Source organism: Miniopterus natalensis, chromosome 2 (assembly GCF_054644295.1).
Source record: "Miniopterus natalensis isolate mMinNat1 chromosome 2, mMinNat1.hap1, whole genome shotgun sequence".
Lineage (NCBI taxonomy): Eukaryota > Metazoa > Chordata > Mammalia > Chiroptera > Miniopteridae > Miniopterus > Miniopterus natalensis.
In genome coordinates this window covers 37,000,338-37,288,695 of record NC_142082.1, presented here as the reverse complement: position 1 = coordinate 37,288,695, position 288,358 = coordinate 37,000,338, and the positions used below count along the sequence as shown (strand labels likewise).

General features: G+C 40.3%; 1 protein-coding gene and 1 pseudogene across 5 annotated transcripts; both read left to right on the top strand.

Moving 5' to 3' along the window:
• The first annotated feature begins 93,556 nt into the window (after window positions 1-93,556).
• On the top strand, window positions 93,557-96,285 carry LOC107530141 (small ribosomal subunit protein eS1 pseudogene; annotated as a pseudogene).
• A 16,986-nt stretch (window positions 96,286-113,271) lies between these two features.
• Window positions 113,272-260,724, top strand: MBNL2 (muscleblind like splicing regulator 2). 5 transcript variants are annotated; one of them, XM_087814264.1, is made up of 10 exons: window positions 113,272-113,488; window positions 147,581-147,687; window positions 161,907-162,688; window positions 209,132-209,296; window positions 217,918-218,118; window positions 220,600-220,863; window positions 226,807-226,860; window positions 227,487-227,640; window positions 236,182-236,276; window positions 257,926-258,031. In XM_087814264.1, exons 3-10 carry the CDS (start codon window positions 162,515-162,517, stop codon window positions 257,938-257,940), a joined length of 1,122 nt encoding a protein of 373 aa, XP_087670390.1. In that variant the 5' UTR covers window positions 113,272-113,488; window positions 147,581-147,687; window positions 161,907-162,514; the 3' UTR covers window positions 257,941-258,031. The 5 variants fall into 5 exon arrangements, with proteins under 5 accessions (XP_087670390.1, XP_087670393.1, XP_087670389.1 ...); XM_087814267.1 differs by lacking the exons at window positions 147,581-147,687; window positions 236,182-236,276 and adding an exon at window positions 234,865-234,900 and having other exon boundaries at window positions 257,926-260,724; XM_087814263.1 differs by lacking the exon at window positions 147,581-147,687.
• Window positions 260,725-288,358: the final 27,634 nt, after the last annotated feature.

Sequence of the window (288,358 nt, the reverse complement as noted above, 5' to 3'; positions counted from 1 at the left end):
TGCCCGTTTGTTTATGTGTTGTTGATAGCTGTTTTTGTACAATGGCAGAACTGAGTTGCGGTGAGATCGGCCACCTGACTCACAAATCCTAAAACATTTATCAACTGCCAACCACTGGTCTAGACTCAAGAAACTAATGGAGAAAATATTAGTAATACAACTTCAACATAAAAGGAAATCATGTACATAGCCATTACATTGTGACTAGCATGAAAACTTGTAAAAATATTTTTCCAGGATTCAAAAACTATTATCCAATTCAGCAAAAATATTGCTCATGTAATTGACAAATAAGTGAAGTTCCATATATGTAGGGCTAAAGTTGAAAAGACTTTCATTTTGATGAATATTATTTGTTTGAGGCTGAGAAATAGTTTAACAGTAGACTACATATCAGATTTAATGACAAGAAATGAGTTAGGAAAAGAATTAGCATATTGAGATACAACTTTGTCAAATCGTAATTGAATTGCAATAATAGGTTGCCTATGGATACAAGAGTTCGGCAAAATTCTATGAAGGCATTCTGTTAGAATCAGTTGGCTATTGTGCATTTTATTATTTGTAAATTTTGTGCTATGTATTCTTTCTTTTAAATTTTTTAATCCTCACCTGAGGATATTTCCATTGTTCTTCAGAAAGAGTGGAAGGGAGAGAGAAAGAGAGAGAGAAACATCGATGTGAGAAAGACACATTGATTGGTTGCCTCCACACCCACCCCAACAAGGGCTGGGGATTGAGCCTGCAACCGAGGTACGTGGCCTTGGCTGAAATCGAACCCAGGACCCCTCAGTCCACAGGCTGATGCTCTAACCACTGAACCAAATCAGCTAGGGCTGTGCTACATATTCTTAATATCAGCAAAATTAATTGACTTACATATATATATATGCATATAATAAAATGTTAAACACCAGCCCACTGCCAATCAGGCTCCAACAAGCGTGTAACTGCTATTTGCCCCAGTGATGTTAGGAGACCTGCTTGTTGCTAATGATTTTCCCTCTAGACCCAACCAGGCAAATAAAAATTGGACCTTAGACAGTAGTAAATTGAACAGTAGTAAAACTGAACAGGGTCGTCGACAAGCCCTGATCCCCAAATAGTCATAAGCATCATAACCTTCACAGCTGCACCCAACTGAAGGAGCACCTGGTATCATTAACCTAACTTGAGACCAGAGGTGAGGACAGTTGGGAATCAGGTGTTTGGTACCTGTGTTAATTAGAAATTTAAAAATGCTGTTACAAACAACTCCAGAAGCTCAATGACTCAAGAGTTTTATTTCTCACTCACCTCACATCCAATGTGATGAGGGTTAGAAACTGAGGTTCCGCTCAAGCTGAGACTCAGGCTCCTTCCACTGAGTGGCTTCACAGTCTCAGGGGGTGTCTTGTGTTTGCCCACAAGGAGAGTATGTGTGGTGGTTTCAGTGGGTGGTGTTTGGGGATAGGCCTGGAAGGGGCATGTAACACCTCCAGTCCACATCTCATTAGCCAGAATTCATATGGCAGGGAACCTGGGGAAAGGCTGCCTCCCCACATACCCAGGAGGAAAATGAAATGGGGATTTGTGAACACATGGTGTTGCCTCTGCCACTATCCCTTCTTTTTCTTCTTTGCCTAGCAAGTCTCAGTGGCCACAGGACATTGTCCCTTTTACAGAGCATGTGGATGAGGACACTCGATTTTGTTGAACTATGTGGTAGCCTTGAAATGACTTGGATGAACTGGTTGATAGCCATCCATTGCACATGTGTGTGTAGCCTTTCAGATGGTCCCTGGTTTCCCAGAGTACGCATGTTGCTGAGAGACGGTGGGAGGTATGAGAGGTGAGGTCAAAATATGAGCTTAAAAGGATTTTCTAGTTCTAATAGAATTGGTTTTTGGCTTTAATTTTACAACATAATTACTCAGAGTACTTGGCCAATCAATGCACTTAGGCCAGTGCCTCTCTTTATGTTATTGCAATCTCTTGATTTGTTTTCAAAACAAACTTTATATTTATGTGAGGGAGAGCAGAGCATAAAAATAAGTATTAGGAGAAATATATTAAGGAGATGTCCAAGGAGAGGCACCCTCAAGACAGGAATTGCATTGTTACAGTTGCAAAATGCAAAGACAAATGTTTAACTCTATGAACTGAGGGTAATGTGCTTGCTTGTGTGTATTATGTGTCCGTGGGCGTGTGACTTGCAGAACTCTATTTCTGGAGCATGATTCTAGGGACAGCACAGTAGGCATGTGTTCCTGGAATGACATCAAGCACACAGGCAACCTTCCCTTTCCCAACCTGGGTGCCAATAGTGACATATATGTGAGGGAGGTGCTCCCACATGCCTCTTCCCATCTGCTTCCCGGGCTTTGAACAGAATGGAAATGCTGGGAGGCATGGCAAAGCCAGAGCCACTGCTGTCAGTTGGCCCAAGTACACCTGCTCTCATGGTGTTTGGCACAACCCAGGTCATCTACACTTTGACGAGCGGCAGTCTAGGCCTGTCCACTACACAGGAGCTGCACATGCGCTAAAGGACCGTTTTTTCATAAATTTCTCTCCTTATTAAAGCAAAGAGGCCCTGAAAGGAGAGAGAGTTGAGAATCCAGAAACTGGAGTGTGAGGAATGTCTAGCATGCATTGGGGCCCGCTGTTTAGTCCCCTGTTTCTTAGCCATGGGAAGGGCCCCACCTGTGGAGTGCTTGCTTGCATTCCGCTTCTGGGTCTCTCCTGGCGTAATCCTGCCATCTGTCATGTGGAGTATTCTAGGAGAGGCCTTCCGATTCCTGTAACCTGCAGAGGAATGACAGATGAGTGTGGGGGAAGGACAAACACATGGTCCCCACTCCGAGTGGGCTTGTGTGACTTCAAGTAAAGCGGAGCTCACTGCATACGAGCTTTGGATGGTGATACACTCACAATGTCAAGGGCTGTATCTTCCCTACTGTGCTGCTGTTTCCCATAGATCTTTTTTCCCTTGTATTTATTTTTTGGTAAAAGGACAGAATCCTGCTCCTGAAAGAAAAACAGAAGGAAGAAAGGGAGAAAGGGAGGGAGGGAGGGAGGGAGGGAGGGAGGGAGGGAGGGAGGGAGGGAGGGAGGGAGGGAGGGAGGGAGGGAGGGAGGGAAGAAAGAAATTGGAAGTAGGGATGGGGAGAATTTGACTACAAAATAGCAGCACAAGGGAATGTTAGGGGTGAGAGAACTGTTCGGTGTCCTGACTGTGATGGTTACATAAGTCTATGCATTTATCAGAATCCACAGAACTCTATGCCCAAAAAGTGACACCTGCTGCTTATGAAGTATAAAGTAAATTTATAAGGCTTTTCAGACATGTCACTAGTTCCCTTTATGAAAAAGATAACAATGTAAATTAAAGGGACAAGACAATGTTTATTTTAACTGCCCTAATTGTCCTGTTCCATCCAATATGGCAGCACCAATCACATGTGGTTATAGAGCGCTCGAAATGGAAAATCAAATTGAGACCTGCTTTAAGTGTAAAATACTTACACCTCAAAGACTTCAAAAAATCACACCTCAAAGACTTCATACAAAAAATGTAAAATAGCTCATTAATGATTTTTATGTATTGATTACATGTTGACGTAATATTTTGGCTATTACAATTAAATAATATATACTATTAAAATTAATTTAATTAGTTTATTTTAACTTTTAATAGGACTGTTAGGAAATTTAAAACTACATTTGTGGCTTGCATATTTCTACTGGAGATTGCTGGCTGACACTGTGTACAAGATATAGGTAGAGGTACCATGGAATTAGCAATTCATTTGGAACCTCCCTTGCGAGCTCCTTCCACCCCACCCTAATTTCATACTCGTTACCTAGAACTTTGCTCTTAGCCACCAGCTATTTCTTCTCTAAATTCCATTTCTTAATTTTTAATAAAATGACTCCTAAATTGATATCTCCAGTATCTATCTAAACCATGTATCTCCAACCAGGGCCTATGTTGTCCCCCAGTGGACAATGTGTGGATACATTTTTAGTTGTCACAACTTGGGGAGTGAGGATATTACTGACATCTAGTTTGCAGAGACCAGAGATGATGCTAAACATCCTACAGTCCCCAGGACAACCCCCACAACAAAGAACTATCCAACACGTGTTAATACTTCTGAGGTTGAGAAACCCTGATAAACATTTGTCAATCTGCTTATTGATATAACAAATGTTTATTGATAACCTACCTTGTGCAATGCACAATGTTAAAGTATGTTGTGGAAGATAAATAGTACTTATTTACAAAGGTAAAGTAGATATGGATCCTGCGTTCACCATATTTACAAAGATAAAACATTAGTTTGAACCAAACGGGCAACCAATAATGTCAGAAGAAGAGACAATGGTAAGTGATAAGTACAACTATGGATGATTTCCCAATTATGTTCTTTGTTTCCAAAGCTGATATTATATTCTTACTTGGATATGAACACAACTAAAACTGAACTCATCAACATTCCCTACAGCAAACTATTATTATGTTGACTTTCTTGGTTAGAAAGTTGGGAGATACCTTTGACCATCTCTAGCTTTTCTATCTCTTATCAAGATTTTTAAAAATTCTTCTAATTTAGTCCACATAAATAATTTTATGCTTACTTTTCTTCTTTTCCTACTATGGGTAAACAATTTTAGGGGCATATCAGTGCATTAAAAAGTATAAATATATAATATGGTCCCAATATGTAATCTAGTGGAGGAGGTTATGTGATCTCTTGAAATGCCAAAAAAAGTGACTATCATATAGGTTGTATGTAGGTAGAAAATAAATCACAGAGCTAAATGTTATCGAAATCCTGAGGAAAATATGTCTACTCTGAACTTCTCATTGCTCAATTATTAAAATAATTTCCTCTACTTCCTGCTCCAAACCCCTAATGTCATCTTTAGTTTAAGTTTCCTCAAACATTTCTCTTATCGTGATGTGTCTCCTGATCCACGGTCTTTAATGACTTCTTCCTTAAGGTATTAAATACTCAGCTCCTCTCCCCACCTTTAAAGGCATTCTACAATTTGACCCAATCTATCTTCAATTCTCAGTCTCCCCAGTATGCAAATACCACACCAGCCAGGTGGGTCTATTCACAAGCCCCTGCCGCCATGAGTTTTGGAGCTGTCTTCCTCCAGTCCTTCACTAGCAACTCAAGTCATTGTTCCGGGTCCAGCTCAATCTTCTTGAAGCTTTCCTTGCCCTTCTAGGGCCCACTCTTTTCCTTCTTTCAATTCCTTTGCACTCATAATAGGCACCATCCAACACTGAACACTCTCATTCTCTGGAAGTTGCATTCATAGTCCACAGTACCCAACAGCAAGTATTCTTATTCTTTTGGAAGAAGGAAGCCATGCTGAAGCGTCTTTTCAATACCTGAATTCACCTAAAATGGTCCCTGGAAGATACTCAGTACCTATGTCCTGCTCAGAAACAGAATCATTGAGGTTGTACCTTTGGAGAAATATTACTATGATTCTTCTATGAAGAAAAAGGTATGTAACTGATTCTTTTACGCAAGCAGATCAAATATACCTTCCACATAAATGTTGCACTTCAAAGTAATTAACGACTACACACATATTCTAATTTTCAAGCTTTTCTAGTACTCCTTTTTAAGAATTTCTTTGAGAGCCTGTGGCACATTCCTTTAATATATTCAAAGATTATAAACCTTAATTCTGTGAAGGTGAGCTTGGCTTTTTAAGTGGCATTTAGAGCCATGGCAGAGGATTACGTTGAGTGAACCTGGGTAATATAAATGGTATAAATAAGAGGTGTGAGCAGAAGTCAGAGACTCACTCTTCCTGTTCATTTTAAACTGCGTCTGAAGGTAATTATAAACAAATGCTAGGGTCCTGATTCCCAGGGGGAGAGCCCTGGCCTGCACCACGGGGCCTCACGGATACAATTAACAAGGACAAGATTTGGGTGGGAATCTCTGCCCACCCTGCCTGCTGCTTTGTGCCCCTCTTCCCTTCATGCCAGCTTCCCTGCGCTGGAAAAGCTCACACAGGTGACCTACAGCACCCGTGAAAGCCCTGCGGATTCCGGGGCGGCTGTGATGCCCGGCTGCATGGTGGGAGCTGACGGGTGCAGCGCTGTTCAGGTTTTTATTGACAAGTTTTAGGGTACAGTGACTTCTCGGTGAAGTTGAAAGGTGGTAAAAGATGGTAATCAAGACTTCGGAGTTAGAATGAACGCTGCTATTAAAGGGAAGCTACCTTTGGGGGGAGAAATGAGACTGAATCAATCAATCAATCCGTGTGTGTGTACATGTGTGCGTGTGTGTTGTAGAGCAGGACAGAAAGACTCACAGATATGAGCCAGATAAATGGAATACAGTAAGTACCAACATTTAGACTTTTATCACTCCATAAATTCAATACCCATTTGTCCAACTCTCGTCACAGTTGGCTGCTTTGGTGTATAATAACAAGTTGAACATTAGGTCCTACTCTGCATCCCAGTCTTTTTTGAGCACTGCCCAATCTTATGATCTAGTGCATAGGCCTCAAGCAGAAGTGCTTTATCATGTAGGTGTTTCTTATCACACGTGATTTCTTTTAATCCTCGCAGACCATCTGAAGTAGATACAATTGTCCTCATTTCCACAAAAGGGGAAAGTGATCTTGGAGACTTTGAGGATCTTGATCAAGGTTGGGCATACAGTGAGTTTTTGAGTAGAATGGAAAATTGTAAGTGGCCAGGCCAGGTGCCAAGCCTTCTAGAAGATTCTAAATCCAAATGTGTGAGTCTTTCTGAAAAATCTGCGTGTGCACTCTTAGCTGAGTTATATATTTCTGCTGAGTCATCTTCAAAATGATGACCTGCTTCCATGGGCTGCCAGGGTTCAGAACTCCTTTGAATCGGGGGTTCCTTTCATCCTGTGGAGCATTATCAGTGTGTCTGGTGATCCTTCCTTGTTTTCTAAGCTCTAAATGAGGGGGAAGAACGATGCAGTCACACTCTGACATTCTGTAGCTTTTCTCTGCTTAGTCATGCTGCTGAGGACCTTGTTGTGTGAGAGGCAACATTTGGCAAGTGCATTTAAATGGGCTTATTTTTCTCTACAATTTATAAAGCACTTTTATAGGTAACGTCTAATTTTATTTTGCCTTGGCAAAAGAGACCATGCTGAGGCCAAATATTTCCACAGCAGTGTTTAATCAAGGTTACTTCTTTGAAATCAATCTTTATGTTTACCTTAAAGCAGAGATTTCCAACCAGTGTGCTGCAAGAATTTTTTTGTTTTAATTGTTTATTTTTAATAATACTTTATTAAATTCATTGGGGTGACAATGGTTAACATGAACATAGAGGTTTCAGGTGTGGGTTTCTGTGTTACAAGATCTGTATATTGCTCTGTGTGCCCACCACCCAAAGTCATATCTTTTTCAGTTACCATATATTAAGACCCCCTTCAAAACATGCAATACCTGACTACTTAATCAAGGGCACTGACCTCTTTTCCCTTAGAGTGTAAAATTAAAAAATGACAATAGCCAACACAACAATAGTCATCCGGTGTGAATGCCCTGTCTTGAACCATAAATACAGGGTGTCTCCCACAAATATATACACACTTTAACAGCTGATAGCTCAATTTTGAAAATGAAATGTAATTTAATAAGCACTGCCTTAATAATTATTCATAGTGTGTGTATATATTTTTGGGGGGACACCCTATATATAGGTCATATAATAGAGCTGTAGCTTATTGGTCACGTAGCATAATAAAGTTGCATCTAATTGGTTAATTCTTGGTACCAGAAATCCTTAAATACAAGTATAGGCACCCGATTTTTTTGTAAGTCACTTTGGAGCAAAAAGGGTAGATAATTACTATTTTATTTTTATTTTTTGTAAATCAATCAAAATTATTCCTACTTTTTTTTGTCAGCCCTGCAAAAAATATATTTTTTGGTGTGCTGCAGAATTTTAGTAATTATTTTATGTGTGCTATGAGATGAAAATGGTTGAAAATCACTGCCCTAAAGGACAAGCATGAGAGAGAAATGCCTGTAATAACTTCCTGATAGGGCAAGCAAGGAAATACAAGCATGCTGTCCTGGATCAGATGGAATTAGACAAGATTGCCCAGGGGCACGTGTTAGATATTTGGGGCTCCCATCCCGAATTTACTAATCTGAGTCTCTGAGGGCGAAGCCTGGAAATCTGCATTGTTTTGAAAACTTGTCCTGTGAATCTTTTATATAATATTTTTTTGTAATGATTGTCCAGCCAGAGTCTTAATATGGAGATCACTGAGCAAAACAATGCCTCAGTGTCTTTCTGGTGCTATTTTTCTTGATCTGCAGGATTCAACTCACTGGGACCCAGGTGAATATTCTGCCAAGCCCCTGAAAGAGTTAACTAAAATAAAAGAATTGATTTTCAGGCTACTTAGAGTGCAACTGTCTTTCTGAAGCTGCTGTGATCTCTGATTAGTTCACTTACAGTCTGAGAATTGACATTAACATGGATTTGGAGTTATTTTTAATTAGAATTTTTTTCATTCATTATCCAAAATTAACACAACTAGATTTTTCAGAAAATGGAAGCATTTAGATTTTGAAGGAAAAAGTGAAATCTTAATTACGGTGACATTGATACTCCATGTTTGCATAAGATGTTATCAGTGATATAAAATGTTTATTCATACAAAGTCTCCTATCCCAGCAACTGAAGAGTGTATCTGTAGGACAATCCCAAATTAAACGAAGTGACATTGGAGAGATGGCCTGATCTATCCAGCCAAAAACAATGAGGAAGATGGGCCCTGCCTGGGCCGGCCCTGTTCCTCTGGGCTGCAAGGCCACTAACAATGCAGATTTTAGTTCCAGCCCCTGCCAGAACCCCAGTCTCTGTGCCCTTCCGCCGTCTTCCTAATCTCCCACCCTCTGGCATCACACAGTGGCTGCAGTGCCTGCTGCTTTTGTCTGCCTCTTTCCCTCCACCGCCCTCCATCAGCTCTAAGCTTAGACACTGCACTTTCTGGAAGCCGTTTCTGATTCCCAAAGTCAGACCTGTGCCATGTACCACTCTCTACTTCTTCTGCCATACTGCTTGTTTATGTGTGTCCCTGTCTAGGTGGAAAGTGCCATGGTGAGAGGAACACGTCTGTGGTGGTTTATCATCATATGCCCAGAGCCCAGCAGAGTGCACAGTACACAGCAGGAACTTGGTAAATATTTGTTGAATGAATGAATGAATGAATGAATGAATGAATGAATGAATGAATGAATGAACAAGTGACGTTCTTTTCCAGTTAAGAGCAGGCCGAGCCTCAGACCTTTGGGAAACACCAGCAAGTGGCATCGCAGAACTCAGAGGAGAAAACAACAGCCTTCCTTCCACGTGATCACAGTCTCGCAGTAAAAGCTCGTTCACATCTGTGATTAATCAGCCCAAAGAAAAGCTTTCTGTTTTCATAACTGAAAAACTGCCGAAACTGTTTGCTGCCAGGAGTAGGCTAACTTAGATCTTGCTATGGTGTGTCACAGATGGGTTACAGGTGTGGCGGCAGTCCCTTCCGTTCAGAGTGAACAGGCCTGGGGTAGCCGGACCCCTTGCCCAAGCCTGGGGCACAGCAGCCTCACGCATTCACCCCAGTGTGCTACACAAACGTTAGCCCGGGCATGCAGGGCGGTTTTGAAGAAGCTTGCAAGCACCGATGGCCACTACATGGGCAGATTGGCCTGATTATTGATTTTTAGCCATTACTGGCTCTTACCAAAATGTGTCTTGAGATGGGAAGACAAGGGAAGCACCATATTTTCAGGCTCTGCAGAACTTAGCAGCAGTCCTATCTCCCTGGAGCCCTGGGATTTCTCCAACTTAAAAAAAGAAAAATCAAGGAAGAAGAGGGGAGTGCATGTTATGAAGGTTGTTATTAGCAGTGATAGTAGTGGTGGTGGTAGTAATAGTATTGTAGTAAGGAGGGGTAATAGTGGCAGCAGTAGTAATCATATTTGTAAGGCAAAATTTTAGATGGACCCCTGGCCTGGTGGCTCAGTTGATTGGAGTGTTATCCTATACAACAAAAGGTTGAGGGTTCAATTCCTGGTCAGGGAACATACGGGAGGCAACCGATCGATGCTTCTCTCTCACATAGATGTGTATTTTTTTCTCTCTCTCTCCCACTTTCTCTCCCTTTAGAATCAATAAAAACATATCCTCAGATGAGAATTAAAAAATTTTTTAGATGGAATAAAATGTCTAATCTTATATTTTTCGGGAGTCAATAGCTGGAAGCAATCCTCCACAAACAAGGAATTTCCTTAAAAATCTTGAGCTTTATCTTAAAAATCCATGCAAATTTATTTACTACATCATCATATGTCAGTATCTTCTCTTCCTCCTCACCACTCCCCTCCTCCAAATAAAGACTATTAGTTATCAATATGCTCCCAGAACAGGGACCGAGTTCATTCGGGGCTTCAAGAATCCCCTGGCCCGCCTCCTCATTTCCAAACACCCTGAGGTGCTGAAAATTCCTGTGGAGTTTCTTTACTGCTCAGGGTGCATGAAATGAAAGACAAGCGACCCAAGCTCCATCTTAATAGGGGAAATAGTGGGTGGGATGAAAAAACACCCAACAAACACACAAACAATTGGAATGAAATGATTAATTTTTTGTTTTTTAAGGGAATAGAAGTAAAAGTTTTCTCCAAGCTGGGATGACAGCATTCAGGGCATGCAGCTGGACCTCCTAGGATCTCCCCATAATTCCAGAACGGCCGGGAACCGTGTCCTGACAGCCTCGCAGCCTGTCAGTAGTCCATCACTGTTTATCATACTCACATTCAATTATGCTTGGCTCAGTGCTCTCAGTCTGGAAACTCTGCCAGATACTGTCTCTGACTGCAACTTGGCTGCCTGTGATGAAGGAGGTTTGATCAGTGCTTGATTGGTATTTTATCATCAGTTCAGGGGTAGACATCACTGGGGCCTTCTTAGATGATGCGAGGTATAAGGTTTTCATGAGACACAAGGAGCCCTCCAGGCTCCATGTTCAGAGGGAGGGCTCTGGAAAAGACCCTAATATTTTTGGCACTGAACCTGACTTTCTTAACTGTTGAATATCATAATCAAGCTGAATCTGAACTTTCTGGTGGCCTCCCTGATTCTGTGTTGGCTCAGCTTTCTTAATGCCTTCCTGCAAACATATGAAAGGTACCATCCAGAGTCTGAGAAGATACCAGGTCCCTCGCTTTTTCTTGTTTCCAGAGAACTATACTTATTTGGACAAAGAGCTCAGATCATCATCCAGAAAGTAAAATAATGGGATCATATAATCTCTAAGGTGTCTTCCAGGTTGCGTGTTTTTGGATTTTGCAAATTTCCGTTACACTGTCTGAGAGGCAGAGATGTTTCATAAACCCATGTGGAAAAGAGGTCCTATAAAATATTTCATGAGCTGAAGATTCCAACCAGCTATAAGAACATCACAAGTCAATATCCAAACTAGACGAGACTGAAATGTCCACTCTCTTCATGTCAACAAAGAACCAGACTAAAACTCCTTGAGGAAGCATTCAGACAGAAAGCAAGGATGTCTGAAGTAAGCAGTGAGTGGTAAATGGTAAAACAAAACAAAACAAACAAAAACAAAAAAACAGGGCAGGAGAAAACTTTTGGAAGTGATGGGTAAGTTTATGGCATTAACTGTGGTGATGGTTTCACAGTGCATACTTACCTCCGAAGACATCAAGTTGTACACATTAAATATGTTCAGCTTTTCCTATGTTGATTATACATCAATAAAATACTTAAAAAAAGGTAAATGGTCCCACCAGCGCATTATGCTCTGACACTAGAAAGTCCTAAGGAGCTCCTTGCAGCGTTGCTCTTTCCCAAGGAATCCTGTCCCTGTGTCACTTAGGCTGGGCCTTGGGCACGCTCCCTAGAGAACATAGAAATGTTCTTCTCTCCTGGACTCTTGCAGGTTTGGGAGGGACCTGCTCAGTTTGTAACTCCTTCCTCTGCAACATCAACTTTGTATCTTGGGCGGGCAAGGCTGGCTCTTTGGTACGTTTCATCAACAGGCAGATTTTAAAAGCTTGGTTCGCTTAGAGGACACAGCCCTCGACCTTTGACATAATTTGGAGGCGGACAGGAGCCAGGTGGCCTCTGCAGAATGTGGGGGGTGGGGAGCCCCCCCGCATGCTGGGGGCTGCGGGGTGGATGCACGAGCTTTCTTCCAGTAGCTTTGCCTGATGAGAAATGCATGAGCCCCCTGCGGGAGATGATCCCGTCGTCTATTTCTTTGCAACAAGAGCAAATAGTAACAAAGGCTGTACTCAGGACGTGGGAGCTGCAAGGGAACTCCGAGTTCACCTCAGCCAACCCCTCATTAAGCAAATGAGGAGCCCCGAGACCCGGCGCGGCTGCGTGTTTGGTCCAGCTCCCAGGCTAATTAATGGCAGAGCCAGCTGCGGAAACCTGGTATCCTGAAGTCAGAAAAGCCCGAAATCAAAACCTGGCTGGCTCTCTCCCTGGTTATGCTCCCTGCCGCCATGTGCCCAGTCCCCCCTGGGCCTCAGAGGCCTCCTCTGCAAAACAGGATGATCCCCTCTGCTCCTTAGGGTCCCTGCCCATAGGGAATTCATGTACTTTTCTGGGTGCCTTCTACGTGAGGAAGGCGTTTGTTACCCTTTTCTTGCCCCGATCACAGGTCTAATCGAAGCGCCACGAAGCCAGTGATTTCCTTTTCTGCAGCGCGCTCGGGTTGCAGGCTGGTGTTGCGTAACGCGCGGGGTGAGGACGCGGGTCCCCCGGGAGCCGCCGCGAGGCGGCCAGACAGGCTGGCGCGGGCCGGGCGTTCCGGCCAGCAGGGGGCGGCAAAGCACGGGCTCCGCGGCGGCTGCCGGCGGCCAGCCAGCCATTGCGGCCCCGGGGCGGAAGGCGGCAGGAGCTCCTTGCTGCGTGGACTTTTCAGTGGAAGCATTTTCCTGTCTCATCCCAAGTTGAGTACACGGTGGTTTTGCAACTGATTGTGCCCAGGTACATTTCTTTTTAGTTTTTCCTTTCTTTTGTTCAGTTTGTTGGAGGGGTTAATCATTACATTTATTAGGCACCTACCCGCCGCGCACCGGGCGCCGTTCTAGGCACCTAATATTCAGTATCACAGTAATTCCCAATTTAGGGGTGATTACTGTTATTCATGTAAGTTTAGCAATGTGTAAGAAGCGAAGGCTCTTTCTAACTCAGGATGGGACTGGGATGAAGTCCCTCTGCCCAAATATGTTTATTAAATGCATGATGTTACGTTAGGCACTTTTATAAATGCAGGGGATCAGGAAACAAAAAAGAATATGGCAAGCCTTTATTTTTATTTTGAAAATGATACACTTTTTTTCCCCCCCTCTCCTCTGAGCAACTGATTTGGGAGGAGCTGGGGCTTGTTAGGAACCGGAATCCCAGGCCCTGCTGGATGGGAATCTGCAGCTTCACAAACTCCCCAGGTGAATTCTATGAGAAGCAAAGCCCTGGAGGGCAGCCAGTGGCTGCCTTCAAATATTTGGAGGGCCAATATTTGAAAGAGAGTGTGTATTTGTTTTGCTTTGCTCTAAAAGGCAGATTTGGGTTTAATTACTGTAAGCCACAAGAGAAGGTTTTCAAGTCCTTAAAGAGTGGGGGATTTGGAGCTGGACCTTATCCCAAACCTTACTAGCTCCCTGCTAGTCACTGGGTGAGTGGAAGCTGGAGGAGCTAATGCACTTCTCCCTGATTCTCATTGTCTATAAAATGGGGATGTTGCTATCGAAACAACTAAAACTGTTTTTTTATTCAATGAGGTCATTGAAAATGATTTGTACATTTGAAAACACCATACAAATGTTAGCTACAACAATCACCAAGGGTGGTCCCGGCTGCAAGGAGCTGCCCTGTGAGGTGAGCGCCTCCTCATGGATGAGGGACAGTGGAAGGGACGTGGGAAGGTATGTTTGGGGCTCTTAAGAAATTCATTATGGCTGGAGCATGTGGTGTGAGTGGGGACGGCTGGATGGGGAGCCAATGGCAAATAGAGGACTAGAACCCAGAGTTCACTCATTTCGTATTTATTTTGTCTTATTTTGAGTAAGACCAGGGTCCCAGTTCCCTACCCTTAAAACTCTTGGCTCTTTAGAACTAACACTAGGCGGCATCTGGTTGGTTAGGAGCCTTAGGAAGGACCCAGAGCCTTCCAGTTAACTGTGGGCACAGGAGTCTGTTTACTGTTTCTCGCTGCCTCTGCTTCCAGGCAATTAGGGACAAGTACAAACACTGCAGGAAGACTGAGCACGTAACTTGGTTGTGACCGCTGGAACCTAAAGCTGCACTTGTCCTGTCAGCCCTGTGTTATTTAACAGGATGGAAATGGTGGCCTCTTCTGTGAGGTGAGCCAGCCTAGGAAGCCTGAGACACTGGGCGCTGTGGGTCCTTCCCCTACAGGGAAGCAGAGGGCCCAAGAGCGGGGAGAACCAGCATGGGAGCTGTGCAACGTGCCTTGCACACAGTATGCTCCATAAATGCTGGTGGAAAGACTGAAGAGTAGAAAACAGCCAACAACTTCTTTTCATCCATGCACACATCTCTCTACATGCCCTACGGAGCGGAGCACCCAAAACAAAGACAAAACTTCCGCTAAGTTGGAATGAGTTGGTAGTAATTCAGGCCTTCAATCTGACTTGCATGGCATCTCTCAAACACTGGGATAGCTAAGGAAAGGGCATAATAAACAGAAACCCCTTCTATTAAGTTCTGCCCAGAAGAATGCTCATTAGCCTGACATAACGTTTTCTCACGGTTGTCATTGCCATCCATTATTGGACACTCCATCAGGCTCAATACCACAGTCACTCCATGTCTGGGCTCTGGTTTTTAAGCCATCTGGTATTTTGTTCCCAAGGGCGGAGGGCTGGGTTTGCAGAGGAGCTGGGAAATATGTTAATGAGGAAGGGGGTAGGAGCTTGAACCATCTTTGGTTTACATGTTCTGGTCAAAACAAATGGTCATCTATTTTGAGGCCGGTTTTCCCACTCAGTTTCTCCCTAACTCACAGGAAGCCTTCCCACCTCCCCTCCCCTCTTCTTCTCCCACCTCCCCTCTCTTCTCCTCCCTACCTCCCCTTCACTTCCCTTCCCTTCCACCCCCACCCCCTGATTTTCTGATTACTTGGTTTTTTAAGCATGGTGCCATAAAGAGTGTGGTATTTGGAATCAGGCTGTCTGCATATTAGTTCCAGCCTTGCCCCCAACTAGCTGGCTGACCCTGAGGATACCAGTGGTCCCCTGTGAGCCTCAGTTTCCCCATCAGTGAACAGAGACCCTGCCAACCTCCCATGATTTCTGTGAGGATTCACATGAAAGAGCTTCGAAAAGGTGTCCTGCAGATGTTTCTCTCCCCCTCTCTCTCTTTTTTTGTTTAATTCCTTTACTGTGGCATTTCATTTGCTTCTCTAATGTTCTTCTCTTTTCTCTCCTGAAAACTGACATTTTTAAAACTGATGCTGTTAAAATGAGTACTTGCCTTTTAAACATCTTCAAGTTGCTAAGCAGCATCTACCTCCCCCCCTTTCCTTTTATGCAGCCCGGTTGCCATAGTATCATCTGAGCATGGTAACAAGAAGCAAAGAACAATCATTTTTCGCTAAATGGGGTTGGGCAGGCAGATAAATACACTGAAATGTTTCCTTACAAACCATCTCAAAGAAGGGGGAGAGTGCTCTAGAGTACACAACTTTGTTTCTTTAATCAGCTGCTACCTGAATTTCCTGCTCACTTACAGCAGTTCTCACACCTGTAGCTCCCTGGGTGTCTTACAGCCCCAGCTCCACACTTCCACAGCGGCTTTGGAAGGGCTGCTGCTGCTACTCCCTTATTTGTAGTTATTTAGGGCTAAATGTAGACTCGGATCCTTCCCAGATAGTTGCTAAATATGGAACAGTGATCGTGAATCAGTATTGTGACTAAAGGTACTCCTGTCGTAGCAAGTTTGCAGAAGATAATAAATAAACGTCATCAAAGTGACATCAAGGGTGCCCTTTAAAGATGGAAAAAATTCAGACAGATACAGAAATAAAGAACCTTCTGGAAATCTAACATGTTTAAGAAATAGAAACCCTAGACTCCTGTTCTTCAACTCAAAGCTCACAGGTCAGGCCCTTTCTTACCACCGACACAAACTGAAACACAGCTGGGACTGACTTCCCCCTTGGCCCAGGTACCCGGGATAGTCAGGTCTCCCAGCCGGGATGCACAGGTACAGCCTGGCTGGTTCTTAAAGCATCGCAACATTTCACCAGTGCTGGTGTTTCCCTTCGTTTCCACAGTGTCTTCTTGCTGCCAGTCATCCACTCTTCAGTTCCAGGTCCCTCTAGGCCTCCCCACAATCCAGCATCTAAGGAGTTAAGGCTGGCACGATAGGGATCTCCGGAGCCCAGCAATGAAGTCAGTATCCGTGCTGACTGGTCAGTGTCCATATCATACTTGTTAAGTACTCCAAACATTTTTCTAAATAATTAAGTCAGTGTTTTCTTGCGGAAGCAAATTTTACTCTTTCAGATTAAGCCATCAGGAAAGTGTTCCGCCTTCTAGGAAAAATGTGCCTGCGCTCAGGGAAGACAGTGCCTATGAACTTGGGTCACAGGATTGAGATGAACAAGCACTGTGACCTGCACTCTCATGCTTGGTTGCCCAATGATAATGACGCACAATTGCTGGGCAACTGGTTAAAATAGGAAGCGCATTCCAGGGCCCCGCAATTCTGTGTATGTTGATGCAGGAGCTGATTGCTATGTCTTAAACATACATGGCTCAGAGGGCTTTTCAGGCAAAGACAGGCTTGTCCCAGACTCATTCAAACAAATCAACATCTTCCTCAAAGTGGAATGAAACTTCCTTTCATTGGTCTCCCACGGCCTTTTCTGTGTTTGACAGCTTTTACTTTTCCTCCACCCTATTGGAGGCCACTTCAGGGTTAATAACATGTCTTTCCACAGGAGTCTGAGGACCTAGGAAGGGAGCAGAAGAGATTTCCCAGTCTTTGATTTAGCAGAGCAGAAGCTGAGGCATCTCAGACAGATGGTATCCATCCAGCGCCTCTCAGAAAGAGCTTCTGCCATGTCACTCACCTACTCAACTCAGGACTTACTGATTCTTGCTCAAGAAAGTTCTCTGTGATGCCTAAGGAATGTGTAGTTGAAGCCTATTTTTCTTTGTTTGGACTCCAGCAGAAACAGAGGTTAGCTGTTAGAATGCCCTATAAATTAGTCCTTGTGAGTCCCAGATTTCTGGATCTTTCAACTTTTTCTTTTATTTGGAGTCCTTGGTCAAATGAGAAAGGTTCTCCATGTCTGAGCAGTGCCTACTACATGATCCTTCCCATATTGACTCTCAGATCTCTTGTCTATGGCCATGTCTAAGACAATATAACAAAGATGTGTTTTCCAAGAACACTCTTTCAAGAATACAGACTTCCACAGTGTCCCTAACTTGACCATGCCCAGAAGGCCAATGATCAGAGCTTTGACTGTTTTGTGGGCCAAATTATCTTTGGATTAAGTTCTAGTGGTAAATAATAAATGTTTTATAACTGTCTTTCTGGGGGATAAAAGACACTGATTTGTGACATTTGCCAAATTCTATGGTGCAGATAGTCCTACCATGGCCAATTTCAAGCCACTAACATGAAGTCACTGAATGTAGACTTGGGAAGAGATGTACGCAATTGCTTCTTTTGAGCTGGTCTGTATGAGCTGGCTCTAGCACATTATTGATAATCCCTTCTTCAGTGGAATATGACCATTGATCTTTTTTAATGTTCCTTTCTTTATCTTGTTTCCATCCAACATCTAATCCTGTCAGACGTACCAATCCTTTAAGCCAGTGATTTCCAAACTCTTTCTTGGCTGGTCTTTATGTTTATATAAATAAATGAGCTACATAAAAGCCAGCCTGACTGAGAGGTTGAGGAAAATTTTAGGCACCACACTACTCTATAAGTACAGAGAACACTAAGAATCACTACTTTCAGCTTTTCCCACTTTTTGATGATTTTAAACAGAAAAAATTATATGGAAAATATGACATAGTCCTTGACATATGATTGTTTTCTTGAACTTTTTGGAATAGATTGAAATGAGCAATAATTTGGTCCACTTGGAACCATTTGTAAAACCCATTGCTTTCGGCTAGGAGGGGCTCTCAGGAGCTCTATTAATCAACATCCCAGCAATGACCTCATATGAGCTGTAGGACAGGCCAATGCAGTGGGAGCCCTTGCTCTATCTACCAGGATGCGTAATTTAAGTGTTTGTCTGCAGCTCTGAATGTTCTCTGGCTTCAGCTGTCTACCAAAAACTGAGAGCTATGAGTCACAGCACTTATCTGGCTTGCAGGTTTTCAGTCCTGCTTTTCTTCTCAGTCAATACCTTTCTCTGTCTCTTGTCCTTTCTCTCTCTCTCTTTGAATTTTCTCAAAATATTATTTCATGGGATTTAGATAGCCCTAAAAGACTCTTTTATATATTTCCCTTACAATAGAGTGCTTCCATTTTTATTAATCTGTTTTACAATGTAAATCATAGTTTAATGAAGAAGTACCATTCAATCTTAATGGACTCATAATTCCATCTGATGAGTTCCTTTCGTTTTGATGGGAGAAATAGGTTTGGAATTTTCTGAGACTTCAGCGATCAAGTTGTTAATAAGGAAATAAAAATTCTAAAGCAGGAAAGGAGCCTATAAAGACAGAAGAGAAATTGCAGGAATGTTCTCTTTACAAGTCTCTCTGACTATCTGTATAAAATTGAAAGGTTATTCTATTTCCAATTCTTCCTGGCCATATGCTAAGATCTTAGGGCAGTAATAACAGGTACATATGAATGCTCAGGACTGTCTCAGCTAGTGGTGATGGAACTCGCAATCCCAGTTTCCTATGCTGCTGGAAGCACACAAGTGCTAAAATTTAAAGGGCTTTAACTTTGAGCCAACAGTGTGAAGTTCTAATATTTGCATTTCAGGCATCAAACTGGGTTAGGGAATAGGACTAGAGAACATCCCAAATCATGCATGTAGGTTATTGTTACTTCCACCTGCATGTAAGGCCTACCTTATTGGGCCACCAGGAATGGGGGAGACCAACCTGACCTCCATCCCCATCTTTAGTGAGTTGCTGGACCTCTCCACTGAACAGACCCAAAATAGAACTACTCAAATCTAATTTTTAGTCTGTGCTCTATATCTCAATTAGTAGAACCATTTACAAGGTTACCCAGACACAAACCAGGTAGTCCTGTTTGGCCTCCTTCCTCTCCCTGCTCTCCACTGACTCATCTAGTCTTATCAACTTCTTTTTTAAGGTCTCATATTTCTACCTCTTTCTTTCCAGTTTCAACACCATTGTCCTAATTCAGGTTATTTTAATTTTTGCCTTGTCTGGAATAATGTTTTATTCATAAAACACTTTCAATAACTATAAGTTGAATAAGTGGGTTACTATAGAATCTTCTTTCTAACTTGACTTCCCGTGGCAACTGTACTTTCTCTCATTTGTGGTCCATACTCCAGTGAAAGCTCTAAAACATAATGTGGATTGTGTCTCTCCTGGAGGTCATAACATTGCACCTGCCATGTTCCCCCTCCTTGGCTTGTCTCCCCTCATGTGGTCCCACTTACTCTTCAAGTCAGCCTTTTAAGCCCTTTCATAGCACTCCACTGCCTCTGCAGAGCATACTAGACTTTGCTTCCCCAGCATTAATCCCACCCAACACAGTTGTCCTAAGAGCCTGGGTCAATCTGACCCATTTCAGGGAATCATTTTATGATCACATCTCCATAAGCGAGCAGGATATCACTGCTTAACCCTGTGCCAGATCATCTCTTTCCCCCTTCTGTGTTCTTCATGAATTACATGGGCTGCCAAATCTGGAAACTACATTTCCCAGAAGCCTTGCCAAAGGTTTCCCACTTGCATTGTGCCAAAGAGAAAATCTCAAGCGAGACTGAAAGGTAGAGGAGAAGTTGACCTCAACACTGTTCCTGTAGCAGCAATAGGCAGGTTGGAGGCTTTCCTAGAGGACGTAGGTGAGTCTTCCAGGAGTCCTTCTGCAGAACTCCACTAGTGCTGTTGCAGGCATCTGAGATCATTGGTAAAAGCTTCTTGCAATTCCTGTACTTCCTGATTTCCTAAATTCTAAAAGTACTTTTCACTGACTTTTGTTCCCTAGCCTCCCAGAGGTTTTGTTAAGCCTCTAACTCCCCACATTAAATCTTTTATTCTGGTACTATCTGGAATAGTTTCTGTTTCTCTGATCAAACCTTCACTAACACAGATCAAGTAACCAATGATTTAGAAATGAGTTTAAGCCAAACCTCAGCTTTGAGTGCACCAAAATACCAGCTTTCTGTCCCATCTGTGGTTGCATGAATCTATAGGATTCCACTGCTGCTTCAGTTCCTGGGGTATATTAATCCTCTGCAAGAGTTAAACCTTTGAGTTGGATCCCATCCCACTTGGCTAAGACCCTGGCACTTTCCTAAATTTTGCTGGCCAACCACATAAGAGAACTTAACTCTGTGTCCTTATCTACTCTGCCTCTGGAACTTGTGCTCCAAATTAGACACTCTGTGTGGAACCAAAGGGCTGGCACCGCCCAGCTTTGACATTCACTGTGGCCTGGAAACTTCTGCTCTCATCCCCATTCACTTTCTGGCTCTAAACTGCTTTTTGGCTTCAATCGTTGTTGGTTAATCATTGAATTCTTGCCCCACTTCCCCAGGTGACAAATCATACAGCCAAGTTTGCCCCCATGGCCTGGGACCCACCTCATCCCTGTTTTGTCCTGGATTTTTTCCTTCTACTACTAGTCTGCTCTTGAAGTCCCAGTATGTCCCTTAGGTTGAGCCTGTCATGGTTATAGTATTACGCTAATAACATACTAATTGCTTAAAAGTATAGCATTTTGCTATCCCAGTCATCGTACTTCAAGTCCTTATTGTACCCAACCTTAAGTTCGGGTATAACTCACAAAGGCAAAGGAAGTCACTGGGGTCATAATGAGTAGATGAGATATGATTTGACATAGAAGCATAGACCAGTTAGTCTGGTCAGAACTACTCATAACAGATCTTCTAATTTCTGAAGTCACCTGCCATTTTCCCCCTACACATTACATAGTGCCAACTTGTTTTACCTTTTACTCATGTATGCTGTTTGCTTTCCCTAAGAATCTCTTATTCCAGATTCAGATAACAGAGCATACACATATACTCAGCTTTTGAATCGGCCTTCTGTAGCTAATGTGTGTTGCTGAAAGAGTTCTTTCTCTTCTCTGGCAGGCTCTCCGCTTTTCCTCTCTGGAAAATTTTTGTAACCACATGTGTACATTTAGTACTACAGACTCTTCTTTAAGAGGTAATTTATGGAAAACCAATCCATGTGCATTACAAGTGCCAATGTTATAAGTCCATGTAATCATATAATTTCAGAATTTGTTTCAGCCAGAAAACAGGGAAATCAATCTTTGGTATGCCTGCAAAATCCTTATGTCCATATTCAAAAAAGAATATTTAATGCAAAAAAATCATGGAAGCAGTTGTTTTACCTGTCTCTACCCTTACTATTTGAGTGAAGAATTAATCTCTTTTTAATATTATATATGGACACACTACCTGTTCTTCTTGGAAACCTTTTAAAAGAGATTCCACCCACCTATCACATTGTTCTGCAGGATGAGTCATGAGCACTGCAATGCCACAGAAGGAAGACTCTAACACATTTGCTCGTAACTGTCCTGGCTGGACAGACCGGCCTTTCAGATCTGTCATGCTCTGGTCTTGTAACAATGATGTATACTTTCATAGGCACAGTGGTGCAGTGATGACTCCAATCCATTCTTCTTCAGTGTCTGAGTTCATTCTGAGGCTTCAGCCTCTCCCCTCTGTCTTGCCATCAAGTCTTGCTTCATCCAATTTCCAAAATCCAACTGCCTGCTTTCTAACGGGGGTTTCCATGACAACTTCTGTTTGAGGTAGTGTTGACTCCAGAACTCCATTTCATCTCTCCTTTGTGACACTCAGCTCTTCGTTTCTAAACAACTCTGGCTCCTCTCTGTTTTTATGTTGTGCTTTTTGACCCAGGTTCTCTGAGTTCAGTGTACATATTAATGAGTTTTGTTCTGAGATCCAGAATCAAAGTCATAGTTTTAAACCTACCCCATCACAGAGAACTGGATCAGATCAAGTGTGCCCTGCCTTGTAGATATGGAGGCCGTTAATTTTCTGCCCTGGAAAACAATGATTAGATAAGAAAGAATCCAGGGAACGCCATTCTTTCTCCCTTCCCCTGCAAAAAGAACATATACATTTACAAGGTCACCTTTTGAAAACAATTCTACATGTTTAACCAATTGAATACTCATTTGAGATCATAAGTCTTTTTTTTTTCCCAGGCACATTCCTCTAATAGGGAATGTCTATCAGTCATTCACTCCTTAGTATAAATCACTTTAGCACTCAAAGACAAATTGGCAGCCCTGCAGAGAGGTGAGAGATTGAGGAGAAGGGGAGTCATTTTTAAATGTAGATTACTGAGAATCAAGACGGGAGATGATTTTGTAGGGAGATGTTCCAAAAGAAAGATTCTAGAGCTTGAGGAAATGTGCCAGCACTTTGTATGATCTGGGAATGACGTAGATAATGGGAGGTAAAAGGGCAAAATCACATACAAGGTGTCCCCCAAAAGATGTATATGCACTTAACAACTGATAGCTCAATTTTGAAAATGAAATGCATTTTAATAAACACTGCCTTTATAATTATTCCAAGTGTGTGTATACATCTTTTTGGGACACCCTGTATGTTGCAGATTTCTTTAGCACATCAATGGCAGCACCTGCAGCTGACCACCGTGGAGCATTCCACCCTTTGCTCTTGGCATGGGCGGCGGCCTGTTGATGCCTATGTGGGTGCGAGGTATTTCACCAGATGCAGTTTAAATCCTTTCTCTGTAGTATTCATAGGCACATAAATGCAGCTCTGGGACACTACTTAGAACACTGGCTCCGGCCCTTCATCTTCACCCTCCTTATTCCTCTGCACTTCAATCTCCTCATGAAAAGGGCTCATTAGGAACTAATCCCTTGAAGTTCTGTTGGTGGCCTTACCATATAGATATACGTGGTTAATGACAAACCCAAAAAGGAGAAATAGACACGCAGCCTACATAGCCACGTAGGATGAATACACCTTTTCAAATCTTTGAAATATCAAGCTTTTTTATATATACTGGAGGGGATAACAGCTCTGGACTTAGTGAGGTCTGAGGTGGGCCTTATCCTGCCTGTTATCTAGCCAGATGCCCTTGAGTAAGTTATCTAACCTCTCAGAGCCTGAGTTTACCCAGAGAAGGGGGAATAAAAATCTTTCTCCCTCTTAATGTTGTGAAGATTATGAGATAAAGTTTGTAATGTGTCTGGCAGACAGTTAAACTAAATTAACTTTTAATAAAGGGTATCTTTAATATGTACGAGGTGGGGGTGGAGATGAACACATTTTTAGTTTTCTAGAGCTTTGGTCGAGAAAATTTTCTATCAACATTCATCCAAAGATTTATCCAATAAAATAACTATTGAGTGATATGTGCCAACTAGTGCAAAATTTGATATAATTTCTTTTTATGGGTTTCAGTGAGGATGTGACTTAGACTTATTTTGAAACGAAATCTTTGGAACAGAGTCAGCTTTATTAGACTCATAATATCTGTGCTCTTGGCTGCTTTGGAATTCTGTGCTTGCCTACTGTATTTGAGAAACCAGTCATGATTCATCTTATAGTCCAAATTCTCGTGAGAGCCCTCAACCCATTCGTTTCAATGCAATCAGTGTTTATGTGCTACTTTCCATGTGCAGAGGGCAATGCTAGAAGCTGGAAGTAGTTAAGAAAGAATAAAACACTGTTCTGTTTCAAGGAACAGTGTATGTGGCTGAGAGCCAAGGCATCGGGTAAATGACTAATAGAAAACAATGAAATGAATGCAATGAGTAAGTGATAGGAGAACTGTGGAGAGAGAGGTCCATTCTGGCAGGGGCCACCAATTAGTGGATGAGGTAGCATTTATGCATGACCTTAAAGAATGAGCAGGATCTGACCTAGCAAGATGGGAAGAGAGACCTGTGTAGACAAAGAAGGTTGAGCAGCTATCTAAGTTGCAATCTCTAAGGAGACAGGGAACTTGGCTGAAGTTATAGTTTTGGAAGCATAGGCTCACTAAATTTTATAGCCAGAAAGGACCCTAGAATCCAATCCACTTATTTTAGCTTCATGTGTCAAAGGGAATTATAGGAGATATGTTTAGAAAGGCATGTTGGATTAATTTATGGAGAACCTGTCATTTGAAAAGTCGGGACTTCCTACCACAGGTAATGGATATTTCTGGAGGTTTTCCGTAATAGACTCGAGTGTATTTGCTGCTCTTATTCCAGTTTTGGATCCTTCGATAGGGGTGTTTCTGGATAAATACTTGGAGAGCTTATTAAAACATTGATTGCCGGCCCCCACGCCCCAGGTTTCTGATGTAGGTATGGGAGGGACCCAAGAATCTACATTTCTAACAGGTTCACAGGTGATGCTGGAAGCCACACTTGAAGAACCACTGCTCTATTGTTTACTATTGGTTCTCAACTCTGGCCTCTCATTCAAATCATCTGAGGGGGTTTTAAAAATACCAAGGCTTCTGCTTTAGCCCAGACCAGCTGCACCAGAAGCACGGAGGATGGCAATAGCTATTGGTGATTTTTAAAAGCTCCCAGGTCCTATCCTAGGTCAGCACTTCTCAAATTTTCTTGTGCATATGAATCACTAGGAATCTTATTAAGATGTAAATTCCTTTTTAGTGGGTCTGGATGGAGGCCTGAGATATTGAATTTCTAATAAGCTCCCAGCAGATGGAAATGCTGCAGGTCAATGGACCACACTTTGAGAAGTAAGTTTCTAAAAAGTTCAGTATTCTTTTTTCTTCTCACTTTTCTCTTCAAGCTTCTATTCAGTGGTTGATTTAACCTCTCTCTCTCTGCTTCCAATGCAATATAATAATATTTCACTTACAAAACCCCTATTTGATTGTACCCAAGAAAAAAACATTGAGGGCCTGGCTGAAGAACTTGTTTGGGTTTGGTCAGCAAGTGATGGGACCAACCTGGAGATGGGACCCGGCAAACTCCTGCTTGGTGGCACAAAGCCTGGTGCAGCGCAGGTGAGCGTGTTTCAGCAGCCCAGACCTGGATGTGTCCATCTGAAGCCTTCTGTCCCTACCAACTGCTGCGCTTGGCAGGCCACCCACACACCTTGTGCTCGCCTGCCTTGCAGCTCTTCTTTACATGCTCCTGAGCTTTGCTTGCCCACCCTCACTCGGCAACTTGCTTTTTTGCACAAGTTTTCTTTGTTATAAGCATAATTCCCAGAGAGAGAATAAGAAGCTTTCTGGCATGTCTGTTAATCATGAAGGAGGTTGAAAGCTAGAAATAAGGAAAGGGAGAAAGAGCCATATAAACTAAATGGAAAATGCCCAGGTGAAACGAAGAGCCTCTGACAGCCCCTTGTAGGGCTGCACGCCTGTCCGTTGCCTTAAATGTGACCTCCTTTTTCTTTGTGTGTGTGTTTGGGGGGGCAGCGGCTGGAGGCAGATGTGGGAGGACTTTTCCCCTTTCATTCTTTTTAGTGAATTCTGATGATGATTTGAAGTGCTCTTGGCTAGAAAACTATATTTGGGGGAGTAAAAATGAAAACATTCCAAGGTTATAAGGCAAATCTACCCTTACAAACCTTGGGAGATCAATGCCAGGACACCTAACTTATTTCAATTAAAGGGAGATATCTGAGCACAAGCCGCACTGTGCCATTATTGAACAAAGAAAGAAAACAGTAATTGTTTTTTGCTAAGCTGTGTTTATATTAACAAAAGCCTCTGAAAGAGTTTAGCCCTTGAAATTCTTCTTCCTGGGACCTTGGGAGATTACCACTTAGGAGCGGGAACTGATTATTTATTTACTGATTATATGTGGGTGAGGAAATTTCTGCAAGGGTTCCAGGAGCAACTTCCAAATGGACGTGAACATGGATACACACAGAGGGTGCAGGAATTCAGGCCAATTGTGATACTCTGTGATACTCACAAATTTGGGTCACTCTCCCAATTAGTTTAGCTCCTCATCTGTGTGAGTACAGAAACAAAAGCTACTTGGAGCCCTTTCAGGTTGGCAGAGCATCTTAAAATACCGTCCTAAAGAGGCAGTGCTGTAATTCAAAACAGACTTCCAAAATAAACTCAGCAGGGCAGCACTCGGGACTTACCACGCCAGCCACCACCACCCCTCGCCCCACTCCCAGTTCTAGGTGTTTGAGACCTCAGTCCAGTTGACTGTTACAATCCTCCTCTATGAGCCTGCTCCTCCTGGGAGGAATCCATCATTCTGAAATACAGTCAAGATTTCTGCCATTCCAATGCAAGCTTCCTTTCACGAGCCCTACACACTCCCCCTCTTGTGTTAGTCACGATCAGTCTTGGCCTTGTGGTGGAGGGAATTAGGTGTATGCTGTGTGCTTGAGAGTGTGTGCTCATGAGAAGGCCAGAAGGCCAGGCATTGGGCACAGGAAGTTGGATCAGGACTTGAATCTTGGAAAGTGTCCGGGATGTAGGGTGATGTACAGTAACAAGTATAATGCTGTCAGAATGAAATCCAAATTCTGTCCTGCTTGTCTCAGCCATTTCTGCCACCAGAGCAAACTTTGATGTTTGGAGCAGAAGTGCAGATCATCTGGTGTGCTTTAAAGTGGGTGTGTGTGTTTTTTTAAGGAGCTAATTTGGTTGTGCAATACCATCAAGAGGAGCCACTTGTAAATTATATTTAGGTATGTGTATGTTCTTCCACTGTGGCAATGCTGAATCATATCCATCTTCACTTTATTATGTAACTCCACACTTACAAGAAGGGCTCCAAGACTGCGTGCAGGAGAGGCCCCCACCGATCTATGCCCACCCAGCAGAAGGGGCTCTGCTCGCCTCTCCACCTGCCTGGCTTTACAGCAGGGGAAACGGGAGAGTGATCAGTTTGTCTGTGTTGGTCTGGGAATTTCCCTGTTTTAACTGAAAGTCCTGTGTTCCAGGAACAATCCCCAGCCCCCACCTCCATTTCATCCCAGGCAAAGTTGGGACAGCTGGTCACCCTAACAGGTCTGGCTGTTTGCCCATTTCTGGCCTCAGGTGATGAGCGCGTGGGCATTAGCACTGGGTCCCAGTGGCTCTGGATTCCAAGAAGTCTACAATGGTCATGAAGAGGAGGACAGTTACCCCCTCCATGTGAGGCCATGTACAAGTGTTAAGGAGTTAGTTCCCCTGTGCCAAGGGAGGCAATGGCCCCACAGGCGAAAGCCTTCTAATTCTATTACACTGCAATAAGACGGAAAGCCAGGAATCATTTGAGGGGAGGAGGGATCTGAGGGAAAGCCAGGAATCATTTGGGGGGAGGAGGGATCTGAGGGACAACACAGGCTTTGGAGCCCAACTGGGCTCAAATATTAATCATTCCACTTATTCATTCTGTTTCTGGGGCAAGTTATAGAGCCTCTCTCAGCCTTGGCCTCCTTGAAACAACATGACTCCTAACCCTCAAACTTCTGGGCAATATTTCCTATGAAAAGGCAATCACATTCCAGTTTGCTTCTCCTAGACATCAGAATAAGGCAGTGACCTGGGCTCTTTGACTAGGTTTATGTTATTTCTAAAAGGTTATTACATACATTTAGTGGGCATAAAATTTATGCACTATAATTAGGATGTGGAGGAATGTAAATTTACTTTTCTGTAACTGAGTTACATTTCCTCATGAGCCTTTATTTCCTTACGGAGGGGGAAATCTTGCCTCTAGAAGATTGTTCCGCTTAAGGCTAGACTTTTCCAGATGAAACCCGTAGCTCAAATTCACTCTGATGTAGACCACGCTCTAGTCCTCTGTGTTTCCTTCTCTGGGAAATCAGGGTGTATGTGTCCCGCTGGCCTCTGGAGGGGATGGCCCTTCAGAGCCCCCTGCTCTAGTTCATTCTGGAGGGGCCCGTACAGCTGGGGCTTTGTGTGAAGGTGACTGCACCTATTGGGGGTGGCTGGTCATTGGTGCCTGCACTTGTGTTTGCTGCTGATGTCCCTAGATCTGCTGCAACCCCAATCACAGGGTCCATGTATTCCTTCTTATCCTGATCCCAGAACTCTGCAACCCACTGACCCTCTTGGCTGTCTTTCCTTACACTTCTCCATTGAGAAGCATCAATGAGCATATCTTGGGCCTCTTTACCTAAACCTGCAAGGGCACCATGTTATCTCAGGGCATAATGCAAGGTATTCCAAATTTTCCAGTGTTCCAATCAGAAGGTGGGCATAAGCCCTGAGGGTTATGCCTCTTTGGTGTTTCTACCTTTCTACTGCCCCTCTCCCTAACACAATTTTGACTGTGGAGTTGGGCTGTATCAAAGCTACTCAGGTACATTGACCCAAACCTAATGCTCTTCTGTGCAATACTTCTCTTGGTCCAAACCCCAGCTATTTCTATGCAGAGGAAACTGCTTATATTATGCTTTTATAATGTCCTAGGTACTTCTTTGTTCTAGACTTACTGTAAAAATACTATGATCTGAGTCATACAAGCTTCACCTTTCAATCTTCCAAATGAAAATCTTTTCAAAACAAAACCAGCTCTTTTTTTCCCCCTCTCCCTTCCCTTCCTTTCCTCCCTTCTCTCCCTTTCTCTCTCCCTCCCTCCCTCCTTTCCTCCCTCCCTTCCTCCCTCTTTTCCTTTTCCCCCTCTCCCTCCTACAGCATATCTCTTGCAAATCTAATGTGCTTTGGCATCCAAGCAATTATTACACTCTGTGTATTCATTAAAGTAAATGCAACTATCATAACAGATCAAATCCTAAACTTCAATGGCTTAATGTAATAGAAGTTTGTTTCTCACTTCTGGAAAATTTGATGCAAGCTAGGAATGGTGTGTTCTGTTCCATGTGGACATTCAAGGACCCAGGAACTCTGTCATCTTTAGCACAAAGTTTCTAAGAAAGAGTGAAGAAGCTGTACCCACTTGTCTTGGGAGGGACACATATCAGTAGAGTTCATATTTAGTTGGGGAAAACCAATCATATGGCCCCACCTACATGCAAGAGAGGCTGGAAATGTAGTCCTTGCCTGAGCAGCCACTTCCCAGCCACAATTCTAACTAGGGATTGTCCTTCCACGTGCTGACTTTGGCAGGCTTCTAGAATGTATGACGTACTATACTAGGCATTTGAAATAAAAAGATGATTAAGATGGTCCATACCCTCAAGGGGCTTACCTTAAATATAGGTAAGCTATTAACCTTTCCATGCTGTTGTTTACTGGCTTAGAACAGTAAGATTTAGCCTTTTGGTTTGTCTTTATTGATGTAAAGATAATGAATAGAGAATGCAGGGGGTGAAGAGAATCAGCTAATATCTGAATTGAAAACTGAGGGGCGTTTTGAAGGTCATCTGTACAAAAACTTTTGTCCATGGATAAGAAAACCTGAGACCCAGAGACCTGAAATGACTTGCTCAGAATACCCTCGCTAATTACTACCAGAACCAAGTTAAAATCCTGCTCTTTTCATCTTGAAGCCCTAAATACTTTTCAATATATTGGATTCTAATGACTGTGCAAAATCTAAGAGTTTATGAGCTCAGCCCTTTTAAAATATGTTTTTAGGCAAATGGAGCTAATGTGAGTGGAATTTCCCAATGTGGTGCTGTTTGTAGATAACACAGCATTTGCATTATACCCATGAAACATACGGGCATCATTGCTTCATTGGGTATTCTTTGAAATATTGTCTTTATATCCAGCTTGGATTCTCCCTGCATTCAACATCTCAGTTTATATGCCCCAAAACTGTCAACATCACCTTAGGTAATAATATTTATCAGGTTTAATTTGTCCAACTAGCAGTCTGACGGTTCTCAAAAGTTGGAACAATGTTTTAACATACAGTGCTCTCTACCATGTATCCAAAGCTACTGGCCATATCTGTAAATTAGTTTAGCTTTTATTTAATAGCATGATTACTGTGATATCTCCCAGAACACCCAAATACATCAGCTTAAATGGCCATGTCACTATGATCTGTCAGCTGTGGTTGGATTAGCATTGTCAGCTTTTACACAGAGATATAGGGAGGCTTGGAGATTTCTGAGACCTAATCCTGACCTGTGAATCCCTGGGCAGGGGACATACCCAGTATGTAATGTAATGTTTCCCCTAATGGAGATTTCCTTTCATGGAGATGCTTAAACTCTTAACTAGAAACTCTCATAAACTCTTAACTAGAAACTCTCATACTTCTCACATGGACTCTGACTTGTGAGGCTGGAGCTCTCCCACTCTGCCTTATTTCTCAAGATTCTAACTCTCCATCTTGGAAAGATGGTAGTAGTGGAGCTAGAGCAGAATAAAGTGGGGAAAACAGTTTCCCAATATTTAAGGTAAGCTCCTTGAGAGTAAAGGCTGTGTCTTAATTGGCTTTTTATTATTAATGGCCCAGAGTTGGGCTGTTCAGTGAATTCTGTTTCTGTTCTGGCAGTTGAGACCTTGGGTTCTGAAACTAAGGAGAAGCTGTGTACACTGTGCACTTACAAAGCTCCTTCCAGACAGTAGGTCTACTTTGAACCAGAGCACATAACAGTAGACCTTCTAGTTCCCTGGACACTCTGGAGAGGCTCAGACTCCATTGCAATCTAAAGTCAGGTACTCGGCTCTTCAGCTGGAAGAAACAGAGTAAAATGGGAATCCTAAGTTCTTAATATAGAAATAAAACAAAGTTTTCCTATAGTCTTGGACTTGGATATTTTAGCTACAACTAAGTATTTACCTATGTTTTCCCAGAAAGCAACTAAGACAACGATTTACTTTTCCTAGTGCTTTCTTTGGTATGATTTTAGGTTGTTGAAATAACCAAGTTTCTCCTGAGTTGACCCCCCCCCCCACAAAAAAAAAAATCATTTACTGTGGCTGGAATCAGGCCCACTGAGATTTTTCACCAAGAGCAAAATTACCTTGTATATATATCAAAAACAGTTTAAATGAGCTTGCTGCACTTTTTGCACCAATATCATCAGACTAATGGCATTCCAGTCAATTAGTTGTTCTTTTGGTGTCAGTAGCCAGAAGAGCCCAACTTAAGCTTTCCCAAGAAACCTGCCCCTTCTTCTGAATTCTAAATTTGAATGTATAGTTTAGGTTCTTGCCTTTTCCTTTCTCTTGAGCTGTTATTAGAAGAATTCATCCGATTGTTCACTCAGTCAGTCATTCAGCAAAGATTTTCTGAGAACTTACAATAGGTGGGCACTGTGTTGGGCATTAGGAATTTACAAATGAGTAAGGCATGGCTCTTACATTTAAAGAGCTTACATTGATGTCTGGAGGAGGAGACAAATGGTACCAAACTATATCCACAGTGGGAGAGTGGTCAAGTTCACATAGGACCTCATATGGTTCTACCCTATTGCACACCTCCAGGGATCATATACAGGATTTTCTATGTGAATGACAGCCCTTAGGGTACAATGTGAGTGATAGTCTGGAGATATATGACATGGCTGCTCTGAGAGGAGTCACAAAAATGCTTCATAGAAGATGAGACACTTGAGTTGAGCCTTGAAACAGTGAGTAGGTAGACAAAACATGGAAGGACATTGCAGGGAATTACCCAGGCAGAGGGGCAAAAAAATTGATATGGTAACACTAGATTAAGTGGACAAGAGGTGTGGTTGTAAGAGGAGGTAGAAGCCGAAAAGGAGATATCTTACATGCCATTTAAGGAGTTTGAAATGCATTCAATTAGTGCTGGAGTCTTTAAAAGGCTTTAAATATGTCATTTTTGAAAATTCACCTTCAGTGATGATCAGGGAGATCGTTCAGAAAGCTATTGAAATAGCCAGCAGAGAAGTGATGGAAATTTGATTTGGGATGGTGAGGTGAACAATGATTTAAGACATTTAAGAGGTGAGATCCATAGGTCTAGGTGACTATTAAGTAAGGGATGGGTAAAAGGAGTTGTTGGGGATGAAAGCCATATGGGTGAATCACAGATCATTTAACCAGGGTGGAGGAGCCAGAATGAAGGTGACTTTGGGCACAAAATGACTGTTTTGGGTCATGTTGAGTTGGAAATTGGGACCACCAGGAGGGTTACAGAGATAAGAGTGGAGTTGAGGAGAGATGTGTGGGCCACAAAAAGCAATTTAGAACCATCAGTGCTTAGAGTGTGTTGGAAGATATTCCTCTAAATTCCTAATTTCTCCTTTCTCTCCACCTTAAAATGACCTCTGGTGAACTTTCCTGATGGTTTCAGTTTTTCAAAGCCATCACTTGGAATCTAGTCAATCTTAGCTGTCAGATTGAATTACCACTTACATGGCCCTCCACTTGATTGTTACAACTCCAAGTCCCTTCCTAAGGTTTCTCTGCTCTTCTGTTTTCCTGATTTCTTCTAGTTAAATAGTTGGATAGACTTTCTCCTGGGCTCTGGTCCAGAATTATTCAGTGAAAAGATCATAAGTTTGACTGCCTGTTCTGCCACTTTCAAGCCATGTGGTCTTGTGCAAATTATTGAACTTCTCTGAGTCTTGGTTTACTAATCTTTACAAGTGACTATAATAATAACTTGAGCACATTCTTTTTGAAATTTAAATGAGAGGAAGTGCTTAGCCTGCCACATCAATAGATGCTCAACAAATATTAAATTTGTTCATTCATCAATTTTGTAAATTAGAGTCTATTGAAGTTGGAAATAAACCTCAAGACTTTCTCACCCAATTGTATCAAAGTAAAGATGAGAGATCTGGCAAGTGAAAATGACTTGACCAAGTGATTTTACATAGTGGCAATTAGTGGCAGTCTTTGGACTTCATGTTCTCATGTTAAACTTTTTGCCATGCTCCTTCCTTCCAGCTTGGTTTGGAAGAGTCTCTGGCTCCCCGTATAGCACTACAGCTCTATTGAGCTTCCTGTGGGGAGACAGGAAAATGAGGGCTGTATTGATTATCTGTTATCACATAACAAGTTACCACAAACTTAGTGGCGAAAAACAATGCACATCTATTAGTTCACCATTTCTGTAAGTCAGAGGTCCTGGTGCAGCTTAGCTTTGACCTCTGCTCAAGGTCTCACAAGGCTACAAATAAAGGCTATGTTTCCATCTGGAGACTCAAATAGTGAAGAATTTGCTTGCAAGTTCACTTGGTTTGCTTGCAGAATTCATCTCCTTATTGTTGTAAGACTGAGGCATCCATTTTCACACTGGCTGTCAGCTGGGGGCCGCTCTCAGGAGCCAGTGCCACTCAAGGTTCATGCCATCTGGCCCTCTAGCAGGTGTGCTCACAACAGAACATCTTAACTTCTTCAAAGTCAGTAGGAGAGAGTCTCTACCTGTCTGTAAGAAAGTCACTTACGTATAGTCATGGGACATAATTACTGAAGTGATGTCTCATCACTTTGCCATATTCCATTGGTTAAAACAAGTCCATATCCCACTTACACCTTAGAGGAGGGATTACACAGGGCATGAGACCAGGGGTTGGAGATCATGGGGCCATCCTAGAATTCTGCTCTGCAGATACCACAAAAGGTTTCACTGTGAGAGTGTCATAGAGCACAGTCTGGTTGGCCCTCAGCCTGCGCTCTTCACAACCCAATACATTGTACTGCTTTCAGGGGAGCTGTACTGCAAGGGCTATGGAATGACTGCTGGAGCCAGACCCAGGGTATCCTCAGGAGACCTGTCAGACCCATAGTGGCACCAAAGGACAGAGTGGTGCTGGTGGGAGGAGAAAACATATGCACGTATACATATGTGCGTGTGTATGTGAGTGTGCATGTGTGTGTGTGCGTGTGTGTGTGTGTGTGTGTTGTTTCCTTCCTAAGAGCACATAAAGAGACACTACCTGCCATTCTGGTATTTTCTGAAGTGGGCTTTTCCTGAATTGTTGGTACACTCTGTGACATGAGTCACGCTGCCTCTTTATTAAAAAGCCATCTTCTCCAGCTGAGGCAAAGCAAATATTTACCCATGTCTAACTCTGGTCTCAGCCATGTGCCTTCTCCACAAACCCATCCAAACCCCCTGGGTGTAGCTACAAAAGGAACACATTCTGTTTCTTTTGTATCCTTCTGGGACTGAGAAACTGAAAGGCGCCTCCTCTGTTCCAGGCCCCTTCCTGGAGGGAACCCTGCCCACCACCTCCTGACCACTCTTCTTGCAACTGCTTTCCCCATGCTACTTGTTTGGTCTTCCTGCCTCAGTTCACATCCCTCATCTCACCCTATAAGATCTACCAAGCTTTGCAAGCCCCCACCCCACCCCCACTCGCCACCTTCCCTCCTTACATACTGTCATTTCCTATTGCTACTCAACACCCAGGGCATGTTACATCTGAACAATGCCAGCTGCCATATACCTGCTAGTGTGGTTCCACTGTCACCCTCCCAACCTACCAAAGTCCCCTCCTTATACTACAGTTGTCAGCAGCATGGCGGGGTTCTAAATCCCACCATGGACCTCCCTGCCTTCCTGACCATCCCACCAGCACTCATCTGCATCAACTTTGACCTCTCGTAGCTTTTACTAATTGAACCTAAAGGCCTATTTTTTGGCAATTTATTGTGTTCTGTGTTTCATTATTATTTAATTATTTCATGGAAGTGTGTCTTGTTTTTCTAAGAGATTATAAATCTCTTGAAGGCAAAATGGATGTTTTCCTAGTTTTTCTTTCTCTCTCTCTCTTCCTCCCTCATTTTCTTTTCATGGTGTTTAAAATTTAGGTCATGAGGCTAGATGGACCTGGATTTAAATCGCAGTTTCAACACTTCTGCCTGTGTAAAACCCCTGTGATATTCACTTTTCTCATGTTTAAACAAGGGTAATAACTACCTTATATAGTTGTTAGGAAACTCAGTGAAATAACATGTGGGAAGGAATTAATGTACATATATGTGCCTGGCACACAGTAAGTATTCAACTAACAAAAGATTTTATAAAATTTTTAATTACAAGGGACAATTTCTGTTTAACCCAGCAAGAAATACTTGAGTACCTTCTATGAGCCAGGTACTGTGCTTATGGAGGGATGTCAAAAAGCCAGTGACCATGCTCTTATGCCCTGTAAAGGCTCTTAAGACTTCCAGAAATCTGTAGACTCTGACCCAAAGCCCTTGAAGACACCAAAATAGATGGTAATTGTTCTGTTGACAAAGGCTCCCCTCACAATTATCATTACAAGAAGCCCTTTCAGTGTATACTCAATAGGATTCATGAGGAGAGTGGCATAGGGCTTCCAGATATGAGTGCCTTTCCATTTTCTCTTACACTGGAAATGGAAGCTGTCTCTGAAGAACAGGTGACCAGATGGCACTGGTTTGATGAGTTGTTAGTGAGATGAGAGATGGATGCCTCCCCTTTCTGCTGTAGGTGAGGAGGGAAAGGCAGAGAGGTGCTGATCACCTGCAGTGTCCTCTCTCCTCCCGCCTCATCCCCCTGCCCACATAGGCTCTTTGTGCTTGTTGGAGAGACGGGGAGAATGTGTCATAATGCAGTTGCCTTCTAAAGGTCCTGCGAGACCCTCATGTAAGAATAATCACTAAGGTCGGTAATGTACTGAGTGCCTAATAAATGTCTGCTGAGTTGAGCGTCTCCTTCTGGTAGCTGATGCCTAAACCCTGTAGAACGTGGTCCAATGGAAGGTGACCCATCCTCACAAGATTCCGCTGCACTGCAAGTTAAAAATGGAACTTGAGAAAATTATCTGAAAGCCGAAGTGTAAATGTTTTATCTGGGCTATTTTGCTTGAACCTGAGCTTTTAGAGAAATTCAAGGCTTTCTCTGCTCCCTTTTGTGGGTGGCTCAATAAAATGGGAAACCTTCCACATTAATTCCTGTCACAATAAAATCGCAAGTGGTAGAGTTCATTGGTTTTTCCTTTTACAGACTACAGAGTGCCTTGATTATTGAAGTAAAATACCGCATTCTGAAAGTCCCGAAGGAACATGGACTTCTTGTTTGAGAGGTGCACTGAGCCTGCTGTAGCAGAGCAGAAAGGGAAGGCTTCAGAGGAAAAGGCAAGCTTTCCAGCGTGTGGCTGCTCCACTGAGCACCCCACAGTGGATGCACCAGCCTTGCTCCTTGGCATTGGGTGATGCTGTGTTTTACTGCCCTAGGCCCACTGATGTCAGTTTATGTCATAAGCTACCCATTAAACCATATTGCATTTAGACCTGTCCTTAGGAGGTTGGAGGTGCACAGAGAGCCTTGTGCCCCTTGAATCCCATCAACTCCATGGCCACATGGTGAAGGGTACGAGGAAATTCTGCATCTGAGAAGACCCCAGTCCTGTGGCTTTGAGGGGAAAGGTAGTTTTCATTTTAGCTGCTCTCCCCACCCATCTCTCATCCATCCTTGGGTCAGGTTGGGCTTGGGAACTTTTAGACCGGTGTTCCTGACCACCGTTCAACTACTGCTTCTGATGGCTTTTCCTTACCCCAGCTTTCTCAAGAAGTCTCCTGTGAGAGTTTAATGGAAAATTAAAGGACAAGCCAATGGCTTCTTAACCCACTGCAGGATTTAACCATAATGGCAACTTCTTTACCAGGGTTGAGGAATGTCTAGCCCGCAGGCCACACACAGCCCGAGAAATCATTTGGTCTGGCCCTGCCAAGGCAACCACAGGTGGGACTCAAAATTCAATAAATGTAGGAGCTTTTTTCATAGCCAGTTTTTAAGTTGATAATTTTGTATAGCCCTCGAATGATGTTATAAATATCCAAATGGCCCTTGGCAGAAAAAAGGTTCCCCACCGCTGCTCTATAGATTGGTCTCTTACTGTGTGGCTGGCCCTGTGCAAGGCATTGTTCACACATTGGTTTGCCCAGAAACCCTACTAGGGAATTTCCCTTCTTATCCATAATTACTGATGGGGAAGCAGGACCCATTGATGTTAAATTAGGCACCCGAGAGTACAGAGCCAGGCAGTAAGAGAGCTGGAGAGTAAATCCCAGTCTCCTGATTTTAGAGTCAAAACTCTCAGGTATGCTGTATCACTCTATGAGTTTAAAGAAAGTCTCCCAAAATTTACTCGTGTGTTCTTGTTCCTGCTTACTGCCCTCCATCCTCTCATCAAACCAAAGATTAACTGATAGTAGTTTATTCTTAAATATAACTATGTCTTGGCACATGAGGTGCTGGAAGTGTATGAGTACCTATAGCTATCACTTATTCTTGCCAGTCACGTGGCGAGTACAGGAAATGAAGAATGATAGTCTCATGGCCTACTCGTGGTCTAACCCAATGGATCAGGTCCAAGAAAAGGAAGGGTGGTGAGCTGAGGCAGACTTCAGCCTGGGCTTATGTCTGGCGTGAGCCCAGAAAAGCTCACTGGTGGACAGCTTTTGTGCAGGTTTGGGTGTTGAGGAGTGAGGTTTTGCCATTGCTGTGTAGCTCAGATCACCACACCTTAACCTAGTGATGCATCTTCATGTGGATCCTGCTGCAGTTTGCTCTGAAGCATGCAGCAGCATCAATGAAGTCAGTTTGCCAAAAATGTTTGAGCTGGGTTTTAGTTAACTTCCAGCTTACAGAAAATATAGAAATTAGGATCCAAGGTAAATGACTTAAGGAGCAAATGATCAGACAATTCCAGAAGGCAGGGCAGCCCATAGGCCCCCTGCTAGTCTCTTCTCCTAGCCAATCACATGAAAATGAAGTTGCAGAGGTAGGAGATGTGGAGAGGCTCTGCAAGATTCAAAGAAAATAAAGAAGTGTAACCACCAAACACGATTTGTGGGCCTTGGTTGGATCCTGCCTTGACTCAGTGAGTCATAAAACACGTTTGGGGCGACAAAGGAGGAAATTTGAATACAGAACAAGGACTATATAATATGCAAGTTATGACTGTTATTTTGGTGGGTGCAGTGAAGGGAGGGTGATTATATAGGACAATATCCGTAGTTTTTAGAGATGCTGCTGAAGTCTTCAGAAGGAAAATGCCATGATGCTAAAATTTGTTTCAAGTACTACATCAAAAAATAGTAAAGTACATGTGTCTAATGCTAATAATTGCTTGTTCTTGGCGATGAGTATGTGGTGCTCATAATACTACACTATCATGACTATGGTAAATCTAATGAAATGGAAAATTACCACCTTGGTTTGGCAGTGTAAAAGCAATGTAGTGATTTATAAAGCCAATTTATGAGATAATTGCCACATGTACAATGGCTACGAGGCGTAGTGTGAATATGTCAGATTCATTTAGATGAGCGTTTTTGATCCCCAAACCACTGTGCTCAAGTGCACTCAGATGGCTGTTGTAGGTGGAGAGGAAAGAACCTTCTCGTGTGGCGTGCTCCAGCCTAAGAAGCTCCTGGAGGGAAGCGTATCTGAGGCTCTGAGGACGCCCGCAGCCCGCGAGCTGCAGGGCCCTGCCCTTAGAGACCTGCGGTCAGTCCCTCCAGGGCTCGGAGCCCCTGCAGTTGGGAGGGAAGATGCGAATTCCCGCTCTGCCCCCTGCTGCCTCTCTGGCCCTGTTACCTCTTCTCTGTTCGCTGTGGCTGTTCCATTCATCTCCCTTCCTACCCAGACGCTGGACCCATTCTCTTGCTCTTGTTATGGTTACAAGGAATCTGTTGCTTAGCACTTTCCTGCTTAATTTTTCTAAGTCAGCACCACTTCCCAATGCCTTCCACCATTTCACCAGCCCTTTCTTGAAGCCTTTCTCGTTGAATTTTTATGACTCATCCTGTTTTTACTCTGCTGGAGGATTTTATTATGATTTATACTGCGGTTCTCTGTTTGACAACTTTTTTTTCCCTGGTACCATCTGCCTCTTCGTAGAGAACTGGTGATACATATACAGACTCACGCACAAGCACATACGCGTACACCTTTGGTGAATGTCAAATTTGAAATTGTTCATGTACCAAGTGACGCTTGGGAAAATGCTTGGCAAAAGGTGAATTGTTCGTCAAAACTGGAGCATCTGACCGCGTGTTTAGCATTTGGGGCATGCGGGCGAGTCTCATTTCTGTTGGCTGCCGCAGTAGCTTCCTCTGGGTGGTCAGAGCCCTCGGACTCACCTTCCCCTCCTGCCCGATTCTCCGTTTCCCTCACGGCGCACCCCAGTTTGTTTGGGGAAATGGAGCTATTGAGCATTCCTCTCTTGCTAGAGCCTGCAATGCAGCTTCCAAATTGAAATTCTTCTCCGTTTACATCTGGGCAACAGATTTGCTGCAAAGTCGGAATACTGAGGCACACATTCGTTGTTTCAGAAACCTCACAGAGGGCTGTTCCTCAAGGTCTCATCCAGCGCGTCCCGTCATCAAGGACAGATGGTCTAATTTAAGGATGATCAGGACGTTTCAGAAACATGACATAATGTTTATCTCTCTTAAGACTTTTCTTTCTGGTTTGGCTTCTGAGAAACGTTCCCTGTGCCCATCTCATTCTCTCTCCGTTTTTGGTAAATTCTGATAAAAATAATATTTAGAAAGGTGTTTGCATTACCTTTTATAAAGAGAACTTATTTGCTTCTAATAATATATATTGGTTATAGTTTACCATCTTTAGATCATACAAACTCAGGTTTTTCTCTTATGAGAAATAATATGCTTTACTTAGAGCAAGCAAATATAGCATAAGCTCTCTGGGGGAAAAAAGATTGTTATAGGAAAAGAACCCCAAGGTAATCATTCTGACCCTGCGTTGTGATCAGAATTGTCCTTTGCACCTGTCCTACACCTGACATTTAGGCGAGAGCCCTAGCTGCAGTCTCTTGAGCATGCTCCTAGGATGGCATTTAATAGGATGGAGCTGATGATACGATGTATGTTTAGTGATTTTTAAAAAAAATCTGAAATGCAAATCAATTTTAAACCATCTTCGTAAGAGTAGGGAAATGTCCCCAGACCCAGTTGTGTCAGCTCCTTTGAGGCAGCAGAATTTATTTAAAGGCAATAATACATGTTAGGATTCTTTCCATTGCTGTCTATGCTGAATATTCCTCATTGAAAAGTAGCACACATATTTTTTTCCTCTTGTCTTGAAATGTAAATATATTATACCTACAATTCATTTGAAACATCTGTACCCACTGCAGTTTACACACACCGTGCCACTCCTCCCTTACATTTTATAGATCACTGAATATAGTTCAAAGTCCTCAAAGCTTGGGGGAGTGGGGGAGGCAGGGAAAGCAATGATTATGCTAAGCATTAGTGTAAACTCCCTCGGAGTACTGAATGACTCACAGTCTCTGTGACTTGACTCATTCCCATACAAAGCCGGAGTTGTTAGCTACTACCTGGCTGGGGGCTGTTTGTTCTGGAGGCAGATGGAAAGCAGACTTCCTCAGAGGCCGGAGAGCTGGGACTGAGGAGCCAGGACATTCCCCTGAACAGAGGCAACCCCAGAGCTTGGTCCCATTTTCTCCTTGGGTTTTATGTCTTAGAGTATTCAGTTCCCTAAAATAAGGCACTGCCAATATTTTTCACCCAAGGCACTGAGCCAGAGAGAAGGTTAACTTACCAAATATGAAAGAAAAAAATTAAGTGACAACTCTAGCTAGAACATTGATGTGGGGCTGAGGGGGGGTGGGGTGGTTGAAGAAAACAAAACAAAAAAAGGTAAAAGCCCAAGAGATATTCTCTTTCTTATTTAATGAGAATTGATGCATTCTATTGCACTATCTACTGTCAATTGTAACAAAACATTAGAAAGTTGTTGATTTAATGGGAAAGTTTGTTAAAAACAAGGTATTAATAATTCTTTGGTTTTTGTAAAATCTATTTATCAGCAGTATTTATGACATATCCTACCAATAATGGAGCTCGGTTTGTCTTATTGAAGTAATACACTCGCCTCTAATTTCTCGATTGTAAATAGAATCATCAAATGCCCAATGCAAGTGCCTTGTCTCTAGCCTCGTCATAACAATTCTCACCCCAGTCATGTATTTGAAAGTGTGTGGAACTGCTGCGAAGACTCAACAGTTCTCAGGTGTCAATTCCTCAAAACCTAGAGTTGACAACGCCAGACACAGCTCCCTCCATGTCCCCTGTGGGCTTGAAGTAGTCACTGGCTGGCGCAGCATGGGCCATGCATGAACCCACGCCTGCGTCACTCTCTGCCCCCAGACTTCCTACAAGCATCGCCCAGCCTGGCCTCCGTTTCAGTTTCCCCTTCTGCACCTTGGAACCAATAACTTGAAGGATCACTCTGAGCAAATTATAACAAGCTGCCTTACCCCAAGGGGAAATCTGGGATATGTCTAGTGGCCCAAGGCATAGAACTAACACGCAGTTTAGTTTTATTTCTGCATCATAGACCATTTTCTGTTTGCCTTGAGAAAAATCAGCTCTGTTCCTCAGAAAAATAAGAAGGTGGTCAATTTTGTCTTTGGTCCCTCTGATTTCCCCCAAAGCACCAAATACCTCCTTTTAGGACCAAGGACCCATCACTTCCCATGTAGCTACTTGGTCAAGATTTATGCTGTCAATTAACTCTGCAATGGCGTGTCAGTCAGTGATGGTTTAAAAATTAGCATTCCGCCTCCTCATTAATTGTCTTCTTATTGGTTCTCCTGAAAACTAAAAAAACTTTTGTTCCCAAAGAAATAATTCTCTAGTTGTAAGATTGCATCAACATAGTGAGCACTGAGGGAGACGTCTGAGAAACCTTCCTTGTGTCCTTTCTCATCGCATGAAAGCATCTATTTGCACGTAAACACTGCCCGTGTTAGGCCAGTCTGTGTGTGATCAGACCACAGCCTTTAGCTGATTTGAGTCAGCGCACTCCAGGTAAGAGAATAGAATTTGCTGAAGGATTTTCCTGCTGTCAGCACCTCACAAATTCCTCAGTGGCCCTCCACCGTTCAGTGCTACTCAGGAAGGAAGTCTAAAGTGCAAAACTTCACATGAATCTTCAGCAGGTTGGGGAATAGGAGGCCGGTCTAGTAAGCATATTGGCTTCTGGTTTACTGGTCCCCGGTGCTATCTGACTAAGCAGATGAAATGAATAACGTCTATGCTCATATAAAACATACTTACTTTTCTTCAACTTCTAGGTAATGTTCTATTGATAGCTAAGATTTGGCTTTCCCCTGGATATTTTCTTGTAATTTTACAACGCAGCTATGTCGTGGGATTCTTTCTTACTCTGATACTAAGTAACCACCTACTCTTATATTTTTGCTTTGCTCCTTTACTAATACAGGGTGGGGCAAAAGTAGTTGTTTGTATGGAAAATAATACAATAATTAATAAATAATAATATAAGAGCCCAGCCAGCATGGCTTAGCAGTTGAGCATCGATCAGGAGATAGAAGTTCAGTTCCCAGTCAGGGTACTTGCCTAGGTTGAGGGTTCGATCCCCAGCAGGGGGTGAGCAGGAGGCAGCCCATCAATGACTCTCTCTCATCATTGATGTTTCTATCTCTCTCTCCCTCTCCCTTCCTCTTTCTGAAATCAATTAAATATATTTAAAATAATAATAATAATATAAGAATACATTCTGTGTTTTGCATACTTACAATGTAAACCTGCATTTGTCCCACCCTGTCTATTTATAAAGTATAGTGAGCATGCTCTTTTTTTCACCCTGACTTATTTGGGGGCAGCTAAATGATGGTTATGGAGGAAGAGAGCTTAAGTGAGTGTTACTATGGAGCCGGGTGGAGTGGGGAAAGCGAGAGTGTGCTCCAGCTGAGCCTTAAGCAGCGCAGCTTTGGCACCGACCGCTGGGAAGGCCAGTGTTTCTGGGACTGCGTCCTCAGAGGGAGGGCCTGAACCAGGACCCAGCAGCTACGGGGTCCTGACACAGCCTTCTCTCTGGCTCAGAGGACTGTCATCATGCTGAGCCAGAAACTGTGCGTCAAAAACCATGACACGCCTCTCTCTGCCTCCCAGAGATAACCCCATGGCTATCTCGGTGCTGCCCTGCATGGTGGGTTGAGATGAGGAAGATGTCAGGGAGGGTCTCAAACAAGGACAAATAAGGCAAAAAAGGGAGAGGGCTGGAGGGAAAGAACAGATCTATAAAAGAAAATAAGAAGCAGAGGACTGGGAGGATTCTCCAGCAAAACTGTGGAGTTTACATAGTGACTGTCATGCTCACCAGGGGCATTTCCATGTCCTTAGGCTCTAACCTCACAGGCACATGGCAGAAGTCCACTTTTCCCGCCAACTTGAAGTCTGTCTGTGTAACTGGAAGTATAACAATGCAATATGAGGGAGGCGATCTGTATTTCATGTCCAGGGGGAAGTTTCTGGGCGCATTGTTTGCTGCCCCGCTTTCTCTGTGCTGCAGCAACATCTAAGAAAGCGGCTGTTCCGTCCGCCTGGGTCCCTGGGAGGCTTCAGTGAGCAGAGCCCCGGCCAAACGGATGGGTGTGTGGGGTGAGGTGGGAATAAATGCTTTTGCTTTAAGTGTCTGAGATTTGGGGCATTTCAAATTCTTCACCTGTTGAGTACAACCTGGTCGGCCTAACGGATGCTAAAGAAGCTGATAGAGGCTGAGAAAAATGCCAAGCACAGATGTATTAAGGAAAAAAGTGAAGAATTAAAGATGAAGAAAAAAAACAGATCAAAGAAGATATGGAGGAAAGAAGGGAGCAAACGAGAATGTATGAGAGAAGAGAAAGAGCAGAGATGGGTGAGAAGCGAGAGAAAGAGCAAAATGACAGAAAGACAGGAACCCAGGCAACCAAGGCCGTGGGTGCCCAGAGATCCTGGAGTGATAACTTGCCATATAAACTAAGTACAGGGGCCTTGATATGAGCTGTATTTTCCTTAATTTTATAAATAGTTATTAGCTAATATCTTCTTAGTTATGCCTCAACCTGCTTTTTGAAACCAGCGTTATTTTTACATGGAAACAAACTAAAGCACATGGTTGTTGGGTGGTGTTTGAAACTGGACAGTTCAGCTTTATTATGAAATAATATTTTGTTGCAGAGACAGCCAGACAAACCATCAAGTTCTGAGTCCTTCAGACCATACCCAGAGGTGCTCTAAGGCCTCCACATGGCTCTCCGAGGGGCTACTCCCTGAAACAAGGCACAGTTGCTTTGTCTAGTTTCCACCAGAGCAGCTGCACTTTTATGTGATGTGTATAGCAGGCTTCCACATAAGATTTTTATCTGAAGAAAATATGCTCTTTTTAAAAGAAAAAATAGTCTTCTAACAACAGATACAAGCCATTGTGGACAAGATACCATATATTTCTCTAATACTCCATCCAAGCATCATGTATGAAATTAACTCTTCATTCAGGATGAAATGAGGTTTGCAGCTTAAAAATATGACTTATTTATGGAAGATTGCTGCTGGCCAGGTATCTCACTTGATCAGGGGGACTTCAGAATGGACAATGTGGAATGAAAGACCTACAGAGAGGGTCTTTATGTTTTGAAAATGACCAAAACAGGAAATTTCCAGAAGCTCTGATTTTACAGAAAGCCTAGCCCCTGTTCAGAATCCAAAGCCACATTCTAGCATTTTCACTGGAATGCATGGTCATTCGCCCCTCCAACCCAAAGCCAGGAACAGCTACCAAGGATGTCTAGGACATACTTTGTTCCCAGGGGACCATAGCCAGACACCCAACAATCATAGTGTTTATTGACTTCTGGGGATGAGGTGGGTGAGACCAAAACAAAATGTTACAGGCTGCTTCTGGTTTGGATATCTTTTTCTCAAGGAAAGCTACACTGGCCATCTCGGTTGAAAAGGCAACTCCTGGGTTTGCAGCAGGACTGGGGGGTTCCTGTTGTACTGTGGAACCATAGCAGGCGCCTATTCATTTTGGATAATTTGGTGGAAACGAGGTAGAGGACAGCAACATGGTGATTAGAGTGTCAGACACTAGATTATAGTATTGGAAAGGGAACATAACTGGCCATTATACAAACAGGAGCAGATACAAAAATAACATCTGGAAATCTGAAGGGTTAAATGAACTGCTAGGGTTGGTTTTCCTGCTCCTTTGGTTGCTTGCGAAGTAGGTAAATTGCACGAAGCATTAGCAATGCATAGCAGGACTTCTAGTGCTGAATACACTATCTGTTCACTTTATATTATCCCAGACTTAGATACTTGCAGGAATGTTTTTCATCTGCGGATTGGTGAGATTTCCAAATTCAAAATGTATGAAGGTAATTTGAGCTGTGTTTATATAATACGTGCTCATGTTGGCGGTTGTCCCTAACTCTATTTCCATAATCATGCCTCTCCACCCAGCACTGTAACTTTGGCTGCATGTAAAGCAATAGCCCACCAGTGGCTAGGAATGGTTCCACATGGACAATCTAGAATGACTTTTTTTCCTCACTAACTAAAAAAAGAAATGGTCATATGTACCTGGTTCTTCGGCTTGCAGATGAAATAGTCCATTTCTCACGTAGGTTATAGTTTAGGAGATGTTTGGCACTGTAAAAATATAATGAAGCCAATGAAAACTAGAGCTTTCTCTGCCCTTAATATCTAGAGAGGAAAGAAATAACATTAAAATCAGCATCCATTTGGGTACCCAAGGGAGGACAGCAGAGATTGCTTCATCTGATCTCCAGGGCATGTTTTTCATGAGAGAAAAAAGAAGAAATTCATAGTCTGAAGATAAGAGAAGGGCCTGAGAGTGAGTGAGGAGGTGACTGAGCAGACCCAGAGTTGAGGGGCAGTAATCAAAGACACACAGTGAGGGGAGTCAGAGGAGAAGGGGGCAAGGAATGCCGAGGACCCCTTGGTTCTTGCAGTAACAGGAGGGAACCAGAATAAAAGAAAGAAATGACTGCAAGTAGGTATGAGGCAGAGCTCCATTCAGCCTAAATTGCCCACGTGCGAGCTTGACCTTGGAAAGAGTAGGAGTCGGCATGGCTGAGAAAGTGGGATGCTGAACAACTGGTTGCAGGGAAAAGAATAACAATGCAGGCTCAGTTCCTGAAAACATATTTACTTATTGACAATATTCTTTTGACACTTCTGTGAAGAAATTTTTTTAAAGTTAGAGCCTTGTTATATCATTAGAAATGCTGTTTCTTAGCTGAGACAGTTCTGCCCGTGGAATCTGGTGTCCTACTATTTCAATTCAGTAAGGCCCAAAGAACTATTAAAAGAATTCATAGACATATATTATACATTTGTCAAAACCTATAGAATGCACACCACCAACAGTAAACTATAGATTTTGGGTAGTAATGATGTGTCATTGTAGGTTTGCCAATTATAACAGATGTGCCACTCTGATCGTGGATGTTAATAATGGGGGAGGTCCCTGGCAGTGGTTAGAGCATCTACTCATGTACCAAAGGGTTGGGGATTCAATTTCTGGTCAAAGGCATGTACCTGGGTTGCAGGTTCGATCCCCAGCTCTGGTCAGGGCGCATGTGGGAGGCAACCAATCAATGTGTCTCTCTCACATCGATGTTTCTCTCTCTCACACCCTGCCCCCGTCCCTCCCACTCTCTCTAAAAATCAATGGGAAAAATATCCTTGGGTGAGAATGAATGAAAAAATAATAATAATGAGGGATGCTATGCATGTGTAGGGGTAGGGGTATAATGTAAATCTCTGTACATTTGGCTCAATTTTGCTGTGAACCTAAATAGCTCTAAAGTAAAGTTTTGGGTTTTTTTTAAAAGGCAGAATAAAAAATAACCTATGATCATACAGACAAAGAGGCTGCATACTGTCTCCCAAGGAAAATCTCAAGATTTTTATGAAAAGATATATACCTTATACCTGATATTTCCATAGAACATGATGGAATCCAAAGTGATTTTCTATAGTAGCAATTACTATTATTAAAAGTAAAAGTGGGCTAATTAGGTCCATTCTTAGTGTGAATCCATATGCAGTCATGTGTGCACTAGCACACATATGCTTGTACGCACATACACAAGAAGTTTCACCATTCAGAATGAATTAAAAATGCCTGGAGAGGAGCAGAGGCTCAAACCCAGCTTTGAACTTGGGAACTTTCCACCCAATATGTTTGCTGTGTGTATGGATTTGATGAAACATGCCTGAGCTCAAGCCAAGAAACACTGTCACTGCTGCTGTTTATCTTGGAGATTCAGGACTTGGCCAGTGAACTGTGTGGGTGTAAAACAGAGGTGAGAGAAAGTGATAGGGTAAGATTCTGCCCTGGCAGGCATTAAGAGAATGCAAGATTATGCTTCCTAAGGTACCTTCTCACTGGTGATTAAATTAGGACATGTTCATGCTTCAGATGGATGTTCAATGCCTTACCTTAAGTGAAATGTTCCTGGAGATAAATCCATCTGCTTTTGTGTATGCTCTAGATGCTTAGTAAATATTTACTGTGTATCTTCTTCAGGCTCCCTAAGTCATTTTCTACTTTCTCAGGGAGCAACCCTAGCATGTTCCTAGAGAGCAGACACTGCTCCTTGATCTACACCTTCAAAAGTAGCCACCTTGGTATGACTCTGAGCTGACCAGGGCAGACATGCTACCCACAGTAAGAGCCCATAACAACACAGTTAGGGGTCTTATGAGCCAGCGTGTGCGCTATCTGCTTTTTCATCTACTCCTTCCAGCAGCTTCCCCAGGTAGTTCTTATTATTACTTTATTTTACAGAAGAAGTAGTTTAGAAAAGGTCAGTTGCTCAGAGACAAATGGGTAGAAACTGGTGTGCTTATATAGTGGACAGCTTACTCTTCTATCCCTATATGGCCACTTTTTCTGGATGGAATTGTCAACCAATGACTGTTGGTGCCAATTCAATGCCAACAGGGATCCCCAATTTGGGATGCATAGAAGAAAGAAACTTTATTCAGTGCAAAACAGCTCAATTGTGATATAGCATGGCTATAAAATAGCACATGTGTGGAACAGCTCAATTGTAATACAGCACAGCTGTGAAAACAGCATGGTTAGATAGCTCTGCTCCGCTCCATGCTGGTCTGCTTTGTGTTGTGCGGGTCTGCTCCTGAGACACATCTTCAATGTTTCAGCTGGGCCAGGGAGACACATCTCTGGAAGCAGAAAGCGTGGAAAGCGCTCTCTCTAAGTCAGAGAGGAGCTAGCTTACATGCAGGAGTCCCCACCCCTGGTCCCCGATTGGTCCATCCTCATGCAAGTGACTCCAAATCCTCACAGTTTGGTCCAAAAGGCACTGTTCTGATTGGTCAGAATAGAGCTGCTCTGATTGGTCGGAACTGCACAGCTCCAATTGGATGGGGAAAGCCTCAGCCCTATTGGTTGAAATAGGATTCCAGGAACTCCTTTATAAGGGCAGGTTCAGAGGGCAGAGACACAGTGTAGCAGGTAGTTCAGTGCAGGCTTCTCTGTGAAGTGCAGTTTGCATGAGAGGTGTCTGTGCAGAAATGGCTGCTAGGCTCTGTTTTTAAGACCTGAGCCCTTCTTAGGTTTTCTCCCCCCTCAGGGCTCGCAGAATCACTGACCCACTTGGTTCCCACATATAAAAGAAATCTTAAGGGGATAGGTGCCTTACCCTCCTGATTCAGCAGAGGAAGAGTTCTCCCAAAAGCAAACTCAGGAAGTGCACTGAAACAACTGGCCCAAAGTGCCCCACCACATTACACACCGACTCACTGTGAACAAGGTCTCCGGAGAGTCTGAGCCAACAATCTAGAGCACGTTTTGCAATTGTACTTGGGCACTGCATGGTTGCCTATAGTGACAGGAGTGTTTTTTGTCTTGGAAATTGTTGCCAATCTTGTAAGCAAAAGTGGAAAAGTTTTCCAGTCCACAATAATCAGCCATCCTACACTCACCACTGGTAGGTCCACTGGGCACAGAATGAAAGGAATCAGCAAGGCATTTTCCTTGCCCAGCAGACGTTTTGTTAAGTGATCTGCCCAGAAATCCCATTTATTCTTTAGAGTTATTCATGCTGAGATGCCTCTTTACCTCTTGGAGCTGAAAAACTGAATTTAGCAAGATGAATGGTGTGAATCTTGAGGCTGCATGGAACAGGAACGAGAATAGTTGTTTCTCAATTGCTAACTAAATTTTAACCAATTTATAGACTGAGGTAATGGCTTAAATCCACAGGATCTCTTCAGGTTGCCCTGGTACTTGGAAACTTTTCCAAGAGAAAACATGTATGTGTTTTACAAAGGCCAAGAAGAGGGAGTATTCAGGAAGTCAGAGTTACTAAGTATCAGCTGGCCAAGGCCTGAATAGCATCAAATACTTAACAAATATTGCTAACTCCATTCTCACCTAATGTGGTGCCTCTGACACTGCCCTCAGAGGCAATCCTGACCAGCATATTATTAACTGTAGTCTAAGAAAGGCCAGCTTGGCTGTGGAGCTGCCCAGGCCTGGAGAAGTACTTCTGGGTGGGCCCAGGGTAGGAGGAGTGTTTCTTCTTAACCACTCAGACCCATGACCTGCCCCTAACACACCATAAACTCTTCAGTTCGACTTTCAGATCAAGAAAAAGGCAAATTGAACTTGTATTTACTTTGCTCCTCCCTCAACCCTCTAAAAGGACTATAAAGGGTTAAAACAAACCAAAACAAAGCAACAGATATAAGCCCTCAACAAAGAGGAGACATCAGAAACCTAATTTTGCACATAGGAAAAACAGATGGATGAATGGCCATGAACTTGGCAGATCCCAGAAAGCTGAAACCTAAGCCAGCAGAAGGTAAAGACAAGAAGCAACCTAATTGTGCTTCAGAAAACCAGGAGTGATGTTGCCAGGTGCTTTTCCAAGTGAAGGTGAAGAGAGGCCTGAAAACAGAGGAGTGGTTTGAAACTCTAAGATACTAGATTTCCTCTCTTTCCCCCAGTTAGATACTAGATTTCCTCTCCTTCCCCCATTATGTACAACCCTGTAAGCATGTTCCCTTCCCCCGGTCCTGGCAAGAAATGAAAAGTGTATTTTTGGAGGGGTAAACCAGAGGAGTTCTGGCATGGGGAAAGACCAGACACAGCTGGAGGCAGCTTAGCATGCTCCATGGAGCACTGGTTATGTTCATAATCATCTTGGACAGGGGGGTGGGGGAGACAATTTGTAGTCATTGCCAATTTCAGAGGTATAAATACTCCCACTCAAGCTAATTTCAGGCTAACTACATAATTCTGATCATGTAGTTGGGAAGAGAGGTACATAATCAGCTTTTTGGGAACTAGGGTAAGCTGGCTCCAGGACCACTGAGAATGCTAAAGATGGGGAAATGAAGTGGAATATTACACACAAAACCTCCACTTTCATCCCCTTTTCTGTTTGATGCCCATCTACAAGCAGCCAGGATACTTTATAGGCAGTGGTTGGAAGGTTTTTTCCCTTGGAGAATCTGACTGATTGGTAAGAGTTAAGAGGTACCTGGAAATTCTTATATAATCAGTACCCCCATGAAACTACCAACCAGATTGCTCTATAATGAATTTCATCTGACAACAAGCCCTTCTACAAAGAGCTTCCAATGGCACTTTATAGATCCACTCATATGCACATATCCAAAGAGGACCAGTTATTTTAGGAAATGTGCCAACTTGAAAGGCAAAGGCAAAAAAAAGAGAGAGAAAAATGGAACTTGGAATTTTTTTAAAAAGACAATGTAGAGAGAACACTTCAAAAAAATGAGAAGAACTATTACATTCACGAACTAAGAAAGGGAAGTTTTTATAAAGAAACATTCAGAAAGCAGAAAGGAATCTTAAAAATTAAAAAAGCATGATAGAAAAGCAGAAAAATCTCAGTAGATGAGATGAAAGATAAAGTTCAGGAAACCTAGAAAGGAGTAAAGGCAAATAAATGCACAATGAGAGAAAAAAATTTTTAAATAGATTATTAATCCCAGAGATCCAAAATCAAATAATAGGAGTTTTGTAAAGAAAAATAGGAGAAAATTATCAAAGAAATGCTACAAATAAAATTTCCAGAATAAAGTACTACATGAGTTTCCTTCCACATTAAAGGAATTACCAAGAGTGAGCAAAATGGATAGAAAAGGCCCAAGCCTACACACATCATTATTAAATTTCAGGGCACTGGAGACAAAACATGTCATAAAGCTTTCAGGAAGTAAAAAACCAATGATCAAAATTCGGAATAGCATTGAACTTCTCTATACCATACTAGAACGCTGAGATAAATAAATGATCAATGCATGCCTTCAAAATTCTGAGGGGGATGTGCTTTCCAATTTAATATTCTATACCCAGACATTCAAGGTGCAAAAATCTTTTCTCGCACCTTTTTTCCAGAAGCTATTGGAGGAGGAAATCTTCTAAATCAAGGGAGTGTATCAGTAAAGAAGACATTGGATCCAGGAAACAGGTAATCAAACACAAGGAGTAGTAGGCAAGGGAATCCCAACGGATGATGGTAGGGAGAGATCCCAGGAGGCCATCTCAGCAGTAAATTTAGAGAACATTAACTCCACTTGGAGCAGGAGGGCAGAGGGCTCTGAGGGATGTATCAAAAGAGAAAGATCAATAGTGTACCAGATGTGTATGTCCGTTAGGAGATTTATATTTATAGTAAAGAGTTTGGAAATTAATTAGTATTAGGTACATAAAAAACTAAGCAACTCTGTCCACCAAAGGGGGAAAAAGAAAGCTAACACTGGAGATGTTAGTAGAGGAAAGGGACTTTAAGAACAGTTCACTACGTGGCTCAGCTATGAATACTGCTCTCTAACCTCACAGCAATGTAAAAGATCATACATTGATCCAAACCAGTACTGTAGTATAATTGTATAGGAAAGATATGGGGAAGGGAGCGCGCGTGTATGTTTGTACGTGCTCATACTGTGACGGGGAGGACTGATACACGTTCATTCAGGTCTTCTATAGAGAATTAAGAAAAGTAATAGAAACAGTATGAGCAAATCATTTAGAGAAATGTAAGTATAAGCAAAAGAAATAATCAATAGAAATAGTTAACAGTTAAGGTAGTCAGGCATGAGAGAAGAGGCTACAGGGAATTTTTTCATGAGCCATGTAGAAAAAAAATTGTTTTAATGCTGTGAACACATAATTTTAATTAAAAAGTAAATATAAACAAGAAAGAAATGATTATATTTAGAGAAAACAGAAAAGCTTTAATAAAACTAGAACTGGTTTTGAATACCAGAATATCGTCTGATTGGAACAAAGGATGGAATATATTCCTGGCAGAAGCAAACCATAGAGTATTATGCCCAACTCTAGAGGTGTGGTGCCTGTATGTAATGGGGTGGCAAAAAAATGGCCAACAACTTCACCATAACCACCTTACCATGAGATTTCCTAATATTTAGAAAACTTGTCAGTGGGCTGGCTTCCAGATAAATTTTGCCTGTAAGTTTCTCCTACATGCTACAACTGTGTTTGACATACTTTGTAGAAGGGACTTAACCAAACTCTAATGATCAACTTCTGTGTCTGCCTCATTCACTAGATGTTGACTGTGAATTCAGTTTCACATAGTAAATATTCCTGGAGGACAAATGCTGTGCTGGACTGTGCAGTATGCTCAGGAATCAAAGACATTCCTTCCTTCCTTCACATAATAATTGTGTGTAATATGTCTAGAAACTGGGGAAACTTGGTAGTGAATCAGGCAGCATTTCTTCCTCTGGAGCCCACAGTCATAAAAGGGAGCTAAAAGTGTAACAATATTAGATTGTAGATGGACCTTCTAATTCTCATAAAGAATTTTGGATAAGGCTTTTAGTTTTCACAAGAGGATATTAACCTTATTTTTTACCTGGTTGAGTTTTTAAGCATATGGATTAGCATTAGCAGTGCTAAAAATGTGTCTGGAAGTAGCAAGGAAGGCAACATACAAGAGAAGTGTGTCTTGTTCTGCTTTTATCCCTAATTTCTAACAGAGTTCTTGGCACATGATTGGTACTATGCAAATGTTTCTTGAATGAATAAATGGTTGAAGGGTGGATGATGGATGGGTGGATGGATGGATAAATGGATGGATAGATGGATGGATAGATGGGTGAGCTGATTCATCTGAAATTCACCATTGGGGACTGTGTAATTAGGTTGTGTTGATTCCAAAAAAGAAATCTTTGGACACATCTGTTTCTACGGCTTCTACACAGTCATGGTTATTTCAGCCCCTTCAGGTTCCATAAATACAATTTTGAGATGAGCCTAGACTCCCAGAGGACACACTTTTTAAAAAGGGCTCATTTTTAGAGCTCTTTGTTTCCTTGGTTTAGATTTCATGGAACCATGGGACTAATTACATATATGGATTTCAGGATAGTTTTTAGCTATTTTTATTTGAGTTAGAAACACATTTTCTGTGCTCTCATTCCAGGTTGTTCTCTTTGCCAATAATATATATGTATATTTGTTCCAGGTTTTAAAGAACTTTCTGTCTAAAATCAAGTTCTGTTCCACTCATTCTTGCCCTTGTCTAAATAAAGTCATTATATTTGCTGGGAAGGAAGTTATTTTTTTATGTTTAAAAGACAATATAGCTGTTAGGGGACAGATATCTGCTATAGCATTAACTCTGGAATGAAAAAGCCCTGTGGAATTAAACTGTTGTCTCTAAAGTCAGTTGTGTGATTTAAACTGAGTTGTAAGGAAAATCTGAACTGCATTTAGCTCACCTTGCTGAGCTGGCTGCTTCCACACTCACTGCAACAGGCAAGAAGAACCCCTTCCCCAAAATAAGCCTCAGATTGCTTTCACTGAAAGAAAAGAATAAATGTAGGCCCTCAAGGTAAGACTAAATGCAGACTCTCCAATACAGGATGCCTGCTGCTTACAAAAAATACAGAGCAGATATTTCTGTTTCTTGTCGCATTTAGTTTGCACTTAATAACTCCCTGAAATCAGTGTAGAAAATGAGGTAGCACTAACTTCAGTAGCTTGATTATGAGGCACCTAAATACACGCAGAGACAGGCAAAATTAGGCAGGTGAGCCCATAAATATGCTTCCAAGGGATATGGCCAATATAAAGGCATCTTTTGAAAATGAAAAATATTGGATCCATCAATTCTGTTTTGGATTCCGGCACTTAACTCTCTTGGCTTTGTAGGTGAGTAACTCCCGGCAGCATTTGTACCATCGTATTTATGGAATATAATTTATGAGGCAATAACAACCCATTTAAGCTGGTTCTCAGTCCCCATTTATTCTCTGAGCGTGGATGTGCCTTCCCACTTGCTCTGAGGGCACCCATCAGATGGGCGATGGTAGGCTGTGCAGCCCCGGCTGGCCAGCGTCCATCTGCCTCCGGCACTCATGCTCTCTCCACAGCCTGGGTGCTCCCCCTCTGCTTCATTAGAGCTGAGCTCCCCATATTTATTGGCATTGGCTTTCGATAACCTTAGAATGAGAATCAGGAATCGGCTTTCCAAATATGCTCTTGTTAGCATGGGTGCAGCCAGCAATTGGTCTTCCAGCTGTGAAGAGGGATTTATTCAGTTTTGCTCAACAATTGTTTATTTCTTTAAAACCTTTTTCTCCCTGGCATCATAGTGTAGGCAAAAGTGAAAAGAGGCAATTCACACCTAACTTTTCAGTGGAGATGGAGAATGTCATGCAAAGTTTGGTATGAGATTGAAGATAGGATTTTCTATGGTCTGTTGGAAAACGTTTGTTGGCCCTCGCTACTCAAATTGTGGTCCATGGATAACAGCATCAGCATCACCTGGGAGATTTTAGGAATAGGGAATCTCAAGCCCTCCATCTTCTTTTGAACAGTAAAGTTTGAGAAGCACTGGTTAGGATGTTGTCTTTCACTGAAGCCAATGCAGATTAATTCCAGTGGCATTGGCATTGAAAAAAAATCCAGTTGGACCTCATACTCTGGTTATTAAGAACCAGCGTCTTCCTTTGCCCATCCACCTCTGGAGACTTTTGGGTACTTGGCTCAGTTCTCATTGCTTATTCATTCTAATCATCTCAACTCCTTTTGCAGCTAAACATTACCTTGCCATAGAAGGTGAAGATAGTCTTTGGGTGGGTCTGAAGTTCCTAGAGCATGTTGGAACTTTCAGCTATTGTAGTGACTTTTACTTAAGTAACATCCTGATTCTAATAGTTTAGGGCAAAACTTGTACAAAATTATGAGTTTTCATTATAATTAACATTATAAATGTAATATTTTTATAAATGAATAAGCAAGCTTAAGCATCACCTTGAAAGTGTCTAAATATACATTTATAATAGGATAGCATCTCTAGATGACTATGAATACTATCATTATACTGAGAGAACATAAACATTCTTGATGGAACTGGGAACTTAATAGCCGTTGACAAATGAATGCTTTCCATATCTTCAGTTGCCCCAGGCTGTGAAAATTAGTTGGAATTGGTAGACACATTTGCATGGTATTTGGATCCTTTTTGTTAAAACAATGAGTAATTTTTTATAAAGATACAAGCCCTGTATTGTAACACAAGGACACAGGATCTGAGGTGTACACACAGCTGAGATCTACATCAAACCCAATCTCAGAATAAAAAGTGGAGTGGGAGAACAGGAAACAGACTGTTTACTGGGCTCCAGCCTTGGGTAAGTGAAGATGTTTGGTACATAAGCAGTGGCTCCTGTGTGAATTCTTGCAAAGACAATGATCCTATGTGGAAGATGAGTGTATTTTCTATTTAACACCTGTTACTTTTAATATGTGCATCCATATACATAGGTGTCTTTGTCTTATGACTGCAGTTTCGCTGCTTGTGGTTTCAGGGAATTATGAAACTGTCAAGAACAGGTCCCAAAACCATGCAACAGAGGAATGTCTTGTGCTCCTCACTTGTTTTGTTCTTTCACCATCCTCGGGAGAAAGTGAGGACAGTCACTAAGGAAGGAAAACAACATTGTGCAGCCCAGCTTCTCCTCACTGGCTCAGGCTGGTTGGAGTGAATATACTTGTCTTTGTATACTGTTTGCAAGAGAGTAAACCTGTGCAAAGTTAGTAATTTATTTTTAAGATCTAACATAAAACAGGTTTATTCTTAGTACTCAGCTGCAATCTGGGCGGCCAGAGAAGGCTTTAGACTGGGTGGGTGAGAGAGAAGGGTCAGGGCATCTGGGGAAAGCTGGCTAGAAGAAAAGGCCTTGAGGAGCATGGCGTCCTAGGTGGGGGGTTTTCACATTCAGGGGAAGGGGAAGGTATGCCACAGAAGATCATTCCCGTTGCCAGCCTAGCGTGCACCCACCTTCGTCTGCAGACTGATCAGATTTGTTGACCCCCGCCACCAACCACCACAATGACAACAAAATCACAAGGAATGCTCTCTGTGCTTAAAGGTTTGAAGGTGGAACAGAGCAATAAGCAGGAAGAGCATCGCACAAGGGCAAGTGCCCGTCTGCACCTTTCATGACTGGCACCCACTTTCCCTTTTTCACCTCCGGGCCGTTGTATTTGTAAGCGGAGACAAGAGAACAAATGGAGGGCCAGGCACCAGGCATTTAAATTTGTACATTATAAAAAGCAGCTCTGGGGGCTCGGGGAGCCACATCTTCCCTGACGCAGCCTTGCCGTGTGGGAGCCTGAGAGGGACAGAACACACCTGCTGGGTGGGACAGGGTGGAGCTGGTCCAGGCATAGCATAGGACTCCTCAGTGGAGGAAGGCTCGTCAAACCTGGGAAGGGGCCTTTTAACCTGCAAAAATTGCGGGGTGCCAGGCCAAGCAGGCACCCCTTCTGCACACCTCATGTTTCTAAGTCAGGATTCTGAGTCAGGCAGTTCTAAAAACCTCCCAGAACTTACCACTTGGGCAAAGGTTGGGGGAGAGTATTGCAGTTATGAGGAACCTAGTTTGCCTAAAAACCCACCTGGGTGGTTTGTGTGGCCGACTCTAAATGAAAGTACCCACTTCTGCTCTGGTTCCCACGGGCAGTAGCTATGATTGTCTCTCCCCCTTTGCACACACATACTCTCAACAGCCACCCCCACCCTCTGGCCTGGGGGCCCAGTTTGCTTCCTGTAGCCTCCTCAGGTAATTTATATTTGCTCAGCTGGCCAACAATTTGCAAAAACACATTGTTTAGATTGAGGGGGAAAATGCTTTGTGTTGCAGTGTTTCAGATATGTAAGGACCCTAAAGTGCGGGACCCAGTGCTATGTCGTTCTCGCCCAGGTTTAAGGTGGCACTCTGCACTCATCTGATGTCATTGTCAACAACAGATTATTTCTGCTGATGGTGCGTCCTTTGCCTGGAATGCCTATCATCATCATCACACACGCACACACACACCACACCACTTCTTCCTTCTTGGCAATTCCTACCCGTCCATCAGGACCCAGATCAGTTTTTACCCTCTCCATAAAGGAGTTAACTAATTATTGAAGCCCTAACCCCCAGTATCTCATAATGTGACTTTATTTGGAAACAGGGTCATTGCAGATGTAATTAGTTAAGATGAGGTCATACCTGCGTAGAGTGGGCACCTAATCTAATATAACTGGCGTTCACATAGGAAGAGACACAAGCAGACACAGAAAGAGGAGAATCCATGTGAAGACTCAGATGCACAGAAGGAAGATGCCCTGTGACCCCAGAGGCAGAGATCAGAGATGCATGTACAACCCAATGCCAAGGACTACTGACAACACCAGAAGCTGAGAGAAAGGCATGGAACAGATTCTCCCCTAGAGCCTCCAGAAAGGGCATCGTCCTGCCGGTGCCTTGATCTTGGACTCTAGCCTACAGAATAGTGAGAGAATAAACTGCATTGTTTTAAGCCACCCAGTTTGCCGTAGTTGTTATGACAACCCTAGGAAACGCATACAGTGACCATTCTCAAGACGTCCAAGCAGTTTCTGAGTGCTCCCCCTGTTTGGATATAGCCCTTTATTAAGGCATTAATCACAGGGGAGAGTTAGGGTTTGCATGCCCGTCTGCACAGCTGACTGGCTTGTGATTCCTCCAGGGCTACTCACTACCTGCCATATTAACTGGCACTCTTAGCACAGTGGCTGGAATACAGAGGTACTTCAGAAGTACAGAATGAGCAGGTGAGTGAGCAATTGAGAAGGTTCATGCAAGAGGAAAACATTTAAATACTTATTTACAAGTTTGGTTGAGGCAGCAGCCACAGTGCAGAGGGGGGGTGAAAAGAGCCAGTATTCCTATTGTGCTGTAGCCTCATGGGAACTCTTTTACAGTATTGCATTAATTTTTGGATTCTCCCTCTTTTAGAGAGAGCCAGATTTAGACAACATTTTACAACTGAAAGCAGGTCATTCATCTCCCCTGTTTCTAAATAATGCCAAGGGGAAGAATGCTTCTTAGTTGCAGGGAACCCCGATTCTAATTTCAGCCCTCATAGGATGCCTTCAGCGACCAGGTCTCCTTGGTCTGGCTGGGCCTCCTGGGGGCAGAATCAGGCGGTTCTCATTACTCTCTTACTTAGGAAAAGAAACAAGCTCCATTTCCAAAACACACTCCAAGGGGCTATGCAAAAACATAGCCTGAGGGAAAGGAGAAATGAATGTTTTTATCATAACCCCTTAAAAAGGAGAAATGTCACCTTAATTTAATTGGGGCTTTGCTATTACATTTCTTCTCTATCTGTGACACAGTTAAACTCTATTATCCAAAGCACTGACCCAAGATGAGCTACTTTTTCTCAAAGAAAGGGAAAGAAAGAAAGAAAGAAAGAAAGAAAGAAAGAAAGAAAGAAAGAAAGAAAGAAAGAAAGAAAGAAAGAAAGAAAGAAAGAAAGAAAGAAAGAAGAAAGAAGGAAGGAAGGAAGGAAGGAAGGAAGGAAGGAAGGAAGGAAGGAAGGAAGGAAGGAAGGAAGGAAGGAAGGAAGAAGAAGAAGAAAGAAAGAAAGAAAGAAAGAAAGAAAGAAAGAAAGAAAGAAAGAAAGAAAGAAAGGGAAGAAAGAAGGAAGGAAGGAAGGAAGGAAGGAAGGAAGGAAGGAAGGAAGGAAGGAAGGAAGGAAGGAAGGAAGAAAAAGAAAGAAAGAAAGAAAGAAAGAAAGAAAGAAAGAAAGAAAGAAAGAAAGAAAGAAAGAAAGAAAGAGAAAGAAAGATCTTCCTGACATCATTTTTCCAATGTCTTTTGTGAGTCCTTTGGTTCTGAATCAATTATTCAGAGGAAGAGAGAGTAAATCAGAATTTCAGTTGGAAAGTTTGGGGACATGAGTAGTTTGAAAAGCATATTTAACATTGTAATATGGGTTTTTTCCTAGAAAATTTCAAAATATGTTTTAATAATACAACCCTTGAAAAGCAAAGCGACAATTCCTCACCCATAGGGACACACAAATAGGTATCTGAGTACCAGCAACTCACCAGCACTAGGACATTTCCCTGCGGGTGGGGAGGGGGTGCTGTTTATCTGAATCTTGACCTTAAACAAGGTGTAATATATGTGTTTATGCTTATTGAAAAGAGGCATGTGCTTTAAAAATATACCCCCATGCCTAATACTACTTTCTCTTCATGGAATTCATACTCTTCATGATATATAGAACCCACCTCTGGGTATCAAGAGCCTTGAAGTCTGTCCCCAGACTGGTGAACTGTAACTTACTACTTTGGGTAGATTTCCTCCATCATTGAAATTGTGCTTGCCTCTCCCCCCATGGCTACTGCTTATCAGTGTTTTAAGACAAGTAACTAGAAACCCTTTCTAATCATAGGGGATAGCTGCTATGTAAACACAAAGTAACAGTTTGTTAGAGATCTACCAAGAATGGAGAAAACATTGCCTAAGTCTCTTTGGAATAAAATAGTATTCCATGTTGGTTAAAGACAGTATTAGGGCCAGGCATGGTGATTTTTTAACTTAGGAGATGTATTATTTAAGATGTTTCCTCCCAAATTAAATAAATTATCAGTCAATACATGAATCATATGAATTCAAAAAACCCTTTTAGAAAGTCTATTAACATGTTCATGCTCTTATAGTAATGGATGCCCTTCATCTCCACTTTAATTTTAGGTGTGGACAAAACAGGTAGATAAGACATCCACATTCTGTCTCAATTTTTTTCTCTTCTGGGTAATTCTGACCACAGCATGTGGGGTAGGAGACCCCCAACAACCTGAAGGATGTGGTACCCTGAAGGTCTTGTTCTACCCTGATTGTCATCATTGGACTCTGCTATCAGTTACAAAATTGGTATAAGAGGATGCCTTAAATGTTACCCAACACAGAATAAGTGCCCAGTAATATTTGTTGAATTCATGAATAAATTAATATTGAAATATTAGTAAGATATTTTAATAGTATTTAATATATTAAAATAATATTAAAGTACCTGCCTGTATTAAGAATAGTAATTAATAGGGTAAAATAGCAAAGAATCATTTGATTTGAAATCTTAGGAATTGCTGCCAATAACCAAAATAACAAAATAAGTCAAAGAGTACATATATATATGAGTACTTTTTGTTTAAAGAGGCAAGTAAATCAAATCTTTGTCAGAATTGCCTCTTGCCCTAGCCAGTTTGGCTCAGTGGTTAGAGCGTCAGCCCACGGACTGAAGGGTCAGTCCCTGGGTTTGATTCCAGCCAAGGGCACGTACCTCAGTTGCAGGCTGGAGGCCCGGCCCTGGTCGGGGCACGTGTGGGAGGCAACCAATACATGTGTCTCTCTCACATCGACGTTTCTCTCTCTCCCCCTCTCTCCTCTCTCTCTCTCTTCCACTCTCTCTGAAAAGCAGTGGAAAAAATATCCTCATTTTTGGGTGAGAATTTAAAAAAAAAAGAATTGCCTCTTAACTGTAGAATTCACCTACATGCTCCACAATGTTCCCATTATTGATCAGTTAAAAAGGTGGATCTGAGAAATGAGAACCAGAAAGTAGAAATTCTTAGAGGAAAACCTAAAAGCTAAAGAGAATAAAACACACACACACACACATACACTCGCAACACTATAGGGAATAAATTACTTTTAGTTTATGAAAGTCTGTATTTCCTTGTTTTCAAGAAGTAAAATTAACCTCAATCTGGACTCATGCGTTATATTTTATATTTTTATAAACCGGTGTCTTTAACATATTTAGACAGGTTACAGCTTAATTTTATATTTAACCATAAAGCTGGGTATTCATGCTTATATGGATTGTAGACGTGGTCTTAGCAGTAATGTTTGTCCTATCCTTCCAGAGTTCTTTATGTCCCAATGAGTAGAGACCTTTTTGAAAAAAGACAATTAGACCTGAGGGATGAGTGTACTCTATGATGTCTCAGAAAATGTGTTATTTGTCCCGTATCCTATATATTTGTTAAATTTTAAGTTGACTAATTTCTTGCCACATTAGCATGTGCCGTGGCAGGGAGAAAAAGAGAGAAACTCCAAAACTTGTTGGTGCGTGTTTTAACTAAAAGAGCAAAAAATGTTCCAGAAGTTTTAAAAATCAACTTCAAAACTCATCAACCACATTCCCCACATTGACTTTATTTCCTTTGTGGGTCCCCAGAATTGTCAACAAATGAAAAGCGATGAAAAAAAGAACAGATATTATGTAAACAAAAGAAGCTAGAAATAGTCTATGAATATGGCACTCCTCATCCCTACACCTACCTTTCCTACTTTATTTTCTCCCACTGACCTTGCCATCTTCTAATATTTGATATAATTTGTAACTTTATTTATTGTCCTGTGCCCCTGCTAAAAAGCAAGCTTTATGAGGGCATGGATATTTTTTTTGTTTTATTTTCTGTTGCCTCCTTAGTACTTAAAGAGTGCCTGGCACATAGGAGGCACATTATAAGTATTTGGTGAATTGAATAAGCCTAATGAAGGACCTCAGATATCATGCAAACATACAACAATTCAGAGCCCCAATTTTTTATCAGCGTTTATTTAGAACAGAACGTGGTAGAGTGTTCTTTCAAGGAGTACTAAGTTGTGCTTTACAGAAACAATAAACTAAATAACATTTCTATGGCACTTAAGCAATTTACAAAGTGCTTTTTCATACAGGTCTCATTTGATCTCCCAGCAGCCTCTTAGGGAGCTTTTTTTCTATTCTCACTATGTCACAAAGGAGGTTATTGAATCTCAGACAGATTAAAGGATTTGATCCCAAAACACCAAAGACAGAAAGAGCTGGAGCCCAGATGTGGAGCTGTGCCTTTTGAAGACAAAGTTATTTACTCTCCCCTCGGCCACATGAGCTCTCATTTCTGGATTCCTCTTAGGCTCGTGTAGGTTGCACCCAAGCTGCCCTCTATGCAACATCCCTATAAATGGCCATTTCAGTGACCAATGGCTTTTTGCCTTAAACGTGTCTAGGTCAGATTGTTGAATGCCTAATAACTTCAGATAACTCTTACTTGACAACCATGTTCCCGTAGTTCTTATTGAATACTACTTTATCAAATGAAATAGAGAGGGTAATTTGCTCAGGTGGTTTTCTTTCCTTTCATTAATATCCCTGAACAGTTGATCAGAAACAAAGTAATGCAACAGTGGGGTACAGGGATGAACAAAAAAGACTTAAAAAAAAATGATGATAAAAAACAATCTCCCAGGAAACTAGGAATAGAGAGGAACCTTTCTGAACTTGAGAAAGATTATCTACAAAGCAACCTATAGCTAACATCATACTTAAGATGAGAAACTAGAAGCTTTCCCACGAAGGTAAGTTTCAAGACAAGAATGTGCCCTCGCACCACTCCTGTTCAACATTGTACAGGTACTTCTACCTAATACAATAATACAAGAAAAGGAAATAAAAGGTATACCGATTTGGAAGGAAGAAATGAACTGTCTGTTCACAGATAACATGATTATCTATGTAGAAAATCTGAAATAACTGATAATAGCAAACTCTTGGAACTAATAAGCAATTATACCAAGGTTGTAGGATACAAAGTTAATATACAAAGGCCAAGCACTTTCCTATATACCGGTAATGAACAAGTGAAATTGGAGCTTAAAGACACAACACAATTTAAATTAGCAATCCCCAAAATGAAGTACTTAGGTATAAATCTAAAAAAAATCTATAAGATCTATATGAAGAAAACTACAAAACTCAATAAATGAAATCAAAGAACTAAGTAAAAGATGAGATAACCTGTGTTTATAGGTAGGAAGACTCAATGTTGTCAAGATGTTGGTTCTTATGAACTTGATCTATAGATTCAGTGCAATTCCATCAAAATCTCAGCAAGTTATTTTGTGAATATTGACAAACTGATCCTGAAGTTTATATGGAGAGGCAAAAAAACCAAAGCAGCCACGGCAATATTGAAGGAGAAGGGCAAGGTTGGGAGACGAATACTGCTTGACTTCAAAACTTCCTATAAAGCTATAGTAATCAAGACAGTATGGTATTGGCAAAAAATATATATGAATAGATTAAGGGAAGAGAATAGAGACCCCAGAAATAGATCCCTGTAAATGTAATCAACTGATTACATAATGAAGCAAAGATAGTCTCTTCAACCAATGATTCTGGATCAATTGGACATCCACATGCAAAAAAATTTATCTAGACACAGACTTTATACCCTTCATAAAACTTAACTCAAAATGGATCACAGACCTAAATGGAAAATGCAAAAGTATAAAACTCCTAAAAGATAACCTAGGAGAAAACCTAGATGGCCTAAGTATGGTGATGCCTTTTTAGATACTACTCCAAAGACACAATCCATGAAAGAAATAATTGATAGTTGGGCTTCATTAATATTAAAAACTGCTCTGAGGAAGATAGTCTCAAGGAAATGAGAAGACAAGCCACAGACTGGGAGACAATATTTGCAAAACACATATCTGATAAAGGACTGTCCCCCAAAATATACAGAGAAATGCTTAACACTCAAAAATAGGAAAACAACCCAATTGAAAAATGGGCTAAAGATTTTATTGGAGATCTCACCAAAGAAGTTATAGAGATGGGAGATAAGCATATTAAAAGATGCTCTACATCATATGTCATCAGGGAAGTGTCAATTAAAACACTAATGAGATACAGCTACACACCTATTAGAATGGCCAAAATTCAGAACACTGACACAACCAAATGCTGATGAGAAAATGGAGCGACAGGAGCTCTCACATATTACTTGTGGGAATGCAAAGTGGTACAGCCACTTTGGATGGCAGTTTGGTAGTGTCTTACAAAACTAAACATACTCATACCATGTAATCCAGTAACCATTCTCCTCAGAATTTACCCAAAGGTGTTGAAAACTTACATCTACTCAAAACTCTGCACAGGGATGTTTATAGCAGCTTTATTCATAATTGCCAAAGCTTGGAAGCAGCCAAATATCCTTCAAGAAGTGACCGGATAAATAAACTGTGGTACATCTAGACAATGAAATATCAAAATATTGTTTAGCAGTAAAAAAAAAAAAAAAAAAAAAAAAAAGCTGTCAAGTCATGAAAAAAACACAACAACCCATGGAGAAACCTTAAATTAAGTTTATTTATTAAGTGAAAGAAACCCATATGAAAAGGCTACATATTTTATAATTCTAGATATATGAAATTGACATTCTGGAAAAGGTAAAACTATGGAGGCAGTAAAAAGGTCAGTAGTTGCCAGAGGTTGGTGGAGAGGGGGCAGGGATAAATAGGTAGAACACAAGGGAATTTTTAGAGCAGTGAAACTACTCAGTCTGATACTGTTATGGTGGATACATGTCATTACACATTTGTCCAAACCCACAGACTGCAGAACTATGGACTTAGGGGGATAATGATATGTCGATGTAAGCTCATCAACTGTAATAAATGTACCACTCTAGCAGAGAATGCTGATAATGGGGGAGGCTGTATACATGTGTGGGTAGGGAGTATATGGGAAATCTCTGTACCTTCCCTTCAATATTGCTGTGAACCTAATACTGCTCTAAAAAATAGTCTTAATAAACACACACACACACAATATGATGGTTTCATTTCTGCCTATCAGTGTTTGGGCACTTCCTCAAATGTCCTCAACCAGAGATAAATTAGGTTGGAAATTTTACAAAAATAAGATTGCTCTCATAATTTTCTGAGAAAAGTCAAGCTGGCTGATGCCAAATGTTTTACTGTATTTTGAAAGCTTTTTCTGTCCCCAAATGGCATCATGAATGCAAAATGACCATGTAATTGTCTTTTGCATTTAAAGGTATCTATCTTTCCTAGGGTTTATGGTTTGTATGTGAAAAGGTCAAGTTGCAAAGTCTAATAACAAGACCAACAGTCTTGCTTTCACACTACTCCTACAGCTTGCCCTCCCATATATGACTGGTACCAACCACCCTTTGCAAACTTCATCTAGAACTTGTTTACAAGAAGCTCCTGATTTTCCTGAGATGTTGACTAGGTGGTGTTCTGGGAGATTATTTTTCAGCAATGCTGCCACGTTGTAGCCATTCAATGGGGGACTCACCTGGTGCATACAAGTTTACAACTTTAATCCCAATGAGATGACTTCAATTTAGCACATTTTGGAAAGAAATTCAATTGCTAATAAAGAAGTATCTGGTCATTCTTTACTTACATTGCTACCACATCCTAACAACTGCCTAAATCATTAGAACTCCAAGGCTGAATTTCTCATAATTTTAACAGTAGCTATTCTGGTCATTCCTACACTACATGTTGTAAGGTTATCCTGACCCTTTTCATTTGGGATACTAATCTATGGTTAAGATGTCAATTTCCTTACTTGCCTGAGCTTATCCAGTACTCTGTGTGCTGGAAAGTTAAGACTTACATATAAGTTTGTGATAATATTGAAAGCATGTGTATGTTTGAATGATGCTAAAATTTTTATCACTCTCATTTATTAAGTACCAACTATGAACCAGCCATTATGCTAGGTGCTTTACATGTACTATCTCATTTAAAACTCCCAGTAATAGTTCTGGGACATAATTATTCCCAGAGTGAGTAAGTAACTTGCCCAAGGTTGTGCAGTGGAGGTGCTGGAAGGATTTTCTCCAGAGTTCAACCATGCCCACTTAATTATAATACTAGTTCATACATAGCACTTGGCACTCATCATGAGCCAGGCACCATTAATGCTTATATATTATTTCATTTAATACTCACAAATAAGGTAGATGCTATTATTATAACTGAGGAAACTGAAGTGTGAAGTCATTAAGGATTTTGCAAAAAGTCACACACCTTTAAGTTATAGAGTTAGAATTTGAAATTAGGCAACCTGTTGACAGAAGTCTTGCTGATAACTGCTGTTTTGTTGCCTTCTCAGCTTAACCAATACCTTTAAAGATAATTCTGCAAAATCACTAAAACTGTAAAATTTTCTTTGACACTACCTAAATGTATTCATGTATACAAACAGTACAGTACAGTCACTACACACACACACAATTTGCATACTTCACATCCCTTTCTTGAAATCATCACCATATGAATTATTTAGAATCTGCAACTTACCAAACCAAATATATCCCATCTGTCTACAGAGAATACATCTAGAATTGCCCCTCTTTTCCCTCCGTACAAGTCTACACAGGTTCCTGTGACCACCAAACCAAACAGAATAGAAAGGAGCATCACCGTGTCCGAGGTTCGTTGTCAGCCAGCCACTTCGTTGTCATTGGTCCATTCCAGGATGAGGGCAGGAAGCTTATTTTTGTGGCATCCAGGATCACAGACAGCGATCCCAGGCACAGAGCACTCAGGGCACTGCCAGACACATAGTCAACTGTGTGAACTGTAAATAGTCCTGCTCTTGTTCCAGTGTCTTCTTCCACCTAGCCCTGGGGACAGTCCTATCCTCTGTTTTGTTCTCCATGAAAAGTGCTAGCAATCTATTTAGGGCAGAGCTCTGATTTGGATGTCAAATAAAACTGATTGATTTTATGATTCTGTAAAGGTTACCTCAAAAGGTGAAACGATTTCTGCTGCAGGAGAGCACCTATAAATTCAAGCTATTTGTGACAAGTCTTGTCCCACTGGAGGAAGACAGATTCTTGGATCTGCATCTAATCCTAGAAGAGAGAGCAAATGTTCCATTAGACTTGGCTCAAGAGCTCATGCCTTTTAGGTATCAGAGAAGCTTACATATATAAGGCGGTATGGTTAAATGAGAATTTGTTGTCAGTTGTTCCTGGAGAAGTACTATGAGAAGTCATCCTACTATTCCATTGGCAAAATAAAACAACGCATCTCACACCTGTTCCTTACCTCACTGCCATCCGCCAAGAGCCCTAGAAGACTTTGCCTTCAAACGATTGAAAAGGTCAATGTGTAAACATATAGAGGCCTTCTGACTCTCCCAACTCTTCCAAAGCTCCAGGAGGGCAATCTTTGGTACATTTTGAATTTCTGGGTATCCTCAAAATTTTGGGGATTCTTGGCCCAGCAAATGAAGGATGAGAACAATGAGAGATGGAAAATGTGGTAGAAAAGTGAGGGAGGAAAGGGATGTATGTTGTGTGTGTTGTGTTTACTGTGCGTTGTGTGTATGTGTATGTATGTACATTTGTCTATAAAAATAATGTAACAATGGGTGGATGGGCAATGGTACATACTAATCTAAAGCAAGAAGATCCACTGAGCATGTTGACCTACCATTTCAATTATCCTAAAATAACTATCAAAGGCACGACAGTAGGGAAAACTGAAAGCTACTTAAAGACATGGAGTGAGGAAAGAGATGAAACTATAGCTTCTGTGGCAAGCACTGGGTTAGGCTCTTTGGGTGACTGTCTTCTCTAATTTGCAGAATGACCACAGAGCGAGCGTGTGATCTGCTCTGCAGGAATGAGGCTGAATGCCGTAATGCACAAGTGATTGGTGGAGTGGTGATTCCAGCCTAGTCTTTAGGTACAGTTGCTGCCCTTTAGTCCTTTCAATTCCCACTCTCGCCCACTTGGTTCAAGCCCTCACTGCCACCTGCCAGTCTGCCTTGCCCTCTATTTAGTCTTTGCTGCCTAAGTGACGCTTCTAATATCCAAATCAGACCATGTCAATCTTTAATTCATTAAAACAGCACCAAAGGACTGTATGATCTGGACCTTGCACTTTGCAGCCTCCTTTACGACCACTCCCCAACCTCCCACTTGTGTTTCCTGCCTTATGGTTCATCACATGCAGCAAGATATTTCTTACCACCACACACTAGCTATCCTGTCACCTACTTCTGGAATGTCTGCCCCTCCTACCTTTGCCTTTGCCTTTGCCAACTTGGAATCATCCAGCACCTAGCTGAGACCCCCATTCCTCCGGTAACCTTGTCTGATCCCCTGGCTGTTTGGGAGTCCTCTATATTTCCACAGCACTCTCTAAATTCCTCTGCCTTAAAAATTTACAGCGTTATATTAAAAATAGTGTTTTTGTATCATCTATCTTACTAGTTTTAAATACTTTAAAGGCAAAGGCCAAATCTTTTTACATGTTTTTGTATATGTAGGACTTTTTATGCAGTGCCTGTAATAAATAAATTTTTGTAATCCTCACCTGATTGATTTCAGAGAGAGGAAAGGAGAGGGAGAGAGAGAGAGATAGAAACATCAATGATGAGAGAGTCATTGATCGAGCCCACGACCTGGGCATGTGCCCTGACCGGGAATTGAACCCCGATCTCCTGGATCCTAGGTCGACGCTCAACCGCTGAGCCACGCCTGGCCGGACTCTTATTGATTTTAGATAGATGAGAAGGGGGGAGGGGAGAGAAACATCAATCAGTTGCTTTCCCTCCAGTGCCCCAACTGGGGATCGGACTTACAACCTAGGTATGTGCGCTGACCGGGAATCAAACCTGTGACCTTTCGGTGTATGGGACAATGCTCCAACCAACTGAGCCATCTGGACAGGGCTAAATTAAAAATTTTTTAAATTTCCTTTTCTCTATTCTGTATAAAACACAGGCCAAAGGGAGATTTCTCTCAGAGTGAAATTGTCATCATTAATAGAAACTGCTTCTGAAATTATATTGGTGGGTGGGCAGGGGATACGAGAGAATCTGTGCTTACAAAAGCAAACAAACAGGAGGGCATTCAGGAAGGGATGGCTTCAAGTACCAGCCCTACAGCCACATGTTTATCACTCTTGTGTACCCAATTCTCTCACCTTCTGGTCACATGGAAGAGTTAACCCTTCTCTTGACTAAAGTTTAGCACTTCATCTCTAGACCCCATTCACTCTTCTAAAGGGGCCTCATTCCATTATTTCCCTAATCTCCTGTATTCTCAACCAACTGATACTTCCCATCACAACTGAAATGTTTTCCAGCCTCGGAACTTCTAGTTAAGAAAGGTAGGTTGCATATATTCTTTACCTCCAGACTCCTTCCTCCAAACCCATTAGAATAAAGGGACACAAATGGTACAGACCTACCAGGACAAAAAAAAACGGGGCAGAAGTCTACAGTGGAGGAGAAATGTCAACCAAGTTTGGAAGATGTAAATAGGATGGATAAATGGCCATTGACTAAGCAAAAGAAAAATAGCTGAAAGCTATGTGTCTGCATAGGGAAATGCTAACAAGAAGCATATTGATTTGTGCTGCAAACCTCAGCACAAATTGAGGAATTGGGGGCATTAGGTATAATCGAAGCCAGGTTTATAACATATGGTTGAAAACAGGACTGGTTATATAGGAACAGACTCCTGAATCTCACCCTCACACTTTGAAGACAATTAACCACCCTCCCTTAGTTCAACATTAGGTTTGTTTTCTGGACAAATTGAAGCAAAGAATCCTCAGGCTCAGAAATGCTACAACCAGTGGAAAGAGGTGCTGAGTCACTCTCCTGAAAAAAGGGGATTCAGTGAAAGTCCACAAACTGACCATGATATCCTCAGTCCCTTCCCCTACTCCGCTCACAGATTACTGGCAACCAGACTTGGATCCCTAGAGATGAGACTATAGACATTTTCTGTTGAGAAAATGACTACCTATGGAAATGTACCTCAGATTTCCTTCAAGAGAATGTCCTTTGGGGAACATAGTCACACTGAGGCTATGTGACCTTGGGCTATATCCAGCCAATGAAAACACAGGGGTACAAGCCCAACAGGAGACATTTCCAATAGGCACGCTTTGCTCAGAGACTTCTGATAGCCTGACAAAGACATTCTCCAACCTCACTGCAGTCTTGGTCTCTCCTCAACCACTCTTTCCTTTCCTCTGTCTACTCACAGGTGTCAGACGTGCGTTATAGTCTGAAGGCTCTTCTTATGCACTCCTGCCGCCTCCTCCTTTTTCTTCACAGGCATCTCCCCCAATAAATCTCTCACACTTCTCCTCCTGTCTTGAGGTCTTCTTCTCAGAGGATCTGAACTGACCAAGTGGTACCGAGAGTGGTATGGGAAAGGAGCTACAATGGAGTTTGGAGACTAGTTCATTCACTGCCTGGCTGGCAAGGAAGATCCATTTCTAACTGGAAAGTGGAACACAGTTGGCCCCTGACATTTACTGGAGCAATGATTCCAGATAACCAGGTATTTAAAAGCTAAGAGAGCAACAATGCCCCCAACCACAGGAGAGTTGGCTAGTAATTGCTCATTTATATTGACACTCTGCAGAGGGATGATAAACTGAGGGCAATAAACACACAGTTAAAGGTTAAGTGTGAAAGCCAGATGAACTGTCTGGTAGCTTATAAAAAGGCCCTTATTTTGCTGCAATTGAAGTGGACACAGCTAAAGAGCAGACCCCCCAAAATGCTTAGATGAAAGCCAATGCATGTTTGTTATGCTAAGATTAGGGCCCTGGTTAGGAACATCTGGAACCCAGAAATGTGGGATAAGGATATCTGGGTGGATATCACCAAAGATTATGGCTCTGAAGACACCCCTGAACACTCAGAACCTTTTAAATCCTCCCAACCCTAGTAAAAGCTGCCATGCTGGAAGATGCTGCGGAGGCTTCTCCCCTGCAGGGCAACAAACACCTTTCTCTTTCTTGTCTATTTAACAAGCCTGGTTGGGAACCTCACCAAAGAATCTAAAAGAATTAGCTGTCATGCACTGGGAGAAGCCAGCCAAGTACCCTGGGATTAGATTCTGAGGGTGATTGATCAAGAGGGCCAAAATATAAGGCTGGATAGGCCAGAATACATTGATTTGGGGGCATGTTCTTGGAACACAGGATTAAATACTGTGGCCAGGATCCCAGAGTTTGGGGCAAACCCACTGTTAGGCAAGCCTGAAAATTCTTGGCCCACACTGAGTAAAGTTGAAATGCCTGGAATTCCCTGGCAGATGGTAGGGGAAGGCATAAAAGGCTAAGAAATGTAGGCCTGCTGAAGTAGATATACTGCTTGAGGCCTGAAGTCCTCTTAAGGATTATTCTCCTCTAGAAGGCTCGGAGGATACAACAGTCACCTAGGCCATTGGGAATGTATTGGCAAGAGGGTCAACAGCATTAGTAAGAAGTGCAGCTTGTGCTGCATATGAGTTTGCAAATGGTTTGAGAGGAACATCCCAAAGAATGCAAGGCTCACCTTGAAGTGTCTCTCTTTTCTCAGGGAACATGGCCCCTCTCAAGTCCTGGATGTCTTGGAAGCCTTGTGATACCTCCTGGCAGATTTATGTATATTGTCATATTTTTTCAGTTTTACTTTGTGGAGGACTAGTCCGCAACAAACTGTTTTGCCACTACAGGAGTAGACATCCTATGAAACAGCATTTTTAGTACCTAAATATGAATATGAAACAATAAATAATGAAGATGAACCAATAGTCAATAAATAATGAAGATGAAACAGTAGTCAAAGTTCCACAGACAATTAAAAAACATCACTAACTTGAGAGGCAGAGACAAAACAAACAATGAAAAAAAGAAAACATCTGTGAGAAACGGATATGAAACGAGGGTCAAAGAATAAAAACATATAGTTATCAGAGAAATAAGAGAGGCCACTGCAGCCGTGAAAGGAGGACAGGATACCATCAGGATGGAACACCTGAAGAGTAAATGCAAACTTCTGAAGTTTAGAAAATAGCACAAATCAATAACTCTGGAAGTTTTGGAAGATAAAGTTCAGGGTAGAGTAGAACGAAAAGGTGAAAATGAAAAGCCAAATAGAAGAGAAAAATGAGAAAATAGGGGAATCAATTCATTGGGTCCAATGTTTCAGGAACAGGAGAAAAGGAAATTATCAAAGAAATGGGAATGTTTCAAAATTAAAATAAATGTGGTTTTAGAAAATGGCTGAAGGACACAATGAAGGTTCTGGCTTGAACAGTTGAGTAGCCGATGGAAAGAATCAAAAGTAAAGAAGACTGGAAGTTTGGAGGAGAAAATTATAAATTTTTGAGCTTGAGATGTGTTTGAGACAGCTAAGTGAAAATTTTTTTAAAGTCGGCAGGATACACAGTTCTGAACCATGGAAGAATTGTTTGAGTTGGTAGATAAAAATGGTGTAGTCACAGGTGTACCGATGTCCTATCACTGCTATAACAAATTGCCACAATCTGTTAGTGGCTTAAAACAACAAAGATATATTATATTATAGTTCTAGAGGTTGGAAGTCCGAAATGGGTTTTACTTGGCTAAAATCAAGGTGTTACCTAGAATCAAGATGTTGGCTCTTAGGGGGAATCTGTTCTTTCACCTTCCCAACTTTCAAAGGTCACCTGTATTCTGCATTCCTTGGCTTGTTGCTCCTTCAATTTTGAAAGCCAGCAGTGTAACACCTTCAAATCTGTGTGTGTGTGTGTGTGTGTGTGTGTGTGTGCCTGTGTTTTTGCCTTTGCCCCTGCCTCTGTTTATATCTCTCTCTCAGTCTGCTCTCTTTTTCCCTCGGACCTCTGCTTCTATTGTCATTTTTCCTTCTATGACTCTTACTTTCTGGACCCCCACTTATAAGGACCCTTGTAGTTACTTTGAACCCATGCGGATGATCCAGGATAATCACCTCATCTCAAGATTCTTAACCTAATAATACCTGCGAAATCCCTTTTGTGGTGTAAGGTAACATATTCCCAGTTTCCTGGATTAGGGATGTGGACATCTCTGGGGGACCTAATTATGCTGTCTACCACAAGTATAGAGTCACAACTCTGTAAATGTTATTGAATAGATGATTTTTTTTTAAATGAATGAGGTATTTTAAATAAGATGTTGTTTCCTTCTAATATGATAAAATCAAACTCAGAAAGATAGGGAAGTATAGTGGATGAATCAAGGAAAATAATAAAATTTATAGTACTATTCAAACCCAAGTCATTTTTACCCCAAAAGTTATAGGTAGTTTTGTCCTTAAAGAAATAGTCCTTTTTGAACATTTATAGAAAAGAGAAATTATTCCTGACACCTGGCATCTTGAGAATTTGCTCACCTTTTTTATGGAGGCATCCTAACCATGAGTTTGGTGAGTTGTAATATATAGAGTATGAAGTTCTGTTAAGACACCATTCCACAAGGGGACTGCTTTCCCTAGGCTTCTCACTCAAGGTACTAGTGTATTAACCTTCTTTAACCTGGTCTCAATACACAGAGTACACAGCCACCATGAAGGTCACATATCTCATGGTTATAGTCAATGAGATACTCACAGAAATTTTGTTTCCTGTTCCTGTAAGTCTGAGATGTGCTGGGTGAGGGGGTTTAGTACCCAAGGGAGTTATACTTCCATCAGGAGACACAGCGTGGTTCCCGAGGAGTAGCAACTTCTTTGTAACCTGATTATTTCATCGTGTCACTAGACAAACAAAAGATGGGTGAACATTTAGGCTAGTGTATTTCACCCTGTCAAGAAACAATAGGGTGCTCCCACACAAAGGTGGAGGAAGATGGATGAATGGAACCAGGGAATCCCATAGATGCTGCCTGTAATACCCTTTATAATCCATTGGCTGACTCATTAACTTAGAAAGATCCACCTAGTAGGGCTCAGAAATATATGCATAGCAAGGGACACCAAAGGGAAATTGAACTACAGAGTGGAAAGGGGGTCATAAATAGTCAGCTACCACCCAATAACAAGTTACTGCGATAATTGCAACTATTACTCATTTTCCCCCCTTTGCTATGCTATGCATAGAGTGAATGTTATACCTAAGTTCCCTTCTCTTTCGTCTCCCTGTCCCCACCACCTTATACAGTACTCCTTAGTGACATACATGCTGTTCAGTTCATAAGTGGAAGACTATTGGTGAAAACAATGGGACACGGTTGAACAAAAGGAGGAGTGGGCATCACTCAGATCATCTAGGCCTGGGAATGGATGGAGTAGCTGGCAGGACTTTGGGTTATCTTTCTTAGGGGAGAGAAGCTTAGTGCATTTTTGATGTGTCAGGAGAGTTAATTTATGTTAGTCAGTTTGGAGCATTTTTTGAACTGTCAGGATGGGAAGAAAGATGTGGATTTTAGGCAACCTAAAATCCTACATTAGGCATATATCTTCTTCTGGGGACTTATTGCCTTCCATTGTGTATCTCTTCTTGACAAGGAAACTGGGTTGATCTTGGGGAATGCATGCTAGCAGCCAAAAGCAAAACAAAGAAAGGACAAATTCCATTGCAAGTTCCACCAAGTATAGATGTGTCTCTTTGCATATTCAGAGAATAATTAAACTCAAGACTTGTATAATGTCAATATACAAAAAATATACCGTATACAATATACAAAAAAAATGGCTGATATTTTTTCACCACTTTAGAATAAAAGTATATACAGTTTACTGTACAGTTACTATGCAGTTGAGTCAAGCATGAATGCAGGTATATCAAAATCAAATGCTACAGGGTAGGGCTCACTTACCAGCTCTAATCTCTTTTCAACAGGAATTGAAAACAGTTTAATGTAGATGTGGACACAGGATACATCTCCAATTTGGTTTTCTCTTCCACTTTGATTGTTCAGTGATTTCTCGGTGTGCCTGTTCCTTCCTTCTATTATAATATTTAATAGAAATTGCAGCAAATCCTCTCAGAGTAATTACTCAAAATTCAGCAGCTATGTTTCTTGAACTCTAGCTGTTGCTGTTCTTGATTATGCAGAACTTAAGATGCCTTTGGTTTCCAGTGCACCCATAAAACTCCTTACCTTTATTTACTGAGTGAGACTAGACCTTTTCTATTTGGGAGATGCATTTTGGCAAGTGCCTTCTCATCCCCCCACTGATCTCTCCCTCCACCTTTTTTCTGACCCCTCCCCAGTATGTCATCATACCCTGCCAAATACCAGGATGCCCTCTCTGCCCACATGCTCATTTGTGTTTCTCCTGAATACATAGTAGCAAACACCTGCTGTCTGACCATTTTACACCCCCAGTTGGGTCTACCTCAGAAAGCACTTTGGCCTAATTTGACTGGAAGATAAAATATGCATCTTTCAGTGCATGCCTTCATGTTTCCCCTTTAATTTTTCTCTTAATGCTCATTTCTCTTTTTAAGAACATGGAAGAAAATAGATTGGAATCTTAATGGTAATTTCCGATTATTGCCTAGGTGAACGGTGTTTACTTACCTTCTGATGTCAGTACGAGGCAGAATGTATTGTCCTACCTCCTCTGGCATTACCAAACTTTTTTCAGTTGTTCAGCTGCTTGCATAAAAGTGCTTCTAGGTGAGCGAGCTAATTATTTGGCTTGCCTAGGAATCAGACAATTGGATATGAAACCAAATCCCTAGTCTCCTTTCTTCACCACTGTGTTTGGGCTAATCATTCTGATGACAGGATGAAACTAAGACTTTTTACACGAAGCTAGAGATTTCGAGATGGATGTAAAACAGTGCAGCTTAAATGATTGTTAGAGACCATTTGATCCAAGCACACATGTTAAAAATGAGGAAACTCAGGCTTCTCAAATAGAAGTATCTTTCCCACGGTTAAGGAGAGAAAGAGCTATTCTCATGTTCATACCACTGCCAGGTACTGCTTCTCTTTTCTGTGAGATATGAAGCCTCTCATCTTGGGAAAATATAAAGTGCATATTTAGTAGAGCCTAGTTCTTGTTACACAGCTCTGCCTGATGCTTTTGTAAGAATTGAGAATCATCTCACTTCTCTTAAATCAAACAAAACAAACAAACCAGCAAAAAAAAACACAACCCACTTTACTTGCTTTCGTGCTCTCTGGCTCCATGCTCTTTTGCTCTAATCTTTGCTTCTAACCAGTGATCTCCACTGCTTGTTGTCCCTGTGGTCTCCAACATAATCCCTCTCTGTCTTGCCTGAATTCCCACCTCACCCCTGAAACTGCTCTTCCACCACCCATCATCAGTGACCCTCACTGACAAAATTCATATGCATGATATCCTGAAATACTCTAAGAAAATTTCCAAAATGGGAGCTAAGTACAAAGTATGTGACCTGCAGTTGACATGTAATATTGTTCACTGAATAAATAATACCCCAATTTTATAGAAAAAAGATTTCCTGAATTTGAAATGCTTCTGAATGGGAATCAGGCTTTTTCAGAATCCCTCTACATTGCTACCATATACTGAATAATTATTCCCCCAAAGATGTTCCAGTCTTAATTCCTGGGACCTGTGAATATGTTACCTTACATGACAAAAGGATTTATAGATGTAACTATACAATCTTGGGATCAGGATTATCCGCACTGTGCTCAATGTCATCACAAGGGTCCTTATAAGAGGGAGGTAAGGAATGAGAGAAGGTATTCTGGCCATGAAAGCAGAGGTTGGGGTGATGCACGCTGAAGATGAAAGGGACCCTAAGCCAAGAATGTAGGCAGCCTCTAGAAGTTGGAAAGGCAAGGGAAGACAGTCTCCTCTGGAACCTCCAGAAGGCATGCAGGTCTGTCAACATCCTGATTTTAGTGTACAAAACCTGTTTCAGACTTCTGACCTCCAGAATGGAAAGATGATACATTTGTGTTGTTTTAAGCCATTACATTTATGGTAAATTGCTATAGCAATCATAGGAAACTAACACAACCCTTTTCTACACCCAAGGCCAAACCTCTAGGTGCTCCCTACAAAACAACTATGCCTTTGCTCTGGTTACTCAGTATCTCTTCCCAAACTCTATCACCTGACTGTCATTTTTTCTTTGCTACTTTTGCACAATGTCTTGTTGTTTTTATTCTGTACCCAGCCACTTTGGATTTGGATTAGTAAACCATGTTGACTTTTACCTGGATGCTCTCTCTTGGCAACTTAGCTTTTGTTTCATCAATGTCTGGAATCCTAGGCCAGGAACAGCTCAGCATTTGTCCAAAAGAGGAGATTAGACAAGGATTTCCAGATCCACAAGACATGGGCAATTTATCATTATCCCAAAACTTTCCTGAATTCTAGACCCATATGTGCAATAATTTATTGAGCATGTCTACCTGGATGGGCCCGTAGATACATAAACTCAAAATGTCTAAAAGTGAACTTACTGTTTCTCCAAACTCTTTCCCTTCTTTTATCTTCTCAATCTTGGTTTTTGGCAACTACCAGTCATCTCCCCCTCAAACCTCAGAGTTACTTTAGATCCCACCATCTTCCTATGGAGTGTATGTCATTCCCAGGCCCACTTGTTTACTTTGGGGTATTTACAGTTTACCCATTCATCAGGAACCGTGATCATAGTAGACTTTACCTATTATTTTAGCATAATTTAGTTATCATTAACTATTAATAAAAATTACATATAATATAAATACATGAATAAATATAATATTAAAATTGGTTTGCCAATTAATAAAACAGGCCAGAGTGAATATCTAACCATATTCAATGCATGAGTTCTTAGATGATATAGATATATTGAAATTGGATCCCAGAGACTCCTCAAGTGATCACTCGATGACTTAGTTTTGCAGAGACTCATTGATTTCCACCACCTTATTTTCAGCCTCTATTAAAGTAGTAAGAAGTCTGTCTTCCAAGGATTCCCTGTCCTGTGCATTTTTGTCCTACTAAGGAGGAGATTATTAAAGATCCCATCTAATTTTTACTAACAGATGAATGCTTAGAACTTAGAAAGTGCAGATGATATGGAGATGAACAAACCATGTGCCTTTCGGAGTATAGATGAAAGGGTATGTAGTTTTTGTTTTTCCAAATAGGATCCAGCCTTATTGGTTTTCATGTTTTTAAATATATATATATATATTCTCATTACAAAGAAATGAAGATAAGTATAAAGTAAGAGATATAAAATAAATACTGTCTGAAATCCACCACTGAGATTTAATCACTGTTTATGTTTGATTCATACTCTTCTAGGATTTTGTCTAAGTAGCAAGTAACTCAAAGACTTACTTAGAGTGCCAGAGGGGGGAAAAAAGTGAAACAGAGAAGCTAAAAGGTTCAAAAATAGGAGAAGCAATCTCCCATTTGTGCTGTGGCAGCAAACACAAGGAATCAGAGCCCAGTGCCAGGCATAATACTCCCTAATGTAATTAGGAAGCCAAACCTATCTTTCCTTCTGCCACTGGGAACCCTCAAACTATGTAGTATGCAGCTAAAAAAAAAAATGAAATTGATACAATATCTTTCCTTAAATGTATTGTGGACTGAAATATTAGTCCCTAGCCCATGGAGAATTGATGTAGCTCTTGATTTACTAGAAAAATCTGCTGGGGAAAAATTTTGTTTCTCATCACCACCACTGACAGATTCATGCTTAGAGCAAGGCTGCTTTAGGTTGCAGAGGGAATATTTTCCCTAAATTCACCCACAGAGTAATTGTCCTTAAAATGAAGCTACAAAAGGTGAGAAGATCCTTCGGAAGCACTTGCACTGACAAATGGCTCCACTGTAGCCATTATCAGAGAAGCAGGTAATTCCATCACGTCTCCAGACCCCGAGTCTCTCCTCTGCATGGTGGGGCTGGAAACCCATGTTCAAGACACCTCACAGGAGGTTCTCCCAAATAACATCCTGTAAGTGCCTGTCGGGGTGCTCCAAGATGACCACGGGTGTGCACAAATATCAGGAATTACCATCACTCCTGGGGCCATAATCATCCCCCTCATCTCGGAGGAGTGAATGTCACTGGGGGACACACACTCGCCTCCCCTCCTGCTCTTCTGTTTAGATCACAGATCCACATCTGCCACACACACACTGAAATATACAGTTCCTTCTCCTCAACCTCATCTGGTTCTTAGAGCTTTTTCGGTCACCTGGGTGAGGGAACCAAGCACGCAGCCGATGCACCCATAATTTCCCCAGAACACCGATACACATGCAAACCAGGCCAGAAGAAAAAGGAAAGAGAGCCGAAGATAATACATATCTTTGAAGCCATATTTTTCACTAAACTCACCCTGATTCCCTCTAGGCCACGGGCCAGGGCTTCCTTGAGCAAGCATCCTCCTCTCCTTACCATGATATCCAATGTTCTCTATTACTCGATTCCCGTTCATCTCTTCTGGCTTATCCCTCACTGTCCAACCCTCATCCCACTCGCCGCAACCCAGACTTCATTACCTCCTATACCCTCAGCCGACATTACCTGAAATTCCCGAAAGAGCCATGCTCTCTCGGGCTTCTGTGCCACTGCACACACGTGTTCATCTCCCCTCCATGGGCTGATAGCACCATCTCACCCTTTAAGCAGTTTGTGCACCCTGTGACCTAGGAAGCCATATCTGTCACCCTAAAGCGAGCAGTGTGCTCCGTGTTCCTCGTACTCACCCCATCAAAACCCAGTCCACCGCCCTGGCCGAGTGGCTCAGTTGGCTGGAGAATCATCCCGATACACGAAGGTTGCAGGTTTGATCCCCGGTCAGGGCACATAGAATATAGGAATGGACCAATAAATGCATAAGTAAGTGGAACAACAAATTGATGGTTTTTTCTCTCTTTCTTTTCTTCTCTCTCTAAAATAAAAAAAATCCACTGAACTCTAGGGGTCAATTTAGTTGCCTGAGTTGCTCACTGCTGGAGTAGGGGACTTGTACAGGTACTTGGTACATGGCAGAGCTCAGCAAATGCTTATTGCAGAGAAAAAGGAAGGAAGGAAGGAAGGAAGTTAGTTAAAGGTGGAAACAGTGCATTTTGGCTTTGTTAAGATGAAACTTAATATTTTGGTAGGAGAAGAACCAAAATAGTTCCTTGTTTTTGTGAGAAAGGACACACACATACAACACACACATACATATATGGATATGTATGCATACATGTGTATATGTATGCACTTATGTGCATAGGCATATGTGTGTATTTACATAAAAATGAATATACCGTGTCTGTCTATATGTGTGCATGTGCATATACACATAAGTGCATGCATGCAAGCATACATACATACTGATTCTAGCCTCCCTGGATCATCCAGCAGCATATCTCTGCAACCCACAGTACACACAAGTGAAATTAATGTGATCACAACTTAAAGGGACAGATAAGGACTTTTAACCAATTTTCAGCAAATGTTATTGATGTTTACTTTTGAAACCACATGCACAGCATGTGCAGCTGGTGACACTGTGTGGGCCACCTGCTACCTTGTACTTCTTCAATCATGTTTGATTACAAAGATGAGGGAGAAAAATACCAGATAGCCCAACCTGATATGTATTTTATCACTTAGCCTGTGTTTGGGCAAAGGTGTTCAAACCAAGCATGTCAGCGGTATATAAGATGGCATGGGGCTCTGGCCACCTGCCGCAGCAGATCCCTCGCTCAGTTTCCATGTGCTCTGATAGCTTGACAGAAAACAAATCCACCTGTCCACAGTAGGTGACAGGAGCTAAAGCTCAGCCCTCCCTGAAACCTGCCCGTGGCCTCACTGATGCCTACAGTGTTCTGAATAAATTTTCCAGTTCCCTTGTCCTGTGTAAACAAATGTTGTAAAAGCAACGATCAGCAGTGATATAAGGACACTCTATGAAGACCAGCATAATTATACTTATTTTCCTTTGGAGGGCACTTCACAGTTTGTTCAGTGTTTCACATACATCATTTTGTTTGCTCTCTATAACAATAAAGGAAGACAGAATGTGTTAAGTTTTTTTTAATGAAGAAAAGAATAGAGAGATAAAATCAATTTCCCCAAATTACTCGAGATAGGCCTTGAAAAGTCATATTTATTTTGGATCAGCTATTTCTCCCAAAACAAAACTGCAATATAGTAGAAAAGCAATGGGCTTAGAGGTAAGAAGATTGTAAGTTTGTCCACATACACCTACAGTACGTGGGCAAGTCATTTGCTTTCTCTGGGACTGATATTCTCATCACTAAAAGGAAACATCTGCCTTTTGCGTGTCCCAAGAGCTGGTGCATATGGAAGAGTGTCGTGAGTTATAAAGTGCTAACTCCTCTAAGGGCTGACGCCACCATGGCGAATGGTTTTCATCAGCTCTGACTGCTGTTCTTCAGAGGCCACTCTGATAGAGTTGGAAGCCTAAGGCTGAATTATGGTATTGCTGGAACCCACAGCTCCTAACATTGCTATGCAAACGAGAACAGGTTACACATTCATAGCCCCAGGCTGGTTTAACTTTTTATTGTGACTTACCAGTCAGGTAAAATAGCTCCTGTTGCATTGATTATACATAATAACACTGAAAGCTTTAATGAGAGATGGGCACTTTCATTAAAAATAAGTCAGCCCAGCCGGGCATGGCTCAGTGGTTGAGCATTGACCTAGGATCCAGGCAATCAGGGTTCGATTCCCGGTCAGGGCACATGCCCGGGTTGCGGGCTCGATCCCCAGTAGGGGACGTGCAGGAGGCAGCCGATCAGTGACTGTCTCATCATTGATGTTTCTATCTCTCTCTCCCTCTCCTTTCCTCTCTCTGAAATCAATAAAGATATATTTAAAAAAAAAAAAGTCAAAGGAAATTGAAAAAATTGCATTTACTTGAAAATCAGTGCCTATAATGAAGTCATACTGTTGTGTAAAAAAAAAAACAACACAATGACATGAGTAGCTCTGATTAAAGGAGTTGTCACCTCAACACTCTGTATGAGCATTTTTCAATTTACATGGGTTGTGTTCCAAATGTTCACTTATAAGTTGGTTGTTTGAAATTTATAACTCAAGTCACACAGATAAACCTGTTATCCATGTCAGGCCAGCCCACCAGTGCCTATTTAATCACAGAGTGGGCAAGATGTGTGAGTAATCATTCTGCTGTGTTTGGGATGAAAAGGAATCTTGTGGACTAGCATGGTTATCCATTCACTCTCTTATGGAAGAATGTTCTCATGAATGGTAACTCAGGATACTTTGAGTACACATTCCCATTTTTGAAATAGTTGGGGAAGAGGCCCCCCAACCCCCAGCCCCCGACAATGAGAAGACTCCCCTTGGGGAAGGGCAAGCCCTCTGCAGCTGCACTGGGTACTTGGCACAGGATGAGAAGGGATCTTCCACCCTGAATCTGCCATGGCCTCTCAAAGGAAAGGAAGAAAATTTTCCACCCACACTTTGGGGCTCAGTACAGGACATTCCTATATATAGGACATTCATAATTTAGGTGTTTATAGGTCAGGGAGTGACTATGATGCATTTCCTAATTTTTATTCCCTGCCATAGACATATAAGGCAGTCAGTCTTTAAAAGATTTAAAAAACAAAAATAACCTGGCCCCAGGGTGGTCAGCCTTGTTACTATGGCAGTTTGGTTGGCCTTTTCAAGCTTACAATTAATCCTCAAATGGATGTAAACAGTATGAGAGACTGACAGCTCCAGAAATTGAGGCAGACATGACATTAAAGGATATTTATTCAGGAGAAAAAAAAAACACAGAAAAATCTTCATTGTTCATGCTTTCAGAGAAATGTACCAGTTACTTAATTTAGCTTTGATCTGACCTCACCCCTATCTTTCTGGTGGTGTTTTTGCTCCTAGGATGGCTATGACCCTGGGCTGGACCTGAACTATTGGTAGAGAAGATGAGATCGGACATGGTCCATCTGGCAGGTGTGAAGTACAAGAAATCGGAATCAGAAGTGAGACTAAATAATTTGGAATTAAAGGTTGGGCTAATAATATCAGAGTTTAATAAAATAATTAATATTCCAAGATTTAGGCCCGTTGGAAAGCAGAGGTAATTGAGCCCCTCAATGTAAACAAGGATGCCCTAGAGTTGTTGAATCTGAGCAGGCTCATAGTTGCCCAGGTGAGCTGCCCTATTTACTATCCATGGTTTGGCAATCAGGAAACCAGGATCCTGAGAAGAGGCCAGGAAGAGCCTTTATATACCAGAGGTAGGAATTGCCCAGTGATTAGAATTACTCTACCTGCAGAGATTCTGATTCCATCAGTTTATGGTGAGCCCAGCAACCTGTGAGCCACACTTTGAGGTGGGGGAAAGCTGTACTAAGGGATAGTATTAAATTTCACCCCCAAAACAAGTAGGTCAGCTGGGATACCAGTAAGGGAATAAGTTAAGATAAAGAGGAGTTGAAGGCAAAGTGAGTACAGATGCTGGGTATCAATTGGCAGCTTCACATGATGGTTGAAACAAGCCAACGAAACCAGTAGATGAAGAATAAAAACTGGAACTATTCTGGGCTTTGGTCCCAAGACAATCAGTCAAGAGGGTCTTGGTGGATGTTTTAACGTGATAACTTTGCTTCAAGCTGTTGCCCATTTTCCACCCAAGTATGAAGAGCCCTGACAGGTTTTTAGCTGGGTGGTTATGTAGAGAACAGAAACAACTTTGAGAGAAGACTGCAGGCAGGAACCTGGTGTGGAGAATTAGTCCAGATGTAGATTGTCAGGAAGAGGTCAGAGGGAAAGGAAGCCCCTCAAGTGAGAAGGTAACAGCAGTAACACTTTCCAGAGGATGGACGAGTTCTTCTGAGTACTTTCTTTCCTAGGCAAACTAACCCCAGGGAAAGATGCCTTCAGTCAGCTGGATTTGGTTCTGCCAGGTTGCTTGGTCAAACCCCGAGGGCCGTTAGGATGGCTGAGGGCAAGATGTGGCAAGCAGGCCAGGCCGGCATGGCTCAACAGTTGAGCATCAACCTATGATTCAGGAGATCAAGGTTCAATTCCCATCAGGGCATATGTCCAGGTTGGGTTTCGGGCTCTATCCCCAGCAGGGGACATGCAGGAGGCAGCTGATCAATGATTCATCATTGATGTTTCTCTCTCTTTCCCTCTCTCTTACTCTCTCTGAAATCAATACAAATTAAAAAAAAAAAAAAAAAAAAAGATGTGGCAACTAGTACACTGAAAAGTTTGTTTCGTGGTGGGGACATGGGCTTTCTGGCTTCTACTGGGATAAAAGCTGACAGAGTGGGAAGGAAGGGTAGCACAGGGGTTAAGAGACAGGCTCTGCAGCTGAACTGAGTTTGCATCCTTGGTGTTATTGCTTCTTGGCTTGAGAAACTTGGTCAAAATACTTATCAGTAAAATGTAGATAATTGTAGTTTCTACCTCTTGGGTTCTTACAGGGATTAAATGTGATAATCAAGGTAAAGTGACTGGAAATTACTAGGTAGATACTGTCTATGATGGATGTTGCTATATTAAGTTCTTCGTCTTCTCAGGCCTTCTCTATCAATCAACCCTCCTTCTTTTCAAGTGCTCCCTGACCACTGGCTCATTGCTGCATAATTTAATACTCAACCCAAACTTGCTTTAAAAATGAAGCTGCTTGAAAGATTCATCTATATTCTGTCATTTCCTTATCAACCATTCATTCTGCTCATCCCTCTTCAGCTGCTCTTGCCAGGGTCTCTGATGATGTAATTGCCAGATCTATAGGCACCTCTCGGAAGGTTGCATCTAGGGCTCTTTGCCACCACTGGCATTCGTCCACTCACTCCTCTTAGGCATCTCTCCCTCCTTGCTGGCCATTCTACCAGGCTTACCTGTTTCTCCATTTCATGAGTAAATCACACTTTCTCAATGTCTTAAAGCTATGCCTCCTCTGTACCACCCTTCTGTTGCTTTCGCCAGGTGTTCCTCATTTCTCACCAGTGTCCATACTGTAGTCATTTCTCCAGTGTGTTCTGGCAGTCCTCTGAACCTTAGAATGTAAAATCTTCCAGTATCTGGAAGTATCTCTGCCTGTCTCCACTTCCCACATGCCCCACAAAGCTTAGTAAATCCACCAAATCACGAGTAAAATTTTATTTCCAAAGTGTAATTTTATTATATTTCCTGTCCCATCCTACCCACGGTTGTCCACATTTCAATAAATGGCTTCATCACTGACATGGGTGTTCAGACCATAAAGCTAGAAATCATCTGTGATTAAACGCTTTCCCCTGTATTTGAGAGCACTGCTGTAAGAACACAGAACACTGCCACCTCCAAAGGATACTCACCTCTTGCCATCTCTCCTGCAACCATACAAAGTCCCACCATGACTTCCTTCCTGAACAACTGCCACAAGCTCAGTCTTCCTGCTTCCATTCTTGCCTACCTCCAATTCATTCTCTACCTAAAAGTCAAGGTCATGTCATGTCACCTCACTTCACTGCTGCCTTTAAGTAGCCCCTAGAACATCTTCAATGAACTTCAAAACATTTGCCCTGGAAGTCATGGTCTCCCATGATCTGAGTCCTGAGGACACCCTCCAACATCATCTTGGTTAACTCTCCACTCTCTTGCTATGCTCCAGCTTCACTGGGCTTTTAATTTCTAGAGTAGGTCTAGCTCCCTGCCAACCTCAGGGCATATTACCTAGAACATCCTTCCAAAACATTCTTCTGCCTGGAACATTCCTCACCCTGATCTAAGTATGACTGAGTCTTCCTCAGCTTTCCAGCCTTTTCTTCAATGACAACTCCTGAGAGAGGTCTTCTCTGAACATCCCACCCATAGTCCATTCCCCTGACCCATAATTCTCAATACCAGCATTTTCTTTTTTTTGTACTATTAATAATAATTTGTACTTATTTTACTTAATAAAATAGTTTTTCTTTCAATATCTCCCTATCACAACTCCTTTAGACTCTAAGTTCCATAAGGATGGGGACCCTTCCTCTTATATCTTCAGTGCCTAGCACAGTACCCCATTCATAGGTAGGATCCTTAAATATTTGTTAAATGAGCAGATGGACTAAGTTGATTACAAACTTCAGTGGTCTCCAGAGACTACACAGCACACAAGGACCCTGCCCACCCATCCAGGACCTTCTCCTAACATCTCCCTCTATTATCTCAGTCCTGCAACCATGGCAATACTTAGGCAATTCTAAATGAAACAGCCCCCCTCAGGATAATACTTTTACCTGGGCTATTTTGCCTCTTTCCTTGTCCTCCTAGAGAACTCAGACATTATCTTCTCTATGATTTCAGCCGTCCCCTAGCCCACCCCAAAGGTTCAGCTTACCCCCTCATAAACCTTCATATTTACTCCACTATGCATGGTCCCTATTTGGAATGGTTTGTCTCTCCCCAGTCCTGCTCTCCTTTGGACTGAGCAGGTCTCAGGACATATTATTTGTCACTGTATCATCAGAATCTAACACCTTACATAGCACATAATTGGTACTCAGAAAATTCGTCAAATGAATAAATGAATGAATATTCCTCTCTGGATGGTTCCTAGAATTATTGTATTCAACTACTTGTTTATTAGTTTGCTGAAGTCAATATGTTGATAGTTTTAGACTAGAAATTCAATATGGCATGTAGAATAAATTAGCATGATGTAAGCCATAATACTGAAATTATATATAATAGCGTAATTATACCTGGTATCAGATAATTAGATGTGGTAAGTGACTGTAAAAGGTTTTAGGTGCATTTTCACTAATGGTTGATTCTTGGTAATCTGGGGTATTTTTCAATACTGCCAATTGACATGTAACGTGGTGAGGATACATTTTAGTTCTGAGGACCTCCTATTTTTCTCTCTAACGGTACAGCAAATGTTACTTTATACATTTACTACACTGGACAGCATCAGTCAAAGGTAACTGGAGGGTAATCTCTGAGGAATTCCGTGATCCCAGCAAGACAAATGTGTACAAGTGGCTGCATTTGTTTCCGCCTAGAGAACATTAGTTTTCAAATAATTTTGACCTTAATCTTTCCCTGGCTGTGTCCTATGTCAATTCTATAAAACAATAACAAACATAAACCACCCTTCTGTGCCTTGCAACGCTGACACTCTGTCTCTCCAGCATCCTCTGGGTGTGATAGAAAACCTCAAAGACAGAAATGACTGTGTTGAGGGTGAGGTGAATCCAATTGATATTAGAAGCAAACAGCTTTGCATAGAGCCTATTTCTGCACAGAAATATTAAAATTGCACTGCATTTGAAGTAGCGTAGAAGGTGTTCTGGGAAGCATAAGAGTATATAGTCCTTACCCCTCCATTTTTTGTTACCATTTAAGAATTACTTAGCATTCTGTGTCATTCAGGGAAGCAGGACCCAGTTTAAATGGTGCGAAATACCAAACAAGGGACTATCCACAAAGGTGGAAGGAGGGTAAAGCAACCTATAGGAGATGTTGAGGCTCCCAGAAAGTAGCATCACCTTTAGGTATTAAGGGGAGAGAAGGGGAATCATGTTGCTGGGGCCGTGGGGGAGGGGCCCTGACAATAGCTGGAACTACGTAGGGTTGCAGTCCCTTCCAGAAATGCCACTCAAAACAAGGAAGGAAAATTCCTTCTCCTGGCTGTCCAGGTGGCTCAGTCCACAGAGAACCAGCTCTAGGGCACAGAAAGGTGAGGATGAGGTAAAGACAAAAGGAGAACAGAAAGCAGCTAAATTCCACAAGTTTAATTACCAAGCCCCCCTCCCCCCTCACACACACACTTTCTTCTGAACCAACCCCATTTCCAAGATATTCTTTGCCGCCATATGTTTCTGAAGATCCCTCATTGAGAACCAGCAACCTAGAAACATGCAATTTAAATTGAATGTTCCTCTAATGTCCCTTTTGTGATCTTTGTTATTCAGATTGTTTACATAGACCAAAGGTCACCAATTACTTTGCCCCTAGAGCTAGATTGTGGAATGCCAGGAAATTGCTTTCAGTGATACTGAAAATTAAAAAGCAGACTCACAGAACCTCAAAAGACATTGATTATCCAGCCTGCTACTTGACTGCGGAGGTCAGATACCTCTCATATTAACCCTCCTATCTGTAAACTTAGCAAAAGGCTTTTCTGTAGCTTGGGTAACAAATACCCTTTGTTTTGTATGTAGATAAATTGTCTTGATATTGGGCTTCTACTTATATTAAAAAGTTACTGTTCTTTGCATGCACGATTATTCTGCCTTATATCATACACATTTACCGAATCAGAAGAAACTGAAGAATGCATTCATAATCTATGCAATCGATTAATATTTTTATAAGTGAAATTACCCATTATCCATCCTTGGTTAAGATGATGATTTTTTGTATTCCTAGTTATTGAGTTTCTGTATTTATTCCATTAGTGTGTCAAACACAGCTTTATGTTTTTCATGTTCCTCGAATAATATTGATAATCTCTTGAATTTTTCTGCTACAATCGGTTTTCTTTTCATTTGCCCTAGACATAGTATTTCATTTATTCAGGAATGCTTTTATTAGCCTTTTTTTTTTTTCCCCAGCCGGCTGTGCTCATTATCTATGCTTTCTTTCTCATACTTAGCTCTTTTGTTTTTTTAAAAAATATATCTTTGTTAATTTCAGAGAGAGGAAGGGAGAGGGAGAGAGAGAGAAACATCAGTGATGAGAGAGTCATTCATCGGCTGCCTCCTGCACGCCCCCGACTGGGGATTGAGCCCGCAACCCGGGCATGTGCCCTGACTGGGAATCGAACCCTGATCGCCTGGATCCTGGGTTGATGCTCAACTGCTGAATTACACTCGGCCGGGCTCTCATACTTAACTCTTGAAAGAAAAAAAAAAATCACAAGAACAATATATTTGTGTTCTTCGATCTACAAATGCTCTACTAGTTTATTGGAAATACTTATAATTTCCCTTGATTTTGATTTCAGTAATGTAATTTTTCTCTAGAGAATAATATTAATGGGCATTTGGATTATATTGGGATCCAATTAAACTAGTTAAAGTTGTTAAATATTTGCCTGATTTTTACCCGTAGTTGTTGCTTTTCTCCCCACTGTGGTTATTTATGGAGCTCCTACTTCTGTGCTGGATACAAATATTAACAAACACAGATCTTGTTATCTGGAAGATTGTAGTATAAATAAGACTTCCAACATTGTATCTCCTACCCAACCCTCTACACTGAACCTCAGATTCACATTCAGCTGCCTTCTCTTGAGTGTCTAATAGGCATCTCAGACTGAGCATACTTCTAGCCAAACCCTTGACTGTCCTCCACTAATCTGCTTCCCCCAGAGTCTTCCCTTTCTCAGTAAATGACAACTCCATCCTTCTAGGTACTTAGGCCAAAGTCGTTGGACCCACCCTGGGCTTCTCTTTTTCTATCACATTTTGCAGTAATCCTTCAGAAAGACCCATTGGTTCTATCTTCAAAATATATGTGGACCTTCCAACCTGAGCCAAGCCACCATTGTCTCTTGTCTACTGTAATAATCAATAGCTTCCTAATTGGCCTCACTATTCCCACATTGACCCCCATTATCTATCCTAAATGTGTGTCAGATCATGTCACTCTTCCTCTCAAAACCCGCCAGTGGCTTCCCATATGGCTCAGAGTAAAAGCAGAAGATCTCACAGATTGCTTGCAGAAGGTCCCATGTGATTTGTTCCTGCTACCTCTCTGGCCTTATGCACTTTCATGCTCCACGTTGCTCTCATGTGCTGGCCGTACTAGTCTCCTTGCTGTTCCTACAACATGCCGAGCCTCCTTCCCTTCAGGCCTTTGCGTGTGTAACCCTCTCCTCTTGAGGATTACTGTCAATCTTACCTTTCTGTGTAGCAACTATTGCCATCTCACATATTATACACTCTTTAATTCGATGTCTCCCCGCGAGAATGTGAGCTCCACAAGGAGTTTGCTTGTTATGGTCCCTGCTATATCCCTAGTATGATGCACCAAATAGGTTCTTAATAAGTATTTGTTGAATGAATAAACATGTGCATAAATGACCACTGTCGAAGATCAATTGTATAATTACTATACAGACTTTTGAGACAAGTGCTGCACACGTGGAGATGAATGATTACTTCTGGCTAGAGGACCGAGGACACTTTATACCCCAGGAACCTCTGATTCACTTTTTGATAGAATGGAAGGCTGACAGCACAGTGGCTGAAAGCTCAGGCTTCCTGTCTGACATACCTGGATTCAAATCCAGACCTTGGCACTTACGTGTTAGGTGACCTTTGGCACTTCACCTTTCTGACCCTCCATTTTCTTTAATTTTTTTGTTTGTTTATTTATTTATTTTAGAGAGAGAGAGGGAGAGATAGAGAAAGAGAGAGAGAGACGTCGATTTGTTGTTGCACTTATTGACGCGTTCATTGGTTGATTCTTGTATGCGCCCTGAGCAGAGATCAAACCCACAACCTTGGCATATCAGGACAGCACTGCAACCAACCAAGCTACCTGGTCAGGGCTACGCTCCATTTGCTGAACTGGAAATGTGAGTAATGCCTGTTTCCTAGAGTTAATCTGAGACAGAAGGGGTTAATAAATGTGGTGTTTGCGGGGGCCTGGTGCAAGAAGCATGCCTTAAAGCATGGTTGCTCTCCTTAGACAAACAGAAACTAGAGGAGGAGTCCAGGTATCCAGGGAAAGAAGACATAAGAGTCGGGAAAGCGCACGAGGTAGCATATGAAAGGCAGAATGGCCTGATCCTTCTGAGCATGGGAGCACACACAGGGAACAGGAGGAAAGGAGGCAGAGGACATGGGGGTGGCCAGACCACCCAGGACATCGGATGGAAGCCACAAGTGTGAACTTCATCTAAGGTACCAGGGAGTCACTGAAGGCATTGCATAGGGGCATGGCTTCGATGACATGGTTGGAATAAACTAATTCTAGTCAGTGTGAAGGAAAGTTGGAGATATCCATGTTCAAATTACCGCAGTAGCATGGAATGTAGAATGAAACAAACCTTCGAGCTCTGTAACATTCTAGCAAGTTACTTAATCTTTCTAAGACCTCAGTCCCCTCATCAGCTTCCTGGAGGCAGTGAAGGTGCTTACATCACCAGAGCTGATGTGACGAAGTGAGTTAGCACATATGAAAAGCTTAAACTATTCTGATATATGGAAAGCACCCTGTTAGCTACTTTCAGACCCTTGTTCTGTAGTGAGACTGGGAAACAACAAAAAGGACAAATTCTAAAGACTTTTTGCAGGTAGATGCAAAAGGACTCACATCTTGCAAATGCTTAGAACTGAAGAGGATTCTGATGATTTGCTCTTATGCGTTCTTATCAGCCAGGGTTCTTAATTGCAAGTACATAAGAGAATTTGCACTAAATTAAATTAAGCATTTAATCCTGCCTCCCTAGCTCACAAAACCTTCGGAATGTCCGAAGAATCAGGCTTGGAGGCTATTTAGCAGGAACAATGCACAAGGCAGACTGCAAAGACTTGACTGTTGCCTTGGGGAGCAAACACCACAATTCACACCTCGGAACTGGTCAAGGAAGCCAGGACTTCTGTGCTTGCTGTCCTGGAAAGCCAAAAGCATCCAGCTGCCACCATTGCCAGAAAGTGAACTCCAAACAGTGCCTACTCTGCCCCATTTGTCTCACTGATGTAGAAGTCATGCCTGGCTACCACCGATCCAGCTAGCCTGTGTCAAAGACCTTTGCCAGAGCTTCAAGGAAAGCCAGGAAAGAAATGAATTTTTAAAATGCTTGTAGGCCACAAACCATGACAAATGTCAATTTCTATTGTTAGGAGAAATTAAAGTCTGGAGAAAGCACATGTTTGTCCTAGGGCGAGGAAGTGTTGAAAAGTTGAATTTTGGGTTGAGATTCCAACAGGATATTTAACAGAGTACAACTAACTAGCAGACATGTGGATGTGCATTTGGGGTTCAGAACTGCAACATGGAGATTGTCGTACGAGAGTAGAGATTGCTGAAGCAATACAAGAGCATGACATTGCTTGCTAAATACTTAATGTGTGATTTTTGGACATTTCTTCTTGATTTTGATTTTTTAACTTTAAGAATTTATTTATAGTTGGTAAAGTAAAAATACACAATGCTCAAAAATCAATGTTTGATTTTGTTAAGTGACAGATTCATCTTCCTGTAAGTTCTCTAATATTCAAATAATTACTTAATTTTAAAAAATAAATAATTTTTATTTAATGGTCAGATCATTATTGGATCACTATTTAATGACTTATTTAATTTTTAGTTAAAATTATTTAATGTTTTATTAAATTATTTAATTTAACCTAGAATTGTTATTTAGTTTTTAGAACTAATATACTTTTTATTAAATATTTAATTATTCAATAATAATTAGCATTATTTAATTATTGATAAAATTTATTAGGGCTATTTAATTATTTGGAATTATTTTATTTTTGCTCTTTTGGTCCTAATGAACAGAATATTGATTAATAAATATCATGATGCATCAAGAAAGATGAGATGCCATTTTATAGTTGATATTAAAATTGTTTGCCTTAACATAAATATTGGAGGATATTTTTTCCTTCAAGTACTGACTAAATTTTAGTTTCTGAATAGTTTTCTTGCCTCATAGGGTTGTTGTGTTAGTCAAGGTTTGATCCAGAAGTAGAATTGCGCCCAGCTGGGTGTGGCTCAGAAGCTGAGCATCGACCTAGGATCCAGGCGATCGGGGTTGGATTCCTGGTCAGGGCACATGCCCAGGTTGCAGGCTCGATCCCCAGTTGGGGGCGTGCAGGAGGCAGCCAGTCAATGACTCTCTCATCATTGATGTTTCTCTCTGTCTCTCTCTCCCTCTCCTTTCCTCTCTCTGAAATCGATAAAGATATATTTAAAAAATAAAAACAAAACAGAAGTAGAATTGCCATGTACATTAAAACATAAGGAATTCATTATAGGGATTAGACTTGTAAATGTAGGAGCTGGTAGCACAGTCTCTGCAGGCCGTTGGCTTGCCCCTAATTTTGAGCCTGAAGTGTGGAGCTCTTGGATAGCCAGACTGGCAGATGGAAAGGGAAGCTGGATGTGTTTGAGAGCAAGGACAAATGGGAGCCTGCATTGATAAACTGGAGCCCCTAGAAGTCAACTGGAACCTGCAAGACAAATTGGAACTAGCATCTGTCTCTCACCACCTCCAACCCCAATACCATGGGTGGGGGGCAGGAGGGTGGGGAGAAACTGGTGTCTTTCAGCACAAAGGTGCACATGATCCTGCTCTATGCCCTGGAACAGCTGAAGGGACAGATCTTAAGGGAGCTGGAGATGGGATGAGTTGGGGTGTTGAGCCACACCAACCAGGCCAGCTAGTAGATAAGTCACGATGCGCACAATCTACCTCAGTGCCTGCAGCCTTGCACTGACCTTCAGCTCTGGAAGGAAATAGGCTGTTGTTTCACTTCCACATCTCACATCAAATGTTTCCTGCGACCAGCACTGATCCAGAACCGTATAAGGAAAGGAATCTGGGAAAACACAGTTCCAGCTTAGCTAAATTGCTACACCACAGTTGTAAGAATTTCTACTCATAATATTTGCATTTTATAACTTATCTCTGTGTATAATATTAATAGACATGGGACAACAAAAACTTCTTTTGGATTACAGTTTTCATGATTTTGATTGCAAGAAATTTTAAATAAGTGTGGGCCATATCTCTTTAAAATTTGCAATTTACTTCATCCCTCAAATATCACTTGTATTTGAATAGTTTATTTAATATTCTAGCACCTACAGACAGCACTAAGATGAATGAAGCAACGGTGGAGCCAAGTAGACTTGTTGAAGTGCTGTACGCTAAGGAAGCACTGTGCTCTGCCCTCTGTGTCTGGAGACAAGCTGCACATGCGTTAGAGAGGTGGGCTAACTGGTTCCTCAGAAAACCCAGGCTGCCTGACCTCTGCCCAAGCTTCGGCAGTGGTATGCTCTCACTTATTCCCTTGTAAATTCTACTTTGTTTATGAAAGTTCATTATTCATCCTCCATCCATGTCCTTGTCCCTCATTTTGACCTCAGACTCCCCTCTCTCTCTGAGATTATTTCCTCTCTCTTGCTCATTAAGCTAATAGCCGAGGAAGAGAAAAACACAAAAGTTCTTGAAAAGCCACTTCTTCCTTGAAGTCCTTGAGCGGTGAGCTTTTAAGGATCCATTACTTTCTTCTGGGTAAAATGACACTGGGGGTCAGAGTCATCTGCCCATAAGAAGGAAAATCAAACTTCAAAGACCATCTTATCTTTAGAAACACATAAGCCCTTCTGTCTGATTCTCATCTGCGTTTGCAATTATTTCTTTTTTCCCCATATTACATAACATGGCAGTCGTACGTACAATGTTGTAATAGTTCACATGCTTGACTGTGTTTTGTATTCTGTGAAAAGTAATAGTTTCTTTTCACATATTATACAAAAACTACTTTTAGATTATATCTTGCACGTAGATTGATGGAAAGATAAATGGATTGGTGGACGGGTAGATAGATAAATATGCTGAGTGTCAGAGAGAAGGCTCTTGGAAGTCATTTACCTATATCCCTTTTTAACACCAATGATTCCACTTTTCAAGTTTAGAAAGATTTGTTCACTGAGGAAATCTTATTTACAAAATGAAATCCTTTGGGTCATATATTTATATATTATAACTGTAAGAACGTTCTAGAATTTGAGAATTCTGAATTATAACTCACTGATAGTTCAAGCCCCACATTTTATATATAGGAAACAGAAGCCCTAAGAGTATAAATAATAAACTTAAGCATAGAAGCCAGAACTTGAACCTAGAGTTTCTAAATCCTATTGCCACTTGGAGAAATATATGGCCTAGGCAACTTGCATGTAAATTAGTCTCATTTGATCAAACCCCATGTAAGTGTTAATGCTGGAATACAAATGATCCCATTAGTGGGTTGGTAGATTTATTTCTTCGTCTGGACCAAATCATATTACACCTATAAGATTATGGCCTTGTAGTTAAATCACAGCTTGAGACTGGATAGTTGAAGTTTTTGATGAATTATTATTAATATTTTTAGATGTGAAAAAGGTATTATGGTTATATTTTTAAAGTTCTCTTTTAGAAGTACATACTGAGATTTTTATACATGACATGATCTGATGTCTTGGACTGTTTCAAAATAAAATTGTTTGGGGGAAAAATAGGTAAAATAAGACTAGTCTTATTTGATAATCATTGAAACTGGATGTTGCATACACAGGTGCTGATTCTACTATTCCCTCTATTTCTGTTAATGTTTGAATTTTTTCATAACAAAAAGTTAACTTAAAAAAACACTGCCACTGGAGCATTAAAGTGGTGAGCATAGGCTCTGGAGTCAAAATGAGGGCGATTTCCATTCCAGATCTGCCATTTACTAGCTCTCCATCTATAGAATGGGTGTAAAGTAGCTTCCTCATAGAGATGTAAAATTAAATGAGATAATGCCTGTAAAACCCTTAAAACAGCCACTCCTAGCACATTTGTAATTACTCAAATTTTACCTAATGTATTATTAGTTATTGTCATTATTTGAAAAGATGCTTTATCTCCATGGCTTTCTGTTTCCCTCCACAACTACTATAATGATTAAAAAATAAATGTTAAATACAAGACATAAATACTATTATCCTAGGATTTGAGATAGAAAGAGTGCTCACTAAAGTTTTCAGATAACACCTTTTGGCTCTCTGAGCAGCACCATGGTGGTTGGCAAGAAAAGGGTCTTTAAAAGGCGGCAAAAAGGAGGCCAAGAAGAAAGTGGTTGATCCATTTTCTAAGAAAGATTGGTATGATGTGAAAACACCAGCTACGTTCAATATAAGAAATATTGGAAAAGCACTAGTCACGAGAACTCGAGGAACAAAAATTGCATTGGATGGTCTCAAGGTTCGTGTTTTTAAAGTGAGCCTAGCTGATCTGCAGAATGATGAAGCTGCATTTAGAAAATTCATGCTAATTACTGAGGATGTTCAGGGCAAAAACTGCCTGACTAATTTCCATGGCATGAGTGTTACCTGTGACAAAATGTGCTCCATGGTGAAAAAATGGCAGACCATGACTGACGCTCATGTTGATGTCAAGACTACCGATGGTTATCTGCTTCATCTGTTCTGTGTTGGTTTTACTAAAAAACACAACAATTAGATTTGGAAGACCTCTTACGTTCAGCATCAACAGATCCACCAAATCCAGAAGAAGATGATGGAAATCATGGGCTGAGAGGTAAAGACAAATGACTTGAAAGAGGTAGGCAATAAACTGATTCCAGATAGCACTGGAAAAGACATAGAAAATGCTTGCCAGGCATCTTCTCCATGATGCCTTTGTTAGAAAAGTCAAAATGCCGAACAAGCCCAAGTTTGAACTGGGAAAACTCATGGAGCTTCACAGTGAAGGTAGCAGTTCTAGAAAAACTACTGGAAATAAGGTACTAAAGTTGAAAGAGCTGATGGATATGAGCCCCCAGTCCAAGAATCTGTTTAAAATGTAGACTTTAAATGGTAAAAAATAAAAAATCCTGTTTGTGATATACAAATAATTTTTAAAAACAAAGTTTTTAGATGACAAGCAGCAAGGAAATAGAAAGGTTAAATTGCAGAATGCAGAAAGAAATGTCTTGATTGTAGAGATGAACTTTTACCAAAATCAAAGCAATCTGATATCCTACACTTAGCTGAGAGGTAGGCACCATAGTTGGCTTTGGCCTGGGGCTGGATGCTGTGCTGGCTGTCACAGCCAGCAGATTTTATTCATTGCCAAAGGAATTCTTCAATGTTGACTCTCTTTGGCTATTCTTTTCCTTTTGTGCTTATCTTTCTTCCTCAGTTCTCCTTCCACTGCTGATCTTTTTGTCTTTCCTTTATGGAGAAGTGATATGGTTAGAATGATGATGGGTAGACCAGAAGGATTTCTCTGCAAGGACTATACTGGATATGGGGCAGCTCTAGGAAAGGATGAATGCCTTTAACCAAAATTAAGGAACCAGCACGTAATTCAATAAAAAGGTGAAGACCCATTGTTTTGAAGAAGACATTTTGGGGGCCATCAGTATTTTGCTGGTGCCCATTTTAAACGCTGTTAAGTGTATGAATGTGGAAACAAAAACCTGGTATTGATAATTCACATATACATTGATAAATGCAAAACAGGTCAGCAACCCTATGAACAGAGGCCAAAGTCTTTAGAATATTATACGAGTCTACACACTGTATGGAGTACCACTGACTATCACTCCCACCCTCACATTGTAACTAATCTAACGTCTTCTCTTACCACTTCCATCACCACCCCAATGTGTCCCAGGAAAGCACACCATATTTCAAGGTCTTTGTGCTTGTTTTTCCTCCATCTCAAAAATGGATTTTTCTATGGCTTGCTTCCCTAGTGTGTGACCAGATACAACCTCCTTGTTGTGCTCTCCCCTGACAACCGATGAATGCTGTGAACCACTGCCGGAACCTTCATTCGTTATCCCATCTCTCTGCTTTACTATTCAACATAGCATTTATCATAGTTTAACACACTATGTACATTTTAAAATGAATCTCTCCCACCCCATGAAGACATGTATTTGTATTTATTTTCTTATTTACTAGATCCCCAGTGCCTGGAACACTGCCTGGCGCAGACAGTATTTAACAAATATCTGTTTAATTGAATAAATGATAAGTAAAGGAAGAGGGAAAATAAGCACTGAAAGGAATGTAGAACTTGTCATTACAAAGTGTTGCTCATTCATTTTTACCAGCAAAGGCCAGTTTCCTCTCCTGCCTACCTGTAGGATCTGTCTTTTGAGTCCCAGCTATCTGTCTCAGGATCTGATTTGCCTCAGACATTCACAGCAGTGACGAATGTCCCCTTTCTGGGATAACTGCCATGTGGCCTTCTTCTATAGCCCACAACATGAGATCATCTTCTCAATTCAGTAAGCCCCACTTTCCATAAGAAAGACACACGGATGGGGTGAGGGCCGCAGTTTGTCCTAAGGTCCCAGAACTTGTCTGGAGAGAGTTTTAAGGTCTCTGCTTGAATTTAGTGCCTTGATTAGTTATTAAATGTCTTAGAAAAAGGCTTATCTGACATAATAAAATATCCATTTTTAATATTTTACAAAATATACTCAAAAGAAGGCAATTTTGTTATTCTAAGTACTTAGAAACAATTCAGGCTATTAAAATATTATCAATAAGAGGAAATCCTAGCTTTGTTCCCTTGAACACATAAAGCTCACTTATTGTGGAAGCATTTATTTACCTAAACTGCTTAAATTTACTGTTTAAGGAAGCAAAAGACATATACTTCCTTAAGAAGGTTGAACAATTTTTTAAAATTATGTAGCAGTTCAATGATTTATCAACTTATTTAGGAAATCTTTTCTTCTGAAGGAGTAGGAAGGGGATTGGAGCACATCCCACTTCAGCCTGTTTCCCCAAAACTTCTAGATGTTGAGTCCCCAAGTCAATGCAGTTATCTATAAAACAGTTCAATGTTTTCTACAAAGTAATGTTCTACATATTAAGTAAATGACAAAAGCACACTGTTCCCCTTAAACCCTTTCCTTTGCCAGTGTTCTTTAACAGTAAATGAAGATCTATAAGTTCCACATTTTATAACAGAGTATCCTTGTAAAAGCCTCTAAATATGACATTTCTGTTGGATTACAACATATCAGTTTTCCTCTTGTAAGAGGAAAATTCTCACTCAGAATGAGATTTGTCAGGAGGTGACAGCTGGTTTTTGTTGGATGTGGATTTAAGTAAATAGTTAAGACAGTGGAGCTTTTACTAAGATGATTTAATAAAGCTCATTAATGTGGTTGATTTACATAGTTGACCCGAATAGAATACAAAATTTATCTCTCTGCTGTAGTAATGTGTCATCAAAATATATTGATGTATTACATGTACTACGATGTTAAATTGTAATTGTAGATTTAATCAAACTTGTTAAGACAAAAGACAACACAAAGGGAGAAATATTGAAAATATAGGAAAATAGTTTCCATTTATTTTCCTTTGTTTCTAATCCATGTAAAGTGCTCAGTCTACCTCTTCAGGAAAGTATTCATAGCCTCTCCGCTGTTATGAAAAAAATAAACACTAAGTTATTTTTGAAATTATAGATTAAGGCTATTAAATCAATCAATATAAAAGCCAATGCATTAGAGCAGAGCTTTAGCTCTCAGTAAACATCCCCTGTCTCTGTCAGCTATCTTCACGGTAATGAATCAGCAAGAAAGCATTTGACCCAGCAAAACTCATCCCTGCGTCCGAATTGTGATTCATACAGTTCTGAGCCTTGGAGCACTTCCATGCTCAGCTCTTTCAGTCTTCATTCACCCCACGATGGCTCAGGATATCACACAGCCACTTGATAAGGATGTGATTGTTCACATATTAGTATCTCCTAGTCCTCCCTGAGATTTATAGGAGAAGAAGGAAAAGAGGTGATATTTTACATTTGATTCCATTAGTTCCTGACAGTTGATAACTAGGCCTTGGCTGTGGAATTTGTAAAATGTGATAATTAAGCTATGAATAGTAATAATAAAAACAACTGGCAGCATCTATTGAGTATTTGTTTGAATGTTGACAGGAAGTACTGAAAGTATTTTCTGAACACCAAAAACCCTTTAATCCGCCCCACAATCCTATGAGGATTACTAGTCCCTATTGCAGAGATGAGGAGTCCTAGGCACAGGGGACCCAGGCAAAGTCACATACATGCTGATCAGCGCAAGAAATGGGGCTTGAACTTGAGACCTGGTTGGAGCCTGCACTCAACCACTATAACATGATGCCTTTCAGCAGTAGCAGTATATGAACAGTAGTGTATATTGTGCCAAAAATAATGAAATGAGAGCCTGGGATTTGAAGCTAGCAATATGGGTTCAGGTTAGATCTGTGCATCAAACTGGTAGTATGGACTAAAGCAAGTTATTTAACTTATCTAAGTTTCAGTTTCCCAAAATGTATGGTAATTTAACAAAACAAGGCCAGGTAACAGGCTTACCTTCCTGAGTTCTCTTTGTCATCCATCTGTGGCTCCTTTCCCTCTGCTCACCTCTGTCTCCCTAGGCCCCTGGATCCCTTCTTTTCTTTCCTGCAAGCAGGCCACTGAGAAGCTCAACTCATTATACAGTGAAAACCTGTGAAATGCTCGGGAAAACGTGTAAATGGTCAAGGTTGTGCTTGATATTACACATCCTACAAAGTAGCTAACCAGTGAGCGTGAGATCAGGGAAGAGTCCTAAATCATGTAGAGAAGCATTGTTTGTAGAACTTGTTTTTCTGTGAATTTGCATTTTCTAAAATGCATTACTGATCTTAATAGGAGTTACCAAAAATAAATAAGTTTGGGAATAAAATCAAACAGATTTATTTTTTGCAGAAATTTTATGGTACATTCTGTAAGTCTTCAAGCGAACAATGTACTATGCAGTGTTTCCCAAACACATCTAAAAGGGAACCCTTTTTATGTTCCTAGATCATCTTGCAGGACTAGTAATTTAGTAGGAAAAAAACTGGGGAAAGTTTTGGGCACCAGTGGCACCAGTAGGACTCAATGCTCGGGATTGTCTCTGTGGCAGAGGGAGTGGGGCAATGAGACTAGCCGCATACCTCTGATTCCTTTGAGAGCCAGAACTCGAGCCTTTTGAGGAAGCTGCAACCTGGCCCAGATTGTGCAATAGAACTAGATTGTTCTTAAAACTCTATAAGCAACAGCTGACCCATGACTTTGTCTTATCAATCTCCTGGGATATAGAAACCCCAGGTACTAGTCCTTAGGCTATTAGAGGCCGTGTAGAGAAGTCTCAGTTGTAGGTTATGGGTCAGGGACTTGAGAAAGATTTAAGGACATGATGGCAAGGTTTACAGAAGACTAGAAAAGAGACACAGGAGAAACAAAGATTATCTAAAAGTGGTAAACTTGTGACCAGCCCTATTTGTATATGCCCACCCCAATCTTAATCTGGTGATGTTAACAGGGGAGACGTGTCTGGTCGACGGGTGAGTACCGCACAACTCCAGGGGTGCACATATTTCAAGAATGATGACTGTAGAATGTGGACTAGAACCAGGATAAAGCCCTGGAGATTTGCCACCACAACCTCCCTGATCACACACAGTGGCCCTGGACATTAACCTCAGTGACTAAGTAAACTCACTGAAAATGTGCACTTACAAAGTATAATTTTGTTCTGTCAGGCTGTAGCTGGTTTGTCCATTAAGTAGAGCTCTTAAATGTAGAGGCAAAAAAATCAAACAGGCCACCCAAGCAGCTAAAAACACCCAGGAATTGAATTTTAAAATGCCATAAAGAAATGATTTGGGTAACTATGAATTTTTAAGTTAAACCTCTGTATTTCCTTTAGAACATTTCAGGAAGTTCTCTATATTTCCATGTTTCCAAGACAATCTCTTTCCTTGTTATTTCCTTCTACATGAACAGGAAAACCCACCCAAATTTCACTTGCCAACTCCCTGCTAAAATATGTCAATTGAGTGTGAATCCTTGCTCAGGTTTCATGATTAGACTGTGTCTGAATATTTGTGCCCACTGAGGGGCCTAAATTTTGCACAGAATCTGGGTCCATTACTTACCTCAGCCATTAAGTTCTTTAGAGACCCAGGACAAAGTCTTCAACCTCTGTGCCTCAGTTTCTCTACTTAAAAATGAAAAGAAAGTGACCTCCCAGATTATGAGTAGGAAGTGGTAAATTATTGCAAAGTGCTTTTCAAAAGAGAGTGTGCAATAAATGCTCAATAATAATCTTTCCAATATTAAAGACATAAAGATGAATTAGGCAACTCTTCCGTCTCTTCTGAGATCAACGATGGAATTTGTTTGGGCATCAGTTAGTCTGTCTAATTAGGGCAATAAGTACTAACTAGCTGATTCAGTATGAAAAATGTGTTCTAATTGCCCTTTTGGTAATATTTACATTTTTCTAAAAGTTTGGGAATCTTTTGTCTTGCCATTTTCAATATTAAAAAGTCCTTTAAAAGGAAGATATTGATTTCTAACTAAACGGCAATTTCCTTATTATTGTTAAAGGTGAAATCCTGAGACTAGAGAATTTTTAAAAGTGTGGTCCAAATTATTAGCTCAGTGATGTTATATAACTCAAAGTATATATAAGGCAGAGTTATAAATGCTTAATTATGTTAAAAATAACTTTAAGATTAAAATAGATTAAAAATATCATCTGTGCTTCTTAGTCAGGGATCCGGCAAGCTGAGAACTTTTGAAATTGCTTTTGGAGCATGGCAGTTCATGTGCAATGAAGGCTTGTGAAGGAAGTCTTTGTCTTTGGGGCATAGTTTGCGATTTTGAAAGCTGAGAGCCCGATTTTGCCCAAGTGTCATATGTATGTGGATAGTTTTCTATTCACTGAGCGCGAATTTTTCCTGTCAATATATACAAATGTTTATTACTATAAATAAAGATGACTTAAATGATTCTATACAACTGAATTTTTTAAATGTTATTTGAGACCAAAGCCAGTATTTAAACTTCTAAGTGGGGGAGTCTCAGCCCAACTTCTGGTGTGGGAAGGATTTCTGGCTGCTGTGGTTCAGCGACTTGGGGTATGGAATTTTTGTGTATGGAATTTTTGTGATCATGGGGAGGAGGATAGGAATTGGGAGGCATTGGAACGGTTGATGCAGGATCTGACCCTGTGTGAAAATCCTCTCTGAAATTTTGAGGAAGCAAACGCTTCCAGAGGGTTAAAACCTTTTGTCTTTAACAAAAGGCAAGCATTGTGCTTCTGTCTGTTTCATCACCTTTAAATAAGGGACTAGAATCTAGATGATGATTTCTTCCAGCCCTCGGATCGGTGATCATAATCTCACCATCATCACCCCAGGTCTGGACTGCTTTGCAAAGTAAAATAATTACATGTGCAAGTGATCGGGCTTGTTGGGGAGGCAGGTGATCTGTTGGGTTCAGGGCAGTTACAGAGAGGGGGCTTGTGGGCATCAGCCTGGGAGATGTAAGTGTACACAGGCAAAGCTCTAGCAAAAATTGGAGTGTGTAGAAAAAGAACAATTCTCATTTTGTTTTGCTGTACAAGAGAGACCTGCTAACAAAGTTCAAAATTTTAATGACTCAGTGAATATTTAAATATAGTTCTTTCTTTCTTTTTTAAAAGCCTTTTATGCTAAGATTCATAAAGCCTTGAGATTTTAAAGAAAGAACACAGTGACATGAGACCAAAATGATGTAAGGTGATGACATCAGCATCAGAATGCTGTTGCTAAGGTGAACCTGTTTGTCTCTCTAATCCAGATGGAAGGCTAAATAATTGCCCATTTCTGGTAAGGAATATATCTATGACATGATCCCTTTTCTGCAGCAGATAAAACAAAGCCAGATGCTTTCTCTTTGCACAAATTATTTTTAAAATAAAGATTAAAATTTTATTATAAAACACAACACATGTTCTTGGAAGAAAATTCAGAATGTTTTATATAAGTTTGAAAATTTAATTTATGAAGAACATATACTGAGATCTAATTGTATATCAGAATGAGATAGTTTGATGAGTCAACCTGAAAAGAGGATTATTTTGCATTTAGTGAAGAGGAAGATAGGGAAACATCTAGAAGTGAAAAGAAAAATCTACCACCTTATGATTACTGACAGAGGGAAGGCAGCGAGGGAGTACTGGGTTTGAAGACAGAAGCAGTCAGTTTATGGCTGTTGACTGGATAATGGATGATGCCATTAGTAAAGAGAGAACAGGGTGTAGCTAAGAAACACTATTTAAAAAACAAGGGGTAAAACTTAGGGACAAATTGGAGGCCAGTGCAGTTGGACACACAAGTCCCTCCCACATGAACATCTCCCAGAGTTCTCCCTGGGGTTTGCATCCTCCTCTTGGCACATGCTTCTCCAGTGGTCCCATCACGAGCTTTCTCACCTCTGCAAATCTCAGCTCAAAGCCTTTTTTCTCAAGGAGTCCTGTCCTACCTACACAATGTGAGCTGCAGGTATCCCGTCCCAACTCCATCTCAGATTGTCTGATCCCCCTCACTGGGTCCCACTTTTCCTTTTTGTCTTTATTTCCTGAACACTTAATACCTTCTAAGTTACTGTGTGATTTTTCTTTTATACTTAGAGTCAACGTGGTGTAGTGGTAAACAAAAGGACTCTGAAGCCAGCCTGCCGGGGCAAATGGGCTCCACCCCCTGCTAGTGTGAGGGCCCACAAAGGTTACTTAATCACTCAGGGAACTTTTCTCATCTGTAAGACTGGAATAATAAGAGCATGTATTTCACAGTGTTGTACTCGACACATAGTAATTGCTGTGTAAATGTTTAATAAATAAGCTGTCTCCCCCCTTCACCCCCAAGACAGTGGGAGCTCCTGAAAAGCAGTTGTCATGAGTGGATGTGGTACAGGGAAGAGATGAGTGACACATTTTTTCAGAAATTGGTGTTTTCATTGGAATATAGAATTTAGACAGGGTTAAGATGTGGAAGGGCAGTTATGCCCAAAGGTCACTATGCAACCACCAGGGACCCTCTGTTGGCCAGAAAAACCTGGGCAAATGGGCTCTCAGATTTGACTGGGAAGGAAGGCAGTGAAGGTCAGGTCCAGTCAAGGTACCCTGGAGCCACAAGGACTTCCAGGTAATTGTGGTTCCAGGAAATGAATACAAAGTAGCATTTGAATTAGTCAGTGGTAGATGACTTAAAAGTTTGGCCAAGTTGAGGACCTTGATAAAGTAGGAAGATATGGAATCAGATAAAAGTTGAATGAGGTAAGCAGATATGGACATGGTCCAAAGAACAGGAAAGAAAAACCCCCACCAGACTTATCTGGGCCAATGTTTTCCAAAATGCATTCCCCGCAACACCATACTAGTTAAATGTTTTTTAAATAAAAAGGTCTAGGGTAACATAAATTCTCAAACATGGCAAACTATGCACCTCTTTTTGGAGATTCACAAAGCACATTCCCAGATTAAAAGCTCTGAAAATTCCTTTGGTGAAAGCGTATGTTCAATTGGTTAGTCCCACATTCCCGGAACTTACTTTTCTGTGGCTCCTTTTCCTCAGAATATTTTGAGTTTACTGTTCATAGGTCTTGCTTTTGGGATCACTGTGTAATTCTTCAAGCTCCTCTGAGTCAGGTCTGTGTCTCACTGATATTTATACCTTCCATGTCAAAGCTGGGACCAATATACAACAAGTATTTGATAATTCCTAATCAGATAAGTAATAAAGTGGATCTAGGTGGAGTGGCAATCCTGGTAGAAACAAGAAGAGATGGAGATGGGAATGAGAGAATTGAAAAGAGTTTCAATTCAAGGAAACTTCAATTGTAGTAAATCAAAACCAATTGTGTTTACTGTTTAAATGCAAGCTTATAATCAAAGCCGCACTTACCACACACACACGCCATACTTTATTTCCCACATCTAGTTCATGCTTTCCCTTGGAGAGGACAGTGTCTGTTCTAGTCCATGAGCCCACATACTCCCACTATCACCACTGCTCACCCATGATCTCAACAAGATCATCCTTTCTCTCAAACCCACCCACTTTGGAACCTTTTCCAAAAAAAGAGCTTATTCCCATTCCATTAAAGACCCTGCCAAGGGATCTGGGCTGCTCATTGGCACTGCTAAGTGGCACCAAAGTTGCACTCTTAATTAGTGTTTTCCCTGGTTTTCACACATGTGGTTCTGATGACCCTTGGAAGCCCCTTAGGAAGCGCCACTCCAGCTTTGATACATACCCTTATGCCTCAATCATAGGCTTCTACTCATTCTTTACCATATTTCTGTCTTTCCACCTTCTACTCATTTATTTAACAAATATTTATCATCAGTTCCCTGCATCAGGTCTGTAATAGGCATTTGGAATATACCAATAAACAAAACAGAAAAGGCTGCCCAACCGTGGGGTGGTTACATTCTAGAGGGGGAAACAGGCAACAAACAATAATCATCAGGTAGATTATATATCAGCTGGTAGGTGTTTTGGAAAAGAAAGGAAAAGTAGAGCAAGGTGAGTGAATCTCTTCCCATCCAGCTTGGCACTTCATTCAGAAGATGATGGCAACGTCCTCCAAGGAATCCAGCAGGAGGCAGAGCATGGTAGTCACCTCTAGCATTTCAGGTTTGGAGGATTCACTTCTCTGTCAGGAACACTACTTTAATATAAGGAGGTGGAGACGGGGTCTAAGGACACTCATTCTTTATAGTAGGTAAAGGGTCAATTATAGTGAACACAATAGTAAATGTGAGGAGAGCATGATCATCTCCTAACTAGCCTACAAGAACAATGGGATGAGCTGCAAAAAATATATGTGATCTAAATGAGAAGAATCATAAAAAAAAAGACTCCTTCCTTCCTCTTTGCACTTATTTTCAGAATACACCATTTTGAAAGACAAAAGGTCACAGGCAAGCTCCCCTCCCATGAACAGTGAGCAGCATAAGAACCCTCTTCGTCTCTTCATGTTCTTCTCTCTTTGGCCTACGAACATCTGAAATTCTTGAAGTCCATAAACTTCACCCATATCTCAGAATCTTCTTTACAAACGATCTTAGTTTCAGGGCTGGGCATGTCCAGGAACTTCTGACCTGATCTTCTCTCTGGAATTTCAAATGCCCTTGGGCCTCAGGACTATTACATCAGAAAGAACAGTGGGACAGTTGAGGTTGATCAACCTGTTGGGACTCTTGGCTTAGGGTCATGATTTCAGAACTATGCTATGAATCACCCTGGGAAACTGCAACAAATTCACAAGGGGTTCCAACTGGACATTTTATGTTTCTAGGGGAAGCATAGCAATGTTCAGCATTTGTCAGACACTGTGCAAACTACTAACTTGAGGTAATTGTTCAGAATTAGAATCACACTACATTCCTTTTAATAATATCATATGTCTTTGCAAAGTTGGACTTTCAGCAGTTGCTAAGATGAAAAGCAAGTACTACACAAAAATCAATGTGGAGCAGGAAATGAGAGCAGTGGTTCCAATCTGACTTCAAGCTTTGAGAACTGTATGCCATGCCTGATAGACATTCACAATCCATTAATAACTAATTAGGGTTATTTAGAATGAAATAAAAATATTGTTTTTCTTTCAGCCATTTTATATTAACTTCTCAAATAGCTACTAAGTTATTAAAACATAAACACTAAGTTGTTAGAACCTAATTATTTAATAACTAGAACAATTATTTCTTTTGGCCTAAGAGGATAGTGAAAAAAACACTGAACTACAAGAGTGCAACAAACCAAGAAAGTGTAGACAACTCTACTTTAGTCCATATCATTGTTTTGATATAATAGTAATCACTCTTCAGTGAGACCTCCCTAGAATTCTAGAACCTAAGAATGATGATAACACTAGTAGTCATAGTAGCCACTAGCATATCCTGAGCACTTATGTGCTATGTTCTATGTGAAGTCTTTCTCGAATTTATTTCATTTACATGCTTTATGCAATTTATTTCATTCCTTTTCCCTTAACCCAGAAATGTTGGTCCTAATTTTTCCCAGAGCCTTCTGCCCCTGGACCTACAGAGAAATTTTAAAAACCAGTTGACCTTTCTTGTGATAAATTCTATTGAAAACACTATAACTTTTTTTATGACAATTATAAAACCAATTTTCTATTCCCTGCTGCATTTTCAATAACCACACATTAAAAATAAATTACCAGTTTCTTTTACAGGATGCAAATTTTCTCCAGAATCCTAAATAAAAATCCATCAACCAAAATTAATTTAGCACTGCTCCATGCTAAGCACTGTGGAGGATACAAAAGGACTTTAATGCATGGTCTCTGCCTTCACGGGATTTCAAATAGGTTTGTGCATAAAATGACTAAGGGTAAATTAAAAAAAAACAGTACATACTAAAGGACTAAGTGGGTAAGTATAGGCTAGAAATATTATACGGAGAGAGAAATGCTCCCTATGACTGAATTGTCGGAGGTCAAGGACATCTGCGACTTGCTTTCCTGTCTGATTTCTCTCTTGCTGTAAACAACCTTCTCTTACTTTCTAGCCATCTCTTCTAGAAAAACAACACTTCAATCTATTCTAGGACGCCCATCATTTTCAACTTGAAGGAAACCTTTGTTTCTATGTAAATCACCTCCATTTTAAACATCATCAGAGATTAATTTTTCTCTTGCTTATAAGCTTGCCAACTTTGGTATATCCAATAAAGGAGATGATCTCATAACTGCATTGTGCCTTTCAGCTTTTTTATTATTTCTCCTTTCCCCTCTGTAGTCTAACATATGTATGTGTGTGTGTGTGTGTGTCTATAAAATCCATTGTCTCTATGACTTAACAATTTTTTGCTTGAACCCTGCGTTTGTCACTTTACTACTAGCTCTATTTTCAAGTTTACCCACTTAACCATTCAACAACTATTCAGTAAGCATCTGCTATTATATCACTGCATGTTCTGGGGGATACAAAAGGACTTTAATGCATGGTCTCTGCCTTCAAGGGATTTCCGAGCATATCCTAATGAGCAAGAAAAACATGGTCACTTCTCTCACAGAGATTCGTGAGGTACTGAAACAAGTAAGACATATTTACAGTAGACTGTGATAATTGTGATGATGAATAAAATGTCAAGGTGCCAGGAAAGTCATGGTGGTCAGGGAAGGCTTCCTGCAAGAGGTGGTATGTACATTGAGTACTACCTGATGGAAAGATATTAGGTGGGCATGAAAGGAATAAGAGATGTTTCATGCAGAAGAAATCCAGGCTCTAAATTATAAAGGGCATAACATATTCTAGGAATTAAAATTAGTTTTAATACTGGGTGTGAAGTAGGATGGAAGTGTGTTCAAGGAGAGTGGTGAGAAAATATACTTGAGAATTAGTGTAGGGATTCATCCTGAAGATAATGGTGAATCATTTTATGTAGATAATAGCATTATAAGATTGGTGTTGTTTTTTTTTCATTTTATTTTATTTTTTTTTTAATTTTATTTTTGTTTAAAACATTACAGATGTCCCTTTTTCTCCCCAATGACCCATTCCACCCCATCCCATCCCTCTCCCCAGTCTCTCTCCCCACCATTGCCTCTGTCCTTGGGTTGTGCATATACGCATATAAATTCTGTGGTTACTCTCTCCCCCTCTCCCCACCAGATCAGTTTGGCTGTGGTGTAATGGATAGAATGAAAAGTTAGGGGCAAGACTGGAGGCAGAGAAGTGAAGAGGAGATAAAAAGTGTGGGACTGAATCAGGGTGAAGTGAGGATGGAGAGAATTAGATGGTTTTGAGATATAGGAATATATAAAACTTGAAAATATTTGAATGTTGGTGGTGAGGGAGAGGTAGGCATCAAAGATGGTAGTTCCTAGTCATGGAAACTGGAAACATAAGAGAAATGTGATTCAATAGAATAAAAAATGATTTTTGTTTGGGGCAAGGTGGAAATGAGTTCTCTCTGGTACATTTTAGTGAAGAATTGGGCCTAGAGGTCAAGAGAAAACAATGAAATTATAGATCTTGAATTCACCAACCTGTAGAAGATAATTGACAACTTCTATGGGACAAAACCAAAGTTATTGACTTTTGTGGCCACCTTCTTCACTTTGACATAAGTCATCATCTTCCTGACACTTGTTCTTAGTTTGGTTTCTCAACCATTCTCTTTCCTATTTAGTATATCATGACTTCAATAAACATTGACTTTCTTTCCAAAGTTTCAAGATTTTCAATGTTGAAATACAGAAAGAAGGAGGAAAAGAAGAAGACAGAGGAGGGAGGAGGGAAGAGAAGAAAGAGGAAGAAGAAGAGAGGGAAGAAGAGAAAGAAAAGTCCAGCTTGGGCCCTGCCAGTGCAGCTCAGTGGTTGAGCATCAACCCATGCACCAAGAAATCCCAGGTTCAATTCCCAGTCGGGGTACATGCCCTGGCCATGGCCTTTATCCCCAGTAGGGGGCATGCAGGAGGAAGCCGATAGATGTTTCTATCACTCTCTCCCTCTCCCTTCCTCTCTCCCTAAAAATCAATAAAAACATATTAAAAAAAAGTCCAGCTTGGATCTGCAGTATGTTATATTGATCAATTCATTAATTCACTACACATTTATTGTTGAGCATCTCCTTTCATGTGCCAGGCACATACCAGATTAAATGCTGGAGAGACAGTGGTGACTTCTGATGCTGACAGTCTGGTTGAGAAGATAGATCCTAAGTAATTAACCAAATAAATGTATTCCCATACTGGGTAAAAAGTGCTATAAAGTGAAGAACACTTACAAAATCTTGCTACTCAAAGAGTAGTCCATGGACCAGCAGCAGCAGCATCACCTGGGAGCTTGTTAGCAAAATGGAATCTCAGTATCACCCAAGAACCACTGAGATAGAGTGTGCATTGTAACAAGATCCCTGGGGGATTTGCATGCACATTAAATTTGAGAAGCACTGCTCTAGAGTGCAAAGGGCTGTGAGAGAAAACAACAGGTTTTCTCTTGAACTTGTCTGGAGGGTCAGGGAAGAGTTTCCTGAGGAAATGGCCTCTGATTAAGCTACCGAGGTAGGCAGGGGCTGGATGGCACAGGACCTTGCAGGCCATTTGGAGAACTTTTATTCCTTTCCTAAAAGAACAACCCAAAGATGTTTAAAGGTTAGTTTAGTCAGCCCAAGCTGCCATAATAAAATGCCAATGGCCTAAACAGCAGAAATTTGCTTGTAGTTCTAGAGGCTGAAATCAGCATGCCAGCATGGTTGGGCTCCTGTGAAGGCTCTCTTCCTGGCTTGTAGATGGCTGCCTTCTTGCTGTGTCCTCACTTGACTGAATGAGAGAGAAATGGTCTCTCTGCCTGATGTCTTTTCTTATAAGGGCACAAATCCCATCACAAGAGCCCCACCCTCATGACTCAATTACCTTCCTAAGCCCCATCTCCAAATACCATCACATTGGGACTTAGGGGCTTTGGCATATGAATTTCCAGGGACACAGTTGAGTACATGACAGAAGTTTTAAGCAAAAGAGTGTGGAATAATCAGAATTCTGTTTTTGAATATTTATTCTGGCTGACATATAGGAAAAGGATTGAAGGGGTCAAAGACATATACAGGAGGCCAGCAAAGAGGCTGTTTCAGTAGTCATGGTGAAAGACCCTGATAGCTTAGACAAAGCTGCATTGGTAGAAATGAAGCAAAGTAAAATATTTTTAAATATTTAGGTGCTACATTTGACAGGCTTTGATAATGAATTTCCTATGATGGTTTCAGGAGGAGGGTCAAGAATGACTGCCAAGATTTTGGCTTGTGCAATTTGATGGGTAAGATACCAATTCTTGAGATAGGAATCATGAAATCAACAAGTTTGTGCATGGCATTTTGCTAAAAGCAGTAAGCAATACCCATCATTTAGTGAGCAATTTTCATGGTCAGCCACTGTATAGATGTTTCACGTACATTATCTTAATATACTATACAAACCTTGCCTTTTGAGATGGGAAGATCAATTCATCGTTAAGGGTATAATGGTCTGGTAAAATGAACGGTTCAGAATGCTTTCAAAGGGGGAGACCATCAGGGAAGACAATGTGAGCAAGAAAGCCACAACAGAACAAAGAGGATGCATGCTGAGGTCTAAAGGTTGGGCAAGATTTTGTTAAGTGAAGCCCTTGGCAGTCAGGTCTGGGAATGGAATGTAGGAGCCAGGTCCTAGAGAAATATGGATAACTCTGCCAGAAAGTTCACTTAGGAAAACAGTGTAGAAGAAGTTGAGTAGAAAAGCAGGGGCCAGATTATGAAGGATATTGGAAGTCTTTCATTTAAATGTTATAGAGAGAAGAGTTTGAATATGGAAGGAACATGACTTTACATGACAGGAAAACCTGTCTGGCAACAGGGGAGCTTGATTATGGGGAAGCTTGAGTCCCAGAAGCCAACTTATTAGCATTGGTATTATCCAGGTAATAGGTCAGAGTTCTGAACTAGCTGAGGGGAAAACTCAACAAAACTTCCTTCCATTGGATGAAAGTAGGAGGATTAGTCAAAGTTCACTAAAATTTCAAGAATAAAATGAAAAGAATGTTAGTTTCAAAGCCAGAATCAGGAAGAAGAGATTTAAAAAACTGTGATCATTCGCTTATAATGTTTGACCACAGAGATCATTTACATTTTCAGGAAAATGGTGACAGACAAAAGCCTGCAAGTGATGATCTATGATGGATTTATATTGGGATAAAAAAGATTAGAAGATTTGAGTGGAACAAAGCATGGTACTCTATTGAAGAAATGGCCTAAAATCATATGAAACATTTTGTTTGTAAAATAGAATTGGCAAAGTCAAAAGTAACCATTCCATTCCATCCCAACTGTATACTTTGATTACAGATGCACTAAACAGTTGCTTATAAACAACAGTGCATTAGGTTCAAACTTTCTGATGAACGGGGCTTTGTGCCTGCCTTGGTCTAGTCATGTAATCATGACACAATTTTTTAAAATTCAAAATGTTGTGCTTAGTGGAAGGAAAATGTATACTTTTTATGCTTCCCAAATACCATATGTTTTCTTCTTCCAAGCACGAATGGCGGGGCAGGAGAAATAAATAACACTCATCTTCGCATTTCTCTTTTCCTGCTTTATCTCAGGGAACGTCACCACTTCTAGACTGTCCCTTTGTGGAGTGGCACCTGAGGTGCCTCATTTGCAGTGTGTGTTCGGCGGTAAACACCTTTCTTCATTAATGATGGTATGGGCCAATGCACAGTGTTTATCAAATGATACTACCTTAGGGTGAGGTTCAGGCACACGTAATCATCTCACCGGTGCCTGCCAAGAACACAAAAGGTAGTGCATAGATATCAATTTCATTGTCCAGAATTCCCTATTTAAAGTCCCCAGTGGTCTGAAAACTTAGCTGAAAGATATATGGGCCACAGTCATTAACGACTGCCATAACAGATGTCCTACAGGAAAACTCCGCGTGAGGGTCTAAGCATGTTTTGACTTTGAATATGCACTCGGGCTAACACACTCTCCCTCGCTAATGGAAATCACATGTAAATGTTCTGTAAGGTATTAATTTCCACGGCAGACGCGGAATTGTTTTTCCTTCTAAAAACATCTGCCTTGTCAAATGGGCTAATGACTTCAGTTTTCACGCACAACCTGGATTTCTTTGGCATCTGCGGAGTTTTGTCTTTTCCAGAGTCTTCCCGGGGCAGCCGCGAGCTCCGGGCTGGCTGGCTGCAAGGGTGTTTTCTCGAGCTGCCCCTCTCTCTGCTCTGCCAATTATGTGCCACTTTGTCTGGGCGCCGGGATTGCTTTCTTCCGAGAGGGAAATTCCTCTTTCATCAGTATGGATGCACTGTTTTCACACACGGCCCCGAGCGCTGTGTTGCTGTGTCGGCCAGCCTATCAGGGCCGGTTTCGGACGAGTAGGGCTGACGAACTGGCTGCGGATTGGCTGCGCGCGGCGGGGCGGGCCTTGTGGGAGGGAGGGCTGCAGCTCACAGCAACAGAGTTTAGACTGTCTTTGCTTCATCATCTGAAGGCAAAATTTTCCAGCTAAGGCAGACGGCGCTCAGAGTACAATAAACAGGGAAGGGGAACTATTTACATGGAAATCCCTTCCTCACCATGCAGGGGCGAAGCCTGGGCCGCTTGATTCTGCCAGATGTGCCTGGGATTACTGCGAAAGGGAAGGAGAGGCAGAGCTAAACAAGGTAGGAGGATCACCCCCACCACCTCTGCTCCCCCCTTCTTCTTCTTCTTCTTCCTCTTTTTTTTTTTCTTGAATGTTTAAAGAGTTTGCTGCAGTATGCTGCATTCCATGTGTGTGGCTTCGGGAAGCCAGGGAAACTGGATTCCACTAATTCAAATGTAATACTTGCAGGGGGACCCTGGAGTTTTATGTAACATTTTGATTTGAGAAAAAGAAATGGCAAAGCTCGAATCTATGCCGCCGGTTTGGGAGTGCGGCATGAAAAAGAGGTTTTTTTTTTTATTTATTCAAAGACTAGATCCATTTATTCGACAAAAATAAAATTGAAGTCCTGGGAGCATTCCTTTTTGTTGTTGTTATAGGAAATTTTCATACTGCCGTAGTGAGCTCCTGAATAAATAAAGTTTACGTGGATCCTATTATGTGAGAACAGACTTGTAATTAAGAAGAAAGAAAAACCCAGCTTCATGGTAAATAATCATCGGTTGAATGTTTAGCCCCCAAATATATTTATTTATGAGAAATTAAGGCCCTACCTAGCTCTATAATGCCACGGCTTTCATTGGGTTTCAAAGGCGCATTTTTAACAAGCTAGCAAGAGGTAGCTTTCTGACAAGTTTTCGATACTGTAGTTCAATGTTTACATTTCTTTCCCTGGCATGTCGGAGCCTTTGTTTCCAGCTTAAAGTGGAACATTATATTCAAAAGTAAAGCTGGGTTAATAATGCTTACTGCAATTATCTGATCTTTATGCATTTTTAATGAGAACACACAGCCAGCAGAATAATTTAATGAGGGCAGGCTAGCTTTTAAAGCTGTGTTTTCACTATGCCGAACCATATCAACTTTCTTGCCGAGAAGCAGCCCTGAGAAATGATGGAGAAGATTTATTTATAACACGCTTGGCCCAAGAGAAGGGGAGGATATGTTTGTTAAAGAATTCTTTCTGCCCTTTTCCGTTTTAAATTTCTGCCAGGCATGAGGAAACTGTGCTTTTTTGTTAGGCCTCGGAAGCATGTGTTTACAATAAATGTGTAACATTTTTAGAATAGTTAGCAAGCACTGAAGCGAAGAAAAAAAAAATCCAACTTGCCTGCCCACCACCTCCGTGAATGCCCCTCCAGAAACATTACTATCCTTTTAGAAGACAAAGGTTAAGTGGAAAGATATTTGCTAATTGAGTAATATGTGCATTTGGGAGATAATAAAGTAACAAAAAAAGGAAGGCATTCTTATAATCTTTAAATAAGATGAAGTTTCTTCAGTTTTCCTGCCTGTGTTGTGAGAAACCATGGAAGTGCTTGTTTCATTAAGGGCAGTGCCACGTAGATTCTTCTAGACCCACTGTTTTTACTTTCAAGGAGAAGTGCAGGACACTAGCCCAGAACTTCTGACGTCATCTCCCAACTATTTCTGCTGTGTGTTCTTTTATTCAGGCTCGTGGAGAGGAGTATTTCTTTCTGTCCTGGCCAGGAACATTCTCTCACTTGGCAGGTCTTGAGTTATGTCTTCATATTTTAGCCTGCCCTTTCTAAGCCCTAAATGGACCTCCCGCATAAGCAGGACATCTTCTCCTACCTGCCTCGTATCGGGTGGGTCGGACCAGGTTCTCTGCAGGGTTCTGGCTGCATTGGAAAAAGCAGTGGGGAGCGGAACACGGCCCAACTTCCCTTTGGTGCAGCAGCCCAGCACTGCCACCTGGGTTGACAGTCCCTGTGGCCCCATTCCCACTTCCCCCAGAGCCACGATTCAGGACCCAAGTTATGCCACCGAGCTCACGGCTGGTTGTGATGGTGGGAATAGCTGCTTTTATATAAAGAGCACCATGTCCTGGCGCAGAAAAGGCCAAAGGAAGTGCAGTCCATTACTGCAGGCTGTCAGTGCCCTGTCACAGGTGGCAGCCTTGGTCGTAGACATCAGGGGGAGGTTAGTTTTTTAATAAAGAGCCCTTGAAGAAAGAATTTCCATTAGAACAGATTGGAGTTCTTGGGAGTTCCCGGTTCTAGTTTGCATCCCCCTTTGAACTGCTTATGTAGCCATGAGCAAGCGGCCACCTCAATTTTTCTCTTAATAGAATTGAATAATATTTGCTACACTTTGCCTCATAATTCTAGCATTTTGAGAGGCCTTGACTTTGTACCAACAAAAAAAAGTTGTTTGTCTCTTGGCACAATGAGCTATTTAAAGTACTAAGGGATAAAACCTCGTATTAATGAAACTGTTGGCAAATGTCTTAGGGTATTAAAATATATAGTCATATATACAAAACCTTTTCCCCTATTTGTGCTCATGTAAATTTCCTAGGGATATTTATTCTTAGACCAACAGATAAAATTTCCAAGGAGATCAGAGCTTTGGGGTTTGCGTTTTCTCCATCGATCTAATGTAATATACTAGCAGCCGTGCAAAACAGACTATTTCAGACATAGGCCTTGTAGTGCCCCAAAGCATTTAGTGCTATTTTTTGCTTTGACTTTGGCATTAAATTTGTGAAAGTAGAGTGAAGAAGAGAGCAAATAAGATGAAAGGAGAAAAATACGCTTGCAAAATATACCGGTTGTGCAGCTTTACTGGTTAACAGCCTGCCTCCTCTCTGCTAGTTGTTGTAATTTGCTGTTGCTATGGTGAAAACAAATCAATATCACATGGCTCCCAGCCAGTCCCGCGCTCAGGGAGCGCCACAGAAATTCAAGATCAGGTACTCAAGATTCCAAGCAAGAATTGGGAGAAGAGTATTTGGATATTGAGCTTAAGAGAATTCCTTACGGTAGACGGATTAGGCTCAATCTTGCATGCGTTCTCTCTTCTTCCTGCTCTTTCCTCCCGCTCACAAGAGAACATGGAAAGGGAGGCGTATTGATATGTTTACATTTTCCAAAATGACAAAATGTATTATGAACCTAGAAGTGGATTGGTAACATTGCAAGGGGTAAAGGATTCTGATGAATGGAAATATTGGTACAACTGCTGGGTATGCTGGATGTTGAAAATATAGTTTGGGGGCCTTTTAGATCTCCAGGAACGACGGCACCTGAGAGCTGGAAGGGTCAGAAACAGTTACTACTGTTGTGTCAGGCAGAAAAACCTGGCAACTCTGAAAAGCAGGTGGGCCCTGGAGGCGAAGGGCATTATGGAAAGTAGGGAGATGTGAGCCCTCAACCTCAGCAAGTAGCAAAGGAAAGCTTTAGGTCCAAAGTCAGGCCAGGCGAGCACGGAGCCCCAGGGGCAGAGCAGAACAGAATAGAGGTCGCTTAGCTCATTTCACAAAATCTGCGTCATGTCCAACCCGAAGGCCCAGCAAGGAAAGTGAGGAAGTGGCTACAAAGAGAAGTAGAGGTGTCACGTGCCCAGGCGTTCTTTCTGGAATGGTCGATTGAAACTGGTGGGCACAGTTAGTTATTCACTGCCGTGTGAAGCAAAAACCTTGGTATTTCATGCTTTGGTTTCTCTCTGAAGAATGGGGCAGAGAGACTTAGGTGGACTTTAAAGATTAGTTACAGTACTATTTTTCTGCTTTTTACTCAGCTCAGTTGTTTTTGTTTTTTAATGTGTACAAACTGTTAGTTGCAGCTGTGGTACTATTCATAGTAAGGAGTCCTAAGCGGTGTCACGGCTGGGTCTGCGTCAGGCCTGGGCCTCCTGCTGCTCAGCATCATTTATCTGAGGCTAGTCCCACTTCTGTTGTTGAGAGTGAAAATACCTGTGAAAGGCAAGGCCCTGGGATTTCTCTTGTGAACCTGAGTCACAGAGTTGATGGACAAGTTTTCAGCTGTCCTGCTCTCTTCAACATGGCAGCAAATCTTGGTAATAAAAGTGGATCCACTGATTTACCTGCATCCTCTGACAAAGAACGCCTTGTCTAGGAGAACCTAGGTCGGTATATTCCATCAATCAGTCAACAAGTGTTTATTAAACACCTCTTGGGTTGTCTGGCTTTTGCTACTTGGTTAGGACAAATCAGTCACCCAAATACCTGACTTTGTGTATGTGCAAAGTAATGGACAGAAAGAAATGATGAAAAATTGTAAGTTTGGAAGATGTCAGTAATAACTTTACTGACTGATGTTAATTTAACATTGCTAACAGTCAGGCACTAATTGTAGGCTTGAGACAGTTTTGGTGTTGGAGAGTAAGAGAAGGAATTTTGATTTTTACTTATCTATATGTACTTTCTTTACCTGCATTGTATTTCTCAGCATACATGCTGTTTAAATAACATATAAAGATGAGCAATAGACATATGAGAATGATGTCTCCCCCAAAATCCAAAATATAAGGCTGCTGAGAGCAATCACCCAGTTTTAGCAAGCTGAGATTTAGCCCCAAAGTGACTGGGGAGCATGGGCACATCACCTAAAAAGCCTTAACCTTACCAGTCAACAGAAGGAAATCCTAGACCCTCTCCCACACTTCTGAGCCTCGGGGTGCCTGGGAAGACACTAATGCAATTATCTCACCCTTCCCATCCCAGTAAGGAAACCTGACTCCTGACCCTGGAGGATTAAACTTTCTCTCCTTTTTTCCTTAAAAAAAAGAGTCACTTTAAAAAAATCTATTTCCCTCTTAAAAATCCATTTTTATTTTTTTTTTAACCTTAACATCAAAATTAGTATGTATTCTCTGGGTGTAGGCAAGCTGCAAGGTAAGGGACCCAGTTTGGGGAAGAGCTGAGAGAGGAGACCAAGCCTGTAACAAACAAGCTTGAAGAATTCTTTTCAGCTCTGGGTCTTGCAGACAGATGGGCAGCTTCTAAGGTTTATGAACATTTACTGGCAAGCTGGTTGCTGTAGAAGAGCTTTGGGGGTGGTAAGCCACCTCGGAGGACAAAGGGAGGAGGCAGGAAACAAGGAAACACACCCCAGGTCCCTGGTCCTAAGTAGTTTGCAATCCACGATCGCTGGGGAACAAGATACTTACAAACAAGATAAGAATAGGTCGGCACACAAGTGTCCTCAGAAGCTAATTAACATATGTATAGTTCCTTACTCTTTACAAAGGGCTTTCACAGACATTATCTCAATTAACAGTTCAAACAGAGGATTAAAAAACCAAGGGCCTAAAATTAGAGCTCTCTGGCCAGGGTGTGCTAGGGAAAGCTCCTGGAGGAGAGGAGGTATAAATTGGATTTTAAAACTTTTATTCAATAATTTTTTTTTCCAGTGGTGAATTAACTTTAAACTTGAAGAACAGGAAAAACTCGTAAATGTCCCTGGTGCATGTGTGCATGTCCCTATCTTCTGTCCCCAAATGCTTTCTTGGATGAGTCCATTTGTAACAAGTACAAGAGGCAGCCTAGATGACAAGGCAGAGCAAGAAGAGAGGTCGGTTGGCTTCACTTGCTCAGCTCTGACTGCTGAGAAGGCATCGGGGGACAAAACCTATAGTGTCTTCATACCCCATCCCAGCCACACAGTAGTAAGGTGACTTTGGCTATGGATTATGGGGAGGTGCTTCTAGAATATAAAATTCATTAATGGGTGTAAAATGGCCTGCAGGATGGGGGGAAAATAAAAGTCAACAGTGGAACCAAAACCTGAAATATTCCATTAGCTCACGAGAGCATCTCATTGAGCTCTCTTAAGCCTGCTAAAGGGGTAAGGGTACAGGGAGAAATTAATATTTTAGTGGCACATGTTATAAACTAGGTGCTTTACACACAGAGCTCATGTAATTTGAACCTTAGAAGAACCCCATGAAGTTAATGTTGTCCCCACAAAGTTAATGTCGGCCAATAAGAGAAGGGAATTCGGAAAGGTTCTATAACACACCGATGATCCTACAGCTAGTACTTGGCAGAACCAGGATTTAAACTCAGGTCCAATCATACCTCTGAGTTCTACAGGTAGGTGACACTATGTTATCAGCTGAGCAAATAAAATTGAGAAAATAAAAATAATTCACTTGTAGGAGGAAATAAAAGCTGAAGGTGGAGGTCAATTATTTTAGAAATCTCAGAGGTGCTTTATATAGTTCACATTATAATACACAAATACTGGGTGGAATAATAACAGTAATGTCTTACATTATATATCATTTTAGTTTTTATGCTTGCCATCTCTTTTAATGGTCACAAAATCCCCCTTTTGTCCCCATTTTATAAATTAAATAAAAACTGAATTTTAATGATGTTAAACCATGTGTTAAAATCTCACTAGCTAAAAAGTGGAAAAACGAATCTTCAATCTTCAAAACTGCCTTTAAAATTGCATTGCAGTCTGACTTGGAGTTTTCTTGTAATGGATGTTGCAGAGTGGAGTGGAGCCCAAAACAAGGAATTTTGGGAAGACAGTAATGTTTTTACTTAAGATATTGGATTATTTTAAAAATCTATAAATTTCTGGCATCCTAGATGCAAGCTTCAATTAATCAACTAAAAAGTGTTGGAGAAGCATATATTATATCAGTGGTTTACTACTTGTAATTTTAAATGCCCTGAGAGTTCAGGAAAGTAGAACTCTGTTTGGGCTGGATGGAGTAGCAGATAAAGCCTCTATGGAGGAAGAGATACTTCCTCTGCCTCTGAATGGGTCTATTTTGTCTAGAAATCAGTGTTTCTAAAGTGGGATATCCATACCTGAAGCCTAGGGCAAGATCATTCTCTAGGTAAGGAAAATAGTTGAACTTATATATTATTTAGCTCATCCTTTTAAATGTCAACTTTCTTTTCCAGGACAGTGTTGCTCAATGGTTGGAGCGTTGGCCCACACACCAAAGGGTTTTGGGTTTGATTCCCAGTCAAAGGCACATACCTGGGTTACAAGTTCAGTCCTGTCCCTATCAGGGCTAGTTGGGGAGGCAACCAATCGATGTGTCTCTCTCACATCGATGTTTCTCTCTCTCTCTTTCTCTCCACCCCCCCTCCCTTTCTTCCACTCTCTCTAAAAAGTATCAATGGATAAAATATCCTCGGGTTAGAATTAACAAAAATTAAAAATAAAATGTCAACTTTCTTTTGATGACGTATGTAACATATGAGTATTGTTATGCAAGAATAACATTTATAAATAACTAGCTCAAAAGTAATTTTTCTCAGAAGTGCATATGATCAAAAAGTTTGGAGAGTACAGTAGTCAAAAGTAGAGAAATGAAGGTCATCTGAAGGAGGAACAGTGTGGTGTGATGTAGAGGCCAGTGTGGAACTCGACTTTGGAGAATAGGGATTACATATTGGTCAGCAGTAGGAAATAGGGTTGGACAGTGTGGTGGAGGTCAGAATATGGAAGACTTGGAGGGCCATGTGGGGGAGTTTAAACTCACTCCCTGAAACATCACATCTAATGCCTTATAAGGAGTTAGATAGGACTTGTAAGATAAGGTTAGAGGTTAGAAAATTTGTAACAAGAGATGCCACTAGCCAGAAAACTTTTGAAGTATTCCAGGCATGGTGTGGGAAGGAACTGAATTCTAAAGGGCAAATCTGTCTTGAAGGAAAAATAATAGCAGCTAGTGAGAGCTCAGAAGAGTCGAAACGACATTGGAGTTTCTAGCAGGAGAAATATTGATGGGACCCCAACAAAAAATGGAGGGTAGATAGAAAAGGGGACCAATCAGTGGGAATGGGGTTGGGAAGGGAAGGGAAGGGAAGGGAAGGGAAGGGAAGGGAAGGGAAGGGAAGGGAAGGGAAGGGAAGGGGAAGATGCGTTCTGAGTTTTGGGATGGTGTTTTTATCTAATGATGGGGTCGTCCAAGTGGGATATCCCACAGACGTTTCACAGTGGGAGTGGAGGACAGCTTAGACACCAGGCTGTACCTGTAAACTGAGACACACCTGCTTTGAAGCCATCGTTGAAGCCGTGGGTCTCACTACCTCCCATTAGAAGGGAGCATTCATGGAGACAGGCAGATGACCAGGGATGAGCCTTGGGGAAGACTGCTTGGGCCTAGAAGAGAATGCGAGGTAGCAAAGACTCGGGAAAGCAAACACCCACACAGGAGCAAAACTCAACCAAAAGTGAGCAACCGAGGCTGTTAAGCCCCTTATGTTAGTTAGAGACACAGAATGTTGGCTGGATAAGGAGAACTTCGTAGCTATATCTTTCTTCTATACAGTTGACTTTTTAAATACAAAACAAAAGAAAGCCTTTAATACAATGGTTATCAAGACTTCTGCAGCTATATTTCAAAATATACATTTTGGGGGTGTTATTGGTTAGGGCAGTGATTCCAGAGTGATTGGAGATATAACTGGACACTGATCATCCTGTTCTCAAAAACCCGAGGCTTCATTTATTCCTGGGCCTGGCACACCCTGGGTCCTCGTCAACCCAGCCATGAGGACTACTCTGAAGAAAACGAGAAAGTATACGAAGTGTGCAGATGGCTGAAGCCCTGATATGTAATGCCTACAGTGGGCAGCGCTTCTCAGGCTTTCATGTGCATAGCAAATCACTGGGAGATCTAATTAAAAATGTAGATTTTGATTCAGTAGATCTGGAATGGGGCCGAGATTCTGCTTATCTGAGAGGCTCTAGAACACAACGGTGGTGTTGCCAGTGTACCAGTGTAAGTGTAGATGGTGGCGGCCTACTGGGTTTGAGATGGTTTTAAAGGAGTGCTCTGTGGGGCTGGGGGCCAGCACCTACCTCCTCAACACAGTAGACCTTTTCAAGCTGCTCAGGCTCGGAGTGGAGCTAAGCTTGAGTTCCCTTATCTCAAGAGCTTTGCACCAAAGCTGGTGTGGCGGAGGGTGCGAAGGGAGGGAGTTCAGCAATTTCAAGCAGTCTGTGGCTGCAGACGCCCGTCTTTGGATGTCTCCCCATGCCTGCGATGGCTGTCTTCTCTGTGGACACATCCTCTCACCAATTCCTCAAGAGATTTACTTACTGCCTCCAGAGAAAACTAGTGTGTTTGTTTACATGTCTGTTCCAGAGATATTTTTTTTTCTTATGAAATACATGTGTTCAAAATCAGCTTTAGATTTTTTCTCTCTAGACAGTGGTCGGAACTGGAGCCTGCAAGTCTGATGTGCCTGCTTCAGTCCGCACCCTCAGTGGGTTAGTTCAGGGAACTTGGACAAACTCATGTTTCCCTTAAGATGTAGATAATGCCTTTCTCCCCTCATTCTCTCCAAAGAATATGAAGAGTATAGCGGAAGTATTGTATGCAATTAAAATTGCATTTGTATAAATGCTAGTTTTAAAGTCTTGCAATGTGAGTGAAGACATTATGATGTTTTACATCTTGTGTCCCTCTGTCATCCCTTTCCTCGAGTGCTTCATTTTCCTCTGTGCCCCCTCATGTAGTCCCCCCTTCCCCAGAGCCAGGAGTCTAGCTAAACTGATTTAGAGGAAGTCTTCACTGCCCAGATGCCCATTTAGTCCATACACAGATGGCCGGTATTTTTATGCATTTTTAATTTACAAACAACCTTTTAGGAATGAAAGGGAACAAGTGTTTATTGGGTTTATTGAGTGCCTACTAGATGCCAAGCCCTCTGCCGAGAGCTCTGTGTACTTCAACGGAGTTAAACCTTTTTACAAAGAAAATGAAGTACAAGGAGGCTGTTACTTGCCAAGGTCACACATGAGAAAGCGACAGAGCAGGGGTGAAACCCAGTTGGTGGTCTCTAAGCTTCCAGACCTTTTCCAGTAGCGCTTCCTTGGGGTTGCAACACAGGAGGAGTTTGCTTTAGAAAACCTTCTTCTGCCTTTGTGGGCACTGTTAGCAGAATCCACTAAGTAGTTAAATAGAACACAAACAAGCAATTACTGGCATGCAGGGCAGGCATGAGTTCAGTTTTAGCCAGGAGCTCCTCCTCACAAAGGGACTTGGTAAATGGCCAGGGATGGCTGGAGCACCATCGCCATTATGATTGGTTGGCTTTTCCTTACTCCTGGATCCCCTTCGTGTGCGCGCTGGCAGAAGCTTAAAGCCCTTGGTATGGAAAGAATCCTATGGATACCTTAAATACATAACGTATGCAAAAGCTCATCATCAATTGTGAGTCCCGCACAAAAGTGAGAGGGACTGTGTCGCTGTGGCTTTGCCACCCTCTGTGAGGATTCTTAGAAATCCCTCGTCTTCTCCATCATCTTCCCTCTTCAGGTGCGGTGCTGGGTTCTCTTCCCTGTGTCACCCATTCTCCCCAGGGCATGTGGTTGTTCCCTCCCCTGCATCTACTGACACCCTCTCCCTGCAGCCTCTCTTTCTCTCTCACTCTGCCGGCTCCTGAACTAACCCAGGGTCTCCTTCCTCAGGTTCTGTTCTCTCTGCCAAAGCTGAACCTGGCATCCCTCCTAAATGGCACACGTAGATACCCTGTGTTTCTGGGGTCCTATTCACACCTGCCTCTTAGCTGATAGAAAGGATTATTTATTTGCCCCCTTAGGAAGCCCATCATTTGAACCCTAAAGTATCAGCTTCCTGGCAGCCACCACAAAGACCATCCCCTCAGGAAACAAAACAAACCCTATCTCTAGAGTTTCCCTGTTTCTTTTCTTTAAAGTTCCCTGTTGCAACCAGGCTGCAATTAAGAGGCACGATCAAAGGGACTGACTGCCTTGGGGCTGCTGGGACCTGGAGAGAGTTTAGGTCCTTTTAACTCTTTCATTCCCATGACCTCCTACTCGCATGGCTCCTTTGTCCCTCTGGGTGCTCAGGTGCCAGGTGAGCTGTGGGGAGACACAACAGAGCTGGCAGAGGATCTCTTCACACTATACAAGATGCTGATAGCCCCTCCCTTTTGAGATCCAACAACCAACAAACACCACAAATATACCACAGTGTGGCGAGGCTGGATGGAGGTGGGCCAAGGCCGGGAAATGGGCCTGTAATAGTGTCAACAATAAAAATGAAGTTTAAAAACCCCACAAACACAAGATGAAAATCAGAAGGGAATCCCAAGCTGGGAGGAGTCAGAGGGCTTAACTGGCATAATTCATGTTTACCCTGTGCGTAGCCTTGACAAGCAGTTTCTAATTGCCGCTTGCTCACCTCTATTGACTGGACAGTCACTTTCCAGAACACTTATGACCATAACATTTTGCTATCAATTCTTCCGTCTGTTGAAATAAAATGTGACTCCCCTGACCTGCTCTCCTCAGCCCTTGCTCAGGCCTATGAAGTGACTCTTAGCAAGTCAAACGCGTCTCCAGCAGGTGAACTCCTCACATATCTGAAGACAGCCCCTGAGCCTCCTCTGACAGGAGCAGCTGGCACCTTCCTTATTCAGGATGTAATACTTCTATTAAGCAGCCTCAGACACTCGAGTTTTCCAGGCAGTGTTGTCACACTGTTGACCCATATCCCTATTATACTTGTCCCTTGAACTAGCTGTATTAGAGAAAGGGGTGAGCCTCTTCAATTTCCCTCTGTGTGTGTGTGTGTGTGTGTGTGTGTGTGTGTGTGTGTATACGAGGGGAGGGGAGGGGGAAGCTGATTGATGGTGGTGAGGTGGAGAGACAGACGTCTTCCCCAATTGTATGGAATGCTTTAAAATTGTCTTCACTCCCAACAATGGGCTCTAGGCACCTCTGAAAGTCTTTGGCAAGATGCTGGGTATTGACGTACAAAATTACCCATAGGGTGATTGATAGATACACACACACACACACACACACACACACGCAGCTATAGATATAGATTAATATATACAAATGTAGATAGATACATAGATTTAGATTTAGGTATAGATGGCTATAGATATAGATTAATATTTATACATACAGAGATAGAAATTTATATATTATATATACGCAGATAGCTATAGATATAGATTAGAATATATACAGATGTAGATAGGTAGATAGATAAATGATAATCTTCACACAATTTGAATACCACACTAAGATAATTTTTAGAGGTAAATTACATTATTTTTGGTATTTAGCTCAACAAAATGGTGATATTTTAGTGGTGGCTCTGAGTCCTCCTGAGTTTCTCTGTGGCTCTCAGCACAGTCCTCAAGGCTTAGAGACACTCTGCCATCAGTAGATGCCAAGGTCACTGAAGGAACTAATTAATCCCAGCTCCAGTCAACAGCAGGCTGCACTAACCTGCCCTCCTTCCTCTAAGAGGGACAAACCAGGAAACATTTTCTCCCTCAGTTCCTCCAAGGCCCACTCAGGGACACCCTGAGCAAACAAAGGAAGGGCGCAAAAGGGCTGGTAAACCATTTCCTGACTAGCCGGCCAGATTTTCATCTCGAGAAAGCTGGGGAAAGCCTGTTCCAAGGCTTGCAAACTTGAGCTAGAAAAGCCCTCCACTTTTTCTTAGGAAAATTCCCAGGTTGATATTTAACCCAAAGATCCCAAAGCCCCAACTGTATCACGAACCCTGCTTCCCCACCCCCTTTTACTAATTTTACTAATGTCCTATAATCCCAGCCAGCATTCCTTGACATGCTGAAAATTTGCCTTTTCTAATTAAAACTACACATTTTCTAGCTGACCCCTAAGAAGCATAGATTTTTTTCATGCTCAGGGTAAAATTTACGTTGTATAACCCAGACCACACTGAATAATTGATCAGAAAAAGGAATTGAGAGGCGTGATCCTTTTCAGAAGCATTGATGGCCAATAACCCAAGATGGGAAACCGGAGAGCACTGCCATCTAAACCCAAGTTCTTGCTAGTCCCCTTGTCCAGAGACAAGTTGTGCGTGGAGCTGATTGTTCGGCATCTGTGTGTTTGTATTTGATGTTCTGATCTCTTCCTTCCAGCTTGATAATTAGCACAGAAAGTCACGGAGAAGCGACAAGGCCTGCGTGCTTTGTCAGGCCAGCAGTATGGAGTCCCTCCCTTGGAGCTGTCAGTCCAGTTGCGTTTCAGTCCGTGGCCCTCTGTAGTCCCCCCTGGGCCCCCCGAAGCTGCCAGAGCAGGAGGGGCAGCGACGGGGGAGTGAGTTTCCAGTTACAGTTTGGCAGAATCCAGCAAATCCTGGAGTGAGGCTTGTGACACTCTCCATCTTTCTCACTGCTTAAAAACAGAAAAGAAAAAAAAAAAAATCAAAACCATATGTTCAATACAATATCGGGCTTCTAGCGAGCACCGTGCTATTAAAGAATAACCGTCGGCTCTCCACGCGCTTGGGCTGCGGGAGAGGAGCCGGCCTGCTCCGGCGAGGCTGAGGCAGGTAGAGAGGGCGGTTCTGCTCGCTCCCTTGCTCAAAATGGCCTGTCGCTGGCCCGCGTCCAGCTCCCGATGGGGAAGGCGAACCGAGGCTGCGTTTACTGACTTACATCCCTCCTTCACATCTTCCTTCTTCCCCGCACATTTTCGGGATTGGAAATTAGAAGCACTTTTCTCCTACACACAAAATTGCTCCCTCACACACACTTTTTCCCCGTCTTCTTTGAAATGGCAATTGCTGCCAGAAAAGGCTTCTTGGAGAACACATGCTTTCCTGGCCAGAACAGTCAAAGGGTTCATTTAAAAGGTAGCCAGCTAGTGAGCCGAGGTAGCTAGTTAGGGAGAGGGGTCACCCTTTAGGGGAAAGGAGGGAAAGAACGAAATGGAGCCTGAGGGAGCTTCCAGGCTCCTGGTAATAGGGTATTTCTCAGGCTGGGTGTGGGCTGCACAGATGAGTTCACTTCGTTAAAATCCAGTGAGCTGGACCTTTAAGATATGTTTGCTTTTCTGTCTTTAATAAAGTTTTTAAAGTATAACTGGCCACCTAGCACTGCCTATTATAAGATAAAGGGAAAGCTAGTTGAAAGGGTCTCCTATACCCTTCTATTTTCATTCATGCCTCCCCCACCCCTTATCTGTTTCTCTCCTAACTTCTGGGCTCCAGGGTGGGGCTGCAGGCCCACTAATGAGAACAGTGAAGCACCCACCCTGACGTCCTACTCCTGGGCCAATGGGAAGTTAACACTTCAAATCCAAACTTGCGAAGAAAGGAAATCATCACTGTTAAACAATGATAATTATCATTATAATAATAACAATGCTAGTTTGTCATGGTGTACAGCGGATCTCCTTTACTTTCCAGGTTTTTATGTTTTGCAGACATGAAAGTTTTGCTTAAAGGATTTGGGTTTTCGGGGTTTTTTAAAATCCTATTTGTCAATCAAGACTAGTGGAAGGAAGGAACAGTCTGGAGGACCGCAGATGACAATGCTCTTTGCCCTCTCTTGCTGTGGAGCCCTAGATTTGTGGCAGTGTGTTTAAGTCAAGAGAGTGCAGGTCTCAAAAGATAAATAGGTTGGTTAAGTATGACAAGAATACAGAGCTTGCAGGTCATCACCATGGATTTGAATCCTGGGTTCCCCTGCTTAGGATGAGGGAGGTTACCAAATCACCTGGAACTTTGATCTTCAGGTGGGCACAAATCAAGATGGTATGTCTCGGGATTTTTGTGAAGATTTGGTGAAACAATGTACTGAAGTGCCCGCACGCAGTGAAAGCCCCCACGTCACCAGGAAGGCTGCTAATCATTGTTAATTTAGCCATTCCCTACTCTGCCAGGGCAAATGTGTTCTACTTAGTAAAGTTTTCTTAGTGACAGGAAATTTTGCAGAAAAGAGGAATATAATGTGAAAGATCAAGGAAGGATGTCTTAAATTTTCCTCAGTCCCTTTCCTCTCCTGGAATTTATGCTTTAGTATAACAGGGACGTATAAACTAACCACCACGGTGAAGGTAATCCATGCCACAGGAGAGTTACAAGGTACCCTGACAATAGATTACTGCTGTCCAGGTGAAGCAGGGAAGGCTTCCTGGAGGAGACAGCCTCTGAGATGGCCTATGAAGGAAGGGTAAGACTGTGATGCATGCACTTGAAAAATGTCCATAATTTCCTCTGGAGCATGGGGCAGTCTAGAGAGTACTCGTGGGGGCACAGCTAAAGTGCTTGGCGTGGACTCGATGGTAGAGGACCCTGAATGCCAAACTATGGATTTTCAACTTTATTCCAGTAAAGCAGAGAACCACCAAATGTTTATGAGCAGGTGATTGATGGGGTGAAAAACAGCTTTAGGGAGATAATTCTGGGAGCACAGTTTAGAGCTGAGAATTGCAGGCACCCAAGAAGTCATGGACGTGTTGAGTTGGAATAATGGCAGTGAGAATCTGGCAGAAGGCAATGTGCTGGTGCAGGAGCAACCTCCTAAGAGTGCGGGCAGGTCTGCTGAAGCCAAGGGAAAAGGAGGGAGTCTAAGATGACCTGGAGACCATGAACTTCGGTAACAAACACACACGAGGAAGGGGGAAGATAATGAGATTGGTTGTGGTCCTGAGAAGTTTGAAATGAAGTCGGAATGTCTTCATGAAACTGTAGGTCTAGACTTCTGTCAAGTGTAGAGCTAGATGTGTATTTGGGATTCATTCATAGCAGAGTGGTATCTGAAATCATAAAGGAATTGAGAAGCTAAGGAAGTAAGTGATCTAGAAAATGGTGGATGGCACAGCCTTGGGGAATGTTTACATTGGAGGGGATTTCCTAGACACACCTCCCCTGGCATAGCAAACCAAAGTGAAGGGCACTTCAGAGAGAAGTTGTCCTGGGGACGGGTGTGTGGGCCTCAGCACCTCTCAGTGCCTTTGGATCAGCGTGAAAATGTCATGCTATTCACTATATCCTAGAAATAATGCTGATTAGTAATATAATATGGACATGTATTAGGGTTTCCTAAAATGAGGTGATAAGGGGAAATGAATCCGGATTCTAAAGAAAGTTCAGTTAAGATGAGGACTGAGCCTGGTACCATGACATATGGAAGTTAAGACAGCACCCGTGACCTTTGGGAGACACTTTGGGAGAACCGCGACTGGGAAGCTGAATGTCAAGGTACCAGGAGAGTGGAAAGTGAAAACATTTAGGGAATGTGAATATTTAGAGCAATCAAAGGAGAGGTGGAGGTGAGTGGAGAGGAAGCAGGATTGAGATAAGACTGTGTAGGTTTGAGGGAAGGTGGGCCGGGCTGGCAGATGGCACCTGGTGCAGCTTTGAGGAGGCTGTAGGGGATGGATGGGCTGAGAGTACCAGGGAGAAATGCTTTTTTGAAAATGTGTAGAAATAGCTCTGTTTCTGCTATAACAGGAAAGGTGAAAAACATTAGATAAATTTGAAGAAAGGTGTAAGTTGAGGTTTAAATGCTTCTTTAGGAAGACTCCCACAGGCCTGTGTCTTGGAAGGAATCCTGTTTTATTCAAAATAACTATAGAAGGAGGTCAGTGTACTGCATCAATTCCCAATTATTAATTAAAGATGAGCATTAGGTCATTTCATGCTTTACTAAAATACAAGGACTGCTGCTTCTTTCTAATGTGCTTTACCAATGTTATTCAACTAATAACATTGCTCTTTTGTTACTTTATCATTTCCCTTAGTTTTTTCCTTAATCTCACTGGGTTCAGCAAAAGGATAATTCATGGGCCTAGTACCGTCTCCTAAGTAACAAAATCTGCCAAATAGATGTCACTTGAGGAATTTTGTTGGTCTCCTTATTGTAGTAATCCCCATGCATTTCAAACTTGAGCCAATGTCTGGTAAGTGGTAGGCGCTCAGTAATTGTTTGTGGAATGCAATCAGATGATTGAAATGTCTTATTCAAACAGGCATTTCTATAGATGATTTTTAGCTATGAGTCCTACTTACAAAAATCCATAGTCCATCATTCATCCAAATATACCCAGAAGTTTCTATTACAGATGAAGATAGAATGCATCCCCTTCCCCCAGAGATTGTACAGATATCTGTGAAATTGTACTTCAGTACTGAAGGGAGGCCAGCTAAGCCCCATCCCCTTCAGCCAGGGCTCTTATTTATGCATATAAACTTCAGAGAAGAAGTTTGGCTGATAAAGGCAATGGGCAGAGAGAGACTAAGGGCAAAAGTTGGGAGTTATCTGGAATGTCCTAACTTTCAAAATAAGTTTTAGTTGCTTAATTGCTGTAGGACCGATACTTCTGGTTATGTTCGGCTGCACAAAATGTACAGCACATCTCATGAAATGGATTGACCTATTTATTTGCCTTTGAGGGCCACTTGAAAACTAAGTAAAAAAACAAGCCTGCCCACAGTCAAGGCCAGAATAAGCTCTTATAGCCACTGGGACAAGGTCATATTTCTGTATTATATTCGCTCCCCCCGCCAATCCAACCCCAGGAGAAGAAAAAAGTGTGTTTTCTTTCCGAAGCCATTTCAAAAGCCCTTACTAGTCACCCCAGACACTGGTTTTGTTGGCCACACACACTCTTGGGAAGCTTGTTAAAAAGACAAATGACAGATTCCTAGGGCTCAACCCCTGAGATTCTGACTTGGGTTATCTGAAGTGGGTCCCAGGAATCTACGTTTGTTGCAAAAACAGAGTGATTTGAGCAGGAATGACTAACAGACATCCTGGCACAGGGGTTGACAACTCAATCTCTGCATTCAAATTCTGGTTCTGCCATAGAGTAAATGCACAACTTCAGGCAAATTGTAAAATGTACGTGAATCTCAGTATTCTTATCTCTAAAATGAGGGTATTAATGCCTACTTATCTGGGTAATGAGTAGGATTAAATGAGACCCCCCCTTTGTAAAAGACTTTCTACACTTCACAGAATAAACACTCCATACATAATATTTGGATATATTTCTCTTGGTGAACATGAGGTTTTTGGAGAATAATCCCAAATTAATGCTATGAACTCCCTAAACAATTGTAGAAAGAGTACAGACTTCAATAAGACTATTTCTACAATTTCTTAAAGTTTTGTTATCACTCACAAAAACATGACTGTTTTTGTAACAAAATACAAAAAGGTTTTATATTCTACAAAATAATTTCATGTCAAACTCTTGAGAATACTTCTATTTGATAGGAATTATAAGACACTGGAGCATGTTACCCCAGACCAAAGGATGCAGTTACTTTTGAAAACAGGAGGCCTGGGCCTCATTTGGGACATTTCATACATTGCATGTGTGAAAATGGAGCACTGGACCAGCTCCACCGTGGCTCAAGCTGTTTTGGCACATATGAAACTGATTCTTTCCCTACTCAGGCCATTTTTAGGTCATTTAAGCATATGGTAAGTGGCTCACATTGGGACCAAACTCCTGAACTTAAATTTTTGGAAATGAATGAATGAATTTCCTCTGGGGCCAGTCCATCCTGGCCCTCTAGTCCCTGAAGAGAGGTTGGCCCTTTGTTGCTTAGAGAATAAATAAGCAAGGATTGCTCCAAGGTGTTTCCTGCAGCCGCATGCTCCTTCCTTCCTGGATGTAGTGACCCAGTTGCCCGTGTTGGAGGACTCGGTGTCGCGTGGCCTTCTGTCCTTTTTTCCCACTGAGAACCTATCGGCAGCAGAGATATTTTCACAAGTTAGGTGCCTGCCGGTGCCCCAGCTCGTGAGATCTGGGTCACACAACAAGAGGAAAGAAGTGTAGTGCGGAGCCCATTTGATCAGCACGCGGGGAGAAATAAAAACAGAAAACTGAAAAAAAATCAAAATTAGAAAGAGTACAGAGAGAAATTTATGATACTCTAGGAAAGAGAAGGCTTAGTATCAACTTTCTGTTGAGGCAGGTTTCCAAATAGTTCCAAATCAAAGTGTATTTGTATATCTTAAATCCATAATGAACTATTTTCAAAAGCCTCATTCCTTCCATTTCGAGAGTATCCAATTGTGGGCCTAGTACATTGATGCTATTTAAAGCAAGCAAAACAAATATGTTTTGTAGCCAGCAATTGCACTGAGGTGTTAAGATACATATGTGCATACACATCTCTCTGTTTCACACACACAGACACACACACAAACAAATACAGGTGCACACTGCAAAAGCCAGTGGCGAACCCTGACACTAACCCTCTTTAGATTGGGAACCCCAGATACTTAATGCTTAACCTAAGGCAGGAGGGAGGGAAGGCCATCAAAGTTGGGCCAGTTGGGCCTGACTCCAGTAGAGTGAATTTTGAGTTGAGAAGGATGCCTGGATTTAGATAACTGCAAATGAGAGCGGAAGACAGCCCATATCAAAGGAAGCCGTTCAAACAAAAGCCAATAGGAGGAAATGAGCCTTTATTGTGTGCACACATGGGGTTCCACAGAAAGGAAATTGCCTGATTCAGGACACTTCCGATGCCTCCTGAAGCTACAAGGGAAGGCTGGATCTGTGTTCCCATAACCTGGAGAAGGTGTCTTTCTCACCCCAGGGTCACCTGCAGTGACACTAGTAGGATTTTAGCAAAACCACCCATATTCCTAGACTTCCAGGAACTTCCATTGATTACAAAATGTGTCCTTGGGAACCCAAAAGGCAATTTCTTATGTTCCTCCTTGTGCTTTAGAGTGCTTGGATCTAGGAAAAAGTGGAGAACAGGCATTTGGTTCAAATAATCTGCTCTTTTTATGGGTAAAGTTCATTCATTCTTCAGGGTCCATCAGGCACCTGAAACACAGCCTTTGCCCTGGTAGGACCACCTCTCTACAGGGCCCTTGCCAGCTCCCTAGAGTGGCTTCCTGGGATAAGGCCCTGTGATCAGCCCAGTGGGATTTTACATTCAGACCCCTCAGCTAGACCATAGTAGCATCATCAACAGTCTTACTACCTGCCATCTTCTATCCAAAATATAATCCTGAACAGCAGCTTTTGATTTTGCAGGGTACAGCCTGGTGCCTGCCTGGTGCTTGTCCTGGGCCCCACAGGAGACAAAAAAACATACATGATGTCCTGAGTCCTCAAAGAGTTTAGGATCTAGAAGAAAATCATTCATTCCAGTAAACTTAAGAAACAGGAATTTCCCTGGCCCCTGGAGCGCCTTGGGTGGGGGCACCTAAGAGTTGTTAAAGAAGCATAGGAGGAGCAGAACTTTTTATCTTTTTCCCTTTGTGTTGCTTGATTGACAGTTTGAGTACAGCTAAGTGCTTGTATTATGGAGTTATTTTCCACTGACGTCATCCTCTGAAGTGGTGCTGGTGGAAGGAGAAGTGCAGGACTAAGTAAGGCTGCTCGCTCTGCACAGGCAGGCCCCGCCCTGGCTCAGTGGGTGTGCTCCTGAGCAGGAGTGGCCACCTTGCTCTCCGCCGTTGCCTGCACCCCAGAGGCTTGGCACAAGGTCAGAGCGTTGCCACCCCAGCATCCTCTCCTCCGTCCTCGCCCAGCAGTGGCCAGTGGCAGGCGTGGACAGTGGATGGAGGAAAGTTGATTACAAGACAACACTCCTTGAACACATCAAGTGCCACTGCAGTTTAGGTAGATGGATTTTCAATTTACTCTGGAAGATGAAATATTAAGGTTTTAAATTTTCTTAAGGACTGCTCTTGGATCGTTTATTTATTTAGTCGGTCAGTCAACAGACCCCAGGTGAGTACCCAGGTGTTGTTCTGGGTGCTGAGCTAGAAAGATGCGTTATCCTGACACCTGGGCTCAGTCGGCTCATGTTCTAGCCAGACACAGCAGCAACAAGGTCAACTTCAAGGGCAAAAGACTAGAATACAGGGGGCCACAGTGGTCAAGGAGGATGACTCTTGCTCTCTGGGGCAGTAGAGATGGGGGACAGGGTTGGCAGTGATTTTCCAAGAAAGGACATTTGAACTGGGCCTTGGAGGATACACCAAATGACAGTGAGCAAAGAAAGGGGAGAAGGGTGTCACACTCTCCTTCTAATTAGCATGCTCCTTCTAATTAGTGGTTTTTGAGGCTTATCATCTCATCTATAAATTAAAACTAATAGGCAGCTAGATAGATTTTTTTTTTTTTTTCTTCTTTCTTCCCTACCCTTCAAGGGACAAAAACATAAATTGAGTTAATTTGCCTAAAAATGGAACTACCTTATGACCCAGCAATTCCACTTATGAGAATTTATCCAAAGAAACTGAAACACTAATTAGGAAAACTATATGTATCCCTATATTCACTGCAGCATTATTTACAATAGCCAAGATTTGACAGCAGTCCAAGTGCCTATCAGTAGATGAGTGGATAAAAAAGCTGTGGTATGTTTACACAATGGAATACTACTTGGCCATAAAGAGGAAGAAAATTTTACCCTTCGCTGCAGCATGGATGGACCTGAACATTATTCTGAGTGAAATAAGCCAGTCAGAGAAAGACAAGTACCTAATGATTTCACTCACATGTGGAATCGAATGAACAAACTGAACTAACATGCAAAATAGTGACAGACTCATAGAAAGCAGGCCGGCAGCTCTGGTAAGGTAGGGGTGTTGGAGTGGTGGTGGAGGAATTGAGCAAAAAAGAAATAAAAGAGAAAGAACTGATGGACATGGACAACAGTGTGGTGATTATGGAAGGGAGGGGTGGGTGGAGGTGGAAGGGGGTATGGGGGGATAAATGGTGATGGAATAAATAAATAAATAAATATTGAAAAAAAGAAACATCTAAAATAAATAAAAAATTTTAAAAAGAGTTCATTTGCCAGCAAATAGCAACGTGGATGCACAGAAATGCGGCTGTTTGATTCTGCGTGGCAGGCCTGGATATTTAGGGAGGTTTTTATCTTCTGGCACAGATCTCATTTCGTTACCAGCCATCAGAAGCGGCAGGAGGAAGGGGGGGAAAACCTTCTCTGCAGACTCCTGCTCTTTCTCTCTCCACCTCTGCTTCCCACAGCATCAAAAAAGCAAGAGAAAGAATTGCACCTTTCTTCTCTGACCACAGCGTGGACAGTATTTGGCCTTCCCCGCCGGCTAAAAATGACGAAACCCAAGAACAATTCATCTCACATGACACTGGATAATGGTGGTTTCAAAATTCCTCACCGTTTAAAGGCTAATTTACAGTATTAGGTCATAGAAATGCCTGTAAAACTCCAATGTGATCCTTTAGTCATGTTTAGTTTATTTCAAATATTAACCACTTGCCCCAAGGAAAATCCCTTTCGTGAAGGTATTTGCAGTGAATTTAAGTTTGCTTGCATTTCAAACATCATAACTCTTCTTTTTTTTTTTTTTTTTTAGCAGTCCTGAATAAACACAGTGTGTAATTTTGAAAGCAACCAACTGAGGGATACAGGCAGAAAAGGAGGCCAGTGCCTAATAATACTGCTAAATAGATCATGACCAGATCAGTGTAGGGAGACATGTCATCTGCTAAGAAAAATATGGAAACTAACGGAGACAAGTCAACTTATATTCAGGACGATTCCACAGACCACTGAAGTTCACTGAGAGCTTTTTCGTGTATTAACAGCGCCTTTGTGCCTTTGTTTCACAATGTAGACCAGCTGATAATGTGCCTTGTTTCTCATTGACTTTGCAATCTCGTTCTTTGCAACAAGTATAATGGCCTGTTTGTGTTTCCTCTGATGCACCCTGGCCAAAGAATCAGACATTTGTTTCACGGTGCTTGTTTTGAAGAAATCAGTCCTGGGTACATCTTTATAAAAACAGAGGCCTATCTGGGTGAAAGATACTCCAGGTCTGTGCTGGGGTAGACTTACATCTATCTACCACCATAGAAAATGAAATTGAAATATAATAAAACTTCGTTTCAATCTAATAACTGAAGATCCTGAATTATAGACTATTCATAAAGATGTACACTTTCATTAATTATAACGACATACAGCAATTCGAACAGGCCAAGAGTATTTTATCTCATAATGGCTCTTAAGAAGTTCTTATTAATGAAGAGATAAGAATGATTTATGAGTAGTATTACAGGTATTTATGTCTAAATGAATGGTAATGAAATGCCTGAGAAGTTTGGTCTCATAAGTAGGGTAAATATTCCCTTTAGAATTATGTTAAGACTTAATTTATTCAGCAAGCACACCCTCTCTGCCCACTTTTTTCGTAAGTAGTTCAAAGGTAACCTTTAGCCTAGACTGGGGGTGGTTTCAATTCATAAAGGAACTCTGATCATTTGGTGATGGCTGTCTGCCTAGAAACTTGTTTTGAGAAATTTTTGAGTGCCAAGTCTAGATTCACAGGGAAAGAGTACTGGGGTCAATTAGTCATGCCTGCCATGGATGGGCAAGGTAAGAAGGGGGGGACCTGCATGACATCCATTTGCTACTTTTGACATAGGACTTTCCAAAGTGTTACAAAGATGGAATTCTCACAAAATTCCCCTGTGGAACAGACTGAAAAATGATAGTAACTTCTATGATGCTGGTACAGTTTCTAGCTGTCCCTAAAATCCAGCAGTTGAAGGTTCTGAAAGGGTAGTAATCACTAAACTATCTTAATTCACTTAAACCCCTAAGTAAGAAAATTAAGTTCAGTTTACTAAATGTAGCTATGGAAAATACATTTTAATTTTTACTAAGTTGGAGGAACAAAATTATTTCATAACTCTTCTTTATCCTGAACGTAATATTAGGGGTCAGGATGAAGACTGTTACACTGGAAGGAGCCCTTTGAAATGGTATTTTGATCTTTTGTGCTAATTTGATTTGTAGTTATAATTACTGGAGTATTTTTAAGGAAATGAACAAGTGTTTATTTCTGCCCACTTTAAAAAAATTAGAAATTCAGGGCAAGGTCCACATAGCAGCACAATTTTCTTTCATTTCTGACTTAAATAACAGGTCATGAGTAGGACAGAGGAAAGGAACTCGTTTAAAGCACCCACTATGTTTTAGTCATCTTGACTAAATGTTAAATGTCAAATGTTAAAAAAAGATTTCAAATTTAATGCTCCAAACTGCCCTGAAAGATATATAATATTTTCCCATTTTATAGATAAGTGAGGTTTTGAAAGGTCAGACTCTTAGTTCGATATGGAGCCTCTAAAGCTGGCTGAAATTCCTGTTTGGAGTTCAGAATTTGAACATATACCACTCATCTTAACTTTTGAACAGGACAATTGCAGGGATGTTTTATATATTGACTAATAAGAATTCTAAAACTTTAAAATTTTGAGAGCCCTCAATAAATGTTGGCTGCTATTGCCGGGGCTGGGTGGCTCAGTTGGCTGGAGCGTCATCCCATATACTGAAAGGTTGCAGGTTCTATTCCTGGTCAGGGCACATACCGAGGTTGCAGGTTTGAGGCATATTGGAGGCAACCAATCAATGTTCCTCTCTCACTCTCTCTCTCTCTGAAATCAATAAACATATCCTCGAGTGAGGATTAATAATAATAATAATAATAATAAAAAATAAATGTTGGCTACTATTATTTCTTCCCCTCCTCCCCTCCCCTCTCCTCTTCTCACTCTCTCAGTCTCATTATACACACACACACACACACACACACACACATATATGAGAATGGTTATTGAACTTCAAATATTTATTGCAAACCACTTTGCCTTTTTATTTCCAAAAGAAACGTGAATGCCTACTCTTTATGTTAGAAAATTATCTAAACCTAGAAAGGGGAATTTTTTATAAGAGGATAAAGACTGTAAAGTATACAATAAACCCAGCAGTGTGTGTAAGAAACCAGAATATTGTCCTGACATTTTATACAGTATGTAAATTTCAGTCCTAATCCAGAGAAGTCTGCTTTTAGTTAAGTACTGTGAATAAAGTCCTGTTTCTAAAATTCTCCATCTCTGTCTTTTGATGGGGCGGGGGGGGGGGGGCAGTTGGCAGTAGAGAAAGGCTTTTTTTCCCTCTGAGAAGGCTTTTTATTAATTTCTTTTGCTGAATTTTTGACCCTGTAAAGAAAAAGAGAGCTATTGTACCAAACCATAGAACAGGGAAGGCTCCCCCAGATGGGATGTTTCCTTCCTGCTGAAGGACACAGATATCAGCTTTATGAGCTGGTTATAGTCAGCTTTATCGAAACGCCAGTAGATTTTCTTAATATACTTATTGCTGTTCTGTAAATAGCATGGGAGCATTCATGAATCTGAATCACATATGGGGTCAAAATGAGACTGGTACTGGTAATCTCAGGAAGAAAATGTTGAGTAGCCTAAATAATGAAATTATTCACTGGAATTCTTTCTTATTGTGCAGGCTGACTGCTCCAAACCAACCTTTTGAGTACCTGTTGTCTACCTCTGAAATTTAATGAGACAGTGCATGCTGGAAGCACTTTATTCACTGTCTAAAATTCTTTGCAAATGCAGCTGATAATATTAATGATAATAATTGTATTAAAATTTTTAATTAAGACATACGGAGAGCTCTAAGATTAGCTGCCACGTTTCTTTAAAAAGATGCTTCAGCCCTCGCCAGTTGGGCTCAGTGGTTAGAGCATCAGCCTGTGGCCTGAAGGGCCCCTAGTTGGATTTGGGCCAAGGGCATGTACCTCAGTTGCAGGTTTGGCTCCTGTCGGGTTGCATGCGGGAGGCAGCCAATCGATGTGTCTCTCACATTGCTGTTTCTCTCCCTTCCTCTCTTTCCCTCTCCCTCTCTCTCTCCCCCTTCCACTCTTTCTGAAAAAGCAATGGGAAAGTGTCCCCAGGTGAGGATTAAAAAAAAATAAAAAATAAAAAAATAATAAAAAGATGATTCATTAAAAACTGCAGTATGTTTTATTTATTTGGAGGAACAGGCACCTGAGTCCTGGCTATTTGCAAGAATATTTGGAGGAACAGGCACCTGAGTCCTGGCTATATGTTAATCATATAGAAGCCCTCAGAGAACAAGCTGATATATTCTTTAAATGGTATGCTACTCACATTTTTTAAATTCTGCATTGTCTTTTCATTCCCCTTGAAGGAGGGGTAGGAGTGGAGATATATTCTAAAGTCTGGGACAGGAAACCACTAGCTTTTAACTCTAGAAGGACATTGCTATGGTGCTTCCAGAGCTCTCAGGGAAGGTGCCATCTCTGTTATATCTGTTTTTCTTTTTTAGTGGATGACATTGATACAATATGGGACACTGCTGTGTGGATTCAAATGTGAAGCATCATGGCTATTGAGTTAGTGGCGTTGCTTATATGAAAACAGCAACAGATGTTGTTTTCTTTTTCTTTTCTTTTTTAATTTAATTTTTATTGATTTTAGAGAGAGAGGAAAGGAGAAGGAGAGAGAGGGAGAAGCATCAATGTGAGAAAGAAACATCGATCGGTTGCCTCCTGTACCCTCCCCCGACCAGGGATGGAACCCTCAACCTGGGCATGTGCCCTGACCTGGGCCAAACTGGTGACCCTTTGGTGTATGGAATGACGCTCATCCAATTGAGCCAGGCCCCCTAGATGTTTTCTTTACTTCATTCCTTAGTCAGATGGCTAAAACAAACAAACAAAAAACAAGCAGAATGGTTGGTTAATTGGCAATGGCACCGGTTCTATATTTTAATCACATTTTATTTCAGTGGCGTCGTTTTTATCTTAAACAGTTCATATTATAAGCAGTTCATATTTGAATCTGTAGACCAAATGCTCTACCTGCAATTTTTACCCCAAAACATAGGTTGACCCAAATCTAGAAAACATGTAGTCTGAATCAAACATGTAGTCTGAGGGAAAATCCTTCATCACACTTCCTAAACTTAAAATAATTATCATCAGACAATCTCTGTCTAGTTAAGCATTTTTGTGTTGCCCTAGAAACGATGCTTCCTGGCAAACATTCCTTCCCATATTTGTGACTCCTGGATTTAACATGTAATTATTTATTCTTTGCATAACAATTTACTTTTCATAATATTTCATAGTCATGGTTGAGGCTGTTGTATGTGGTTGACTAGCTTAGTTGATTAAGCATGAAACAGTGATTATGGGCCTCATACCACAGACTCATGCTTCATCCCAAACCTTAGCTGACCCTTCTAAAAATCTGTGCTATGAGTTCCCAAAGGGGCTATGCCGTAGCATAATATCTTTAACCATTTAAAATGCAAAAAGAAACTCTATGTTCATTATTGTTGTTAAGAAAGAAAATCTTGGTACCTTTTTTCCCCTTAGAGCCCCCCCCCCCCCTTCCTTCTAAAATCCTATCAAATCAAAGGAGGTGAAGGAGCTGTATCCGAACATGTAATGTTAAAACTGTCTCATTTGGCATCGTAGTGGTTAATTTTACATTACTCATGTTTTATTATTAGAAGTAATAATAAACAGTCATAATTTAACATTTTTATGCTGTTCTATGAAAAGTGTTATTCAGATTTTACTATTATTAGAAAGCTACAATTTGCAAGCCATTGTCACTCTGTTCATTATTTTATTTAATCGCTTTTTTAAAAGGTTGTCCGGGCCGCTCTACCCCAGCCCGCTCACTGTGAGTTTGAATTACTCAAATTAACATCAAGTTGTTTAAATAAACTTATTTTATACCTTGTGATTATTTTTCAGTAACATTTTATTATTCTAATGTCTGTTGAGCAACTTGGACACCAGGCTATAATATGGAATATGCTGGGCAGGGTTTACAGTAATTAAGATGTGTCCAGACTTAGCAAAATCATGTGATTTTCCTATCTTTCTGCTTTCTTGCACTTCAGGATGGTCAGTCTGGAAAGCAAACCCACATTTTATAAGCGATTGTCCCTAGATCTTCATAACACTTGACCTATTGTTCAGTTTTAAATGAGGAAATAACATGGTTTACAGGCCTAAAAGCCCAGGGGACATTTTTTGAATTTTTGTCTCAGAATGTTTTTGTTTTATTTTATTTTCCGATGATAAAATATTTGCTTCCTGAAGAAAAAACATAAAATATTTAATACGACGTGGTAAGCATTTGGACCTGACATATTATACTGTTAGAAAACATGGTTTTAAAGAGCTCCTTAATGTCTGATACTATGAAAATACCGTAATTTATTTTAGTATTTTCTGTTCCATTGATTCTAATTGTTTATCTCCATGAATTATGCCATGAGTAATATCCTGATACATAAATATTTAGTCCCAAGTCTGTTTTGTTTTTTTCCTTTAGTATGTATTCCTCAAAGTAGGATTTCTGGGGACTGTTATATTTTCAGATCCCGTGTATATTTGAGAATATTTTTCATTTTCATGTAGAAAATATATTATGATTGAGTGTATTATTTGGAGTAATAAGTTTTCCCCTCAAAATCCTATAGACATTTTTCTATTGTCATTTAGTGTTTTGTAGTGCAAAAGTAAAGTTGAGAGCCAATCAATTCCTTTGTAGTTAACTCTTTTTTGGGCAGAAGAGCTAAATAATTTTAGAAATCTTCCTTTGTCTTGGCAATTGCTAGGATGTTGGTTCTCAGAGCTTTTCATCAGTTTTGCCTAGGCCACGGAAGTCTCTTTGGATCTTTCTCTCAGCTCCCTTTTGAATCTCCCAAGATTTCCTTGCCTCTATCTTTTAATTACTGTTTCTATTTCATTTGTGCTTTTATTTATTTATTCTCTCCAGGGGCATTAATAATTCTTAGGTTGGATCTTTGTTTTCTGACCTCCGTATCTGTCAATAGCTCTCTGATCATTTTAATCTCTTTTCCCTTTTCCTCTGTATTGTGTAAATAAGTCGCAAGTATATTGAGACTCCACCTCATTGGTCCCATTTGGTACACAGAAAGTGCTTTACTTTATAAAATTCAGATTTTAATTCTACTGAAATGTTGATTTCTTCACATTCCTTTCTTATGCCAGCCACTACCACCTTTATTTCTGGCAATCTCTTAACCCCTTTTCAATTCAGTCTATTCTCTTCTCATCTTTCCTTTCCCATTTCATAAGATCATGGAGAAAGGATGAGCTTTCCTGAACTTCATTGAAAACACAATGCAAGATGCGATCTTAATATTTCTTAATTTTTTCAAATGATAAACAGTGAGCTCTCCATCTTGACCCTTGTTTTCAGTTTGCAGAATCTTTCCATTGCTCTTATGCTGGATCTTTGTTGCACATCCAGCTTTTCATTTGTTGTTAGGCTTTTATTCATTCATTCATTCATCATGAATGCAAAGAGATCCATCCAGGCTTGGTTCTTTTAATCCAAGACAGGGCAGAGAAATCTTTATAACTCCTTGCTTGCTGCCTATTGGTAGAATTCTCTCCTCAAATAGTAAGTAGGAGATTCTTTGGTGTAAACTTGATTGAGTTCAGTGGTGCAGCAGCTTCAGTGTGGTGTAGAGTGGATTCTGGTCACGGGTACCCAGCAGGGGTATGTCATCTGTGCTCAGTTTCTTGTCATAGAGATTACTTCTCTCTACCCACCTTTTCCTTTGCTTAGCCTGGATGCCAAGTATACGACTCATCTAAGCCTCCTTGCTGCTGCTATACCCAGTACACAAGGGAGATGAACCAGTGAACTGCTGGTTTTCAGTTTAATGTAGCTACTGGACAAAATTTGGGGGTTTTCAGGAGAACTAGTAGTAGCACAGAGACTAATAACACATGTGACTGATACACTTCCCTTGCTTCTAACACTGCTTAAAACTTTCTTTTTCCATATTTTTTTTATCAGTCCTTAGTTATGTCCCTGGGGATTTTGTGGGGGAAGTTAGATAGCTGCTTGTACTCAAGTTGGCTGTATATCAAGAAGTCAGAAGCTTGTAGTTAACACGTACTGAAGCCATTAAAAATAATTGACCTTTTGTTCTTTGTCTGCATTTTTATTCTTAGTAAGACTTGCATGCCTGTTATCAATGAAAGATTCATCTATATATTTTTTGCCCTTTGTGGAATATCTTTTTAATCAAATCAATATGGAATTTATTTGGGGGAATAGTGAAAGTTGAGTTTATAAGTTGATTTACTCTTTATTTTTCTTATTATTCTAAACAATACATAAGGAATAAGGCATCCTTTCTCCATTGTAGTACTTACTATCTTGGATTCTAAGTTCTTAGGTATCCTGGGATCTCTTTCAAAATACTCTAGTCAATTCCGTTGATTTCTCTCTCTATACCTTCAACAGAAGCAAACTGTTTTGTTGTAAATTAAGAGTAAATATATCCATCTACTAAGGCCAATCCCATATATTGCAATTCTTTTTCAGAAATTTATGTTCTCATCTATTTCTTCTTTCAGATAAATTTCAAAATCATCTTTAAGTTCTCTCCCATACTCATAACAACTTCCTCCAACAAAAAATCCTTTGATCCTTTATTAAAATTGTGTTGAATCTATAAAGTAATTTAGTAAGAACTAATATAGTAAGAAATAATATTTTTAAATGATAAGAATGCTAATCTAGAAATCTCAATTTCATTCCAGTATTAGTTTATATCTTCAGGTAAAGTTTGTTAATTTTTATGTCTGTCTGCATACATTTTCAGCCAGCGTTACTCACAATTGTTTTGTGTTTTATGTAGCTATTATGAATGATCTATTTTTCTATTATGTATTTTCCCTGATTATTGCTAGGGAACAAGAAAACTATTGGTTCCATTTAACTTCATTTAGTTATCTTATTTCTGACAGCTTAACAGAACTCACTTTTTTCTTGTGAGAAATAAATTTAATTCTCTTGAATTTCCTGGGATATAATCATATCATCTGATGATAATGATAACATGTTCTGCTCTTTTCTAATAGTTATGTCATATATTCCTTTTACATATTAATGTATTGGCTGCACTGTTTCTTGACTTTTGAAAATTTTGAACAGCTGATCTTTTGAAAAATTTTCAAAATAAATGATTAGTGACAGAGGTTTCTCTATATTTTATATCCTACTATGAATATGTTTCCCCAGGGAATTTTAAACTAATTATAGCGACCAGAAGTAGATTTTTCATCTTGCTAACTAAAATCTAAGACACTTATGCATCTTATAAATATTAGTTTTATGATATTAAAAACAAAATTTAGACTGACTGTACCTAAGTTTCCTGCTTCACAGAAAGTATAACTTTGATATGTACATTTAAAATAAAAAGAACGATTTATTTACTTTTTCTCTGTCTCATCCATTCACCCATCCACCCATCCATTTATCTACTCAACAAGTATTATTGAACTCTGTGCTTAAAGCAAAGAAATGAAAAAGTCTAGTCCCAACTCTATAGAATTTCGGCCCAGACTTATTGGAGGTGCATAATTCTGTTCACATAATTGTATCAAAAATGTTCATAGCTTAAGTGATATCAAATGAAAAGTTATATACTTATTAAGTTCTTATTACTTTCTAATTACATGTTTGTGTGTTAAAACTTGATCCTCTGAAATAGAAACATCTGTGACATGTGAGTTAAAACAAATACTACTTGTGGATTCTGTTCATTCATTAGCAAAGGCTCTCCTTCACCACCTCTCCAGTTTCTTGTATCCTTATCAAGGTTTCTCAATTAAAGAAAGTTTGGAGTAATATAGGTAAATGCAGGGAAATGAAACATGTTTCAAGTTTACTGGTTTTCACACCATTAAAAAAAATCCATTAGCTGATCTTCCCTTAATAAAATAGCAGTACACAAAAATTTTCTTTTTACAGTAATACCATACTTATTGTAATACTTATAGAAATTATACAGTGTTCTTTGGAAGTTTACATTGTAGAAAATATGCTAGATTTTTCTTAAGAGTTTTCCAATTAAAAATTTTCAAGCATACCAAATTTTGCCTGATAAATGTGGCTAAGAGTCACTTAGATATTAAGATTAAAATATAGCACTGAATAATTTCCAGATTTGTTAATATTTATGATTTGTCTTTGAAAAATAAACTGTAATTCATGCCTAAAAATTTAAAAATGTATATTAATTTTAGTTCTTGAAAGATGATGGAGGATTTTGTTACATTATGATGAAAAAGAAGGCATTTAACAATATTCTAGGAGTAGCTCATAAAAATTAAAAAGTATACATTTTTATTGAATTTTAGAGAGAGAGAGACAATGAGAACATCTATGTGAGAGCAGAACATCGATTGGCTGCCTCCTGCTTGCCTCCTATTGGGGATCGAGCCTGCAACCCAGGCATATGCCCGGACGGGGAATCGAACCAGCAACCTTCTGGTGCATGGGAAGCCACCCAACCAACTGAGCCACACAGGCCAGAGCAGCATGAAAAGTTTTGTTGTAAAAGTATAAATAAAAACAAAAACCAACGTTATTAACTTTCTCTACCACTCTCACACTAACTTACCTTTAAAATGCCCTCTGAAAAGCATTTACCACTTTTTTTTTTTGCATTTACCACTTTTAAAAATATTTCTTTCTGTCTAAACATTTGATTTGAACTTGCATTTTGACTTCTTTGTATCTTAAACCCAGTTTCCCCTTGTTCTACATTTGAATTTAATAGTTGTAGGGATATAAGATGATCTACCATTCTAAATCTGCCTTTTAATTTCTGTATTATCCTAAGTCATAGTGTAAGTTCCTAAGAAAAATAGTGAATTTGATGGATTTCATAGAGCATTTTGACTCTTGTCAAGTGTGAGCAAACACAGCTAAACCCCGATAGATGCTGCTTCTCAGAGGCATGGACAGGCCAGGTGCTCTTGGCTGTCCCTGATATTGTAGTAAACAAGTTGGCATATTAGATTTTCCAGTCCCAAAGGCAACACTAAATCCACAGTATACCCCCATGATCATTTTAGGCGCTGAATGGTCTGGAGAAACATCATTTTCTTCTCTGAGGAAGATTAGTGGTTTAGATGAAATCTTTGGCTTTAATGAACTTGTGTTTCTGCTGCAGAGTAACAAAACTAACCCCAGTGGATTACAGGTATCCCCCTAAAGATCCCTCTCACTACTGGGCAAGAAACATGGTTCCTAGCATGTCTAAGGTAGAACTGGCCCTGGAGACTCTGTCGCTCAGTATTTCTCAAGTTTTTCTTTCCACCCAGGCCTCCTAATAGCAGAGGGGAGAGGAGTTGGTCTCCTTAGGCTTAGTTGGTCTCCTGACAGATGTCTATTTATCTATCTAAAGTCTTCTAAATCTTACCTTCTACTCCATTATATATGTTTGCTTTAATATAAAAAAATTAAAATTAGTTGCCATCAGTGATTTGACTTTCTCTTTTACCCCAACAACTTTTTTTTAAGTAAAATTGATGCTCCCTTAGGCTACACTATGTTTACCTTTGGCCATGTAGCTACTCACACCTGTGTTTGACAACCACTGCTTGGTCCAGCATGTTCTTTTTATGGTTGGGTAAACTGAGGCCTGGAGAGGGCTTGTGACTCACCCCAAATCTCCTGACCAGCATGTGACTGCAGGAACTAACACTCAGCTCTTCTGTCACCCATCCGACTCATTTGCTGACAATTAGGCAATTTGATGGCTCCTGAAGAGCAGTCAAGTGTATTTCAGAGGGCTTTTACTTTGTTTGCTTTTATGCCTTAAAAACGAGAAACGCCCTCTCCTTCTAGAAACTGCCTGTGACCTAATGAGCTGAATGTGTTTTAGATGGAGGATGACGAGAGCTGAGCCAGTTACCATGAAGCATCCACTATGTGCCCCTGGACTAACACGTGCGAGCATAACCCATCTTCTTCCTGACTCTAGGGACCGAAGTGCTTCTCTTTCTGAAGGAAAGCATTGGGGAGGCCTTATGCATCGCTTAAGACAGATAAGAGGGAACCCTTTAAAGTACTGGCTAGGGGTCATGGACCTTTATTATCAGTTTTCTTTGAAAATATTGTAACTACTACTTGAGAAGCTAGATGAAACCTCAGAATGTCTGTCGGCATAAGTTGACGAGGAATTGGTTATAGCAGCTAGAACAGTGAAGAACTCGCAGCCAGGCTTAATGAATATTGGCTGCTGCTGAGTCACTCTTACTGGAAAACGTGATGCAGACAGGGTCATCTCTGCCAGGTGCTGCAGAGGTCATCAGAGCGGCCTTAAGCAAAATCTCCACCATTGGTACCGCAGTTCTCTGCTAAAGTGCGGGAAAGGACCCCAGGAATGAAACGCCTCATACTAGTGCTCTGCCTTCCGTCTTCCAACTTCTTTCATAGACTGCATGTAAGCAGTCTTGGCAACAACCGAGTGTGGTAGGACAATGGAAGCTTCTAGTTGTATGGCTTGATCAAGGGCACATGGCTGTATGTGTCTCTTGATTTGCAGTGGGGATTTAAGTACGCCATCCATTTCTCATCAAAATGCACACTTTTGTTAAAATCCTAAGAAAGTCATTTCAACTAGTACCGAGAAGACTCATTCCAATAAGCAAAATATCATTTGTATCTGTACATAGAGTTGTATGCATTCCATCCCTAGGTAAAAAGAGACCACAGTAGCAAAATAATGCTGTAGATGAAAAAGTATTACCATGTGGTCAAGTTGTTTTTTTCACACGTAGTGTTAATGACAAAACATTTGTTTGGTTACTGGAACCTGCAGAGCGTAAGTAGGCAGCCATGTGACGATCTGCATACCAGAAAAGGCCTCCTCACACTCTCCCTTTTTTCCTCTCATTTTATCTTGTCAGGTTTGGTTTGATTCAAAGCTGTTGGTTCTCTCACAGAAGGAGGTCAGGCCAGTTTGTGGGATAAGCAGCATTAGAAGAGCGATGGAAGTGTGCACGCGGGAACGCAGGTGATAAAATCATTTTGGAAAATAATGAACAAGTAACTTGAGAGCGTGTTGTGAGGGTGGTATCGCAGGTTATGCCAGGTTATTAATTTTCCAACTCAGCAGCATGCCTCTTAAAAAACACTTAAAGGAAAATGGATATGTTTTTGAAAGAAATGCAGTTGGTAGGGGAGAATTAAGGAACTGAGTGGAGTTCGCAGGTCAATAGAGCTGGGAAAGCAAAACTACTTACGTTTAAGTAAGAATTGTATAGTTGAAAAAATATGCAAAACATGTAGTTAAGAGAGCAGGGTTTAGTACATTAAAGGAGATGTCTAAAGATTTCTTGGTTCATCTACGTAATACCAGAGCCCCCCCACCCCCTCCGTTGTTTATTTGTTTCCCTCAAACTGGATGCTTCTTGCAATGGCTCAGTCACCTTCCTGTCAACAAGGAGCACAGCCCCAGGTGTAGGGTGTGGGTGTCAAGTTTTACATTCCGCTCCTCCGTTCACAGTAATTAAGAGAGAGTTGGTCCGTTCCTCAGTTTCCCCTTCCATAAAATGGGAAGAAGCCCATCTGCCACCTCAGAAGTTCCTTGTGCCCAGGAGCGGTTCAGCCCGTGACTGTTCCTTTCCCTTTCCTCCAGTTTCCCTGTTGCACTCAAAGTGGTGACCCACTGTTGCCATGGTGACACAGCACAGGGTAATGTTGCCTAGAAATAATGACAACTGGTGGCAGCAGGGAAGCAGAGCCGAGTGGTGATTAGCCTCTGAGGAGCGCCCCGTCTGCGCAGAAAGGCAACAAAGGAAGCTGTTCTGGGCGTGAGAGGGATTGGAGGGGGAGCTTCATTTAACAAGTCGGGCAAGGATGCGACCTGTGTCCGGCAGCTGGCGACCATGCACCTAATAACCCCGGTATCAGTGCCTTACGTTTTGATAGACTATACACTTGGTTACCAGGTTTATCATTTTTTATTACTCAGCTCCCCGGGTTTTAAGTGCAGTAAATATTTGTTGTTGATTTCGACTCTAGCCGTTAGCTCAGTTTCCTGAAAGATATGAGGAATTGTTGACTCAGACTCATTTCTGTAGCCTGCTTTGTCCTCGGGGCTTGCGTCATTCCCTGTCAATGGCGATTAGGAAAGTATGGCAGGAAATTGATTTTTTTAAAACTTCCAGGGTGACTGAAATGACAACAAAATGGAAACCCTGTTTTAATAGGCTGATGTCTCCCTGATCCTGAATTCCTGGGTTCTACTTTTCTGCCAAAGTCTAATGGTGCTCTGTAGGGAATTTTTTTATTTTGTTAAGTGTTAATGAAATACCATCACCTGCATGTCTGGCCCTGTTGGTGTCTTTCCCACAGTGTTCAAGCAAACAAGTAGCATTCTGCATCCTTCTGGGGTCTCTCAACCCTTGGAACATCCAATCCACATACCCCATAATTGGTTCCACGCCAGCATAATTGTGTTCTGCGAAGTTAGTGGGGTGAGGTTTTTCCTAGCAGAACCTCTCTGGGATGTAGTCAACAGCTGGATTACAAATCTTAAGAAGATGGAGACCTAGCTATAGCCACTGCCTCGGGACCAGGCAGAAGACTGCTCTCTCTGGTCTGCCTGCAGAGATGCATTAACCCCACAGGGTGAGCATGTTGAAGGTCCGTGTGGCTCAGACATTGGGCCTTCCCTTGCTAGAGAGTACCAGGACCAGGGATGGGGCCTCTTGGAGCCCAGGCTTATCGAGGAAGATGCTCACACCCACTCTCAGCAAGCTGTTCTGCTGGCATCCTTCCGGATCCAGTATTGCTGCTTTTCAGAAAGTTCGAGACCCTGAAACCACAGCCATTCCCACCACCATACCACAAGGATGGGCTTAGGGGGTGTTGATGAGCTCTTGGTGCACAGTAGCATGCTATGTGCTATTGTAGTGGGAGAGAAAATGTAAAGAAGAAGAATTAAACTTCTGGGATACCAAGACCCTAGATCTGTGTCCTTGTTACCAGCCTGGGGACTTAAGAATCCAACACCTGCTCCTTCCTGGATGCTGAGTGCAGAACCCTGCCACGTCTCCACCCCACCTGGATTCCACTCAGTTCTAGACTCTGGAATAAGAACACAATGGGCTCCCCAGATGCCTCCCCTACCCCCATACAGATGCTCCTGTTAGATCCCACAGCTCAAACGTCTGCTAACAAATCTAGGCCAAACCCAGAGCTGATAAGATTTCCAGAAGAGTTCCTAAAAATACATTTTCTCCTTAAATCAGCCTTGCCAATCACTGTACAGTTACAGAAATGTAAGGGCAAAAGTGCCCTTAGAAGCTGTTGTACCCCCTCTCTTCTAAAGCTAAGAAATCAAAGTCCCCGAGTACTGAAAGAATAGCAAGAATAACAGTGGTTGAGAAACATTTTAAATCACATGAAGACGGAACAAGGCAAACCGTGAAGGCAGGAAGAAACTATGAGCCGTGTAGTATATTCACTCACTTACGTGTCCATTCATCTGTCCACTCACTCAGTAAATATTTACTGGGTGCCTATTATGTCCTAAAGTTTTGCTGTTGCGCTGGATGCCCGGGATGCAGACCCTGCCGTCACAGATATTACATTATGGTTGGAGGAGAAAAATGATAAGTAAATATGTGAGTGTCAACGAATGATAAGGACTTTGTAGGGAAATAAAGCAGGGTGAGCCAGAGTGAGGAGGTGGGACTGATGCAATATTGCATCAGGAAAGGCCTCCCCATGGGCTGCCATCTGAGCCTGTGACTATCTGGGAGAAGCTCATTCTTAGCAGAGGGGACAGTAAGGTCAAATCCCTGAGGCAGACACAGTCTGGCTGCTCAAGAACCAGCCCAAAGCAAGGTGGCTAAAGGGGGGTGAGGGAGGAGAAAGGAGGTCAGGGAAGGTGTGGGGCCAATCATGGAGGTCAGTGCGGGCTATCGTAAGGCTCTTGGCCTTCACACTCAGGAGTTGGGGGCCGTTGGAAGTACCTGGGCAGAGAAGTGATATGATCTGATTACACCTCCAAAGGATCTCTCAATATAATGTATTGAGATGGGACTGCAGGGGGCAAGAGCAGCAGCAGGAGAGACGGGTTTAGGGTGTTACCGGGTGAGATAATGGTGGTTTAAAATGCAGGTGGCAGCAGTGTAGGTGGTGGGAAGGGGTTTGATTCTGGATCTGTTAGAAAAATAGAGCTAATGGAATTTCCTAATGGATCAGATGTAGGCTACCAAAGAGAAGGAAGGAGGTGACAGGGACAGAGAAAGGATTCCAACTTGGGAGTCATCACAGTCTAGTGGGTTTTAAGCCATAAAACTGGAGGAAAGACTGGTGAGACAGCAGCCTGGTGGATTTTGTGTCCTAGCCCTTCCCTCCCCGCTCCACATTCACCATCCACAGATGTGCTGGCTGCCTCCTCTAATTAACACTGGCCACCAGGCAGAAGCTCTGATCTCACTCATCTTTATTACCTTCCACCTCAGAAACATTATGTCAATGGTTCTCAATAAATGTGTGTTCCAAGCTAGTACCTGGGGCCTTTCTTGCCATTAAAGATGCTAACCCCGGGTTAGTCCCGCCACCCCAGGAACCTGTCGGCCGGCTCTACAGACACCGAGACTGCATCTCTTACGGCACCTTCTGAGCAGCTGCCCATTCCCATCTAAGGAAGCCGCTGGCTCTTCGCTCATTTGCAAAGCACATGTGATTATTACGCGCTGAGCCCACGACCGACCCAGTCCCTCTTGGTCAGGGATACTAGCCATGCCCACTTCTGAGCTCACGCACACCTGCCACATGCACACACTAAGGTACTTTATGATACACTTAGAAACAATTGTGTGATAACAGATACCATTTCCACAAGGAGAGAACAGTGCTCCCCCTCCCCTCCTCACCCCCAGTCGCCTTCCCCTGTGCTCTTGTTGTAACTCAGGCCTCTTTGTTATTTTTAATGGTCCCATCTCTAAGGCCTTGACCTTTGAAATTGGCAGCGTTCTTTGCTCTGCCCCTGTCCTCAGCTTGCAGAGGGTGGACAGAGAAAGCCAGGAAACCATAGTTGCTCATTTCAGAATAAGGCCATGAAATCTCGCTGAGGTCGGGCCTCCTGGGCCACTCGACATTGCCTGGCTTTCTCGCTCATTCCCATCTTCGACTGCCAAGAGGGACCATCCTCAACCCGGGAGTTCTCTGTAAGCCCCCAGCCCCACCTCTGCCTCTCTCAGCCAGTGGAACGTCCACCTGATGAGATAGTTGGGGCCCCAAGTCCGAAGCTGCCTCATTTCACCTTCCTGCTCTGCTACTGAAAATCAGGCTGTCTCCCTCGCCTCCCGCCTTCTCTCAGCCCCGTGTCTGACACTGAGCATTTTCTTTCTTGCCGAGGCCGTGAACAAGGAGAGAGGAGGTCAGTGGCCTTGTCCTTCCCTTTCCTGTGGGTGCCGCCTCTGGTCCGTCCCAGCTGTCAGGCCCACACGGCCATCCCGCCATCTGCCCAAGCTCCCGTTGTGTTTCTCTCCTTCCATTCGGAAGAGAAAGGAAAGGCAGGCGGTGTGATGGGAGAAGGGAGCACTCGCCCGCTCTCCTGGGTGGTTCCCATGGTCCATCCTTCAACTCCGAGAGCAGCCCTCAAGTTCAAGAGGGTCGCCTCCCCAGGAATGCACAGGGAATCTGTGCTCATCTGGCCACTAAGCTCAAAGAGCTCAGAACGGTCCTCTCTGCTACATGGTCCTCTTGCACCAAGTACCCCCAAGAGCTCCGGGTGCACCCCTCCCCCTGCAGCTATGAGCTACAGAGATTGCCACATGGAAGGCCAGCCGTGCCCGCATGGTTATGACATCCAGCCACTCCTAATTGTCCACCGTCCACATGCCACTGGTCTCCTGTGGCAGTGGGCTTTTTTGTTGGCTACTCCCTCCCCCTTGGAACTCCGTAAACTTCACTCCTGCCACCCTTAATGTTGCAATAGTTAGAGGATCTTTTGTCTCTCATTCTTTTTCTGTGGTTTCACTTGCCCTTCTTTTTCTGTCACCTCTAAACAAGCGTCCTTGACTGTTCAAGTCATTCTCTTTTTTCTCCTAGACATAAACACAGATATAGGTATAGATATAAAAATCTCATTATGTCCTTCTTTCTCTCGCACTCACGTTTGCCATTCTGTGGTTTTAGCTGTGTAGCCGTGACCACGACCTCTATGTCCCCATTTCCAACTGGCTTCCCCTTCCTGACGTCCTTCCTCCTGGGCAGAGCATCAGTACCTTTCTGCACACACAGGGTCCAAATTCTGAAGTGCTCTTTGAGTGATCGCTTCCCTGCTTTCCACATTCCCGGTCCTTAGAGATTATTCGTTTTTAATGAATTTATCCCAGCCATGATCTGGAATAGCCTTCTGCTTCCCACCACAGCACTATAATTTCAGCCGGGATTATTCCTTTTTGCCTAACCATTGCTAAACTTTCTAACCAACTTCGCCACCTGTGAGCTCTTCTAATTCTAGTGTATCCTTGGTGATGCTACCAAAGAGAGCTTTCTCCAGTTGCGGTCTTGTCTATATCTCTCTGGTGCTCCCCAATATCTACCGTACTAGTGACCCTCATATTTTATACCCGTCTACTTAAGTCAGACTTACATAGACTAAGACCCTACAGCACCATTATCAATGGGAACAGTATCACCTCCTATAGAAAACTCTGGAAATTTAAAGGAGCATTTTCCCCATTGTCCAAATGACTGGGAGCATCTCTGGAATGTGATACAACTTTCGGTGGATATGATGCCCTCAAAGTTAAGAACCCACTTGTATCTCATGATCTTTGAGTGTCCTGCTGGACATTCACATCGATAAAAATCCTGTTCATAATGATCTGGGTTAAGATCTTAACTCTGTTTTATATATTGTACAATGTGGGTTTTAAAAATATTTATTTTGCATTTTTTGGACAGTCTTAATATAACTCAACTTTTCAAGAATGCCACAATTGTGTAAATTGAGGCAAAATTATTCTTTAACTTGTTAGAGCTCTTAACAGAAATTGTTCAGCATTTTGAAAAGCCATATCACTTATCATGCCTACGCCGGCCTGCATTTGTGCCTGTCCTGTTCAAAATAAGCTACATATATATGGGTGTGAGTATCTGACCACTTCATTCTGTCTTCTAGCATACTTGTGCCTGAATATTGAAATTTCAAAACACACATTATTTATTTTCAAAAAGTTATTTCCTTTGATATCTTAGTTATATTTCAATTATGGCAATATATTGAATTTTTAAAAAATGTGTGCATGTTGTCTACATTATTTGTTATTTTCATTTAGTGGTCATAAAGTTATGTTACAAAAATCTTGTCCAAAAAAGGGATATTAGCATTTGTAGGTGTACAGGCAGATGAAAGAGCTAGTCGGCTGGTGGTAACGGAAGAGCGAGAGAAGGGAAAAGGTCAGCTGAAAGCAGGCCTGTCCACCAGAGGCTGTGGCCGGGGAAGGAAATGGAAGTTCTGACAAAGACTTCTCTGGGAATTCAGGGCTAGACTGCAGCCTGCAGCTCGATAATCGCTCTCTGACTGCAGCCTCTGGGCCCTGGATGTCCAGGAAACCGGTAAGTGCTGTCAGTCTTAAATGGTATCTAATACGATTGCTTTGATTCTAATAAGAGCAGCTCCTAACTGAATTATAAATGTTTACATAAAAAACACAGATGCAGGGGGAAACATAATTTGAATACAAATATGTGTTGAATATATTATATCTGGCTGTAGTTTCAGGATTATATTTAGACATTTCTCCTCTTCTAACTGAAGATGGGATTTCTTTCTCTGCTCATTCCTGCAAATCGCCAAGAAAATGGACTGGAAAATTTCATGTGTTAACAGGAGACCTGATTTTATGAATTTTTCACTTGTGCTTTAAGATACAAGATACAAGGAAAAAAATTTAGTTGGGAATTCCTCCTTTTATCGCTGTTGTCATGGACATGGACTTATCTGACTCAGCATGTGACCTTGGGTATCCCGGCTTATTTCCCCTGTGGGAATGTATTGGAAACTATGATCAAATGCGATGCAAAATGAAAACATCATTGTTAGCCATGGTTGTTTCCCAGCCTAGGACGAATGTGGGTTTGGAATGAACCTTAGAAGAGCAACTATAAAAGGCTTGTATAACAAATACTCTAGGAAGGCCTTCACAGAAAGGACCCTTCTACTTTCTTCTATGTACACTTGATTTACTTTACAGAAATTTAAAACTTTCAGTGAGTAGAAGTTATTTCCACCTGTTTTTTTTTCTTTGTGTGTGTGTGTGTGTGTGTATACACATAGATGTAAGGATGCCTTATCCAAGGTTGATAAGGGTTAGATACCACTCAGAGAGTACTTATATGACTAGATATATTTTGGTTGCAGTACATGTATTTATTGCTTAGGTATTTTTTAATCCCCCTTAATTCCGAAGAGAGAAACTGAAGTTCAGAGAGCTTACATTGTGACATCACACAGCTATTCAGGGGAGAAAGGTGACTAGAATCAGAGTATAAAAAGTGGTTCTTACCCCTAAACTCTGCAGAAGTTTCAAAGAACCATTATATTTATATGTTCAATAAATTAAAAAAGAAACCCATTTAAAGGCATTTAGGGAAAATAATCTTTTTAAGGACAATCACTTTTGCTGCCCCCTTCACGTTTTCTTTGACAAGTCAATTAGGTTCTTTATTTCTTTCCAAGTGGGACCTTTCTCGTTTCTGTATTTTTATTGGCCCGTTGGGCTTCCCAGACGGAAGACCCGGTGAGGGACCTCTTCTCAGTGGCTGTGATTACAGGGCAGGATTACACCCACTCTTGGAGGTCAAGTGGCTCTCAGCCCAGTCCTCCAGCGGCGGCTCCTCTAGGTCCCTCTCCAGCCCAGGCGTCTGCATCTGATAGGCGCAGGATGCGGCGGAGTCATTCATTGATCAAGGGAAAGAGCACGTTGAGAGCTATTTCAATATAACTTCCAGAAATAGAGGTGGGATGCTCAAACATGAAACCACTCACAGGAAGGAAAAATCATTTTGAAAGAAGTATATTTTAAGAACTTTAAAATCAAAGATAAGAAACACAACGATTCTCAAAATTAGAAATAGGAAACCCAAGGAGACATAGCTTCTTTATTATAATTAGATTTATGCAAAATAAAATTAAAGGCAACCCATAAATTACTTAATGGATAATGAGTCCTTGACTGTCTGACTCAGAAATCAGTTTGTTTTGCAAGGATCCTTTAATCAGCTCCCTAGGAGGCCGATGTCTGGCAGACAGCTAAAATACCATAGATGACCGAGAGTAAACTAGAGGAGCTGTGTGCTGCAGAGCTATTTTCCTTAAGGCTGTCTTAAATTTTGAACAATCTCAGTCTCAAGATCGGACATGATTGATGTTTTCCCCTTCAAAAATGTACAAACTAGCTACAAAGCGTTGGCAAGGCAAGGACACCTGGGGTCCATAGCCCGGGCTTGTCTGAGAGGTGTGGATTGAAGGGAGGTGGCCTCCTCGGCTGCAGAATGAAAGGCCATGCTTTCCAGACTCCCTCCGCCGCACCATCACATTCCTTTATACAGTCAAATGTCACAGATTTCTGAAAATCTAACACCTAGACCAGTTTTTAATATATTTTGAAAAATGAAGTGTCGTGTAAGTAAAGGCCCTAAAAATAGCCTGGGATTGATTATTTTGTAAAGTTGAATGGCGAGTCCTTTGGCATTTCAGCAAATACAAGAGCCTTGTTTCTTTAGCCTTGAACTTCAGTCTTGCCTTTCCTTTGAAGATGACTCGCACAGTGAGCCTTGATATTTGTTATATCTGGTGTTGTCCGGCGAGGGTGGGTGCTACGGAGCAGCCCCTCTGAAAAGACTTCTAGCGGTAAGGGACTGAGGACGGAGCTGTGGGCCACCAAGGACCACTAGGCCCCTAGGACAGTCCTCTCTCAGACAAGGGTCCTATAAACAAAGCCCCATCCACCCCCACCAAAGGCCTGAACAAAGTCTACAGGCTATGGGTTAGTCTGTATTTTTCATTCTCATAGAATGAGGTCTTATCTGGGACAGATCTCTCAGGTGTTTTCTGTTTAGTCTAGTCTAGTTTTGTTTTGTTTTGTTTTTATTGATCAGAAACATAGCCCCTGGGAGAAGCCCCCAGCCAGCCTTCCTGTAATTGTTTCTGTGAGAATCAGTGAACCTAAGACCCCGTGATTAACTCGGGGCAGACACCTTCGTTCCCTCAGCAGCCAGCAGGATGCCTGGCACACAGGAGGGTGGCAAGAAATGCTTACTACAGTGGTTCTCAGACTTGAGCTTGCTTCAGAGTCACGCCCTGGAGAGCTTGTTAAAACAGATGGCTGGGCCCCACCCCCAGGGGTTCCTATTCGGGACCTCTGGGCTGGGACCTGAGAATCTGTACTTCTAACAAGCTCCCAGGAACAGCTGCTGCTGCCGGCCCAGGTAAACACTTTGAGATTCACTGGGCTGAGGATTCTACGTTTTGAAGTTCAAATAATTTATCCCTGGGAGAGCTCCTTACCCCTACCCCTAACCTACTTGGCAGCAACAGGGTAAGCCAGTAGCACCTGCTGGAATTTTCCTAGGGCAATACTGAAATCCCCTATTTGAAGCCTGTGCCTTTAGATTAGACTTTGGTCCATATTAAAATGCAAATGCTCGTCGGGGGAGGCTCGGGAGTTCCTATGACAAACACTTGTTGAGCGTACTCTACATACCAGCCACTAAACTGAGCTCTGGAGATTTGAAAATCAAGGCATACAGTCCTTGTGAATTAGGTAATAATGATATCTACTTAAAGGTAATTACCACACAGTGTTGAAAGATGACCCATTGAGTGGTCATCAAAAGGGGGGATGACGGAGATCAGGCAGGGGCACCACTCTGGGGTGCAGGGTTGGTAACGCCTTGGCAGCCCGGTGACTCAGCCCAACCTTCCGGGGAAAGATCATCGCCTCCTCCATGAGGGGGCTTAGAAAGGCGGGGGGGGGCACATGAGGCTGCTGAATGCCTGAAGACGATGAGGGAAGCGAAAACCCACAGAGACAAGGCCGGAGAAAGAACTGGGAACAACTACTTCAAAATTCTACCTGAGCTCTGCACTGGAAGGAGCTAATTGGAGTGGGATTGACTGGGATGCCGGCACTAAAACTGAGGCATAAGTCAAAAAGAAGTGAGAAAATGTGAGCAGGAGACCCTGCTTCCAGTGCAGTCCAGAAACTTCTAGGAACGGTGGATGGGGCCTTGCATGTAATCAGGGCCAGTGCTGGCATATATGGGACCTTTGTGAGAATTAGAAATATATCTGTATCCATACAGATACATTTTAACAGGGGCCGCTCTGGGCGATGAACTAGAAAATACTGCTCATCCTCCCCCACTCACCCAGCGCGCTGGGGAATGTACTCAGTGGCTGGGTTTCCACCAAGCCCTCAAACCAAGAAGGCTCTCTGTCAATGCTACCAGGGTATTTGGGCTACACATCACACCCAGGGTGACTGCTTGGGCCCTAAAAGTATTTCGTTCATTTCTGGGTTAGTAGAAGCCAGAGAAAGAAAGCAGGCTTCAGGCCTTTGTAGTAATATTGTGGGTTTTGTACTTGGAGAAACTTTTCTGTGGGTTCCCTTTGGCTGCAGAATAAGACGGTCTGGGAAATGAGGGATGCTCCAGATAAGAGGCCCCAAGTGGACAATGCAGGCAGCTCTTTGATCTCTGAGGCACTGTCCTGCTTTCAGAATCTATGGCTGGAGCAGGCCCACCCCAAGCACAGTCCTGGCCATTGATATGGAACTACTGCAGAGAGAGGAAACCTGAAAGTGGATTTATTCCAGTAAATATTTATAGAGCAACTCCTCCTTTCATCACCTTGCATTTGGATAGCACTTTACTGCTCACAAAGTATTTTTACGTTTCCTCTCTAATCTGTCCTTTGTGGTAGCAACCTTGGAATGTAGGCAGGAACTATTATCAACATTTTACCGATGAAGAAACTGGATCTCAGAGAAATGGATTTACCCAAGGTCATATGAAGGATCCTTGGCAAAATGAGGTCTAGAAATACTGGCTCTTAGGACAGGGTACTTTCCACCAACCCAGAGAATTCTATGTTGGCTGAAAGAAGAAATGCAAAAACCCCTAAGACTGCCACCAACAGAAATACATGAGCTACATAGATAATTCTGAACTTTGAGGTGCTAAAAAGAAACAAGTGAATTTAATTTTAATAATATTTATTGTAATTTGTTAAAAATACTATCAATTCACCACGTAGCAATTGTAAAATAATATTAATGAGATGTTTTTACATTCTTTTTTTCATACTGAGTCGTTGAAATTACTGTGTATATTTTCCACCTCTCAACTTGGGTGCTGAATTTTGATTGGAAATACTTGATCTGCATTTAGATTTCATGAAATTTACAACTGAAGAGTAGATTCATGTACTCAAGTTGGTCCAAGAACACTTAAAACTTTTCCAATAACTAAACTGAGGATCAGCCTTAAGTTAACTTTACATTAATTAAGAATATATAAAATTTTTAAATTTAGTTCCTCTGTGGCAGTGGCCATATTTCAAGTGCTCAATGGCCACATGTGGCTAGTGGCTTCTGTTTTGGCGAGTAAAACCCTAACATTTAACCCTTCCTCCTGGGAACCTGCAAGCTGGTAGATCCAAGATGTATTTTGGTCTATGGGTTAGCATAGTTTAATCTCGTCCTGTGATGACCATGTTAAAAGTTGGTCTTCTCCGTCCTTAGCCATCACTGCCCATCTCCTTTGGTGGCCTCTCCTTACTCAATTCAAACTTGCTCTCTCTTCCCCGTTCCCACAGCTGCCTGCCTATAGCCACTCCAGGAGATGGAGGTTATGGCCCAACAGAGGTGGTGTCTTTGATAACAGTAGCTCTATAACCTTTAGGCTGGAAACGGAGAACAGTCTGGGAGAGAGAGTAGACTTATGGGAGGTTAGGATAGCAATATATTTAGGTGCGATGTGATGCACCTTCCTTTCTTTCTGCAACATCTTTGACATACACAGGACTCTGGCCATCAGAAAGCTTCGCTCCTCTGCTTTTAAAAGCAAGTTCATCGTGATAAAGTCTCACCATCTAAATTCTGGTTGGATGTTCATGGTAACTAGAAATGGTCGTCTGTTTCTTCCCCCCCCCCCCCCTCCAAATTGCCTTGTTATCTAAAAGTGTGAGCAAAAGTGGACCCCATTCATGGGACTGGGTTGAGGGCATTGCTCCTGTTTTAGGGACAGCTGAGTAGTTATTCATTTGCCATCTATGAATAAATATATGTTAGCCTGTTTCTTTTCCTACATAGGAAGCCTTGGCAAAGACCATGCTGCTGCCTTTGAGAGCGAACCTCTCCTGAATCTTTGTTGTCCTGTAACTCCATTGGACCTTGGTCCGTAGGATTCAGCGACTCCATAGATATTTGCAAATATAAATGAAAAGTGTTTAAGCCATCATTTAAAATGTCCTTATTGTTAGTGCCTCGGCTCCACTGAACGCACAGGCAGAAATGCTTCCTTTCCCTCGCTTCCCTCATCCTTTGTTCTCCACGGGGGTTAGGGGTGGGGGTTGAGGTAATGAGGGTGCAGGTCCAGGCTGGTCTGTGAAACTTGACCTAGAGTAAATTTGGTTATTAAACTCATCTTCTTAAATGCCCTAAGTTAAGCTATTTGATGTTAGCTGCTGGGAACACAATGCTGCCAAACAGACAAGCAGGAGCCTGCCTGTCCCCTCAAATATTTTACAATGGAAGTCAGGTATGTGTCATAGCTTTCAAGGTTGCCAATTTCCTTAAATGCACATCCAATTAAAACGCATTCGAACACTTCTACTAATAAGTAGAAGAAGTATTGGGATGAAGTAGCACTTCCCACTCATCCCAAGAGATGTCCTGCTGAATAAATGTTCTGTGTTCAGGTAGCTTGAGAGACACCATTGCCTCTCTCCCCCTGTTAGAGACTCATTCAAGGCCAGAAAAATAGCCCTATTGCATGGAAGCCTGTTCAGGTTGGTTTACCTGGAGTTAATTAAACTTAATTGATTGTGGGACCTACTTTTTTAAGGAGCATTTGCAAACCACTTAAGAATTATTGTTCTCTGAACTTATTTGGAACATGCCAGTTTTAAATAATGTACTTCCAGTCTCCATTAAATTCTTAGTTACACATTTTTTTAGAAGAACACCAAGGCTAAGCAAGCACTTAAGGGTGCTTAGGGCATATGCAATTTATGAAAATCATCAACTTCTGGTATTTAGTCCTTTATTCATGCTTGACCCAGTCATGTTAAATCATTAATGTTTGCATAATTTCATAATCCTTGACAATAGTAAAAGAAATGAAATCGGCTGATTTTAGAAATCTGAATTTACTAATTATATCTTTGTTGTAGATATTTAATTCCAGCATTCCACAGAACAGAGCATTTTTAGATTGCGACTCCATTGAAGTCTAAACCGAACTAACCTAAAACTAACTGGCATTCACTTAGTCAGTGAGTCAATCATCAGTTAAATCGGTCAATAAATATTTTTGGAGGACCTAATAGCCATGAACCAAGGCACTGGGGATACAGAATTGGAAAGTACAAATAGTCCTGTTCTCCGAGTGCTTACAGCATAGAGAGGGATACTAATATTAAGGAAGTAGTAAAGGGAGACAGAAAAGTATAAGAGATATGAGTAAGTATCAGGAAGCTTCTACCTACTCATCTCCAAGTTCAAGTCTCTGTAAATTAGAAAGAATATAAAGAATAAGGAGCCCACGCTTCACCCAAAATGGTAATATCCTTGTTATATAGGAGAGACTCATCCCAAATAATTGTTTATAGCAGTTTCAACGATAAAATCAATGGGCCAAATGTGAGATTAATTGGAAGCCACAGTTCTCTTACACTGTTTTGGCGATTAAGTGCGTTAGATTGAATTGTTTCAGAATGCCTAATTATTGTGTCTGCCACTCTCATCTCTGTGAGTCATTCCTAACTTTTGGGCTGCTGCCTAGATCATTTCTGCAATGCGGTTGCAGTTGTGTATTTTTTATTTTTCTCTCTTCTTTATTTTAATGCATAGCTTTTCTCACTATACTCAGAGCTCTCAGTTGCATTTTTGTAAATCCTAGATAAGAGCTAAAGAGTTTGTTCAAGTGTTGATTCCATTGAGTTTGGGTGTAAGCTGATATTTCATTGGTGTTTTGCAGGTTCATGATTTGAAAGTGCGTGTGTGGAGTCACTTTTGCTGGAAACTGCAGCCCGGGAGCTCTCGTTGTGTTTTCAAGTCTTGTTTTTTTTGTCAAATACACGTTACGCTGACCTTACGAGTGGATGAAGATACCTCAATTGTCTGACTTTACCAACTGCTTGATTTCAGAGTTTAAAAGGGTGGGAGGAAACGGAAACCCTGCTAAGATCTGAACATCTAAGTGGTTTATTTTTCAGCATCGTCGATAGCTGTGAGCTTCAGAACTATATATATTCTCCCAAGGAGTGCCATGGTCTCGAAGTCACTTTATTAAACACAGTTGTGTCTGCAAAACGGTCAGGAGCCTTGGACACTCACAGCCAGAGATGACACTGAGCATGCTTTTACTTCGGCCGGCAGTCTTCAGGTGGGGCACATTGATGGATGAGTGACTGCCCGCCAATACAGTCCCTTCTCTGTTCCTTGGGTTGGACTTCATCAAGCAATTTATCACCTACCTTCAGACTTACATGTGGGGTTTTTCACAACAATAGTTTGGGATCATTGGAACTTGGATTGATTTCATCATTCAAGAGGAACTAACAGAATCCAAATTACTCTATCGCCATGGCTTTGAATGTTGCCCCAGTCAGAGATACAAAGTGGCTGACGTTAGAAGTCTGCAGACAGTTCCAAAGAGGAACGTGCTCTCGCTCCGACGAGGAATGCAAATTTGCTCACCCCCCCAAAAGTTGCCAGGTTGAAAATGGAAGGGTAATCGCCTGCTTTGATTCCCTAAAGGTAAGCTAATGCATTTTATGTGTCATAGCAATGTCCACATTGGACTTTCGAATGCAGTGTTTTTCACTGTACGTTTACAGAAGTTGAACAATTGTTTTTAGATTCTGTTTCTTGTTTGTGTTGCTATTGGGAGATTTTCAGTCAGGTTTTTTCTTTTTTTTTTTCATATCAGGCATATATATATTTTTTACAGATCCACATTTAAATTAAAAATACATGATGCTATATTTTTGGTCTGGCATGACATTCATGTACCCAAGAGTTTTAAGTCAAAGTCTGGCTTGTGACTACTAAAGATAAATATTTCATTAATGTTTGATATTCTGGAGGTTATATAAAGGTAAAGAAATTGAATGTGTCACTTTTGTGTGCCAGTTATCTGAATTTTCTACTCTTGTGGCTTTCTTTCTTGGCTTCCTAAAATACTTCTAAATATGGTTTCCATTCTTTTTGACAATTCAACATGGCTAATGAATTATCAAGTACACCCTCAGTGCTTCTTGAGAACCTACTATGTGAAAGTTAGCACATAACACATCACAGAAAAAATGTGATTCAAGATGGCATCCTTGATGAGCTCACTGTCTGGTAGTGAGCTCATCAGCAAGTAACTATAATGCAGGCAGAATGGGGCACATGCCTTAAGGTAGGAATAGAGAGATGACTTCTGCACGGGTCTGTAGAAGACAGAGCTGGCTTCCAGCTGACTGTTTCAAGAAATGTTTTTGGAGGCTATGGCACCTGAGCTGCATACTGAGTTGGGTGGAGTTTGGACTTGAAGAAATGGGAGAATAATAATAAAAAATCTAATTGGAGGAAATGGGGAGACTTAGCTCATAATTCTTTGAGATTTATTTTGCCCTAAAATTATGGGTTCTATGAATCCCAAATTATCTAAGACAGTCCTAACATTATCATGATATTGTTTACAATGGAGATGAGTAAGATATACAGCTAAAAAAGAGCTTAATGTTTATATCTCTATACAACTTTATTTAAATAAGCTTACCAAACAGTAAAAAACAAAAAATGTTGATTCGTGCTCTTCATATATGATTTGGGAAATTACTGTGCTGTGAGTTTGCAAAATAGTGACCTTAGTCTATTCTTGGGTATTGAAGGGACTAAATTTTTGGGGGAAAATTTCATCTTAAAGTAAAAATATATGTCTTATAAGACTTTAAGTCATATATTTAAGTATGTGTTAAAGGGAAAATTTGTCTGTGCACTAAAAAAAGAAGACTACATTGATAGCCCAGCAGAAGTCTTTTAAGGGTTAAAATTTTTAAAAATAGATATACTATTTACTTCACTAACTACCCCTATTTTATTCCTTTTTTATCATTAAAAATATTAGATTATACTTTAAAATTATGAATCATCTTGTCTACACAGAAATGAATAGATGGCAAATTACAATTCATATAAACTATAACAGTATAAGCAATTCTTATATTAGTTTTTATTTTGCTTTTATAATCAAAAAAGTAAACTAAGTATGTATTTGCTTCTGTGATTATCACTAATAGAAACAGTGTGGATTAAAAACTAGGTCATAGAACTTCCAGATACCAAAACAGTTCAGAGAAGGGAAATTCACTTTCCAGGTCATCCCTAATTCCTTCATTTTATTAATGCAAGCCTTCTCTGGTTAGATATTAACTATTAAACTATCATTTTAACTAGTTTCTTAAAATTTCTAATTTTTAAAATTAGTTAGGGCCCGGCCGGGCATGGCTTAGCCATTGAGCGTCAACCTAGGATCCAGGAGATCGAGGTTCGATTCCCAGTCAGGGCACATGCCCGGGTTGTGGGCTGCAGCCGATCAATGACTCTCTCATCATTGATGTTTCTTTCTCTCTCTCTCCCTCTCCCTTCCTCTCTCTGAAATCAATAAAGATATATTTAAAAAAATAAAATAAGTTAGGAAAACATGCCTGCCCTATTAAAGCTAAGTGTTTCTCGAATATCAACAGGACAACAGGTCCTTATAATTCATCACCTCACTGTGGCTTCCCTGGGACCACAGTTGTTGGAGGATTCCAACTCATGGAGAAAACAGATCAAGAACAGTTATGTTTACTGCAAAAACATAAACCACACCATGAGAATGTTGAGCACTGTTCAAATGAAAAGGAGCTTTAAAAATCATTTCCAGAAGTGTCTAACAGAACCACTTTCCAGTGTTTATGTTGCCTCAAGTCATCAGCTCCCTTCTAGAATTGTAAATTTTCAGCTTATTTGAGTGTGTGTTATATATATTTTTAAGTTGTCAAACTGTAAAGAATGTGAAAAGAGCCCACAGGCATAGGAATAGGACCAGAATCTAAATACCTGCTCAACCACTTCCCAGCCTTGGGTGGGTCATTTTATCACTTTTTATCTTCATTGTCTCATCAGTGAAATGAGGATGATCACCTGTGAAATTGTCTAAAGTGTGCACAGTGTCCAGCGTGGTGCTGGCATAGTCACCCTGCAAGGTGGTTGTAAGGATTACAAGTCCTTACAACAGGGACTGGTAAATAAAAAACTCACTAAAAAATAATAGCTAAAAAGAAAGTTATGATGATAATCATTAAGCTATTTAATTTTATTTCATTTAATATAATAAAAAAAGAGACCATGTTGCCCAGTGGAATCAGCCTGCAATAGAGAGAAGGTTAGGGGCTTTGAAGTCAGACAGGCCAGGGCTTGATAAAACCCTGGCTGGGACACATTATTTTACCTCCTTGACTTCAGTTTCCTCCTACTTAAAATTGATGTAATAATTCCTGCTTCATGAGATTACTTCAAAGACTAACTGGCCTAAGACATGCCAGATGCCCAGCACACGGCCGGACATGGTAGGGACTGGCAATGTTCCTTTCTTTCCCTTTGTAATAAAGTGTCACAGTATAGGCATTGATCTGGATGACTGGCTTTACAGGCAAGACATGCCCAGCTCTTAAAGCATCCAACTCTTCATGTGTCCAAACTCAAAAATTTACTGTGAGTGATAATACCTGTGATACAAATTAGTCATGACAGTAAAAGCAATCATGTTTGAGACAGACATCATCTTTGTTGTTATTTATCCAAGATCTTTCCTGCAAACACTGTGAGGTATCTTTTGCTCATAAAAATAGGTAAAAGGAATCTGTTGTCCTATCAATATAGAGACAGGTCCATTGTGAGGCTGAGATATTTCTTTCTGTTTGTTTGTTTTTTGTTATGAGTTAATTGTATACAGGAGAAAACTTCCATAAATACATACTAAACAAATTTGTAGGTGTTTGGAAAAGAGATTTGTTGATGTATTTGAAAAGAGGGTTTTACATATATAAATGTTTTATAAAAGATGTTTCAGAAAATATAGCAGAGTTCTTACAGTGACACTTGTACTTTATTCACCAAGCTTACCTTGTTGCGTTTTATGTGAAACTACTGGGCATGCAAGAATTTGAGATTTTTTCTTAAGTTACAATATTATCATGAACAATGGAACTGCTTATATCTTTTCTGGAAGGCCAGAACATTCTGGAACATTGTGTTCCACAGTAAGGTTAACTTAACAAAATACAAAATTGCTTAACAAAATTGCTTCATAGCAACAAACATCTCTACACCAAAGGCCTTCACCACCCATCTCTACGCATTTATGTCCGTAAAACAGTTTCCCTCGCAGTTTGAGATTTTTCCTTTCAGGTTCTTCCTCCTGTAACTGATAGAAATTCATGTAGTTTTTTTTGCAAATTGAAACATTCAGAGAGGAATAAAGGAATCCGCTTTAACACATTGAACTAAGGTTTTGGCACTTATCATTTTCATAAGTATTTAATATATTTGCTTCAACATCTGAAATGGAATTCAGCTTTAAAAAGGCAACATTTTTAAAGAATGTTGCTAATTTTTGCAAAAAACCAAACACACACAATAAAACACACCTAGAGTATTTGTTTGGGAAAATTGTTTAGACCTTACATAACCCTTCACAATAAAAACTGGTTCAGAGACAGTGTGATTCTTTTCATGCTTAAAGCAGATGATGTCACTCCTCTATTCAAGGCCTTCCAGTGGTATCCCATCTCGCCCAGAGTAAGATCTTACAATCTTTACAAAAGCTGGCTGGGGCCTAGGAGATCTGCTTCCCACCCTCAGCCACCCGACTTCAGATCTACCACTGTACCCTTATCCAGGCCGCTCCAGCCATGCCACTTCTTCGCTGTCCCCCGGATGTACCAAGTAGGCTTCGGTCTTAGGGTGTTTACACTTGCTCTTTCTAGAATATTCTTGCTTCAGCTATATGAAAGTTTGTTCTCTCATTCCCTTCTGATCAAAAATGCCAACAATGAAGGCTTTCTGCCCACCTTTTTTCAAACAGGAATTCTCCTATTGCTGGGATCCCATCTCCCCATCATCTTGCTTTACTGTTCTCCCTAGCACTTATCACCAGTGGTAAGGTATATACATATTTGCATTTTGTTCATTTTCTATCTCTCTTCGCCTCTCTGCCAGAGGGTAAACTCCATGTAAATGGGAGCATGTCTTTTTTGTATTCCCCAGAGCCTAGAACAGTGTCTCATACATAGCAGATGCTCAGGAAGTATTTGTTGAATGGTAGAGCATGTTCATCAGGAAAGTGCTGAAGCCTCCCAAATGGGGCTGCTGCATGTGGTTGGACAGTGCACTGCATGCTAGGGATGCATTTCTCAACACAGTCTATGTGATCGGCACCCCCTGGAGCTGGGTAGCGCAAAACTTGCGCACTACACAGCGCATCAGTGTCCCAATAGATTTTAAAATCAGGGAGCTCAGTTCAGGAATTGGAGACACAAGTGACTCAGGAAGTAAAACGCAGCAGTGGAAAATTGACGAGTAAATTATTTCCATGTTCTCTGAAGCTTCATTTGATATAGAAACTAATTTTTATTGCTCTCCCATTCTTTTTAAATTTCTAAAGTGTAAAACAGTAGATCCTGCTCATTTACCTATGGGATGCTGGCTATAAGTTGGCTGATGGCAAATAAAATTTTAGTCTTCATATTTATGGATGAAAATTTCAAAATTAAAATGTGACCATTTGGGGCAGTTATTAAGAACATATAAAAAATGGTATCAGAATATGTCCTTGACATTAATTTTGTGTCCTTGAATTGCCACTGAGCTCTTAAATAAAGGTTAATTCTTGAGTTTTTTCTAAATTATATGCCTAATTTTGGCCTGATTCAAAAATATAATCTCAGACAACTATTTTCTTATCAATATAAAATACTGTAGTCATACAGAGCCTACTATCTGCCAGGCATTTTTCATGCATTATCTATTTCTTCCAAAATTTCTGTAAGGTCACTATTATTCAGTCAACCATAATAGATATGGGGTAAGGTTAAAAAATGTAAGCAACTCACATGTAACTTATAAATGGTGGAGAAGGGACCTGATCCGAGGAAGGGTCACTCCAAACCTGCCACCATCGTTTTCTTCCTCCTACCTCCTCTTACAGAATAAATAATTCATGCAATTAATTCTAAAACTCCTAATAGTTTGATAATGTTCATGTTTTAAAAGTTTAGCATATTAAAGTATAAAAACATTCTAAAATAGAAACCCCCAGGAATAAATCTGTTCAGAAAATTAAATATTTCAAAAAGAAAGAAACTGTGAGAGAAAGCAAGTCACATGTATTTATTTTTGTTTGTATCTGTATACAAATATCATACCATCACATACTAGGTCTCAGTAACATAAGTACTTTTGGTCCAAGGTGTGTGTGTGAGCGTGTGTGTATGTGTGTGTGTGTTCCCATGTGATTCTGAAATCACATATGATTTCAGATGTTAGGTGTAATAAAATTCAGGACAGGTTCATCCTTTAAGGATTCTTGGACCCACGAATTATTTTTCCTGCCTAAGAGGCCTTTCCCTATCATCTGACCTCTACCTTCCAGGTCAGCAACCACGCCCCCTTCGTGCCCTCCCTCAACACTATTCAGGCCTCCATATAACAATTTTCTCCTTTGGGTAAGTGTCCCAGTACAAGCCTGAGAGCTTCCCAAACACAGAATTGTGTCCCACCCATCTCTGTGCCCCAGCACCTAGCACTGCATCTGGCACATAGCAGAAATGCAATAATAACCATCTAAGGAACGCATAAAGTAACAGAAATCCCCATAACTTTTCAAAAGGGACTTACTGATGATCATCAGTGAACCTCAGACCCAAAACTTTCCTGCGTGACTGTTCACAATTTCCTTTAACACCTCAGTTTCGTTTTGTAAACCTGGTCAGCCTCTCCCTAGAATTCTCTCCTATTCTTTCCCCTCCATGATATACTCCTGGGGGGAAAACCTTCCTTCCCTTCCAACCTTCCTTCCTGTTTTACCTCTAATGCCACCTCTTCCTTCCCTTGCTCCCTGACGTGGAGTCTCTCCAAGACTCAGTGCTGGTTTTTCCTAGATCGGGTTCAGTGATCAGTTCTGAAAGTGTGTCTGCACTCACGTATTCAATTCCCACATCTGTGCCGATCAACCCCAATTCTGCTGTGTGCCCTTTCCTTGACGACTCTGTGTGAATGGTCTATTGTCCCCTGCAGGTCAGCATATCTAAATCCAAACTCCTCATCCTGTCCCCACCCCAATCCATCACCCCACTTCAACTCTATGCCTTGTTCCCCAGACACAAAACCTTAATTTGACCCTAGTCACCAGGCCAAGGACTCTTAATTGTTATTTTCTTCTTCTCATTCTGGTTGCAGGGAAGCATAACATCTTTAAGAATTCATCAAAACGATGGAATCTTTACCCAGAAAAGTGGCCATACTTACAGACTGTTGCAAACAATCTCAAGATCTCAAGGGTTTTGTGTTGGTATCTAAAAACTATCTATGAACAAGTAAAGAAACCTCACCTGCAGAGAAATCTGACACATTGAAGTGGGCACAAGAAGAGCAGAGGGTCATTAAAGATACTTTTCTGGTTATTTCTCACACTGGCCTAGAGCCAAGATTTAGCACCACATCTTTCTTATTCAAGTCACATTCTGAGCGGCAGGGGGTTAAGACTTCAATATATCGTTTTGGGGGGATGAGGGGCACAGTTCAACCCATAACAATAATATCTAAACCTAGAAAACACCAGAAATCAAACACTGTAGTCTAACTGAATGCGTCCAAATTGGGTTCCAGGATCCATCTCTACACTGGCCTAAATAGCTACTACCCATCATTAGAGTTGGCAGGAGAGGAGACCTAAGAAACTTCAGTCTTGCCCTGGTTGGGTGGTTCAGCTGGTTGGAGTGTCGTCTCCATGCATCAAAATGTTGTGGGTTCGATTCCTGGTCAGGGCACATACCCAGGTTGTGGGTTTGATCCCCGGTTGGGGTGCATATGGGAAGCAATCAATCCATGTTTCTCTCTCACATTGATGATGTTTCTTTCTCTCTCTCTCCACCCTCCTTTTGTCTCTCAAATTAGTAAAAACATATCCATGGGTGAAGATTAAAACTAAAACAAAAAAAACTCCAGTCTTTGGTACTGAGTAGAAGGAATGATGATAAACAGACATTCTATGATTATAACATTTTGTGGTCAAAACATGTAAAAAAAAATAATTCACAGAAAAAAATGGCAAAACAATTATTTTCTCCCAAATCTATGCAGTAAAATATTAATTTTAACCTTAATTATATACTTTAATAGTTACATTTGTTTATTACTCACTTTGCCTTGGGCATTGATGCTATCTTTTGTTAGTCTGCGTAGTAGTTCTTAGGAAACCATTTCTCACCAAAGCTTAGGAAGAAAAACACATTTATATTAAACAGTTTGTTTAATATTCTACTCTTTTCTGAAATGGAAATAGCATTTTATCAGTACCCTTCTTATTTCATTCAAAATTATGGGCTTTTTTATTTTAGGATGTTTTTAACACAATGACAAACTAGGAAGTAAAAGATTTAAAGTAAAAGCACTAGCTTTCCTGCATATAATATTATATCATTTCATCGCTATGGGCTCCAGGTGCCTCATCAGTAAATATTCATTCATTCATTCATTCATTCATTCATTCATTCATTCATTCATTCCCTCTTTAGCAAAAAAGAGGTAGAGACTCAAAATTTGCAGGAATCAGCAAGTAATATGAGTGAGTGACTCAGCACTTACTGTTGGCAAGACACAGGGATCACTGGAGACTGCAGAAAATTAACTGAAGAGCATATAACCCTTCTCAAGGTGGCAGCTGCCACCCAGCCACAAACAGCTGTTGCCTGCCTTGTGAGACTCCTGGGGATATTTTTTTAAAAGAACCAGAGATACAAATTTTGATGTGAAGCTTCTCAATTTCTTTTTAAATTTTTAATTAATTAATTATATTGAGGTAATGCTGGTTAATAACCTTATTTCAGTTTCAAGTGTACAGCATTATAATTTGATATCTGTATACACTAAAGCATGCTTACCACCAGTCCTCCAGCTTCCATCCCTCATCATACATTTGACCTCTTAATTTACCCATTTCTCCCTCCCCTCACTCCTCTTCCCCTCTGGCGACCACCAGTCTGTTGTCTGTATCCATGCATTTGTTTTTGTTTTGTCTTGTTTGTTCCTGTCTTTTTGTTTTATTTTCCTTCCACATATGAGAGACATCATGCGGTTCTTGTCCTTTTCTGACTTATGTCACTTAGCATAATACTCTCAAGGTCCATCCATGTTGTTGCAAATGGCAGTATTTCGCCTTTTTGTGGCTGAGTAGTATTCCACTGTATATATGCACCACATTTTCTTTACCTACTCATTTGTTGATGGACACTTAGGTTGTTTCCATATCTTGGCTATTGTAAATAATGCTGCAGTGAAATAGGAGTGCAACTATCTTTTCTAATTAGTGTGGGTTTTTTTCATATTCTTTAGATAAATACTCAGAAGTAGAACAGCTGAATCATAGGGTAGCTCTATTCTTAACTTTTTTAGGAACCTCCATACTGTTTTCCATCATTTCTGTACCAATTTACATCTCTATCAGCAATGCGGCAAGAAATATATGTTTTTTGGTGTGCTGAAGAATTTCAGTCATTAGTGTGTACGTGCCGTGAGACAAAAAAGGTTGAAAATCTCTGAACTGAGCTAGTTTTCATTTTGGTGGATGGGAGAGGAGATCTAGCACTCGTTAGCTCCAGTGTTCAGGAGCAAGTCCCCAAACCACAGCAGGGGGCTCACCCCTGGCTGGGAAGACCAGGGTTGTCCCAGTAGCTTAACCAATGACAGACTCCACCCGCCTTACAATTCCCATGGACTGACCTGCTAATACTAAATAGCATAGCCTTTCCACTTGGTTTGGTTCAGTTTCCTCTGGCTCTAAGATTATAGTCTAGTGTGTATTACTGTCTCAGCACTGTCACGGCCAAGAAGAATAAAACTGATAGTCAGAGGATAAACCTTCCCCTTGAGCACCCACCTTTGGATTTCAGGAGGTGAGTGGGTGTTGACATATTTATTTGTGGTCAACCTTACCTCACCATCTCGCCTAACCAGTCAGCATTTTGGGATTGTGACTGATGACACTATTTTCTTATGACTGAGGTCTTACCCATAATGAATATTAAGCCCTGTAGAAGATGAGACATCACCAGGAGAAAGAGGAAAGGCAAATGTCTCAGACGCTTTGACCTAGCTAAGACCAACAAAATGACCAGATTCAACCTTAGGCACATTTATATTTCATTTACATTTCATCTTACTGGAGCATTTCATATTCTTAAAAAATTATTGCTTATAATTTGTCACTGAATAAGTGATATGCGTACTAAGGTACATTAGTAATCAATATTAATATAAAAACCTGTCTGTTGAAAAGTAGAATTCAGTACATGTAAGCTTTTTAAAAATGCCCGTCTGGTCCACAGCTCAAATCTCATTGGGAAGAATATTTCAGGTGCTCCCAGCCCTTAGTCAAATCATTAATAATGACACTAAAGATACCATTTTCACACCTGTCATGAAACTAAGCACTGACCCAGATGCTCAGGATCTAAAATTAATCAGCAGCAGCCTCATTTGAGAAATTTAATTCACATCGCTTCTCTTGCATTCCCGCTGGGCACTCAGTTGTTAACAGGAACTGTTCTATCTGGAAAATATTGGGATAGCAGACTTCTTAATAAAGATTCTGGGAGATCCAGATGTTCTGAGCGGTATGTAAAACTGAGGAGGAAGAAGTTTCATTTCCCAGAGACCTTCAATATCTTTATTCATTTATTTATTCTACAAATAGTCATCAAGCCACCACTAAGCGCCTAAACAAGACACAGGAGCCTTTCCCCCCCACAAGGATCTCAGAGGGGAGGAAACAACAACGAGAAAACAAACTAATCAAATAATTACAGTTTATCAGGACTGCTGGTCATTCACGAAATACTGAGCGCCCACAAAGCGGCAGGCGAGGGCCAGACACTGGCAATATCACATGTTATAAAAGCAGGCAGTTTTCTTGACCTCATGGGATTTTCATTCTAATGAGAGTGACAGAAAACAAATGGGTAAGAACAGCTTCCACACCCTGAAAAAGTTAGTTATTTCCAAGCTGTGAGAAATGCTAAGAGGGATATAAACAAGGTACTCGGGTGGAAAACAACACGACTGGGGAAGAATTTAAACAGAAAGGGTGGGCTGGGCTGCTTTCTCCAAGGAGTTGCTTTCTGAGCAGAGACCTGCAGGGTGGAAAGGAGGCAGCCGTGTGAAGAGAGAAGAGCTTCCCCAGGGAAACGAGAGCACTAAAGCCTTCAGATAAAAGCACTTGGCCAATTTCTGGAAACAAGAAGCTGGGTGACTGGAGCATGATCAGTCAGTCGGGAAGGAAGGCCTGAAACAATGAGTCCGAAGAAACTGGAGGAGCTGGAATTCTGTGCTCAGCGCTGAGGTTGAAGCAAGAGGATGGCACGCTGCAGTTTCCGGGCGAGCAGGCCACTGCCTGGAGGAGTTGCAGGAGACTTAAGTGATATTTTGGAAGTAGAATTATTAGGAAAGGTGCATCATGATAGGTTAGTAAAAGAACCAATTACTGTGCATCCTGGCCCCATTTGTTCCTTACCTTGATGGTACCTAGAACTGACTGTTGGAAGGGGGACCTTCATTCCTCTTGAGTGTTTCTCCAGGCCCTGTTTGCCCCGCTGGCTATTTTATTGTTAATGTTCTCTACGGTTATTCTCTCTGTGGCAACTCAGGAGCTGGGTGTAAAACAGGCCTCCAGGGACAACTTGGTTTATTATCTGAGCAGACGTACAGCTGTGTAAGATCAGGCTGCTCATATAGAAAATCCTTCTAAGTGTGTCTTCTATAATTGAAGCTCCTGTTACTTTTGGTTTTTTCTTGGTCAAGTCCTGAGATTGGTTTGAATCTCATGAACTTTTTCTTAGATGTTTTAAACACAAAGTTCTATTGGATAATTTGTTTCACAGAATCATCTTTTATTTCCAATTTCAATTCTAAATTTAAAAACCTAGATTATTCTTACCTATTGCTTTAATTACACTGTAGAAAATGTTGCCAAGACCCAAATTCTACTCTGAGAGCTGTATGTCCCCCAAATTTCTAAAATCTCTAATTGAAGTAAAAAAACTTCTTGATAAGTGGTACAATTTCTTCTTTATTTGTTTATAGGTTTTCTTCTCATGAAATTCATATTGATTTACATTTTTCTGAGATAATTACCTATTTCACTAAAGTTTTCAATTTAATCACTCAAAATAATTTATTTTACTTTATTATAAGCCTCAATCTTCTAATTTTAATACATGTATTAATACATTTATTAAACTTTATAATTTATTTGTCTTCCTTCTATCTTTTTTCTTTGATTAAATTTTCCAGATTTGCAGAGATTTGTGTCTTATTTGAAATACATTTTTTTGGTCTTAGCTATTAGTTCTACAAAAGATAGATTTGTTTTTCTCATTATGTGTATTTTATTTTTTATTTCTGTCTATTCTTTCTCTCCAGCTTTCCTTAATTTCTTTTGTCGTTTTTCCTGAATTCCTATATATAATGCTTAGTTCTCTTTCTGTAATTCTTTTCTTTAAAAAGCATTTAGGGCTGTGAATCTACTACATAAAACAGCTTTGGTTGTGCCTCATGTTTTTTGTTTAATAATGTTCTCATATTTGCTATTTTCTGGTTTGCTTAACTCTGTTATTATTTATGTGACTATTTCTAAATAACCAAGTAATTTGGGATTTTTTTCCTTTAAAGTTTCAATATTAATTTCCAGTAATATTTTATTATTAAGATAATAAAAATTATGCAATTTTTACTTTAGAAATGTGTTGAAATATTTTATGGTCCAGTATATATGATCAGTGTTTATAAATGGTACATGATGCTTGAGAAGATGCATTTCCTGTTCTTAAGTACAGTTATATCAATGCATAGATATTTATTCAAACAATGAATAATTCATGTACTTTATGTCCTTAAGTATTTACTTTTGTCTCCTTGACCTACCAGACAGTTATAGTAATGTATGAAATTTTAATACTACTCATGTAATTCCTTGAATTTCTAACAACTTGTGCTTTTCATAGGATGCTGTTGCTATTTGTGCTCAGTGTTTCATTATGACTTTCATGGCTTCTTCATGGGTATACCTTGTATCAGTATCCAATTAACCTTTGCCCAAAGTTATTATTTTTTAATATAAGTGTTCCACCCTTACTTTTTATTTTTTCTTCATGCTTTCCAAATGTATCTTTTACTATTCTTTTCTTTTATTTATTTAAATTGATTTGAGAGAGAGAGGAGGGGAGGGAGAGAGAGAGAAACATTGATTTGTTGTTCCACTTATTTATACATTCATTGGTTGATTCTTGTATGTGCTCTGACTGGAGATTGAACCTGCAACCTTGGCGTATCAGGACAGCTCTAACCAGCTGAGCTAGCCAGCCAGGGCTATTATTCTTTTATTTTTAACTGTATTATATGTTATATATTTTTTACCTCATGTAAACATCATTGGTTTGAATTTGATTTTTAATTTAAATTAACTTTGATATATTTTGTGTCTCTTCGATATTAAAAAATTCTATCATTCTTATTTTGGAACTTTTATCAGGGGCTCACAGAACCCTCACTAAAGACGTTGTCAGATGATAAGAGTTGCACCAAAACAGAGAGAATTTATGGACCTCTGGTGTTCCAGAAGGGCTAGAAACCCAGGAAACAACAGACCTACCGGCCACATTTAGAAAGATCGGGTTTGACGGGAAAGGAGGGAGCGAGCACCCACCATGAACCCCATCACTTACACCTGGGAGCAGGCCACAAGCACAAGCAGAAAGGTCTTTCAAAAGCAAAAGGCTTCTTTAATCTCCCCAGTCTTACACTTTCTCGGCTAGACTCCCATGTCTGTTTCCCTTTCGGCTCTCAATCCTTCTAAAACCCTTCACTAGTCATTTACCGGCTCTGTTGTGCTCAATATTGTGCCCTGTTCCTCGGGAGAGACAGGGAAATGTAAGACTCAGTGTTGCTGTGAGGGATTTTAAAAAATAAGTGAGAGACAAGAAGCCATGCAAAATTAATGATTAAATATGAGACCATTTGGTACTAATTATTAGTGAAAGAGACTTTTTAAAGAGAGAGAGAATTGCTGGCTGCAATATAAGGGAGCTTCACAGGCTAGGTCGAATTCAGCTCAAAGGGATGACTGATCTTGTTTTGTACTCTATCTCTGTGGCTCCCAAATGCCTTTCCCTTGCGGATTTCTGAAGACACCTGTTCAGTAAGTCTGGGTATGGATCTCAGGAATCTGTATTTTTAGAAGCTCTCCAGCAATTCATGTGCATGGCCAAATTTAGTAAATATTACTTTAGCCCTGGCCTGGTAGCTCAGTTGGTTAGAACACCATCCCCATATGTCAAGGTTGTGGGTTCGATCTCCAGTCAGGGCACATACAAAAAGCAACAAATGAATGAGTAAATAAGTGGAACAACAAATCGATGCTTCTCTCTCTCTTACTCTTTCCCTTCCTTTCTCTCTCTCTCTCTCAAATCAATAAATTTTTAAAAAAGAAAGAAAAGTTTACTTTGAATGATCCCATCACACACTCTGAAACTGTTTGTTCTTATGCTGTATAAAAATCTATTAAGCATCCCTGAAGGTCTTACTTAGTTTTTATTTGTCTTCCAACATTCCAATAAGGCACAAAAACTATGTTATTTCCCAGGTAGCATTTTCTAAGTCAGGATAAAAAAGATCAGACCCCTGTCCCATACCCTTGGACTTTTATTCCTGTGCCAATTTTAATTGTAATATGCAACAACACAACAGCCTAAAAGTCATTAGCCTTTACTGTGAACTGTAAAACAACCACCACCAATCCCAGTTATTGCCAGTTTAAAATATTATAGAGCCATTGGGAGAGGTGAGCAACCAGGACATGAAATAATGAGAATAAATAAGTGAATAAACAGGATATTTTGACTCTGGAGAAAGAACAATTCAGAGAAGACATAATACCACCCTCTCCAAATATTCAGAGTTAGCATGTTGGAGAGCAAGTAAACTTGCTCTGTGTCAAGAATGGAGCTAACATATGAGGTCTATAGATGGTATTTTTTCAATGTAAGGAAAAATATATCAACATGTCTGGAGGGATAGGAGTTGCCATCTCAGGAACTGCTCAAATAATGCAAGCCTGGGATTTGCATTAAGTGTCCCTTAAAAATTTCTTTCTAGCCTTGGCCAGTGTTGCTCAGTGGTTAGAGCGTCAACCTGTGCACTGAGGGTTGTGGGTTCGATTCCTGGTCAAGGGCACACACCTGGATTTCAGGTTCACTCCCCAGCCTCAGTCAGGGCACATGTGGGAGGCAACCAGTTGATGTGTTTCTCTCCGCCCCCCCCCAACTCTCCCTGAAAAGCAATGGAAAAAATATGCTAAGGTGAGGATTACAAAAAAAGTTTCTATGCCGGAGATACTAAGAGACAGTCCCATGCAGAACTAATTACTAAAATGGCCAATCTTAGCAAGAGAAATTTTCCCTGGTGTCAGTGTTGGAATATTTAGTTGCCTAGCAACCAGTAAATATCCATGATGCAATGGAAAACCATTAATTTGTTGTGTGAGTTGATTGTACAATTCCAAACACTACACTTGGTTCATTTCATTGATGGTAATAAGTATTCCTGTTATAGTTCGTTACAAATCAAGATGGTATTGAGCTGTAACTTGCACAATTCTAATCTTTATTAAACACTGGCCAGCTATACAGCTTAGCCATAATGCACACAATAGAAATAGATGTTTGGTTCACGCAGGAGGTGACAGGATAAGAGGGTGAGAACAGAATAATTTGAGGATCTGTGAAACTGTTAAATAAAGATAAATCTACTGGAGTTATTAGTGAAGGGACAAATTTAGTCACGAACTCTTCAACTTTGTAATTCTGTGGATTTTTTAATAAGTGACTAATAACAGCATTTAAAGTATAAAACAAAGGTTAAAGATATAACACATTGTAATCATAACTTTCTATTCACAGTCTCCTAGGAAACTGACAAAATATATCTGGATAGTTTAAAAGTTTGATCTCATTTATAAAGAGTTGCTTTACATTATAAGAACCAAAGAACTGTTATTTGTCAAAATTCCACATTAAACATCTGCCAAGATATCTTATTAAGTTTTTCTAATAATAATGACTTAGTACATAAAATAAACCATGGAATCCTGTCAGTCTATCCACACTAAATAACTGAGACACTCATTTCCCTTCCTTAGTTTGATCTTTCAAACCCAAATCATAATTTTTAAAAGTGACTTATTTTGATTAATTTCTCTTTCTCCCTGAAAGATTTAGAATTGCTCTAGGTAACTTTTTATTAGCCAGTCCAAGACATTTGTATCGCCATATAATTAATAGCATTTTTAATGAATATGATGGTATATTAATTGGTAATTTTTGGATGAGTGTTCTTCCTAATTACTTATTAACCTTTAAATCAGATATACACAAGAGAATGGAGCAAGATTTATATCTTTGAGTATCTGAAAGCTTTTTCAAGGTGCTTTTTATAAAAAGAATCCAGAGGCACCCTCCACCCTCAGAGGAAACTCAAAATTATATCAAGATCTACATGTGGTATGATTCCTAACACATTAATATGCTATGGAAGTTTTCAGTGTATCTATTCTGGGTCCTTCAGTGAATCATCATTAATAGAAGTGTGGTTTAATAAGATGGTAAAGATGATGCCATCAATTTTTCTTTATCATTTAAATTTGTAGTTACAAAAATTGCTGAAAGTAAATCTATTATTAGGTGAGATGACTATTATATAGTCACATATTCTACAAATACACACACACACACGAAAATGAGGAAGGCTAGGCCCATAGAAGATTTCTAGATCTTTGGCCCCAAACATCAGGTCTGCCATTTAGACAGTAGGTCCATTTTATTGGTTAAACATAAACTAGATGAAGAGACAAATAAGTGGTTTTCAGAGGGCAAAAGTCCAATTTCATTCTCTCTGATGGGAAAGGGCATACTGCTCCAAGGTCTTCTCTGTGGCCCTGACTTTCTCTGAGCTTCTGTTTGGCATTTCTGTCCACCTAACACTTGAATGAGAGTTACTATTTGAAGGTCAAAGCTGCTCTGCACCCCTTCTGGAGATTCATTTTGTACCTGTCCCTTACCTCTAGGCTTCTACCCCTTTACTTTTTTTACTTTCTCTCTCTGCCTCTGCCTTAATTCATTCATCAAATGTGTTTATTGAGACCCAACATACTCTAAGACCTCTCTTTGGCATAGAGGTTACCTGCCTTCAAGTTGCTGATAGTTTGGTGAGGGAGGGGAGTCAGAGGGAAGTATCAGGTCGCTGTCTTACAGTCTGCTGAGTACCAGGAGGGGGGTGTGCCCCACAGCATGGTACTAGGATATATGCTCTGGAAGCACATTGCAGGTCAGCCATCTCAGACCAGGAGAATGGAGGTGGTGGTGGTAAATAAGAAGGCAGAACATGCCATCGCTGAATCTTCCTTCTCCAACTCCACAAGGCCACTTATGTTCTGTTGCCCCATCTTTGTCCTTTTGCCCAGTTTTCTAAGTCCTCTATCTTTCATGTCTCCCTATTGGATCAATATCTACTTAAAGAGTAGGCCTTGTAGGCCCATCCATCAAACCATTACACAAAAATAAAAAATAAGACACTGCTTAACTACCCTGCTGCAGATCAGAGAAAGCTGCAGGTTGAGGAAGGAGTCTGAATAGTCATCCTCCGGCAGTGCTTTGGTTCCCAGTTCCAAGAGGTCTGCATGCAGTTGCAGATGAAGTTATACTGCTCACCATGCCAAAGAAAAGATAACTGCTAAAAGCAAGCTGCAAAAAAAATACTAAACTGTAGAAAGAGCAGCATTAAATACATCTCATGCTACAAATAGAGGCTGTAATTCCTTCTATATCATGGTTCTGCAAGTCTTTAAGTATTAGAGTCTTAGAAACTGTATCGTCAATGTTGGGTCAGTGCTATATTCAAGTTCCAACCAGCCATAAGGGAAATAAAATAAAAAAATCTCTACCTCAAGAATCCCAACCTGGAGACAGCACACATCACTTCTACTCACAATCTTTTGGTGAAAGCTTGGCAAAATATCTATCAAGGAGGAATGGAAATGCAGCTCTTGGCTAGATGACCACATACCCACCCACAGATTAGTATGGTAGAAATAAAAAGGAATAATTTTTGGTGGACAGCTAGCTGTCTCCTCTACCATATAGAGAACATAAACACAAATAGAAAACAGGGGAACATGAAGTTTTGCTCTGAAGTGAAGATGGGGCAGCATATCAAAGGAAATCTTTATCAGTGCTCGTGGAGTTTTTTAATGTGAGTAGGAGAGATTATGACTGCTTTGGAGCTGGTAATGAGGTCAGTTGCCTAATCTCTTGTCTAAGTGGGTGATAGATCCACACAGCGCATTTGACCTCCCAATTGACCTCTCATAACTCTTGCAATGCTGCCTTTCTTTTCATGTTACTCTCCACCTTTGATATCTTCACTCCACTACCCCTCTGTGCTAACCTCCATTGAAATGCTTCAAAAATTTGGATGCTCAACACTTACTGGATTATAATTTTATTAAAAAGAGAGGTTGCCACCGGCCTTTATCCTTGCACTGGGATTTTTTCATTCACTCTGTAACTCACAAAATATGCAGTATTTATAACAATGTTAGATACAGTAAGAAGTTGGAGTGATGAGACAGAATTTTCATTGACACTACCGTTCCCCTTCAGACAGGCTGATCTAACTGGCCAAACAAGACATCAGTGTCTGAATAAATGAGTAACAATGGCAGATGATGTGCCCAAATTAGTGGCAAAGCCATTAAAATAAGAACCTCAGAATGACAAATGACCACTGGGAAAGGAGGTTTAAGTGAAGATCCCTCAATGAAATAGGACTGGAATTGGGCCCCAGGCATGTGTGATATTTGTCTAGACATAAGAACATGAATATGTATTGGGAGGGTGGAGTGAACACTTATTTATTGCCTGCTGTATGCTGTGTACTTTGCCAGGCATTTTGCATCCATTATTCCACTTACCCCTGCAACATATCATTATTTTACAGAGAAGGAAACTGAGGTAAAGAGAGCTTTTATTAATGATTCCAGATTCCAGAGCTAATGAGTAGAAGAGTTGGGATTTGTGTGTCCAGACCTGTTTGTTTTCTGGATAGATCTGGAAGTATCTGGTTTCTAGTTACCTCACTGTGTCTCAGAGGACTTCAGGCAGGAGGAAAAGCAGGGGCAATGGAATGGAATGGAATGGAGAGGTGCAGGGAGCAGAGCAGCTTGAGTGGCAGGATGTCATTACATATGCTCTGGGGCTGAGGTCACCCTGGTGTCTGAGTGCTCCGGTACGAGAGGATTGAGTTACTTGTAGGAAGTGCTGTATCATGCTTCACTTGGCATTGAGTTCTCCCCCGGCCCTGGGGGGAGAAAGCTCTATGAGTCAGTCCAGCTCCACTGGCCTAATTTAACAGTTTAACCAGTTTAGAAAAGGGCTTTATTAGCAGAAAACAACCCCAGCCTATATTAGTTCATCAATGGCAAATGGTGATGAGCCGTGCATGGCTACGGGTTATTTCTAGTCACTAGAAACAAGAGCAGGCGGGTCTCCCTGTCCCAGACCTATGTGGGCTTGAGAGCAGTAAGCTCTACCCACTCTGTTCAAGTTTCTTCTGGTTGGACCCTCCCTCAGTTCTTCGCATGGTGATTACTTTGCAGTGTTTTCTTAGAGATTGTGGGCTTTAAAACCTCTCCAGGTTTCTGTAGCAATCCTTTAACACACCCTCAGCCTCGGAGATTGCTCAGCTGTTTCTCCCTGGCACTGGAGCCCTCTTCACTTGCACCTCCCTCATGAAGTCCTGCTCATCTTGAAAAACGACACAGAAGTTCTCTTCCTAGGCTATTTCCCCTTCTTTCATTCTCTGACCCAAACCATAGACAATTGCCAAATGCTCTCGAAAGAGCTTTCCTCCAGAAGTGCCTCATTCTGATCAGTCAAATGGGAGGAAAGAATCGCAATCAATTAAAAAGATAGGACAAGAGTGTCCTGTATTCTGGAGCACCTGCGTGCCAAATGGAGTAGTTCATAGTTTTTCCTGAAGCAGTGGGATCAGGTGGGGAAAGGCCTTGGAGTTCCTCAAGCAATGAGTAACCCGGTAATATCACGTAGACTACTTTCAAGTAAAATGGACTGTCTCACTGCTATTAGAGAGTATTACTATATGCCCAGTGCTGTGCCCAGCTCTTTCACAGCATTATTTCACTTAATCCTCGCAGCCAACCCTATGAGGCTGGACCCATTGTGCGGATGTGGCGACTGAAGCTTAGAGAGTTGTGTTTTCCTGTGGCTGGAATGCAGCGGAGCTGAGTCTGATCCTGATCATTTCAGTCCAAACACAACAGGTGCAGCTGTGTCACTGGCGTGAAGACAGAGCAACTCCCAGAGGCTGGTGTGGAGTCTGCACTTTATAAGGCTCTGGACTCAGTTGGCTCCAGGAATAGGACAGAAAGGAAGGAAGGTGGCATTCACAGGAAAGGCTGGCAGACTGAGAGCAAAAAGGGAGATGAAGAGAGGGTGGAGGACACTCGGTGAGCGCCCTGCACCCCGGGCATCTGTCAGTGATTATGCCATCCATCTCCACAAGAACTTAGTGGAAAGATCTTCTGCAACCATTTTATAGTTGCAGAGACAGCTTCGGAGATTTGAAATCAATCTGCAGCTCCCAAGTGGCAGGCAGAGCAGGTGTTCAAGCCAGGCCCTGTGTGGCTCCCAATCTGCCCCTCGCCGCCCTGCTTCCAGCATGGCTTCAGGCTGGAGCCTGGGGCATGGGGAGGAATCGCAAGCTCATCCCCAGAAACAGGGAAGTTGTCGGGGAGAAAAACATGTGAGCCGGTATGAGGACAGTAGGTTTGTTGGAGATGAGGTGTCAGAAGTCTGTTCTGGTAGGAATTTCTTGAGTACCTAGAGATTGGAATTGGCAATGCCAATCTGAACGGCAGAGAGTATGAGGCTGCAGCCCCTTAAGGGAAAACAAGTAGAGTCAGAAGAGGAAGGCACTGGGGCTGGGCGGGGGGATGCCCACACCTGAGGCCAGGAGAAACCATAGATGCCAGTGAAGGAAAGGGGCAAGCACGAGAGGGGGAAATAGGAGGGGCCACGATGGGAGACTCTCAACATGAAGCCCACGGAGAGAAAGTTCAAAGCCAAGCGTGTCTCAGCCGGCCAGCTGTCAGTTTTCTCTTACCTGCCCAGGCTGCTACCAGGATGTTTTCCATCATGTGAAATTTATTAACACTAGATTATGTTCCATTAAAATCTGTAACCACGAAGGACAATGAAGGAAGTATTTACTTTCTCAGGAACCATTGCTTTGGGTGCAAAATTCCCTGTTTTCACAGCAGTTCCCTCTAACTGGTTATCACTTTCCTATGAAGTATTTGCTGAACATTTGCCTACATAAACAAATAGAAAAATAATAGCGTGTACTCCCTCTGAACATTATAGGAAAGGCTTCCATCTAATGAGGTTTGGAAACAACATAGCAATTTCGATGTCCTGTCAAGCTTGTTAAATGCAGTTCTACCAGAATTTTACATTGTGCCAAGAACCAGCACGTCCCAGGGTATAAATTAGGCATAATTGGATATGCACCAATTCTTTCAGGTCACTGGGATATAATTTAATTCTATAATTAAATAAATGATACTGTTGTGGCCTGAAAAGTTCTCTACCCAAACTTCTAGCCCACGCTCCAGAAGTAACTGGGGAGGTTGAGCTCATTGTATGATTTATGTGTTTTACACCCCTAACCCCACATCTGGAAAATGGTTCCAACCCAGATCTATAGGTTTATATTTCTACTGAGGGGAAAGGAATTTGCATTTTTAAAAAAGTTCTCTAATTAGCTCTGCTGGCAAGTCATATTTAGAAAACACTGTTTATGTTATTTAGGGAAGAAAGCTTTGTCACCTGAACTTTGTCCAGATTGACCTAGTGGGGTTAAATAAGAAGTGGGGTTTATTTGACCATTGCCTGTACCAACTATGAGTTAAAAATTAATGTTAAAATATTTATGTACCATTTTATATAGGTCAAAAATATTAAAAACAGACTTTTTTTACTTTTTAATTTAATGATATTCGCTATTGTCCTTTGCTATGTTATCCAAATTCTCTAATATACCTGACCTGGGCCAGGAGTATAACGATCTGAAAAATGGAGGATTTTACAGTAAATCAAAATATAAGCTCTCTGAAAATCTGGTTTTAGATACCAGATCTATCATATTGATAAACTAGCTGAACTTAAGCAAGTTATTTGCAAAGTAGCAATAATAATGCCAGTATCTAGTCTGCTTAGCTCACAGAATTTACATAAACATCAAATGATATGATGAAAGTGACAATGCTTTGCAAATAAATGCATTACTATATGGAATTAAAATAATAAGCTTTTTGTTGTGACCTCTAGGACAGTCCCCAAGGATAGGAAAAGTGGAAGGGATTCCAGCTCTGCTCAGAGAAGCTCTTTTTAAAAATTTTCTGCCTTCTATCTGATTTATATATTGGTTTTCTACATAAGGTTTCATTGGAAGTCTGCTGCTTAGAAAAAAAGGGAGGTGGGGTAAAAATCACTCTTCTGAATTCTCTTGGGCTTTCTGCCCAAATTCTTTCTTCTTTAATTGCCAACCCACCCTTAAGCAAGTAACTGCTCATTAGCACCTTCACAGACATTTTTAAAAGCTAAAATTCCAGTTCACTTCCTTCCTTGACTACTTATCAAGAGTTCTGGTTAAATTCTTCTGTTGAGTTTAAAACTAATGGTTAATGTGTGTTTTAGATGCATTACTATTATTCTCAAGTTTTATTTCTACTATCCCTCTGCATAATTAAGAAATTACTATAATAGAATTCCTTCTTAACTAATTGCAATCTCCCCCTTGGAAATAAGAGTGAAATCTTGGACTTATACGTGTATCTGGCAAAATAAGCAAATCAGAAAACTGATCAGTCCCTACTGCTCAGCTAACATTGAGTTGGTATAATTTTAGGTTAATGGCTCAAAAGCCTAAGTCATTACTTCAAAATCTCAAATTATATATTTGTAGGCTCTCTATATTTTTTGACAGATTCTTATGGTAGGTTTCTCATAAAGATTTCAAGACATCTGACAGAGTGAGCCAACCAATCATTAACGTTTCTAGGAGGAACTGAACAGAAGAAGCAGCAGAAGAAGGGGTCGAAATAGGAAGGAACAGAACTAATGCATTCACACACACACAGGTTAAGGGAATACTAAACAAAACAGAATTGCGATGGGGCTTTCCCTGCCCCAAGCATGGAGGCATCCTGACATTGTTAGTGCCCTGGCCGAGCAACTTCTACTGCTAGTCTGCACGAAGTCCCTTCATATACCACACAGAGGAAGGAGACAGAGAAATTTTCTAAAACCACTTCCCAGCCCTTGTTCACTACATTGCAATCTGATTTTTGCTCCCAACAATCCACCAAACTGTCCTTGATGAGATCACCAGTAACTACTTACATGCCATATTCAATGATCATTTTTGCAATTCTACTTGACCTCTCAGAAGTATTTGAAAATGTTGGGCACTCTTACTTTCTCATTCAGTAAGAATACTTTCTCCAAGTGTTACCTTCTATACATTTTAAGAAAAAAGATTGAACATATTTTCCCTAGACTAAACCAAAACCAGATAGTTTTTCCAGAAGTGTACGAATGAACAACAAAGTGGTTACTTTGGAAGCTGACATGCCATTATATTAGATTTCAGAGAAGTCAAGTAATCCCATATTTCACATGACTCCAGGTGAAAGAAAAAATATTTAGTCAGCAACAGGAAAGGGAAAAATAAATCCAAAAGCTCTCTTGTGCAGATTTGTGTTATAAAACCCAAACGATTTAATGTAGAAGCAATATGGCAAATTATATTAGTCAGGGAATATGAATCACTTTTTAGACAAAAGAATATTCATGACATTTTTGCTGTTTAAAGATTAAATAGTTCTCTTTCTTAATCATGGAATCACAAAATCTTGGATCTGGAAAGACTTTAGGGAATTAAATTATTTTCCACCCAATGCCAAGACAGTGACTCCTTTAGGGCAAGGATTGTGTTTTCTGCTTCCTCTTCAGAATGTCCACAGTGCTGAGTCAAGAGCTGAGCACTCATGAGATTCCCTGAAATAACACTCAATGATGTGGATGCTGCTCATTCACAGATGTAAGGGGGTAAAAAGAAAATTTCAGCTTCACTTTCTGGAATTGTCTTTCTCTTTGTTGACAACCCATTTTGAACCATAGAACTGTTATAAGAATAGGGATTACATCTTTGGGATTTTCCCAGTGTCACTCATTAGAATGTCATGCAAAGAGCTATACTGGTGCTTTTGTTTCCTGACAAGCATTGGCAAGCTGCCATAATGCCCTCAGGCCCCAGTTTATACAGAACCTGCACATGACCTGCCCATTCAAATATTGCTTCCATGGCCTTACCTTTATATCACCACAATACAGTCACTAACAATGATTCAAGATCAATACTCCTCTCAGAGTTGTCTAAGAAGTCCTACCAGCTGTCACTTAAGGGTAATTAACACATCTTTCTCAATTATGCATGCTGGTGGAGGAATTTCAAACATTTGGCTGGATAACAAATTCATCCCCTCTGTTAGAGAAAGGTCATTCCTCTGGCCATCTGGATATTTACTTTTCTTTAGAAATGAACTTCATGGAATTTTTTGTTGGGAGGAGAAAATGACGAAGACAAAAGAATTTCCTAGTAAAAATAGTTATCTCTCATTGAACACTGGCCATGCCCACATACCAACAATCTTAAATGTTACATCCAACCTTTATTTTATTTATTCCACTATTAACATGCATCATGCTTGCTCTGCATGATGTTATTATGACAAGAACTATCTTAGATAACCCTGTTTTTTTGCTATTGATCCCTATAGTAGAATATCTCTTTTAGCTTCTATGTGTTCATAAAAGGTACCAGCAACCACTTTGAGGGAAGTTAGAAAAGAAAAGGCTCTGAGAGCTGTGCAAGGGTGGGTAGGTACAAACTCTTAAGGAAGATGCAGGCTAGCAGGAGGGATCACAAAGTGATTGTAATACAGTGATCATAATCCTTAACAGCCAGCAAGGTCCCAAAGCAAAGCCCTGAGGAGGAGACGTGTCTGAGCGGCACTGGGAAGGCATAGTGGAGGAGAGGACATCTGAGATGGGCCGTTGAGGCAGAGGAAGAGGGTATTCTGGGCAGAAAAAGCCGCATGAGCATGGGCTTGGAGGCAGGAAAGTGTGGGATGTTTGGAATCCGAGAGTAATGCAGTTGGACTGCAGTGTAGAGGAATATGGGTCGTGTAGGGTAATGAAAGAACAATGATACATTAAAACAGGGTTGTGGGAGAGCTCGAACACAAAGTGAGGAATTTGGACTTAATTTAGTAACTCAAGACAATGAAAGATTTGAGCAGGGAGATGAAAACTTGGAAAAACGAACTTTGCAACTGTTAGACGTGGAATTGCATCCCCCACAATTCATACATTGAATTCCGAAGTGTAGCTTTACTTGGAGATGGGGTCCTCACAGGGATGATCAAGTTAAAGCAAGGTCACTAGGGTGGGCCCTAACCCATGTGACTGGTATTCTTATTAAAAGGGGAAATTTGGATGCAGAGGTACACATAGAGGGAAGACGTTGCAGAGACGCATAGGGAGAAGAGGCCATGTTCAAACCAAGGAGAGGCCTGGAATAGATTCTCTCCTGGAGCCTTCAGAGGGAGTGTTGCCCTGCCTATATCTTGATTTCAGATATTTAGCCTCCAGAAGTGCGAGACGATACATTTCTATAGTTTCAGTCTCCCCATCTATGGTACTTTGTTAAAGCAGCCCTAGCGAACTAATAGAGCAATAGTGTGTGAGATGGAAAAGAGTGGACAGAATCTGTGCTCTAGGGATGAAATAACACATGCCTCACAGAGGATGGGAAATCAGTGGGAAAGCAAAGAAGAGAAAGAGATGAAAGAGAGATACTTCATGATCGGGCCCTGGCAGAAACGTCAAGGGGTAAGGCACAGCAAGTAATCGGCTCCCCATGCTTTGCTCAGGGTTCTGATTGGGCATGAAAAGGCCTGGGTTCTAGTTAGTCTTGGCTCTAACTCCAAATAGTTCTCTGACCACAGCCAAGTCCCATTTCTCTCTCTAGGCCAGTGTCTCTAGTGCAAAATAGATTCCAGATCTAAGAGTTTTGATTTTATGATGCTAATTAGATGAAGAAGTTTTATATTAGATGCAATAAATAGCACGTTTGTATGTGTGCTTGTGTGTGCATGGGAGTGAGCTTTATTTTATAATCCACCTGTTTCTACAAAAAATTTGAGGGAATTCTCAAACTTCAGCATCATGGTTTTTAAAAAGAACAACAAAGTGGAAAATTGATGCAAAGGAAAGGAGAAACATATTACAGGTCACCTGAGATGAACTCATTATTGGATTTGAGCTGTGGCTCTAAGTTTCCTGGCAGTTAAGGCAAAAAGAAATACATGTGCTCGTTGTCTGATAAAAATCAGTGTAATATGATTAGTTCTTGAGAAAAACGTCTAGATATGCTGAGTGCTCAGATAAGATTACATTTAAGAATATGCTGATTCAAGATACCTTAAGAGCCATGCAAAAATCCATACTCTTTAATCCAATAATTCCACTTAAACTGAGGAAGTAAAAATGGAAGAGGGGCTATGTTGTGAAAATGCTCGTCACAGAATTTTTTATGCAAGTGCAATACTGTAAATAACCAAAATGGGAGACGTAGTTAATTTAATTGTGATACATTCATTCAGGGGAGTATAATGCAGGCATCGGAAACAAGACTCCCCAGCTGCTGAGAGAAACAAGTTGATGATGGGCTCAGTGCAAATAATCAGGAGATAAAATTATTTGTTCAGCAAGATTTTAACTGTGTAAAATATGGCAACTATCAAAGGGAGCCCTCAAACATAGTAATAATTATAACAGGGTGGTGCCATTCTCAACCTTGTTATTTCTTTGAAGGAAAAGAGCTTCTACCTACCCCTGGTATGAATTCGAATGAAACTAATTATGACCAAGAATGAACTCCTAGTGTTGAATTGGAACATTGAAAAATTCTTAATTTTTAAATCCCCATGGCCTGTGAGAACAATGTAGAAATGAGACAATTAAAAAAAAAAAAAAAATGGTTCAGAGAAACCAAGATGGTGGCAGATTGAGTGGAAGCTGCACTGACACTCTCCCCGGACCAAACTGGAATTACAACTAAAACACAGAAAAACCATCCTGAATAAAAATTTTAAAAAATGGTTCATGTAAGACAAAATATAGGTACACATGTCACAAGCTGGTCCAGCCTTTGGCAAAGCATTTCCAAACATACAAAAGTCAATCAATATAGTACATCACATTGATAGAGTACAGGGGGAAAACACATCATTTCAAGTGGTGCCAAAAAAGCCTTTGATAAAATCCAACCGCCTCTCATGATGAATATAAGTGAGTTTATCTTCTCCTTGCAGCACTTCTCTCACTTTACCTTTTTTTTCTAGTTTTTTTCTAATTTCACAATTTTTTCATGATGTTTATTATTTTCTTTCTACTATTTTTCTTTTACCTAAGCAGAGTGATTAACAAATTACTCCACACTGAAATTTTAATGACTTCAGGGTTATTTTCTTCATAAAAAGGCCTGGACCAGAATGAGTAGGAAATATCTCCAAGAAATGAGTCTATAACGGTGGGGCTCAGAGACCAGGAAACCCTCGGAATGCTTCTTCTTTCCAATAGTCTTACTGACTCATAGTCAGCTCTAACAACAGCCATTGAGTTTAGAATTGAAATGTCAGTAGCCCATGACTTAAATGTCTGTGTATCACGTATCACTTATCACTTACCACTTATAGGTTTTTGAAAAATTAGAATCCTTTTTTAACATTGAAAATTTTTCTCTGATCCCCGTACTACTAATTATGTTTTTATTACCTGTTGATAAGAACACACCTTACAAAAGTTACTATGAATTTAGTTAACTAGTGTGTGCTTGAATCTGCATTCTGTTCTTGATTACAGCACTTTATCACTTTGGAGACTGTAATATATATATCTGCAAGTCATTATGTATTCGGTCTGCAAGCAGTGTTTGGTGGCTCACACACCCATGTTCTCCTGGCAAATACTCCCCTCCACTGCAGCAGCGATGCTCTGCGGTGGGAAACATTGATCATTTCAGAGTAAAACATGTTCCAGAAAATTCTTAGAAGGAGTTTCATTTATGTATGCCCCAAAAAACTAAGTGTCCCAGTGTCTTTGGCCCATGAACTTAAAAATGGAGGCCTCTGCCCAGCCAGGCGTGGCTCAGCGGTTGAGCGTCGACCTAGGATCCAGGTGATCAGGGTTCGATTCCTGGTCAGGGCACATGCCCGGGTTGTGGGCTCGATCAATGACTCTCTCATCATTGATGTTTCTGTCTCTCTCTCCCTCTACTTTCCTCTCTCGGAAATCAATAAAGATATATTTTTTAAAAAATGGAGGCCCCAGTGGTACACCCTATGTTCTAAAGGTCCAGTGGCTCTTAACATCCTAATACTTGCCAGGCTAAAAGTAGGTCCAATGTGTTCACTCTGAATCCTGAAAATATAAACTGAGATGTCAGGTTGGTTAGTCTGAAGCAAATTTTTAGTGCTTTTCTCTGCTTGCTTTCTTTCCCACACATCTAGCTGAACGCCAGCCCTCTCACCACACGTTATTAAGTCCTGCCCCTTCACAGAGGGCAGAGCAGGAGAAACTCACATTCTCATCAGCCAGTGTTCTCTTGGTGGGATGCTCATCAAATTAAAAAAAAAACAAAAAAAGTCTTATTGAACAGAAGGGGGAAATTGGGGGAAATGAGATTTACTTGATATTGTAAGGTATAAATTGGATTGGCAGGAGTTAGACCAGGACTCTCTGTCATAAAGACCTTTTCTTTGCCTTTTCCATTCTTCAAGGAGCACCTGCAGCCTGTTGCTTAAACAGCCTCTGATGGATGGCTTTATCCCCACAATGTAGCTTCAAGGGGTGGTCACAGAGACAGCCTGATCCTTCCCAGCTGTTCAGATTTTAAGGCTGAGCTGGAGGCTGTGGGGTTAGCCACCCATCTTCTTTCAAGGAGGAGAGCTGAAAAAGGTCTGGGGGCTGGCATGCTAGAGATATAGTAGCCCCCACCCCCCAATCTGGGCCTCTCGAATTTAAGCCCTTCTTGCTCTCCCTGCCTCTGGCCTGCTCCCTGATCACAAGGGCAGCGCTAAATGGAGATGCGTATGAGATCAGCAATATTTAGTGATTGGGAGTCTGACATAATGCACTTTCTCATAATTTATTAAAGTTGCTAATACATTTCAGAAGTATGTGAAGAACGTGGAAATCTCTGGGTAAAATCATTCCATGCATTAACCCTCCATTGATTTTGCATCTCAATCAGGGTAAAAGCCCAAGTCCTGCTGATGACCCGGAAGATTCTCCACCCTCTGGTCACCTCATTCCCCTCATGTCTCCCACCTTAGTTACCACCCTCACCCTTGCTCAGTCTGCTCCAGCTACACTGCCCGGGTTGCTATTCTAGAATACTCTAGGTACACTCCTGCCTCAGGACCATTGAGCTTCCTGTCTCCTCTTACTAGGTTTGTTTCCCTGCCTCTTCCAGGTGTCAACTGCCATCTTCTCATTGAGGCCTTCTTTGGTCACCTTAACAAAAATTGCAAAGTCCCCCACCCACACACCTTCTCTCCCCCTTAGATTGGTTTTTCTCCCTAGCACTTAACACAGTCACATCCACTATATATTTTACTTATTGATCTTGTTTAGAGTCTGTCTTTCCCCATTAAAATGCAAGCTCCCCGAGGGAAGGGACTTTCGTCTGTTTTGCTCATTAGTCTATCTCCATGCTGACAACAGTGCCTGCCACAGAGGGGCTGCTCATTAAATATGCATTAAGTGAATAAATGACTGAGAATGCTAGTGAGTTCTGTCCAAGGACATAACAAGATTGGAAGCATCTTGTTATGATATCCTCTACTGAGATCAGCAGCAGCTTGGACACTGAGATGAACAACCTTAGGTCTGAGGGCTTCATAGTGGAGGGGAGGAGGCCAGGTGACAGGATGCAAGGAATTTTACCCTGGGCTTTCCAGAGAGCTAACAGAATCCTGACTCTACCACCTACCAGCTCTGTGACTGTTGACAATCTATTCAACATAGGTGGGTTATGTCTCTCAGTTCACTCAATTTGTAAAAGAAAGATGATATAAAATTTCAGGGTGCTGTAAGGATCAGGGCAATGTATGTAAAACATCTGGTGTATAGCAAGCCTTCATAAAAATAAACTATTTGCATATATGTAAATAGTTCATATTAATTTGTAGTTGTTTGCATTATTGGTAAAAGTAGGGATTCACATACTTGTTGGCATTTTCATTTTAGGGAACACATTGAAGCTATTTTCAATTTCCTTGCAATGTCCTTGTATTTTTTGTCCTTATAAAAAATTCTTTGTATTTTTTATCCTTATAGAAAAAAAAAAGAAAGCCTACTATATACACTTTTATTAGATTCTGGTATGTATTTATACTATTTAGGGATCATTAAATAGGAAGAAATAGCCTCTAAAGTGGTGAAAATCACCTTCAAGTTATATTTGTCCACCCCCTCGATCTCATCCTGCATGGTTTACAGGGTCTTGCCTTGCAAAATCTATGTCTTCCAAAGATTCATTCATTAGCAAACATTGATGGAATACATGCTCTATGCAGCACTGTGCTCTACATTATTGGCAATTCTGAGGCAAATGAGAGAGCTTCTACTCAGGAGCAATTTACAGTAAAGCCCTGAGATTGAGTTCTGACAGCCCTAATGATAAGAGCAGGTCTTAGGTTTTATGCATCGGCTGAGAGGTGCAGATTGCTCGAGTGGTGCGGCAAAATGCTTTTTCAGGGGTGGATGGAAAGAATGATTCATGTGGAGGAAGGTCTATTAAACTGGGCCTTGGAAAGAAAGTGGAATCTGGACAGTTTGAATTGGGGAAGAAGACAGAGGAATGGAAATGGCTTGAACAAACTCATAGAGGAGGCTGGAAGGCATCAGGCCTCGGGTTTCCCAGCTCCACCTGCACGTGAATCTAGATTGCGTGAAAGGAGAACAGTGGAGTGAGGCTAGAAAGGAAGGAAGCTCACTGTCTGACTCTGTGGGAGTCCTTGATCATAGTCAAGAATATCTGGACGTGATTCAGGAAGGAATGGATGCTCTATGAGGCTCTGAGAGGGAGAGTGATGCACCCAGGGCCATAAATGAAGAGGTTTCTTCATGGCTGCCCCATGCCCAGACCTCCCAAGTGTACATCTCCAGACCACCCCTCTTTCTTGAACTTGAGATCTCTATATCCGATTGCCTACTTGACACTTCTACTTTGAGGTTATAGGCATCTCAAACTCAGTATGTTCAAAACACAACTCCTGCTGTTTCTCCAAAACCTACCTGAACCATGCCTTCTGCATCTCAATTGCTATCAATTCCACCTTCCCAGTGGCTTAGGCCCAGAACCCCACTCTCCTCCCTGCCTGATCTCTCTTACACTCCATATCCAGTGTGTCAGAAATCCTGTTCTGTCTACCTTCAAAATATCATCAGAACCTACTCCTCACCACCTCACTGCCACCAGGCTGGGGTAAGCCATCACAGGCCCTTCCCCGATTACTGCCACAGCATCACTAGTCTCCCCATGCCTACTCGGGCCCCCACTCTCTATTCTCAACATAGCAGCCAGGGCAACCCTCCTAAAATGTCAGTCAGATCATGTCACTCCTCTGCTCAGAATCCCCATTTCCTTCCAAGTAAAAAAGTCCTTACCATGGCTGATAAAGCCCTACACGGTCAAGCCTCTGTTACTTTTCTGACCTCTTTTTCAACTCTGCCCTGGCTCAATGTGCGCAGGTTCACTGGCCTCCTGGTATACCTTCAGGCTCATTGACCTTAGACATGCCAGGCATGCTTCCTCCTTGGGGTATTCATACTGGTTGTTCTCTCCACCTAGAATGTGCTTCTTTCAGATACAGGCCATGCCTAACTCTACACCTAATTCTAATTTCTGCTTCATAATTACCTTCTCAGTAAGGTGAGCCCTGCCTACCAAATTCAAAAGGGCAAGTGAACCCCCTACAGCCCTCCCATTCTACTCAACTCATTCTCCCCCCCCCCCATAGAACTCAGCACATTCTACTCTTTAACTTATTTATTATACTTATTGGCTGTCTGCCCAGACTAGAAGTTAAGTTTTGTGAGGACAGGGTAATTGTGAATTTTGTTACTGATATAGTCCATGTTCCTAGAACATTTACTTGCACATAGAAGATATGCAACAAATACATGCAACAAATAAAGGGCAGAGTGCTGCTGGAGGGGAGACCAATGAGGGGTCTATTGTCAGCATCAGGCCACATCAATGGCTTGCGCTGGCCTGATGGGGGCAATGGGAATGAAAAGTGAGGGATGATGCAGGAGACAGAGTGGCTATGTATCCAGGACCAGATAACTCCATGTGGGAGACATGAGGCTTTGTGATAGATGAAGCGCCAGTCACAGGGTCAGTCCTGTGTGGAACTGTAAGATACACTGTGCTCCAGAGGCAGGGACTGTACAGTTCACCCTGTCCTGTCCTTATTGATCACAGAAGTGACCAGGTGAAATTGAATAGATAAGAATGAACAAAATACTGGTCCTGCAAAAACAGCTCAAAACTGCATGCCCTCCCAGTGAGTCCCACAAAGTGTCAGACTCTGACATGCCCTCAACAGGCAGATGTTTCAGGCTGGGGTCACCTACAGGAGGAAGAGAGTTCCCTAGCCTCTACCCTACTCTTCCTGGGGAATCTGCCCTCATCTGAAGCTTTAAACCTTTTCAGTAAGCAAAGCATAGATATATGCCTAAAATGTACATGCATAATTCTTAAACTATAGTTAGAATATGCATAACCGTTTATCTCCCTGAAATCCAGGTGCCTCACTTACAGATTTTGAAAGCTTATGATCTCCCCATGACAGTCCCTAGGGCTGTTAGTGGTGCCTCCTGCTCTAATGCCTGGAGATGTGCTGAGAGTGGCCTACTTTGGTTGTTCCCATCAATTATTAGTTTGATGTATTAAAATTTAACCATATTTATAAAATGTACTCAATCACTTTAATTGGATTTGTGAGAATGTATGATTTATGAAACATTGCATGGATCCTCTGGCTAATGTGAGACTTAAATATTACTTATTACTATGGTTTCTTCCCTTCTATTCATGTGTATATGCATTATATATCTATGTATCTAGAGTTTCTCAAAGATAGGAACAATTTGTTTTTCATCTTTGTATCCACGTGGGCCTAGTATAGTACCAAACATATGGTAGCAATCAACAATTTATATTCCCAGAGTGTGGTAGTTTTGGCTGAACCAGGTTAAGTAAGTTCAAATCTTGGATCTCTCCCTACAAGCTGTGTGACCTTGGGCAAGTCACTTAACCTGTCTGAGCCTTTGTTTCCGTATTGGCAAAATGGGGATGAAAATAAGACTTACCCCAGAGGCTTATAATGAACATAAACACGATCATTTTTGTAAAGTACTTAGCACCATGTTTCACACATCACAAGCATTTAATAAATAACATTTTTATCATTATATGAACATGTGAAAGAAGCACAGTGATTAAAAGCAGTGGCTCAGGGGTCACGTTGCCTGGGTTGAATTCCTGGTTCTGTCTCTTGCTACTTTTATGATCTGGGACAAGATTGTTACTGTCCCCACATACCCGTCCTCCCATCTGTCCAATGGAGATATTAGTAGTGCCTCCCTTTCTCATAGGTTTGTCTGAGACAATGCATGTGAAACACTTAGCACAGTGTTTAGCATATATATAATAGTCAATAATAATAATATTGGAATTTATTTATACTCAGTAAATATTACTAAGTATTATTATCATATGTTTAATTCTTTTTTTTTTTTTTTTTTTTTAAAAAGGAGTATCTAATAATGGACAGGTTCAATTTACAAATAAATTTGACTAGCAGTGTCTGGACTAACAAGAGTTTAAGTATCCAGCGGCAACGAATGGAGAACATTTGGGATTTGCTAAAGGAAAATACTTCTTCTACAGTTTATGTGGAGGCCCTAAGAGACAGAGGGAGTAATGTTATATCTCAGTGTTTGGTTGGATCGGATGGGAAGGGACCCCAGAGTTTAGAGTTAATTCTGCAAACCAGACCAAAAAGATGCTAACTGTGAACCCAAGAGTGCTGGCTCCAAGTCTCTCCTTCCTAGGTTCATTTTGGAGACATGTTCAGCCACAGGAAGTCTGAGAAATTAACAGGGTATCTACTGAGAGTGGGTGACAGTGAGGGCAAATCCAGGAGGATGATCCTTGCTGGGTCCGTGGGTGGGCAGCAGCTGTCCCCAGTGGGCCACAGGGCCCAGTGGGCAGGCTTTTCCAGATGCACAGGCTGAGCAAACCTCTAGTCTGGGAAAGAACTTGGAGGGAGGCAGGTTCGCAGACCTTGAACTTGGAGGTGAAGCAACAAGCACTGTGGTACACTAGAACATAAGTACTGAGACACCACATGGGTGAACAAGGTCAAGAGGAAAGCAGAAATTTGGAACTTGGGTCAGGGCAGCCACCAGCCATCCAAATCGGCGGTACTGAGTCTGTATCAGCCAGGGGCAGAGACCCAGCCTCGGTTCAGGATTTGTCCTGGGAACCGGGGAAAGAAGGAACAGGTGAGCTGGTTGGGAGGGAGGGATTACAGGAAACCTGCACAATAGGCCTCTCTGTGCCCTTCTCTCTGCCATTTTCCTTGATAAGTCAGTCGAGTGACTGTGAAGGTGGCCTCATGAGTGAGACCACAGAAGCATATATCGACCTTTGTAAAAGCAGCTTCAAAGAGCTGGCCGAATTCACACATTTTCTTTGACTTCCCTCTTGCTTTTCCCCCACCCACTCCCACTATGCAATTTTAATATCAAGAACAAATTTTATCAAGTCATTCTCTGTAATCAGGATATAAAAATTATCCCAACATTTCTCTTTGAAAATGGATCTTCAGAGACTCAGTAGGCCTTTATGCATTACTAATGAGTTCTTTAGTGAAACATTCTGTCTTTTACTAAAATAAATCTCTCCTATTAAATCTTCCATATGAAAAATTGGATAGCATTTAAGCTGACTAGTTTCATTTGTAGAAATCATTGTACTTGTTAAGGATTGGGGAGTTGTTATAGTTTATTTTTGATCAGACAGAGGGATCTTATTAGCTGAGTTCATTAAAAAAAATAGAACACACATTCACAGAACTAAATCTTTGTGTTAGAAGAAGATAGGATAGTATTTTGCTGGTGTAGCCTCCAATCTCGTGACAAAAATACATTATCTAGCATTTCTTGTAGGTGACTGTATTAGTTTTCTAGGGCTGCTATCACAAGTACCACAAACCAGGTGACTTAGAACAACAGAAATTAATTCTCTCACAGTTTTGGAGGCTAGAGGTCTGAAATCAAGGTGTCAGCAGGGCCCTGTTCCTTCAGAAGGTCAAGGGAAGGATCCAATCCAGGCCCTGGCAGCCTCAGATGTTCCTTGGTTTAGAGAGGGCCATCTTCTGTCTGTGTCTCTTCCCATCATCTTCCCTCTGTGCATGTCTGTCCCTGTGTCTGAATTTCTCCTTTTCACAAGGACACCAGTCATATAGGATTAGCACCCACCCTGATGACCTCATCTTAACCTAATTTACCTCTGTAAAAACCCCGTCTCCAAATAAGGTCACATTCTAAGGAACTGGGGCTTAAGATATCAATATATCTTTCCAGGAAGACACAATTCAACCCATAACACTGACCATCCAGTGTCACCTCCCCAACATTCATTATCACACAAGGCTACCCATCTGTCCTAAACAAATCTGTCACGTGCTGAGCCAGAGCCCTGTTCCCGTAGCTCCTCCCACTGACCACAAGGGGCAGTGGAGAGAGCACAATTTTTAGCAATGAGGGACTGGAATTTAGCCCTGGTTGACTTTAACATGGCCTTGGGGACGACCTTCAAACCCTTCTGAGCTTCATTTTCCTTACCTTTAAATTGGGGTAACATATTACAAGAAGGTTGTGAAGCTATAATAGGATACTGTGTGTAAAGAATGCTTTTCAAGGTGTGATACGAATGTTCCATGGGATTTCAAGTTTCTTAGCAACGACTCTGCAGGGGCCCCAGCACAGACTCTGCAGCCATTCTTCTGGGTTGGCCATCCAGCCCTGCTGCTTACCGCCTGTACCAACTCTGGGCAGTTACAATCCCTCTCTATGTCTCTCTTTGTATTCCATAAAATGAGAATATTTATGGTAGCTCTGTTAAGATCTTGTAGTGAAGGATTAGAGTAAGATCAGCAAAGAGCACTTAGAAACTGCCTAGTACATGTCAGGCACACTATTGTATGTCTTAGCTATTTTTATTGAGGGTAGGACCACACCTCAGTACCCTGTGTGCAATTCCATCCCAGTTTTTGGCATAGAGCAGATGCTCCAGAAGTGTTTGTTGAATAAAGAGATGGAGGCATGCAGCTTCTGCCCCCAGGAGACGGACATGCTGAGCCCCACACCTCCTCCGTGTAAAGCTGCTCAGCTACCCTCCCGGAGCAGCGCACAAACACTCATGGGTGGTACAAGGTGCCACACCCTACGCCTTCCCTGGCTGTTTTTTCCTGAACAAAGTGCAGCTTCCTCCTGCCACAGGTCAGCCCCCAACCACCAAGAAGTCCGCACCAGCCTGAAAGGAATGTTCTTACGTTACGAAAAATGAATGTGCTGTTCAAAAGATACTCTAGCTTTCCATCTTCTTCCAGTTGCTTCTTCACTCAGTAGTTCTTGTTTTCCTGGTCTTTTCCCCAGTCTTCCTCATGGTCCTGCCCACCCCTTCCCCATGCTCCAACCTAGACATCAACTCCTTCTCCCATCTCCTCCTGGAAGCCTTCCCAGCTTGACACCAACAACCAGCGTACTCTGGATTTGTCACAAGCATATTTATAAATCAGTGTGATATGCAAAATATTTTAATATAAATACCTCCCAAGTGGGCAGCAGTTAATCTAAATTCAACAGAGCTGGGTCAAAAAGGCTCCCTGCTATGCCATATTTAACTCTTTGATTTCTGGGATCCAGGAAGGGGAGGTGGTTGGATTTGGGGGAAGGGATTGCAGTGACCAGAGAAGTAGGGAAAACACCTGAGACTTGACAGGCTTGGGACAGTGGCCATTTTATAACTGGGACAGAAGTATTTCCATTAAATTGATAAATAGCACAGCTGTATAGGAGCATATGCACTCAATGTCAGACTTGAAGACTGATTGTCTATATGTGTCTGAGTTCCAGGAAGCCCCCTGTGAGGGAGCCTGATTCACCACATGGTTTTCAAATCACACTGAAAAAGACTCTACAATAACAGAAGCTGTATAATAAGGTTCTGTGTCTTTGGATAGACTTCACGTATTTAGAAAAAGACCAGCTTCTGGAGTTGCTAACAACCGATGATAATAAAAAGAGCAGCCAATATTTACTCAGCATTTATCCAGAACATTATTCCAGGTGCTGTGTCTAAAGGTCTATAAGGCTTCAGAAAATTAACCTCTACAGAGTGACTGTGAATTAGCCTGGCTTGTATTAATTTTCCAGACTGCTGGCTCTCACTCCCCACTCCCCACCCTCCACATATGCCCAAATAAGATTTTAGTTTGAATGTGAAATGTCCCTTCTGCTGGAGTCACCCCTGCCCTAAGCAGGGTAGAGTTCCCTGCAGTGCGTTCATGCAGCAACCTGAATCCCCCTAGCATGGCGTGGATCACTCTGTTTTAATTGCCCATTTAATATCACAGGGCTTGCCCTGGCCAGTGTGGTTCAGTTGGTTGGGCGTCATCTGGTACACTGAAAGGCTCTTTCGCTCTCGCAAATGTTTCTCTCCCTCTTGCTCCCTCTCCCCCCCCTTCTCTCTCTCTAAAAATCAGTAAAAAAAAAATCTTTTAAGAAATATCACAGGGCTTGGCACATAGAATGGGCTCAATAAGATTTGCTGAAGGAAAGAAAGGAGAAAAAACATTTTCTTGAGTGCCCACCATGAAAGAGTCCCTGTACTGTGGGCTTCGAGAAGTATAAGACAGAGACTAGAAAGGCCTGCTCTCCCCCACAGGGAACTTTCTACTGTTGTGATATTAATATCTCATGGAGCTTCTGTTTCACCATGGCTATGGTGATGCTCACATTTATGAAGGTGATAATAGGAAATCTAGACACTATGGAGTCAAATAGCCACTAGACAGGTTTTGTGTTATGTTGATATATCATCGGGAGGCACACTAACCAATGTACCTCTGTGACTCAGAAGACATTTACCCTCTAGTTAAATAAAATAATTTTTAAATGAAGCATCTGATCCCCAGAAATGTGTTTCCTTAAATCTCTAGAGAATGGAAGGACTAATTTTGGTCTCACTGATTTTTCTTAACTGACATATTTTCAGTTAATATATAAAGCTAACAGGATAGATAATCCTTACCTGTATAGACAGGGCTTAGCCCCTTAAGCTGACAAACACCTCTTTCCAAACATAAGACACGAATAGCATGAGAAACTAAAACAGTCCAAGCAACCAAACCCCATTAAAAAAAAAAAAAAAAGAATTAAGCATGCTTTGAAATGGCAAACTACAAACAACTGACCCTCTTTGCTTCTTCTCCTATTTATTAATTTTATGTTTCATCTGTTTTAAATGGTTACAAAATTAGGTCTTAATCGCATAGGCCAATAGTGCCTGAAGGAATAGGGCAGTGGCACTGCCACAGTAATGAATGAGCCACAAAGCTGTTCACACAGCGCTGGCGATGGCCCCAGGGTCTTCCAGCCTCTCTGGATAACAGGCTGCCCGAAATGCACGTCCAGAGCTGCAGTGGCGGCTCCCTCGAAGGCAGGTAAAAGCACCAGCACTGCGGCCCAGCTCTGGGCCCCACCCCCAATGTCAGGTGTGGCGGTGGGATGACCCATTATGCCTGTTCATATGGTTTTACGGGAAAGAAGTGCAAACTAAACTGCGGTTCCCGTTACGATGCAGGCCATCCATCTGCACAACGTGATTCGCGCATTTTCTTACCCTCCCCTAGGCTCATGGCTGCGCATAGATGGGTGGTGGGTAAAACTGGAGGTGTTGGTAACTGCCCATCAGCCTTCATGCTTTGCCTGGTTTTCCTAGTTCATCCAGCGACTTCTCCAACCTTCCTTATATCTTCCTACACCTTTCCTCTGTACTATGAAGCAAGCCAGAGAGAGAAAGAAACACACCCCAAGAGAGAAGATTATAAATATTCCCTTTTTATATCTTCAATAAGTACATACTATGCTTTTAACAAAGGAGTATTGCATATATAGACTACAAAAGATGAATTGTAATGTAAATTGAACTAAATTACTAATAAACAGAAAGGGCTCATTATAAATTCATACATAACATTGATGATATGGGCAATCGTTCACTTTTATGGAAGTTATCATTTCCTTGTAGTGATTCTCTGAACCCACAGTTTCCTCTAACTCTGATGCCCTTATGGGGTTGAATTTTATTTGCTGTATTATATAGTTGGAACAAATAATATAAAGAGCTCATGTGGCTCAATTCGTTTATGTAAATTCCAAAAATGTCTAAAAGCCTCATCTGCCACTGGCCTTAGAGCAGAGAGATGCCAGTTCCATAGTTAATGTTATAAATGAAGCCTGAATGTAAATGACCATTTCATTTTCCTACACTTTCACTTGCCCATATTTTGCCAGAAATGTGTTGGAGAAGGAAGAGCAGGTTCAGGCCAAATGATAAGCTCAGCCTTTGCCACCTTACTTAGACCCATAAAAATAGCGAGCCAATATAAATGTGCTCACCTACTCAAATCAAGGCCTTAATTTTTCCCCCACTTTCAAAAACCTTGAGAGATTTTGACACTGCAGAGATACTGAGGCTGTGAGTGCCTGATTCTTCCAGCAAGCTTAATCCCTTAGAAAAATCTGCTAAACATCTTTGTGTCATAAAGACCAAAACAGTGGTCTGTTTGATTGGACTTTTCCCTTTCAAACTGTGTACGCTGCAGGTACTTTAATAAATCTTCCAAAACTTAATCAGTATTGACTCAATTTGCCACTTATGCTGATACATCTCATCATGCAGTCTTCTCACAATTGTCAGAATGTATCAGGACTATTGCCAACATATATCCCTGGCATCACATTTTACTGTAACTGTTGGTTTGTGTGGCTTTCCCCTTTTACTAGATTAGAAACATTCAAGGGGAAATCAGATGTGGAATAGACGATGCATAGCAAATTATGATTGCTTTTTCCAGAGCAACTTTTGCTGTCTCTTGAGCTCTCACAATCATCAGAAGGAGTCGAGATGTGGGAATATATCACAGCCATTTGACAGATGAGAAAATTGAGGCACAGACTATTATAAGTTATTTGTAAAAGTTCATATGACCATTTTGGAATGAAGCCACAACCAGAATTCCAGGATTTTCCCACTATAATCCATAGCTGCTTTAAACTCTAGATTAGTCATGCCATGTTAATCAGCCCTGGCAAGTTTCAGCAGGCAAGATATCAAAGAAAAGCAGATCTGAGTCTCTTCTGAACGGATAAATGCCAGTGTTGGCACTGATTGTGAGAACAAGGATAATAAAGGGGTAAAGAGCTTGGTAGACAGGCCCGAGAGAAGCACAATGATAGAGAAACTGAACTAGTATTAGAAAGGTTGTTTTCAATACCATGTAGTTTTATCTACTATGCAGAGAAGGTGTTAACGGTAATAGTAATAATGATAATAATAATACTTATAGAGGGCTTATTATGTCCAGGAACTGTTTAAACACTTTATGTGTTAACTGTTAATCCTTACCAAAAGTCTACGAGGTAGGAACTATCGTTATCTTCATTTTACAAATGTGGCAACTGGAGGCCACAAGTGCCCACAGCAGAGCTGGATTTGAGCCCAAGCAGTCCAGTTCCAGAGACTGTTCCCTCTACCATGAGTTTAAACTGCTTCTCCAGGAGAGGTGCCAAGACAGACGGTTTCAGGAATGTAACTCCAGGACAGGAGCATCTGTCATGATATCAGGGTTTCACGAAGTTAGTTTCACATGTGCAAGGAAGACTGAGGGGTTCTCTCATGGCCTTTCCGTGGCCAGCTTTGGGATCCAAAGCAGGCTCCTGGACTCCCAGTGTCCCTGCAGGCTGCTTTCAGAGCACGGGCTATCTGCCCTCAATCGTTGGAGTCAGCATTCTCCATTTCACATCCTGGCCTGCTCTCTTGAAAACACCATCACGTGCTGAAAGCAGTGAGTGGCCAAGACCCAACTGAAAGAGGCAGGATTCAGTAGGTCAGGCTGTGACCCTGGCCCTCAGCCGGAATTGTTATCTCCCCTAGGGGCCTTTTCAGAATCTGCTGATCAATCACGTGGCCCACACCAACACACAATTCAAATTATTCCCAAGTAATACATACAGCAGAGGCTATTAACTGTTTGAGCAGTAGATCATATACAATCTATTGCTTTTCCCGTGGAAAACAAATGGGATATAGTTGTCTATTAGGCGTTCCTATGGGCAAAAACTCCAAATGTTAATCCCTTTAACAATCTCCTAATTAATGTTTTCTCTTTTCCTTCCATATTTTAATTGACTTTTTCAATTAGGAACATACTAGGAAAAGATTCTAAAAATTACTTGTTTTAAAATAAGCAATTAGAAAATCTCATGTTCCAATTATGCTTTCTCTGCCTCACACCGACCTGATTCTGAAATCTTTTCTTAGCCAGCGCTGCCTTTATTCTATCCCACGCCATGTAACGGCCATGTAATTCTGATAGCTCCGATCTGTGGTTCTGCCGCGTACATACTACGGTTATTTAGCATCTTTCTTCATCCTATTGAGAAGCAACATGGGTACTCTGTATTAGAATTTTCCATGGTTGCTTATTTTAATAAACGTAATTCAGCTGTAAATTCTTACTTGTTTCTAACCATTCTCCCTAATCTAAATATTCCTGGAGTAGAGATTATTTTTGGAAGTAGCATAAACTATACAAATCCTCTGTAAACTCAGAATTATATTATTTTTTTTAAGTGATCTCCAAACAATGTAAACTATAATACAATTGCTGATATAAAATCTAATAACCAGGGTAAAAGTTTACATGTGGCATAAAACAAAGCTGATCTTGATAGTCTCTGGCTTAAAAACTTTCAGTGGCAATGAAATTCATACCATTTAACTTCACTATCAAAATTATTTGTTATCTAGCTCCGGTCCACTACTTCCTGTTTCATCTTTTATCACCCCCCCCCACCAACCCATAACCCCTCTGTACCTCTGCACTCCACCCTGTGAAAGTCCCCACATGGCCCACAACCCCTCCGTACCTCTGTACGCCATCCTGTGAAAGTCCCCAAATGGTACACTATCTTCCTCTTGTTCTGTTTTGTATTCTTTCCCCAACACACACACACACACACACACACGCACACACACTTCTGCTACCATGCACTACCTTGCCAAATTCGTTCTCAGCCTTCAGGTCTCAGTTTCAATGCCCCTTCTTCAGAGCCCTTCCCTAACGCACTTGTCTCGATTCTGACCTCCCCTGCCAGTCCCTTTCAGCGCCCTCCAAAACAGCTCCATTTGTAATTACACGTTTCTCTGTCATTCTTGATCTGCACCACTAGGCGGCAGGCTTCAGGAAGGGAGGTGCCATATCTTGTGTTTGCTCACCTTTGGTTAACTAGCGCTTAGCACGATGCCTGGCACATAGTAGGACTTCAGTAAATGTTTGTTGAATGAACGAATGACTAAGACCGTAGTCTGTAAGTATACCAAGAACAGTGGTGAGCGTGACCCAAACCAGTTGCTGTTTCCGGGCCTGGTGCATCCCACCTGGGATGGCCTACATGACTCAGGCTGCAGTCTCCACGTTAGTCCCTGGAGTGAGCCTGTCTCCCTGGCCTTCACCCGGGCCCCTGTCTTCCAGTCCCACAAGACTCTTCGCAAGGACTCTGGAATGGCACCCTCCCCTCTCCATCCCACAGAAGCTGCTCCCGTCCCCTTCTCTCAGGGCTGCACCCCACCTCTCTTATCTCTGCGGAAACAGTGTTTAACCAAAAACTGAAAGAGAGGAAGAGTTAAAATAAAACAAATAAACAACCCTAGCAGCCATAAGAAGACGTTTCCAAGACATTTTTATCTTTATGTTTTGGACTAAGATCGGGAGACACTATTTTTGCCACTTCTGTGTTGTTTCACAGTGCTATGAAAGACGCTTTGCAGTGCCCTCTCCCATTCGGTTATGACAACTTGCCTTGATAATCAACAGTTTGTGTGTGACGATGTGTATCCTGACAAATCTTACGCCTCAACAAAAACTTCTTTACAAATTGTTTATGTGTCAAATAGCTTGTTGTATTTTGACAGTAGCTTTTCCTTTAGGATTTCAGAATCCTCTAAGATCCCTTACTAGAACTCTGCTGCCTAGAGTTTCCCAGGGCTTGAATTAGCATGCCTCAGACATCCATAGTGCAACGTACTTCAAAATATTAATACTAGATTGAACTATGGTTCAGGGCTCTCTCTTTAAATATGGGTACTTACAGAAATACCCTGTAGAATTAAAAGTAATATTAAATATAAGATACTCGAATAAGTATAATTAAGACTTTTTTACCATGTTTCCAAGTGAAAGTTTATTCTCTAAAAGAATCAAAAGGGCAATCAAAATACAACTAAACCTGTTATCTTGCACTTACTGTGAACAAAATGTCATGTACAAACATTTCTCTTTCTTTGGTATTATTAACGACACTTACTTCGTGCCTACTATGTGCCAACCATTTTTCTAAGCCTTGTGCATGTATTCACTCATGCAATCAACACACCTTAAAAGAAAACACAATAATTATTTTCATTGTGCAGATGAAAAGCACTGATACACAAAAAAGTCAAGTAATTTGCTTAAAGTTACGCAGGTAGAAATGGGCAGGGTCACAGTTATGTGTCCAGGCATCTGCCTGCAGAGCCTGCGAGTTTAATCACTCCTCTAACCCCCTACCAATGGATAGACCAAGCAAGTGATCTTTTTCCATTCCCAAATCCTCATATATATTTTATTCTATTTTAAATTGTGTTATGCCTTCCATTATATTATGAAGGATAATGCTAGATTTTTAGCCTCCCTGGATTTTAACTATTGCTAACAAACAGCTTGGGATAGTGATATAAGTAGATCTGGATTTAGAATCCAGCTCTACCACTTACCAATCATATGACCTTAGGAAAGTTCCTTAATCTTTCTGAGCCCAACTGCTATTTTGCAAAATAGGGATCATTACAGCTGTTTTCATGAGAAAATGAGATAACCACAGATAAATTGTCCAGCACATGAGTGATCGATAATATACCTTACCACAAGTGTGTGAGTAAGAACACTAGGAAATTGCATTATTTCTCATGAAAAAGAAGTTTCCATCAATAAGTTACTAATTTGATATTGTAAATTATGTTCTATTGGCTGGAAATAGTTTATACAGTTCCTTAAGAGTCCCAGTTGTATCAAGAGATAACAGCATTTACAAGAAAACCATGTTTTTTTCTAGCCTAATAGAAATTTTCATACATAGCTACAAAGCGTAGCTACAAAGAAGACGAGTGATCAAATTGACAGTTACCTGAATGAGCAAAATTGAATAGCCAGACTGGTAGAGGTGTGGGTGTTTCACAAACCGCATCCCATTCTGTGGAACTGTTCTCTCGAATCTCCCATTAGGCCCAGCTGTACCTTTGTGTACATGGGCCTATAAGTGGACCTTGTATACATGAGCCTTTCGGGTGTCAGCTTCCTAGTGAAGTGATTGTGACTGAAGAGAGTTTGGATTGAGGTTGTCAGAAAGAAGCTTGGGGTGGCTTAGCTTCTGTAGAAGAAATGCCATTCTGTTTAATTCCGCATCCCTTTGCTGATGGGCAGGAGCTATGTCTTGTATCCCATGGCCACTTCCCATCACATGTATGTATTTGGGCACCTGACATAAAGGCAGCCAATCCAAAGACTGGTCACACATCCATGCTTCCCAAGCAGCCCCATCTGAATACTTTCCTGGAGACTTGATTTTAGCAAGCTGAGAGACTAAAGCGATTATCAAGGGAGGGCAGAAAGGGAGGTAAAATAAGAGACGCCTGAAGCAAGTTGGTAGGGCTAGAGGGACCCTGGGATGTCACAAAGCAATGAGCAAAGTAAAGTTAGGAAAAAAACCTTTATCCCAAAACGTGTAGAGCAAAGTACATGGGAAGAGAAAGAGAGATTCCTAGACTGCTTTGATTTAGACTGTTTTTAATTATGGTTCCACTTTTTCTGTATCTTTACATTAGACCTTCCAACTCTTGACCATAGAAAACTGAATGAAACATCCCAACATAAACTTGAGACTAAGGAGACATGCTGACATTGCCCATTGTTATAGAATTTTATTAGCAGAAACAACGGGTTCCTTCCGATGTGCCCAGTACCCGCCTCTGTGCATCTGTGTCCTCCCCAGAGAGGGTGACACCATCTCTAATGCTGCTAACAGTGGGGCCTCAGGGCAAGACTGGCTGCTGAGCACAGGGAGGGAGCCTGCACTGCCAAAAGTGCAGCTGAAATTAGTGGGAAGCAGAGTGAGAACTCCAGATGTTTAGAATTAGGATGACTATAAACAAATTTGTATCCCCAGATACACCAAGCTTGCTTTTTAAAATTATTTTTGTATCTGGTAAACAAACCCATATTCTCTTTTTTGGTTGCAAATAGACTAATTCTTTAGGGGATGATAATACTCATGCTGGTTAACACATTTGCTATTCTTTCTCCAGAAATTGCATAATTGACATCAACATGATTCTCTCAATTGGTAGTTTTGAAAACCTAGGACTCCAGTATAAACACTACCATTTGCAGTTACTCTCCAAGACTGGTTTTATGCACACGTGTCACCTAATTAATTTTTTTCACCTTGCCAATTTTAATGTCCAAATGTTATTTTAGCCATAAACATTCCTCACTATGTCATATCATGACATTAAATTTAATTCAGCTGTCATGGGAGTGGGGCAGGGACATGGGGTAGTAGCTTTTATATAGCAAACTAATCAGTTGCAAGTGATTATCTGAATTTATACCTGGAAATTTTACCTATGCATCTATGACTAAGAAAAGCCCACTCCCATACTACCATTGCCTCTTCTGCAATAATTTGAATTAGGGGTGAATTAGTGTGTGTCTCTGAAACAAATCAGGAGGTTCTTATTTTATTCCCACTTTGTCATCACAATAGCATTCACAAACCAATGTATAGCAGGTTCAAAGCCTCCTTCTGATAAGTCACAATAAATAGGCCCCTCTGATTGCCCTCCATACTGCCTAGGAGAAGGGTCTGTCTTTACTCTCAGCAGTCACTTGTCTTTAGAGTCTGTTGTCAGAGATAGAACCCATTAAAAACAACAACTAACCTCAGGAAGCTTCTCTACTCAACAGGGTTGAGCAAGGTTGATAATCACCTAATGCCGAATTCAGCCCTTGTATGTTCCAACAGTGTTCTATGTTCCAACACATGAGTGTGCGCACACACACATACACACATGGGATCTTTGCCATTGTTTTATATATGCAGTGATTGTGAAATGGTTGACAACAGAGTCAAAAGCTACTGATAATAGTCCTAAACCAAAACGTTCATTTTACAGGGCCGTTGTTCAAGAGAGAACTGCAAGTATCTTCACCCTCCGACACATTTAAAAACTCAACTAGAAATTAATGGGAGGAACAATTTGATCCAGCAAAAAACTGCAGCAGCAATGCTTGCCCAGCAGATGCAATTTATGTTTCCAGGAACCCCACTTCATCCAGTGGTGAGTACATCCATCTAGCGATGGGCTTGGTGATTAAAGTGTTGGTACAGGCAATGCCACACTGACCTAGGATGGCCCCTCTCTACTTTGTCGCTGGCTACAATTAAAGCAGATAGCTTTGACGCTAAAGGGATGCTGAAAATTGGGGTTTTTTAATTATTTAAATGGAAAAATGTGTGTGGAAACAGTAGGCAAAGACAACTTCTAATCAATATCTGGGTGTCACTCCAGCTCTTTCTCACCAGTAAAGTCTATATTTGTGCCATCTTAGAATACTAATAGTTCTGCATTTTCATTTGCAGTATGAATTGATGATCTATGTAAAGAAGAGGTTTTGATGCCTAAAACTTTTTTAAGCAAGGTAGTCAATAGATAATTTAGTTCACTGGCATCATTTTAAGAATGAGGGAAGTGAGAAACCAGAGAAGTCCAATGATTTGGCCTGGGACTGGAACTCAGACATCTTCACCAGTCTGCTCCACCTGGAGGCTGGAACGAGCCCAAAAGAAGGGTGTCTATGCCCCTGTCTCTCAGAGGCCTGCTAGGGGCGCGGCAGCTGTGGAAAGGACCACCACAAGCTTAAGTGCATTGTATTGTGTAATATTTTCCTCTCTGATTTCATGGTATTTCAAAGTCCTTCCTTAAAGGTCTGGAAATTATTTTAGAATGAGGCCCTGGAGGAAAGGAGTGCATTTGGCGTTAGCAGATTTGATTTATACTTATGAATTATTTGTCAAAAACAAACTAATTTTAAAAAAGCCAATGAAGTGAGTGAAATTTGCTTTTTTTTAAAAAAAGTACATACACAAAGGTTATTGTTTAAAAAATAAGCCTTTATTGTATGAAAATTCTATATTATTGAAAGCTGCTAAATTATTATTGATAGCTAGCAGTGAGTTAAATTTTCTTATTGTGTGTCTGTGAGATGAGATGAGATGAGATGAGATGAGATGAGATGAGATGAGATGAGATGAGATGAGATGAGATGAGATGAGATGAGATGAGATGAGATGAGATGAGGAGGGTGGGCATGGCTCAGGAAGAGGGGAGAGAATCTGGGGAAACTGTTAGCATATCTGCTTATGTCAAGGTCAAAAATGGTGGCACAAAGTAGCCAAGAACCAGCTCTGCCCAGAGTAAAAAAAAAGTTCCAGGAGCAGGTGGCTCCAAGATAAACAAGATGTAGTCTTTGGGGGGAACAGACAGATTCACAGAAAGGGCAAAGTAAGATTCAGGCACAGGGAATTGTGATTTTGGATGAGGCAGGAAAGGCTGCTTGGAGGAGGTCCCAAATAAGTATGCCCTAAGGGTGAGTAGAAGTTAGCCTAGCTGTACGGACAACACAAATAGAGTTCTAAACACATTTAACACCAAAAATAGGCATTTAAGTGGATCTGTTTAAAACCACACATATGTATAATTTATGGTTCTCTTTATTGGTGCACAGATATAAATTATTTTATTAAATTGAATAAATGCTAAAATAATTTAGTTATATGATATTAAATAATGTCTATGGGAATAAATTTAGCACCACCAAGGTCACCATAGTTAACACGGTATTATATATCTCACTCATTTTAATCATTCACTTCTTATTTATTTAGAATTCATAAGTATTGTCCTGATACTCAGTTAACAACAGAAGTGGAATTTTTGGATTGCCATGGCCATTACTATTAATTGAACTTTTTTTTGAAAGTTATGTATAATCTCAAATATTAATTAGAAGTTAATAATCATGATTATGAAAAAGGAATATTGCATTTAAATATTTTAAGAGAGATTTTTAAATTACAAGAAATATTAGACTAAAGAGTGGTAATCATCAACTCTACAAACAAATAACCTCAGAATCTCAGGAATTAGTTAGTGACCTAGTACAGTGTAGTAGACCAAATAGTGGCCCTCAAAAGTACCTGGAACCTGTAAATGTCGCCTTAAAAGGAAACAGGGCCTTTGCAAATGTGATTACCTTAGGTACCTTGAGATGGGGAAATCCTCCTAGATTAAATGCAATAACCTCTTTCTCTGTCTATGCCACTCAGAGACCTAGCTTTTCCCCTGGATAATCAGCAACCCCCAAGGCAGCAGAAGACAGTAGCCTGGATCTGACTAATGGTCACAGGGTCTGGATCCCTGGCAGGCTAAAGATCACATCTTCACTTAAGTTATGTTTCATTTCCTGAACCCCAAGGCAGAACCACTCCCTGGCTACTTTCCCATGAAACCAGAACAGAGGGACACTGGAACAGACTTCAGAGCTGACCTCAGAGCTGCCCTTACAACCTAAAGAAATGATTCATTACCCTTATCTCATCTCTGACCAATTGGCTCCCTAGCATGACCTTGAACCACTAACCTATGATGTCTTGTGATTGTACCCTATATAATCTGTAACCTACATGCCATTGGAGAATTTGGGCTTTTGAGCATTAGCTTCCCGTTCTCCTGGGTGGCACCATTCATAATAGCCAATATTTTCCTACTGCAAAAAAATAAATAAAAATGAATGAATGAATGAATAAATAAATAAATAAATGCAATCACAACTATCCTTATAAGAGAGAAACAAAGGGAGAGTTGACATATACAGAGAGGAGAAAGGCAATGTGCCCATAGAGGCCGAAACTGGAGTGATGTGGCCACAAACCAAGGAATGCCAGCAGCCACCAGAAGATGGAAGAGATAAGGAATGGATTCCTACCTAGAGCCTCCAGAGTGAGTGTGGTCTTGCCAACACCTTAATTTTGACCCAATGAAACTGATTTCAGATTTATGGCCTCCAGAACTATCCAAGGATAAATGTGTGTTGTTTTAAGCCACCAAGTTTGTGGGAATTTGTTAGACCAGCCACAAGAAGCTAACATACATAGAAATTACTTAAGATAAATAACTTGATAAACATGGAGTAGCAAGTACCACTCCATTTTTAGGTTTCCTTCTAAGTTCAACTTCTTTATATTTTTCCACTCCCTCTTTCCCCCATTTACCCTGAAATCTCTCACCAATGACCTTCATATTTGTAAACTGATAGTCACTTTTGCCTTCATTGTATTCGTTCGACCTCTTGGCAATATTCAACACGTGTAATTAATCTCTCCTTTGTGGAGTACTCCTTCCTCTCTGGTCACTCCTTCCTCCTCTGTCCCTATTATGTTTCTCTACTACATGTTGAGGCTGCTAATTGAGGTTCTCGGAACTGGACATCTCTCTCATCTACCTTCTCCTTCCTGGCCTCATCCATTCCTGTGGCTGTAAATCATCTACAGGCTAAGAACAATCCCAAATGTGTATTTCCAATCCAAACTTCTCTGAGCTCAGACTCCTGTATCCAACTTCCTACTGGACTCACCTTTAAATTTCTTACAGGATCTCGACATATTAAAGACCAAATTACTTATTCCACTACATTCCCATCTCAGTAAATGCAACCAGCAGTTTCAAACCAAAACCAAGCAGACTCTCTCATGCATACTTCTTCATATCCATTTCATCAGTAATCCTGACATATCTGCCTCCAAGTCCATTTGCTGCTCTACCTCCCAGCACCCTCATCTGAGCTACCATCAACCTTTTTATCAAAGTACTTCATGAGCATTTCCTTTCTAATCTCCCAGTTTCCACTCTTGCTTTATTCCAATGTATCCTACATACAGCAACCAGAGGAATTTTTTTTAACATATAAATAGCATCATATCACTCCCTTACTTAAAGTCTTTCCATGCTTTCCCATTTCACTGGAGGCAAAGCCTAAACATGTAACCTTGTCTGTGATCTGGTCCTCACCCAGCTCACCAACTCATCACGGCCCACTCTTCCCGTATCCACTGAGACCAAACCAAACCTTCAGTTCTGTGAACACACATGGCCTTTGCTCTCGTTGGAAGTATCCTATTACTCTTCACATGTTAACTTTGTTTCATTCATAAGGACTCCAAATCCATTCCCTGCAATTTCCGACCAATCTCCATCACTATCATTTCTACGTATCCATAAAAATGAATTGTAATTTTGCTTGTTCTTACCCATTAGAGTTTAAGTTCAATAAATGTACACACAGTGTTTTGGCACCGTGTCTGTACCAATAAGTATTTATTAAATGAATGAAAATGCAATTCATTCTTTCTTCTCATAATTCTTCTGTCTCAAATTCGCTACATTTGAAAATTCCCCTTCACTTTGTTCCTCCTAGCAGTTTTTCTCTACCCATTTCTGATAGGATGTAACAGTCATTTGTCTTTTCCTTCCCAGCACACTGCCTCACCCCACCACACACATACAACCTTCATATGTTCATTCAAGATAAAGAAGCTGCTGAGTAGCCTTTAGTAGGAGAGAGATTTAAAAGCCTATACAATGCAGTCCTTGGGGACAAGGTCTTACATTGAGTATTCTGCCCTCCAGAGATGCTTCTGGGAGTAAAGGGAGTAGGCTTAAGAGATACCATGTTTTAAGCCTTTCAGCCTGAGTGCCAAAGACCTACCCTTTGAAGTCAAAGCTTTCTAAATGTATGAACTCTCACGCTCTTGTTTTAAAAAGTCAATTGATGAAACTTTAGAGCCATAAATATCCCAGGCCACTTAGTTATTACTCCTCAGTACCAGCCCTCCCTTGCCACTAAAAAATATCAAAGAACACGTGGGCACGCATGTGTGTGTGTGTGTGTGTGTGTGTGTGTGTGTGTGTGTGTGTGTGTGTGTGTGTTAAATCTTTGAACTTGATGTAATGTACTGAGAAAGAAGAGTGGAGAGCTCTGTGGAGAGAAACCCAGAAACATGGAGTGAAGTACAGAGGGGAAAAATAGCAAGACCAGCATTTCAGAAGCTATTTTCTTCCAGAAGACTTTCTGTGGCTCTTGTCCTCTGGCCCCTCCAGCTGCAGCTAGTGCTGAGAGATGACAAGGACCAAATGGATCCCATCTCAGACAATCTGGCAACAGCCCTTCTGCAGAAACCATGGGGCCAGTTCGCCCAAGCTCTAGCTGGGATGCTTCCAGGAACAGAATCATTTGGAGGTGCTGCCCTTCTCTTTTCTCAGCTGCCAGCTAAGAACCGAATTCAGACACCAGGATGTGTTGTCAGCCTAGACTCCACCTTTGGAAGTTTAATTTGAATTTGGGATCTGAGAACCATTTCCTGAGGCAGCAGGGCCCCAAACAGCCGTTCAGAGCAGCCCTACATCTCTGATCTGTAGAAGGCCCCGTGGGACACAGCTCCCCACCAGCACTCTCTTTACACTCCAGAAACCTAAGGGCAGCTAGTATTTTTCCTTCTTCTAAGAAATTACCAGCAAAATCCAATGAGTGCAGAAGAATGGAAGTAGCCCCAGACTTGGAGTCAGGAGGCCTGGTTATTTTGTCCCGCCTCTGCCTCAGCAGCAGTGACCTTGGGTAATCCTTTTAGTCTCTACATTAAATTGCTTTCACCTGTAAGACTGTGCAATTCTCACTGCCACACTTGCTTCTCGCCAATACTGACAAGATTAAAGAAGGCAGTGTGTTTGAGAAGGGGTTAGCCAAAGAACATATACCCATAACCCACAGACAAAAGTATGCTGATGGCCAGAGGGGAAGGGGGGCAGGGGCGGGGGAGGGCTAGTGGGTAAAGGGGGGATGGGGACATCTGTAATAGTGTAAACAATAAAAAAAAGTAAAAAAAAAAAAAAAAGAAAACAAGCTATCAACATACCAGCTCACGAGCCACACAGTAATCAATACCTTTTTAAACAGTCTGCGGGGGTGGGGGAAAGAAGGTTTTAAGAACAGCCAAAACTTTCACAGATGTAAGGTATTACTGTTAATAATAATAATAGTAATAATATAATCACCATCTCTGAAAATTACAATAACTGCATTGTTTTACTAATAAACTCCAACAAAAATATACTCTACCTAAAACATTACAAAAATATCTAATTGAATCTATCTTTATACAGCCTATGACTTTTAACTTTCAGTTTCGTATGAAAGAAAAAATATATTTTCCCAGCCTATATTTCAAAAAAGAGATATTTGCTATATTTAATAATATTTTATACCTCTATTCTTATTTTGCTATGCTGATTACATTTCTGTTATAGAATCAATGAGTAATTTTGCAGAAAAAATTTTGTTAATACTAATTTTTATACTACTAATGATAGCTTCTATTTACTGAGTTTGACCATGGAAACTGGGAGAGAAATAACACCTTGTTCAGCCTGACTCTTTAAGCTAAGTAGTTTTACTTTCCCTCTACAGATGAGGAATCTCAGAGAAGTTAATTTCCTACCCAGGATAAAAATTAATAAGTGGCAGAACTCTGAATTTTAATTCAGATCTCTCTTAATCCAAATTTGTGCTTTTACTTTTAAGCAATGCTCTCTATGAACTATGTTCCAGCAATCATCAATAAACAAACTAAAACTTTAGATCATTAAATTAGATGAACAAGTAACATATATGAGAAAGCAAAATTTAGCTAATTACAATAGATTTGTTGATATCCAAAAAAGGTTTTGGGGAATGAGTTTTGAGGTTCTGATATCCTATACAGTCAAGGTGTACCCTGTATTTGTGTCACCATGCTGACCCTGGCTTCACATGATCCACAGGAGAGAGAGTTGGGGATTTGCTTCCATAGAAAGTCAAAAATGGAAGTGTGGGGGAAGACTCTTTACTCTACATGTTTACTTTGATAAATAGTCTCTGGGTTAAATGATACATTTAGTACAAGGTTTTTCAATACTTATTTTCCCTCCTCGTCTATGACAGTGGTCCCTGAACTGGGCCACAAAACAGATCATGTAGTAAATTTTTTAATGCAAATTTCAAGGCCCCTGCCTAGACCTATTGAGTCAGAATTTCTGATATCTCTATTTATGAAATCCCCCTGGGCATTTCTGATATAGCTGGTTCTTTGAATCACTGATCTGTTGTGATTTATGACCTTTCAGGATTGACTTTTTTAATCATAACATTATATAGCCCTGATGCCATTTAAATCACTTGGCTTTGTTTCAATAGTACTAAATTATAAAAGCTATAGTTACTGAAAACCACAACTTTCTATAATTATGACTCAAATGGGTTGAAAATGGAAAACATACACATATAAAATTTCATAGAAAGTCTAGGAAGAAAAAAATCCTAACTGCCAGCTATTTCCCATGTTGAGACCTCATGTTGCAGCATTCTCCCAAAGTGAATTTTATGGCTGAGCCATAAAGATCTAAGAGCTGCTCTTGGGAGTGCTATAGCAGCGGCCCTCTCAGACCATTGGAATCACCTCCTTCAGCCCCCAGCCACTCAGTGAAGACTTTCAACCTCTCCAAGAACCCCCTGCACAAACTGTCAATAATTCACTGTTTTCTAACATGATCATATGTAAGAGATATTTTTCAGTTATTGCTGTCAACAAAAAAATTTGTTTAATAAACATAGATTGTTATTTTTCCCATATGTTCAACAACTCATTCAGAGCCATAAATAGACAGCAAGAATGTTACCCACAATGTATAAATAGACGTACCATGACATGGCCAACACCACAGTTCCACATTAGAAAATCGCATTAATGTATCATTGCAAATATCTGAAAACTGGTGCTAAAAATAAATAGATTAAAGCCATCCAATAACTGAAAAACAAACAAACCAACAAAAACCATTCAGGTCCAATTCAGTGTGAAATTTAGTCTAAGAAAAATCTTTAATTTTTAACATTGGTTCTTTAAAAAGTGAAGCAAAGTTTCTTGTTCTCGTAAATGTACATTATTTTCTTTCTGAAAGGCATATTTTTAGGTGGAACTTTAAAAAATAATCATCCCATCAGCCCCCAGCATACTTCTTTTTCTCCCTGGACAAAGATTACAGTGATAGAGAAGTTTAATAAGCTCTATTGTATGCCTTTGTCACTGGAGCGTTGATTTTGTGACCTAGGAAACCAAAGCAACTTTCAACAGCCAATTGAAAAATTGGCCACTTGACAAGTTCAAGCTTTTCCATCCAATCTTTCAAGAAGGAAAGGTTAGTTCAAGGCATACTTGAGCTAGAGGAGGAAATAGCAGGTCTATATTAAAACTGCAGATGAATTTTGGAAATATACATGCTAGTGAATATGGAAACATACTGGTAAGTCTGAGAAAAATAAAATCCCGAGTAATACCCACTTTTTGAATATGTAGAAACTTGGCCAAGCTATAAGCAAAGTTTTCCTTTATTCTTCTCCCTTTGAGAGACATGCAGGAGGAAGCATAGACTATGAATCAGTATTCCACAGGTTTTATTTAGTATTATAACATTTAACAGTTTGCAATGATGAGCAATTAGAGTGGATATTAATTTCTTGAGGACACTCTTATAGAAATAAAATTTAGCCTGTACCCTATAATTAAGTTTCTATTATGTTCTCCCATGTTTTGAATGATTTGGAGAAGAGAGGACTTATATGGGTTTAATTTTTATTAAGCAAAAACTAAACAGGGAAGTTTAATGAGCTTTTATAGTTCAAAATTGACTTATGCAGTTAACGCAGAGTCTTGTATATAATTAATAAATTTTGCTTAAGTGACACTTGCTGGTGATTTTTTTAAAGTTTTATTCTAAAGATATCTATATCGTGTGTTATCTTTCTTTAACAGCCCACTTTTCCTGTAGGTCCCGCCATAGGGACAAATACGGCGATTAGCTTTGCTCCTTACTTAGCACCTGTAACCCCCGGAGTCGGGTTAGTGCCGACGGAAATTCTACCCACCACACCTGTGATTGTTCCCGGAAGTCCACCCGTCACTGTCCCGGGCTCAACTACAACTCAGAAACTTCTCAGGACTGACAAACTGGAGGTACTTCGATTTTATTTGTGGTTTGAAATGCATTTGTGGTAGAAGTGTACTTCTATGTGAGTGAATGCTTGTAGGATAGTATACACACATTCATCTAAAAACCATGCATTCATGATTCTTTGTTTTGAATTTAAGGCCAAGTATAAAGGAAATTAATCTGTGGGAAAAGAGTAAGTTTAACACACCAAAAGTCAGCTGCAAAATATTACCAACCAATGGAACGCTGAATCAATCACGATGGGAAACGTAGCAATGGCTCCTGAAGGCCTCCAGCTGGGCCAGGCATTAACCTTTGCTGGATTCTGGATAGGTCTCTGAAGGGGCAAGTCAGAAGCCCAGAAGCCAGGGCAATGGGGACACTCATGGACAAGGGTGGGAGTAAGTAAGATTATGACTGTTGACCAGTTGGTATGATCATATTTCAGTATTTTAAGAACTAGTATGACTGTACTACAGTGTCCCAGAATATCAGCCCTAGTAGTGTTGATGGTAAACAGGGAATTGGAAGCTGGGAAAATTTGATTGAGATAGTTTCTTTAACTTAAAGTGTTCTATAAAAGTCAAGAAAACAAGTACATATATTTATAAAACATAATTCTTAAGTCATGAATCAAGCCAACCCATCCACTTTACTGGGTACAATTTCTCTTTAATCAGAGTTAGAAGATTCATCCATTTATCTTAACTACTATATCCTACGATATTTAATAGAGCATTTTATATGGGTGTGTAAAGATTTTAATAGGTTTTTCAAAGAGCTGCTTTAATCCACTACAAATTAAAGTTGGTAGGTGATATATGTATGGTTAGGATGTACACTGAGCTTTCTGTTGGATCCTTCAAGAATGTTCTTTCAAATGTACATTTGTTTAAATATTTACCCAGTAAATCTTGAGGGCAATAAAATGTTGCTGCCTAATATCACTTTCAATCCAAAGTATATGTATCTCAACATGAAAATACTATAAACTCTAATTGCTACTGTTTTAATCAAGCCTATCCATGTGAATGTTGAACAGACAGACCTTTCATGGGACTAGAAAAGTGTTTTGGGCTCCACCTGCTGGACCCATGGAGCTTTAGTGTTCAGTACATGACTGTGTGGTTTAGAAAACAGATTAAATCGGTCGAGTTGGGAACAAATTGTTCTTCCCAACAGGACTGGTGGACAAAGATATATGGAGAAATGATTCACAATGACAAGCAGAGCAGCTTTCAAACCAGGAATGAAGTTGGCTACACACAGAGACCCTTGGTAAATGCTTAATGACTGGTCTCTACCTCTGATGCAGTCTCAGGCTGAAGTCATTCCATTTATAGTGGAAGGTTTACTCAGAGTCTGTGGGAACATCTTAGTAATTCTTACTGTGTACATTTCATAAACTAAAGATGGAATGTTGGCTAATATTCAAAGTAAGGAGAAACAATTAACAATTTTGTGATTTATCTATTTACTCTTCAAATTCGCCTGGCCACTGGTTAGTGAAGCTGTACTTCCCAAGTACGATTGACTTTCACAAGGCTTGACTGTCATGTCAGTTGACCCTTCATATACCACCACTGATTATCAAGAGGTGAACCACCACTTAAATACAGGGTGTCCCCAACAAATGTATACACAGTTTGAAGTCTCAGAGCATGGAGCATTCTAGTTACTTGAGATTTCAGAATAACTAAAAATTAAGGAATAAAAAAGAAACAACAACACTCCAACACTTCAAACTCTATTCTACTTTTCTTTATTTCTTTCCCTTTACCTCTTTACACACTTCTCTTTTTTATCTTTAAAAAATGTTTATTGTTTTTCTGTGCTTCCAAAATACTAATATGGTGACCTTAAATGGAAGTGTTGGTGCCTTAGATATCATCATTCTTCCAATTTATTATGTTATCTTTGTAGAGCAGGGGAGACCTGGGGCAAACAGGAGTATTCAGATTCACCCCACCCCCATTTCCCATCCTCAGGGAGGAGGGACAAGGTCGTCATTCCCCCCTATTCTTTTTGGAGTTGTACTGCTATGACCTGGTGGCGTAAACCATGGTGACAGTGCCCCTCCATGCAAAAAACCTGTAGCATCCCAGAGTTGTCAGAGTAAGAGATTTGCATATACATATATATATATCCAAATTATATATATAATCTCCAAATTATTATATATATAATATGTATATATCCCAGAGGCACTGGAGGCCTTGTTGATTTTCCTTTGTTATTTTAGCTAAACTGCAGATTTTGACTTATTTTCTCAATGTCGAGTCTCAACCTAGAAAAGAGGGCAAAGCAAGACCCCAAATAGTGTTTATTACGGATTCTGGTTACTTGCGTTCCTGATAATCAATTTTTTCTGGTAAATGGCACAAAAGCCACCATTCACAGAAAGACAAAGAATCAATTCAGTTATTAACAGGAGCAAGCCTAACGGGCCGGCTCGCGCCGAGAGGCCGCCCTCGCATCGCCGCTCTTGTCCCCGTGTGTCCCAGGTGTGCAGGGAGTTCCAGCGAGGAAACTGCGCCCGCGGAGAGACTGACTGCCGCTTTGCGCACCCCGCGGACAGCACCATGATCGACACCAACGACAACACCGTAACCGTTTGTATGGATTACATAAAGGGGCGTTGCATGAGGGAGAAATGCAAATATTTTCACCCTCCTGCACACTTGCAGGCCAAAATCAAAGCTGCGCAGCACCAAGCCAACCAAGCGGCGGTGGCGGCCCAGGCGGCCGCGGCCGCGGCCACAGTCATGGTAAGTGGGGCGCGCCCGCCGCCACCTCCCCGCGCCCCGGGCTGCGGGCTGGGCCCGGGCGCTCGCCGCGGGTCGGGAACGGGGAAGGCTGCTGGTCCTGCTGCTCCGCTGCCTACGTCCCGCTGGTGTTCGCCCCCTTTTGTTTCGTTTCCCCGCCCTCCCTCCTTCGGCACAATAAGTAAATCCCTCAGGCCAGGGGACCGAGGGCGCTGCTGTGACCCGCGGGCCCGCTCAGGGCGGCGCGGGGCCCAGTCGTGAACGGGAAGGTGGCACTCGAGTTCAAGGGAGCGGAAAACTGAGCAGTAGGCAGCCCCTGAGCAGAGAGGCTTAGCGACAGGTGACAAGTCAGTGACCGACTCTCCCCTGGCCCTGGTGTTTCCCTCCCTTCCACTCGTGACCTCGAGGAAGATGCTCCACACTTTCCCTCCCTCAGTGAGATCTGATGCAGGACATCAAGTCATGAGACAGATGCAACTGGAGCTGTACTGGCTGGCGCTTAAAAATTAATTTATTTTTTTAAAAACGGCCTGTAACCTGAGTCACTGTGCTGTCCCTCAGAGACAAGCGGCAGCTTCAGCAGCAGCACCTGAGGGTCTGTCACAGCCCCAGACTCCCAGGCCCCACCCCAGACCTTTGAGGTCAGAATTCAAATGGTAAATCTCCCCGGTGTGTTGTATGCACATTACATTGGAGGAGCACCTACAACTGCTAGGGGTCTTGAAAGATCCAGACATCAGTCCTTACCCCAAAGTTGTTTACTTAGCTGGCCTGGATGGGGCCTGGGCACTGGCCCTTTTGGAAGCTGATTCCCATGTGGAGCAACGTTTGAGAACCACCGGACAAGGTTGTAGAACTTTCTAATAAATTTGTTTTAAAGTGAGATCTCTGGCTTACCAGAAGTCAGTTTGAATACGTGCTAAGCACTGCGCATTCCACACTTAATGAGACCTACCATGCTGCTGGGTAGAACAGACAATAAGGAGGTTTCCCTGCCCTCGAGGAGCATCAAGTTTAGTATGTGGGAGCAGTAACGCTCCTCAGGGATGGAAATGCATAATGGGGTCCAGTGGGGCGTGAAAGACTCAGTGGTCAGTTCTCCCTTGGGAAAGATAGATATGGCTTTTAAGATTATAGGTGAAGCTTAAAACACAATGTCTACCTAGCACCTGCCACCTCGTACATTATTGACTGAAACGCAAGGGTAGCCATTATGCAAACAGGTCTATGCTATTCGACATTCTTTCCTCAGATGTTTGTAAAGGCCTGGCCCCGTGATAAGCATCCGGGGCGCACAGATGAAGGCACAGAGCCTGCCTGCGTGGTCGCCTCTTAGTGTGGCATGTGTGGTTATAGAGACCTTTCCCATCTGAGGCTAGTCCCAAGATTCTTGAACATGGGGTCCTTCGTCTCTGCTTCTTCTCAGGAGCCCTGTTCATTTAGTGCTCTTACCTCATGTCCTTTTCATTTTTGTGTCACTGGACAAAACTGATTTTTCTGAATGTGTGAATTTTTCTGTATCTACGGATGTGTGCATCCAACATCAGAGAAATTCTGCCTTTTTTTTTTTTCTAGTAAAAAAGTGGTTTTCAAAACTGATTATAATTGGGAATAGGGTACTGAGAGGAGATGAGAGTAAATTGGTTACTTAATGCTGATGAAAAAGGAATATTTTTAGAGAGCAAATGAAATATTTTATTTCTCCAGCGTGGACTCCATCTTACCATCTACTTAGTGAAGATCTCATCCTATGAGAAGTAAATTATTTTTCATTGTAATGATTTTTTAAGCCAGCCCCAATTTATCCTAACTGGTATGTTGATTATTGGCACAAAGAAGACATTTTTCCGTTGAACTAGTATTAAAAATCATCACTAGGTATCAAAGATATGCCCAAGATTAGTCAGGACTCTAGTTGCAAGAGACAAAAACCCAACCAAAGTTGCTTAAATGAAAAAGGTGGACTTTACCAGATCATGTAGTATCCTCCAAAGAGAGTAGAGGTAAAATAGGGCTCAGGATTTCCTGGATCCAAACACTTGGAAACAAGTAGGTATCTCTCCATTTTCTCTTTTCTGCTTCTCAGGGCATATCAGCTCCATTCTCTAAGACCAGTTTCTCCATACAATGCTGACCATGGCTTTGCATGCCTTACATTTTTAAAGGAACAATGTACCTACTATATGTAAATGGTAGATGACCTGGCTTGATAGGGATAAGAGAAGAAATGGCCATTTACACATACAGGTCATCCTGCAGCCTGTTGTTTTTAAATCAAGACTGCACTCTCCTATTTACCTTTTTGTGCATCCTCACAGCATACTCATCAAGACGCATACAGGTTATTGCAGTGGATGTCAATATATTTAGTTACCACAGTTTCCTGGATTGTTACACTGTGCCCAGATTTGGAGTTCTAATATTTCAGGGAATCTTCCAGCATCATCAAAGACAACCCAAAGGAATGTAGTTTTAGAACAAAAGCCAGCTTCTTTCTGATAATGACATGAAAATTACTGAATCCGTCGTGTCTTTTTAGTGAAGTGAGAGGCTCATTTGAAACAAGCCTGGGTACACTTGGATAAAGTCAAAGTATTCTCACTCTAGAAGCAAGATTACTCAGTACACTGATATTATTTTACTTCCTTATTTGAAAGAACAAATGGAGTAATGATTGCAATCAGAATATATTAATATTCCATTCACTTGGGTTTCATATCTGAACACAAAGAATTTCTGCAGTGTAATTTTTATAACTGTCCATGGATTTCCCCTTCTTTTGATTAATTGGATCCTGAGAATGAATTTAAAGCTTTGATTCCAGAGAAAGAGATTTTATTTCCATTAGAGCCTTATTTTATTATTATTATTTTTTTACGATACCTCTTAAAACATGAGCATCGTCTTCACCAGAATTTTTTAAATGTGAATATAAGCCAGGCAGAGCTTCTCTTTGGGAACACAAAGGGTATCTGATCTTCAAGCAAGCAGTCTTTCTTCACACACACACAAACAGGGCTACACAAGGAGCCCTATTTTGTAAAACATGTACAGGAACTTTGAATTCCTTCTTGCTTATTCACATCCTTTTATTCCACATTGAAGCCGCAGCTCTGATTATTGTTGTAAGGGTTTCCTGACTCCTCAGATTTGGTCTTTCCGTGTAACGCTTGGCACAGGCCTTAGTTTGCTTGCCTCCACCTGCAGTTGGATGGTTTCTTGATCCAGAAAAGGAAAGACCTGGCTGCATGTACACAAGCTGGAGGAGGCCCAGAAGGGGCAGAGGATAAATATTGGTAAGGCCAGCAAGAATGAATGCCAAGTGTCCGGCACATAGTAGGAGCTCAATTAAAGAGAACCTCTTTCTCTGCCTAGGTGACTAAGGAAGCTCCAAAAATGCGCTGGGAAGGATGTCCTCTAAAGTCTAGTCCAAGCCTGAAGATCTTTCAATATTAGTAAATAGCATCAGTCAAATAATATCCTCTAAATCAGAATGCCTGTGTACTACACCACTGTATTATAACATGATTATTTATCCATAGAGATTGCTTAATACAGTCTACTCATATGCCTCAAATTATGAGGTGTGTGAGATACTAATATGTATGCTCAATCCTCCCAAACCTTAGTGTTTCTTTCAAAAGACAAGCTATTTGCATCTAGTAAAGATAACCTACAATATAGAATGGCAGAAAAGGAGATGCTATCATTGTCAAGCTCTGAGTTTCTTTACATTCCTAGATTATTATAATTTCTATGAAAATTAAGTTTCAGAAAGCTATGATCAGAAAAAAGAAAACATTAACCTCCCAGGTGGTTATCCTAGGGAGAAATATTTAATATTTCCTTTTCTACTTGACTTCATTAAATGATCCTTTGTTGAATCAAAATTTTGTTCATAAAAACAAACCTTTGGAGACATAATCACTCTTCTAGTTGGCATGTCAGAAAAGTTCAACCCAACAGTGGATGTGTTTTGTAACTCCCAAGGACTGAAACAGTGAAGGGAAGAATTGAGGTCAAAATGATTTTGAATTTAACCATCCAGTTAATGTTCTCAGTTCACTCTATGAGAACAGGCTCTGTAACCTTATGTAGTTAGCACATACTAATTTGAGCTAAAGAAAAGGCATTATCTAGCAATATAAAACTACACCTGAATAAAAGGTTTTAAATAAAAGTGATGTCATAGAAATTACATAGTGAAGAACTTACATTTGAGGAAAGAATATCCAGTATAAAGAAGCTTTCTTACTGTTGGTTTATAGAAATATTCACAATTCTACTTTTAGAACAATGATTTCATAATATCTGATGGCCTCTATCAAGACTTCCATCTGAAACATTTTCCCCATTGGCCAGTCTGAATCTCCTCTAACCTGTAGCCCTTCCCACGCTTTTTCTCATCCTTTCCCCACCCCATAGCTCTTCTAGGAAATAATTTCCTATCATTTCTATACTTTTTAAGCCCAAATCACCAAATGATGATAAACAGCCATTTATTTTCCAAGGAAAATATCATTTACTGTTTCCCATTTTGAGGGTTTAGTGCTATTCCATTTTACTTCAAATGCCATAGTTCTAATTCAGAACTTTAGAATATGACGTTTATATTTATTATGCAAACCTTAGGGATTTACCTATTGTGCTAAACATTAAAAAGGGGTATTTCATTTTTTAATTTGCATTGGAGCTATTCTTTCAAACTTATTTATTTTCACAGAATTTCATCATAAATTTTTTAGATTTTTTTTTTACTATTATCAAGGAATAGAAAATTTTTTTCATTGTGGTCTAAATCAATCAATATTTGTTATTATTTCAGCCATTTAAATGAAACTATCTGCCCAAAAGTATGGTTATAAGTTAAAGATATTATTTTACTTCTATTATTTCAAGCAGTACTTTGCTGTTTTTTTAGCTGTTTGTTATTTTTAGCTATTGTATTTGTTCTAGCCAAGAGTTCCACACCTCGTTAACTGGGTTGGTCGCTAATTGTAGCTAAAAGGACAAATAGAATTATTAAATATAAGTTATTTTGACACCTGAGGACACTAAATACCTCTTAAAGGGTATTTTATTAGTGTAATCGGTAAGTTATTTGAGATAAACTGAAGTCTGATTTCAAATGCAGCGGAGAACCGAGAATGGATGATAAGTTAGTCATTAGAAACCGTGTGATGGAATAAAAGTGAGACATTTGAGAAGCTTACTGTTCAGATTCAAAACTTGTTAAATCTGGAACCGTAGTCCACATGGCCAAATCCACGCTAGCAGAGTGAAGAGAAGAACTGAGACAAGTATCCACATGATTCAGACAAAAAATTAAGACCCAAACCCAAACGGTTTTGCCTAAATAATCTTGTGTTTGAATATTTTTTGTCTGAATGTTTTTGTTTCAGTTCACCACTTCATTTTGTTGGCCTCAATCATCATTAAACATTACTTTTATACAATTTAAGATATTACCTTTCTTTGACTTGGATCTTAGGGCCTTAGCACATTGATTACTGTATATTTGAAAACTAACTTATCAGAAGTTCTTCAATCCTGTGGCCCTTGAAAGTTTTGCATTTTTTTTTCTGAAGCAATATAAAAGATGCTTATGGTGTGTATGCAAGCTGCTGTTTTGATTAACTTTCCTGAATTTCAAACATCTATATTTTACTCTCTTATATGCTTTTAACTAAGGTATAGTAGATGCATTTTTGCTTCAATACTAATTTAAGGTGTAATATTCATTTCTTTAGAGAACATTTTTGTTGTTGTGCATGCCTAGTGTTTTGTACGTTGTATATTGCATTCAGAATATTTTTTTCCTTCTCACCTATCCACAATGCAATGCCGTTCCCATGATGCACCTCTGCTTGCTGTTTACCTGTATGTTAATTCGCTTGAATCCCATTGGCCCACTGCCATCATGTGCTCGCTGCCTGTTATTAAAAGACTCAGTCGACTGCCAAAGCAATGAAGCGACCTCTCGAAGCATCTGTAGACCTGGTACTTTGACCTTTCACCTTTCGCTTTGCATGTAGCATTTCAGAGAACCATCTGAGATTTGTATTACTTGTAAATTATTGGTTGCAAAAAATCATTATTGTTAATTAATGAAAAATTCAATAAGGTGTTTAGCCATCTCATTTTCATATGTAATACGTAAGAGAAATTAATCCTAACAAATTTTAAAACCTTTTCCAAAAGAGTGAAGCAAATTTAAATTCCTTGGCTCAGAAAATGCTCATTGTAATTCTTATTAATATTTAAATTCAAGAAATTGTCATTTAGCTAAAGGAAACAATAAGTATTAATAATAACACAAATGCTTCTTTCCCTCCTTAGAGTAGTTTAACTCATTTGAAAAGCCGAAGCCACTGTTTTGTTGTTGTTGCTCGATAGTTTTCCTCTTCCTTAGTCGAGATGCTACTGTCCTGGGTTACAGAAATCATGCTTTCGCTCCCAATAACGAATTCTCACTCATTCGACATTGCCGCTGTTTAAATTAAGGTGCATGGCACAGGCATCTCCTTAGCTGTCCTTGTTTAAAAGAACGTTGTAGCTGATGATCTCTGTGGACACTGACGGTCTACTTGGAGTTATACATGTCTTCCCCGGTTCTTCACTCCTAGGCCTTCCCACCCGGTGCTCTTCACCCTTTACCAAAGAGACAAGCACTTGAAAAAAGCAACGGTGCCAGCACGGTCTTCAACCCCAGCGTGTTGCACTACCAGCAGGCCCTGACCAGCGCCCAGCTGCAGCAGCACACGGCGTTCATCCCCACAGGTATGTGCCCCGACAGCTCCGAAGCCTGTGTCCGTGTGCCCTTCGGTCATGTGCTTCCTTCTCATTCCTTTAAGCTGTTTGGTGGCATCTAGTTTGCTTTTAAAGGTAAAGTAAATACAGCCTGAAACTCAGCATTGTTTAGCTATCTAGATATATTTACTTTGCTTGGAATGATAGCTAAAGACGGCTAGGTTTCTAAAACCAAGTATTTTATACAGTTAAGTGGCAGATTAAGCCCGTGAGAAGTAAATAGCAGTTAGGCTTTCGGTTTCTTGTATTTACACATGCTGTGTAAAACTGTTTATGTAAATAAGACCTTTTATGTGTGACAACTGAAATTTGTCATTAACCCTGAATGACCTAAAAAAAGCAATTCCTGTAAATACTAACCTTTTCTTTTCTATTCCTATTCAGAGCACTAAAAAAATGAGGCTATTCAAATTAAAGCAATCCTCTACTCATATTTTTACATCCATTCTATCTCTTCACCATTCTTCTCAACTTCCACCAACTTTACAAATATAGAGAGCTCCTATCCTTGGTTCCTAAGCCAATGCCTGATAATATTAGATGCTAAGGTGCATTAACTCTGTCATTCCGTTAAAAGATGAATATATTAATCACAGAATCTTGAAGTTTAAAGGATTCTTAGTGACCTCCCATCCAGTTGATTGTTTTACAGATGAGAAAACTGAGGCTCCCCCCTCCCAAATGTGAAGCGACTTCCCAAAGTGGCACAACTAATGAGAAAAGACCTAGAGCCTAGTTTTCCTATGACCAATCCAATTTACACGACATGACACTCCCTGGGTCTCCATGTGTTGAGGCTACAGAATCCTCCCTTAGAGCTTGGTATAAAACATCAAACAAAAGTGAAGAAACAGAAGTGCAATATATGCCAACCCTCCTCCATTTCTTACCCCACTCCTGTGGCCACAGACTTACATACACCATACACAAGCGCAAGGAGTCACCATAAGTTGACTGTGGTTTTGACCTTTAGTCTGTATTAGAAGCAGAAGCAGGAATAATATTTTCATAATATTTTCTCAAGTGTAAAAAAAAAAAAGAACCAGAGAGTGACTTAGGCCTTAGCGAGAAGACTGTCCATTGTGTTCTTAGTTTCAAAGTAAAAATTTTCATTATATGATAGTAACTTAAAGGTAAATATGGATGAATAACAATTTTATCAAAAAGAATTTGCTGATCTTAATCCACATGGTTGGACTTTTCAGCTTTATTATCCATTCCCTTAAATCTCATAGCATATCAAGAGTTAACATAGGAGGGAGTTGGATAAATATTTCTATGGTATTCTTTGTATAAAATATACACTTGGAAATTAATTATTAACCTGTTCAATATATTATAGTAAAAATACAAATTACAAGTAAAATGGTTCTTAGTATTTAGTTTTCTTATTTTAGTTCTGCTCTGCTCTTTAAAAATGCTCGTAGACCTGTAGAGTCAGTCTCTAAGTCAGTGCTTATTAGGGCTTTCCATTTGTTCTGTTACAACCTTGATTAGTGCCCTTTCAGTGCAGTTATAGCACAGCTGTATTTGTACATGTAATCCATTGCTATACCATGTTTGTAAAATACTTACTGGAAGGTAAACTTACCTCGAGGTCCTGTGTGATTTCTACAAGTGTCTTTTTTTATAGACCTAGTCACTAGATATTTTAGGAGAAAAAAATTAGGGGGGAATGTACTGAGGGGAAAAACATAAAAGGACAAATCTATTTCTGAAGACTGGGTGATAATGCCACTACTATTTCCTGGGAATGTCTATGAAATCCTGGAGCTAAGCCATGCAAAAGACTGAAGGCTTCTAATTTTAAAATGATAATGATAATCATCATTCATTGGTAATCATTGTTGTTTTAAATATGTTTTAATTCATATTTAACACTTCAATCCAATAATGATTGATTTGCTAAATTACTCAAAGAATCCTCGTTTTAAAATGATTCACCTGGAAACCATTTGAAGACTTACAAAGCAAGAACGAATATCATCCCCTTATGCAATGACTTGATTAATGTTGAAATGCATTGTGTTGAGTACCAATAGGCTGAACTGGCTGCTATGGTTGTGCACTTCCACCCTCTGCTGGATTCTTTAAGAACTGTTCAAGTGTGTCCAGCAACCCTAAATTGAGTGGACTTTTGAAGCCAAAAATGGGTACTAGCCCACTTAATTCTGTGAATTACAAGTGTTTCCATCTATAACATGATATAAATATCATAGTGAACAAACATGGGTCTCATGCTCTGAAATGGTATTTCAACTTCTGAGAAGTTTTCACACGTTTCTCTTAAATCATGAAAGAGAAAATAATTTTTTTAAAAAGGAATTAGCATAGTCTTTACCACACTTAAATCCATAACATAAGTTTCAGTGTTTATTTTGGCTCTAGCTTTTATTTTAGGCTTTCTTTCTCACAAATCACATTTTCAGCCTAATTTTAAAATGATAATGATAATAACCATTCATTGTTAATCATTGTTGTTTTAAAACTGCAAATTAAGTAATGGTGTTCAAAAATTTTTTTGTAACTTAGTAGATGGTGGGCCCATTGTTTTTAAATGGACAGATTTTGATTTTTCAATAAATACTTTAACAATTGTCATAAATATGAAACAAAAAGCATTTTATGTTCTGGAGATTACCCTTTATTGACAGGTCATTCATAGTGAAGCTTTTGATGTGCTATTAAATTCTCCCATTGACACAATGGGAATTTGGATTTTAGAAATTCTGCCTTCAGGCTGTGGAGATATTAACATAAAATATTATGCAAAATATGGGATTCTTCTCCCAAACCACTAATATAAAATTATCACCCTGGTTGATGCCCTAGCACATTTGCAGTGGGTGGGAGTTTTCCTCTTTTTATTTTTTCCTTTTTTGATAAAGATTATTTTAACCTAGCAGTTATACTTTTTCTTTGCTATGTTAGGAAAGTGGCAAAAACCACACACACTTACAAAAATAGCAGCATAATAGTTCTTGGCATTTCTCTGACAGGTTTATTCGGAGATACTGTAAGTGTTCTTAGAGACATTCTCATGTTATTCTTCAAGACAGTTCTGCCAGTGGCAGGCATAATTATTTGCATTTTGCAGATGGAAAAACTGAGGCCGTGTCTATGCTGCAAAATGGAATATGTAATTAATGGAATTATCCAGATAATTCTGACTCGTAGATTCTAAAGTTGAAATATTTGTGTAACTGAAGCAGAAAACATTTGAGGCTTTGTTGATAAGAATTACTGCCTTAGTGAAATGCTTCAGCCAATAAGAACAAAGAAGACCCACTGACTCCCTCCTTGATTTATTTCATTATGTTGGAAATATGGAATAAGTAGCACAGGGAAAAGCACTAGCACAAATGTTGCCTAGTGATCAGAACCATAACGTTACGTAAGGTTATCATATATCTTCGTGAAAGATTTGTCAGTGTTTAGTGGAAACTATATCTATATAAAACCACGGCAAAATTTATGTATCCCATTCAATTCGGTAAGCAGTCCTTGAACCCACATAATATGCTCTGGGTTCCAGAGCCAGTAATGGGAATACAAAATTGTTCAGAACGAAGCAAAACCCAAATATTAGGGAAAGCATTAAGGGCTCCGTTAGAACATGAGCAAAGCGACTTGAGAGCGAAGGAGAGAAGGGCAGGTGCTGTGTCCGATTGACAAAGGACGCGGAGAGAGAAAGACTTTCCACAGAAGGGAACTTTGCTTAGCACTTTATAAGGAAGATTTTACTAAGTGAGGGAAGAGCATCCCTGGTAGAGGGGAACAGCATGGGTTGGGAGGAGTGTATTGAGGAATAGCAAGCGGTCCACTGTAGCTCTCGTGTAAAGTACACAAGGGACTGGGGGGGGGGAGAACAGAGTGGAATGAAGAGGCGGAGATGGCGCTTGAAAGCGAGATCGGGACCAGAATCTGGCATTAAGTAAGACAACCATACATAGCAAAAGCTACGTGTTTCCAATATTCATGTCACTTTTAGGCCACGTGGAGGCCGGGGTTCATCAAATTAATTTGGCTGAGCATTTCAGCCGTATCCTGAACTTGAAGCCACTGTGAGATGTCCACCTAGCCCAGAATGGCTGCAGGAGCTGCAGCTGATGGTTTGCAGCCCGGTGACATTCACAGGCACAACACAGGAAAGCGCTCTAAGAAAGCCCCTCTCTACTGGAATACAAAAGAATAACAAGAAGTTTTTATAGGGATGACTTTGAATCCGGCCATGGTTGACTTTAAAATGAAGTCATTCACAAACTGGGTACTTTAAGTAAATTTTAGGGACAGGTTGCTCCCAACACACTTTCACTAATGGCTGAGAACATTCATTCAACCAGTTGGCCATCTACTATGTGTCCCTTAGACCTAGACAGACATAAATAAGCCCTGCTCTCCCAGAGGGTATGGTAGAGAAGACAGATGGATATTCAATAAGTGTTCATCTAAATATATAATTAATCATTTTTAGGAGTACTTTGAATGAAAAAGTAAAGAGTTCAGTAAGATTTAAAATAGAAAACTGATTTAAACAGCATATGGAGGTAGGTAAAGGAACAATTGAACAGTTTTCTAAAGAAGTGACATGTACCTTTAGACCTGGAAGATGAAAAGAATAGGGTGAAGATTATTCCAGTCAGAAGGGACAGGTTGCTGGAATCCCAAAAGTAGGACAAAGGTGTGATGTGTTTAGTTCAAAGAAATGAAAGACTAACCTGTCTGGCTCGTGATTCCAAGGGGAGTGGGGTACAAGACGAGCTGGGGAGATAGTCAGAGACTGGGCCATAGGTGGCCTTTATCCTAAAAGCAATGCAAAGGCAATGAATCATTTCCAGCAGAGACGTGAACTGACCTATATTTGGAAAGGTTTACTCTGCCAGCAGAGCGGAGAATGGACTAAGTGGAAGACAAGAAAGGAAGTGGGAAGACCAGTTAGGCTGTTATTGCACAGCTGAGAGCCTAGAGGTAACAGTGATCACAACTTGAGAAATAGCAGTAGAGATGGACACACGGACAAATACAAGATATATTTTAGAAGCAAGGTTGCTTTGACGTATTCGTGAGTTGGACCAGGAAATTTCACAAGGGAAAGTGGGGTCAGGCATAATTTTCATCTTAAGGAGAGTTACTGCATAGATGGTGATGTCCATGTAGCATTTCCTGAGGTGGAGAAACATTCTGTGGGAAAGATCAATGTTTGAACATGTGAAATTTGAGACACTTGTCAGACATCCAAGTTGAAAGGCCTGGTGAGCAATTAGGTGAAAAGACCTGAGCATAAAGGAAAAACTGAGCAGGATACATAAATCTGGTAGCCTTGAGCTCGTAGGTAGGATTTAGATCCTGGACTGAATGATATGTGGATTGAATGACCAGGGAAAAGTATAGGGTAGGCAAAAAAGAACCAGAACTGAACCGTAAAAAATTTTATATAGTGAGTGTGTGTGTGTGTGTGTGTGTGTGTGTGTGTGTGAGAGAGAGAGAGAGAGAAGAGAGAAGAGAGAAGAGAGAGAGAGAGAGAGGGAGAGATCAGAAAATGAAAGAAAAAAGTGGTTTACTATGGAGGGAGTGGCCAAGTGCTAAATGTTACTGAGACTCAGGAAGTTAGGTGAAGATGAAAGAGCTCCTACTAATTGCTGAAATATTAAATTCTTTGATGACATTAGCAGTTTGATGGGAGAGGTAAAAATGAAAGCCAAATGGGAGAGATAGAAGAATAAATAGGAACAAGGAAGTGAAAACTTATGTGTAACTTTCAGGAAATTTGACTCTGAAGATTAGAAAGATAGGGCTGGGGAAAATCCGGTGTCATGAACAGGATTTTGAGGTGTTAGTGTGGGTGTGTTTTAAGCTGGATATGTTAGCATGTTTGCTAAAGAATCCAGCAGTAGCCCAGTTAAATAGCCTCTTTTCCTGTCTAGTTAATGTTAGCCTGATCAAGATGTAGATCAGGCAAAAAGTCTTCCTCAGGTGTGAACAGTTCAGCAGAGAGAGTGAACACCTACACATCTCAAGATTCTTCATCTAACAGTTCAAACCCTAAGTGGCTACCCCTACATTCATTAAAAACGAATTCTTTGGCACCCACATGACACCCAATCTTCAGTTATCTAAATCCTTACATCACTTTGATTTTCACCCTAAGGAACTGAACCAGGAGGAGATAATTATTTTCAGTACAGTTCTTTTTTCAGTTATCCACAATATACATTAGTATTTATGGTCAGAATTTTCTAATTCAAGTACATCAATAAGACTACCCACAGGCAAGGCAATCATTCCCAAGCAAGGGCGAAAATCCTCCCTCCCCACATCCCACTTACCCACTTAGACATCAACTTGAGATTTCCTAGGAATTTTGCGAAAGGTCCCCCTCAGGGATCACCTAATAGCAAGCTATGACAAAAAATTCCCTAACCCTGGTCTTCACTTAGCCCCAATTCTACACTATTTTGCCTCTACAGTGCTTAGATTTTATTGCTAGGCACCACTCCTTTATCATAATGAGTCTGGTAGCAGAAAATAGATCACATATACACCCAGGGTATTCTGCCCCAGGGACCTCAGTCTTCCTACATTGTAGGGCTTTCAGGCAGTAATCTAAAATTCACCTGACCTACAAGCCTTTGATTTGGAGGGTCTTAATTACTGACCATTTTTATTATCATTTAGTTATTGACACAAAACATTTTACAATCAAACAAGCAAACTATAATGCAATAAGGTCAGCGTAATTCAGTGAATGCAAAACCTGACCTGAATTCAGGAATAGAATTCTATTTCTAGCCTTACCCTTGACTCACACTATGCGTGACCTTGGAGGAGTTACTCTGCCTCAGATTTTTCATCTGTAAAATATCCACTCTCTGCCTTGGAGGATTAACTTGATAATATCTGTAAAGTACTTTGAGGAAGAACACTGAAGCATTATCACCTGTCATTCTTATTAGAATCATGCTGATGTATATGAATAGAAAGTGTGAAAAGTAGTCTGAGGAGTGAGCTTTGAATAATATTGGCTTAAAATATATTTGTGTCAGTACTGAAAATGTGAATGACTCTAAAACACTGTTAACTAACCCTACTTATTTCTGGTTGTGCTTCAATCTCACTTCGAATGTTAACTCTAAACCGCTAACCTGTTTCTTTCCCTTTATTCACTTTTTCCACCTACCATTGCATGACATGCAGGGTCAGTTTTGTGCATGACACCCGCTACCAGTATTGGTAGGTTCCAACCTTTTTTTATTTGTCTTTTATATTATGTACGATACTTCACTTGCTTGAAATTTCTTTCAGAGATGGTAGAAATGTTTTAGGAAATGGTAGATCTGAAGGCTTATTTGGCTCTAGAGTTAATGTATAGGTCTGTTAAATGTACTTGTATATTTAAGAAAATGACCATTTTAATGTGACTAGAACAACCACTGTGCTAGAACAACCGCTGCAAAACATAAAATCACAAGTCTGCTTTTAAATGATCTGTATTTTGTTTTTCTTTATAGTTTATATGGTTTAGCAACAAAAGTGTACCCTATCAGAGAGGCAGGCTGATTTCATCAGTGTTTTAAAGTTTCATGGTGGTGTGCCTTTATCTCCTCTTTGCTGTGTGTTAGAATTATCAGAGTTTCCCAGAAGTATTTATCTTTTTAAACTTATAAATGGATGTATTTTGAAAACAAATATCTGACCTGCCTTGCTTATGATTCGTTTTAATTTTAAGTGTAGATTTATTTGCGATGATCACCTGTACCTTAGCACTCCCCTAGATATTCACCTTTAATAGAATATAGCCATCCCCAATGACTTGGTACAAAAGTTTGTCTTTAAGACATATGAATTTGTTCCATTTAGTGTAAAGAAAAGTAAGCATTGGCAACATTTGTCTGGCTATTTCACAGTAACTGTGTTAGAATTTACATCACGGCCATGATTTGTGCTTCACAGTTTATGGACCCATATGAAACCACAATCCCCAGTAATTTCGGTTCAAACGAGCAGCCCCAAATTGGCAAAAAAAAAAAAAATTTCAACTTAACCACAGTAAATTCTAAAAATATCCTATCCCAAATTAAGCCTACATATTGAAGCTCTGATATCTTAGAATTATGAATAATAATGAATATTATATACCCTTACTTAACTGGAAATTACACTTCATGTTTTTAGAAGCAACCATAATTACAGACACTATAGACTCTAAATTAGGAATGATCTATTGTTAGAAGTAAAATGTTTGTAAATACATCAACCAAAGTTATCTGCTTTGGCCTTTCTGGGAATCACTGATTATGTTTTAAAACTTCCTTTAATTGTACTTGTAATAAGCTATTTTCCCTTTTTTATTTCTCTCCCATGCTTCCTTGCTTTGCATTGTGATTGCATGCCATCTGCTGGTTTAACCCATGATGGCTTGCTGCTCTGATATTCACCATGCCAAAATACCACTTCTATTACCATAATGCTACACCCTCCTGTTCATTGCTCCCATGGTTCCCCTCCTGAAAGTACCCATGATGCACAGCGCTACGTCAGCCACTGTCTCTGCAGCAACAACTCCTGCAACAAGTGTCCCCTTCGCAGCAACAGCCACAGCCAATCAGGTTTGCTCCTTTTAAAGCTTTCTTTCACAAATCCCAAACTCTAAATGAGTGCTGATATTTAAAAAAAAAATTCTCGGTGAGAATTTTTTTTTCATGTTTATCCATCAAATTTTATTTTTTTAATTAGTTATAGCAAGCATTTATGGACAGGTTGCACTTATTTAGAGTTAACATTTACTGCAAATAATGATGTAGCTATGTTTTGTGTTGCACTGTTTGTTTTCGTACCTAATATTGTGTAATTAACCTGACAGGCTTAAATTCCTTTTAGTACAGCATTACGTATCCAGTGGTTTGTGAACTGCCACAGAGAAATTACAAAAGCTCTCCCTCGGGTGCTTCAAAACTGGCTAATTTTGAATCAGTTCATTCAGACCCTATCCATCTGTTATGGAGAAACAATTCTCCTCTTAGAGAAGTCTCCCCTTTTTCCATGATATCAAATTTGAGGTCTGATTGGTTCTTGTTAACATTTCACCTTGGCCATATGTGCTCCCAAACTCACTTGGTTCCCACTTTACAATGTTCAGATGCTGGCGGAAGAGCCAAACCGTACTGGAAGAAGAGGGCTTAGGCACTGAGTTCACAAAGGCTGGACATAACTGTTTAGGGACGTTTACCTCTGTTGGTTTAATGCATGTGCCAATAAGACACAGATGTCCTGTTTCTCAGTGAGGGCCAGGTGGCTATTTCCCACTCTGTAGTCACAGGCTGACTGTAATCCTAACCCCAGCCAACCCACTTGCAAACATGTGCTCCTGGTTTGGAGATTCGAATGAGGGTGAGTCAGCATAAACTCTTCCGTGGCCTAGAAAAACACTTTATTGCTCATGCCCACCCTTCATAGAAGAGCAATTTGGGTGTTGTTTCTAGCTTAGTTTAATTTAATTTTTATTTTTTTTAGATAAAATCGACATACCAATGTACTGACAAAAGATGAAAAGAGATGTAGGAGTAGGCTGGGGGGCAGGGGGGTGGGAGAAGGGGTCCAAGCTAATGAGAAAAACTGGAAAAACTGGTGTCAGGGCATAAATGGCAGGTTCCAGAATGCATTCTGTAGGTGGGAAGGGCTGATTCACACTTCTTTCTGTGTTCAAGTGAATAAGCAATTCTAGTGCTAGAAAAACTGGAAAAACTTGTGTCAGGGCATAAATGGCAGGTTCCAAAATGCTTTCTGCAGGTGGGAAGGGCTGATTCACGCTTCTTTCTGTGTTCAACTGAATAAGCGATTCTAGTGCTACAGGTTTCATCACTAAAAAGATAAGTGTGAATGCACTTGAATGAAGGAATAAAAATAAAATCCCATGACGGCTCTTACTGTGCCCTCTGAATTGTGGCAAGGCAGGAAAGAATGATGGAAGGAGTAGAGGCCATGTGGGCACTGAGAGGCTAATGTAAACTACTGACAGTTCTTCATCTGTTTACTCACCACCTCAAAAATGCCAGTTTACCTCTAAAGAAAGCCAACTCAGATTCAAAACAGATATAACAAAGAGCAACAAGTAAGTTTCTTAGCTGGGAAGATTTTTTTTTAATGATGGGATAGAAGAAAGAAGAGATAGTTTGCATCCTTCCATTATTAGGTCCAACACACCTCTTTTCACTGGCTCATTCTTAATAGAAAAGCTGGGTCATCTATTTCTTTTATGTATAAGTCCTGCCTTGTTGAACCATGATTTTGTCTTTTTCTACAGAATTTTTGTTACAAAGTGCCTTCCTAAGAAAACAAGTTTGAAGTATAATAGAGTAGTATTGGTTACAATGGAATTTTGCCTATACTTTATGGCAAGTTAAGCACCTCTAATACAGAAAGATTATGCCTAAGAATGGAAAGGAACTCAAGATAAAGAAATAATTCGGAGTTTTAGAGTAAATTATTTTGATAAATACTTGATCATGTATCATAAATATTTTTCCAGCCAAGAGATTTTTTGAGGGGTAGAAAGTATAAAATATTCAGAAGCTAAAATATATCACTTCACAGCAGAGTGTAATTGGTAAAGAAACTAACAAGTTTAACTTCAATTAAATCAAAAGAAATATAATTAAAAGTACCTGACAATAGCTTCAGGAATCCCAAAGTCTGTGTTTTGCAGTCTTGAATGTAATAGTTGCTGGACTGGGAAGGGAAATCCTTTAGCAGCTCTTAATGAAGGTCTGCTTGCACATGAAAACCACAGAAAAATAGTAATAAACATAAACTTTCAGATATGATATTCTTTATTTTCAACAAGTTTCAAAGAGCCAAGCAGCTACCAAAGAACTTGGAAATTCTCTTCATTGCCCAAGAATTCAGAATTCAGAATTGTTGATGACTGTGAAATGACAAGTTTATCATCTTAAGATTTCACCCTTGAAATTGTAATTGAATCATAGCCATGTGAATTATATATCATTTAAATATAATGAATCTCAGATTCCTCATTTGTGAGAGGAAGACTAGAACTAGACCTCCTCCAAACCCCCCCGAGCTCTAAGATTCACCAAACCTATGGTTCCTTAGCTGTTATGCTAGGCCCAAAGCAGGAGATTATAAAGGTAAACACAAACAAAATAGAAAGTGGTGCTGATGATTTGAGATTTCAGTGAATGATATACCTTCTGCCTTCTTTTTCTTCATTGAGAGATCTGTCTTTAACACAAAATGTGGTAGGGTTTTGACAGTTTTTCAGTTCCTTTGATCAATTTAGACTGTCAATTCAAATAGTTCAAATCTCATAGGTATTTGTAATTAGATACAAGTCATTCATAGAAGACAGAAGATAGACCAAAACATCCCCTGGTAGATCCTCCAATTCAGTGTTTCTTTACATGTTACCCCTGGTGAGTTAAGACGAACAGCCACAAATCTATAAATTCTCTCCTCAGGGCTTAATCAAAGTGCCAGCAATGAAAATTTTAACAGAACTTAGACTTATAGTGTGAAATGATATGAAGACAAAATCCAAATACTTTTGGGAAATATAAAATAATTTTTTGGTTATTTAGCTCTGAGAGTAGATATGAAAACAAAAATACAGTGAACAGATTTACTAACATCTATTTCATGTTAGTAAATTAAGATCTTTGGCCCTTAATATACAAATTATGCCTAATAATATTATTATTTACAAACTACTTATTATGTACAAGATACTATTCTAAATGGTTCTCTCATATAATATATTATGTATGATACGTCATATGAGAGAGGATACATATGTATAGATACACTCAATTCTTACAACAGTCTAAGTATGGTTATCACCATCCCCATTTTATAGATGGTAAAACTGAAACAAGTTTAACTACCTTAGGCCAAGAGAAACAGCTGATAAATGGTCTTGTTGGGATTTAATCCCAGGCAGTTTGACCCCAGAGGCCTTGCCATTAACCACCATGTTATACTGCCTCTCTCTGTAATTTTAAATACACAAAAGTCACTTCTTCCACAAATAAAACTATCTTTTGAATGAGACCCAATAGCAACAAACTCTGTTCATTTTTGTTTGAGCTGCATTAGCAAGCCCCTCTCATTTTCTCCTATAGCAATGGGAGATAAACTGAATTTGAGCATCGCTTCAAGTTAGTTATGCAATAGCCAGGTCATGTTTAGAAACCATATAGCAGATATATAATATATAACTAGATAGTAATATTCTGTGTAATACTATAACCAGTGAGTAGACTGAAAAATTATGAATATTTTCTATACAAATAAGATAAGTAAAAAGTAAGATATGAAGTAAAAAATAGTCATTTGTCTTAGTGAAGCCAAATTCATGGGCATATTTTGTGAATCACTGTCCAGGACTTTACTCCTAGCCTCTGCCAGTCATCTCACAAATAGCACGGTAACAAGGGAAATCAGAATTGAAAATGAGAATACCATGTAAATCAGCCAATTTAAGTCTACTAACAGATAGTCAGAATGTAACTATAAATGCAAATTTAATCTTAGCGTATACACTAAAAGAGGTAAAGGTAAAGGTAAACATCTTAGTATCTGGATTACCTATTTTTCATATTATATTCATTTCATATTATAAAAATTTTATTTAATAAAATGAGAGTGCAGACTTGAATTCCTATAACTTGAATTATTGTAGTGCCCTATGCTGTCATTGCTTCATTATTTTTATGTCAAAGCTACATTTTATTTCAAAAGAGGAGAAAGTAATTTCTAAATAAATATATTTTAAGTCTTAGTTTCTTCATTTACACACAGAGATTATTCAGTTTATTTAATCACATCCTTGAAGGCCAATTGAAATACAATTTACACTCTGTGTCTCTCCCAGAACCCCCGCAGCTAGACATGCTTTTCCTCTCCTCTGAATTCTTCAAGGACTTTATCTGCACATTTAAAGCATCATCACTAGATAGAATGACATACACAAATGTACAAAGGTGGGAAAGTGTGAAGTTTAGCAGAGAACTAATAATATATTGGTCAGAGCTTCAGTTTGCAGGAGTGGCTACAATGTAGGTTTGACGCAGATTGTGCAGGCTCTTAAATGCCAGGTTAAAGGGTTTGGCCCTTTTTTGGCCATTGATGAGTTTTCAAACAGCACAGAGCTCTAGGAAGAGTGAGCAGATGGATTCTAGGCGGGAGAGTCTGCTGAGACCATTGAGAGGTTTTAACAAGAGTCTGCACTGGGATGGGGGCAGCTGGCAGGTGGCCTACTTTGACCACAGCACAGGGACAGTTACTTTTTGCCACAGAGAAGCATAAAAACTATTTCATACTGTAGCCAAACCTGTCACATGGCAGAAAAATAAATTTGGGCTGACATGGAAGATTAACCACATGAAGTTGCCTCTGTAGGACCAGAACTGAACAGCAGTTGGGTGGACTCAGTGGTCAGATGCCTCCAGTATGCTCACCCTAAACCTGCAGATCCCACCTCCCTACCTAAATGAGACGTCAGAGACACAGAAGCTCACAGACCTCCAGGCCTGTGCTTGAAAGGAAGAGTCCCTTCAGATTTGGCGTAAATACATATTGCCCATGTTTCCACAGTTAGAGCAATGTGGACAGTGGGGCAATTATTCATCTAATTCATTCTGGGTCATGAGTCCATGCTATGGAGAAAAATTCTTACACATTGGACATTCAGATTTTTTTTTATGCAGTGCTCCACCACTATCTTTAAAACTAGTAAGATCAAATTATATTTCTGGCAATACATTAACTGACAATCACATCTTCAAAAAGTGATGATTCATCTTTAAAATTATGACCTCAAGGTCACATCTTCTGAACCCTCCCCCAAAGATTAAATCCATTTAACAGAAAGTTGACCTTAGGAAAAGCTTATTGAAAATTTGTTAATAATATATCACACACACACAGCCGTTTATTTACTGGAATATTTGGTAAGTCAGAAAATTCCATTTCCAGACATGCCTAATATAAATCTACTATAGTTAATCAACTTCACAGTATCTTATCAGAAATATGAAATAATTACATGCACCCAGGTTCATATATTATGCTGTGTCTGGCCTGCTACAAATTACTAGAGAGGGAAGAGAAAAGCAGATCATGAGATTTTATTTATTTCTCACATATAAATTTGAATGCAATTTCAGAGCTATTTGTATAGAGATCCTTAGGTTGTAAGTTAGCCTGTACTAACCAAGAAATCTAGAGAGGTAAGGTCATGTTTTACTCAAACTCTCATCTCAAAGAGTTGTATAAAAACATCTATTATTCAAAGCCATCTGTCAGGACTATATTCAGGCAAATGTAGGAGGCATTAAACATTCCCCACTATCCACCACTTGACCAATTTGGAGCCTGTTTCTTCGCAAGAAAAATCTTGGTTCTGCAAAGCCTCCGTGTGGGAGTAGTAGACTCCTGTCAGGTGCCTCTCCTGAAATACACAGTAAAGGGGTCAGCCTCTATGTGTGGATGATCCTTTCTCATGGTTTGTTGGTTCCTGGGAACAGATTATAGAAAGTAGCTGGGCCCCAAGTATGTTACACTCCAAAAAGGCCGAGACAGCAAGTGTCAGAATCCAACCCTTGTGAATTGTCCTCGGGCTGAGACATCTATCTCAGTGTTAACACTGCTGCAGTTGGTTAGCCACCTGTGACTTTTTGCTGATATTCTAACTATAGAAGGGGTTCCATTTCAGTAATGGGTCTGGTTGCTTCAAATGAGGCAGAATTGCCGCATCAAATATTTTGTGGAGAGAGGTGGAAGTGAGTGTGCGCATGTGTGCATAAAGGGAGGCAAAGAGAAAGAGAGAGAGAAAGGGAGAGGGAGAGGGGAGCCTATTGTATATATTCAAGTAAAAAAAAAGTACAAAAATTACAGTATTTGCACTCAATTATTAGTTAAAGCTTCTTGCCAATTTGATCTAAATTCCATGGTGCAGTGTGGCCAGGACATTAGAATCCAGGCTTGCTAGTTTGGTCAAAATTTTTTTAGAGGAGAGCTGGGAGGGATACTCTGTAGATGGACTGGGCTCTATGAGGACCATATAGAGACAAATCCTTTTTTCTCTTCAAGAAAACAGAAAACAAAAAAACAATTGACCTTTATTTTCCTGCCTCAGAAGCAGCTGCTTTGCAGCACTACCGTGAGGTTAAATTAATAAACTTATTTGCAGATTCTCTAAGGAAAGGCTAAGTTATATAAGTGTTGTAATCTACTACATTTTCATTTTCTATGAATAATTTATACCTCATGGTGAGAAACTTGGGTAGAATTCTTTTGTATATAGCACCTAAAGACATAATATCAGTTCCAATTTTGTGCAGCTGAAGAGAAAATGTCAAGGGTTCTTATGTAGAGCTGTACTGCCTGGCGGATTGTCCTACTTAGTGTATTTCAAATCCCGTCCTTTTTTGCATTTTGATGGAATTTGGGGAAATCTTTTTAGATTGAAAAGTCATATTCCCCTTAGTGTTTTGACTTTTGTTGATGGTGATAAAATCATGCTCGGTTTTTCTAATTTGAGGTTTCCTCTTTTGAGCAGAAGGAATATATAGTCCATTGTATATGTGTATTTATTTCCAGCTCTAGGTTTGTAAGGAAAGAGAGCCTCGCTGCAGTGCAGGAATTCAGATCCACTGCCAAGAGGTGAAAGATGAAAGGGGTCTTATTTCAATCAAAGTTGCTTGAACCGAGTAAAATTTTGATTCATAGGCATTTATCTCCCCAAGTTCTGCCACTCCTGCCTGCCTTCTCGAGCTCGTACCTGGGTGATTGGGGAAGTTGCCAGTCTTTCTGTGTTGGTGAATGGAGAGGAGGGATCTTTACTGCTTCCCCACAAGAATAGCAAGCTAACTTGGCTGTCACTCCACTTAACCAGACATGACACCACCATGTGCCAAAGACAAATTCGCATTAGGTCCAGCCTCTCGGCTCCTTCTAGCATTCCCTCTAAGCAGTGGATTCCAAGGCCTGAGTCTGCTGATTATTCTAGGATCCACCAGCATGGGAAGGTGACAAAGATACATCGGAGTTTACTGCCTGGTCAAAAAGGTGTGAAGCAATCAGACGATGTCACAAAATGAAATGGTCATACTCTCAGACATTACTGCATGGGAAGTAAGCTCCTGGCAGGGCCTTATCCCTAAAGGAGGGAGATAGGTCTTGAGGGATGTGAAGGAATTAGACAAATAATGAGCAGGCGAGGTTGTTCCTGAGTCATGTGAAAGTTAAGGGATGAAGATGGGGTGGGGTAAGGGGAAAAGGGAACTGGCCTCATAAATGTACCAGCGTTATGCTTTAATGTGTTTGCATTTAACCCGATCAGATGGGTCCTGTTCTCCATCTGGTGCATGTGACATAATCAAGACTCAGATTTGGCCCCAGTTCTCATCTGGAGTAGAGCCTGCACTTGACCTCAAGTCTATCTGACCCTGAAGTCAATGCTTCCCCCTTAACCCACATTGTTCCCCAACAGCCTGTGAGCTTCAGACAGGAGTTTCAAAATCAGTCTCAGGCTTGACCCACACCAGAGCTAGATGGAACAACTATTACTACGTCAAATCTAAAGAAAGGGGACACTGGCTTATTCCGGGCTATGCTGCAGTGAGTGGGAGAGTGAAGGGAAGGATGTTGTCTGGGCAGGACTAAAAAATTCAGTGGAGGAGGTGAGGAGGGGTTAGGTTACTGAGGCCTGGAATGGCAGGATGAAAGCAGGACAGAAATGTTAAATGAGAGATTTGGAAACACTAGTCCACTGGAAGTGAGTGGGTAGAGATAAGCTGGGATAGGCTAAGAATAGGTTCACTGGTGAGGAAGCTACTTCATTAATGAATGTTGAAATTGGAAGAGAAAATATGGGAAAGATGAGTAATCAAAAATCAGGAAAATTCCGAGAAGCATCCTGATCCTTTGCTCTCCCGGTGGCTTTTCTCTGGGGTCTGTAATATCTATGTATTTCACTGACTTCTCCCCGCCACATCAGTCTCTACAGAGAGCTCTCCTGTTGACTCACATAAAAAGAATTGTTCTTGTTGACACATCTCCACTTTCGTTTGTACTATAAAGGACAAATTTGTTGACTGGTATTTTCTGACATTGGTTTATGAAAAGTTAGAGCTATTCTAGCATTTAGAATCCATCACCCTTCAGCACTAGGTATAACAGGCTAGAGCTTTTGGTCTGTCTGTTTTACTTTAGGTGATCAAATTAGATTATTCTTATCATCACGCCCCTTGCTCTGGAGTTTTCAAAGATCTCAGAGTCTATGCCCATGAGCTTCCTATAATCAAATACACTCTTCACTGTTCACCACAGTGCATTGCTGGAAGCAGCACCATTGAGCCGGTTGTTGTAAAATGTCACCCATTTCCCCATAGTCACAGTTACATCAGGCCTTGCAGGGGAGACCCAAGACCTGCATCAACTACAACAAAGTTATGAAAGGCAGTAAGTCATAAGAGCAGACTTACTACACCATGCAGTATTCCTACAGTAACACAGAGAAGAACCATGACGATGCAGGTTACGTTATAAGTTGGAACAGGAGCCCAGATAAACAAGGTGACCTTTCCCAAATCCAATAAATAGTAAGAAAACCAAGACTAGAGCCCAGTTATCTGCGTCCTGCCTAGAGTAGTGCTTTTTTCCCCTTTCAGCACACTGTCTTCCTGAGAAAGTGCTTAAATGATCATTTAAAGGGCCTCAAAGTACTATACAGGGTGGGGCAAAAGTAGGCTTACAGTGGCGAGTGTGCAAAACAGAGTTTATTTCTGTATTATTATTTATTAGTTATTGTAGTATTTTCCATACGGACAACTGTAAACCTACTTTTGTCCCACCCTGTATGTATCCTTATACAGACAGTGCAAAGATAACTTAGGAGCTCTCCTTTATTAAGCACTTACCAAGTACGAGACATTGTGCTAAGCCTTTTATATGAATTATCTTATTAAAACTCAAAATGGCTCTGCTAGGGACTATTCTTATCCCCAATATATAGATGAGGAAACTGCAACTTCAAGATGCTGAGACACTTGCCCAAGATCATCTAGTAAGTGGCAAAACCAGATTTAGAACTTTCCCCAAGCTCCTAACCTTCCATTTTATAATGAGAAGAAGGACCTAGAATGGTTAAAGGATTCACTCGAGGTCACATGAGAGTTAAAAACTCGTCTCCCAGCACCATGCTTAGTCTTCCCTCCCACCCCCGTCAAACCACAGTCCATCACGCATATGCAGCTACACATTTTTTTCTGAACAATCAATAGCTTTGCTTCCTCCTTAGAATGTAAGAAGGTTTTTTGAGAAATCAGAAAGCTACCCAGGACATTGAACTTGATTCCGTCTGGTTTCTCCAAATACTTCTTCCAGTAATAATTTCATAGCTCTTCCATTAGTCATTCTTTCAATATTTGTCTTTGATATACTGAAACCTTTGGAAGGGCCAAAGAACCACTTTAGTTATGAGGATTTAGGAGGAAAGGAATTGCTGAAATCAATCCCTATTGTTCACCTTCTGTTCTTTGCTCTTCTCTGACTCCTGCTACATTAGGGATGGCCTTGAACAAGGAAAAAAGTTAAAATAGGGAAATCTAAGGGGTGTATAGAGAATGAGAAGAAATCTTCTTGGGTTCCTTTGCCTTAGAAAAGGTGTTTAAGAGTTGCTTTTTTGAATAAAATCAACTCCTAAGTTCCCTCGTTCGTTCTGCCATGTAGGTGCGACCTGTGTGAGAAGAGGTGCAGGCTTGAAAACTGAAATACGGATGTGTATTAGACTAGACCGGGTGTGCGGGGTGTCCATAAATAATGGTTTGCTATAAGCACAGTGACCTAAGACTTACTAGTAATTGCTATACCTTATCAAAATGTTCATCCTTTGTGGCTTAGCCTAAGAAATTAAAATAGGTGAAATATTACAATATGATAACAGTAGCATTATGTGCTTACGCCTGCCAGGCACTCATTAAATACATTATCTAATCCTCACAGTACCTCATGGGTTAGGAACACTGCTTAAGTCCTATAACAGAAATGAGGAATACTGAGAATAAAAGAGGTTAAGTCATTTACCCATGGTAGCACATCTACTAGGCCTAGAAGCTGGGGTTGAACTGAGTCTAACTTTAAAGAATGTGGGGTCCTGCCTCTCATGAGATATTAACTTTCTACTCCTTGACCCTGACCATCACATGCTGCTGGATGTTAATGTCTTTATAATAAAAGATTTTAGTTTGAAATGATTAATATGAATGACAGCTGAGCCTTTCATAAATAAATAGAGAAATTCAGCCTGTATTAATTTGTCAGTGACAGGTCAGGATCTACATATACAAAATGGGAAGTAAGTGTATTTGACATTTTAAAAAAATCTTTGTCTCATGAAAAAATCAAGTTTATTGCTAACATATATGGAGTGCTATGCCGATCATATAATATTTAAATGTACAATATTATCTGAATGCCTATGTAATGGAAGTTGAAACCAAATTTTATTTAGGATTATGAATCTTAAAATAAATAGACTAAGGAAGGAAGCCAACATTCATCAAAAACCACTATTACATATCAGACGTTTTATATACACTATTTCATTTAATACTCAACAGAACTCTGTGAAGTGTCACATCCATTTTTCAAAGGAAAAATCTTTAAAAAATAATTTAATTAAGATTAAAGAAGTAGGGAGTGGCTGGACAGTCTTAGAAGTAAGATTTGCCTGCCTCCAAATACTGTTCTCTTAGGTGTCCACCATATTTGAATTAGATTAGAGATTATTATGGCCAATGTTGGATTGGGATTAACTTCTTTATATGGTTCCCTTAAAAACTTCTAACTACTGAGTTTTAACTACTGATTTTTAAAGTTTTAACAATTTAAGAAGAGAGTTCTAGTAAAACTTTTCAACATCCAAGTGTAATATCAGAAATGGTCTGTAAATATTGTAGGTTGATGAGATCAGCAAGAAAATTCAAATTTCCTTGAGAGAGCTGGAGAAGCAGCCCAGCCAGTGTGGCTCAATGGTTGAGTGTTGACCCAATAAACCAAGAGGTCACCGGATTGATTCCAGGTCAAGGCACATGCCCGGGTTATAGGCTTGATTCCCAGTAGGGAGAGTGCAGGAGGCAGCTGATCAATGTTTCTCTCTCATCGATGTTTTTATCTCTCTATCCCTCCCTTCCTTTCTCTCTAAAATCAATAAAAACATTAAAAAAAAAAATAGCTAAAGAAGCAGATGGACAGGGGGTTCCATTTCACCCTTCCCTGGGTGGTAAACTGGCAAGTACCTTCTGGCTGAAAAGAGTCTACCAAGAGGAGTCTTCTCATCCAGGACTTTTATTTCTTAAACAACAATTTAAAAATAGACTATTTTTTCCCACAGTTTCCACAGAGCCTTCCCTGTCAGTCTCAGGTTAAGTAAGCATCACTAGTTGAGAATGAATGTTTTGGGCAGCCTGGAGGAAGCAACTGTGAAAGGAGGTTAATATAGTTTAAGTAAAACCATAGAGCTAGATTAGAGAGCAAGCCAGGGAGTTCACACAGGACGAGCCAGGGATCCCACTTTGAAGCCCCAAATGGGAAGGATGTAAGGAAGGGAGCGAGAAGGGAAAGGAAAAAGCAGCTAAGTGTTGGCAAGAAAGGGGAAGAGAAAGTTACTGTTAAATGGTTACAGAGTTACAGTTTGGGATGGTGTAAAGGTCTAGAGTTGGGTAGTAGTGACACTGTGCGTGTACCTAATGCCACATGCATGAACAATACACTTAAAAATGGTTAAAATGGCAAATTTTATGCTATGCCTATCTTACCACCAGTCTTTACATTGGGCAAAGGATCTAAATAGACGTTTCTCCAAAGAAGAAGAGTTAGGGTTGGAAAGAAAGATGCCTGACTGTACGTACGTTTTTGTTTGATTAAATTCATGGTATAAAACTTTTTCATATTAAAATTTTTTTTATTGCTGCTTGTCTTCCTTGAAGGGATCTGTTTTCATAAAGCAGGGAACTGAGTGCAAATGCAGATTCCCCCTCAGCGAAGCGTGCCTGTTAGAAGCTGGGGCTGCACTGAGACGTCATGTCATAGACGCCCGCGGGTCACTCGGTGGCAACACATCTTCGTGCTTTCTCTGAGTAGATGTTCATTAAGAGCCCCTGAGCTTTGAGGGAGGACAGTTAGTAATAAAGAAATAAAAGAGAATGCAGGAACTTTCATTCTTTCTATATTTTTCCTTTGGTTTTCCATTTTGCTTTCTATTATACTAGGATATTTTGGCACTTCTTGGGGTTACTAAGGCGGACAGATGGTAACTTGGCTTAATTACCCACCACACTGCAGAGGTGCCAATGTGGTATGAGCAGAGTCGAAAACTAAGGCTCAGAAGGGTCACAAAGCTGGTTGGTGGCACAGAGAAGCCTCCTGAAATTCCACCCCAGGATTCCTATAGATTTTTCCTTTGACCATGATTTTACACACGATTGAGTGGTTTTCCATCTCTCTCTCTCTCTCTCTCTCCCTCTCTCTCTCTCTGACACACATACACAAACACAGAGGCAAATAACTAAGAACAAAACAAAACACATTTCACTGGAGATTTTGTCACATGGCACTGTCATCCCACCAGTCGAGAAATGTGCATGATTAAAAGATACACTCATGTCCTGTACATAACATTAATCTTACCATTCCTTTTACTGAATCTTAGCATTTGGTTACTTCTCTGCCCGTAGTGTCTTAAAAGCCAATTCTTAGCAGGCTGATTATACATTCTGCTCCACTGTTAAAATGAATACTACAGTCAAAATGTGCCCAGGATTCTAAGTCTAACATAATGGCAGCGGATACAAAGACAGGGCAGTGAGCTGGACTGGGGACTCTATGTTGAATCCAGCGGGACCTTCTTTCTGTGATTTTTCTTGGCTTGAATCTTCAATTTTATTACTGGAAGCAAAACACAATATTGAAAAGAGCAGGTATAAATGAATACTTTGGAAATTTCTTATTAGTTGCTGCATAAACTTTGTTTTTAAGTATAAAAAGTTTTCTTAGATTCAACCTTCATGTCCAAAGGTCACCTTCAATAAAATAGTCTCAGATGTGGGCAGCCTGTTTAACCCCAAATAGCTTCACTAACTATAAACCTTGCTGTAAATCACCTCACTGTAAATATTCTAAATGTCATATTTTAGGAAAATATCTTATAATATTTTCTGTAATGTTTTAGAATAGTTTATTAAATAGTGTGGCCCCAATAGTATATATTGTTTCTTGATTTAGTAGAGGAATATAGCTTTCTTTAACATGTAGACAGCCCCTAATTCTTAAAAAATTTGTGCAAAATTCCCTCTGTCACTTAGTTTGGAACTCAAATAATTTTCCCATAGAGACAGTGATGGACTTGATGGTTAGTTTTCTAGACTGGTCCACAATAGTTTAACTCAAGGATAATACTGTGCTACCAGCATGGAACTGGCCAAATACCATGTTCACAGGTGTGTTTATGTCTTTGAGATTCAAGAAAGATGCCAAAACCATATCCATAACTCAAGCCCCCGGACTGCAGTGTGACAGGAAAGGCCTTCACCTCCCCCCTGCCGGCAGTACAGGGACCATTGTAACAAGGCGAATTCCTGTTAGACCGGAATGTAGACTAGGGAAGGTCGGTGGAGTAGAAATGTCGTGTATAATGTGAAGTCGGAAATGTCAGACGGTGAACAGGAAGAAAAAAGCTGGGGCCTGTTCCTGGGTGACCACCGGACCCATTCATGCCACCGTCTTTCTCACTTCCCTTGGAGGCTGTGACTTCATCTGCCTGTTTCTCTTTCCCTGGCTGCTGTGTGGCCCTTCCAGTCTGGGGTTTGGTTTGGTTTTTGACCTCTGGCTCCTGTGGTCCAGGCATGGTCTCAGTAGCTCCTCTCCTCCTGAACAATCACACCACAATCCTGAAAGTGTTTTTGTTTTGAACACTTCTGTAGCATTAGGGGAAAGCACAAGAAATAAGTCTCCTGTCCTGTGCCTTTACCTTTGACCTCATTGATATCCGATAGGTGAAAAAGTCACTATTGGATACCACAGATGCTTTTAGGTGAGCTGAGGACCAGGTTCCCACCTCACCGCCAAAACAACAGAAATGGGCCTCAGACTTTCCTCAGGGGAGCTGGGACTGAGAGGGGCTGGGTTTGGGCTGGAGAAGAGGATCATGATTCAAACCTCACGAAAACACTCACAAGGGTCTAGATGTTTCCACACATGTCACAAACCCATGCAAGGAGCGAGATCTTACGTAAGTCAAGAACTTTTACATATGCATTTTGTCCAGATAATAATCAATGTAGACCCTAGTCAGTAATCTTCAGTGAGGCCACTGTTACTGCCTTTCAGGCAAAAACTCAGTTATTAATATTTTAAGTGATAATTTTTCATATAATAGAAAGCGTATCTGAAAAATCTTTCTGTTCAGATATCACAGAATGGCAAATACTAGACAGAAATGAGTTATCCACAAAATGATATGTCATTTAAGACAGAGGTATTAGAGCTTTGAATGTAAACCTTCTATTAATGACAGAGGGCAGCCCAGTCAGCATGGCTCAGTGGTTGAGCATCAACCTAGGATCCAGGCGATCGGGGTTCGATTCCCGGTCAGGGCACATGCCCTGGTTTCGGGCTCGATCCCCAGTGGGGGGTGTGCAGGAGGCAGCCGATCAATGACTCTCTCATCACTGATGTTTCTATCTCTCTCTCCCTCTCCCTTCCTCTCTCTGAAATCAATAAAGACACATTTAAGAAAATTTAATAACAGAGGGCAAAACAGTAGTCCTGACTAAGTATTCTTTAAGGTCTGCTAAATATTGTGGACATTCCAATCAACCTGAGGCTGCTCTTCTTAAGAATGACACAGATCGTCATATTTAAGAATTTTCTCCCACAACCCCAGTTTATGCCTTTTCTACATAAATAAAAATACCTTTTGAAAACAGGTCAAATATGACTGCCATCCCTCAGAACAATATCCCCCCCAAATAGTAAATATGAGTATTTTCAGTGTCTTTTTATATACCACTAATTATCTTTGAACTTTTTATACAATTAAAGTTTATGAATAGTCTTGAAATTGGCCAAAGTTCTTGAAATTGTTCATTTATTAACACATATCACTAGAATTGCTCTGATAATTATGACTATCAAGAGACCAAAGCCATTTGCATTTGAGTTTAGTAGCCCATACTATGATTAAGGACAGATTTGCTTTGCAGCCAAAAATGTATAAATGTCCCTCTGCCTTTGTACAATTTACTTTGATCAAAATACTTCACAAGTTTTGCCTCTCAGACAAAATTGGGAAATTTCAGACAGCAGTGGCTGCCATGGACAAGATGTGTAGAGTATTAGGCAGAAAAAAGAGAGACTATTAAACAGTGGAGAGGCTGCAGGAGGGAGGAGCACCAGTGAAGAGTAGTGAAGGGGAACATGTGTGACAAAAGAAGACTGAATAAGTAAAAAGATACTGGGGTGGTGAGCAGCAGGCAAGCCTCCTTAGCTGGGCCAATAGTTTAGAAATTCCATTCAGTTTTCTACTTTTAAATCAATAATAAATTTTGTTTAAAAAGATAGTGAACCATCCTTTCTTTAATTACTTCCTGAGGGAACAAGGCCTTGTTCCCATGTAACCATGGAAGAAGATTTCTAAGAAATCAACCAAGCCTAGAAGCTTTCTTCAGGTGGCATTTTTGTTTTATCTGCCATGTTTCCATCCCGTGAGTGATTCTCCCCCCAGCCTAGAATATTTTTCCTTTTATCTGTTTATAACAAGGGTGGAGGAATGGAGAGGAATGTTTACACTCATGTTGTCTAAAGGGCTCTTCTCCTGCCTCCGTGGCTACATCTCACTTGTGAGTGTCCATTAGTTTTGTGTTGATGCCAACCTTGCGGTGTTGTGGCCTCTGTACATCCATATTGATTCAGTCCTCTGTGCAACCAGCAGTGACTAAGTGCCTCCTATGTACCCAGCCCTATGCTAAACACTAGGGATATAAAGGTGATTGGGACATTGCCCTGTGCTTACAAAATTCAGTTTTGCTGTGGACCTAGTTAGTGCAGCATTCCTGCCTGGAAATGTCTATTCTAGCTCCCATGCTAGGGATGCATTCAGATTTCATCAAGACCATGCATCCATTTTATAAGCTAGATATTGTTTACCTCTTCAAGCTCAATGTTACAGAGCCATTATTGGATGGCTTTTCACAGGAGGGTTTAACTGAAGCATCCATGATTCCTCTTTTCTAATTGTTTTTGTGGTTTGGATTCAGTTTGACTTTTCACAGAAATATTTTTCCTATCAATGAAGCCAAGCAGTAAGAGTTCTTACTGAATTCGGTACTGAGCTAACATTTGAAAAAATAACTCATTTGATGTCCCTAAGTCTTTGCAATGAGCATACTTATATAAGAAGTGTGAACATTTCTAGAAGTCATCTGGAAGCTCCCAATTTCCAAAATTATTCATATGTTCAGTTCCTGAAGATCAACCACAGGAGGAAAACTCAGAAAGTATTAGCACTGGTACCTCTGAAGCACTGAGGAAATTCTATATTGATTTGTTGTCTTTTGCGCCCTGCTGCATGCGAGCTCGTTAGTTTAGCTGTTGAGTTTATGATACTGATGTGCTCAAGTTCAGTGTTTCAGCCTCTGTAGATTACTGTGCTTTCAACCAAAGGTGTTGCTCACTTTGGTCAGCTCTTTTCAAGTGCCCATCAAGGGTAAGGGCATGTGGATGGCTCTACCTAAACTCATCATCACCTTGGAAGAGACAAGGCAACATGCATATTTCATATCTGGTGAATTAGTCAAGGGAAGAACAGTATTTTCTTCTTAGCTAGAGGGTGCCTCTTGGTCAAGTACCTTATCTCTTTGAGTGAAAGCCAAATGTCTGAAACTTGCAGAATTAACTTCCCCTTACATCTACTCTCCTGATCCTGCCCAGAGGTGGTGACCGCTGCCTCCCTGTGTGTTGCCTACAGCTTAGGCTGCTGCCTGGTTCAGCAAGCTAGTAATCCAGGCTTGGTGGGTATCTCCCCCAAGAAAGTAAGGCTCAGAAAGGGCACAAACCAGCAGCTCATAGCTGCATTCAGCTCAAAGATATATTTGACCCACACAGAGTTGTTTTCTATAATGTGAATTAGTTGCTGAATTTCCAGCTGTTGTTGGAAAATGGAAAGGTCAAGCAATCGGAGAGCCTGGGTTTCTGCAGGTAGCAGTTGACTGGAGCCACATAGGCCCTTCCATCTGCCACACTCCCTACCTGACCCACTCACCTGTGTACCTGCCTGGTCCCAGAGGCTTAGTATTTAGGCATAACCTAACCCAGTCCTCTTTTAATAAGCTTGACTGCCATTGCATTATGTGTCAATGGTAGGAACTTCACTGAGGATGCAGGGATTATTAAATGGGTGCTCATAACACATTTGATGGGGGGACAGGCAGGGAGACAACCCATTTGATGTTCTTTGGAATGATTTAAGCTTTGTCTTCAGTAAATAAATACTAGACTAATTGTGCATTGGGTCATATGGGAGTAATTTAAGTTTGCGAATTAAGTAGAACCATCAGATTCTTAAATCTCGCCACCTGGAGGAGATGCTTGTTGATAAGTAGACTCTGCTGCAGCCAACTCATATTTGCATCACAGATACTTTTGTTACAATAGAGGGTCCACTAAAGATTTATGAAAGCACTCATGATTTGAATCAAGTGTGCCTGTGTTTTAAAAATAGAATCGCCAATTTTGTGGGCATCAGCTATTCTCATTTTTGTGTGTTCTCCTTTTAGTGGAAAAGGAACTGAAAATAATGCTTTCGGTCCAAGATTTTGATTCAGCACATTAGATTGGCTAGTCCTGTTTAATATTTAACTCTCTTCTTTGTCATGGTTCTATTACACAAAATAATACTTACTTGAGAGACTAGTCTATCAGGGAGATGAACAGAAATCAGTACAAGCAGCGGACCTGTGTTTGGGTAGGGGCTTCTGCTGCTGTGAGCAGGACACGTTTGCAGCACCCATCTGGAGGAGGCCTGGGGCAGGCCTTTTCCTAGATTTGCAAGCTCCCGGGGAGGTCTGAACACCCACGCCTCCACTGGCACCGTAGGAGGTATAGACATGCTCTTTGGAATCACCGATCCCCTAGTCCCATCAAAGGCTTGTCACGATGCCCTGGAGGGCTCCAACGCCAGCGAACAGAGTGGGCTAACATCTCTAAGCTCATGCTGGCTTGTGCATGCACTTGGTACATCATGGAAGCCGCTTAAAACCATTTGTGCTGTCTTTCCATGTCTGCAAAATATGACTGGCAACACTGACCTCGCTCCTAAGGCTCTGGTAGAAATTTCTCACCACCTCTTAGAAAATCAGTCTATTAAAATTGAAACATATTAATGATTCTTCGGAGAGAGAGCCTTAGTGGACACAGTGTGGCGGCTCTTTCTCTGACGCCTACATGCTCTGGCAGACCCCAGAAGAGCTTTCAGTTGCCCCTTCCAAGAACACATGGGCTGAGGAAGAAACTTTGAATCTCAGCCTCAGCTTTGGCGAGTATGGGCAGGAAGGATACCACTGACAGCGAGACTATCAAGGTCTCTTCTGGCCCGCTCTCCCCGTGGGCCTTAGTGCCTGTCCTGTCACGTCTTCCAACATCAGAAGTGGAAATCAAACGGGTCGTAGTTACATCAGAGGCACTTAGTTGATAAGTGCTCCTTATCTGGATTCCTGTTCTGCCTAATATTTCCAGAATGTAGTTCACCCCAGTGCGCACTTAACTCAGCCTGTACCAGCAAGCTACATTTCTCAGAAAAAAATTAATAATCAAGTTGTATTTTCAAGAAAAATGCTACCACCAAAATAAATTAAACACTCAAACCTTTCCAACCTTATAAGATCAAATCTCTTGAACTTCTTGAAGCTCACAGCTGCTGGGAGCATGAGTAATTTTTTTTTTTTTTTTTTAAGTCAAATACCAAAGCATAAATGTTAATATTTGATTATTGGAAAACACAGCATTTCCCCCCTTGTGTTAACATATATACAGTATTTGGCTTATGGTAATAATAACCACTTAAAATGAAATCTTTTAGGCACTCAGGTATAGGAAATGCTAAAGAATCAAGTACAATTTTACTTTGAGTCTTTTTTTTTTTTTTTTTTTTATGCCACATATATAGCCCACAAGATAGCCAAAGACATAGACCAGAGTAGGGCAGAGTTTTCTGGCCAAGAGGCGAGGCAGTAGTAGCAGCTGAGAGTTCAATAGCACCAGCGATCACTTTTATTTATGTCTTTATCCGTATAATGGATCATGTGTAGGCTGGGGCAGAGGGGAAGAGCAGTCTGGGTGAGTCCAGTTAATGCTTTTAGTTAGCTTCAAGGCTGATTTACAGTTCAATTAAACTTGGGGGGCCATACATGTCTCTGTCAGATACAAGTCCAAAGCATTGCTGTCACTAATGTCTGTAATATAAATTTGCTCATTGCTGGGCTCTCTGTAGAATACTTTTGTTCCAGATGGTTAGAAATTTAATTCTATATGGAATTTTAGTTTTAGTTAATAAGCTAGAATGTGAATGTATTCTAAAATATATATTATTATATACCCATTTAAGAAACTACAAGATTTTTTTCCCCCATAAATAATTTAAAGAGACTTGCTAAAGTAAAAGGAAAGAAGAAAGAAAAACAGGACATGATTTGATATCCTGGGGCACATTCTTATTTGGAAACCTCACAGCACCATTGAAACTAAGGGGTGAAATAGAATAATTCCTATTTAATAATGAAGTTATAATATAAACATCTGAAGAATTTGATTAGCTTTTCATAATGACTATTCAAAAATATTGTGATATTTACATATAAAATCATATCTCATTACTTTTATTTGTCTATCAGTATATGAGACAAAGAATGGTATTTTTCCCAATTAATTTTAAATTCCTAGAGACTTTAAAAAAATAAAGAATGATCTTTTCTGAAGTTTTGAGTTTTCATTTAGTAAAAATATTTAATGTAAATAAGTTTTATTTTTATCAATTCCATGCATATTTGTATGTTCCAATAAAATAAACAATACTCATACTTATTTCATGGGAGAAACTAATTGAGCGTTTATACTAAAATTGTTTTATATAAACTACAGAAGCACCCACTAAAAGGGAAAATAGCCACATGTCTGAATTCTAACATGATGGGACACAAAATTATACTTGTAGAAGTGAGGCTTTTGTTGAGAACCAGATCCCAGTGTGCAGGAGTATTAGCTGGCCTGGACCATAGAGAACTTTTACTGGTTATTTCCTAAACAAAGGCTCTTGACTGTTTAGTAAACAAACACTTTCTTTGTTCATTGCACAAAGTTTGGTCAAAGCATTGCACAAAGAATAAATATTTTAGTTAGAATATGTTAAAAGCTTGGCTTTTCAGCTAGACATTCAGTGGACTGGGTCACACAGGGCAAACTCCCTGCCCTTTGCAGGGGATGGAGTTAGAAATGAGCTTAGGGATCCAACTCCAGAGACCACACATGGGTTACATTTGGTCCTTGAGCTTTACCTGTGCTTTTGGATTATTAAGAATGTTCTAATGGCTTTATTAGAATATAGCCCCCCTTTCTCTGTAATATGGGACTTTTAAACATTCCCTGAATTTGAAATTTGTTATTGCTATATCTTGGGAACAAAATTACATTTGATGAAAATGCATCTGCATTATAAATGCAAGTTAATAAATAAACAATACTTAATTGATGATACATTTTCAAATTTTGATATTTAAAATTTATAAACAGTTTTTCACATACAAATTAATTCTCCCATTGGACTTCCCTTATTACCTTAGCAAATACTAATTGAAGGGTAATGTGAACATACAGTAAAGAGGTCTGAAGCAAAAACTAAAACAGGAAATTAGGATCTGAACACACTGCCCATCCACATCTGCACTGTCACGGTTTTATGGAACATTCCGTGCAATTGTTCTGTACGGCGGCCACGTAGCAGACATGCTTAAGGACAGAATTTTTCAGCATGAAGGGTGGGGATTGGGCAAAGTTATAATAGCATCGAAATTATGAAAAGCTGAAGAAAATTCCTGTTTTAAAATGTCTGTTTTCAAAGAGTAGAACTTAAGCTCATTATTTTCTGTCACAGAAAAATGTCTAAATTGCACTTCTCTCTCTCTTTAACAGATAATTCTGAAATAATCAGCAGGAATGGAATGGAATGCCAAGAATCTGCATTGAGAATAACTAAACATTGTTACTGTACATACTATCCTGTTTCCTCCTCCATAGAATTGCCACAAACTGCATGCTAAATAAAGATTTAGTTCTTCTGGACAGACCACAACTCTAAGAAGCTAGTGCTGCTATATCATATATGAGTATTAAATATGGTATGCTTAGTATATTCCAACCTAAGATAGTTAACTACCTGAGACCAGCTGTGATGTTTAAAGACATAAAGGATCAAGTTTACTTTTAAAGGGTTTCTCAACATAGTTTCTGTCCTAGGAATATTGTCTTATCTCCATAACTATAGCCGATGCAGAAAGTCCGACCAATTTGCTCGTTTCGACTCAGAATACTTCAAAGTTAGCAATAAACAGTTAGCATTAGTTTAAAAACCTATTCCAAGGGCAGGTTCAATTCCAACTCCAATTACTGTCATTTCACTTTCCCACTGGATCAAAGGGTATGTTTCACTTCTTGACACGAATGCTGCAGCAAACACGAGAAGTGAAGTAAAACACTGATACCTGTCCTGCAGGTCTAAAATTTGAATGGAAATTCAAGCACAAGTACTGGGGACACATCAAAGTGTGGTATTTGGTTTGCCTGGAGATGCCGCATTGAATCATGTGATTCTAGAATAACATTAACTAGATTGAAAAAGAAACTTTGCACGGTATGAGCTTCATACCCCACCAAACAAAGTCTTGAAGGTATTATTTTACAAGTATATTTTTAAAGTTGTTTTATAAGAGAGACTTTGTAGAAGTGCCTAGATTTTGCCAGACTTCATCCAGCTTGACAAGAATGAGAGGCCCATGCCAACAGTCTAATCTAATGGATTAGTCTTTCAAACTCACCATCCATTTGCCTGTTACAGAATAACTCTTCTAAACTAAAAACCTAGTCAAACAAGGGAGCTGTAGGTGAGGAGATCTGTATAATATTCTAATTTAAGTAAGTTTGAGTTTAGTCACTGAAAATTTGACTGTGACTTTAATCTAAATTACTATGTAAACAAAAAGTAGGTAGTTTCACTTTATAAAACATCCATTACTGTTTTGCATTTCAAAAAGTTGGATTAAAGGGTTGTTGTAACTGACTACAGCATGGAAAAAAAAATAGTTCTTTTAATTCTTTCACCTTAAAGCATATTTTATGTCTCAAAAGTATAAAAAACTTTAATACAAGTACATACATATTATATATACACATACATATATATACTATATATGGATGAAACATATTTTAATGTTGTTTACTTTTTTAAATACTTGGTTGATCTTCAAGGTAATAGCGATACAATTAAATTTTGTTCAGAAAGTTTGTTTTAAAGTTTATTTTAAGCACTATCGTACCAAATATTTCATATTTCACATTTTATATGTTGCACATAACCTATACAGTACATCGTTTTTAAATTATTGTTTAAAAAAAACGAAACAGCTGTTATAAATGAATATTATGTGTAATTGTTTAAAACATCCATTTTCTTTGTGAACATATTAGTGATTGAAGTATTTTGACTTTTGAGATTGAATGTAAAATATTTTAAATTTTGGCATCACTGCCTGTTCTGAAAACTATATGCACCAACCACATCTTTTTTTTTTTTTTTTTTTTTTGAGAAAAAAGAATTTACCATTTTAATTAATGTTGGTCAAAGTCTATTGACTGCTTATCTTATATCATAGATTCGATAACCCTATCAAAAGAAATCACATCTAAGTGTAATCTTACATAGTGCTTGTATCGTTACATTTGTTTTAACTTGTGGGAAATATTGTATCTAACTTGTATTTCTTTGGTAGTTTCATCTTTATGTATTATTGATATTTGTAATTTTCTCAACTATAACAATGTAGTTATGCTACAACTTGCCTAAAACATTCAAACTTATGTTCTTTTTTTTCTTTTTTTCTTTGTGAATTCACTTAAACTCATTGAATACATAGTATACATTACTTAAAGGTAAATTATGTGACTCACTGAAATATTTTTGTAGACTAATTGTTGTAACATTATCTTTATTTTTTTTCTTTTGTTTCATGATTTTGATATTGAAAATTATTAGCACACAACTATTTTCAGCCCTTTAATAATGGAGCATCAAAAACATCACCTGTATCCCCAAGCAAATATAGAGGACTGTATTTTTACTATGATATTCATTTTCCAGAATTGTGATTATAATATGCAAAGAGTCATAAATATGCCATTTACGATAAGGAGGAGGCAAGGCAAATGCATAGATGTACAAATATATGTACAACAGATTTTGCTTTTTATTTATTTATAATGTAATTTTATAGAATAATTCTGGGATTTGAGAGGATCTAAAACTATTTTTCTGTATAAATATTATTTGCCAAAAGTTTGTTTATATTCAGAAGTCTGACTATGATGAATAAATCTTAAATGCTTTGTTTAATTACAAAAACAAAATCACCAATATCCAAGACATGAAGATAGCAATTCAACAAATACTGTAGTTAAGAGATGAACTCGCCACTTGTATAGGAACTACATTTCACTCTTGGTTTTCAGGATATAATAGCACTTCACCAAAATATTCTTTTAGCCATACCACTGGTAACATTTCTACTAAATCTTTCTGTAACACTTAAAGAATACCCTCATTCATTACCTTACAGTGTAAACAGGAGTCTAATTTGTATCAATTCTATGTTTTGGTTGTAATACTCAGTTCACTCACCCAATGTACAACCAATGAAATAAAAGAAGCATTTAAAAGGATTTTTAATCTTCCTCCTTTTTGTGTTGAGACAGATTGAGAAGTAGCCAAAGCGGTTTTTACATTCACAAAGATAACATTTGGTAACTTCAAAGGAGAGCAAGTTCTGGACTTCAAATGGGAGACTGATAGTTTTTGCTTCTGCTCTTGGCTTTTTAAAACTAAGAAAAACAATTCTAAAGGATCATTTTAGAATTATTTTTATTATTCTTTGAAATTAGAAGTAAAAATAAATGCTACCACTCAGCCCTCTTCTTCGGGATTCTGCCTGAATATGAAGAGGCGTGAACGTCAATAACCAAATGGGGAACAAAATACCAGTTTCATACTCAGGGAGAGCAGGCTGACAGCTGTCGGGGAGGAGGCTCTAGGGGATGGAGGGATCGAGCAAAAAAACAAAAGAAAAAACTCGTGGATACAGACAACAGTGTGGTGATTGCCAGGGGAGGGGAGGTGGAGAGAGGTGAAGGAGGGTACGGGGGGATCAATGGTGATGGACGGAGACTTGACTTGGGGTGGTGAACACACAATACAGTGAAGAGATGATGTGTTATAGAATTGTGCACCTGAAACCTGTTTAATTTAACGAGTGTCATGTCAATAAATTCAATGAAAAGGAAAGAAAATATATCAGTTTCATTAACAAATAAGAAAGTGGCCAGTAATCCATAAGACAGGCTTCTGGTAAGAGCCTGATTGGACAACGCAGCTTAGATCTGAGGCTGCAGAAAGACCAGATAGTGAGTCCTGCTCTGTGCAGACACCCTGGCCAGGCGGACCAACGAGAGAGCAAGAGCTGAGCATCGTACCTGAGGGCAGGTGTTCAGCAAAGAGGACGCACCTTCTCAGCCTTCTCCTTCCTCAGCGCTTTGGAGCCCATGGTATTTCTTAGGGAAGGTGGTAGCTGTGGGCTGGGTTGCCTGCCATTCAAGGGTTGGCAGGAATTGCCTCCTGTGCGGGGAGAGAAGCAGGTTTTCTCTACGGCAGGTTTAAAGCTTCAGGCCTTCTGGGTGGTAATGATATCCCTAATGGGGGTAGAAACACAGACAGTCAACACATCAGGCATATGCAAATAAAGGAGTAAAGGCACTTTCATTTTTAAACTATGTCACTGGGATTTCCAAGGGTAAAAATACTTTCCCACATTTGTGGATATTTGAAACACTGACTATAAGTTTGGATGAGCGATTTTTTACTGTAATGCAGAAGAAAATTTGCTATCCTATCAGTTGCTCCTCACAAGAAAACATTCTCTGTTAATAGTTCAAGCTGCCAATTTTTGAGAATAAGCTAAGTGAAAAATCTAAGACAAATTGTACTTAAAAATTTTCACCCCTGGTTTTTTGAAGCATTTTTATCTGTAGACAGACTTTTTATGGCTCTACATCACAATCAAAAATGAAACTTAACCTGAGAGGGTAAAACTAATTTATCTCTTCAGCATAAAAAATATTTAAATATAAAATATCAATTCTATAATTATCTTCCAATAGAAAGTGTTATTTCTATTTCGGGAGGCTCAAACTAAAACTAACGTTTCAACCCCAGAAATACACTTTTTACTATTGACCAAAGTCTTTTTGCAACACTTTAAAAATTTTAGAAGCAGCCAGCAAACCAAAATGCAATTTAACGTTCTGAGATTTGTGAGAGAGAAACACTGGCTCACGAAAGAATGATTTATTCTTCCCCCCAAATATCCTACTGTCTCTGAAATATCAGGCCATCATTGCTGCTGGATTAGTCTAGCTCCACAGAAATAATTAGCCACTATGAATAAGTATGATTCCTACAAATTGAAACATAATGACTTCTCTCCATGCTCCTGTGGGGTGGGAGGGTGGAAGGCAGGAATGAGGTGGAGTGGAATTGAGAATGTTTAGGGATCTACTTACGTGCAAGCTCTATGCTAAATAGTCTACATAGGTTTCTAATAAGCCTATCCTGTCATTGAAGAGAATTACTAATAAGTAAATTCTAACTGCTACAGAGATTCTTACTCAAGGTACATAAGAGGTTCTGCTGTGAGAAGCAGCTTGATTCTAGATCAACACTACCTTTCAGTGTCTGCCCTTGGGATGGCCAGATCCACAGCTCAGCTGAACACCTCTGGGTGATTTCAATTGCATGACTGATGGTCATGTGGCCTCACTTTCTCCCTCTGGTTCAGCTACTTTGAGAAAGAACAGCCTACCCATTTGAGGTGTCCCTTTACCTCATGATGTAAATGTCATATGTGCCACTGAGCCTATATTCTAATCACACTATTTCAGGCATTCCCCACCAAATTTTGTGAAAACCATATAGCAATTTTCATGAAACAGAGTATAACCAGAAAGTAACTTTGTTTTGTTCATATAGATTTTACATAATCCTGAACATTATGAAAGAGCTACTATACCCATAACATAAATGAGAAATCAAGACTCATAAGATTAAGTAACTCTTTCAAGGTTACGTAGAGCAGCGTAACCCTCAAGCACTAACTAGTCTTAACTCTACGGTCATGTTGCCATTAGCTTTACACGTGGCATCCTTCAGGTCGAAATTTCCTTTAAGACTTTAGAGTAAAGCATTTATCTAGGTTTAAGATGAGGCTAGAATAAGAATCCTTTACTAGGTTACATGAACAGGTTTTCTTCCCTATCACTAGACCGATTGATGAAATATTTTGAAGCTCTGGGCTACAAAGGACTTTTCTAGATTTAGGACAGAGCTTAATTCTTTATTAAGACCAGAGGCAAGTGGCAGGAATGTTACGTTGCACCATCTCTCCAGTATTATGGAGGTTTTGTTTTTTAATCAAGCTTCCATAGGTTTCTCTTGAAATAAAAAATAATGAAAGTCATTGACTTTTTCCCAATAAGTATATGTCATTAAGCCATGATAAAGCAGCCCCTGAAAAGATGTAAAGTATCACATATAGCCAGAGAGATGAGTTCCTGGATAAAGATCACACCCGTGGATCATGTACCCCTAAAATCCAGTGATGTCCAGAGAGCCTGAGAAGTTAAGTTTGTTGTTCCTTTTTCTGATAACTTTACTATGGGTCTTTCTGGGGCTTTGGCTTATATAAACAAGGCAAGAAGTTTATTTATCAGTCCTCATGTATAAACAAAAATTATCTAAATTCAGGGACACTAACTTTTCTTTTACTAGAGAATCCTTCCTTCAAACAAAAAGTCATCCCACAAAAGTACACAAGCAAAACAGTAACAAGTGCTCTAGCTGCAGGGGGCTGTCCATCCTTGAGATGCAACCTCTAATAAGCTCTGCAGCCTAGAGATGGAAACCCACTCACTCAAATACAAAACCTGTGGCTTTACAGAGGAAGGAAAGTATTTCAAAGTAGCACAGCAGCTTAGGAAAACCTGGCTCATAAGCTCTGAATGTGTCTCAGCAAACTGATTGGATATACACAGAAGTAACAGATATACTACAGAATGAATATATATCAGCACTCACATACATATTTGTATGGAGAGCAATCTAAACACATTAACATCCATAAACAGAGAGTTGAGGATTTTCAGTTCTGCAGAAAGGAAAGATCAGTGTTTGCGTTTCACAGCAGTCACAGTTAAGAGCTCAGTTTCTGGTCAGACTACCAAAGTTTGACTCTCAGCTCTGCTTTTCACAGCTTTCAAACTTTAATTTTTGTTCATCAGTACATCTAGTCTAAAAATAAGGTCTACCAATTTTCAGGGCCCACATAATAACTAACTAACTAATTAAATAAATAAATAAATAAATAAATAAATAAATAAATAAATAAATAAAAAAAATAATGTCTACGTCACCAGGACATTGTGAGGATTCAGTGAAAGAATATAATATATACTGACCATATACAACAGCCTGACACCAAGCGAGCTGTCTGTGAATATTTGTTGCTGCTCTTAAAATAGTATTAAAATAGGCTCTTGTGTTTCCTATCAGTATTTATTTCCGAGTTCTGTCCAAACCTCTCTTGGCAACTAAGAGGCACCTCTTCTGTTTCCTCAATGACAATTAATATCAAAAGCTGACAGGCAAATTATAGGGAATTTATAAGAACAAGTAATAAGCGGCAGTATTTCTGTGGAAGCCTGAAATTACTTCAATTCAACAAATGCTCAGTGAGTCCTGACTAAGCTCTGCTAAGCTGGTCAAGGGCTGCGAACGTGAGCAAAGTCCAGTCCCTGCCCTCAAAAAGCCTTCCATGCTGCAGAAGAGGGAAAACAACCTGCAAAAAAGGGAGAAAGGGTGCAGAGTGATGTGTTAGATTCCCAGGGCTGCCATATAACAGAGCACCACAAAGAAGGTGGCTGCCAACATCAGAAATGTATTCTCTCGCAGTTCTGAAGGCTAGAAGCATGAAGCCAAAGTGCCCAGGGCCATGCTCCCTCTGAAACTGGACAGAAGCCTGCCGTGCCTCTTCCTGGCATCCTAGGTGGCCATCAGTCCTTGGTGTCCATTGGCCCACAACTGAATCACTCTGCTTTCTGCCTCCATCATCACAGGGTCTTCTCCCTTTCTGTCTGCCTTCACACTATCTTCCTGCAAGGTCACCAGTCATATGGGATTAGGGTCCACCCTAATGGCCTCAACTTTAATTGATTATATGTGCAAAGACCCTTTTTCCAAATAAGGTCACATTCACAGAGGGACACAATTTGACCTACAAGTAAGAGCAGTCTCAATAAAAACTGGTTTCTATTGATATCAAAGTAATAATGAAAAAGTTTCTAGTGCCTTTTCATTCCTCTGGTTCTTAAATGGCTTGTAGGAGATCCTACCTACAAGCTATACAATGACCAGCATCATGACCCCTCGGGCCTCTTTCACTTGTTTGTTTTGTTTTTGTCTGTAAAATGAAGAAGTTGGACTACAAGATCTCTAACTTCTTTTCTTGATTCAACATCCTGTGATTTAATTAGCAACCTCACACATTTTTGACTAGTGTCAGTATTTATTTTACTTGGTAATTTTGATTTGTAAATATATTTCATTGTTTATAAGTTTTCATTTATTGGATTAGTTTTACTTAGACCGTGCTACAGGGACAGGCTTCTTCTCACTTCCTAGATGCATGAGAAATTTCAATAATCTTTTATAAGAATTGTAGCCAAGCTTGGCTAGGAAGGCCAAGGGTTCTATGTGCAATAAGAACAATGATTTCTAACACTTTGTACCCCTATATTGTGATAACCTACCTATTAGCATGAATTACCTCATTTAATCTTTACAATAATCCTTTATGATTGATTTGAGTATTAGATCCCCATTTGTAGATGAGAAAACTGAGGACTGGAAAGATTAGATAACTTAGCCAAAGTCACAAAGTTTGTAGTAAAATGGTCAGACAGTCTGACTCAATCCACATTAAAGGCAGTGTATCACAGTGGTAAGAGCATGGCATTGGTAGTGAAGCCAGCCGTGTTCAAATCCTGGCTCTCCACTTTTCATGTGCCATAGGCAAGTGGGTGGACTTCTAGTCCTGTTTTCCTTTTCTATAAAAAGGAGCTGATAATAACAGTATCTACCACATAAGATTATGAGGATTAAGTGAGGTAACATTCACAAAACTGTTGGTACTGTGCCTGGAAATTAAAAGTACCAGTTATCTCTGAAAAACACATCCAATTAAAAAATGTTTGCCATTTGAATGGAGTTTCTTTGCGTGTATCATTTCTCTAGCAAGACAGCCTCTCTGCACTGCTCCTGGCAAGGTTAGCTGGGATAGTCTGGTTGCCTCACAGTGGAATTAGGCAAACCCGTGGCCAGTCCCCAGATACTGGCTGAGCCCAGCAGACAACTCATCTTTTTATATCTTGTGGTAATGAACCTTCCAGACTTCCATTTCTGGAGGACACCATCGAATAAATACAATGAATGAGTCTCTGGAGGAAAATAACAAAGACAGCTGGATAAAATATTAAAAACATCTCTTTAAATGCACTGTGGAACTATCAAGAAAGTAAGTAACACAGAAAGGTTGGAAAAAAAGGGGAAGACTTTAACATGAGCTAGCATCAGATCTACCCCTTGCCTGCTGGCATGTGTTTGGCTCCAGTAAATTGGAGTCTTTGAGTGGCACAAGAGGCCAAAAGTAAGACTAGACCTGTCCTAGGCGGAGGGTGGGCTGAGGCTGGAGCTCCAGAGGCCTACACTGTCAGCTAGGCCAGATTAGTGTTCACTCGCTTGCCGCAGGCCTCAATTATAAACTGCAAACACTGCATGCCCAGTCACATTTTTCTGATAAAAAATGCAAGTGTTAGAAATTAATGATGAAACTACTAGAAACTCCACCTGCTTAGTAATTTTAGAAGTTTTCTGAATGATAGCATAATGGAAATTAGAAAATATTGAACTGAACTATAATGAAATATATATAATTTCAAAGATGCAAATAAAATGGTAAAGGAAAATGTATAGCCTTAAATGTTTACATTAGCAAAGAAAGGCTCAACATTAATAAATCAACATCCAAATTAAGAAGTTAGGAAAAAAAGTAGTGTAAGTCCCAATAAAAGCATAAAGAAGAGAATAATAAATGTAAGAGAACTTTTCCATAAATTATAAAATATGTAATTATAGAGAATCAAGAAAGTGCAATGTGGTTACTGGAAAAAAATAGTGCAACAGACAAAACTTTGACAAGATTAATCAAGCAAAGAAAGAAAGAAGGCATTAATAAAGAATCGATGAATGTAAAATGACATAACTAAAGATGCAGTGCAGACTCAAAGAAGAGGGAAAGGCTGTTACGCACAATATATGCCAACACAATGTCAGGAAAGCACAAGTTACCAAAACTACTTCTAAAATACAGTATCATTATGGAGATGTAAAGGCCAGCTTAGGGAACATAGTCAATAATATTGTAATCACTATACATGGTGTCACGTGGGTGCAAGACTTACTGGGGGAATCACTTTGTAAGTTATATAAATGTCTGATCACTATGCTGTATAGCTAAAACTAATTAATATTGAATATCAACTGTAATTGAAAATTTTTTAATTTTTTTAAAAAAAGAAAAAACTAAAGTAAATTGTACTGATCAATCAAATGAGTTGAATCCGGTTAAAATTAATCACTCTCACTCATGCACATGCATGCGCGCACACACACAGGCACAGCCAACTTTACAAGTAATTTTACCAAATGTTCAAGAAACAGAGGGTCCAACTTCATACAAATTCTTTTAGGTGATAGGAAAAAAGAAGTATGCCCTAACTCATGTTAATATTAAAGTGATAACAAAATCAGGAAATGATGAAAAAAGAAAGCTAAAATTATGGGGAATGTCACTCATTAAAATAGATATTTCAGCACAGTTAACAGTTTAATGGAGAAAAAAGCATGATCTTCTCAAAGATGCAAATATATCATTAAATAAGGTATCCATTTATGATTTTAAAAATCTCTTCACAAATTAGTAATAAAGAACAAATTTCAGTATCCTAATAAAGGACACATACAACATTACACCAGACGTAGCAATCAATGGTACAATGTTCAAATAACTCCCTTTACCATCAGGAGCAAGACAACTTACAAACCATTGTCGCTCTTTTCTTCAGCATTGATAAATGTGCTTATTTAGTTGCTGGAATTAGAATTAATACGCTTTAATTAAGTTAATCTTATTTGTTGTAATAGATACATCTCAGTGGATTAACAAAATTAAAACTTGTTTCTCACCATGTAAAGCTAATTTAATGGGAGCAGGTGAGGGATGGGGCGCTACTCCATCCAGTCACTTGGGGCTGCAGCTGATAGAGATAGCACCCTATTCAATATGTGGCTTCCAAATTCTTCCTGGCATCAACATCCAGTAACTTACAGGGAATGGGGTTGTGGGGTGCTGTAGAGGAGGTTTTTACGGGGTACATAACAGCTGCCCACATTCCATTTGTCAGAAGTCAGCCACATGGCCACACCTAATTGAAGGAATGTCAAGGAAAAAATGCAGGTACAGGAAGAAAGGGAAACATCTTTAATGAAAAACAAGGTTGTTTCTGTCACATAACAAATAAAAACTGTTTTTAAACAAGATACCAGTGACCATAGCAACAGAAGTACAAGGTACCTAGGACTTAATCTAACAAAAGATGTACAAAGCGTTTTTGAGAAAAAATAATTCAGCGTCTTTGAAAAACCTTAATAAACAGAGATATCCCATGTATACAAATGGGAAATAAAACAATATCACTAAGATGACATTCCTTCCCACATTAATCTATAGCTTTCATGTAATCCAATCAAAATACTAACAAAGTTGTTTGTGGTACCTGACAATCTGATTCCAAAATGTACATGGAAATGCAAAGGAATAAAAATGCCACAACACACCTGAAGGAGACTATGGGAAAGGATTTCATAATCAACATTGGAACTAATAAAACTATAGTAACTAAGACAGTGTGGAACTGATACAGTCTTAGACAAGTTAAACCAACGGAAAAAAACAGAAAGGCCAGAAACAGTCCAACTTGTAAGAAAACTGGATGTGTGACAGAGTGACGCAGACACAAGGACAATCACTGGGAGCAGAGAAACAGTGCAATGACTGTTACGTGGACATTTGGCTCTCTGATAAATAAATAAATAAATAAATAAATAAATAAATAATTTAATTGGATTCCTACCTCCCACCACACATGAAAATTATCAATTCTGATTAAATTAAAGGCTTAAATGCAAAAGAGCAAAACTATACATCTTTGAGAAGATAATACGTAAGAATATCTTTACCATGGTTGAGGGAAGGGCAATAATACATTAAATATTTTACAAAAGCTCAAAATCATAAAGGAAAAAGATTAATAAATTTAACTCCTTTAAAATTAAGAATTCAATATATCAAGAGGATCAATGAGAAGGCACAAACTAAGAGAAGATATTGGATACACATATAAGAGGTAAAAGATTAATATCTGAAATATGTAAAGGGCTCCCACAAATCTATAAGAAAGAAGACAAACAACCCAATACAAAAATGGGCAAAAGACAGGAACAGACATTTCATAGAAGAGGAAATATAAATGGCCCCAGAACATGAAAAAGTTCTCCACTGCATTAATAATCGGGAAAATGTAAGTTAAAACCACAATGAGATATCATTCCACAATTATCACATCAGCAAAAAAATTAAACAGAACAAGAGGTATTCTCATACAGTGTTATTGGGAATTAAATTGGTATTATTTTAGAAAACTATTTGGCATTACTTAATAGAATATGTGCATGGGTAAAGGGCTGGGGGTAAAGACCTAAGCCTTGACTTACCAGTGACAACAGCAGCCAGGGAGGACAACAGAAACTGATAAAATCTGCTTATGTTAGTAACTCACACCAATGCCTTGGTTTAATGTCTTTAAATATGGCAAGTAATGTAGCATGGCTGCTAAGCTAGTAGCTTTGAGATCAGATTGCCTGAGTTTAAAGTTCGACTCTGGCCACTTATTAATCGTGGGCATTTGCAAGAACCTTAACCTCTCTGTGCCTCAGTTTTACCACCTCTAAACAGGACAGTACACTTGAACATTTAGCGAGTGCTATTATGATTACCAATTCTTTTAAAATTTCATTGGAGGTGAGAATGAAAATGTAAGGGAATAGTGATGGCCCAGATTGGGACAGCACTTTCTGAGAATACTTAAGAATTTACTTATCTTCTGGGTTTACTGTCTTCAAGATATTCTGTCAGTACTGTCTTAAGTGACGTTTGGTATATCCTTATGTTCCTTAGCTAGACTATGGCATGTTTCTAACAATTTTATTCATGTCAGAAAAAACACCATCAAATTTCATTTCCAGCTTCCAAGCACCAGTGAAGACAATGAAGTTGTTGCTATTTTAAAAGCAAATTACTAGTAAAATACTTTCAGGTTCACATTTCCTGTGAAACAAAATTCTGTCTTTGAAATAAGAGTCTCTGGCAGAACTATTCAGCAAATCCTCTGTTCCAAGTAGGGGTTTTCCTTTAGTACAGAACACACTGTACCCTACTCGGAAAATGACTGATTTCAGTTTAAAGGGGAGACAATCAAAACATCTAATTTTTGACACACATTTAAAAATATCTATCCATGTTACTAAAGAGATATGGATGTTGTTGGTGAGTTTCTTGATTTTTAAAGGCTCTACAATGAACAAATAAAATATGTAAAGATACCTAGTCTAGTGTCTGGATTTAGAAACAATAAACAAAGAAATTTAATCACAAACAATCTACATTTGGACCATAGGTTTTAAGAGACTTTCATATCATCAAATTTCAGCTGCTTTGGAGGAATGTTCTTCTTAAATGTTTTCAATAATTCAATATTTTCCATTTTGACCCTTTTTGTACATGTATACTATTGATTCTTCTCAAGAAGCTATATTAGAAAATAAGACAAAATGTAAAGAAAAATCATTCAGAGCTTTTTGCTTCCTAAAGATTTACTTCAACATAACTCAGAATTGTGTACATCATGATTCAGACCCTGTACCTGGTACCATTCAAATAATAAAAATTACTTCACAAAGTTGAATATATTGAGTTTGAGCTCACAATTCTGCAGTTTCACATGTCAGTTTACCTAAAAAATTGCACAAACTTTTGAATTCTTCCATATCATTTGGTGTCAAAAAATAGAATACATTCCCTTTCCTTCTTCCCTTCCCAGTAAAAAAAAGGGTGGGAAAATTGGTCCTCATTTGCCATCTCCATTCCCTTATCTCTGATTTACTCTTTTCCTTTTAAAAAAGCATTATGCAATATTTAAGTCATAAAAAGTATACAGAATAGCCTGGCCGGGTGTGGCTCAGCAGTTGAGCATCGACCTAGGATCCAGGCGATCGGGGTTCGGGGCACATGCCCGGGTTGGGGCTGCAGCCAATCAATGATTCTCTCATCATTGATGTTTCTATCTCTCTCTCCCCCTCTCCTTTCCTCTCTCTGAAATCAATGAAGATATATTTAAAAAAAAAAAAAAAGTATACAGAATAAAACAACAAATGACCATGTATCTGTCTCCTAACGTAATAAACAACATGTTTATAACACAGGTGAAAACCCTGGGAACCCTCCCAGATCACATGTCTCTCCCTCCTGAATTTGAGCTATGTACCATTCCCATGCATCTCCATAATTTCATCATGTATGTATTCTTAAACCACAAGTAATATTGTTTTGATTTTTTTAATTTTATGCAAATGATATTATAGAGTATGCATTCTTCTGCAGCTTGCTTTGAGTATTTATATGTGAGAATTATGCATGCACAGAAACATAGTTTCTGTTAACTCATTTTCACTGCTATACAGCATTCCACTGTATAAATATACTACAATTTATGTCCTGCCCTGGTTGGTGTGGCTCAGTTGGTTGGGAATTGTCCTGTGCACCAAAAGGTTGCTGGTTCGATTCCCAGTCAGGGCACATGCCAGGGTCGTGGGCTTGATCCCCAGTAGGGGGCGTGCAAGAGGCAGCCGATTGATGTTTTGCACTCACATCGATGTTTCTCTCTCGTTCTCCCTTCTTCTCTCTCTAAAAGTATTAAAGAATAATAATAATAATTTATGTCCTGATTTAGCGAATACTATAAACATTCATTCTCTATTGTAAATTAACATTAGTCGCCTCCTTATTTTTATGTCAAATCCACTACAACTTTTGACACTGTCACTTTACATTTTTGCCAGTCTGCTACCGCATTGTGTTTTAATTTGCATTTCTCCAATTGCTAGTACTAAGCTCCTTTCTTACAGTTAACCCCCTTTCTGGTCACTTGAGTTTTTTGAAAATTGTTCTACATACCAACCTTTGTTTTCGGGGTGGGAGGTTTTTTCATTTTTAATATAGTCAAATTTATCAAGCCTTTTCTTTATGGTTTAATAAATTCCTCCTTACCCTAAGGTCATAAAGATACCTTCTTATATTTCCTTCTATAATAATTTTGCCTTTCAAATTATTCCACTGAGAATTGATTTCTCTACACGTGGTGTAGTAGAGACCCAATTTCATTTTGTTTTTCTCTTGAGAAGACTGGAATGTCCCAGCACAATTTATTGAGTTGTATATCTTTTTCCCATTGGTGTGTAATACCCACTCAAACATAAATCAATTTCCTATATATGTGTGAGTTTCCTACTCCTTCCTTGTGGGTTTAGTTTAGCTTTTTGTTGTCTGTGGTGTTTTTTTTAGTTAAAGAGAACCCATTAGCTATTCCTGCTAGAAGAGTTGGTGGGCAGTAATCTTCCCTAGAAATGTATGAAAATATTTGCCTTTTCTTGAATGACATTTAAGTGCATAAACAATGCAATTGCCCCAAGCATTTTGAAGATATTTCGTTGTCTTCTGTGATCACAGAGATCATACATGAGAAGCCAACTGTAAATTTCATTTGTTCCTTTATACATAATCTGTCTTTCCTCTTGCAGCTTTATATTTTTTCCTCTTTATTTTTGATGGTCTATAATTTTCATATAATGTTTCTAGGTGCAGATTTGTTGTATTCATCTTGCTTGGTGTCTGTGTGCCTTTTCAAACTTAGGATTCTTTTTCGTTTAACTCTGAAACATTTTTAATAATTCTTTTTTAATATTGCTTCTCCATCATGCTCTTTACTTCCTCCTCTGGAACTTCTTTTAGCTGTGTATTGAAGTCTCTCATTTTATCCGTCATGTCTCTTTATTTCTTTTTTTATATTTCCCATCTCTTTGTTTTTCTGTTCTGCATCCTGTGTGGTTTCATCAGGTATATTTCACAATTCACTAATTTTCTCTTCATCTGCACCCACTCTATTGTTGAATCTAGCTACTGATCTTTATTTTAATGAGTGTCTTTCTGCTTCTTTTCTCAAATCTGCATGCTTTTTCTCCCCAAAAATGTCCAGTTCTTGAAGTAGAAATCCTATTCCTTCTTTCATTCCTTTGAACAGTTTAAGCATTTATGCGAAAGTCTCTGAGAGATGACATGATTTTAAAGTGTTGTTCCCTTGCACATGAGTTTCTTCAATGTTTTGCATATTTTTCCTCTGAGCCTGTCCTCTTATTTTGGGACAGTCTCTGCGTTGTTCTGATTCAGGAGATTCTTTTCCCTCCCAGCATCCAAGCTTCCTTATGATGCCAATGGCTGGTGGAGCTGTTCAGGACCTCCAACAAGATAGCCCCTTTACTGGGTCCTGGCTCCTACTAGACAGGGGACTGCAGACTTGACTCTGGCCCCAAGTGGGCTCTCTTATTACTAAGAGATTACTACCTGATTACTAAGATATGTTTCCTGTTCTAGAAGCTGAATGGATGGTTTGTAGCATCCTTGGCCTTTTCATATTCATGTTCTACATAGTTGCCTTTGGGAAATTTATCCACTTCCTTGGGATAAGTAGCATTGCTAATACATCAACTTCTGTTCATTACTTTAGGGGAGTCTCTTACTGGCAAGCAGAAAGTGTCCCTTAGAGATCTGATAGGTATTTAGTAAAATTTGTATTTTAGCCACTGTTTCCATGTGTCTAGATGGAGATAAGTATTTCTCAGTCCAGCTCATTCAGTCATTCCTAAATAGAAACTCTCCTTCCTCACTTCTTGGCTCTACCAGGCTCCAGGTTTTCCCTGTCTCATGCTCACAGCCTTTCCTTCTCATTTTTTGGTGGTCTCCTCTTCTTCAATTCATGCTACAAATTATGGTCTTAAAGCTTCTTTCAAAATTTAAATAAAAAAACACAAAGTTTCTGACTTTGGTCCTCTTATCTTCATATTCTACATGTTAACCCTTGGGAAATTATGTTCAAGTTCTTGGCATAAAAAAAGATAGTATATTAATGACCATCAATCTAGGCCACATATATCTCCTAATCTCTAATGCCCTGTGATTTCTTCCCACTGCTTGTCTATGCACCCCAAAATGTCACAGGCACTTCAATCTCAGCATATCCAAAACAAATTCATGATTGATCTCGTAAAAATCTTTATTTATTCTCATATTCCCCATCTTTGTAAGCTGTACTTTCACCTATCTGCTCAGTGACTAAAGCCAGAAACATGGGCAATATTGCAAATTTACCCTTTCTCCCAACTCATAGAGCTAACCAACAATAATCTCTACATACTCTGCCCCTTTGATGAAGCTCATGTCCATCCTCTCTTCTCTTTCTCCACTGAGATGATCTGAGTTCTGGCCCTGAGTCCCTCCCCTCTGGAATGCTATAATAGTGGCCTAGATGATCTTCCAACCCTTTTTGGTTTTGCCAGATTTTTGTAAATAGTCACAAACAAGAAATATATCATGAGATTTTCTTATTATTTCTCTTATCTTTGGACCACAAAATCACCAAAAGGAACTTCAAAATATCATGTGCTCATTTTTGGTCTAAGATGACTTCTGGATAGCAGCCTAAGTTCTAGCTAGACTTGCTCAATTTTATACTAAAATATGTATGGCATTCAGGGAAAAAAAGAAAAGAAATGAATACAGACTGTCAGGCAGGACAGTCAGACAGGATGTTGCCAGTCTATGGGAGGAAATTCCAATAACAAAATCTACAAAGCTAAAACGAATATAAATACCCATGGGCAACACTGATTCTCAAAGAAGAGCACATGCAGGCCTGCAAGGCAGCAGAGAGAGGCATTGTTTACTCCATCACCCTCTTTGGAGCTCAAGGATCCAGTTATTACTGAGCAGGAAAACAAGCAGCCAGCCTCTTTTGCAGATAATACATTTTGATGCAACCTGAGTATTATTTACTCCTCCTGCCACCCATCAAACCCATTTCCGAGCAGATTAAAGCCAAAAACCCCTAGAGAGTAACAAGACAAAAATGGACACTAGAAACTGGGCTAGCTCCCCTGCATAGCTCTCCCTACCTTTTGAAAATAGAATTCCAGCTCTCTTACTAAACCATATTCAAATAAACTTATTAAAACTTTTCCTGAACAGACTCTATCTGCAAAGTAAGTCCCAACTGTCTTGTATTGCATTCAAGGCATATTCTATAGATTCAATCTACATTTATAATCGTGTTTCTCATATTGCCAAGCACTGGGAACCCCAGCTCCACAGTATTACTATATTTTTCTAAAACATTCACTATGCCCTTCTACCTTCTTGTCTAGGTTTCCCTTGTTCCCTGTGCCTAAAAGACCCTCTTCTTTACCTTTAAGCTCACTGTAGTCTTCACCATTATTAAAGATCCATCTTCAAGGCCCAAATCCTTCACAAAGTCTTTCAAAATCCCTAAATTGGAATTTATCTCTCCCTCCCCTCTGTTCCCAGAGCATTTTCTTTGTACTCCCATTTTAATACTTATCGCTGTCTGCCTTAAATTGCCAGCTGCCACTTTGCTTCTCCCATTAGACTGTGAATCTTACTTATTCTAGCTAACATATGCCAAAGATATGCAACAAACATGTATCGAATTAATTGAAGATGAGATGAAAGGGAACCACAGAGAACTTCTCACTCAGATCTCATTTTTACTACTCAACTTTCTATTTATCTTTAAAACAATAGCTGGATTTTGTCACTAAGCCAAGCACCAAGCTGAAAAGGAACTAAATCTTGGACTTCCTTTGCAGTTTTGAAGTGGATATCCATAGGTGACACCTTCCCCGACAAAGGAAAGAGGAAATAAAGGCCACAAAAGGGTGGGGGAGGGGAGTGGCTGGGGTCATGCAACAAAAGGAAGCCCCATTTTCTAATCTCCACAAGATGGTCAAGTTGCTCCTGTTGCATTAGAGCAATTAAATGGAGATTAGCAGATGCTACAATGATAGAAAGAGCAGGAGTGAAGTTTATAAGTAGCCAAGGTGCTCAGTGGGTCTGTGATTGGCAGTTAGAGAGACAAGAGCAGAGCAAGGACAATGGGCCAGGTACAGAAGGTCACCAGGAAGGAAAGCCCTGGATGCATAACAAAGGACAATTGTAGGGTGGGATCTCACCCCAGGGTGGCTTTCCTCTCTAGCAATTCACTGGTCAGGCAGTTTGGACTCCCTGACGTTGCTTCCGTAGAGATAACATCTAGGCCTCAGTTGTATTTTAGCTCCAGGCCCAGAAAATCAACAAAACCAGCCACAGCTGACCTCAGGACCAGCTGCATTGAAAGATGGCCCCTGCCTTGGCTCGGATCAATCTATTAGTGGAGACCACAACCTTGAAAGGACTCCCCTGGAAAACTGCTGAATATTACAATGAGATCTTCCCCTGGGACCTACCCTAAAATCTCCTCCCTATCCGGAGGACCCAGCACTCTCCCTACCCTAGCATGCCTGTGCCTTTCCCTTTCTCTTTCCTCCGGCTTCCCTTCCCCTCTTCCCCCACCCTAGGCATGTTACTATTAGCTTCCTCAGTCCCAAGCTTCTAGCCCTTCCATTGCCTCTATAACTTGTTTCCTAAGCCCATATCTTCTAGGAATTACTTCTTCCACCTCTGTAATTTTACCAAATAAATGTTCTCTTCCAGTTTGGGCCTTGGCTCTGAATTCTTTCCTAGCCAGAATTCAAGTATAGAGGTTGCTGAACCCAGATCCAGTCTGATGACCCCACCGGACTAACACCCAGTGTTGTTCCCGCTGCCTACAACAGGTCCATCTCAATTTTCTCTTTTCTTCTTCTAATCAAATGATAGAGAATTACAATTTTAAAGCCAGTTATGTTTTGTTGCTCAACCATCCAAATATCTTTCATCGTTATTTCCAAATTACCCAGATTGTCTTATTGTGAAGTTGCCGTTCATTTCATTTACACAGTCATCCCTGAGCTAAAAATACTATGTAGAACTTGTCCCTTCATATTGGTCACAGGAGTACCGGTCCCATCATGGTTTTAAAGGCACAGGAGTTATGTTTTGCATTCCCTTTCTCAACAATTCAAAAGTAAAATTGCTCTTGCTTTTCAGTCATTTGTTCAACAAATATTAATCGAGTTCTTGCTATGCTCCAAGCATGATGTTAAGAACTTGAGGCAAAATGATGAGAAATCATGGCCCTTGACCTCACGGAGCTTACTTTCCCTTAGTAGAGACGGGACAATAAAATAATGTCATGATAAATGTAAATTTTACTGCTATGAAAAGGAGGTCTTGTGAAAGGTATATGAGACTCTGTAACAAAGGAATCTGAGTTAGTCTGGAGAATTAACAATTTCCCTAGAAAATGATTGTACACTGAGATTTGGAGGTTGGGTATGAGTTAAATAGGAAGGATGCAGGAAGGATGAAGGAAGAGAATATTCTAGGTAGAGTGAAGCAGTGCACACAAAGGCCTTGCTGCCTGAGAAAAGATGTTTATGAACATTGAGGAAAAAACAGCCTTAAAAGCCAATCATTGTGACTGCAACACATCCACCTCTCTCTACCTGCAATACAATTTAGTGGCCAAGTTCCTGGGATTCTGCATAATGTTCTATCTAATAAAAGTTAATTACTTAGCAGTTTGGAAAGCTTAAAATTGCAGACTGTTTTAAGAAGTTGGGTGATAAACATAAGTCATAATATGAAGTAGGGGATTAACAAGATATGAATACCTGAGTGTGTCCTGGAATTTTGAATTCAGTTTTTGTTTTTGTTTGTTTGTTTGTTTTAGAGGGGTCATCCTCCTTCCTCCTCCCTCTCCCTGAGCTCAGATGCATAGTCACTTTATTCTGCACTTTTCCTTTCAAATAAAAGGCAGTCCTACAAAAAACAACTTAGGATCTCATTATCAGTTTTTGTGGGCAATCTGTCATTGGACTTACTGACTAAACTAATATAACATCCCCATACATTTTGCTTGAGGATTCTGGAATATAAACTAACATTATTTTTTTAATTATCACTTAAGAGGAAGCTGGTAGGTCATGCATATCTGAGAGTTTGCCTTTTAAAATTTCCAAAGTTTGTTTCACTAATTCAGAATGACATTCGAAGCCATTATTTCATTCAATGTTTTTACCTACTGGTCAGCGTGCTCTGATTTCTGCCTTGGCAAAGGCAATACATTAATCTCCTCGCACAGTCCTGACATGCAGGATTGGCACAGCATTTATTAACTCACCTTTCACTTAAATTGGTTTTCTTTTTGCTTTCACTTCATCTAACATCTTGGACTAACTATATCTCTGTTTTTAGCATAATGTAAAATGGGGTCAAACCTTTACTTCTTAAGCTGGGTTTAATAAATAAAACTAATAGCTGAGATTGATCACCCATTTTGACAGCAAAGTACAAAACCTAAGATGGATTGTGTAATTTGCAGCTCTATGGCATGTATTAAATTTCCAGACATAAGATAAATAATTCATGTAAATAACCAAGAGAAGACACCCAAGAATGAAGTTGTGTGGTTATCCTTTTATAGCAGTGAAATTAATGACAAATTTCATTAACTCTCGACTTCGGATGTCCTATAAATGCATTTTAACTAACCATGACCTAATTGCAACTGGTGCATACATCCAGGAAATTCTTTATCTGTTCTTATCTAGAGGCTTTCTTAATTAAATATCTAGATGGCTCAAAAAGTGTATTCTATGCCTACAGTTTTATTCACTTCTCTAGTCTACCTATTACCTTGTGATCGAGGAAATTAAAGTCTCTCAGATAACTAGGGGTGAGGGGAAAAACAAGCATAAAGGATATGAGTGTTAAATTCTTCTTTGGTGCCAGGAGAGTAGAACCCAGTAAATAAAAGATGGAGCAAGTTTAATTTTGTTTATACTTCCCATGCTTAAATTGGTAAGCTTAACATAATCACTTAACCCCTCAGATTTCATAACTTGCAAGATAGGGATAAAAAGTCTGTTTCATAGGGTGGTTTCATGGCTTAACTAGATTTCAGGAAGCCAAGATAATCTCGATATCCTCCTAGGGAAATATATACATAAGAGATGATGTGAGTGCTTTTCAGAGCTTTTAATGAAGAACTGTGCCCACTGGCCCTGCCACTGGGATATTCAAGCCTGGGATTAGAGAGTGGCTAAACCATCGAGAACAGGATCAGTGGCGGGGCAGTATGGATCTCCAGGCCACAAGACAAAAAGATGAGTCCTTCCAGGTCCTCAGCAGCTCAGGAAGTACTCGAGTGCTGGTGCTAAATGCTCAGCATTGGACACTGCTTGGGCCAGTGAGGTCCTCCGAGTGTCTACAAGGCAGCAGACTAGGTTTTCTGAAACAGTCTAAAGATGAAGAGAGTCCCTGTTTTTTAAAAGTTTACAAGGGTTGTTTATAATGGGAGCTATAAGCAACTAACAACTTTTTTTATCTTTAAAAGAATCATTATTATTATTATTATTATTATTATCATTCCCATTTTACAGATGAGAAAACAGAATAGTTCAGTTATTTGTCCAGTGCAACAAAGATAGGAGGGACACAGATGAGATTCAACCTCCAGCCTTTACCCCAATCTCTGCCCTATTGTTTATGCACCTGGGGTCCTCTTTTGTGTTAAATTTTGTTCTTCTCACAGGACTAAAAGTTAACTAATCTTTACCAGGGATGACAGTTTGAATTATAGGATTTCCTGGGTTTGGGTTCTCGTTTAAAAGTGATGGAACACTGGTAGTTCTGGGCATAAATTCTCCCCAGGAAACATTTTTATTTTGGATACAATTACCTGGGTTGCTAGGTTTCTAGATGCATTGTATTGAGCTACAATAACCAAGGAGTCCCTCACTATATAGGGTATCAAACCAGTCTTTGGAAATTTTCTGGGATTAAAAGATTAAAAATGAGTGAAGAGGTAACATTTTTAACACATTAAGATGAAAGCAAAGGCTTTGTATTGTTGAGGGGCAGTTTAAGGAAGTTGGTGCCTTTGACACTCAGCACATTTTTCAGCTATAATACTGGGGGCTGCTCCCTAGGCATAGGGCCGGAGTCTCCCTATTGTCGGTTCCAGCCCCTCCACATCCCCATCAAATTTGGCACCAGCATCTTCAATGTCAAGCTGGCTTTTCTTAGGGGTCGTTTTTTGTGGGGGTTTTTTGTCTGCAAGTCTTGGTTTGTCAGACTGCTGACTTTTCTAGCACCTAGTTTAAGATACATGAGGCAAAAAAATAAAAACCAGGGAACTTACAACAGTGTCATTCCCTGAGTCTCAAGGCCCCTAGCGGGTTGCCCTCTTCTTGACCTTTGAGAGTCTTCTCACCCTAGCAGGTTTGGTTCAGTGGTTAGAGCGTCGGCCGCAGACTGAAGGGTCCCAGGTTCGGTTTAGGCTAAGGGCACGTACCTGGGTTGCAGGCTCGATCCCCGTGGGGGTGCATGCAGGAGGCAATCAATCGATGTGTCTCCCTCACATTGATGTTTCTCTCTATCTCACCCCCATTCTCTCTCTTCCTTCTGCTCTCCCTGAAAAGCAATGGAAAAAATATCCTCGTGTGAGGATTAAAATAAAAAGTTTTCTCATGTTTTATATATCATGTCCAGAGTTTTTAGTTGCACTTAGAGAAATAGGGAAAAGCATGCCTACTCCATCTTTCCAGAAGTGTTAGTCCCCTTAACTTGTCTGTGTGTGTGCACTCGCGGGCATGCCTGCACACCCATAGCAAAATATATTAACATAACATTTGCCACGTTAACCGTTTTTACATGTACAGTTCAGGGGCATTAATTATATTCACAATGTTGTGCAACCATTGCCACTAGCCATCTCCAAAGCTTTTCATCTCCAAACAGAATCTCTGTACCCGTTGAACAATAACTCCCCACTCCCTTCTTTCCCTAAATCCTGGTAACCATTAGTCTGTTTTCTGATTCTATGAATTTGCCAATTCTAGATAGTTCATATAAATGGAATCATACAATATTTTTTCTTTTGTGTTTGGCTTATATTCAGTTAGCATAATGTTTTCAAGGTTCATTCATTTTGTAGCATGTGTCAGAATTTCATTCATTTTCGTGGCTGAGTAATATTCCATTGTATGGATATAGCACTTTGTTAATCAGCTCATCCTATTGATGAACACTTGTCTTAAGATGCAACTCCAGCATCCTGAAATAATCCTCAGCCAGCTTTTCTCTAGGAAGCCTGTGAACTTATGTGGTTGGCAAAGCAGTCTCATTTGCTTTAATAACCTTCCAATATGTATTTATTCGCAATGTAATCTGACTTTTTAAATGCCAGGAAAAAAAAAAAAAGAATATTGTTAGTCTGTGCACATCCCTGCTGCTCCAGGCCTCATCAGTCCCTGTCAGAGCGCAGCCCTACTCAGACTGCCCAGCTCTGTCACCGAGCCTCAGAGAACCAGCCAACTAAACCGGAGAGGAAAACAGAAATGGGGAAACCCGGCAGGAATGTGAGAGTTTGTGTTTAAAGAAACAGAATGTTTTTACATCAATTTACATTTTGTTGGAAGACACAGTTAAGGTATCAAGCACTCTAAGGTAACCAAATAAAAACCCTGCTTAAAGACTTTAAGAACCTGAGAAATCTAGAAGAGTATGACTTCCTGGTAGGAACCCTGACACTACACGTCCAAGCACACTTCTCTATCCAGACTGAACTCCATGTTCTGAGAGGGTTGCATTGATGTCCGTGTAACTTCTTGGGGTGATCACCGCATTCCTACATAAAAATGAACACTCCATAATCACTACCTTGAACATTCCACAAATATACCTGAGCTTGTGTGCCTATTCCTCATAAAACAAATATCCCAGTTACTCCCCAGTTATAAAATTTTCAGTCTCGCTGTCATCAGAGTTTGTGGCTTTCATTTCAGATATTAAGTATTTAAGGGTAGGAGACTGCTTTCTTTTCCCGAACAACCTTCCATATTGTGATGGGCTCTGAGCTCTTAGATCATGGCTCTAGTTTCCTCATGCCCATTCAGTTCATGACAAACATTAGACATGGCATTCTTGGAGATTTGAAGATCAGGAGAAGTCAAATTCTCACTTACACTGAAATCTGAAGACTAAGCTTAGTTCCATTCCAAACATTTTTATCCAAAAATGTTAGATAAAACAAATAAATATAACTACTTCAAAACCAAAATTGGGAGATGGAATGAGAAATCAGTGGATACAAAAAGAGAAGAAGTTCAAAGCTAGAGTGGAAACTAGGAATTGATCCACTGGGCCATTGGACCCTGATATAAGTCCCAGTCCTGGGGAAGGGAGACAGGTCAGGGTTTTAACATCCACTTGGTTCCCATAGTTCTCTCCTCAGGCAGATGGAGAGATAGGATAAAGCTAAAGACCTTAAGGAGCTGCCAAACTTATGAACCTGGGACTAGAAGTTGGCCAAGAATCTACTAAATCTACATCCTTCTCAAAAACAGTTTAGACTCAGCTGAAGAAAGCCTAAGGGAAAGGTCTCTTGGCACCAGAAAATTCAGAATTTTTACTAAGTAATGATACTTTTGACCCTTGTCTTAGTCAAGCATTTTTTAAAGTTAGGTTTAATTGGGGCAATGCAAGTAAAACCAAGTTTTCAATTCTGTTTCTGATACACATTAGATATATCACCATCCATATTGTCTGTCCTCATTAATATCACAGTTATGATTCTCTAAATGTGATCACTGATACTCCATACTGGATTTCTTATCAACAAATTGTAGGATTGGGTTCCCCAAAAATAATGTTTAGCGTTATTACTAATAGCACCCCTTTTTTACTCTCAAATGTGTCCAAATTTAGATGGTGAATTGTGTGGTCTGAGTTTCATTTCCAAACTGATTTAAAAGTTAAATATAAAGCTATTTTAGAAATGATGGCAAATTTACAAATGTGACCTAGGCTGCAACCCAGAAATCCTATGTGTCATTTCACTGCAGGTAGGAAAATAAGGAATTCCCTGTATTCATGGGAGAAACTATACTGTTTTCTGGGTAAGCCAGGTGAGGTCTTGCAGGGGAACTAGCTGATTAGATATTACTTTTTAGTTTCTCCAAAAGACAAGAAGATTACCTACATAACAAATTGTAAATCAAAACAAAACACCTCCTTCTTTATGAATAGCTGCAAGAAATATTCAAATCCTCCTGGACTATCTACTCATGGAGGGCTGGCACCTGGCTCTATGCTTGGGTTTGTGAGATAAGCTGCATCCCAGGCCTCACGCTGCATTACCTGGCTATTGCCTGGAGTTTTTATATTGCATTTTGTTATTAACGCAAAACAATAACACGCATGAGAGACAATATTACCATCATTACAGAAAGGATGCGCTATACCCTCCAGGGGATATAACAGATCCCTCTAACTAAGCATCATGAAGCAGCTCCAAAAGTCATTTTCACAAGTTATATGCAATTAGGTTCTCAACAATGCTTGGGCCATAACGTATAATTAATGCTGGCAAACTGACAGCAGAATGCTATTCATTTCCAGTGTCAACCTAAGGGGGGCTTAAGAGAACACATCCTAGTGGAATAACCTTGTCTTTGTCAAGAATCTTCTGGGTGTAATAGAAACCCACAGATATTAACTTAAAGTCAAGGAAAATTTAGTATAAGGTTGTAATGGAAGAACCATCTCACAGGGCAATGGTAAAAAATGCTATTAGACCTCCTCATAAGCAGGAAAGCTCTCAGGAACTAAATGAGCCGTCATTGCTTTGCTCTACCTCTCTTTATCAGTCCGCTTCATTCTTTGGCTTTTCTCTGTAGATTGACATTCTCTGCTGATTTAAAAAGGTCTGCCCAGTGTAGTTTCCCATCACTTCTTAATTAAAGTGCCCAGTTTTCTGGATTCAAATTCTAAACTCCCAGGAGGAAGTAAATCTGACTGGCCCAGGAGCAAAACATGACATGACAATAAGCTATGACCAGAGAAGTCATATTCTATAAATATGAGTCCTTAGGAGCCTGACTTGAACAAGCATTCCCAAAGAAACCTAGAAATGGATATAAAATGGTCATGTGCATTTTTAAGATATCTCTCTATTACCAAGGAACTCTATTTTTTATTTTTCCAAATATACTTGGAAATAAGTTGGGCATACAGGCATACAGAAATATCATGTTCTGAGTAGGTAGTAATGCCACTTTAGCATACTCAGCTGTGCCTCTCAAAATTTCTCTACCGAAAGTCAGATTGTGTAACTCATGAGAGTCATGCCAAGGGCCCTCTTTATTGCGTTTTGTTTGTGTACTGTGAATATCTTCTTCTAGTTTGTACTTGTATGTTTAGTTCCTTTATCTTTTCATGAACAATGGCTCTAAAATTTGATATAATGACATGTATCAATATTTTTTTAATCAAGATTTTTGTCTTTTAAAAGAGATTCTTTCCTACCCCAAAGTCCAAAAAAATATTTACCTGTATTTTCAACTAACAGTTTTTAAGTTTTATTTTTGACATCTATCTTCAATTAACTTTTGTTCATGGTTTAAGGTAAGAATTAAATTTCATTTTTTTCCTCATTAACACTTTTTCTAGCTCCATTTATTGAACACTTCTGTTTTCCTTACTGATAAAATATGTATCCTCTATTAAATATTGACATTCCATACATGAATGGGTTTGTAACCTTTCAGTATATATCTCTAAAAGACAAAAGTTACTTTTAAAAGCCATAAGCACAATACCAATGTATCATCAAATAGCCAGTCAACATTCAATTGCTTGTTTATTTTTAACAGTTTGTTTAAATCAGGATTCAAGCCCTGTATATTGCAATTGATTGATATGTATCTTAAATCCCTTTTAATGTGTAGGTTCTGCCTTCATCCCTTTTTCTTTTTCTAACAACTTATTTATTGAAGAAATTAGATTATACATTCAATAGAATTTCTGTCAAAAGATTTTTAAGCAATACTTCAATTTTTATATTTATATAGGAGATATTCAAGCTTTGATTTCTTTAGTCAGCATGTTATATGTTTGTCCATTCTGTGTAAATTTTCAAAATCTTTGGTATAGTTGTCGATTATATTATCTTATTTTTTTACTCTCTAATTTAACACTAGTTATACCCTGGTCACCCTACAATATTGTTTTTGTTTTGGTGTTCTCTTTATTACTACTGCAAATGGCTCATTTATTACTTTTTTAATGAACTATTTTTGGCTTTGTTGAGTTTTTCTATTGTATCTTTAACTTTCATTAATTTTCTCTTATTTTTATATTTATTTATTTCTATTTTTCTTGTTATTGTCTAATTTCTAAAAAAGTGCACTTGCCCGGCCGGGCGTGGCTCAGCGGTTGAGCGTCGACCTAGGATCCAGGCGATCAGGGTTCGATTCCTGGTCAGGGCACATGCCCGGGTTTCGGGCTCGATCAATGACTCTCTCGTCATTGATGTTTCTGTCTCTCTCTCCCTCTCTTTTCCTCTCTCTGAAATCAATAAAGATATATTTTAAAAAATAATAATAAAAAATAAATAAAAAAGTGCACTTAGCTAATTAATTCTGAGTCTTCTTTTCCAATATAAGCATTAAAGCTATGAATTTCCATCAAAGAACCACAGCTTTTGATATATAGTAATTTCATTAGTGCTTGATTCCAAGTGTTCATTAATTTCTTATTTAACCCATGAGTTATTTAACCTTATGAATATTCAAATTTCCAAATATATGGGCTCTTCGTTTGTCTTATTGTTACTTTAAAATGTAATGAAATTATGAATTCAGAGTTTAAATGATACATATTCATTGAAATGTACTGAGATTTTCTCTGTGATCTAGTATGTGGTGAATTTTTGCCAATATTCTGTATGTGCTGGGGAAAAAATGTGTGCTCTTATCATTCACTTCAGAATTCTACATATGTTTGTTAATAGGCTATTCAAACCTTCAATATCCCTGTAGCTTTTGTCTGCTAAAATTATCAATAATTGAGAGAGGGATATATATTAAGAAGGTAGATTTATTCATTTTTTTCCTATAGCTCTATTAGTTTTTGTTTGATAAACTTGAGGCTATTTTATTCGTGCATACATACATGATTAAAATTCTTGATGTACTGAATTATATTATCATTATTTAGTAATTCTTTCCGTGCTTAAGAGTACTTTTGACTTAAAATGAATTTAATCTGATATATCACTATTCCAGATTTCCTTTGGTTAACAAATTGCCTGATAACATTTCTAACAAACTTTTTCATCCAATTTTGCAGGTCCTTATCCTTTAGGTGCACCTTTTGTAAATGTGCATATAAATCCATTTTTTCTTTGAACTGATGAGTTTTCTAAGTAATTATTAATACCTTAAGATCTATTTTGACTATCTTGTTTCTTTAATATTTAAAAATTCTATTATTTTTAATATTATCCTTTCTTTGTTCTTTTTCCTTAATACGTATATATAAAAACTCCCCCTTAATAAGAAAAGAACATCTTTGGCACATTCTGAAACTTCTCTTTTTACCCCATCATGCTGATATTATCTAGACCTTTAATTCAGAGGGGGGGAAAAATGTGGATATATTTTCTGTATTTCTCTGGGCTTAAATATTTTTAAAAACAATACCTGATTTCACGAAAATATTTTATCATCTTTTCATCTTATGTAACATCACTTAGAATTTTTCTGCCTTTTTCTCAAATACTCATGCATTGTTTTCAAGGAAAAATAAACATGACTTTTTTTTTTCCAAGTCAAATTGAAGATTTTTATGGCATAATAATCACAAGATTCAGCATAAACAGCAGAGATGTGAGTGGGGACCTGCTGGTACCCCAGGAGGTGATTCCCATTTCACCCCAGATCCCCTTCTGTGCTGTCCTGGGCCACCTGGAGAAAGTCCAGGGACACCTTGGGGCTCAGTTACTGGTGTGCATGTGAATGAGGTGCTGGAGTCGGGAGCAGGAGTCATCCACTGCCTTCGGTGGAGAGGGACATCCAAGGGGAGATGTTGGTCTTAAGGCTCCTAGGTGAACCAGGGAACTTGACATGGTGCCTGGTGTTCCGTGGTTGCCCCCCACACCCCCCACTGGGACTTGAGTCCATCGAGAGCTCATATGAAAGTGAGCAGGGGTTGCACTCTTGCTGTGTGACAACATTTCTGAGGTGCTTCTATGCCTGAGAGTATCTGTACCTCATTCTCATTCCTGGATGGCACTTTGGCTGAATATAAAACTTCAGTCTCTACGTTCCTTCCCTTCCAATATTTGAAAATCTTATTCTATTGTTTCTCTTTTTACACTGTATTGAAAAATCTGATGATAATATGATCCTTAACTTTTCATACCGTATTTATTATTTACTTATTTATTTATATTACAGATGTGCCCCATTTTCCTCTGCTTTGACCCCCTCCAGTCAGCTCCCACCCCATCCCAGGCCTTCACCACACCATTGTCTGTGTCCATGGGCTATGCATACATGCATATATGTACTTTGGTTAATCTCTTCCAATCCCTCTCTACCCTGCTCCCCTTTGAGATCTGTCAGTCTGTTCCATGTATCCGTGCCCCTGGACCTATTTTGTCAGACATTTTATTTTGTTTATTAGATTCCACATATAAGTGAGATCATGTGATATTTGTCCTTCTCTGTCTAGCTTATTTCACTTAGCATAATAATTTCTAGACCCACCCATGCTGTCTCAAAAGGTAAGAGATCCTTCTTTTACAGCTGCATAGTATTCCATGGTGTAAATGTCCCACAGCTTTTTTATCCACTCATCTACTGATGGGCACCTGGGCTGTTTCCAGATCTTAGCTATTGTAAATAATGCTACTATTAACATAAGGGTGCATATATTCTTTCTTATTGGTGTTTTGAGATTCT

Bases quoted from the DNA above. Each gene is read 5' to 3' on its own strand.
- MBNL2 (XM_087814267.1), top strand. From the start codon at position 162,515: ATGGCTTTGAATGTTGCCCCAGTCAGAGATACAAAGTGGCTGACGTTA. The intron at 218,119-220,599 runs GTACTTCGATTT...CGTGTGTCCCAG, and splicing joins TCAGGACTGACAAACTGGAG to GTGTGCAGGGAGTTCCAGCG. The intron at 226,861-227,486 runs GTACTTTGACCT...CTTCACTCCTAG, and splicing joins TCGAAGCATCTGTAGACCTG to GCCTTCCCACCCGGTGCTCT.